At 36.0% G+C, this 216,934-nt stretch overlaps 2 protein-coding genes and 3 pseudogenes across 7 annotated transcripts; 2 read left to right on the forward strand and 3 right to left on the reverse strand.

Annotated features, from left to right (window-relative positions):
- The first annotated feature begins 219 nt into the window (after positions 1-219).
- On the forward strand, positions 220-1,404 carry LOC144315122 (prohibitin-2 pseudogene; annotated as a pseudogene).
- Positions 1,405-14,057: 12,653 nt separating this feature from the next.
- ROCK1 (Rho associated coiled-coil containing protein kinase 1) lies at positions 14,058-152,850 on the reverse strand. Of its 3 annotated transcripts, none has more exons than XM_077900212.1 (33): positions 151,867-152,850; positions 119,392-119,473; positions 97,247-97,347; positions 96,530-96,667; positions 93,073-93,248; positions 92,159-92,243; positions 90,767-90,911; positions 90,308-90,446; positions 88,220-88,311; positions 78,419-78,578; positions 73,693-73,753; positions 69,936-70,024; positions 67,641-67,689; positions 61,002-61,137; positions 59,660-59,751; positions 59,294-59,540; positions 55,399-55,505; positions 53,836-53,986; positions 49,219-49,379; positions 46,983-47,167; positions 45,367-45,436; positions 43,047-43,141; positions 36,011-36,176; positions 35,058-35,151; positions 34,538-34,626; positions 31,334-31,522; positions 29,805-29,964; positions 22,801-22,871; positions 22,518-22,606; positions 18,325-18,403; positions 17,904-18,165; positions 16,937-17,144; positions 14,058-15,615 (listed from the first exon to the last, which is right to left on the reverse strand). In XM_077900212.1, the coding sequence occupies exons 1-33, from the start codon at positions 151,957-151,959 to the stop codon at positions 15,612-15,614; spliced, it is 4,065 nt and encodes a 1,354-aa protein (XP_077756338.1). In that variant the 5' UTR covers positions 151,960-152,850; the 3' UTR covers positions 14,058-15,611. The 3 variants fall into 3 exon arrangements, with proteins under 3 accessions (XP_077756338.1, XP_077756337.1, XP_077756336.1); XM_077900211.1 differs by having other exon boundaries at positions 14,058-15,618; positions 69,936-70,021; positions 151,867-152,849; XM_077900210.1 differs by having other exon boundaries at positions 14,058-15,618; positions 151,867-152,849.
- Positions 61,612-62,918, reverse strand: LOC144315123 (ribosome biogenesis protein BRX1 homolog pseudogene; annotated as a pseudogene).
- A 1,507-nt stretch (positions 152,851-154,357) lies between the features above and the next one.
- On the reverse strand, positions 154,358-185,326 carry LOC144315538 (proteolipid protein 2-like). Of its 4 annotated transcripts, none has more exons than XM_077900214.1 (7): positions 185,189-185,326; positions 164,880-165,422; positions 158,390-158,547; positions 158,182-158,276; positions 157,693-157,774; positions 157,479-157,592; positions 154,358-155,492 (listed from the first exon to the last, which is right to left on the reverse strand). In XM_077900214.1, the coding sequence occupies exons 2-4, from the start codon at positions 165,278-165,280 to the stop codon at positions 158,263-158,265; spliced, it is 573 nt and encodes a 190-aa protein (XP_077756340.1). In that variant the 5' UTR covers positions 165,281-165,422; positions 185,189-185,326; the 3' UTR covers positions 154,358-155,492; positions 157,479-157,592; positions 157,693-157,774; positions 158,182-158,262. The 4 variants fall into 4 exon arrangements, with proteins under 4 accessions (XP_077756340.1, XP_077756339.1, XP_077756341.1 ...); XM_077900213.1 differs by having other exon boundaries at positions 157,479-157,618; XM_077900215.1 differs by lacking the exon at positions 157,693-157,774 and having other exon boundaries at positions 157,479-157,618.
- Positions 185,327-201,546: 16,220 nt separating this feature from the next.
- Positions 201,547-202,545, forward strand: LOC144315124 (large ribosomal subunit protein eL8 pseudogene; annotated as a pseudogene).
- The last annotated feature ends 14,389 nt before the right edge of the window (positions 202,546-216,934 follow it).

The following is a 216,934-nucleotide window of genomic DNA, read 5'->3' on the forward strand; positions in this document are numbered from 1 at the left end:
ATATTATGGTTTTTGAGCTTCATGCATCTGGATGTCTATTTCCCTCCCTATATTTGAAGAGTTTCCAATGTTATTTCTTAATTTAAAAAAATATATATATTTTATTTAGCTTTCTCTCGCGAGCTCCTGGGGCCCCGGACCCTCGTGGGAAGGGTGCAATCTCTAAACTGGAGTGGGGTCGAGGTAGGCCGGCGCCCGCTTCTGACCTCTGGTCTGCCGGCCTCAGGATCCGACATGGCCCAGAACCTGAAGGACTTCGCGGGACGGCTGCCCTCCGGGCCCCGGGGCATGGGCACGGCGCTGAAGCTGCTGCTGGGGGTCGGTGTTCACCGTGGAAGGGATCGGGGGCGTGCAGCAGGACACCACACTGGCCGAGGGCCTTCGCTTCAGGATCCCTGGTTCCAGTACCCCATCATCTATGACATTCGGGCCAGACCGCGAAAAATCTCCTCCCCCACAGGCTCCAAAGACCTGCAGATGGTGAACACCTCCCTGCGAGGGCTCTCTCGACCCAGTGCTACGGAGCTTCCCGGTATGGATCAGCGCCGAGCGCGGGACTACAGGGGCGAGTGCGCCGTCCATGGCCACGAGGTGCTGAAAAGCGTGGCGGCCAAGTTCAGTGCCTCGGCCCTGATCACCCGGAGGGCCCAGGTATCCTTGTGGACCGGGGGAGCTGACGGAGACGCCCAGAGACTTCAGCCTCAGCCTGGAGGACGTGGCCATCACAGAGCTGGGCTTTAGCCGAGAATACACAGCTGCTGTGGAAGCCAAACAAGTGGCCCAGCAGGAGGCCCAGCGAGCCCAGTTTTTGGTAGAAAAAAGCAAAGCAGGAGCGACGGCAGAAGACTGTGCAGGCCGAGGGTGAGGCCGAGGCCGCCAGAACGCTTGGAGAAGCCTGAGCAAGAACCCTGGCTGCCTCAAACTGTGCAAGATCCGGGCAGCCCAGAACGCCTCTAAGACGATCGCTACATCACAGAACCGTATTTATCTCACCGCTGACAACCTCGTCTTGAACCTACAGGATGAAAGTTTTACCCGGGGCCGTGACAGCCTCATCAAGAGTAAGAAGTGAGCCTGGTGACCAGGAATCCGGCTCCCAGAGAAGTGGACGTTTCTTCCCTAGTGTCTGAGGAGCCAGCTTGAGGTCCAGCATACCCCTGTCCCACCCCCAGTATCATGTGATGGCCCTTCCTGCATCTTTCCTCCCAGCTCTTGGATGAACAAAGCCTGACCCGTTCCCCGCCCCCCCCCACCCGGGAATGATTTTGCTCCTCCCTGTGTTGGCCAGAGGTGTTGGGGACACTGTGATTTCTGAGTGATTTCCTACAGTGTTGGTTCCTCCCTCCAGGTCGGGAGGCAATAACCACCATCCCAGGAATTCTCAATAAATTTTTATTACTTAAACGGAAAAAAATATATTTTATTTATTCATGAGAGACACAGAGACAGAGGCAGAGACATAGGCAGAGGGAGAAGCGGGCTCCCTACAGGGAGCCTGATATGGGACTCCATCCCAGGACCCCAGATCATGACCATCTGAAGGCTAATGCCCAACCAACCACTGAGCCAGCCAAGTGTTCCCAACATTATTTCTTTAAATAAGCTTCCTATTCCTACCTCTTTCTCCGATTCTTCTGGGATTCCCATATGCATGTATTGTTTTCCTTGATGGTAGGTCTTAAGTCTTCGAGCCTTTTTTCATTTTATTCATTCTTTTTTTTTTCTTTTTGCCCCTATGGCTGGATACTTTAAAATGATGTCTTAAAAAAATAAATAAAAATAAATGAATAAAATGATCTGTCTTTGAGTTTACTGATCCTTCTGCTTGAATCTGCTTTTAGAGCTCTCTGTTACATTTTTTTTAAAGGTTTTATTTATTCATTTGAGAGAGAGAGAGCACACACAGAAGTGGAGGGGAGAGGCAGAGGGAGAATGAGAAGCAGTCTCCCTACTGACCAGGGAGCCCGATGTGGGACTCGATCCCAGGCCCCCAAGGTCATGACTGAAACTGAAGGCAGACACTTAACCATCTGAGCCACCTAGGTGCCTCTCTCTGTTACATTTTTCATTTCATTTATTGTATTTGTCAGCTCTAGAATTTCAGTTTGGTTTTTATTTTATGGCTTCTCTTTGTTGAGTTACTCATTTTGTGTATTGCTTTCCTGGTTTCATTCAGTTGTCTGTGTTCTTTTGCAGTTCATTGAATTTCTTTAAGATTATTATTTTTAATTCTTTGTCAGGCAATTCATAGGCCTCCATTTCTTTGGGGTTAGTTTCTCATAATTTATTTTCTGCCTTTAGTTGTGTTGTTTCCCTAATTTTCATGTTCCTTATAGCCTTACATTAATGTCTGTGCATTTGAAGAAGGAGTCATCTCTTCCAGGCTTTATTGACTAGCTTTCAGAAGAAACTAGAGATTCGGGGTTTCTCAGAATTTTTATGTATACACCTGCTCCACTCCTCTCACTCTTTTCTAGCATGGAAGTCTTCAGATTATGTGCTTTCTCTCTACCCTACAGTGTTGTGCCAAGTGCTGAAAGTTAACCACTCCTTTTCCTAAGAGCAGTACACTGAGATGCTGTGATGATGGGCACAAGCTCCACTGCTCTTCCTTCCCAAAGGAGCAATCTTAGGGTTGTGCACCTTCTCCCAATCTCACAGAGTCAAGCCAACTACTGAGGTCCTAAATGGCTGAGATCCACTAGGCATCAGTTAGTTAGAGCATGTGGGGCTGCCATCTGCAGGGGCACGGGGCACCAGCCACTGAGGTCTGTGGGCTCATCTGGTCCCCTGTGGGTCATTGACCCAAGACTTAGAGCCCTCATTCCTTTTCTTTGTTCTCAGCTGCCCCCAGATTATTCCACTATATCTATTCCTTCAGCATTCTTAGTGAAGTGAAACAGAAGCAAGCCTCTTGAGCAGTGCTGCAAAAGACTGGGGAAGCTGGATGCTCACATCCTTCTGTTTCCCCTGTGAGAGAAATCAGGCGCCAAAAGCACCAAAGGTGCTTCAGTGCTCATCTCTCTCAGTGCTGAGCCATCCCAGCTTGGGGGAGGGGTGACAAAGGTTAAATTGAAAGTGTTCTTACCACAATGCAGCTGCTCTTGGATGTTGTGCTCCATTGGGATGCTGGAAATTCTCAACTAGACTCCAGAGGTCTCATAAGGATACTTTTGTCAATGAATATTGGTTAAATTGGTGTTTGTCAGATTATGAAGGCTGGGTTCTCCTATTCCACCATCTTGACGATGGAATTCCACCATATGATGATGTCATATATATATGACATATATATATATATTTAAAATATTAATACTACCAAAATAAATTTCACCCCAAAACAATTATTTTCCCACTTCTCGAAAGTGCTGGATATTACGATTAAAAAGCATAAACTTAATGGGGATAAATGGTTATGTTTGTTTTAATTTATAGTTTATTAGCCAATTGTATATTTAAGTGAATTTTCTTTTCTTTTTGTTTAAGATTTTATTTATTTATTCATGGGAGACACACACACACAGAGAGAGGCAGAGACACAGGCAGAGGGAGAAGCAGGCTCCATGCAGGGAGCCCGATGTGGGACTCGATCCATGGTCTCCAGGATCACACCCTGGGCTGAAGGCGGCACTAAACCACTGAGCCACCCAGGGATCCCCTTATTTAAGTGAATTTTCTATTAATCACCTTTAGCTTATTTTTCTATAGAATCTTTCTTCCTCCCCCACCCCCCATCTTTTTTTCCTTCCTTTTGTTTTTTAAACTGTTGATTGGCAGGATTTTTAGAATTTTAATCTTCTTTTTTCAAATATTTTCTCCAGTGTTATTTATAGTTTAATATTGTCTTGGGAGTCTTTGACCATATAGACCTTTTACATTTTCGTATATCAAGTCTGCTAAATGTTACATTTTTGGCAACATTGAAAATTCAGATGGTTTCAAACACTACACAGATAACACAACTACTCCAGGCAAGGGCAGGATGAACTGGAAAGTATATGCCCTATCAAAAATGGGTCAGGCAATTGCTTCTGTGTATGATTTATATCCAGTGTCACCAAACTTACTCTTGACAAAGAATTACTGGAAATCAGGTTTTAATGAAAATATTCCAATTTAAAAATTAGCAACTAAACAAAGTTTAAAAACATTGTATGAGTCTAACGAAACAATTATGAAGGCTGAATATTACCAAGTTCTTTTGTTTTTATGATTTTCCAGTTGATTGTTTTGGACATTTTTGGTAAACTATCATAAGATTAGCAAATACAGGTTTACATTTACCTTTCAGTATTTATAATACTTATTTCTTTTTCTTATCTGTTGTATTTGTTAGGATCCTCAGAATCAGGTTCAATAGTAGGAATCCTAGTCTTGTTTTGGAGTCTAATTGTTCCTTGTTAATTGTGTCTTTTTAAGCCGACTCACCACATTTATTGGTAAATAGGAATTATTATGTAAATAATTTGTAAAAATGATATGTTTAAGATGATAGTTATTGATATGATAGCATATGGCTTTAACTTTTTGAGCATTTGTGGTGCAAGTGTGGATAATTTAACAAACTAATTAATGAAACATGTGAACCAATGAGAAGTATAATTTTAAGTATATGATTATGAAAATGTTCCAATTTTTCAATTATATCAAATGCAATTTCTCAAAAGCCTGGATGGATATTTATGCTACTAAGAAGAGATTTTAACATCTAGTTTAACAATGTTATTTTTGCAGAAATATATTTTCTGCTTAGAAAACAAAAAAATAAAAGAATAAAAGAAAATAAAAAGAAAATAAATAGTGAAGCTGACTTAAAACTACAAGGGGTTTCAACATTGATTTACATAAATAAAATGTTTAAATTTGGGAGACAAGTGTTATTATAGAAAGTTCTAATATAAAAATATAAAGCCATTTATATAAATGTAAAAGCCACATATACAACAATTTTGTACATATATGTGGATATATGCATATTCAGTAAAGGACTTGGATATGAATGAAAAGAATACACATCCAATTAATAGCAGTTACTGCTTTTGTGGGGTAAAGGAAGAAAATTGGAAGCGGAAGAAGGATCAAAAAAGATCTCTGACTAAATGTTTTCTTTTGAGAGCAATTTGAAGTAAATAAAACATTTGCTGATTCTGGATGGTATACATAAAAATACATTTTGTATTTTTTGTAGATTTAAAAATATCAATATCATGAATATAATGAGCCAAATAAATGGGCCTTTAGATAGTAGTGTTTAATGAAGTATAATTACATGGATAATTAGAATAAAATTTGGTAGAAATGCCTAGGTGACTCAGCGGTTGACCATCTGCCCTCAGCTTAAGTCCGATCCAGGGTCTGGGGATCGAGTCCCACATTGGGCTTCTTGTAAATAGACTGCTTCTCCTTATGCCTGTGTCTCTGCCTCTCTCTGTGTCTCTCATGAGTAAATAAATACAATCTTTAAAAAATTTGGTATGCAGGGCAGCCCAGGTGGTGCAGCGGTTTAGCGCTGCCTGCAGCCCAGGGCATGATCGTGGAGACCCGGGGTCGAGTCCCACTCGGGCTCTCTCTATGGTGCCTGCTTCTCTCTCGGCCTGTGTCTCTGCCTCTCTCTCTCTCTCTCTCTATGAATAAATGAATAAAATCTTTTAAAAAATTAGTATGCAGACATAGAAATTCTTATCAAAGAAATAGCAGTATAGAAGTTAGCTGTAGGGGCATGTGGGTGGCTCAGGCGGTTAGTGTCTGCCTTCAGTTCAGGTCATGATCTCAGAGTCCTGAGATCAGGCTCCCTGCTCAGCAAGGAGTCTGCTTTTCTCTCTCCCTTTGCCCTTCGCCTGGCTCGTGCTTTCTCTCAAATAAAATAAATAAATAAATAAATAAATAAATAAATAAATAAATAAATAAACAAACAAATAAATAAATATAAAATCTTTTAAAAAAGAAGTCTGTAGTTGACAGAATATATGATGCAAAAAGCAAACATGTTTCTTACTATTTTGAAATAATAAAAATGTACAATATAAATGCATCCAATTGAACAATGTCTACAGGAGTTTTAGCAAATAAAGTTCCTCTCAAATGACATATCATCAAGGAGAAATAATACCTGGGGCTCTTAAAGCTCATAATTCATTTAATATTTTCACAAAGTAGGGATCCCTGGGTGGCACAGTGGTTTAGCGCCTGCCTTTGGCCCAGGGCGCGATCCTGGAGACCCGGGATCAAATCCCACGTCGGGCTCCCAGTGCATGGAGCCTGCTTCTCCCTCTGCCTATGTCTCTGCCTCTCTCTCTCTCTCTCTGTGTGACTATCATAAATAAATAAAAATTAAAAAAAAAAAGAAAAAAGAAATACCTGTCCTCCCACAAGATCCTCAGTGGGAAGATTCATTGTTTAAAAAAAAATTTTTTTTCACAAAGTATATTCCATCAACTAGAGACATTCAGTCCAGTAAAAAAAAGAAAAAAATCTATTATTTTATTTGCAGTATTTTACATTTGACAAAGTATTCCTTTATATTTATATCTTGGCCTACTATACATATGTGATTTCATACTGTAAAACTTAGGAAATCAATTAACATGTTTTCCATGCCATGAGAGTGAAATCCAATAGCTTTTCCTCCCTAAAAAAATGTTACAATATGTGAAATATACTAAAATCTAGTAAGGGAAGAATAGGGATTTAATTCATTACTGATTTCTTTCAAGGCTGAGTTAACGTTCATAACCCAGATGGAAAACTGAGACCGGTAGCTGTGTGCTCCTGAACAGAGTATCAAACATTTTACATTGTTTCTTTATAAATTAGGGATGGTAATACCTACTTCACAGAGTTGTAGTGAGAATAAGTTACTTTTTATAAAGCTCAAAGTCATGTTTTGAATTTGAAACACTGATAGTTTCAAGATCTTGAGGTATCTCTGGCAGTAATGAGTACAATAGAGGAATTATTTTTTTCTTTTCCTCTGGTGTGTTATACATTTGGCCTCATATTTTAAATTCATCATCTCTGTTGTCATTAACTGACTTATTTTGAATGAAAATTGGGTCTGAGTGGAGTTAGCAAATGTGTTGGACATATAGTAGGATTTATATCACACAGAATTAATGACACCTTGACAAGGAACAATGAGGAGCATATCTAAGAACCATCATTCAGCCAAAAAAGGAGGATCTAAAAATATTCCCTTTTACCCAGATGCACCAATATTACATTTTTGCTATTAGTTAAGTTGTAGACTTTCTTAAAGAATTAAGTAAACGATTCCATGGTGACAGTGATGCAGACAAATGAACCACTGTATTTAATTTAATGGCCAAATTTCCCTGTACAGTAACTTTGGTAAACTTGCAGGGACTATATTTATAGAATTAATCAACAAGAGCTCTATTCAAGAGCTTTGAATTATACCATCTATTTCTAAACATTGTCATTTTCTCTCCTCGTATCTCCAACATCTCAAAATACTTTTGGGAAAGAAGATGGCTCAGGAAATAATGTCATGTTTTAGTTCTCACATGACAATTCATAACATTTCTAATGAAGTACAATTAACATTCGAGGTTATATTAGTTTCAGGTGTAAGCATATAGTATATTCAACAATTCTATACATTACTTAGTGTTCATCATACGTGTGGTCATCCCCTGTCATCACATAACATTATTACATTATTATTGACTATATTGGCTACACTGTACTTTTCATCTCGGTGATTTACTTTTACAACAGGAAGTTTATACCTCTTAATTCCCTTTATTTAGTTCACCCATCCCTTCATCCACTTACCCTCCAGCAACCACCAGTTTGTTCTATTTAGAGTCTACTTTTTTGTTGTTTATTTTTTAGATTCCACATATTAAGTGAAATCATACGGTATTTGTCTTTAACTTATTTCACTTAGCATGATACCTTTCAGGTCCATCTATGTTGTTCCAAATGGCAAGATTTTATTCCTTTTTATGGCCAAGTAATATTTCATCACACACACACAATCTTTTTTTTTTTGTATATCTTTTTATTGGAGTTCCATTTACCAACATATAGCATAACACCCAGTGCTCATCCCGTCAAGTGCCCCCCACAGTGCCCACCACCCAGTCACAACCCCCCGCCCACCTTCCCTTCCACTACCCCTTGTTCGTTTCCCAGAGTTAGGAGTCTCTCATTTCTGTCTCCCTCTGATATTTCCCACTCATTATTCTCCTTTCTCCTATAATCCCTTTCACTATTTTTTATATTCCCCGAATGAATGAGACTATATGTTTGTCCTTCTCCGATCGACTTACTTCTCTCAGCATAATACCCTCCAGTTCCATCCACGTTGAAGCAGATGGTGGGTATTTGTCATTTCTAATGGCTGAGTAATATTCCACTGTATACATATACCACACCTTCTTTATCCATTCATCTCTCGATGGACACCGAGGCTCCTTCCGCAGTTGGACATTGCTGCTGTAAGCATTGGGGTGCAGGTGTCTCGGCTTTTCACTGCATCTGTATATTTGGGGTAAATACCCAGTAGTGCAATTGCTGGTTTGTAGAGTAGCTCTATTTTTTTTTTAAGATTTTATTTATTTATTCATAAGAAACACACACAAAGAGAGAGGCAGAGACACAGGCAGAGGGAGAAGCAGGCTCCGCGCAGGGAGCCTGATGTGGGACTCAATCCCGGGTCCCCAGGATCATGCCTTCGGTTGAAGGCAGTGCTAAACCGCTGAGCCACGGGCGCTGCCCTAGAGTAGCTCTATTTTTAACTCTTTGAGGAAATTTCACAGTTTCCTGGAGTGGCTGTACCAGTTCACATTCTCACCAACAGTGCAAGAGGGTTCCCCTTTCTCCTAATCCTTTCCAACATTTGTTGTTTCTTGTCTTGTTAATTTTCCACATTCTCACTGGTGTGAGGTGGTATCTCATTGTGCTTTTGATTTGTATTTCTCTGATGACAAGAGATGCAGAACATTTTCTCATGTGCTTGTTGGCCATCTCTATGTCTTCCTCTGTGAGATTTCTGTTCATGTCTTTTGCCCATTTTATGATTGGATTGTGTTTCTTTGCTGTTGAGTTTAATAAGTTCTTTATAGATCTTGGATACTAGCCCTTTATTTGATAGGTCACTTGCAAATATCTTCTCCCATTCTGTAGGTTGTCTTTTAGTTTTGTTGACTGTATCCTTTGCTGTGCAGAAGCTTTTTATCTTGATGAAGTCCCAATAGTTCATTTTTGCTTTTGTTTCCCTTGCCTTCATGGATGTATCTTGCAAGAAGTTGCTGTGGCCGAGTTCAAAGAGTGTTGCCTGTGTATTCATCTAGGATTTTAATGGATTCTTGTCTCACATTTAGATCTTTCATCCATTTTGAGTTTATCTTTGTGTCTGGTGTAAGACAATGGTCTAATTTCATTCTTCTGCACGTGGCTGTCCAATTTTCCCAGCACCATTTATTGAAGAGACTGTCCTTTTTCCAGTGGATAGTCTTTCCTGCTTTGTCGAATATTAGTTGACCATAGGTCCCATTTCTGGATTCTCTATTCTGTTCCATTGATCTATGTGTCTGTTTTTGTGCCAGTACCGCACTGTCTTGATCACAGCTTTGTAGTACAACTTGAAATCTGGCATTGTGATGTCCCCGGCTCTGGTTTTCTTTTTCAATATTTCCCTGGCTATTCAAGGTCTTTTCTGATTCCACACAAATCTTATGATTATTTGTTCCAACTCTCTGAAGAAAGTCCATGGTATTTTTTTTTTTATAATTTTTATTTATTTATGATGGTCACACAGAGAGAGGAGAGAGGCTGAGACACAGGCAGAGAGAGAAGCAGGCTCCATGCACCGGGAGCCCGACGTGGGATTCGATCCTGGGTCTCCAGGATCGTGCCCTGGGCCAAAGGCAGGCACCAAACCGCTGTGCCACCCAGGGATCCCAAGTCCATGGTATTTTGATAGGGATTCCACTGAATGACACACAATCTTCTTTATCCATTCATCTATGGATGGACACTTGGGTTTCTTCCATATCTATCTTGATTATTGTAAATAATGCTGCAATAAACAGGGTGAAATTTATCTTTTTGGATTTTTTTTTCCTTCCTTTTGTGTAAATACCCAGTAGTGATGTTACTGGATCATATGGCAATTCCATTTTTAATTTTTTTGAGGAACTCCTGTACTGTTTTCCACAGTAGCTGAATCCATTTAGATTCCCACCAACAGTGTATAAGAGTTCCTTTTTCTCTACATTCTCACCAATACTTTTTTTGTCCTTTTAATTCTAGCCATTTGACAGGTGTAAGATGATGTCTCATTGTGGTTTTGATTTGCATTTCCTTGATATGTATCTGCTGGCCCTCTGCATAAATGTCTATTCAGGTCCTCTGTCTATTTTTTGACTGTTTTTTGGTGGTGTTGTGTAAGTTCTTTATATTTTTTGGATATTAACCCCTTATTGGATATATTATTTGCAAATATCTACTCTCATTCAGTGGTTGCCTTTTCATTTGTTAATGGTTTCCTTTGCTGTGCAAAAGCTTTTTCTTTTGGTGTAATCTCAACAATTAATTTTTGCTTTGTTTCCTTTGCTTGAAGAGAAATATTCATAAATATACTGCTAAGACCAATGTAAAAAAAAAAAAAAAAAAAGAAAAAAAAGAAAAGAAATATTGCCTAACTTTTCTTCTAAGATTTTTTATGGTTTAAGGTCTCACGTTTAAGTCTTGAATCCATTCGAGTTTATTTTGTGTGTGGGTATGGTATAACTAAGTGGTCCAGTTTCACTCTTTGTTGAAGAGACTGTTCTTTCTCCATTGACCATATAAGCATGGCTTCATTTCAGGGTGCTCTATCCTGTTTCATTAATCTATGTGCTGATTGTTGAGCCAATGCCATATTGTTTTGATTACTAACTTTGTATTATCTTGAAATCTGGAACTTCAGCTCTGTTCCTCCTCAATATTTCTTTGGCTATTTGGGGGCCTCTGTGGTTCTATACAAATTTTAGTATTATTTGTTCTAGTTCTGTAAAAAATTGTTGGCATTTTGATAGGGATTGCTTTAAATCTGTAGATAGCTTTACAAAGTATAGAAATTTTAAAAATATTAATCCTCCCAATCCATAAGCATAGCATATCCTTCCATTTGTTTTGTGCCATCAATTTCTTTCAATTCTTTATAGTTTCAGAGTATAGGTCTTTCCCTTCCTTGGTTAAGTTTATCCAACAATTCATTAACATCTATTCAGAGGAGATATTTAATTTTTTGTGCTTCAGGCTTTCTGTATGTTAAGTAGAATTATTGTTAGTCTATCTTTACCTCACAAAATTCCAAGTTATATATATTCTGAAGATAATCACTAGGAATGGGGGGTTGGGATGGAGTTTAGGAAGGACAGACATCAACTGTTAACCATATACATTTTTGTGTTTCTTTATTGCAATATAATTAACACTAAGAGATTTGGGATAAAATATACCTAAAACATTCAGTGCAGCTTTATACACACATATTATTCAACCAGAAATTGATTTGTGCGGTAAACATAAAAAACAATTGTGATTAAGATTTCTAGTGGATTAAAAAGAAAAATCTCATTAGATAGGTTATCAGAATATGACCATTTATTTTAGTAATCTTATGTGAAAATATTTGATGTTAATAATTAAACTTATTTAAGTCTTTAATTTCTCTGGTTTATACATACGTGTCTTATATGTCTTTATACATCTTTCAAGTGGATTTTTATTGTAAATATCATTAAAATTTTTTCACTAATTGTTGCTAGTATATAGAAAACTTATTTTTGTGTATTTATCTTGTATCTAGTGGTCTTTCAACATTCACTTAAATCATTTTTAGACTTCTACATATGAAATTATGACATTTGCAAATATGTCCCCTTTATTTCTGTGCAGTAACTTAACATGTTTACAGATTGGAAGATAAAATTTTAAAGACGTTAATTCTCCCCAAACTGAATGCAGTCCTGATTAAAATCCTGGCAGGGTCTTTATTTATTTATTGTGACATATTTTTAAAACTTTTGGCATCGACTGGATATCCATTTGGAGGAAAAAAGCAAAAAACAAAGCCCTTGATTTGAACTTAACACACACAATTCCAGTTAGATGACAGAATTTAATGCAAAAGTTAAAACAACAGGCTTCAAGAAGCTGATACAGGATAATCACCTTCTATAACCCTGGGGAATAGGCAGAGGTTTCTTAACGGAACACAAAAAGCACTAACTGTAAAGGACAATATCAATAAACTCGACTTAACTAAGAACTTTTGTTCACTAAGTGATATCACAGTTTTAAAGAAAGTGTAGTAGACAGTATATACCAGTCAATTAATTTTTAAAAAGACATTATCTTTAACCAAATAGCTGCTAGTAGTTGTGTTTCATTCTCAACAGGAAGCATTGTGGAAGTGTCACGAATTGAAAATTAAGAACTGGAAGCTCAAATCAGCAACCCAGTAAGAACCAACACATTAATATGTGATTACTAAATTTGGTTATTATAGAATTTCTAATGATATGAAAACTTATGAGAACATATTTTATCAAGCAAAGTTTGATTGCCATGTTTGGATTATTTTTTAAAGATTTTATTTATTTATTCATGAGAGACACAGAGAGGCAGAAACAGGCAGAGGGAGAAACAGGCTCCTCACGGGGAGTCTGATACGGAACTTGATCCCAGGACCCCGGGGATCATGGCCTGAGCTGAAGGCAGACGCTCAACTACTGACCCACCCATGCATCCCTTCTAAAAAATGTTTAAATGGCGTGTAGACAGGTTATTTTAAGCTGAAAGTTCATATAATGACAAGTGACCCACAGTTTTCAGCCTATAAATAAGACAGTGGCTGTTTTCTTTCTAGCCTGGAGTTCTGAGTCTCAGCTCAAGCTTGAGGTGTGGCCAATGGGCACACTTGATTTTGAACTTCTCAGTGTCTCTTCCTGTAGTAAAGTGGACAGAAAAATGAAAGTACATTTCCCAGGTTTCCTTGCAGCTAGAGTTCTGGATGTGATTTAGTTTGGGACAAGCAGATGTACACATAGAAGGCGTGAGATGATGCAAATTTTTCCTGGGCAGTGTTGACAGAGATTCCAGTATCCAGACACAAGGCTCCTAAGTGGCAAGAGGAATGGTAGAAAGCATCCAACTTGGTATGGGTTGTAGGAGGCATAGCAAAAAACTGTAGAGAACCAGCAGTAGTGTGCCATCCTGATCATGGCACTTTGCTGGTCCTTGCCATGTTGGTATACTTTGGGATTGAGTGGTTTTCTATACTTAGAAGCAGCATTCTTGGCTGCCCTGGTTCTACAATGTGGCATTTAGAGTTATTCCTCAAATCTCTGTCAGTTCTCAATAGTTTCACACTTGGGTGTTTTTTTTTTTTTTTTTTTTTTTTAAGTCCTCTCCTTCTTAAACTAATTAGAATTAATTCTGTTCTCTGCACTTTACTTAACCTTACAGAGCCATGTTACAGTACAGAGTCTGATACAATATAGCAAGCAGCATGAGTGTCACAGTGCTGTCAGTTCTCCTTGCCCTCCAAAGAGATGTAGATGCCGAGTGGCCCAGGGGAGTGCTGAACATGCAGTGGATTTGCACTACACCTGAGGAAGCTGAAGTTAGGGTATCTGAATCTTTCATAAGGAGCACAGGCAAATCTGCCAAATTTTGCTCTAGAGGGAGACGTTAACATTTATTATACTGGACAGTAAACAACCTGCCTTTCTTGTGAGGCAGACATGACACTGTCCAAGACTGTTCACTATACAAATCTCTTTAGTAAAGATAGTCTAGAGCTAAGGCTGTCAGAGCCACTGCTCGTATGAGATGGAGAAATGCAAGAGATCCACAGAGGGTTGTTTCCCAACAGACATTAGTCAGCTTTTTTTCAACTGTAGCCCTTAGTTTTAGAGCCCAAACCAGATTTTCTTTTAAAAATTCACTTTAGTCATGGAATTTAACAAACATTTGTATACAGTCAGGGACTAATTTATAACATGGTTTCTATTCATTTCAGCAATGAGAAACACCAGTCATTATTAAAGGTATCCATCCATAAATTACTTTTATTTCTCATTAAATGAGCACAGAGTCATTAGCATATTAATAACAGATATGTTTATTATTACATATCCATCAGTGCGGCTTTCAATACCACTTGAAACATGCATATCATCCTAGAGACAAATCAGTTTTCCAGTGCTTCTTATTTGATACACATTACTGCAAAGCCATTATAAATTACTGAGGAGGTATTTGGTTAAAAAAATAAACAATAAATCATACTGCCCATATGAATCAACTCTTGTTATTGGACAAGAGTTTAACAGTATTTATCTGGTAATTCCTATGTTAACTGGAAAACATCACAGACGTATTGCCATAATTTTCTTTTATATTGATGTAACCTACATATTTCGCAGAATTTTATAAAGTCATTCATTATTGTAGCAGGTAGTTTAATGCAAAGATTGTGCTCAATTTATGAAAGTCCAGCAAACCTCTACATATTTTAAATTAAACCAATTATCAATGAAAAACCCACTGACATATAATTTTTTGAAAATATGTTCTTTTGAAATTTCTGTATTTAGTCATGGCAGTAAAATAATTCTTTCAAATTAAGGCACTAAAAGGGCAATGCAACTCCCATCGAAAGTGTTCTAAGAATAATTTACATTTCAAACAGTGCATACATTTCTTATATGTTTGTTAACTTAATGTCTTTATCACTTAAAACCACAAAGAAATACATTATACAATTACAGAAATGATGTACCCCACAAAATGCTTTTAAAACTTGGTTCTTTTGTACAGTTAGTTCCTAACATCTCTAGTAGTAAAATAATTCAATATGGCTTGGCAAAAATGCATAGATTAAATGTAATTTTTTTTTGCCTTCTCCCATTCCCCAATCTATAAACGTGCTGAAACACATACAGTATTTTGTAAAGCATAATGTAAAATATTTATTCTCATAAGTCCGCCACGGGCAATCAAAAGTGAGGCTTTTAAATTCTACAGTGAGGGCACTGAAGTCAAGTGATGTCACTGCTTTCTTAAAATAGTTTTGTATAGTCTTGCAAGAGCACAAAGACTGAAGTCATTTAAAAGAATTTCAGTTGTCTCATTTTGAGATATTTTCTTTACTCCTTCCATGAGCTGATCTTCATAGTGATGGCCATTCCACTTGAAAGTGAAAGTCCCTTCCTCTCACTCATATGAGGAAAACTGTGTTCTATCATGATTGACAGGCGTTTTCTTAGAAATTCAAAAAGGCAGCACCTTTTTAAAAAAATATATCTACCTAAGCTTTCCCCAAATTGTACTTGCATTACATAGTAATAATTAATCTAATCTACCTGTAGGCAAACCCGCAATTTAAAACAAAAAAAAAAAAAACAAAAAAACCCTCAGTGTGTTTTTGTGCCAAAGCAAGGACAGAATAACAGCAATCTTAACCCTGAAGCCTGTGATATTTGTGTCAAAGGAACAGCCTGTCTGCTCTGCATTGTTAAAGAAGCCTGGTTTATCAGGTAGCATTCCACACGATTCCAAAAGGCATTACCACAAGGCGTTAAATCACACTGTTAACTGCTGGGGGAGAGAGGAGCAGAAAAAAAATTAACTTCAGAAATAACTCAGTTTAAAAATACAAGAAACAAAATTGCAGGGTAAATATACATTATCTTTGTATGCGATTAACAAATACACACAATTTGGAAAACAGGAAAAGGAAAAATATATTTAGCGTTATTTTCTTCTTGCTTCTACTCTATTTCAAACACATGGTGTTCATTTTTTTTGTTGTTGTTTTTTACAAAGCTATCATTCAATTTTAAATAATTCTGGATATAGTTTTATCTTATACAGGAGAGAAGTGATCCAGGATTTTACAGAAATAAGGAGTGAAGTGGTAATATACTGGAGTAGTATGACAGCTGAAGAATACAGAAACTGTAATGCTTATTAGTCATTTCAAAGAATTAGAATTGGTTATTGATAATATGGAGTAAAGAAATGGGATGAATTAAAAATGGTTTTAAGTCTGCTTGGGGGACTCGAGTGACATTAACAGAGAGGCAAATCAAGGTTAGGTCTTACTTTTAGATTAAAACATTCCTTTTAGTGTAGGCATTACACTCCAGGAAAGTTGGGTATTTGGTATAGGAGAAAAACTGAGACTTTAGAATTGGATAAAAAAATAAAAATAAAAAATAAATAGGAGGGACGCCCATGTAGCTCAGCAGTTGAGCATCTGCCTTCAGCCTAGGGTGTGATCCTGGAGTCCCGGGATTGAGTCCCACGTTGGGCTCCCTGCATGCAGCCTGCTTCTCCCTCTGCCTATGTCTCTGCCTCTCTCTCTGTGTCTCTCATGAATACATAAATAAAATCTTAAAAAAAAAAAAAAGGTTTCAGCCCTGACTATGCCACTAGCTTGCTGTAGGATCTTGTCTAAGTGGCTTAACTCCTCTAGATCTCATTTATTCGTGTACAAAATGAGAATGAGTATCATAACCTCGCTTCATGAAAGGGTTTAATTATGTCCTGTAATTGCTTATTATAGCATACAAATATTTTTGAAAAAATTCTATCAAAATCTGTTAAAAAAAAAAAGAGGGAGATACTTAACTAGGAAGTTTATTTGCAACATCATTATCAATGATAACACCAAATAATTTTGATTAAAAAAAATCTATGCCAACATAGTTAAATTTAAAGAAAAGATGAGCAAAGTTTTATATGAATCTATTTAACTTCAAACAGGAATCAAACTAATTTGTGAAGTCATTTCAAGTCATATTGCTTAGTTACAAATGATGTCCTCTATAGGGAAATAATTAGATTTTAGATTTTAATAGATATTAACCAATCGCTTTCACATTGTCAAAAGGTTAACAATTGCAATTCTTACCTAGTTTTTCCAGATGTATTTTTGACCACCTTTCGGAAAGACTGATTTGCAGTAGATCTTGTAGAAAGCGTTCGAGGCGATGCACGAACAAAACCAGATGGTGGATTCTTAGGGATCTTCTTTACCAAATGTGTTACCCATTTTTTTTGTTCATCCTGAGAACATGCTAACAGCAGCATATCTCTTGCTGATGTTACATCGTAACTTACTATGTTAAAAAAAAAAAGACACAAAGTCATACACAATCATTTAAAATGGCCCTCCTGAAGCATAATTTATAAGTTCTTAAAATTTTAAAATATTTACTATGCTTTTTTTTTTTTTAAGATTTACTATGCTTAATTAAGCTTGGAAAATATCTCTTTCTCCTTAATTAAGGCTGAAAATTTAAAAAGAAAACAGAAGCTATTAAGAAAAATAAAGTTAAAACAAATACAAAAAAATGCAGGAGTGAAACAAGTTAATGTATTTTTAGAACATAAGTTTCTTATCTTAAAATAGCTATTGCCTATATTCTTTCTATCAGGCTACATCTACTAAAACTAGAAGACATTTTGCCTATTATCCAGTATATTGGTCTAGGCAGTGAAAAACACACAAAAAGAAAAAAGGAAGTAAAAATTCAAGGACGAATAATGCAGTGGAACTCACCTATAGTCCTTCTCTCCAATTTAATTTCTTAGAGGTACGTTTTTACAAAGGATTAATTCTCTTTAAAAACATTATTTCAAAGCTAAATCTGTAACTGTAAAAATGACAGCTACATGTTGCTCCATCAGTGCTAAAATATAACTGTTTATAATCTCTTCAAATTGGTGTAGAAAATGCTACATTTGAAGAAGTTATTTATTTATTTATTTATTTATTTATTTATTTATTTATTTTTTCTTTTTTTTTTTGAAGTTATTTAAATGGGGCTTAGTTTTCTAACTTTTTATAAATTGCAAAAATAATTTTTATGCCTTACCTTTACATGGAGAAATTAAATCCTCTTTCTTATCTAAGTGATCTCTGTGGCACTTAACATGGCATCTTCGACATTCTAGGGCAGGAGGTGGCTTAAAAACATGCCAGAGAGGTTTGGCACAGGCCTCACAGTTGGCAGGGAAGTGGTAGAGTGTAGGAATGAACTCATGGCCTTTGTGGTTTTGAAAATTAGTCTTTTCAGCTTGTTGTACTGGTTCCATCTCTACATCTTTTCTACATTCACCTTCATTTGCATATAGTATCTATATTCAGGAATGGTAAAAGGAAGATTTTAAAAAGTCTTAATTTGTACATATAATCTTCAAATGTATAAAAAGCATTGGTGTGCTTGCATTAACTTCACAAAATGCACTTAGTATTTAAATAAAAGATCTTTTAAAATTGGAATTTAAGGTCTTTACCTGGAATATTTTAGGAATTTCTTCAGTTTCAGCTCTGTAAACATCTCCTTGGGTTACAGGTCGAACATGAAACAATTTACTAAAATGAAAATATATATAAGCTGTTATAAAAACTTATTTAAAGTAAAAGACATTTCATTAAAAAGGACATACAGATTGCAAATAAAAACATGATAAGATGTTCAACATCATTAGTCATTAGGGAAATGCAAATTAAAATCAAAGTATCGGGCAGCCTGGGTGGCTCAGTGGTCTAGTGCCGCCTTCAGCCCAGGGTGTGATCCTGGAGACCCGGGATCGAGTCCCACATCAGGCTCTCTGCATGGAGACTGCTTCTCCCTATCCCTGTGTCTCTGCCTCTCTCTCTCTCTCTCTCTCTGTGTGTGTCTCTAATGAATAAATGAATAAAATCTTAAAAAAAAAAAAAAAAAGAGTAGCATGACAGGTCCCTGTGATGGAACTATAGTCTGTATTTGGTGGTGATCATATGAATCCATACATGTGATAAAGGCATACAGACTGGAAAGAAGTACATGATTATATTTGTAGGAAAGTCCTGTGGAAGCCACCAAAAAACACAATAAAACTAGTAAGTAAACAGCAAGATTAGAGGATTCAAGATCGATATATGAAAATGAACAATACTGGCAAAACCAGATATCTATGTGGAAAAACATACACATACACATTCAAAACTAACCTCAACTGCAACCTCTTACCAAACACAAAAGTAAATCTGGAAATTAAGCTTAACTTAAATGTAAAGCCTAGGACAATAAAGCTCCTAAAAGAAGGTAGGCAAAATTTCTTAGACTACAAAAGGTTGTAATTCTTTTAAAAAATTGATAAATTGGCTTCCATTAATAGACACCATAAAGAAAATGAATAGGCAAGCCACAGATTAGGAAATACTTGCACTACATATTTTTGACACAGAACTCATGTCAGTCTATTTATAATAGCCCCAAAACTTATGTCAGTCTATTTATAAAGCAACCCAAATGTTCATCAACAGAAGGGATAAACAAATTGAGACATATTAATCCAATGGAATATTACTCAGCAATAAATCGAACAGACAATTGATACACACAGCAAAACACTAGGCTGGGTGAAAGATGCCAGGAAAAAAAAGAATATATACTGTAATAATTACATCTATATGAAGTTCTAGAATAGGCAAGACTCCATAATAAAATTCTGATGACCTTTTCCCCCTCCTGAAAAGAGTATAAGTGGGCTTTCTAGGGTGATCGAAACATAGGTGTTTATAATTGTCATAAGTCAGTGAATACAACACTTAAGATGTATGCATTTATTATATAAAAATTATGCCTCAAAAAAATAAAAATAAAAATTATGCCTCAATAAAAAAGATAAAACAACCAGCTTTCATCAATCTGAAAGTACTGAACTTTTTTTCGAAAGTTGAAAGATGAGGTCTTTAATATTGGTGTTTATGTATTATTCCAAATTTTCACAGCTAATGCTTCTTTAAAACATTAGGAAATCAAGATAGTATGCAATTGGCACAAAAACAGACATATAGATCAACAGAACAGCATAGAGAGCCCAGAAATAAACCCATGTGTTTATGATCAATTAATCCATGACAAAGGAGGCAAGAAAACAAAACAGGAAAAAGTCTCTTCAACAAATGATGCTGGGAAAACTGGATAGCTACATGTAGAAGAATGAGACTGGACCACTGGTTTACACTATACACAAAAATAAACTCAAAATGGATGAAAGACCTAAATGTGAGACCTGAAACCATAAAACTTCTAGAAGAAAACACAGGTAGTAATCTCTCTTACATAAGCCATGCAAACATTTCTCTAGATAGGTCTCCTCTGGCATGGGAAAGTAAAGCAAAATTAAACTATTGGGACGGACTACACTACAAAAAAGCTTTTTACACAGCAAAAGAAACCATAAACAAAATGGCAACCCACTGAATGGGAGAATATATTTGCAAATGATATAAGCAATAAGGAGTTAATAGAAAAAATATATAAAGAACTTATAAAATTCAACACCAGCCTCCCCAATAATCCAATTAAAAATAGGCAGAGGACGGGTGCCTGTATGGCTCAGATAGTTAAGCATCTGCCTTCTGCTCAGGTCATGATCCCAGGATTCTGGGATGAAGCCCTGCACTGGATTCCCTGCTCAGCTGGCAGCCTGCTTCTCTCTCTCTCTCTCTCTCTCTCTCCCTCTACTTGTCCCTGCCACTCGTGCTCACTTTTTCTCTTACTTGCTCTGTCTCTCAAATAAATAAGTAAAATTAAAAAAAAAAAAAAAAGGCAGAGGACATAATAGATACTTTTCCAAAGAAGACATACGGATGGCACAAATGAGAAGACATTAAACATCAGTAATCACCAGGAAAATGCAAATCAAAACAACGATGAGATATCACCTTATACTGTCAGAATGGCTAGAATTAAAAATATAAAAGATAACAAATGTTGGCAAGGATGTAGAGAAAAAAGAACCCTCATGCACTGTTGGGGGTAATGCAAGCTGGTGCCACTATGGAAAACAGTATGGAGGTTTTTCAAAATATTAAAAATAGAATTACCATATGATCCAGTAATTGATTCCACTATAGGATTTTTACCCAAAGAATATGAAAACACTAATTTGAAGGGATATATGCACCCCTGTGTTTACTGCAGCATTATATATAATAGCCAAGATAGGAAAGTAACACAAGTATATAACCATAAAGCGAATAGAATATTATTCAGCCATAAAAAATGAAATCTTGCCACTTGCAATAACATAGATGGAGCTAGACAGTATAATACTAAATGAAATAAATCCGCCAGAAAAAGACAAATACTGAATGATTTCACTCACGTGGAATTTAAAAAACAAATGAACAAAGAAGAGACAAACAAAAAGCACCAGACTCTTAAAAACAGAGAAAAAACTGATGGTTACCAGAGGGGAGGTGGGTGAGGGGATGGGGGAAATAGTTGAAGGGGATTAGGATTACACTTCTTTTTTTTTTTTTTTTTTAAGATTTTATTTATTTATTCACGAGACACACAAAGAGACAAAGAGAGAGAGAGGCAGAGACACAGGCAGAGGGAGAAGCAGGCTCCAGGCAGGGAGCCCGATGTGGGACTTGATCCCAGGTCTCCAGGATCATGGCCTGGGTTGAAGGTGGTGCTAAACTGCTGAGTCACCGGGGCTGCCCAGGATTACACTTCTTGTGATGAGCACTGAGTAATGTACGGAATTTCTGACTTATTATACTGTACACCTGAAACTAATATAACACTGTACGTTAATTATACTTGAAAAAAGAAAAAAGCTGGGAAATAAAATTTCAGTACTCTCTGGTAGTTGCTTAATTCTTTTTACACTCTAGCTATTATGGACTTCATAAATGTTTAATTCCAAAGGAATGGCAATTCTTCATTGTATGTTTATATTTTTCATGAATAGCACCCACCATATATCATTTTGAATTTATACTTTGTTGCATGTTTTACCTTTTCTACTACTACCTGTGAGCTCCTTAAATATGGAACCATCTTACTTATCCTTGTACAATCTTTAGCACTATGATGATACAGTCTGCAGTGCTAACGAAATAGTTTAAGAATGAATACAAAGGAAAAACCCTAAGCTTATTAAAGGTCTCTGTGACCTAATATTAAAAACAAAAGATATATTCACATTTCCTTAACAGTGACTGCATAATCATATACATACAGTACTTTTGGAGATGCTCTCAAAACCTAACACCAAAAACAAACAAACAAAAAACAAACCTAACACCAAAAAACACTTGAAATAAAAAATCTGTCTTTAGAATACATGAATCAGCTATGCAAAAATTTCCCTCCTGCATTTGGCTGAAGATTTAACATAAAGTTTTAAAACTTGTAAGAAAAGTAGGTAACGTCATTTAAATAACAAAATATAAACTCTAAGTCTAGGGGCACCTGGGTGGCTCAGTCAGTTAAGTGTCTGCCTTGGGCTCAGGTCACATCAGCCCACATTGGACTCCCTGCTCAGCAGGGAGTCTGCTTCTCCCTCTGCCCCTCCTCTTGCTCATGTTCTCTCTAATAAGCAAATAAAATCTTAAAAAAAAAAACCCTAAATTGTAAGTCTAAAAATAATTATCATAAAGTTAATATTTAACTGATTTGAATTTTCAACCAAAGGCAACTTACTCTATGTCCAATACCATGGATGGATTGGATTGTTCCTTATCTTGTTCATCATTATAGAACAAAATTTTTTTGCTGCTTACCACAACATACTGAAATGAGAAAGAAAGGGGAAGACATATAAGAGCGATATTGGCTTAAAATGATAAGCACAATACTTGCCATTTATGTCTAAAGTATATTGTACTGCATCTAAGATTAATGTTAATAATAGAGCAATTAATACAAGTTCTATGCTTTAAAAGTAAAATATACAACAGATTAGAAAAAAAGAGGCATATAATACCTGTTTCTTCCAGCCATATCGTTTGATATTTCCTCTATTTGGTATTGAAAGCCAACCTTCAATTCTTGACTCTAGGAGAAAAAGAACATACAGTATTCAGTCTCATTGTAACAAGAGGAACAACTATTACAGGTTGTCTGACAGCATGCAGCAACAGGCATTTGAACACAGCTAAATGAATAAGTGCTACAATTTGCTCTTCCATGCTTCAATCACACAAATCAACTTTAATGGCCATACAAATATTGCAGAAAAAAATTCCAAGCCAATTTCCCATAAAATTAACATTTAGTGCTCAATTATAAAAGTATGAAGTAAAACAATACCCTCAAGAGCCAGGCAAGACTGGAATGGATTGCAGCTTAAATGGGATATGATACAGAAGACTTTAAATATCATTTAACACTCATAAAATATTTAGCAAAAAAAAAAAAAATGCAGCAAGTGGAACAAATCAGAGCGATGATTTACACAAGAAAGAGCAAGCAAAAGTATAGAGAAGGGTCCTATTACTCACAGAAGATAAGAATAGAAGATAAATAAATAAGGAATGCAGGCAGAATCAACTAGATATAAAGAATAAGAGACAAGCATTTTATTTGTTTTCTCAGCACAATATTCTGATAAACTTTTTGGTAAAACACCTATAATAATTTCAATAAAGTTAATCCAAATCTGGTTGGGGGGGTTACTTAATTCTAGAGTTAAATCCAATTGTAATTCTTATCAAACTAAAGAGGTATAAATGAAGTCTTTTAAGTATGTTACACCAGAATTTAAAAAACAGCAAAAGAACATAAAATTGAGTTGGTCAGCTGCTAATATTTTAACAAGTTTGTGAATACCAGAAATTCCTTAATGAATTCAATCAAGGCATTTCAAAATAAATAGTTACTTTTTAAAAATAATTAATGTTTATTAGAAATATCTGGAGAAAAAAGGATTCTGTTAGAAATGATTATTTTACATCAAGTTAGAGATAAGAGCATTTAATTGTTTTCTCTATCTCATATTTGAAACACAAAAAAAACAGAAAACTAGCCAATTTTCAAGTATAATGCTCAAATCATGACCTTAATGGGAATATATAATGCCCTTCTCCACATAACTTAAAGACTGTTAAACATCTGCCTTAGAGTCATCATAATTATAGGTAACATTTACTGAACATTTATGGTTTGATATGTGCTTTCCAAGTAATATCTCACATCTAACCTATGTATTATCCCATGAATATATGAGATTATATTTCTATGAATACAGGACAGGATAGCTTTTACTATCATTCTCCGTTTGCAAATGAAGACACCAAGGCTTAGAAGGTAAACTGACTTGCTCAAAGGTATATATCAGTATTTGTCAAACCTGTAGTTTACCCTGGCAGGCTAATTTCTGAGCTTGTGTTCCTAGAACACAATGCTACTCTATCCTTTAACTAAAAAGCCTTGCAGCTAATTGAATTGGAAGTAATATTTGTCTTGTTCCAACTTCTTCCATGCACCTAACGTCCTTTGCTTTTATTATTTCCCTTCATCTAAATTGTAGTTGTTAAGGTGGAGAAAATAATGGTAACCTCAGCGTAAAATGATCTTCCTCTTCTCTTAACTCTTTTCTTAGTGCTCTTATTTAGTTTAGCAATAATTATTTTTTCTCCTTAGGTAATGCCTTGAAGTTTTTAAAGATCAGGACCATATCCTAACACTATTTTTATATGCCCCAAGACATCTGACATACAGAGTAGGTACGTACTTGACAAAAAACTGATTATTTTGCAATTCTATTTTTTTCCACATTAGCCAGTTAAAGTCATCCTCTGTAAATAATGGTTATGATTTAAAAATCAAAGGGCAGTTTCATATTAAATAACATGCAGAAGGTTCCTAATCACTCACAAACACTCTATCTTACGAAAGCAACAAGTTACTGCTAGGAAAGTTTCCCTTTAGTGCACCCCAAATTGCAGCTCTTACTCCTCCATTTAATACCAGTAATTCCTCACAGAAAAGATGTGAAAGTCATTGAAATCTTGACATTTATATAAAACTGTGTATGCCCAAATACTACTATCCCCCAGTTATTTCTCTATGAGAATAAATGCCAAAAGTATTAATGCTTCATGGTTCTAGGTTTGGATTAACCTACCAGTGTTCTCTTTAATATATTTTCAATGACTGTTGTGTTTTGACTTTATCTGTCATTTCAGTTTTCCTAGAGAAGTTTTGTACGTCAAAGACATTTTATGACTCAAATAAGCCTAATTTTATATTTGCTCTTAAATGAAGAAATTTGGAACTTGAAAAAAGGTGTTCAGGATATGTAAGTCTGCCAATTTAAAACAATGGTGTTACAGGAGAGAATTTTAGTTTTTCCTGGTGAACTCCCTTCAGAGAAACAGATGAACTAAAGCTTAGGGATAAATTAAAAAATATATACTAACCTATTTCCTTTACTTAGGAAATACTTTATTTTCCTTTACTTCCTGTCTTAGAAACAAGGTAACATACTATTTTTTACACATGTATACCTCCTTTAAAACCATGACCTACATGGCAATCTGAAAGTTTTAAATTTCATCTTCTGTACTACAAACACAGAAATCAGCTCCAGATAAACAAATGTTGAGGACTTCTAACTCTAGATTACCATAAATAATATGGTACACAAAAATGTACAAAGTACAAAACAACTTGGCTCCAGCTCTTACGGGTTTTTAGAGTGATTTTAACTTACCAAAAAAATGTAGGTATGTATCTCATTACAATATCAACAATTGATTCCTTTACCCAAATAAGAGACATAGAGATTAACTATATATATATAAGTCAATATCCAATACAGCCAGTTTACACATCAAAGCTAACTGCTGAAGACTACCGAAGTTTACTTGGGTAAACATACACTGCTTAAGAAACAGAGCTAAGGGGATCTAAGGGGATCCCTGGGTGGCGCAGCGGTTTGGCGCCTGCCTTTGGCTCAGGGCGTGATCCTGGAGACCCGGGATCGAATCCCACATCGGGCTCCTGGTGCATGGAGCCTGCTTCTCCCTCTGCCTGTGTCTCTGCCTCTCTCTCTCTCTCTGTGACTATCATAAATAAATAAAAATTAAAAAAAAAATAAAATAAAAATAAAAAAAGAAACAGAGCTAAGGAACCATCCAAAAATTTTTTTATTCAGGAGTGATATAAAAATGAAATTAACCAATGCTCAAGAATTCAGATGCATTATCTCCAATTATTGATTAGATTTGGGCATTCAGAAGCTCTCATATACTCAAATACTTGGATACACTAAGAAATTCACTATTTACAGATTTAAAATACATAGACGGAGAGAATGATGCAGCTAATCCATGAGATAATGAATATTAATAGAGTGTTGATATCAGTGTTTTTCCTAGGTGCTTCATCTACTTCTACATTCTTTTCAGATTATTGGTCAATGGTTCCAAAAGAAGGAAAGAGTAAGAACAAGGGAGGAGAGGCAGTTATCATGTTACTCTTTTTGTCATCGAGGAAATAAGCAAATCTTAAACCCAAGTGTAACTTCTGTATTTACAGTAGCTAGGCCACAACCTGCTACAGAACAAAAAGGAGGATGAAGACATGAAAGAATCAGGAGAATAAAAGTGATTTTAAGAACTTCAAAGATTATACGACATAATTTTTTTCTAAGCTTTTTTAGAATTGGGAAACTTAGAGATTTCATCTCATTAAGGACATAATGCCAACTAAGACCGTTACAGAGGCTTAGCTCTAGATATATAGTAATTAAATGAGAATCTTTATATTGAATGATGAAATCTGTAACTAAATCATATTATCAGTTCATCCATCCAACTACTTAAAAAGTAATATATCTCGGGGCGCCTGGATGGTTAAGCATCTGACTCTTGGTTTCAGCTCAAGTCATAATCTCAGGGTCCTGGGATTGAACCCCACCTCAATCTCCCTGCTCGTGGGGAGTCTGGTTGTCTCCCTCTCTGTCCCTCCCCCTGCTCTCTGCCCACATGCACACTTGTGCTCTCTCCCCCTAAAAGAAATAAATCCATCTTAAAAAAAAAAAAAAACATCTCACTGAACTAAAAATATGATCCATGTTTCAAAAGGCCTTTAACTGTTGAGTAAATCTATCCCATCCAAAGTTCTCCCCTTTCAGTCTGTAGTTTATTTTTATTTTTAAAAAAGATTTTATTTATTTATTCATGAGAGAGAGAGAGAGAGAGAGAGATTGAGAGAGAGGCAGAGACATAGGCAGAGGGAGAAGAAGGCTCCATGCAGGGAGCCCAATGTGGGACTCAATCCCAGTACCCCGGGATCATGCCCTGAGACAAAGGCAGACACCCAACTGCTGAGCCACCCAGGCGTCCCAGCCTGTAGTTTAATTTACTAATTTTCTAAACTAAGTTAATCATTAGTCATTATCTTCAAAAATTTTAGATACTTGAATCATAAGCAACTTTTTTTTTTTTAAAGATTTTATTTATTTATTCATGAGAGACACAGAGAGAGAGAGGCAGAGACACAGGCAGAGGGAGAAGAAGGCTCCATGCAGGGAGCCCGATGTGGGACTTGATCCTGGGACTCCAGGATCACGCCCTGGGCCAAAGGCAGGCGCTAAACCGCTGCGCCACCCAGGGATCCCATAAGCAACTTTCTTAAATTAAGAGCAACTACCAGGGCATCTGGGTGGTTCAGTTGGTTAAGCACCTGCCTTTGGCTTAGGTCATGATCCCAAGGTCCTGGAACTGAGCCCCGCGTGGGGCTCCCTGCTCAGCAGGGAACCTGCTTTTCCCCCTCCCTCTGCCAGTCTCCCTGCTGTGCTCTTCCTCTCTCTCTCAAATAAATGATTTAAAAAAAAAATAAAAAGAACGACTATCAAAATTCTTTAACGGTTCTTCCTATGATTGCAAAACCTAAACTTTATTTGCCAATATCCATTTTTACCTATCTAGTAAATGGCATAATTAGAATAGATTTTCAATTTATTAACAAAATATCTGACACAAAAAAGGATAAAAAAAACCCCACTGATAGATTATCCGTTACTTTCTAACTACAGTATGAAAGTTAGCACTATAGAGATCTATGAATGTAAAGTTTTAAGACTAAGAGCACAGTAATAAGAGAAAGAGATACCTAACTGGTCTCCTTTTATAGCAATGAAGAATGGCTACCAGTATCATTTTTTCCCCTCACTTGGTTTGAACTTAGAAAACCTTAGCAACAAAGTCTCTGAAAATACACTGTTATTCTAAGTAATAGAATGGAGCCAGGAGCAACATTTTATAATTTCTTTGCTGATTGATTCCTATGTGGATTTATTAGGTCAGGATTCTGAAATCTAAATGGACCCCCAACTTAAGTTTGCCAATCAAACCATCTGATCATTCTTTGAGTTTAGTTTTCTTCAGTGAGCCAGAATGGAAGAAAAAACTCATTACCCTCCTCCTCTTTAGATGTCCCCTAAACTCTTCATTCAATTTAAATTTTTCTAAATAATATTTACCAACAATGTCTCTGAAATGTTTAACCTAATACAAAGAAAGCCAAGGCATACATAATAAGACATTATAATCAAAGTTAAAGGGAAGGGTGAAATAAAGACAAAAAAACCTGGTCAGGATATTTAACTTCCACTAAATGGAGTAAGAATTCCTTTAATAAATAACTTAAGAAATAGCTTGAAGAGGCACTCTAAGCTACAATTTTCAGTTCAACAATTGAAAGAATGAAGCCAAACACCCCTAAAAGTTATACTTTTTAAAGGTTCTTGTTAAATCCAAAGTGATTCTCTGATAAAGGACATGCACCTATTGGATTCTCAAGAGGCAGGAGATTTCAGAGAACCAATAATGGGAAAACAAAAGGAATTCCTTGACCATTGTAATAAGAAATTTCACTCCCTGCCCTTCTCAGATATCTGACTGGGGCTAGCAAAAACACAAAAGAAAGAGGGCAGTGATGACACGGTATACAAGTAAGAGTTAAATTCACCTCTGTCTTTGAGAGCAATAAATAATATTTTCTAAGTAGTCTATCAAATTTTTTATATCAAATTCTCAAAAAACCCAGTATCTGTTAAAATAGAATCTCTTAAAAAAAAAAAAAGAATCTCTTTAAAATATGCTGCTTTATAAATATCTTTCTATTCAAACATTAAGGAAATACACAAATTAAAATTGATTTTCAAGTTTATGACCATATAAACAAAACTTCCAAAACCTTCAGCTAAGGATATGTAATAGGTCAGATGTGTATGTGTATATAAATATTTATACCTTTAAAATATGCAATGCATTTAAAAATTTATAATCTATTCATTTCTAAATTGACCCTATGTGTATTGCTCACTCTGTTAAAAAGATATAAATATACTATAACTTACACTACAATCAACCTAAGAATGGGTGCTTATTTTTAATTGATTCTCTACTGGAGAAAGGACAGAAGAAAGTCTGAAGTCCTAGATACTCACTTTTGCCTTTAATTGACTCTGCCCCCTCACTGCATTTCTTAATTCCTTTTATATATTTCTCTAAATTTGAAACTTAAAGTCTGACCAAAGATGATCACTATTTCATAAGAAAGGTCCCTATATAGGCGGCTGTGGTTCCAAGTACAGGTTTTAGTTTTTGCACAAAAATACATAAAACAAAAAATACATTAAATATTGAAGAGCTGCTATTCATGAAAACATGTTATTTTCTTTAAACAGTGAAAGCAGCAGCTTTAACTTTTACCATGTAGTTAGGTGTTCATAGGTTCATAAAGCTCTTCAGATTTCTATTCAGGTAGAGCCTCTCAGATTTATTTTAATAGCCTAAGATTTGTTCTGACTGCTTTTATTCTGTAAAATGCAAACACAATCAGACTTTGGCTATTCAGAAACATAAATTTCTTAAGGATTCATGGAAAAAATGACAAAGGGTAGAAAGCTAAATGAAAGAAGTAACTAATTTCCATGACATTTAAGCAACCTGAATGAAGTAATGGAAATATTCTTACCTGGAAGGTTTCCATCAGTTTCATCAGCACTAGGAAAACTAGCAATACTTGTAGAATCGGAAAGGTCCAAAAGTTTGGCACGCAGTTGCTCAATATCACTCTCTTTGCTAGCTAATTGCATCTGAAGCTCATTCTTATGCGTACATTCTTCTACCAATTGCTGTTTTTGAAAAATAACAAGATAATAGAAAAAAATCAATATCAAATTTCCAACATTAAGAAATTAAGAATTAATGGAGCTGTAAGTGATAAAGAATCTAAAACTGCTATCACTAAAAACTTACTCTAAATTTCATGAATGCTTACTACCACAGATTTTTTTTTAAGATTTAACTTACTTATTCATGAGAGACACAGAAATAGAGAGGCTGAGACACAGGCATCGGGAGAAGCAGGCTCCATGCAGGGAGCCCGATGTGGGACTCAATCCCAGGACTCCAGGATCACACCCTGAGTGGAAGGCAGATGCTTAACCACCGAGCCACCCAAATATCCCACTACCACAGATTTTGACTTAATTGTAAAAATTCAAGTTCTCTTCCTCAATAATACATTGCTTAGGTAACTTCCTTTTCTCCTTGCTTTAAACAAACTTTTTGTTTTTACTTTTTAAATATAAAGCAGCTGGGGCATCTGGGTAGCTCAATTGGTTAAGCATCTAACTCTTGATTTTGGTTCAGGTCATGAGATCAAGGCCTGCATCAAGCTCTATGCTGGGGATGGAATCTGAGTTAGATGGTTAAGCATCTAACTCTTGATTTTGGTTCAGGGTCATGAGATCAAGGCCTGCATCAAGCTCTATGCTGGGGATGGAACCTGTTTAAGATTCTCTCTTTCTCTCTCGCCCCACTCCCTCTGTAAAATAAATAAATAGATACAAAGCATCAAAAAAACAAAAACCAACTTTGAAAAAACCTCTTCAAACTTTAGGAAATACTCTTATGGCTCAAATGGAACAGTTTCAAAGCTAGAGAAAGCTTCTCAGTATGGTAAAACCATAAATGATAGTGCTTTTATCTAAGCAGTCTAGGTCCAGAGACCATGTTCTCAATTTTGTGCTATTAACAAGCCAGGAAATATCAAAAAAATTAAGATTGGTATTTGATTTCTGAAAAGTGAGTCCTGATTAGAGAAAACAAAAAAATCTATAATTCTTCAAATCTTTTATCTCAATTATAGTTAATATTATCCTACTCATATCTCAATTTCAATCTAAAGCCAAAGCAGCAAATCCTTGGCTGCTTCTCTCAAACGAGCCTCTCTAATCAAGTAAATGCTCATGGGTAAAATTACTCAAATTATTAAAAAAAAAAAAATTTTACTCAAATTATCAGGGTTAATAGGCAACAGTATATTTCTAGTTTTTCAAGATCATGGTTCATATTAGAGTAATAATGATCAAGTTATGAAGACTATAAACCTGAATATGCATTTTTATACTAAAAAATCTAGTTAGGATCAATAGATAATAGGTATAAATAGCAATAACAAATTAAGAAATGAATCCTACAAACACACATAAACCTTACCGCTTGCATGTCATTCAGTTCCTTCTGATGCTTCACCACCATCTGGTTGAATTTCTCTCTTTCTTGGTTGAGTTCCAGTTGGAGCTTTCGATTTTCCTTTTCTTTCTTTCTCAAATCCTGTGTGTTAGCTTTCTTTCTATCAATTTTAAAATCTTTCCGATTCATTATTTCTGCCAACTTGTTAACAGCCTATTAAAATATTAAAATATTATTAGTAAAGACCTCTATCATTGCCATCTAATTTAAATCTCCACTAAAATCTATTTCTTTCTTCAAAATCAGGAAGCACGAGTATGTGTGTCTGTGTGTGTGTCTGTGTATGTGTGAATAAGAACCTAATGAAGGGTGGGACATGGTAACCGGTAGCACGGGTACCTATTATTGTTTCATCTTGTTCAAATGTAAGAACCAAACAGGCTTGCAAAACCCATTTATCATTCAACAATTATTCAGCACTTGTTATTTGTATGTAAGCACTCTGATTGGCACTAGATACAAAAATAGATATACAGGGGCCCCCTGGGTGGTAGTAGAGTTGGTTGGGCCTCTAACTCTTTTTATTTTTTTAAATTTATTTTTATTGGTGTTCAATTTACTAACATACAGAATAACCCCCAGTGCCCGTCACCCATTTACTCCTCTAACTCTTGATTTCGGCTCAGGGTTGTAGAATCCAGCCTGGCATCAGGATCTGCACTCAACGTGGAGTCTGCTTGGGATTCTCTCTCCCCTTTCCCTCTGACCATCCCTCTCTCTCTAATAATACAAAAAATCTTAAAAAAAAAAAAAAAAAAAAAGAATATAGTTATGCCCCAAAGGCATGCTACTCTGGTGGAGGAGCCAAACAAGCAATATACTGTACTATAACGTACAGAGTGGTAAGTAAAAAGAAAAGAGGCAAACAAGTGTGCTATGGGAGCAGTACCTAACTGAGACTAGGGAGGTCAAGGATGGCTTCCTGATATACCTGCATATGTGTCTACATGTTTCTTAAAAAGACAAGCAAGAGTTGGATAAGCAAAGAAGAAACAGTATTAAAGAGAGGAGTCAAGGAGAGCCAAGGATGGCATTAAAATCAGATCAAACCGCACAAAAGGCCCAAGATAACATTTTTCCTTTGGACAAGTAGGAATGTAAGCAGACAGGGTAGCAGACTAGGCCATACTGAGGTCCTTTTGAATATAAGAGAAAATGCAAATGTTAGTTGAGGCTAACCCCTTCTGTATATATTCAAAATCAGAAGTGTTAAAAGCATGTAAAGTTAAGCTACATAAACTAAAACATAAATCATGGTATTTTTTTCTGCAATGATATTAAAAAAAAAAAAACAAACCCAAAGATTTTTCCACTAAGACACAAAAAAATCTGAGTCACTATCATTTCCATGGATATGGTCCTATCTAGGATGAGGAGCCCATAACTTTTTTAATGCAGTAAAAATTTATTTCATTGATTCATAATGGGTATTGTTTTCCTAATAGTAAATCTAACATTATAAGAAAAATCAAATCCAGAAATATATTATGAAGAAAGTGAAAAGCCCTTGTAGTATCACCCATCAAAGAGCACCTCTACTAAAGACTCTTCTTTCAATCTGCTGGGTGTATATCTTTCTAAACTTTTCCCTATGTATATAAGCTGATTATAGATACATTTAAATTAAAAAATGGAACTATGCTGTACATTCTGTGCTGAGACTTGCTTTTTAAATTTGATAACTGTATCAAATATGGGAACTATTATTTTCCCATGTCATTATATATATATTTCATTTATTTTTAATGGCTCCTTTACATTGCATAGATGTATTATGATTTGTCAATACTATGCTGATGGGTGGTTGGGTTAATTTTTTGTTATTAAAAATAATGTTGCTGTAATTATATTTGTATATATTTCTTTTGAGCATTTATGGAGTTATTTACATAGGATAAATTCCTAAATGTGCAGTTACTGGGTCAAATAAATATGCACATTAAAATGTGTTTGCTAATTATTCTTATAGTTTACTCCCTCATATATTTTACAAATAAACTTTCCTATGTTCTTACCAAATACAAGTATTGTATCTTATTTAAATGTGCCCATTTTGGGATCCCTGGGTGGTTCAGTGGTTTGGTGCCTGCCTTCAGCCCAGGGCGTGATCCTGGAATCCCGGGATCGAGTCCCATGTCGGGCTCCTTGCATGGGGCCTGCCCTCTGCGTATGTCTCTGCCTCTCTCTCTCTCTCTCTCTCTCTCTGTGTCTCTCATGAATAAATGAATAAAATCTTAAAAAAAAAATGTGCCCATTTGCCAAAAAGATACTTCATTATTGCTTTAATTTCTATTTCTTGGTTTTTATTATGGTTGAATTTTTATGTAATAAAGGTCAATCTTTTTCTTCATGGTCTCTGTATGCAAAGGTAAGTAAATTTCCACTGAAGGATTTTCAACAGATATTAAGTGCATTTTTGAAAGATTAATCTAGATGCAACATGAAAAACTGCTGGGAGGGAGAGTAGATAAGTGGCAAGTAGATAAGTGTATTTGTCTGACTTATTTCCCTTAGCATAATACACTGTAGTTCCATCCCTGTGGCTGCAAATGGTAAGATTTCATTTTTTACTGTTGAGTACTATTCCATTTATATGAATAGTACTATATTCCATATGAATATACCATATATAGAATACTATATATTATATATATAGAAGATACTATATCTACTATATATATTCATATATATATATATATGAATAGTACTATATTCCATGTAAATGGAATAGTACTCTTTAGCACATCTTTTTTAACTCAATTGAAAGCCAATTTCCTGAGGAAGTGTTTTATATTTAACGAAGAAAGAAAATTACATTACTTGTTCCAATGAAAAGTTTGAATATTATGACCAAAGTTGTTGTTTTTTTTTTTTTTTTAAGATTTATTTATTTATTCTTCATAGAGACAGAGAGAGAGAGAGAGAGAGAGAGAGGCAGAGACACAGGCAGAGGGAGAAGCAGGCTCCATGCAGAGAGCCTGACGTGGGACTCGATCCAGGGTCTCCAGGATCACGCCCTGGGCTGCAAGCGGCGTTAAACCGCTGCGCCACTGGGGCTGCCCTTATGACCTAAGTTTTAAGAAAAAGTGCACAAATAGCAAATATTAACTTTTGAATATATGATATTCAAATATAAACATATAGAAAAGGCTGAAAGAGTATGTATACCTGCGTTTTAAGGGTTCTCTCTGTATTGATATTCTTTTCAAAGGCAGCCTTAAGATTATTGATCTCCTCCTCCTTCTTCAATTTATATTCTGTTAACAAATTATATAGTGTTATATGACATTAAATTTGTGTTCCAAATTAACAATGTTCTTAATTATTCAAATTAGTATATACTACATCACTTTTAATAAGTTCATTAAAATAATTTTTTGTTCAGCTTTAAGATACAATTGACATATAAATTAGTAAGATATTTAATCTGTACAATAAGATGATTTGATATATGTACACAACATGAAAGGATTCTCTTATTGAGTTAATTAAGACATCCATCACCTCACATATTTACAATTTTGGGGGATGAGAATATTTAAATTCTGCTAAGATAATTCTTAAGACTATAGAAATTATTTAACCTATGAAAACAAATATTTCAAAAACCTAACACACAATATAAATCACTCAAGATTTACCTCTGATTAAACATTATGATTTAAAAACAAAACAAAACCTTACATACCTTCCTCTGCCCTCTTCATTTTATCAGTTAGCTCTTCATTTTCTTTTCTTAATAATTCATTATCTTTGGTTAACATGCTGTTCGATTCTTCAAGCTTAACAAAACACACAAAGGTTTAAATCACATTCACTTTGCTAGTCTCACATTTAAAATATCCTTTAAAAAATACTTTGCAGGATAAATTAGACAATATTATAAAAATGCCTGGTTTCTGGTTTAACATATGTGGACATACTAAATTCAAATATATTTCATTTAACCTTATAAGAATCTTGTGGAATAGATAGTATTTTTTTTTCCCCAAGTAAACTCTCTATTCCCAACATGAGACTCAAACTCACAACCCTGAAGATTAAGAGTCGAATGCTCTACTGAATGAATCAACCAGGCATCCTGGTATTACTTCTATTTTATAGATGAAGAATCTGAGGCTTAGGGAAGTTAAAGTAAATTGCCCAAACCATGTAACTTCTTAGAGGTAAAGCTAGGATTTCTTCAAAAGAAGAAAAATCTAACTCCCCTTTCAATCCCTATGATCTATGTAGACAATAGTATAATTTCAGGACTGGTTCCTAGAATTAATTTGTAGATATCCATAAAGAATTTCTCATCCCAAAAGTTTCTCTGTGTTTTACAGAATTCTGGCCACAAAATCAGTTGCAATATATTAAGAGAATACAACAAATGAATTTGACCTAAGCATTTCTTCAGATATAATATATTAAGATCTATAGCCAGAAAGAGAAAAAACACATTATACTGAATAAGAATTACAGTCATTAACAATGGTTTTGGATTATGTAAACTGCTTTATACAAAAGTACAGACTGACTACTGTGTATAAGTAAAGTCAAAGTAAATACATATGCACACATACCCTAACACTTAAAGATGTGACCTATTTTTATTTAGGTAAATTTCAGTCATAAAACTTACCTGACAATCACACTTACCCGACTAACAGTGTGATCTTTATCTGTAATCTCTTGCCTATTTCTGGAAGCAGCTTTCTTGCTTTCTTGGGTTAATTCAAAATACTGTTCTTCCAGAAGCCCTCGAGCCAACTGCTCAGACTCAGCTTTTGTTTCTGCCAGATCCAACTGAGTAGCAAGAGTTTCTCTGTAATAGATTTATAAGAGAAACAGAGACAAAGAAATTCAGTTATTCTTCCAACTTAACAATACGCTCTTAAAAGAAGGCAACTATATTTAAACATTAAGAATTAAGCATTTTATTGCTTAAAATACATTATTTGAATCTACTGCAAACATTCTATAAAAGTAATAAACTTAACCTCTCACATTTTGAAAAACTATAAAAGTAAAGAACTCTTTAATCCTGTACCTGCTGTTGTACTTAACTAAGAAAAGGTGGGAAAGCAATGATAAGCAGCCTACTTTTGAAAAGGAACTTGTTGTGGATTTAGAATGGAGGTTAGCATGGGACAGAAGAAAAATAATAGGTTTGTAAACCAGGAGGCCAGACCTTGCTTGACCTTATCCCTGTTCTATCACTAACTAATTGGGTAAGAAAATTGGGCAAATTTTTACATTTCCTGGAGCTCAATTTAATCAAATCTGTAAAATGAGAGTTAAACTAAATGATTTTTGAGGTCCCTTTCAGTTCTGAAATTTATTGAGATTATGAAGACTTATAAATAGATTTGTAAACCACTATAAACTATTCTAGGAATGCTCCTTGGGAATTATACTTTAAAGCTTTTCAGAATTGACATTCAGACCAGGACCAGATTATTCCAGCTTGCTTGCTCTTCCTAAAGAACTTCTGTTTGATAAGGTATCTCGGTCATACTGTATCCCCCCTACATATGGTAGGTGCTCAATAAGTGTTTGATGAAAAAATGACTGCCATCTATTTTTTTACTAAGGGAATAAGACAAATGAAATTTTCTGTTTCAAACCTAAGGAGGGAGACATACTATCTATTAAAAAAAAAAAAAAAAAGAGCATTCATTCATTTGTCCAACAAACATTTACCTAAATGGTTACTATGTACCAAACATGGTTGTCTAAATTAAGAAATATAGTACAAAGCCTCTACTCTGAGGAAGTATATATTAGTGGGGTGAAATAGGCGATTAAAAAAATGAGCAAGTAATAAATAGTATGCTACAGAGAACACAATAAAACAAAAAAGGTGGAAGAGGCTGTGAATGTGGTATTTTATGCAGGGTGATCAAGGAGGCCTCTCTGCTAAGACATGTGAGAAGAACTATGAAGGAAGTAAGAGAGTGAGCTATGCAAGTATCTAAAAATATAGTGTTACAATGGAAGAAACATCTAACAACAAATGCCCTAAGCCTGGTCTGAAAGAAGCTAATGTGAGTGAAGTGAGAGATGAAGGAAAGTTGTGAGAACTGTATTAAGAGAAGTGGGAAGAGAGAACAGACCTTGTAAGACTTTCTAAGACAGTATAGGGAACTTTGGCTTTTACTCTTGAGTATTCTGTTTTAAAAAGATTATTCTGGCTAGATTATTAAGATCAGACAATAGGGGGACAATGGCAAAAGCAAAGATATCAGCTGGGAAGCTAATTATAGTATCAAAATTGGAGATGGTGGCAGTTTGGATCAAGCTGGGAAATGGTACAAGTAAGAACTTGTGGATATATATATCACTTTTTAAATTATAGCTAGGAAGATTTATTAATAGATTGCATATAAAGTATTAGGAAAAAAGAGAAGAGTCTAAGATAATTGCAAGGTTTTCTGTTTAAATAACTGGAAATAATAGACTTGCTAATACTGAAATGGGAAAAACAGGGAGGAGCAGTTTGGCAAAGTAAGGGAATCAGGAATTTTTTCTGGACATGTTAAAAATGAGATGCTTATTAAACACTCAAGTAGAGTCAAACAGACGGCTGGACATACAAGCCTGGAATTCAGGAGAGAGCATGCTTGTACACTGATGCTATTTAAAGCTATGAAGCTGGATGAGAACAAGGAAAGAGTGATCCCTTGGGCCCTCCAAATTTTAAAGGTCTCAGAGAGGGGAAGGGACAAAGGAGCAAAGAAGGTTAAGAGCAGCCAATTCAATACGGAAAAAATACCACATGGTGTCACAGAAGCCAAATGAAGAAATTGTGTCAAGCGAGAGTAATCAAATATGTCAACTGCCATTGTTAAATAAGATAAGGACTGAGAACTGACTATTGTCTTTAACTATTAGGAAGTCATCAGTGACCTAGAGTAGGGTTACTTTGGTAGTGTGATGAATGCAGAAGTCTGACTGGAATGAGCTAGAGACAGAAAGGGAAAAAAAGACCTGAAGATAAATGGTATGTTGCTTTTCAAGAAAGTTTGCTACAAAGGGGTGCGGGGATGGGGTAACTGGGTGATGGACATTAAGGAGGGCACGTGATGTAACAAGCACTGGGTATTATATAAGTCTGATGAATCACTGACCTCTACCTCTGAAACTGATAATACATTATATGTTAACTGAATTTAAAGTTAAAAAAAAAAAAAGTTTGTTATAAAAGGAAGCAGAAAGGGATCCCTGGGTGGCGCTGCGGTTTGGCGCCTGCCTTTCGCCCAGGGCACGATCCTGGGGACCGGGGATCGCGTCCCGCATCGGGCTCCCGGTGCATGGAGCCTGCTTCTCCCTCTGCCTGTGTGTCTGCCTCTCTCTCTCTCTCTGTGACTATCATAAATAAATTTTAAAAAAAAGAAAAAAAAAAAAAAGGAAGCAGAAAAATAAGACTGTATAGCTGGAAGCAAATATGCATTTAAAAGATGGTTATTTTTTACAGAAATATTTACCTGTTATGTTTAAATACTAATGAGAATGACCATACAAAGGAAAAAAATTTCCTAAAAAAGGTAAGGATTCCTGGAATCATATTCTTAAGTAAACAGAAGGCATGGGATTGACGGGCTGCCTTTAGTTAAAAGCACATTTTGTCCATTTATATCAATCAGAAGGCAGGCAGGATTTATAGGTACAGAGGCAAATAGGTTAGTAGCTGTGAAGCTGGGACAGAGTAGAGGTTCTCTGACATCTAGGAAGCAAGGCCATTTGCATGTGAGGATGAGGACAGATTGTTGAAGATCTGAGGAGAAAGGAGAAGATACAAAATAGCTGTCTCAAAGTGTAGGGAAGTTAGTACATTTGGAAAGGACAGGAGTACTGCCAATGGTAAGTCTATGATCCTGGGAGGGAGGGGCGTGGTTCTGAGCTATTATAATATAAGGCTTCAGACTGATAACATATTCTTTTTTTTTTTTTTTTCTTATAACATATTCTTACCTGGGCTTACTGCTTTGTATCAAATTCAGATAAAAGTATCTAAGTTATATATTAAAATGCCAGAAAACCTATTTATCCCAAATTACAGTTCTATCCCTGGCTATGCAACTGTGCAAGAGAAAGCAAGAAACAATGAGACGGTTCAGGGTAAAATGTCTGCAACTACAACCATCCAGACTTCCTTCACGACTCTCCATAAATAAAAGACCTGTCTTTACTGATGCCTAATGCCAATCTGTCACCTTTATTCTCCTTACCTCCTCAATGATATCAGTTTATTAACTCCTTTTTCTTCTGGCTTATAAGATTATCAAGAGCTTTGTTCTTGTTCACTGCTATATCCCAAATGCCCAGAAGTCTCCAGCCCATAGAAAGTGCTCACATTCATTTCAATAAATGTATAGATGTTTGCAACTTTTCCCATTCTGATTTCCTTTTCTTTCCATGTCTCATTTAAATATGCTCCAATTTGTTATCTTTAAAAAGAAATAGCTCTGTTTCACCTTCTCCAGCTACTGCTCTCTTTGCCTCAACAACTACATTTCTTGAATTTTTTTAATTTAACAAATGTTTACTGACCATCTACTATATTCTAAGTACAATTCCAGGTGCTATACAAATAGCAGTGAATCAGAGTTAAGGACAGAACATTTGAAAATTCCTTCCTTCACTGGGTTTAAGTTCTAGCAGAAAGAGAAAAATAGTAAGTAAAATAAGTTAGCAAATTCTATATTATATTAGCACGGGATAAGTGCTACAGAGAAAAATACAACAGATAAGGAAGTACTGAGCTGGGCAACAAGGAAATGGGGTGGGAAATGTTTGTACAATTTTAAGGATATTCATAGAAGCCCCCTCTGAGATGACATTTAGACCTAGACCTGAAGGGGGTGAAGGAGCACACCATGTGGATACTCAGAGGAAAATGTTCCAGGTGGAGGGGAGAGCAAGTCTAGAAGCTCTGAGGCAGGAGAGTAACTGACTAGTTTGTTGAACTGTAAGGAGGTAAATGTGGCTACAGTCTACATTCTGTCTCCACTTCTACCCTTACCATTCATGTCTCAATCCACTTTAGTATCCATTCTCATTACTATTTAGGAACTGTTCTCAAGAAGATAACTTAACAACCTTAAATATAATGGACAATTTATTTTTTACTTGACCTTTCTGAGTACTTGGTACTTTAAATCACTTTGTCTTCTTTGAAGTATTCTATTCCCCTATCTTGTGTAATCTTACTCTGCTTTTCTCCTTCTATTACTTGGTGATTTTTACTTTCCCTTTCTCTGTCCTTTAAAAGTATAGGCACTAGGAGTCCATCGCCAGCCAGCCTTTATGTCTTCTCATCTTACACTAGGAGTTATAACTTACTACCTGAGAGGGTCAAATGAGTCCACATAAGTGTTCCTCTATTTCTCTCCAGATACAGAATTAAAATAAATTTGAGCCATTTTACGTAAAAATTCAGATTTCTGGCTTCTCTTGAAAAGCCAGATCTTGAAATACTGGATCAGTGTTACCATGTGGCAGCAAGTGGTTAGAACTGAGATAAACTCCTTAGTTTGTTATAATACTCACAATTTACACAACGAATATACCCAACTAGCTTCAAATCAGTTACACGTATGGTACTATAGGTTCATGAGTTTATAAACGTTGATATACACAATCACCTTAACAAATCTCATGTCTTCCAATCTGTTTCAATATACAGTGACTGTCAAGTCAGCTTCAAGTCCTTATCTTTTCTCTCAGCTCTGAAGCAATTTCAAAATCATTTTTTTGGACATCCCATAGGCACCTCAAATTCAATAGATCTGAAATGGAAATACCTTGTCTCCCCTCATTTCACAGACTTGGCATTCCATAACTCAGGGACCAGTACGCTACCATCAACCCAATGTCAGAAACTTGAGAACCTACCTGAATTTTTCCCAACTTTTATGCCACACTCCCAAATCTACAAGTCCAATTGCTTCTAACTTCCTTTTATTTCCCCCATGTACTTGCCTCTCCTTTTACTGTCAACTTCCACTACAATTTTACATCTAGATTTTCCAAAGGCTACATAATTCCACTTCCTGTATCCACCTGTTTTGCCTCCAATCCATTCTTCACTCTAAAGAGTGAAGCTTTCTGAGACATCACCTTGTCAATCCCTAGCACTTTGTCATAGATACCTACCTTAATTATAGCTGTCTCATGACTAGATTCTACAGTACTTGAGGGTAAGAACCATAACTTATTAATAATAAAACACACACACTAGTGGTGATCAATATGTTTCTTTCAAATAGATCAAACAAAGGCAAATTTAACAACCCTATGAAATAATATACCATGTAGTAGATTGGGTGTCCTCTTCACAGTAAATGCACACAACATTTGCATATTACATTGCAGACACCATATAAACGATAGGCAATAGACTATAATAGGATTCTATCACTGTCACAGAGACTAGCCAGGAAATGTACCTATGCTCCTTAGACTCCACTAAATAAATTAAAGATCTAAACATTGAGTGTCCATGTTTGCTAACAACACAAAGAGGCAACCACATTATTTTATAAGGTTATATATGAAGTAGTCTTCACCTCTCTATAAATCAGATTTGAATATGACTAAGATTCCCAAATAGGGATGTCCAATAAAGCTTTCTATGAGGATAGAAATGTTCTCTATACCTGTGCTATTGAATATAGTAGACATTAGCTACATGTGACTGTTGAGCACCTGAAATGTGGCTAGTACACCTGAAAAACTAAATTTTATACTTCATTTAAATAAGTTAAAGTTTAAATTTAAATTTAAATGGCTACATAAGACTAGGGGTTACCATAGTCTTAAGTTCTGGGTTACCATACTGGACAGCACAGTTCTAGATTTAACCACTGATTTATCGGAAACACAGAAAGACAAAAATGTTCAAGTAACTGTGGAAATGGAATAAATTAAATTAGTACAACTGAAGAAAACTATATAGGAATGATCTCATTCCTCTGACAAATAATGTCAGGATAGTGATTATTTTAGTGGTAGAGAGGGAAGAAGGCATAATCAGGAGGGGGAATACAGTGGACTTCTAAAGTAAATAGCAAGGTTTTGTCTCTTTCATGGGTAGTAATTATAATAATATTTGTCATCTAATTCATAAAACTGCACATTTTAATATTTAATGTGTTTCTTTGTTTCAGCAATAAAATGGTTAAATTTTAAAAATTTGTATATGGAAAGAAAATATAAAAATGTCAGAAAACTAGTTCTAGTGTGTGTTCCACTTAGCTATGAGAAGTTGTTATACTTAAAATAGCTTTAGATTTTCTCCTTCTAAGGCCCTGGGATTTACACATGCAATGGAATTTAACCTGCCTTAAACTAAGAGGGAGATCTTAAATACCTTTACCTAGCAAAAAATAATGACTTGTAAATACAGCATGAACTATTTATATACAAGTAGATGTTTAAAGATTGAAAGACCCTTGAAAACAACTTACTGTCAGTTTAGTGAATCTCTGTACAATAACCATAGTGTTAATGTATTATTTTTTCACCATAAAGAGAAATTTTACTCTAAATTTAATTTGATTTGTTCTAAATTAGCCTAATAAGATTTGTTATATCATTCTCATCAGAATAATGGCACATCTACTCTCTATCTTAAACTTAAAGAATGCTTTGATGTAATAGTGATTCTTATGCTAAAGAAAAATGGACATACTTTTCATTTTGTAGCTCTTGTATTTTCTTTAAATTTTCTCTGTTTTTTTCTTCAATTTCTTCCTTAAGTTCCTTTACCTGGGTTTTATAAAGTGTCTGCAAAACAAGTGATTACAAGAAATGTGTTTATGAGTTTAAAAAATTTGGTAGTTTCTTATAAACAATTAACATATAGTCCAACAATTCTACTCCCAAGTGTTTACCCATGACAAATGAAAGCATATATCCACACAAAATCTTATACATGAATTTTCATTAGCACTTTATTACAAACTGTAGACAACCAGAGGTTCATCAACAGATGAATTTTAAAAACTGTGGAATATTCATACTGAGCAATAAAAAGGAATGAACTACTTATACAAACAACATGATACACCTAAAAAATATTTTGCTGAGTGGAAAAAAAAAAACAGATGCTAAAGAGCATATACTGTATGATTCCACATACATGCAATTCTGGAACAGGTGAAAATAATTAATAGTGACAGAAAACAAAATCAGTGGTTACCTACAAATAGAGGTAAGTGGGGAAGATGGACTGCAAAGGGCCACTGGGAATTTATGGTGAAGGAAAGGTTTTATATGTTGATTGTTGTAGTGGTCACACAGTATACACATTTGCCTAAACTTATCAACACATACACTTAAAATGGTTATAAGTAATTATATAGAAATTATATCTCAAGTACATTAAATATTATATTGATTTGGGAAAACAGTATAAAGAAACTGAGCAAGAACTATTCATTTAAAAGATCAATTCTTGAAGTGAGTAATGTTAGAAAAAATCACTTCCCTTTTTGAGTGAGGGGGATTAAGTGGGTGGCTGAATGACATGAATGAAATAACAAACAAGATTTATCAAACATTCTGTTAACACAGAAATAATATATACTTACTATAGAAAAATGGTTCTTACAAAATTCATTTGGCTTTTGGCAACTCCATCAACAGATGTTTAACAGATACAAGTAAGGATTAAACCCATATTGTGTTAGGGTGCTGTGGTTACAGAGTAAATTTTTTTTTTTTTTTTACAGAGTAAATTTCATTTCACATTTTTTTAAACTATCCTTTTTTGAAAAAAAATAAACTATACTTTTTGGTATAAAAGATAAGGGGAAAAATTAGTGAAGTCTAGCAAATAGCTATGGAGAATTACTTTTACACTGTAAACTTACTTATCCCTCTAAGAAGTAGCACTTCTCTAGGGGACAAACACATATATTTCAATAGGAATATAAATAAAGGAGGTACTAGATGATTACTCTGTGAAAGTATAGACAAGAAAGTGTGGATTATAGGCTATATTATAGCCCACTTTGCAGAAGTCAGTACTACACACTTTGAACAATTAAGGTTAATCTCTACCCAGAGAAAGATTTTTCAACAATACTGATTTTTTTTAAAGTTAAAAACATATTTCAGTGATAGTCTATCAAACCAAGAAGGAAATAGGCAAAAGATAGAAAGAAAGTCACCATGTTTATTAGGAGATGAGCAGAGTACAGCACGAAGCTCTGAACATGTGAAAGTTCTATAGAGCTCTACTAGTGTTCAGATTCTTTATTAAGGAAATCATTATTTCTAATATTGTTTACTTGGTTTCTAGGACATGTTCACCAGCACAACTCAAACTCACTCATTTAATGCACTAAGACCTGTAGGAAAAGTGGCTGCCAGTGTTAATAGTAATGGAGAAGCTAGAAAGGTTAAGTTGAAATGGTGGAGTATAAACTTGGTAACCAAAAGAAACAAAAAATGCAGAGGCTTCAATAAAAATCTCAAAACACTGGCTATAAATGTTAATAGTAGTAGTGAAATAACCTGGCCTGTAGCCAGTAAGAATTAGAATGACTTCTATGGAGAAAAGAGCAAAATAGATGCATAAAGTGCATACAAAGAGGTAAAACTAGACCAAAGCTTTTGAGCATTAATTATACCTATAACTGTATGCAGTTATACCTACAAATGTAATGTGCATACATGAACCACACATGAAAATATTGATAACTCCAACCATCCAAGCTTGCTATCAGGCAAACAAAACCCTTAACAAAATCTTACATACAGTTTTAGTTTGATGGCAATTCTAGAAATGTTCCACAAAAATGGTCATTTCTTTACAACTTACACAGACCATGAACTCAGATTTAGAAATGAAATGGAGAGATGGGGATATGAAAAGGGGGAGAAAATCAGTTCATGATCATTTGAAAATAAGTCACAGTTCATGTTAAAATCTTAATACCTTGTTTTAAGCCAGGTGTTAAAAATGATTCTTACCAAAAAAAAAAAAAAAAAAAAAAGATTCTTACCGAGAAATACTGCTCAGCTTCAAGCTGATCTTGTAGCTCCCGCATCTGTCCTTCATTTCCTCTATACTGTCTTCAGGTCAAAGAGAAAATAGTAAATGAATGCTAGTTACACTAGGCTTTATATTATTCTTTATTTATTAAACTTGCTAAAAATAAAAAGGTTTACTAAAATGAATTATTTTTAAAAACCATACTTCATTATACAGTATGACTTTTATTATATCTGATCAGGACAGGCTGTCTGGTTCCATTTTGCTCCTTATAAAATGATACTGTGCAAAGTAGAGGGAACTGTCTTCTACTGAAGGTGACTTTCAGGAGAATATTAACTGTGGATTAATCCAAGTTGCAAAAATAAAAATGTTTTTTTTTTTTGGTGAATTTTAATAGAGAAAACATTCTTAGGGATACATTTTAAATGTCTTATGTAGTAAAGTAAGCAATTAAAAGGGGATATGAAAATATTTAATAAATATTAATAATAACATACATGCTATACATTATATATACATAAAATACTATACATCATGGCCAATAAAGCATGGGGGTGGGGTTGGAAATGAAAAATCAGGTAAGAAACAAAAGGCAAGAACAATAATGGATAGAGGAGGAGGAACACAGACACACCTACATATATATAATACACACACAAACACAATTCACATAGAAACAGATAAAACAGAAACACAATGCAATCCACAAACACAGATTTTCAAGGATAAACAGTTCCTTCTGCATCTGCTAGATTTTCATGTTAGACAGTAATAGCTTTGTATTTTCAGCATCTACCAAGGCATATGGTTGATAAAAGGACATAATAAATGTTCACTGAATGCCGAGTGAAAGTTATTTTAGGAGAAGAAAACTATAAACCATATTATGTGAAAATGATGGCTCTAAGAGAGGGAAAAGAATTTTGCTAATATAAATCCAACAGAACAAAAACTGACACTTTTTTTTCAAGAATTACTAAGTTGTAAATGAAGCTGGCAAATGAAGATAGAATATAAATCCAGAAGAAATAAAAACACATGAGTTGGCAGAAGATATACTCATCTTTGACATTAAATTTCTGAAGCATATCTTTATACAAATTCTGAAAGCAATAATGACACCTCATTTGTCTCCATTTCAAGTAAGTGAACATATCACCTCTCAGAGCAGAGAAGAAGAAAAAAGGTACTTTACATTCTGAGATGTGAACCAAAGGAACAAAACAAAACAAACACAAGGTCATTATGCCTAATTCTAATTTCTAAAATAAAGAAACACTGAACATTTCCCATAAGGTACTGATCCTATCCCTGATTTTTGTAATTCTAGTGTGAAGAAACACGACTTGTGGGTATGAAAATCACATCAGAAAACTCTAGCTTTCAGTTTTACAGTAAAGTCAGTAGCCTTGATAATCTCTCTTTTCCTTTAAAAAAAAATCTCTATTATTTATTAAGGATCCCTTGCAAACCTTTGCAAGTAAATTCTTTCAAATCTAAATGCATTTTTCTAAAGTCTTTGTTTCACAAACTCCAAATACATTATTTCTACACACATAAAATATCAAATATAAGCAATGCTGAACAAAAAAAAGAAACAAAAATGTTATTTTTGAGACTTACTTTGTAAGCTGAGCTAATTCAAATTCTAATAATCTCTTTGCTTCCAATAAAGTATTTATTTCCTGTTTCATCTGCTTTTCTAGACCTTTTAAATTGTCTGCTTCAAATGCTTGAGTCTTCAATTCATTCTGTAACAACAGTCGCTTATTTGATTCCTGCTCCAGCTGCAGGGATAGATTCTTAACCTATAAATGAGAAAAATAATTGGGATCTTAAATATCACTATTTATTTATTAAGAGATTTACTTATTCATTTGAGAGAGAGAGTGTTGGGAGTGGGGGCGGCAGAGGGAGAATCTTAAGCATGCTCCACATCCAGCATGGAGCCCAACTTGGGGGCTTGACCTTAACACCCTGAGATCTTGATCTGAAATCAAGAGTTAGCACTTAGCAGACTGAGCCACCCCTTTAAATCTCGCTAATAATTTATTAAATATTATTTGAAAGAATACTAACCAAATCTCAAGTGCATTACACTGCGTTATACAGAGAATATTAGTATTCTAAAGAGTCTCCATTGTTGCAACATTATTTATTACTAGCATTTACTATTAAATCAAATTAACCAAAAAAAAAAAAAAAATCAAATTAACCCCCAAATTTCAGATATGAGATCTTGGGGAAAACAATCTGGTTTCTGCACCAACATGAAGGTGGCTATAAAAGCTACTTTTAGAGGGACATTCCTAAGCAGTATTTAAATTTACCTTTTCATTCATAATTATTTGTGTTCTGGTCTACAATCCTCTAAAGTTTAGTGAGGCCTTCCTTACTGCTCCACCCCCATCCCTGGCCATGTGATTAGTCATAACACTCCCACAGTGTACAGTATTTCCTCTTTAAATACAAGTCATGCTTGTAATTAAGCTTGTAATATCTGTGTTTCTCTCTGGGCTGAAAGTTCCATAGAAGTCAAGAACATACCTTTTTTTTTAAAAAAAAGATTATTTATTTGAGAGAGAGAGAGAGAGAGAGAGAGAGAGCACGCAAGAGAGCGAGCACGGGGGGGGGGATGGAGGGGTGGGGGGCAGAGGGAGAGGGAGAAGCTGACTCCTCCCTGAGCAGGGAATCCAATGTGGGCTTGATCCCAGGACCCCAAGATCATGACCCAAGCCAAGTCATTTGAAATGACTGAATATTATCTTTTAAATTTTCAACATACCTTCTTCTTGCATGTGGGCTCTCCTTTAATCTCTCCTTTCTAGCTCATTCTATAGGACACTACCAGAATAATTTTATTTTCTAAAAGAGTAATTTCACCTATAGCCTCCCATTTTAATTTTCAATACTTTGGTCCCCAAGTTTCCCATGACTACTAAATATGTTTTTTCTTCTCTGGTTATATCAAGTCCTTTTTTGTCCTTCACTTACCTATCTTCACTCCTTAATCACTTTTTTATTATCATCATCACTGATAATGTTCCCTTTACCAATGCTGGCTTCTGACTCTCAAACTATTAACTTTTGAGGTCTTACTCAATCTTTAGATAATGGTAATATCTCCTCCCTCCTTTAAGAAGTCTTCCTGATTATTCTGGTCTTTTCTTTCTCCCTTCTCTAACTTATACAGTAAATTGATTACTTTCAATCTTATAAGTGATTTCTAAAATATATATAATAACCACAAGGATATAATGTCATTTTCTTTTTATTTATTGCTTTCTAAATGTGCACCCTGTGTTTTCTATCAATCTAAATCAGTCAAGACTGTGGTTTAACAAAATCTGGGAGCAACTGCTCCTCTTTGGGATTATAAGATAAATTTACAATAAAGGTTTGTTTTTCTTAAAAAGCAGATGGTCAGGGGCACCTGGGTGAGTGCCTTGGCTCAGGTTGTGATCCCAGGTCCCACATCGGGCTTCCCACAGGGAGCCTCCTTCTCCCTCTGCCTCTGCCTATATCTCTGCCTCTTTCTCTGTCTCTCATGAATAAATCTAAAAAAAAAAAAAAAAAAAAAGGCAGATGGTCAGATTCTTCAGGGGACAAGCTATGACACTTTTACAGAGTCGTACTGTCATAGTGCAAAATGGTATAGACCATGTGGTATGAATATTCAATAAAAATTTATACATGAAAATTCTAGAAGGTAAGGATATAGTGATGACCTTACAGAGGTAAACACAAACAGGCTATTTTATTCAAATCTCCTCCATGTTGTTTAAATTACAGATATGACTTTGGTCCTAACTTATGTTTCTCTTTTATAAGATGAACAAAACCAGTATATTTTTCTTACTTCATCCTCCATCCTTTCTTTATTCTCAGTCAAATGTTCGAGCTTCTGCTGAGATTGTTTCAGATCAACATCCAGCATTGAACACTGTTTCTCAATCTGAACAACTCTATTTTCAGCCTTCTCTCGAGCTTCTCTCTCTTCCTTCAGCTTTTTTTCCATTTCTGTGAAACAAAAAAGTTACAAACATACATACTTTCAATTTTATGGACTGTGTAAGACAAATTGGTGCCAAAAATCCCCACGGTTTTTATCCTGGGATTCTAATAGAGCTATTCACTATAGAAGTCCTAATGTAATCTGAATTATTTGTAGAGTAAGATCTATAAAGGGAGTTATAAAACCTTCTAAATCCAATCCATGCCCAATTATATGAGAGATTATTCAGTGCCATTTTCAGACTAGAAAGTAAAAATATAGATGGAAAAAAGTGAAGTAACTAATAAGAAAAATGGGAGTATTTCAGATAAAAGCAGAAAGATAAGGCTTTGGTTATTAACCTATAACTTACATTGTTCCAGAACAGTGGACTTAAGGCTGATGGGAATTCTAATATATGAAACTAGATAAACAAAATTCCATGATGATATAATACCTACTTTAATCATTACCAGAAGATACTAGTCTACAGTGAGGCTCCTTTTTTGAGATATGGTAATTAAGGTTCTAAGAGGTTAATTTTCTCAAGGTCCTGCAACTAGTTAAGTTGCTTGCACCAAATGATCCAAACTTAGTAAGTTGGTTTTTCCATTCTCAGAGATTATTCTCTAAGTGACAAAATAGAAACCATTAGAATAAAATTTCCTCATCCTTCCCCCCAAACCTATGAACTTAGCCACACCAATAATCATCATGTCTTAACTCCCGTCTCTATAATCAAAACACAAATCTATCCACTTCTGTTCTGGACTTTGTTCCTTCAATTATTTCATCTCTTTCCTGCCTCAACAGTTTCCTGCTCTCAAATGAATCATTCCCATCATCATCACAATCTATTTTATTATCTCCTCTCCTAAAATATCCTCTACTGATCTCACATCCCTTCTCAGCTACCATCAATCTCTGTTCACAAATTTTTAAAAGAGCTGCCTATATTTACTGTCTCTAGTGCCTCTTCTACTATTCATTTTATGACTTTTCAATTTGGCTTCTATCTCCACCATTCCACTCAAACTGCTTTGTGTGGTAACCAATGACGTCTATCCTGTAAAATTCAGAGGACAGTGTTCATGTCTTTATCTTTATTGATCTTAACAAAGTTCAATATATTAAATAATTTCCTCATTTTTTTTCAATATTCTTTGAGTTCTAATACCATACTCTCTTGGCATTCCTATGACTCCTCTGGCTGCTCTTTCTTGGTTTCCTTTGTTGGTTTTTCCTCTTCTACCTGACCTTCAAATGTCAGACTACATAAGGGCTCCTTACGATTCCTTTTCTATTCTGCCTTTTTTCTTCTCTTAGCTGATCTCATCAGGTTCTGCATATAGCTCTATGTGTAGGACTCCTGAATTGATACCTATCCTCTGAGCTCCAGACTTATATAACAATTGACTATTTGGCATCTCCACCTAGAAATCTTTTTTTTTTTTTTTTTTTTTTAAGATTTTACTTATTTATTCATGAGAGACACACACACAGAGAGAGGCAGAGACACAGGCAGAGGGAAAAGCAGGCGCCATGCAGGGAGTTCAGGATTAGGCCCTGGGCTGAAGGCGGCAGTAAACCACTGAGTCACCCAGACTGCCCCTCCACCTAGATATCTAATACACTTTTCAAAGCTAACATATCTAAGACAACTTGATTTCCCTCCCCTCCCAAATCGCTCCTATCTCAGTGTCAAAACATATTAACATATGTTCAACTGTTAAAATTAAAAAGCCTAAGTCTTTCTTGATTTCTTCTTTTCATCCAATTCATCACTAACTCTTGTCTTCTATATTTCCATTTTTTTCTAGCTCTACTACCACAAATGCCTACAGACTAGAGCCTTCTAGTTGATCTCCCTTTTTAAACTGTTCCCTCTTTCAAAAGCATTCTCCATACAGCAGTAGGAATGGTCTTTTAAAAACATAAATTACACATTCCAGCACAGCTCAAAATACTACAATGGCTATCCACTATTCTTAGAATAAGGGTATTGAACTTACCATCTTTTCTGCCTGGACCATACTTCTTCCTGTTCTTTAAATGGATGGTTCATTTTGGCTCAAATATTATTAGTTCAGAGAGACCTTTCCTTAGAACCCTATATAACACACCAATTCCTAGAAACTAGCACATTGTATTTTCTTCATACTATTTTCATTTATTTGCTTTTTTTGTTTATCTACACCATAAGAATATAATCTCTAAGAGGTAGAGTTCTTGTAAGTCTTATTTTGTGCTATATATTCCCAGGTGTGCTTGGCCTATAGTAGATAGTCAACAATTAACATATGTGAAAGAAATAAAAGTAGTGTAATATGGCTAAAGCATGAGATAACATAAGAAAGTCCAAAGCAGTAAGACTATAATGACAGGTAAGTGCCAACTCAAAGATTCTTTATGTCATGAGGAGTTTGACCTGTATCTTGCAAACAATGAAAAGACAAAAGGATTTTAGGAACAACTAGCAAAGCAAGATTTAAATTTCAAAAAGATCACTTTGGCATAAGTGAGAACAAAAGATTGATGAGTAGAACAATTCCCGGCACAGTAATAATTAAAAGTCTATTGCAACAGATCAAACAAAGTGATAATGTCACCATGAACTAAGAGAAAAGGAAAGGAGGAATATATTGTATATATCACTTGGAAGCAGAAATGCTGAGTGATTCCCAGACTTCTAGCTTTGGTTCCTGGATGTTGAATATCATCACCTTTAACCATAATAATATTTCTCATTTATTGAAAGCTTGCTTGCTTTCTATTTATTTATTTATTTGAGAGAGAGAGAAAGAGAATGTGCAAGCGGGGGAAGAAAGACAAATCCTCTAGCAGACTCCCTGCTGAGTGTAGAGCCCAAGGCAGGGCTTAATCTCAGGACCTTGAGATCATGATCTGAGCCTAAATCAAGAGTTGGACACTTAACTGGTGATACTTCCAGATCGTAAAAGGTTACAAAGAAGTGCAGGGTGAAAATAGGAAAATTTCTTATTCTAAGAGTTTGGCTCTATAGGGATGGAATGAAACAGTGGCAATTAGTAAGGATCATGTATTTACTGCAAGGGTTAATCTCTTTTTCTTTTATTTTAAAGATTTTTATTTATTTATTTGAGAGAGGAGAGAGAGAGGCAGAAGGAGAGAAGAAGCAGACTACCCGCTGAGGAGACATTAGGCTCCATCCCAGGACCCTGGGATCATGACCAAGGCAGACACTTAACCGACTGAGCCACCCAGGTGCCCACCTTATTTTTATTTACTTATTTTTTTAAATGGAAGAGACTTGCACATGTTCACAAAAAGAAAGGATTCAGAGGATAAAGGAGAGAAAGAGTTAAGAAGAGAGTAGATCGGAGTACAGCTAACACATATTAACCAGAACAAAAGGAGGATCAGTATCTTCTAAGAGGAGAGGAAAGACAAGGAAGAGGAGTACAGAAGTAGTATATATTAAGTAAGAGAAGAAGAATGCTTTCATTATTTCTTTTTGAAATAGGAGAAAAACTCACCTAAAAGTGGAATAATAAAGAAATGGCACAGGAAGTTTGAGAACAGAAATAAAAGTCTGAGAGAAGGATAGTGAGTGATATATTAAAAATTGACAGCTCAACTGAGGATGGAGTTAATGCCATGGGCTAACCCCCATCTAAAGAACTACTTGAATGAACAAAGTAGTTGGTTGGTCTGATCTAAGGTTGTGTTTAGAGGCGTATACAGCACAGTGGAAATACAAAGGAATTAGAAAATTGAGGCTAGAAAGCAAAAAAGCAGATGAACCAACGGACAATGAGTTCCAGAATAGATCAGGAAGAAAATAAAGGGCTAAAGAGGGATCCCTGGGTGGCGAAGGGGGATCCCTGGGTGGCGCAGCGGTTTGGTGCCTGCCTTTGGCCCAAGGCGCGATCCTGGAGACCCGGGATCGAATCCCACATCGGGCTCCAGCTGCATGGAGCCTGCTTCTCCCTCTGCCTGTGTCTCTGCCTCTCTCTCTCTCTCTCTGTGACTATCATAAATAAATAAAAATAAAAATAAAAAAAATAAATATTAAAAAAAAAAAAAGGGCTAAAGAAATTGGAAGCAAAAAGATTCCACTGAGATTTATAGGGAATGGAGGGAAACAGAGTTAGGAAAATAGAAGGTGAAACTGAAAAAAATGGAAGGTATTAGGGTACATGGTACATGGGGTACATGCTTTCAGTTCAGGTCATAATCTCAGGGTTTTGAGATGGAGCTCCATACTCAGCAGGGAGTCTGCTTGAGACTCTCTCCCTCTGCCTCCCTCTAAAATAAATAAATAAATCTTAAAAAAAAGAAGGTATCAAAAGAGCAAAACAGAGAAGTATCTTTTTAATAGATCATAATTTATAATTTTAAAGCATTTATACCATTATAAAAAGAAATTTTAAACAAAATCAATTTTTTGGTGGGCATTATTTAAAAACTAATTATGTAGAAAATATTAAAACTGACACTTACCACACATTGCAACAGACTTTGCTTCTTCAATAGATTGATGTTTGTCAGTTAAACGAGCTTTGGTTACTTTATGTTCATTCACCTCTTGTTCTAGCCGTTGTTGTAATGATTTAAGCTTATAGTTTAAATCTATCTCTAAATTATTCTTTTCCTGTAAAATGAAAATGAATTCCATAATACACTATGCAAAAGACACATTATTAAATATTACATTACTTAATATTCTATAAGACATAATATATGAATCACATAGACCTGAAATGTGACACTATACTTAAATATTTATATGTACAACATAATTTTTTCATACTTTCTTGTATATTTCATATTATTTATAATGTCTTACTTTAAAAATCATGATAAGCACATATAATTAAAAGCAAAATATCACTCCTCCCTCCCCCAGGTTGTGGTGGCAGCTATATTCAGATGTTTCACTGCTAGGATCAGAAATGAACAGGACAATTCTTTAGTTCATTAAAAAATTTTTGCTGCCACTTTATTTTTTTTTTTTTATTTTATTTTTTTAAGATATTTATTTATTTATTTATGATAGTCACAGAGAGAGAGAGAGGCAGAGACACAGGCAGAGGGAGAAGCAGGCTCCATGCCGGGAGCCTGACGTGGGATTCGATCCCGGGTCTCCAGGATCGTGCCCTTGGCCAAAGGCAGGCGCCAAACCGCTGCGCCATCCAGGGATCCCTTGCTGCCACTTTAAAAAAATTTAAGTTTAGATTTAAATCTATATTAATCTACATTAAATTACAATTAAATTAAATCTACACCTAGATTTACACTGCCTTGAGCAAAGGACAAGCCAAAATGTATTCCATTTCTGCTTGGGTGTATCTTCTACTCTTGCATCTTTCATCCTACATCCACATTTACATCAGGCTTAGATATACTACTCTGATTATCACAAAACATGTCCAAAGGACAAGATAAGTGGTACATTTTCTCATTTATCTGAGGATCTAGAAAACCTATATTTCAGGGAGAAAACGAAAATGTGAGAGCTAGATCTGCATACTACTTACTCCTTTTCTAGATCTACTTACTCCTTTTCTTAGAAAAGTAAGGACAGAGGATAACAATGACAACTCTGATGGGTGAGAAAACTATATGCAAAAGCCAAACACACATACTCTTTTCTATTTTGCTTTTACAATAAAATGGAAAAAGCATACATGGTCTGCCATATATCTGTCCTTTGTTTTCCTTTCTCATAAGGTTAGTAATAAGGTTCAGCACCTTCATCTTACCCAAGTATAAAAATGTGGGGGAAAAATTCTACATGAGAAGATATTTCTGAACTAAAGTAATTTGTGATGATCAGATAATATCAAACATCTAGTACCCTTCAAAGTTAAAAACAAACAAAAGACAAAATAAGTATTAAATAAGACACACATATACCCCCACAAAATAATCACCAACCATAAAAACTTTTAGAAATACAAGTATATAAACATTAGGAATGAATGCTATTTTATAAAAACACATTATAATATTTGATAGCCAGTACACAACATCTCATAATTGGTACTATGTTAAATCATTTACCTTTTCCGAGTGATTAAGCAAGTCCTGAGCTTCTTTCCTTTCTCCCTCCACTCTTTCAAGATTATGTTTGAGATGCTTCACCTCCTCTTGTAAGGATGTAATTCGAGCTATCAAGTGAGAAGAATGTTCAAGTCACAAAGTTATCCAAAGAAAAGTCTGTTTTCCTTTTTTCAGCATGATCATTAAGGTAAAGAAGTTTTAGGGGCACTTGGATAGCTCAGTTGGTTAAGTATCAGACTCTTGGTATTGGTTCAGATCATGATCTCAGGGTCATGAGACTGAACCCCAAGATAGGCTCCACGGGCTGAGTTGGCTTGTCTCTCCCACTGCTCCCCTGAAACTCCTTATGAACCATAAAAGATTAATGTAGAAACTAAGTTCTTTTTTTACTATGATGCATCTTTGTATGCATGTTGAACCTCATATAAGCTGCATGCATTTTTAAATGCATGAGTTTTGATGCACAATTAAAAACTAAACCTTAAAGGGAGCACTGAAAAAGGATAAACATCAATAAAGCATGCTATAAATTTTCCTAATTTCACCAATATCTAAAAATCAGATTCAGTTAAAACCACTATTGATGAACATATGGATGATGTTTTCTTCCTTAAAAGTAAAAGCACTTCAAAGCGCAGTCATATCCAGAAGATAACAGACTTAATTTTAAAATTGGAATAATAAGTAAGAGTCACCTATTCTAATCTTCTTGGTTTATAGATACAGAAGGCAGATGAAATGACTTTCACATAGGTAATAAGCTTTACATAAAACAGCCTAAAGGGGTGCCTTCCTGGGTGGTGCAGTCAGTTGAACATCCAATCTTGGTTTCCACGGGGGTCATGGTCTCAGGGTCTTAGGACCCAGACTGCCTTGGGCTCTGTGACCCGCACAGAGTCTGCTTGGGACTCTCTCACTGTCACTCCCCCTACACGGTTTCTCTCTCAAACAAATAAATAAATCTTAAAAAAAAAAAAAATGCCTAGAGAAGCAATGTAAGGAAGTCAAATATGCAGCTTTTAAAGTATATAGGAGGTTACTTTCTTGATTATATTCAGATCTATTTTAAGCCTACTCCCTGAGAAATAAGATTGCACAACACTCCTCAGCTAAAAACCAACGGGAGATCCTAATTTCTGTTTCCATAGTCACAAAAACTGACCCTAACCTCTCTCCACAGTATTATAGCTAATCATCAAGCCCCATGAGGCCCTAAACTATGTTCCCATCCTGTGACTAAGGTTAAAAGGACTACCCCTCCCCCAACTTTCCCCTGAGAGATCTGGCAACTTCCCTGTATATCTGTTTTGATTAGGTAGTATGGATGCTGTTGCTAATAGGAATAGAAAACAGAAAAATACGTGAGAAGCTGGCAAAGGAAGGCATCTTTTTGAAAACAAATTATTTGTATTACCATTACCAAAACTGTTCCTTCACTATTAGTTACATTCAATCTTTTTCCTTTTAGATTCATAAAGACTGCTGATATCTGTAGTTCAAACCTTCCCACGTACCTAATTCTTTATTTGTAATGGGATTCTATTTCTGTAATTGAGTTTCTATTTCTGCCAACAATGTACAAAGAATTCCCAGGTTTTAATAGTGATAATCTTTTCTCTGGATTAGTACTACTTTGAGCAAGTATTTTGTGAATTAGGCATGTTTTAAAATTAAGTTTTCAGTAATCCAGCTGTAAAATTGGAAATACCACATTACTGACCTCATAAGGGTGCCTGTCAGAGTGAAGAAATTACAACATGATAGAAAACAGGCATTATTCTGGAAGAGAAAAAAACCACTTCCAGTTTCACCAAGGTCATTTTCTTTCTTTCTTTTCTCTGAGAGAGAGAGTGTGCATACGCGAGGGGAAGGAGCAGAAATAAAGAGAGAATCTCAAGCAGGCTCCAGGTCCAGTGCAGAGCCCAACACAGGACTTGATCTGATGACCTGAAACTGTAACGTGAGTGAAAATCAAGAGGCAGAGGCTTAACTGACTGAGTCATGCAGGTGCCCAAGATCATTTTATTTGAACTGTATGATTAAAAATATATTACTTTATACTTAAAAATGATTAATATGGTAAATATTTTAGGCACAATTAAAAATAAACTTTTAGGGGATCCCTGGGTGGCGCAGCGGTTTGGCGCCTGCCTTTGGCCCAGGGCGCGATCCTGGAGACCCGGGATCGAATCCCACATCAGGCTCCCGGTGCATGGAGCCTGCTTCTCCCTCTGCCTGTGTCTCTGCCTCTCTCTCTCTCTCTCTCTCTCTCTGTGACTATCATAAATTAAAAATATATATATATATATATAAATAAACTTTTAAAAACTATCTTCCAGTGATAAACAAAAGTTGGTATACACACACAATGGAATATTATTCATCCTTAAAAAGGAAGAAAAATTCATTTTTTTTAAATTTGGATTTTTTAAACTGAAGTATAATTATAGTGTTACAATAGTGGCAGGTATACAATACAATGATTCTACAACACTATACATTACTAATGTGCTCATTGGTTAAGTGTGCTTTTAATCCCCTCACCTACATTACCCATCTCTTCCTGGCAACCATCAGTTTGTTCTCTGTATTTAAGTGCCTATTTTTTGTCTCTTTTTGGTTTTTTCATTTGTTTCTTAAATCCCACACATGAATGTAATCATATGGTATTTGTCTTTCTCTGACTGACTTACTTCAATTAGTGTTATACTCTCTAGGTCTATTCATCTTGTCCCGAATAGCAAGATCCCATTCTTTTTTATGGCTGAGTAATTATTCCTGTGTGTGTGTGTGTGTGTGTGTGTGTGTACATACACCATTCATCTATGGAGGGTCACTTGGGTTAGTTACTTCCATACCTTGGCTATTCTGAATGTTGCAATAAATATAGGGGCACATACATCTGTTTCAAATTAGTGTTTTTATATTCTATGGGTAAATACCCAGTAGTAAAATTATTGGATCACATAGTAATTTTATTTTTTTCTCTTCTTCTTTTTAAGATTTATTTATTTTAGAGAGAGAGCAAGTGAGCAAGCACAGGGGAGGGGGATGGGCAAAGGGAGGGGGAAGGATAGCGGAGATAGAGAAAGAGAATCCCAAGAAGACTCCCTGCTAAGTGTGTGCTTGACTCAGGGCTTGGTCCTATGAGTCTGAGATCATGACCTGAGCCAAAATCAAGAGGCAGATGCTTAACTGGCTGAGCACCCAGGTGCCCCTAGTAATTCTATGTTTAATTTTTTGAGGAACCTCCATAATGTTTTCCACAGTGGCTGCACCAATTTGCATTCCCACCAAAGGTGGGAGGTGCAGGAGGAATCCTTTATCTCCACATCTAAAAAAGAAGAAAATTCTGATACCTGCTACAACATGGATGAATCTTGAAGACATTATGCTAAGAGGAATAACACAGATACAAAAGGATAAATACTGGGATGCCTTGGTGGCTCAGTGGTTGAGCGTCTGTCTGCCTTTGGCCCAGGGCATGATCTCGGGATCTGGGATGGAGTCCCACGTCTGGCTCCTTGTGGAGAGCCTGCTTCTCACTCTGCCTATGTCTTTGTCTCTTTCTCTCTCTCTCGATGTCTCTCATGAATAAATAAATAAAATCTTAAAAAAAAAAGGATAAATATTGTATGAATCCTTTTTTATGAGACAGTCAAATTAATAGAGTAGAATGGTGGTTACAAGGGGCTGGAAGGAATGGATAATGGGAGTTTTTATTTACTAGGTATAGTTTTAATGTGGGATGATAAAAAAATGTTCTGGACATGGATAGTGATGGTTACACAAAAATGTGATTGGACTTTATGCCATTAAACTGTACACTTAAAATGGCTAAAACAGTAAATTTTATGTTATATATATTTTACTCACAATAACAAAAAAATATTACCTTGAAGGTCTCCAATCATCTCAGAATCATGACCTCTGTCTCTTCGTTCAGCTTCTAATACAGCCTGCAGCTGGTAATAGTCCTTGTCCATCTGTGTCTTGGAATTCTCTAAAATTCTGTTTCTCTCTTGCAATTCTCTGTTCAGAGATTCTAGCTGACTAACTGACTTACTCATTTCTGTGTGGCTCTTCCTTAATCTTACAGCTGTGTCTGATTCTGTCCTAAGTAAGTCATTGGCTTCTTCTAGCTATTTAAAAAAAATAATAATAAAAAATAAATTAAAGAGCAAGAAAACAGGTTTTTGGCCAAAATACAAACTTATTTTAATAAATCATAGTTAAAGAAAATCTTATTCCAAAAGCTTACCTGTTTTTGTAATTGTGCAAGTTTCTCATTAGCAAGCTGTGAATTCTGATTTACTTTTTTTAAGTCTTCCAACTGATCCTTTAATGTAGAAACTAGAAAATGAAAGGAAAAATGTAGAAATTAGGAAGTTATAATAGAGAAAACATATAAATCTCTTTTAAAAAATGAAATTTAGTCTTAGACCGCAGTCAGCTATATTAGGTCCACTCCCAAAGCCAAATTTCATCATGGAAGTACATACATTTAAATTCAAGAAAAAGTACAGCATTATTTTATAATACAGAATATAAAAGGTTTCCAGTGTTGTAATATTTCAAATCCTTTTATTCCCTTAATAAGGTGAAAACGCTATAAAGCCAGTTTTATTAGCAGTATTTATTTTGAATAGCACAAATCTTTGCATAGTTCAATATGTGAAAAATGGGTCACAATTCAAAAGGTACCAAATGGTATAGAATAAGCCTTCCTTTCGCTAGGGTCTGTGAGTCTCTCTGGGTCTCCTCTCCAAGCAACAATTATAACTTAAGATAGTGTATACCCAATACATAAAAACAGAAATATTAATAGATAAATGTTTTCACCAGCACATTTATATACACATACACATCCTTAAGCATATCTAGACAAGCACCCTTGTTTTAATCAATTTGTACTTTGGGGATTCCTGGATGGCTCAATGGATTAGCTCCTGCCTTTGGCCCAGGGCGTGATTCTAGAGTCCCGGGATTGGGTCCCACATCAGGCTCCCTGCATGGAGCCTGCTTCTCCCTCTGCCTGTGTCTCTGCCTGTCTCTTTCTCTGTGTCTCTCATGAATAAATAAATAAAATCTTAAAAAAAACCCACAACAATTTGTAGTTTTATTTCACTTAAAGATTCATCTTAAACATAATGCTACAAATATCTTGTTTTTTAACAGTGAGCATGTGCACAAGTGCATACATAAAATAAATTCCTAGAAATGAAATCACTAGATCAAAGGGTATAGAAAACTATTTTAAATGTATTTCTAACACTAGTATTAAAACACATGAAATTTTAGTTAATAGTTCTCAAATGGTTGCCTGTAAGATAGAAGTACCTAGAGAGCTTATAGAAAATACCAAGGCCCAGGCCACATGTCTAGATCATTAAAATTAGAATTTCCGGGCCTTAGGCATTAGTAGTCTCTAAAGCTTCCCAAGAGATTTCAATATGCACACAGGGATGAAAATCACTTTTGTAGCTAAAACATTACTACTGACTTCATAGACCCTAAATTTTTAAGACAACTTCATGACAAAAACCTCAAGGATAGTGTTAAGACAGAAATTCCAGTGCTCTTCAAAAGTAATAACAATTTACCTTCATTTTCTACATTCCTTCTTTTCTCATTTTCCTGTTCTGCTTTTCTCTGGTACTCATTAATTCTATGCTGTAGCAACATTTTCTCCTTCTCAATCTGAGACACTGTAGATTCTAGGTTTCTTCTTTGATTCCCCTGAAAACATAATGATATAAGTTACCGTTGCAATTAAACTCTTCATGTATTTAGAGGAATACTGTGTTCTTTAAAAATAAAACACACAGAAACTTAGGATAGATTTTTTTGTTTCAAAATCAGAAAGTACCTGCTAATGACAATTTCTAAGAATAGAATTAGCATGCCTTATAAGAAGATAGAATCCCCTTATTCAAACTAGATATGGAAAATTTTCAGATTTTTAAATCCATGAATATAAAAAACCCTATGAATCTTATTAGAGAGCTGCTTTATTAGTTTAAGATGACCAGATTGCATTATATTACCAATATTTTGGTTTATTTATAATCCTAAATTAAATATATAAATATGAAAGATAATTATTACACATTTGACAATTAAATGATATAAACTCAAATGGTACCAAATGCTAGTGTGTGTAGTAAGTTCACTAGTCCCTGTGTCTCTCCGCCCTTTTTTTGAAGCCACGAATTTTAATTTGGTTTTTCTCTGTCTTAAATACCACACTAATGAGATGTAAGATAGTCCTGGATAACAAAAAAGTATTTACACACTGAATACAAAATAAATATAAAATTACTGAAAAGTTAGTTATCCACTGATTCATTTTGCATTGCCACTCTTCATCTTCTGTTTCATTTTTCTTTGCCTTTTGAAAATCCCTTTCTTTCTTGCCTTCAAATCCCCTTTCGGCTCTGGTTTTACCCACTGTATTTCTATTGGCTTTTCCTCAGCTGGTATAACAAAAACATCTGCAGTGGGATCATGTGGAAGAATAAGAATAGTCTTTGGTCCTTTCTTTTTCATTTTCTGTGCATCTTTCACTTGTTGCTTCTCTTGGTATTTTGCAGCTGTGATGATCTTATGACACATTGATGCATGTTTGGTGACTGGTAGTGAGGATTTTCATATAAAGTTGGTCCTCCAAAACTTCCCTGGAAAATCTTTATGAGATTTAAGACAAAACGAGGTCCTATTTCTACAAGAGCAGCATCTTCTTCTATGATCTGAGAATTCCGAAACCATATCCTATTATCCAAAATGGTGAAAGTAATAAACAATTGGTCCACAAATGGTTGGATTTTGGGATGATACCGTGATGTACTAAAGATCTGAATTAAGAGTTCTTTTAATAAAGCATAATGTGGTAATTCATCAAAAGCAGGGTAAATGACAAAAGGGGCCAAGAACCTTTCAGTTTCCAGTCATCTTTAGCTCAGCTAGGGTATCAATGTTTTGAACAAGGAATTTAGCAGATGGTCCATGAGGTGAAATTTGAAAGCCACATATAGAGATCCTGTTTTTTCTTAGCTTCAAAATAGATATATTTACTGCAGTTTTTCATTTCACAAACCTCATTAATGACAATGTCTTTATGCTCCACTTTTGTATCTGCTTTAGAATGAGGCATCAACATTCTCAAATCTTGCATTAAATGCCTTATTCTGAAATTTATTCCTCTGGAAGAAAAGATGAGAATCTGTTCCATTTTTCCACTTGCCCTTGCAAACGGGGCCTGGGATATGGTCTTTCTCCTCTTCCTCCGCCTCTTCTGCCATGTTGCGCAGCTTAGCTGGCTGCTTGGAATCTTTTTCATTCCTTCTTGGTTTTTTCGCCTGAACCGCCAAGCCTCCACAAAGCTTCCTCTTGGTCGCCGCCATCTTGCCTGGTTGTCCCATGTCTCCCTTAATCCTCTTCTTGTCTCAACAACCTACCTTTTCTAAAATGTTCTGTGTATCTCCCTACTAATGCATATTAAAAAATAATGAAGGAAATACTTTAGAGAATGAAATCACACGAGAGGGGAGAGTTAAAAAAAAAATACCCAACCAAATCTTCACAACTTAAAAATTTACATTGTTTCTGAGTTATCACTTCCCACATACTTTGCTTTTGATGCTTCATTTTTATCTTTAAGATTCCACACTAGGAAAATCTCCTGTATAGTATTTTTCTGGGCTTTCCCATCACTAAGCGGAACTCTTGTTTTAAATAAGATGCTGTTATATTCAGTAAAACTTACAGAGATCATCCAAGATCTTTCCAATTCTAAGATTTTATCATTCTAACTTTAATTTTTTCAATTTTTAAAATTGGAATAATTATACATTTCAGGAGGCTGCAAAGACAGTACTAAGAGGTTTCATGTTTTTTCCACTCAGTTTCCCCTATTAGATACATTTTTATGTAACAATAGTACAGTAACAAAATCAGAAAATTGATATTGCTAGGTGTATGTAGTAATGTTATTTTATCTCATGGGTAGATTTACATAACCACCACCACCACAGTCAAGATACAGAACTGTGGGAAGCCCGGGTGGCTCAGTGGTTTAGCACCACCTTAAGCCCAGGGCATGATCCTGGGGACCCGGGATCAAGTCCCACATGGGGACGGACCCCTGTATGGAGTCTGCTTCTCCTTCTGCCTGTGTCTCTGCCTCTCTCTGTCTCTCATGAATAAATAAAATCTTAAAAAAAAAAATACAGAACTCTTCCATCAGCACAATGATCACTTTCCAGCCAGCCACTACTTATAGCTGCACACATCACCCTTCTCCCACCACCCAATGGTGGTGTCCAATGGTGGTTGTTCCAAGGCAACCAATGATATGTCCTTCATCTGTATAATTTTGTCATTTTTGGAAAACATATAAATGGAATAACACAGCATGCCTTTTAGGATTGGCTTTTAACACTCAATATAATGCCAATGAGATCCATCCAAGTTGTGTGTTATCAATAGTTCGTGCCTTTTTGTTGCGGAGTAGTATTAACTCCATGGTATAGATATATCAAACTTGGTTCAACCATTCACCTATTGTAGGACATTTTGGTTATTTCTAGTTTTTGGCTCTTACAAATAAGGCTACTGTGAACAGTAGTATATAGGTTTTTTGAGGATATAAGTTTTCATTTTTTTCTGGGATAAATGCCCAATAGTACAATTACTGGGTTACCTGGTAGCTGCATGCTTAATATTTCAGGAAACTGCCAAAATCTTTTCCAGACTGACTGTACAATTTTACATTCCCATCTATAATGTATGAGTGACCCAGTTTCCCTATATTCTTGCCAGTTTTGGTACTGATGCTATTTTTTATTCTACTTGCTCTAATGATTATAAAGTGATATCTCATTGTGGTTTTAATTTGCATTTCCCTCATGGTTAATGATGTTGATCATCTTTTCAGTGCTTGTTATCCACTCTGAAGAACGGTACATGTCCTCTGCAGTTTTCACATAGGATTATTTACTTACTGATGAGCTTTAGAGTTCTTTAAATAATCTAAATAGAGTCCTTTGTGAGATATGTACTTTGCAAATAATTTTTTTCCAGTCTGTATTTTGTCATTTCATCAGCGTCTTTCACAGAACACTGTTAATTCTGAAAAAATCTAATTTGTTGTATTATTTTCCTTATGTGCATCATGTTTGTATGTCATGTCTAACTAAGAACTTTTCAAATCCCAAGCTGTTAAGTAACAAAATTTTCATAAATGAAGGGTACTGATCTATGGTTTTCTTTGTAGTACTCTCTCCGTTAGATTTGGTTATCTGGGTAATTCTAGTCTTATAAAACTCAGTGGGAAATGTTCCCTTCTTTTATATAAACTGGAAGAGATAGTGTAGATTAGTATGAATTCGCCTTAAAATGCTTGGTAACACTCTAGTAAAACCACCTGGTCCTGGAGATTACTTTTTGGGAAGCTTTTATTTTTTTAAAAGATTTATTTATTCGAGAAAAAGAAAGTATGCATGTGTGCGTGCAAGCGCAGGGGAGAGGCAGAAGGAGAGAATCTTCAAGCAGACTGCCCTCCCCATTGAGCACAGAGTCCCATGTGGGGGTTCAATCCCATGACCCATGAGATCATAACCTGAATTGAAGAGTCAGATGCTTAACTCACTGAACTACCCAGACACCGCTATTCTGGGGAAACTTGTAAATATGCATCCATTTTAATAGTTATATAGGACTATTCAAATAATCTAATTTCACATTGTGTAAACTGTGGTAGTTCCTACTTTTGGAAGAACTAGTCCATTTCACCTAAATTTCACATTTACACGTTAAGGGTTGTTTGTGGTATTCCTTTATGATCCTTTTGATTATCTATAGGGATTTTAGTGAATATGCCTGCCCTGTTTTATTCTTGATACTGAACATTTGTGTCCTCTTTTTTTATCAATTTTACTAGAGGTCTGTCAATTTTCTAAACACCTGGCTTTTTGTTTTCATTGATTTTCTTCTATTGCTTTTATTTTCAATTCCATTGATCTCTGCTTTCATCTTTATTTTCCCTTCCCCCTTCTTGCTTTGGGTTTATATTGCTCTTCTGAGTTCTTGAGGTAGGAGCTTAGATGATTGATTTGAGATTTTTCATCATTTTTTTTTATAATGTGTGTCTTTAATGTATAAATTTCCCTTAGAGCCACTATGTCAGCTGCATCCCACAAATTTTTATGTTTTATTTTCACTGTTCAAGTTTTTTTTTTTAAAGATTAAGAACCACAACTTATTTTATTATTGAGGTATAGTCGACACACAATGTTATGTTAGTTTTAGGTAAATAACACAGCAATTCAACAGTTCCATACATTGCTAAAGGCTCACCATGTACTCCAATATCCAACAGCATACATTTTATCTTCAGGACATTTATTTTATAACTGAAGTTTGTACCTCTTAATCCTTTTCACTTACTTCACCTATATCCCCGCAACTATTAGTTTGTTCTCTGTATTTAAGAGCCCATTTTTTGTTTGTTTTGTAGATTCCATATATAACTGAAATTATATAGTATCTGTGTTTCTCTGTCTGCCTTATTTCACTTAGCATAAAACCTTCTGGGACTATGTATGTTGCTGCAAATAGCAAGATTTCATTCTTTTTTATATGCCATAACTCTAACATAACTTTGAGGGGGCGCCTGGGTAGCTCAGTCTGCTTCTCTCCCTCTCCCTCTGACTCTCCCCCTGCTCATACTTTCCCTCTCAAATTAACAAATAAACCTTAAAAAACCCATAACTTTATGAAACATAATTAACATTCCAACATATTCTTTTAGTCCCCTTAAGACTTCTCTTTGACCTATGGATTATTTAGAACTCTGTTGTTTAGTTTCCATATATTTGCAGATTTGCCCAATATCTGTTAGTCATTCTAGTTTGATGACATTTTGGTCAGAGAACACACTCTATGATTTTAATTTTTTTCTTTCTGGTAGAAGTTTGCTCAGAACATAGTCTGTGTTGGTATGTATTACTTGAGTGCTTAAGAAAAATGTTTATTTTGCTAGGTTTTTTTTGGGTTGAAGGTTCTAGAATTGTTAAACAGATCTTGTTGGTTGATGGTGCGATTGGGTTCCGTTTGCTGATTTTCTGTCTATAGAGTGATATTGAAGTTTCTAACAATAATTGTGGATTTCTCTATCTTTTCAGTTTTATCAGCTTTTACTTCACATATTTTGTAACTCTGCTACTTGGTAGATACAAATTTATGAATGCTATGTCTTCTTACTGGATTGATCTTAACTTAAAATCTAGCATACCAGAATTTCATCTATGTTTTAGAAATTAAATATCCAAAGCTGAGGATTTGCAAGATGGATTTCTTATATACTTAGAGCTAAATAAATATTGCTAAGTACACAATGACCAATGGCAAGTTGGTGAACTATTATATATATTTGTATTACATGGGTATGTATGTAAATGTATGTATTATATGTGTATGCATATCAAAAGCTACAAATGAAAAAAACAAAAAATCATTGACAAATACTATTCCTTAAGGGAAGAGAATTTTAAGACAGAACAAAAACCACTAGAAAGATTAAATGTAAAAAAAAAAAAAAAAACAAAGAAAAAAGAAACAAAGGAAGTATTCAATAAGGCTATAGAAAGTATGTTTCTTTTTAGGGTATTCTTCATACACACAGTAGAAAGATATTATAAACTTGATCAAAATGAAGATGATGTATATTTGCAAATAAACATCTGAATCATAAATGTTTCCCTGATAATAAAAGCCTCCTGCTAGATGACCACGGAAAACATGAGTAATTCTAAAATCAATCATTTCCCATTTGATTACATAAAATTATGTTAATGTCAGTCCTTTAAAAAGGACTTTTTTTTTTTTACCATTTAATATATTCCTCTTTCCTCTTTGTCTCTTTCTGCTGTAGTTCCAGATCTCATTTGATTCTCTCGCTTCTCACTTTTCAAATGTTAAGAACCAGTGAAATAAAATTTATGTACTAATATTTCAACGTGGTTTTAGAATAAAAGGATATACACAAAGGAAACTAAAGTATAATCTAATCTGTATCACTTAAACCTGCAGATCCTAAGGGAGGCTTTCATTATAGATCTTTGACTCTGTTCTGTATTTTAGTCTATAAAAAGTTCAAATGCAATTTTCTTAGAAAACAAAACAATCTAAAAGACGAAAAAATTCTCAAAAAGGAAAACTTCTGATTAGAAAACAAAAAGTACCTCTTCATCCAATTCTTTCATTATCTTGTCTAGTTTTATGTTTGAAGTTCTGCAAAAACAAAAGCAATATAGATTAGAAATATGTTTATTTTTTTATTGCCCAGTGGGGGAATACCACAATCCTTATTCTTCCATCTAAACTAAGATGTCTTTACATTTTTTTGCTATGGATTCCTTTAGCAGTCTGGTGAAGCTTGTGACCTTTTCCCAGAATAACAGATTTTAGAGAATAAAATAAAATATAGGATTTTAAAAAGCCAACAATATATTAAAATTCAGTCTTAAATTTTAAAATGTATGGGGTCACCTAGATGGCTCAGTCAGTTAAGCATTCAACTTCTGATTTTAGCTCAGGACATGACCTCAGGGTCAGGAGATCAAGCCCTCTGTCGGGTTCCACACTGGGCATGGAGTCTGCTTAAGATTCCCTCTTCCACACCCTGACCCCCGGTGCTTGTGTGCTCTCTTTCTCCTTAAAATAAATAAACGTATGTTTCAGTAATATGTGTGCTTCTTTATTAATACATTAAATCACAAGATCTAGTGGCAGTAATTTCAAAGTGGTGATGAGCACAAATGATATTTAGAGAGAATTATATGAAAATATTTATGGAATCTATTAGTAAAAAAATCACAGCTACTGCTAATGTAGATTACTGCTTTTGTTCATAGTGGAAGGAATTGCTCAATTTTAGTTATAAGTTATGGAAAATACTCACTTATTCTCATCCAAATTTAAGAATCTTGAATTCTATCTATGGACCTTTTGGGGGGAGGTCCATTATCACCAGGAGATCCAGGTTAAGATCCCTGAACTCCTTCATGTAATACTAATAAACAAAAGTTAGCCTTTATACAACATTAAATAATGAAAGGTAAGGTGGCATATATAATTTAGTAAATGTACCACATAACAACCTAGTCAAAAAGTTGAGATAAATTAAAAGTGTATTATCTCCATTACAATTTGTTTTCTTTGGCTCTGAACATAACCCTAAGCTTCAAATCTGTATGTGCAATGTTTCACATGGATGCTTCATCAAATACCTCACTCAACACAAAAATGTTATTCCCTCTTCTCTACATCCTTACCCATAATACCAATTTGTTTTTACTGTAGGTGTCCCCAAGAGAGAACACAACCTAGGAATCATCCTTGGCTCATCATCCTCCCTCATTCCCATTTAGCTGAATAAATGTCAAGTGCTGCCAGCTCAACCGGACAGTTCTTTTTAAAAAAGCAAATTTGATCAGTTTTTTTAAATTTAGTTTAATAACTTTCAATGTTTTTCCATCATCTTTAGGATAAATTCCAAATTCCTTAGCTTGTCAGAACCAAAGTTCTCTATGATCTAGTTGTGTCAACCTTCCCACCCCCATCTTAGGCTGCCCTTCTTCTCCAACACGTTCCTATCATTATAGGCCTTTTGGGCCATTCCTATTTCTTCCTCAAATTGATCCCCTCCACTACCACTATCACTAGTTTAATTTTGCATGAAGAAACTTAACATATTTATTTCCATTTCCTTCCCTTATTTCCATATTTTATACTTAGAAATTCTTTTCAAATCCTGGGATCAGTTAATTATTTGCTTTATATGTAAGTATTTTTCTGAAAAAAGTTTGTACTATATATTTATGTATTTAACCTAACAGCAATGGTATGCAATGAGAATTTTACCTATTTCTTCTTTGGCTCAATCAAAAAATTGCCAGTTTTCCTAATTCCATTTGTTGAATACTAAATCTCTGTGTTACCTCTGTATTTCATTTATTCAATACCACTCACAAAAATATAAATGTATATAAAGTTATTGTTGTAGTTAATGAGTAACTCAACATCATGTCAGGTTACTGCAAATAATCTTGATCATTAGATATTTCACAAATACAGATTCTTATTAGATTTAACAATTTTAAATATTTAATAACATTTACATTTTAGAAAACACCTTATTTAATGTAAACTAATTTGCATTTTCAGTCAGCTAATTAAAATGGCAGAGAAAAGTAATAAATCAGCCATTAAGCGAATCAGCACTATAGTTTTTTAATAAAGACCACCAGGAGCAAATGCACTTTAAATATTCTGAGGATAATATGTCTATAATTAATGCCTACATAAATACTACTTTCCAGTTCTAGCCAAGACATTCTTTATTGTATATAAGCAGCAACCTCTGTATCTCCACCTCATTTCCAATTTCTTTTCAAGTGTTTTATAGATGGCAAGTTTTAAAATAAGTATGTGCTATACAACTTTAAATGTTAAAAACACATAAAATATATTCTCACCTGCATTTCTGCTCCATTTCATCTTTTAATTGCATTTCATTATGCAGCTGTTCTTCCAGCTTATAAATTGTTTTTTGCAAATTTTCCTGCTTTAATTAAAAACAAAACAAAACTCATCCTACTAAGAATATTCATATAGAACTTAAAAATAACAAGTTTGTGTTACCATTCTAAACTTGTTTAAGAAGGAGTTATTTGGTTCAATCTTAACCTTTTCCTTTCTATCTGAAACTACTATTAACTTAGTAACATTTTTTCAACACCTAGAAATATGTCAGGCACTGTGGTAGGCAATAGTAACATAAAAAATTAAGATTTGGTCCCTGTGCTCATGAAGCTAAGAATTAAACAGAGGAGTATAGAGAATAAGAGGGTGAAAAGAACCTATAATAACCCAAAAACATACACACAACTATTACAGTATAATGTGGTGATGGATAAAGTTATATAGGAGGTATTCTGAAGGACGGAAGGGGTCACATCTAATTCTGTCAAGAAAATGTAATGTTTGAGATCAGACCTACAAGATGAAGATATTTACTAAATGGAGAAGGTGGTAGAAAAAAGGCATTTTAGCCAGAATGAATGAGTCCAAAACTAGAGAAGCAGAAGAAAATACATTTTGGAAAAGGGAAGAAATCAAGTACAGGCAGAGAACAGAATATAATATAATGAATTTCATAAAATCTGAAAAGGTGAGTGAGATCACGTTTCTTGTATGCAAAAAACAGTAAGCAGTTAGATACTTCATTCAACCCATAAGCATTTCAAAAAGGGAAACAAGATAGTATTGGGATTTTAGAAATATCGCTTCATTAACAATAAGGTGAACAGAGTAGAGGGCTGAAAAAATCTACTCAAAGTAACCAATTAATAGGCTTTTGAGATAGTTCAGGCAAAGGAGTATATAGGTTTGATGTGAGGCAGAGGCTACAGGAATGAAGAGGAGGAAATGGATAACTGTTGTCAGTCAGAAGGTAGAATTTAGAACCTAACAACTGATTAGAAATAAGAAAAGAGATGAAACAGTGCAGCATAGGGAATATAGTCAATAATATTATAATAACAATGTATGGTGACAGTTGGTAACTGCACTTATACTGAGCATCGAGTAATACATAGAATTGTCAAGTCATTATGTTGTATACCTGAAATAATTAATGTATCATTATATGTCAACTATACTTCAATACAATTTTTTTAAAGATCAGAAAAGAAAAGAGGGGAAAAAAGGAAGAGAGGAACAATACCATACAATAAAATAGAGAACACAATAAGAACTGCTGGGGGAGGTGGTAGAGAGAAGGTAACTATGAGCTTAGCTCTGCCCTAAGTTGAGGTGCCGAAAGAAGCACAGAAGAGAAATCTAGTCAGAGAAGAGATGCAAGGTCTGGAGCTCAGAGGAGCAAGCTGCACATACGTCAGATTACTCATAGAAAATGAGCAGACAGCCAAGATCAGAATTATCTTGAGAAACATTTAACAACTAAAGGGGAAGAAGGGAAGGAGGGGAGAGAAGATGAGGAAGGGGAAAGAGATTTTGTCTTGCAAAGGAGACTGAAAATAAAATCTAAAGTGATGGGAAGAAAAACAAGGAAATAATGGGAACATGAAAGAGTTATAAAAGTTCCAAGGAAGAGGGATTAATCAGTGTTATTTGTAGCAAAAAAAAATAAGATAGGAATGAAAATTATTCATTTTGTTTGGAAATTACAAAGCTGTTCATTAGCATCTCTGCTGGAGACTTGACTTTCCTATTTATCTTTATGTTAACAGAAAGAGTAGGGACATCAAAGTACTCTACTTCCCCTGTGATCTTACCAGAGCAAAATATAAAAGGTAGCAGCAGCAGCCAGTGACAGAAACTTCTGACAATCACCACTGAACAAGATCAGCCCAAAGAAAACATGACTCCACTAAATATTTTTTAAAGTCCTATGTACTTCTAATCCTACAGATAAGTTAAGACAGTGAGAACTGGGTTATTGCAGCTCCTATTGTCATCTTCCCTAGGTTAAAGGTTCTTCAAAGATTTCTGAGCCCCTGCTATATAACTTGGCACACAGATAGCTCGAAGGAGATGAGAATTTGAAAGATGATCAAAACAGCTAACGAGTCCTCACACAGTCCACTATCTTTTTCCCCACTCTCCCTTTCAAATTGCATGTTCTCTTAATTTAAGAGTAAATGTGTCAAGAAAGAGAAGAATTACATCAGCTTTTAAAAAATGATTGCTACCTACTCCCCTCCCCCCAGTATGTAGGCTACAGTACACAGAGTTAAAAAAATGCTCCAAGGATGGACAAATAATTATTCTAATATTTTCTTTAAGTAATAAGCTCTATGTCCAACACGGGGCTTGAATTCAAAACCCCAAGACTGAAAGTCTCATGCTCTACCAATTGAGCCAGCCAAGCACCCCAATTGTGTCTAATATTTCTAGGAAAAGCCATGGTCAACTGAAAAAGACCTTCTCAAATCAAAGTAAGATTTTTTTAAACTTCTGTCTCATGAACATGAGCTATACAGACAATAGAAAGGACTCCTGTCTTTAATATTTACTTACAACAATAATTTTCAGTGGACAAATTAGATAATGCTTACTGTACTGGTTATTCTTCCATTTGCTCCCTCTCTTTTAGAGCCATGAAATCCATCCTCTGCCCTACTTTACATTGCAATCTACAGACTGCATTACCTGAGTTCTATTTCCTGTGATTTTAGGGTTAGTTATACCATATGGGAGACACCAGCAGGAAATTAGAAAGTGGGAGAAAGAAAGTATTCATTCTCCCCACCCTTTTATTGCCGTACTGTGGCAATGTTCTATATTCTATCTTCCTCTTTGATGAGGACAGCTTTTCTGAGCTGTGGTAACAATACTTGTCTCTCCTTGTCCCTCAGACTGGGGACAAGAGCTTTCCCCCATGTTGTTAATCATTGCACCCTTTATTTATTACTCCCCTTGACCCTGTTCATAGCAAGGTAAATATACCTTTAGGTAAACTCTCTTAATAAATGAACAAAATATGGTATATTCATACAATAGAATACATTCAGTATTAAAAAGGAATCAAATTCTGATATATGTTACAACATGGAGAAACCCTGAGGATATTAAGGCTCAGTGAAATAAGCCAATCACAAAAAGTCAAATTGTATGATTCCATTTACATGAGGTACTTAGAATAATCAAATTCGTAGAGACAGAAAAAGTAGGATAGTAACTCCGGACTACAGAGAGTGGAATAAAGAGTTTAATGTACACAAAACTTTAGTCTGGGATGAAGAAAAAGTTCTGGAGACAGATGGTGGTCGTTACATAACAATGTGAAGAATATTAATTCCACTGAACTGTACACTTAAAAATAGCTAAAATGGTAAATTTTATGTTATATATGTTCTATCACATACTCACAAAACTTTAGTTAAGCTTTTTGAATGTGTTATTTGTTTTCCTGTCAAGATCCTTACTGGTACATTGATTTATCATAAACTCATAATTCTAAAGATTAGGAAGACTGCCACTGACAATATATGTAGCAATTTATAGTTTACTAATTATCTCAACATAAAATATCCCATTTGATACTCAGGCAAGAAATCAAGTTGGAAGAAGACAATAGGTAAAAAGTGCTATCAAAATTTAAGTCCACTACCACACTTTCAGAAGTAACATATATTTATTTACTATTACATACACAAAATAAACCATTTACAAAACAACTTTTTAAAAAAATAATAAGAGAATACCTACCAAGCTTTTATCCACATTGGGGCTACTTCGGTTATCATTAGGATTTGCTGAAGATAAGTATCTGAGAGGAAGTTTTAAAAGTAAAAAAACCAAAAAACTCTTCAGTATTTAATAACAACCGTATATACTGCGTGTCTTTATGTTCAGTATTGTACTTTGCTATGCTTTTTAAAAATTGAATACAAGATCATAATTTTTTATTTTAGAAACATAGTATAAAAGTGATATATATTTTAAATAAAACCCCCATTTAGGTCAGAAGTGGCACTCTATAATCATATACCTTATTATTCCTGCAGCAAACATGAATATTCATACCAAGTAGGATAAATAAAAACCACTAATAGTCTCAAATTAGTTCAGATTAGGTTTTTGGCCATGAGAGCAGATTATGGCAGCTTTTGTCACCAAACAAACCACTAAAAAGTTCCAGTTTTTAGAGCTTTTTTGGTTTTATTTATCTATTAAGTAAGTTCCACTCCAAGCATGGAGCCCAACACGGCGCTTGAACTCACAACCCTGACATCACGACCTGAGCTGAAAGCAAGAGTTGGACACTTAACCAATTGAACCATCCAGGTGCCCTAGTTTATGGAGCTTTTTGGATTAGGGATTGGGGATAAGGATTTGTTAACTTCTAAAGACATGGGCACAACTTCTCTCTCTGCCCCAATTATTCTTTAGCCAAGACTGATACTGCCTTTCTGGACCAAAAAAAAAGAGCTTTTGCCTTAAGTTCGGTTAATATAACCTAAAGTTCTGGTGGTGTCCTGCTAATATTTTGAGATTCCAAGGCTTACAGGGCTCTTTAAATTCAGTAGTCAGAATTACATATAAGATAGTAGTGACTTACAGAAATCTTTTTATGGACATCTTATGAGATTATCAAACACATCTAAACAGATCATATGAAAAAAAAATTCCAAATTCTCAAATGTTATATAAAGGTAAGGGTACTAGCTAGAGGTAGAGGTAGTAGCCTCTGCTACTGATCTTGCTACTTCCCCTAACATGCTACAACTACCACCATTAATACCTCTATCATCACCACCACTATAGTCACCACCTTGGTTCATCAGGAGGACATCTTCAAAAAGATGTCAAATAGCTACTATATAGTTCATAGCTATTATAGGCAGCTGATAATGCACTACATATTCATTAATAGTTTTTTTAAAAGAAGACAAGCTCCTTTAATTGCCATTAAAAATATATAACAGTGTTCTAAAAAAAAAAAACAGGAAAATGTTAATTTTTGTTTTCCATGGAAAGCTATTCAGATTCAGTAGAGAATCAAATAATCAGGAGACAGTAATAAGCACTATATAACAGGTTTGTAGAGAAAAGGTCCCATGTAACAAATCACAAAATCTAGATTTAGTACAACTTCAATCCATTAACTACTGAGTGTCTCAGAAATTCAGTGTGAGATTCCACATCATGTAATGTAAATAAAATCATATAGCAGTACCAGTGGAATCTGAATTGGATAAGAAATCAGACCATTTGGTCTCCAAGATTTCCTCTAAATTTTATTTTATTTTTAAAGATTTTATTTATTTATTCATGAGAGACACACACACACACAGAGGCAGAGACATAGGAAGAGGGAGAAGCAGGCTCCATGCAGGGGACCTGAGACGGGACTCGATCCTGGGATTCCAGAATCATGCCCTGGGCCAAAGGCAGGCACCAAACTGCTGAGCCACCCACGCGTCCCTCTTCTAAATTTTATTTTATTTTTATTTTTTTAAAGATTTATTTATTTATTCATGAGAGACACAGACTGAGAGAGAGGCAGAGACACAGGCAGAGGGAGAAGCAGGTTCCTCACAGAGAGCCTGATGCAGGACTTGATCCCGGATCCCCTGATCACAACTTGAGCTGAAGGCAAGCGCTCAACCGCTGAGCCACCCAGGTGTCCCCCCTCTTCTAAATTTTAATATGCTATATAACTGAGGTTAATATTTGACCTCTGCAAAGTTAATAATATAACTCTCTTGAATGCAGCACTGAAAATATAAGGACATCACTTGTACACATTCATTCATTCTTCCACTTTTTATCTTCTTTTTTCTTTCAAAGTTACTGTATATATTATATTGCTGCTTTCATATAGAATCTGGTCATTTAGGTAACTTTTTGAGAGGTTTTAGATTATTACAAATAAATAAAAATAATAAGGTTTAACCTTTAAACCATTATAAATCATTCTTCATTTAGCTATATTTCAGCAATAAAGATCTCTAAAAGTATGTTTGGATTTCAGGAGTAAGAATTTCAGAAGTTTTCTATTTCATGACAGTAACTCAAAATTATACTTACACATTACCATAAGGCTAACCAGTATTTTGCTGATTCTTTAAGATAACCACACCTTCAACCATTCATGTAATAAGCAATTATAAAACAACACTATGTTATTCAATAAGGTGGTGGTACTTTAGAACAGAATACAGGGATCCCTTGGTGGCTCAGTGGTTTAGAGCCTGCCTTTGGCCCAGGGTGTGATCCTGGACTCCCGGGACTGAGTCCTGCATTGGGCTACCTGCGTGGAGCCTGCTTCTCCTCCCTCTGCCTGTGTCTCTGCCTGCCTCTGTGTGTCTGTGTGTGTCTCCCATGAATAAATAGAATCTTTCAAAAAAAAATTACCAAAAGATTTTTTTTAAAAAAAGAACAGAATACAATTTTTACTTTTGAGAAACCTGGAAATTCATTTGGGATATGCATCATATGGATGCAAGGAAAACCCAGAGAACATAATCAAGTACATGACAATGTACTACAAATAGTATATATAATGTTTATTTAATTAAAGATTACTTTTATATAGATAAACCTAAATAAAGTCATTAACTTCTATGAACAACAGAAAATCCAAAAACACTGGAGGTTGTTTATATCAACATTTCAAGTGTTTCAGAAACCAAGCCAAAGAATAATTGATAATAGAAAAAAAGAAAAAAAAAGAAAGAAATAAAGAAGTTTTTTTTTAAAAGCAAAAACCACTAGGAAACTTGTCTAAATATATATACTTCAATATAAAATAGCCACAATATTATATTCATGGGTGTTGGGGAGGGGAAGGATTAAAATACTAGACTTTTCTAAGAATCAAAAGTCAAGTACTATCTGTAGTACTTGATGCAACAAAAAGTATCCAGTACTGACTTACAACTGGATTACTGGAGAGATTTCATAAGGCAGGATTAAATTGCATTCCTGTTTTCTAAACTTGACCTGAATAGGCTCTTATAAAAAAAAGTTCACTTTTTGCTTAATTTAAAATATATCCATTCCCTCACTAGGATATGAGCATCTTAAGAGAAGGTACTAACCATATCTTATTCATCTTTCTCCCTACACCTTGGTGCTTAGCATATACCTGACAAAAAAATAAGTTGGCAAACATGATTTTTATTTTTTTAAAGATTTTATTTATTTATTAATGAGAGACACAGAGAGAGAGGCAGAGACACAGGCAGAGGGAGAAGCAGGCTCCATGCAGGGAGCCTGACATGGGACTCGATCCATGGTCTCCAGGATCATGTCCTGGGCTGAAGGCAGTGCTAAACCTCTGAGCCACCCAGGCTGTCTGGCAAACATGTTTGTTGAATGAATGAATGAATGAATGAATGCTCAGCATACTGAAATGTTAAATGTTTATATCTCAAGCCCATTTGAAGACGAAAGTTAACATCAGTTCATACAAATAACAGCTAACACTAACTGAATATTAATGTTCAGTGTTCTACTGTTTTGATTTAATTAACCCTTACAATAGTCCTATGAGACAAGTATCATCACCATCATCATCCCTATTGTTGAGGAAATGGAGGCATAAAAGTTCAAAGTTATTTGTCCAAGATCACAAGGTCTTACATGCTATAAGACACGTAAATTCATTTAGCGATTTTCTGGGGAGGAATCAATTTTTGCATTACCAAAAACTATAGGCCTTTGTAACATCAATATAATGATGATAACGCTAGAAAACTATTTGTTGTTCCAAAACATATTACAGGGGATCCCTGGGTGGCTCATGGTTTGGTGCCTGCCTTCGGCCCGGGGAGTGATCCTAGGGTCCCAGGATCGAGTCCCGCATTGGGCTCCCTGCATGGAGCCTGCTTCTCCCTCTGCCTGTCTCTCTCTCTCTGTTTATCATGAATAAATAAATAAATAATCTTTTTAAAAAATTTATTTATTCATGAGAGACAAAGAGAGAGAGAGAGAGAGAGAGAGAGAGGCAGAGACACTGGCAGAGGGAGAGGCAGGCTCCATGCAGGGAGCCTGACATGGGCCTCAATCCTGGGTCTCCAGGATCATGCCCTGAGTTGAAGGCGGCAGTAAACCGCTGAGCCATCCAGGCTGCCCTAAATAAATAATCTTAAAAAAAAAAAAAAGTATTACAAAATCAGAACTCTTTGGATAATGAGCTTAACCAAGATATTAGTATTAATAGAATTTATTAGTTGCTGTAACCTGAACATATATAACTCATTACTCGGCAAATAATTTCTGAAACACAGTATCTTGATAATGGATGAGTTTAAAAGAAATGAAATATGGAATACTACAAATATCATGCATCACTGAAAAATGGCATATTAAAATCTCTTCATATACCATTAAATGTTCTTAAAGTAATTTTGAGATATCCCTAAGAAAATAACAGACCTCAGCAAAATCAGTACCTACCCCTAAAATCAATGTTTAGCATACTTACCTACGATTGCTATAATATGTAAATCCTACAAAGGGTAACTGATTGCCAACAAAAGCTTTAGGTATGGGAAACGTTTCTTCATCTCCTTTATCTTCTTCCAAGTCATCAAAATTACTTGTATCAATGTCACTACTTAAATCAGGTACAACTGGTGCTACAGCTAAAAATGGAAACAAAATTAATAGTTCACTTCAAATTTAATATGAAAATAAAGGGAAACAAAGATTCCATACCAACGACTAAATTTCTTACATATAAGTAAGTTGCAAATCACAAATTTCATATGAGTTGAATCCTATTTTAGTTGGTTTTATCAGGATTATTACTCAACTGATATTGATAATTATAATTCTATGAAACAATTACCTTCAAAATCACCTCTATCACCTATACTTCAAGTTTAATTTGGATATTAAAAGTATTAAGGTTTGTTTTGTTATATGTCAAAATATGCACAAGCGGTTAGGACTACAGAAAAGACTTTTCAGAAACCATAGCATACTAAATTGTATTCAAAGTTGACTGGTTTCAAATACAATATTTTGTTTGTTAATCTGCTATATAGCAAACTAGAAATCAAGGTTACTTTTTTGTAGCCCTGGAGAGAACAACATTTTGGTACTGAAATTTTCCATCATTTTCTTTTCTTAATGACCAAGAGAACTGCCTGACTAGACAGTTTTAGCTTCCTAATAATACTAACTGCCTAATTTGTAAAATGAGTGGGTGTGGCAGGGGGGAGGTTTGTCTCTCCTTGTGAAGTAAATAAATCAATTGTGATCTTGGCATAAATTTTACTTTAAAACAGTGCTTCTCAATTTTAAAACAATTTTGCCCCCTGGGGGGACATCTGACAATGACTGAATACATTTTCAGATGTCATATCTGGGGGATGTGTGCTAGTGGCACCTAGTGGGTAAAGACCAGGGAGACAACTAATCATCCAAGAAAGTTCAGGACAAGCCACACAAAAAAGATTTATCTGGTTTAGTGTTCAGGCTAAAAAACCATTCTTTAAAATTATCTTATAAGATCGATTTTAAAAGAAAGCAAAGCAAGTCTGATGAATTTTTTGCTGTTTAAGATTAATCTAGTTTTTTTTTTTAAATAGATTACACACCATTTCAGAGTAGTTTTAAAATGATACAAACTCTGTCTAAATTCTGAGATACAAGTAGGGGAAATCCTAGGAGAATTATAAAAGTAATACTTCTATATTTACAGTAAGACATATAGGTTTTACAGGATACCATATAATCACATCAGAACTAATAAATAAGGATAAAAATAGCTTTACAGAATTACAACTGATATACAGACTAGTCCATTTATAAAAATTTACCTTTCCATAAGTAACTGGTAATATAGGAATCATGTTCCATAAAAAAGAATCCAGCTGATGTCATAAAAAATGGCAGACAGCTCTAAGAAGCCACTCTTTCACTGAAGTAACCATTATGCTGGCAAAAACTATCAAAAATAACCTTTTCAGAACTCTGAGATCTAAGAAAAACCTTAAAATAAGCAGGGGAATATATTTTTTGAAGATTTTATTTATTTATTCATGAGAGACACTGAAAGAGAGAGGCAGAGACATAGGCAGAGGGAGAAGCAGGCTCCATGTAGGGAGCTCAATGTGGGACTCAATCCTGGTACTCCAGGATCATGCCCTGAGCCAAGGGCAGATATGCTTAACCACTGAGCCACCCAGGCATCCCAAACGGGAATATTTAACGAAAAAAGAAGCTAGTAAATTTTGGCATTTTGGGAATTGTCACTGGCTGACCAATGACATATTAATGGAAAACAGACATCAGTGATCACACATGACAAGGAATACAGACTTTGTAAAAATAATTTGAAAAAGTCACTAAACAAATGGATGTGTAGATTCATAGGTTTCATCAGATTGGTTAGTTTGGAGCTATTATTTCTTTAAATATTTTTTCTGCCTCTTACTCTACTTTCCTGGGACTTTCATAATGTGTATGTTGGATGCTTTATGATGTCCCAAGAGTTCACTTTCTCATGTTGTTTTCTTTCTTTTCCTCCACTTGATAATACTGGTGGTCTTATTTAAGTTCACTCATTTCTCTGCCTGCTCAGATCTGCTATTGAACCCTTCTAGTACATTTGCAGTTTCAGCTATTGTACTGTTCAGTGCCTGAATTTCTATTTTGTTCATTGTTCTCTTTATTGATACATTGTATTTTTTAAGATGTACTCTGGCTTCCTTTAGTTCTTTGTCCATAGTTTCCTTTAGCTCTTTGAGCACATTTATGTCTCTTTATTTAAAGTCTGTTTAATAAATCTAATATCTGGATTCCCTCAGTGGTGTTTTCTGACATTTCCTTTGTTTTCGGTAAATAGTCCATACTTTTTCTGTTTCTTTATATGCTTTGTAATTTTTTTGGAAATGTAATTCTGGAAATCAGATTTCCCCCTTCCCAGGTTTACTAGTATTGCTTGCTGTGGACTTCAGTCATCCAAGAAGCACAATGAACTCCAAGTAAGAAAAATTCAGGTCCACACTATGACACATTATAATGAACTTTTGAAAAGACAAAGAATCTCCCCCCCACCCATAGACAAAGAATCTTGAAAGCAATAGAAAAGTGACTTGTCATATACAAGGAATTCTCATTAAGATTAAGAATCCATTTCTTTCTTTCTTTTTTTTCTTTTTTAGGTAGGATATACACCCAGTGTGGAGTCCAACACAGGACATGAACTCATGACCCTGAGATCAAGACCTGTACTGAGATCAAGTTAGATGCTTAACTGACGAGCAACCCAGGCTCCCTTTAAGTGCATTTCTAAGGAGAAACTTTGAAGGCCAGAGGCAATGGAACAACATATTTAAAGTGCTGAAACAATGGTTCACCAAGAATTCTATATCTAGCAAAATTATTTTTCAAAAATGAAGGACAAATTAAGAGATTCCCAGGTAAAGGAAAGACTAGAGACTGTTGCTAATAAACCTGTCCTATAAGAACTGTTAGTTTTAAGGTTGAAATGATAGAACACCAGACACTAACTCAAAGCTTTGTGAAGAAATAAAGGTAACTACACACGTAAATATATGAGCCAGCATTATGTATTTTTGTTTTATAAATCCACTTTTTCCCCTATATGACTTAAAAGAAATATGCATAAAATTATAATTTGTTAATGAGCACAGAAAATATAAGGATGTAATCTGTAATGATAACAAAGGAAGAAAATGGATCAGTATAGAAGCAGTTTTTGTATGCTTTTGACAGTAAATTGTATTAATTCAACCTAGATTATTATCAGTTTAGGATGTTAAATGTAGTCCCCAGGAGAGTCACTGTAAGAAAATGACTAAATAATATATAGAAAGAAACTGGAGAGGGAATCAAAAGAGTATGCTATAAAACAATCCACTCAACACAAAAGAAGGTAATAATGCAGGAATTGTGGAACAGAAAGACAACATATAGAAAACAGAACAATGGCAGAAGTGTTTATATTTAGTGTTCATTTTAAATTTAAATGAATTAAAGTCACTTATTAAAAAAGCAAAAACAGGAAGAATGGATTAATAAAACTAATTACATGGAGTATACAGAGATTCACTTTAGATCTACAGACAATAGGCTAAAAGAATGAAAGATATTCCTTGGAAAAAAGAGCTGGGATCTATACTAATATCAGACAAAACGGACTTTAAGTAAAAATTTTTTTTTTTAAAGTAAAATGGTTAAAAGAGACAACACAATACAAGAGATATGGGTGATACTACTGATAAAAAGAGTCAACTCATCAAGTTGAAACAATTATAAACATATATGCATTTACAACACAGCCCCAATATATACGTAATAAAAATGACATAAGTGGACAAACAGTTCTAAAACAATTATTGGAGTTTTCAATAACCCATTTTCAATAAATGAACAGAACATTCAAACAAAAGATGGAATAAGAAAATGCAGGATGTGAACAATATCCTAAACCAACTAGATATAACAGACATATAAAACTCACTCCACCACCAACAGCAGAATACACATTGTACATGAGACATTCTCCAGGACAAACTATATGTTAGGCCATAAAACAACTTAATAAATTTAAAGATACTGAAATCAAACTACATATCTTCTCCAGCCATGATGGAATGAAACAAGATTTCAACAATAGAAGGAAAATTGGAAGTTTCACAAATACCTGGAAAATAACATAGTCTTTGGTTTCAAATTTTTATTTAAATTCCAGTATTTTTTTAAAGTTCTTAAAAAAGAACATTTTATTTGTTTATTCATGAGAGAGAAAGAGACAGAGACACAGGCAGAGGGAGAAGCGGGCTCCATTCAGGGAGCCCGATGTGGGACTCAATCCCAAGACCCGGGGATCACGACCTGAGCTGAAGGCAGATTCTCAAACACTGAGCCACCCAGGCATCCCTCAGGTGTAAGGTTCTATTTGTTAACCTTGGCACTGGACACATGGGAATATGATTTAAGAGACTGTTCAGGTTAAAATAATCTGCATAAACATATATATATATATTTCTAAAATGTTACTGTTTTACGCTGTTATTTAACATATAATGTAGTATTAGTTGCAGAAGGAGAATTTAATGATTCATCACTTACACATAACACCCAATGCTCATCACAGTAAGTGCCCATCACCCATTTAACTTCTGACCTACCCACCCTCCTCCCCTCCAGCAACTGTCAATTTGTTCTCCATAGTTGTTTCTTGGTTTATCTCTTTTTTCTTCTATTTGTTTTGTTTCTTAAATTCCACATGAGTGAAATCACACAGTATCTGTCTTTCTCTGACTTATTTAGCTTAGCATTATACTCTTTAGCTCCAACCATGTCATTGCAAATGGCAAGATTTCATTCTTTGTTATGGCTAAGTAATACTTCACTGCATATATATACCACATCTTCCTTTATCCATTCACCAGTTGATGGACATTTCAGCAGTTTCCATAATTTGGCTAGCATTGATAATGCTGCTACCAACATCAGGGTGCATGTATCCCTTCAATTCACTATTTTTGTATCCTTTGGTAAATACCTACTAGAGCAACTGCTGAATCATAGGACAGTTCTATTTTTAACTTTTTGAGGAAACTCCATACTGTTTTCCAGAGTGGCTGTACCAGCTTGCATTCCCATCAACAACGTAAGAGGGTTTCCCTTTTTCCACACCCTTGCCAACATCTGCTGTTTCCTGTGTTGTTAATTTTAGCCATTCTGATAGGTGTCAGGTGGGGTCTCATTATAGTTTTGATTTGTATTTCCCTGATGATAGTGATATTGAGCATCTTTTCATGTGTTTGTTAGCCATCCAGATGTCTTCTTTGGAAAAACGCCTATTCATGTCTTCTGTCCATTTCTTAACCGGATTATTTATTTTTAGGGTGTTGAGTTTGGTAAGTTCTTTATGGATTTTGGATACTAACACTTTATCAGATATGTCATTTGCAAACATCTTCTCCCATTCTGAAGGTTGCCTTTTAGTTTTGTTGACTGTATCGTTCACTGTGCAGAAGGTTTTATCTTGAAGTCCCAATAGTTCATTTTTGGTTTTGTTTCCCTTGCCTCTGGAGATGTATCTAGTAAAAAGTTGCTACAGCCAATGTCAAAGAGGTGAAAACAACATATTCTTAAAAAAACCAATGAATCAAAGAAGAGATCACAAGGGAGATCAGAGAAAAATACTTTGAGAAAAATGAAAGCAACAACCAAAACTTACAGGACCAGCAAAAGTAATACTCAGAAAAATTTTAGTTGTAAAAAAATGCCTGCCTAAAAAAAGAGAGAGAGAAATCTCAAATCAATAACCCAGCAGACACCCTAAGGAACTACAAAAAGAAGAGCAAACTAAGCCCAGAGCTATAGTAAGGAAAGAAACAGTAGAGATTAGAGTGCAGATAAACAAAATATAGAATTGGAAAGTAACAGTGAAATTAACAAAACCAATAGTTCTTTTAAAAGATCAACAAAATTGGGGATCCCTGGCTGGCTCAGCGGTTTAGCGCCTGCCTTTGGCCCAGGGTGCGATCCTGGAGTCCCGGGATCGAGTCCCACGTCGGGCTCCCGGCATGGAGCCTGCTTCTCCCTCCTCTTGTGTCTCTGCCTCTCTCTCTCTCTCTCTCTCTCTCTCGAATAAATAAATAAATAAATCTTTAAAAAAAAAAAAAGATCAACAAAATTGATAAATCTTTTACTAGACTAAGGGGAAAAAAGAGAAGATACAAATAAACCAGAAATGAAAGTGAGGATATAACTACTGACCTTTTACAAATAAAAATAATAAAAGAGGGATCCCTGGGTGGCAGAGCGGTTTAGTGCCTGCCTTTGGCCCAGGGCGTGATCCTGGAGACCCAGGATCGAATCGCACGTCGGGCTCCCGGTGCATGGAGCCTGCTTCTCCCTCTGCCTGTGTCTCTGCCTCTCTCTTTCTCTCTCTCTCTGTGACTATCATAAATAAATAAATATAAAAAATAATAATAATAATAAAAGAAAAAAGTACAGGGGCATCTGGGTAGCTCAGTCAGTTGATGGAGATGGATGGTAGTGATGGTTGCACAACAATGTGAAGATGCTTAATGCCACTGAGCTATACAGTTAAAAATGGTTAAAATGGTAAATTTTATGTTATATATACTTTGCCACAAAAGAAGATAATTTTTCTTAATGTTTTTAAAACATGAACCTACCACAATACTGAGAAAGTCTAAACTTCTATGTCCCTGAAACTTGTGAGACCTCAAATTCTTTATCTATGAAGACTACACTGATAATCTCTCCCATGAGAATGCACAACTCTAAAAGGGAGGATACTAGACTTAATTAATGCAAAGAACCTGGAATACCATATATGTGCTTACAATTAATTTTGTTTGTTTTTAAATGAATGGAAAACTTATCACATGAGCTGGCAGTTACTCCTATTATCATCTTGTATCTTTTCCCACCAGCTATAGTGGATTAGGTAATCACAATATCTTATCTCAGATGAGATCATGAATGGCACAGTGTTTTGCAAATTACATTATTATACTTAACATAGTATTGTTAATAATTTTTTTGTTATATGTAATAAAAGTTACCATTTTATTTTCTCCAAAATTTAACTGCAAAGAATGTTGATTCCCTACATTTCCACTTTGTATTAATATTGGTTGGTTTTACTTAAATGGCACATGGTATTCCAGAAGATCTAAAGCTTCTGAGTCAGGAAGATCTGAATCCTGACACTGTCATCTGCAAGTAGGGTGACCTGTAGCAAGTTAGTTAGGTCTTTTCATTTCTTCCGTCTTCTTTCTTTAATCTCATTCCTGCCATTTCTTTCAATTCTATCTCAAATGAGGGAAAAAGTAATTTTACAATCTTAATTCTCTGTGTCTCTAAATTAAGAGTGAATAAGATCAGGAAGTGCATGGAAATTCTGCCACAAATCAAGCTATTTTGTACCCTGCTCCCACACCACCAAGGAACAGATGGTAAATATTAATTGCCATTGTAACTTAGAGACATGTAAGTGGTAAAGCTACTAAAAGAATTGTTATTTGGAAAAGGTAAGCAATTCTGCCAAATAAAATTAGAGAAGTTAAAAAAAATTAAGAATTGTAACTGTTACTTAATTTTTAAAAGCTTAGCAGGTCAGAGAGGTCAATTCACAATAAAAGTATTCTTGGTATTTTAGGGGTGGGAAGTGAAGAAAGGGTAGGAAGAGGGAACGGGAAGAAGAAAACAGTAAGTTCTACAGACTTCAATTTTTTCTTTCCTTCTTTTTTTAACAATAACCACAAGATAAGAGCTACTGGGATTAGGAAAAGATATCAAAATATTTATAACTATGTTAAATCTAAGTACAGTACAGCTAAGTCATAGATAATACATATTTTTAAGAGATACAGAAATATCAATAATACTAATAAAATTACCTAATTATAAAGATTCTCTAAATATAAAGTCTGTTTGATTTAAATCAATGAAGTAATTCACTTTACCTGTTTTAAAATTACTATAAAGTTATATTAAGGAGGTATAACAATATCATGAAATGCCACTGATTTAGACTCCCCAATTCCACTGGACTATAAGCTCCACAGGTAAAGAACTTTCATTGGTTTGATCACTGATATTTTCCTAGTGCCTGAAATAGAACAGTGCTCAGCATATAAGCAGGTGTTCAGTATTTGTTGACCAGGTTACCTGCTCTACTTATTGATATCAGGTTTTCAATACACCAAAGGAAATGCGTCCTCCCTACTTTTAGAGCAATTTACTCTATGGTTATTCTTTAGAGTTATTTATACATTGTTTCACTTTAAGAAAGAATTTAAACCAATACAGAAGATACTTTGCATTTTCTTCAGTCATCTTTTAAATTTTCTAAAGTTTATAATCATATTTTTACGTTTTTAGCTTTCTTCAACTTCTAAGAGCACAGCTTGAAAAAAACCCCCGTTTTTCAATGCAACCATTCATCATCTCACTCTACTCATCTCTGTCTTTGCAAGTTTCTCATTGAGTGTGAAAACAACAATCATGTCACATTTATTTATAGGGAGGAGGAAGTTCTCTTTTTTCCAGTATATAACTTAATAAAGTCTCTCCAGGTCAAACTGCTCCTGTAGTTTTTCCAGATAGCAGGTCACTCAATGTCATTTTTTGTGATTGTATAATTTCTTAATTTCCCCAAGAATTTATTTCCCCTTTTCCCTTCTCAGTCAATTGTATAGCTTGTATACAGTATATGTGCCTACCTGAAGGCAGTTTAACTGTTCCTTTAAAAATATCTGATAACTAGGATACTTCCCTGATATTGGCAAAACTATGATCTGTTTCTTCAAAATTAACAAGATTCTTTTCCCCTGAATTTTCCCACAGTCTCAACTTAGTCCTTAAATCAAATACTAAAAAAAAATTAAAAACAAAGAAAACAAATACTACATACTTAATTTATAACGATTTCTAAAACCACACAGCTGAGTTCATTTCCACTATTAAGGTTTACCACTGTTGCTACAGCAGAAAGTTAGGAACTGGTATACATTATCCTTTCTGTGAAAACAGAAAAAAATTCCTAAGATTTCAACAGGAGAAAGATGAATTCTTGGCTTCCAAATCCACAAGGGTGTTGGGCACATTTGGTACCATTATAATTTTGATTCAGCTATGTTAAGCAAAGTTTTCTATGAATCATCTTATTAACTTTTTTTGAAATAGGGAAATGTTCTAAATTGACTGAAAATAACTTCTTATACACTACATATTTTCATTTCTGAATTGCAAGCTGCAAGTCTGATGGAATCAAGTATACTGTAATTTCCTTTATCTTCATACAAATTATTCTGGTATTTATCAATAATAGAACCTTATATTTTATATTTTAAGTTTAGTATAAACAAGATAATAACTTGTCTTTCACAGGAAATATATTTTAATTACCATATATTTTAATTACCCTTTATTTATTGACTTTCCTCATAATGATATTAAAATCTAAGACAAAAGGCAATTCAACAAAGATCAACTATCAAATTATGACTGCTGAGCCCAATTCTCTCTCATGTATATTGTATTTCACCTTGGTATCTCAAATAAGATATCAGAGAAAAAGCAGTACAATTTTTCCAACATTATCAAATATTTTCTCTTTAGAGTAGAATAATATCCATAACCACCTCTGTATATTTTAATTTTCATCAAATATACACATATAGTAGCAAGGCAGTTTCAACAAACCATATTTACCACAACTACTTTCAAATATCTACTGTAATGTGCAAGAAAAAGAACTTACTGTCTCGGAGTGTCTCCCAAGCCCATTGATCATTTTTGAAGAAGAGATGTCGTTTGATTTCTTCTACACCATTTCGCCCTAATCTCACCTCTCTAAATAGAGAGGGAAAGAAAAAAGTTATTAATCATTTAAGATATTATTATAATTTGTCCGGATATATTTGTGGGCATAATCCTAAATCAGTGCCTAATAATAAAAATAGTTCTATGTCACTTTGATATTATATTGGTTGTCACTATAATTTTCAGCTTAAATAAAAAATAAGCTGAAGACAGAATACTGAAGAATTTAAAAATATATATGTGAAAAACAGACTTGTTATATACTCCATGATTTTCCTATTGACAACAAAAATCCTGATAGATCACTCACTTTGCCTCATGAGCATAATGAATAAAACACAGTGAATTTTCTTGACAGCTCTTAAATACTGTGATAGTTACACATTTTTTGCAACCAATGACTTTATTTCACACCAACAGCTAATAAAAACTCAGAAAGACATCTTAAATTTAAAATTTCCATTTTATACACTACTATAAATATTACTGATCTATCAAAAACCAATGACAACTAATTCTTGACATTACTACAAAACTGAGAGTTTTAATGGAACAAATTATGGATTCTTAGCCTTTTAGGTGAGCAGGGAGATAAATGTTTAAAAATCTGCTTTTAGTGGATTTGGAAAGGGGAACTTAGCAACTTCTGTTTTCTACTAGAGTGCTTATAAACTTAGAGTGGTTATAAAAGAATATCCTGAATTCCAAAGTTTTTCATGAGTTAAAAGAGAAATTGCTTTTGATAAAATGTGACACTTTCTGAAGAAGCTTTTATTGACTTTCCCAGACTGGATCAAGGAACCTCTCTATGGTCTTCTGGCAGACAGTACTTAACTCAGAGTACTTATCTCTGTACAGTAAACATCTCATTCACTTGTCTATTTCCGTCAAAGAGCTATGAGGTAGTGGAGAACAGTGACTGTATATCTTTTTCATTTCTATATCCCTAGCACCTAACACACAGCATAGCACTTATATTTAGAGTACATATATCGAAATGTAAAAATTTCAAAGACTACATTTCAGTCTCCAAAGGACATATGAAGGGCACTAAATTTAAATTAATTGACTGAATCTGAAATTGAAACAGATCTAAAAGTACGAGGCCTAATATTTAAATTAACAATATACAAACATAAATATTAATCTTACGTCATTTGGTTCATATTTAAATTTAAGAAGTAAACCATAAGGGTACATATATTATTTTTGTTTCTAAAACACATACATGAGTATCATTTATAAAAATGCTTACTGAATCTGAAAGACATCATACCAATGACCATCTCTAGAGAGGAGGAGGTAGAAAATACATATATCTTTATAGCATTGCACTAGTAACTTAATTTCATCAAATATATAATCATATATAATTAAATCTTTTTTCCAGTTCTATTGAGGATAAAATCTTAAGATATGCAAAGTGTATAAAGTGATATTCTGACATATGTACACACTGTGAAAAGATTCTCCCACTGAGTTAATTAACATAACACATCTATCACCTCACCTATTTACCTTTCTTTTTGGTAAGAACATTTAAATTCTACTCTTAGCAAATTTCAATTATACAATACCGAATTATCTTTAATTGCACTGATTAGAAGATACATCATTTTTCTATCACTAGGACAAAAATGCTTCCAATTAAATTAATACATGCCATTGACTGTAAGATGCACTCTAATTTTCAGAGATGCTACATCTTAAAAAAAAAAAACCCTCAGACTCAAGAAAATATAATTTTTATTTTTAACCAAGTTAAATATTTGACAATGAAATTTTTAAAAACCATCTGATCTAGCCATTACCCCATTTTCTTAGGTAAGGCAAGTGATTTGAGATCCAGAAAGCCATCCAGATTATCACAAAATATTAGACTTCACTATCACTACTGATTTGAGGAATGGCAGTACTTGTATTCCGAAAGTTCAAATACAGGAGCTTAGATATAGTCCTCAAATATTGAGCAGCAAAATGAGAATTTCCTTAGAATAAATTAAAGTTCAATGTTAAGATTATTTACCTGTCAGTAAGGAAGGCACAAATAAGATTTTTTGCTTCTTTTGATATATCATTATCATCAGGGAAAGTAAGTGAATTTTTATGGTTCATAATCTTACTGTAAGTTCCTACCAGAGAATCTGCATAAAAAGGTGTATCACCTGAAAAATTGATAGGGAAAACAAAAGCAAATAAAGTACATTAAAAAAAATCAGTTTCAAAGGAAAAGAGTCAATGTTATATGTGTAAAGATTACTATATATGCGTTAAAGACATATGCTTAATATATAAAAAAGAAATAACACATCACAAAATTGCTTTAAGCTTCTAAACAGCTTTTAAAAACACACAAAGCAGGTTTGGATCAGTTTGCTTTCTACAAACAAAACTAGTATTGCTTACTGTAATAAATATTTTATTAGAAAAAGCCAAATGGGATGAACAACTGTGTTAGAGATACACAAAATTCCCCTTTACTCACCTACAAGCATTTCATATAAAAATACCCCAACTGACCACCAGTCACATTCTCGTCCATAATAGCCATCACCACCTTGAGATTTTAATACTTCAGGGGAAATGTAATCAGGTGTTCCAACTGCTGTATCACATCGTACCATACCTTCCTAAAAAAGAGTAGCGGGTCAACTTTTGAATTAGGATACAAATATAAATTCTGAATTACTTAAAAGGTCTTTCCTAATAAAACTTGTAGGACTCTAAATCTTTGAACTATAAAATATATCAAAACCTTGTGCAAACTTGACAAAAATGAACATACAGTCTAATCACATATATACATTATATACACAGAATATTTGAAATATGTGTGTGTACTTGTGTGTATGGATGCATCAGTGATTTTTACTTTGTAATATTACTCACTAGAAAGACACACTGTCATCCAGGTGTACCAATATGACATCATAATTGCAGAGAACTAGTATATAAGCCAATGCAAACAGATTGAGGGACTGATAGGATGAATCATTCGGTAATAATATATAAATGCTGATTTAATTATTGTCTTTTTATTTTTACTAAAATAGCCATTCAATTTAACCATGCTTGAAACTTAAACAAGAATTAACTGTATAAATATAAAATGGGGAAGTAGGTGTAATGGAAAAGGGTATAATGGTACTAAGCACACTGAATATTTAATATGCATTTTAACTCACTCCAAAAATATCCCCAAAACTAAATGCAAAAACTATGCATAGCTGTTACTTATTTAAGCTGGTATTAACACAACAGAATCATAATTAAATGTTCACACAAAAGTTCTCATGTAGTGTTTTCTTCTAATCAATAATTTTCTTTTAAAAATAATAAATACAAAAAAATAATAATAAATACAACTTTTTGGCTATTGTTGTGTGGTAAGTTTCCAAGAATATAAACTGTTTCAACTTAAGCAAGTAGCATACTTGCCACTTCAGCCATAGATAACATTTATTTTGTAAATAATGAGGACCGATGGTATGTTTTAAGATTAACTCCCAAAATAAGCAGTAAGATCTTTTACATGTTAACAGAAGGCTAAGTAAAACACTAAAAAATACACATATCTCTGAAATCTAATTTTTATGAAAGTCTAATTTTAACACTAGTCTTTCATTTCTAGTCGCTAGTAGTACTATATATTACAGAGTTGTTATAAAGGATTTAACAAAGCTGGAAATTAATACCTACCTTTAAGTAGAGAGGAAAACATAAATCACTTACAAGTTACTAATAAAACATTGAAACCATGGCATCTATTTCAACAAATAACAGATCACATCAATTCTATACAAGTCCAGTTATGATTAGTACATTCTTACAGCATTTTCTAAAAAGCATCTTTCTTGAATTAACAAAATTATTTAACCTTATTCATCTTCATACAAGTACCAAAATCTGCTAACTTCAAATGTCCAGATTTATCCAGCAGCATGTTATCAGGCTTCACATCTCTGGAGGGGGGGAAAAAAGTAGAGTGTTTCTAAAACCAGTCAGACACTGATAAAAATTCTATGAGGCAGTTATTTTAGGCCCTATATCCTCACTCACTGTAGATAAAGCCATTTTTTATTCATATGTGCTCTATCCATATCTGTAAATTGTAGTTCAGCAGGGAAATTCCTTTATATATTAGTGTCTCAGAAAAAGACATTTAATATCTCTTTTTCTTTTAAATAGAGTTTAATTCTTCCAAGGGGGAAAGCAAACCATTTAAGAGAGGATAACTATAAAAAATGTAATACTCAGACATAAAAAGTAATTGAAACACACTTTTCAACTTAAGTACATAAAAAACCCCAAAACAGGGTTCTAATCACTTTCATTTTTGTATCCCAGGCACTTAGCACAGCAACTGCATGGGATTCAAGTGGTATTGGCAAAACAGATGAAACTGTTCTAACAAATAAATATGATCTATTCACTAACTAAAAGCAAACTGATCTGTATATTAAAAACTTTGCATACAAAAACTAATCAAAAGCAAATTAGTTTATTAAAAAATGAACATACTTCAGAAAACCAACTTACAATTTTTATTTTTCAGAACACCAAATAAAAGCTATGTAATTGGATTAAGAGACATTAAAGGATACATTTATATCAACATTACATTGAAATAATAAAACTATGAATTTCAAAGTTCTAAATTCTAAAATACCACTTATGTCACATGAAGAAGAATAGGTGGATTTTGAGTAGGATACCAATCAAATAAAGCTTAAGTACTTTTCAGCTTCCCCCTTCAATAAATGAAAACATTTAAAACATTTTTATCTTTACCTATGAATGAAACCCATGGAATGGATTGCATCCAACGCAAGTACTACTTCTGCAGTATAGAATCGTGCCCATTTTTCAGGCACATCATAGTTGCTCATTAAATTTACAAGATCTCCACCAGGCATGTATTCCATCACCATGTAGAGATAACGATCATCTTGGAATGCATAAAAAAGCTATACAAAGACACACAAGAAATCATTAACATTAAGCAACATTGCTTCATTTAAAAAATGACAAAAATACTAACATAAGATTTTATTAAATTAATGAAATTGCAGTAATTACAGTACTCTTAAAACACACAAACATAAATACTACAAAGGCCCTTGCATACACAAAGGAACGATGGTTATTTCCAAGGAGTTAGATGGAACTTTTTTCTCTATGTGTTGCTATACTAATTCAATTTTTACAGTGAGAATTTTTTAAAATTACAATAGTTTCAATAAAGAATATACAAATCTCCTAAGCAAAGAAATATCATGATTCTGATATAATGTGCTTTTGTGAGGTCTACTGTTAAATTTTATCAATACCACAATTCTCAAGAAGTCTGAAAAACTGGACTATAGGCTCAGCTGTCCAATAGCCACGGGACTGGGTAATTTATTTAACCTCCCTAAATCCCGATCACTAAAATCCCTTCCAGAAAAATGTAAGGGACTATAGCTTGTTTGACTTTTATACCTGCTGCTAAGTCAAAGTCTGGACGTAGTAGTGCCAGTTTGCAAATGCTTAAAAATGTCAAATTGAGGAATTTTAAGAGTCCCCCTTAAAATTTCTTGCAGAGCTGGTTTGGTGGTCACATATTCTTTCTATCTTGGAGGATGTGGAGAAAGGGGAACCCTCCTGCACTGTTGGTGGTAATGTGAACTGGTGCAGCCACTCTGGAAAACTGTGTGGAGGTTCCTCAAAGAGTTAAAAATAGATCTGCCCTACGACCCAGCAATCGCACTGCTGGGGATTTACCCCAAAGATACAGATGCAATGAAACGCCAGGACACCTGCACCCCGATGTTTATAGCAACAATGTCCACAATAGCCAAACTGTGGAAGGAGCCTCAGTGTCCATCGAAAGATGAATGGATAAAGAAGATTTGGTTTATGTATACAATGGAATATTACTCAGCCATTAGAAACGACGAATACCCACCATTTGCTTCGATGTGGATAGAACTGGAGGGTATTATGCTGAGTGAAAGAAGTCAATTGGAGAAGGACAAACATTATATGGTCTCATTCATTTGGGGAATATAAAAAATGGTGAAAGGAAATAAAGGGGAAAGGAGAAAAAATGAGTGGGAAATATCAGAAAGGGAGACAGAACATGATAGACTCCTAACTCTGGGAAACGAACTAGGGGTGGTGGAAGGGGAGGTGGGCGGGGGATGGGGGTGATTGGGTGACAGGCACTGAGGGGGGCACTTGATGGGATGAGCACTGGGTGTTATTCTATATGTTGGCAAATTGAACACCAATAAAAAATAAATTTATATAAAAAATGTCAAATCGATAGGAACATAAATTAATCTATAAATTGAAGATACACCCATAAGGATTTACTGCCTTTTAGAATTAAAAAGATTAGTGAATGTAGAAAGCACCTGGTACAACAGATGCTCAGTAACAGCAGTCAACAGGAGGAGGAGCAATAACAACTAGCAGGCAGGGAGAGCACAACAGCTAGAGTCAAGCAGGAAGAGTGAAATCTACTGATAGGAAACTGGCAAGAATAACAGGCATAAATGTATTTATTATATGAAAAAAAAAAAGAGCAAATTTACAAAAGAACATTTCAAGTAAACATGAAATCAGAATCAAGCTAAAATAAAATAAGGCCCTAGAGAAAATGATACCTTATTTATGCAGACATTTGTCTTAAAAATTTTTTGTTTGATTTTCTAAGTAGTGTTTAATGATTTTAGTTACAGATTTAGTTATTTTAAAAAGATATTTTAGGGAAGGATAAGAAACTAAGTGGCATCTCATGGCTATCCCATATTAAAGTATACAATTTACCATTTGGGCACTACAATTAAATAATGTTGATTTGGTGGCAGTTTACCAAATTTATAGACAATGTATCAAAAAAAGCAAGAAAATCAAAGCTTCAAGTGCATAAGCTGTAAATTTAAAAATTATGTCCTATGGCTTTTAACTATCTACAGAACACTGAATATTTTCTGTATCACTGGTTCTCAGTCCCAGAGGCAAGAATTGTCCCCGACCACCATCACCCTCACTACCACCAAGTAAAATATTCAACAATGTCTAGACACAATTTTGGTTTGTTATAAATGGTATGCACACTGTGAAGGGCTGCTACTGGCACCTGCGTAGAAGCCAGAGTTGCTGCTGAAAATCTAATACACAGGACAGCCATAACAACAAAGGACTAACTGGCCCAAAATGTCAATAATATCAAGCCTGAAAATCCCTGCTCCACACAGCTGATAAAAACAGAGCAGACATTTCAAGTATAAAAAGGTATACGGAACTCTTAAACATTTTCCATTTCCTTTTGTTCCAAATACTAGTATGCTTATTTAGGATACAGTTCATTACATATTGTACATTAATAAGTCACAAAATTCATGTTAAGAATTTAGAAATGGTCTAGTCCACCCAGTTTTTTTTTTAAACCAGAAGACTATTTCCCCCCTATGCATTCTTATATAATTTCAATAGATAGGACACATAAACTATGGAGCTGCTCTAGTTGAGCTAGAAACAGAAAACCCAGAATTATAACCTCTCCAAATTCCTGCTTGTCCCTATGACTTCACCTGAGGCATTCTCCACAGATGAAAATAACCAATCTAAGCCAACTTCCACATTTCTGAGCAAGGAAATTGAGGCCCAAAGATATAAATAAACTTGGCCAGAGCTTCACGGATAGGTTTTTGACAGTTAAAACTAGAACTTACAACTACTGACTTCAAGTGTATTCTTCCCACTGTAAAACCTACAGCCAACACAGTATTACTTGAAGGCCTACCTTACCTCCCACCTCTTCCTTCATTTTCCCATTCCTTCCTCTCCACAAAATGAGAGAGACAAATAGATGAATAAATGGTAAACTAAACAGAATAAAAGGATCTCATATTTGGAAAAAAACTTAGATTTCAACATTACATAAAAGTATCTACTTAGAAGATGATAGTATATGATATCTCCCAAATCAAAGTAGATTATTTAATTTTTCTAATATTTAAAGTCTACAAAGACATAATTACTTTGCTTTGGCCTTATTTTCCTCCTAGAGACAATTCAATAAAATTAAATTTTATGATTAAAAAAATAACAATACATTAGATAATTTTGTAATTGCCAGTAAATTCTCTATTACTGTTATAAAATACAAACGCAGCTTCTCTAATATGTTTAGTTCCAAACTAGCACAGCAATAAAATAAAACACAACAACAAAAAAAAAACCAGTAGCAAAATCATACCTGGACGACCCAAGGGCTATTAGCAAAAGCCATGATGTCCCTTTCTTCCCAGAAAAAAGCAGAATCGGATCTCTTAATCATTTCAAATTTACTGAGAAGCTTCATAGCATATACCTTCCTGGTGGATTTATGCCTTACCTTTAAAATTGAAAACAGAAAATAATGAACATTTAAAGCTCAGTGTTTACCAGAACAATTTACTAAATGATTTTAACACCTTGTCAAATAACATAACATTACTATTCTAGCCACTTTTCTTTCATCTCTTCTGTTGAATTATTTCAATTAGATAACGTCAAGTCTTCAATTACCATAAGGCAAGTGATGTTAGAAAAATACCTTTATTTAGGTTAAAAAAAAAAAAGAAAAATACCTTTATTTTGATACTATAGCACACTCCCCCTTCTCCACCGTTATGCATGCTGCTTTCTATTTATAAAACTTAGGATTCCATTACATTTTAGAAGTCTAAGATTAGGAGTAAAGATTTTTCTTCTGATACTTGAAACCTCTTCTCTACCCATGGATGCTTGGGGAAAGTATCTCATACTACTGCTGAATCTGACTCTAGGCTTTCATATCCTTTGGCAAGACTATCTAGAATGACTTAAAGCTTTACAATTTTATAAAAATAATACCATCCCAACCAAATAACATATGGTAAACACAGATGGATTTTTAAATTTTATTGTTTTTAATCTCATTAAAATAACCTACCAATTGAACTTCTCCAAATGCACCTCGACCAATCACCTTCACTACTTCATAATCTTCAGCTTTCATTCGTAAATCTCTAATTTTATTTATTGTGTCTTTATCTGTATGAAAAGAAAAGTTTATAATTTTAAATAATTGAAATATTACAACTAACACTTTATTTTACATTCAAGTTCTTGAAAGAAAACAAAAATATTAAGAATTACTTTGTAGTGAATTTAGTTATAAAAGAGAACTGTTCAATGTGTTAAGAATGGTTTTAAATAAATTCTGGAATGACTTCACTAGCTATTAAAATTTTTTCATTAAAATATAACTTGATAGTTATCTCAGAAAACAAATATACTAATTACACACACTGAGGACAATTAATTGAGTACTGAGCAAATCTGAATTGAGGGATCATAGATATATATTTTAGATTAGTGAAATAAAATTTTATCAATTTTATTTTGATGATCCCTCCAAGAAGTCAATTTTGATGATCCCTCCAAGAAGATATAAATAATTGAAGATAACCAATGCTGAAAAAAATCACATACTTGTATCAATATGTTTCTGGATTTGAACCTAGATTTTAACTTAAAACACACAGTGGAAATCACTGCAATTATTTATATAAACCTGTCACACTACAAACTACAATAATTTACAAATCCCCACTGGGTAGATCTTCTAATTCCTAATTTGGTCATAGATTAAAATAGGGCTATTTTAATCCACATGGGTCAACACTGGCATGAGATTACATGGAAAAGCTTCACGTTTCGAGTGCACAAAATACAGAACAGCTATTAAACTTAAGTTCTAGGCTTATTACAAATTCTGTATTATATTCTTGTCTTTCTTTTTAAATGCCTATTTCAACTCAAGTGTTTGTGTACATTATAACCAATGAACACATGCAAAAGAAAGCTCTTTACACAGAGATAATATATTGAATTTTAGGTTACATATCTATTGCAAGATACATCACAAAGATACAGCAACAATCAATATACTGCACAATTATTTGTCTACCATGCAGGCTTTGTAGAATCACTGTAGTTATAGATAACTTTAAAACATAGTTCCTCCACTTAAGGAGTTCAAACTCTAGCAAATTAAACAGAAACAAACAATGAAAAACAAATGGAAAGGCAAGAGGCAAGAGGCAAGAGGCAAGAGGCAAGAGGCAAGAGGCAAGAGGCAAGGCAAGGCTAGGCAAAGCAAGGCAGAAAGGCAAGCTATATGGAAGCTAAGCACAGAGTTTGCAGAACACTAAGTAAGATACCTAACCCAAACCTGCCTGGAAAGGAGGTAGTTAGAAAATGCTTTCTGAAAATGGTAACACCTGAAACAAATCTTAAATGAAGCACAGCAGTTAGTCAGGTGGGGAGAAGAAAACAGAGAATACTATTGGCAGATGGGCAATATAAGCAAAGGCAGAGAGGAACTACATACAAGAGGGTCTGTGATGCTAAAGTATCAAGTTTGTGATAAGGGTTCAAAGAAGATGCTGGAAAGCCCCAAACTGGTTTAGGAGTTTGAACTTTACCTGTAAGACCGTATTTATAAAACTATTATTTAATCATAAAAAATCTTTTCTCACAATAAAATTTAAAGCAACTCAATATGTCAAATGGATAATAGAAAGTACTCTGCTTCAGGATGGTAGTGGTACTGTAGTGGGGATATCAGAGAGGGGCTGGAGTTTCATCTACTTTACACTCTTCCAGAAAGCAGTCCCTGAGAGTCCTGTGGGATCTGTTGGGAACTGAGAAACACCACGAAAAGAAATAAGGCAGATAAATAACACAGTCAAATTTACATTTCAGCTAAACCGCTCTGGGAAATATGTAAAAAGATGAGCTCAATAAGGACAAGACTGGGGGTGGGGAGAATTTTAAGAGTACTGTAATATTCCAGATGAGAGTTAAGAAAATCCTGAACCAGGATGTGTTATATAATAGCCTGTGAGGTTGAGAAAAGATCCCTAGCTCTGGTTCTATGAGATTTACAGCCATAAATAGGCTGAAAAGTCTGTTGTTTGAGCTCAGAAAACATATCCGCTACAAATCTATGTGGGAATGACCTTGCTTCCTGTTTTAATTTCTAACAGCACAGGAAGTGTATAAAGCAGCTTGATATGTGATTCAAACAACATTTACTGTCAGAATGATTTTATTACATTCATATATGGCATAAAAGTGGTGTTTTGCCTTTTTATTTTAGGTTCTGTTCCATTCATTAAGAAACATTATCAAGTCTGGAGCAAAAAACTAACTTCAAAGTCAATCAGTATTTAATGAAAACTCAATGACAGTTGGGAGTGGCTCTTTTCACTTAAAAAAACCTTCATCTTGGTCTTTGTCTTAGCTCATATTACCATACAAAATACCATAGACTGGATGGTTAAACAACATTCATTCATTTTATTACAGTTCTAGAGGCTGGAAGTCCAAGATCAGGGGACTAGCTATATTTGATTCTGGTAAGGACTCTCTTCTTGGTTTGTTGACAGGTGCCATCTCTGTGTTCACATGACCTCTTTCGAGTGTACAACCCAAGGTAAAGACATTGATCCTATCCTACCAGAGCCCCACCTTTACAACCTCATTTAACCTTAACTGCCTCCTTATTGGCCCTATCTCCAAATACAGTAATTGGGGGTTAAGGCTTCAACATATAAATCGGGAATGGCAGGAACACAATTTAGTCCATAACAGTCCTAAAAAAAAAAAAAAAAAAAAAAAAAAACCACAAACATCACCACTAAGACATCAACTTATACTAAGATAAACTGAATGTTTAGTTTAGTTCCAATTTCTGACAAAATTTTACAGAATTGATGATGTAAGTCCATGACAGTGAATGATGTGTGTACCATTGACACTGTGGTTCAATAACACGATAGATTCAAATATTTTTCACAAAGTATCTGTCAGTGTATATAATACAATACATAACTATAGGCTTTATATGCCTGTGTTTTCATAAGCTTTATCAGTTTGTCCAACTAAGCCTTTTCTATTATCTAATTTTTACTACTATCACTTGTAACACACCTCAGCAGACTCCTCTTCAAGCTGTACTTAGTATTTTCTCAACTTCTTTAAAAATATTCTTGCCTATACTTCAAACTCAGCATTGACTCCTCAAATAAGAGTCGGAAAATCACTCAAAGTTGTTTGTCATATATTTTTTTTAAAAGATTTTATTTACTTATTTGACAGAGAGAGGCAGAGACATAGGCAGAGGGAGAAGCAGGCTCCACGCAGGGAGCCTGACATGGGACTCAATCCCAGGTCCCCGGGATCATGCCCCGGGCGAAAGGCAGGTGCTAAACCGCTGAGCCACCAGGGCTGCCCTGTTTGTCTTATTTTTAATTGACTATTGATGTTGCTTTCAATGACCTCAACTCTTTGAGCAATTATTCTTGCCAATAAGCTAACAGTCTTCTTAAGGAAATTTTTCTTTTCTTTTCTCTTTTCTCTTTTCTTTTCTTTTCTTCCCTTTCCCTTTCCCCTTCCCTTTATTTTTTCTTTTCCTTTTCTTTTCTTTCTTTTCTTTTTTCTTTTCTTTTTTCTCTTTCTTTTCTTTCTTTCTTTCTTTCTTTCTTTCTTTCTTTCTTTCTTTCTTTCTTTCTTTCTTTCTTTCTTTCTTTCTTTCTTTCTTTCTTTCTTTCCTGCTGCAAACACTCAACAATAGTAAACAGCTTTCCCTGTTTGGCTAACAAGCCACTCATAAACTAATGTAAGGTCGCAGTCTGATTCCTTTCTTATTTTTGTGAAGAAAATTCTGTGATGAGATATTCCATTTCAAGTCTTCTATTGTTTTCTGACTGTTGCTTTCCTGTGAGTTGGGAATATGATAGGGACTCACTCTGATAACATCAATATATATTATTTTAGCACAGCTATAGTGTCACTGCAAAATAAACACAATCCTTTTGCCATTTAACTTCACAGAATAATCCACAATCCACTGTGCCTCAAAATGACAACATTCGAAGTTCACTTTTCTCATTTTTTTTTCTCTCTCTCATTTTTGTTTTTACACAAAGGGCATACACTGGCAAAAAAAATAATAAAATGTTGTAATATGGTGATATTGACATGAAATGCTATTCCATTACAATTGTACCACTGTGATTTAGCTGAGTGGCAGTGTGAAGTAATTAACAATATCATGTATGATTTCTGTCAGAACTATTCAATTCGGCTACTGTAGCACAAAACCAGTGACAGAAAACACATAAGAATGAATGTGGCTATGTCCCAATAAAACTTTATTTATGGAAATCTGAATTTTATATAATTTTCACATGTCACATTTTTCCTATTTCGACCTTTTATCAATTATTTTTAAAATATAAAAAACAGTCTTCAAAAAACACAGAAAGAGGTGGTGGGCCAGATTTAGCCTGTGGACTGTAATTTGCCAACCCCTACTCTAATAGAAACCCAGCTTCCTACAAAGGACACTGCTTCCTTTGAAGCTCTCAAGTGGTGACCTTTACCCTCCCACATGACTTATACCACTGACCCTGAAAGTGGGGTAGCTGAATTCCACTGCTATCTCTATACTCCTACCCTAAATCTGCCAGTTTTGATTTTCATGTTATTAAGTCGTATTTCTCACTACCTCTCATTATTGCTGTAATCTACTCACTCTCAGGTCATCAAATTTCACTGTCAGACAATTTTAGTTCCTGGTCTGTTGACCTCTCCAATATTCACCCGTTTTAATTCTTAGAGATTTTATTATATCCATAGACGACACTTTAATAACCTGGCCTCTCAATACCTTTAACTTCTCTCCTTCAATGATCTTGTCCTATACCTTATCTTAGCCACTCATTTCCATGTTCACATACTAGACCTTGTATTATCAATAATTATAATCCTTCCACAAATTTGATTTCAAATCTCACACTCACTTCCTCCAATAACTCAACACGAACAACCCCCAGCCCCACCAAAACCTCTAATCCACTGATCCTATCCCATTTTACCCCACCTCATTGCTTTCTTACCTCCCCAGATTAAATTACACGGTCAATCATTAGAATTCCTCTCTTGCATACACCTTCAATGCCTCGGCTCTCTTCTGCTTCATTATACTTAGTTTGGCAAAATCATAATCCTAGTTAAGTCCAATTCTCCAACTAACTCTGTTAAGCACCCACACAGTTAAATAAGTCTTGATAAATACAAAATCATACTGACTGAACTCACTTTAAATTCATAATCATAAACATAAGGCTGGTCCCTAATTCTGCTTGCATATTTCACTGGACTGTTCACTTTCCTACTGCTACACACCATATTTTACATTTTCTTCCCTCTTCTCAAATCTTACACAGCTCTCCCACTGATCCTCATTCGTAGCTAAGATGTTTTTGGCTACCACCCTAAAGCAAATAACAATCACAAGAAAACTATCACAGATTTACCACCATACACATGTATATTAAACTGCCAGCATGTGCATGCATATATTTGGTCATTTTTTACTGTAGGAGAATAGTGCTATTTTATACCAATCTTTCCACCAGTGATATCCCATCCTTTTTCATTACTTCAAGGATAATCCTCCAGCAATACTATCCTCTCTCTTTTGTATCATTAAGTTTCCCCTTTCCAAACCAGATCCTATCATGCTAATTTCATTCTCATCTTAAATAAATCTCTTTGTTCCATTTCTCTCACCAGCTTCTGCCCCATTACTCAACTTCACTACAGCAAAATCCCTCAAATGTTATCTGTCCTCTCAATTTCTAAATCTTTCTTCATATTTGCTTTTAAATCCATTTAGGTGGGACTTGGCCACTACCTTTCTATCAAAGCTGCTTGTCAAAGTCATGGATTACCATGTTGCTAAATCCAGTAACAAATTCTCAGTTCTTATCTTGACATATCAGCAGATTTTGACAGTCTGGTCTCTCTCTGCTAGTTTACTTTCTTTACTTGACTTCCACATGCTTCTTCCAACAATGCTAAGGGTATTTTTAAAACCTTAATAGTTACTTCTCAGTTGCCTTTGCTGGCTCTTCCTCCTCTCCCAGAGTTCTTAACACTGAACATCTTGAGGTTTAATCTTTCATATTGTTTTCTTTTCTGTTTATTTTTATTTTTTTGGTGGGCTTTAAAACCCATCTACATGTCAATAAATTTTTATGATCAGTCCCTTAAGTTTCAGCTTTATATATTCAATTGTTTACAAAATATATATACTTGAGGGATGCCTGGGTGGCTCAGGAGTTGAGCTTCTGCCTTCGGCTCAGGGCGTGATCCCACAGTCCTGGAATCCAGTCCCACATTGGGTTCCCCTCAGGGAGGCTGCTTCTCTCTCTCCCTATGTCTCTGCCTCTCTGTGTGTCTCTCATGAATCAATAAATAAAATCTTTTTAAAAAACACAAAAAAGGGGATCCCTGGGTGGCGCAGTGGTTTGGCGCCTGCCTTTGGCCCAGGGCGCGATCCTGGAGACCGGGGATCAAATCCCACATCGGGCTCCCGGTGCATGGAGCCTGCTTCTCCCTCTGCCTATGTCTCTGCCTCTCTCTCCCTCTCTCTCTGTGACTATCATAAATAAAAAATAAAATAAAATAAATACAAAATTAAAAAAATTAAAAAAAAATAAAATAAAAAACCCACAAAAAAAAAAAACACCACAAAACAAAATATATCTACTTGGGTAACAGATCTCTCAAATTTAATGTGTATGAAATCGAAGACATGTATTTACCCAAAACTTCTATGATCTCCTTATTTCTGTTGACAGTTCAATTTTTCTAAAACCTAGGGAGCATTCTTGACTCCTTTTGTTTCTTACACACCACATCCTGTCATTCAGGAAAACATGATTGCTCTACCTTTGAAATATTATCTCCAATCTGATAACTTTTCACTCTTTATACTGCTAACATGCTGGACCAAGCCATTATCACCTCTCCTTCAGATTATTACAATCAGTTCATTACTGATTTTCCTATGTTTATCCTTGACTCTCCATAGTTTATTCTTAACCCTAGGTGATATTCTTAAAAATACAAGTCAGAGCATGTCACTCCTCTGCTCAAAACTCTCTAATGTCTTGCCATCTAAGCCGGATCAAAAGTCAAAGATCTTATAATGGCGTACAAGACTCTACATGACCTAGCCTATTTCCTTACTTCTCTGACATCATCCTACTATTCTCCTTCTTGCTCAATCCTATCCAGCCACAATGGCTTCTTCCTTGCTGCCTCTCACACACGCCAGGTATATTCCTCCCAGACTCTTCACACTGGCTGTTCCTCTGTATAACATTCCCCTCCCTCAAACATCTGCTTGACTAATTCAAGTATTTCAATAATTTTCTCAAATGTCATTTTTTTTATTCAAATGTCATTTTATAGTGAGTCCCAAGCTAGTCACCTTATCGAAAACTGCAAAATTCTCAAAGCTTCTAATCCTTCTTAGAGCATTCTATGTTTTTCCCATATTATTAATTTCTTTGTTATTTACAGAATTTATTTCATGTAAAGTTATACATTTGGTAAGTCCCCATTAATTCTAAGACCAATAAATAGGATTATGTAACTATTAGATACTTTTACTAACTTCTGATTGTCTATTTTGTCGAGCCAAATGATGCTGACAGAAAGCTAAGATTCCGAGAAGTGAGATATTACTCCACAGCACAGTAAGCAAAAAATGAAATAGGCAAATTGAGTCACAAATAGACACCATAAGTTTTGACAGGCCACTAACTAGCTAATCAGTCTCTAATCACAAATTAGCAAAATAGGCAGAAAGACTGATAATTTATAGTTTCAAGGTTACCAACAATTCAAAAAGATTTCAATCACACACACTCTTCAATCTAACTTTCTAGAAATTGAATGGATGATTTTTTAAAGAATGTTTTGTTTGTTTATTTCTAGAATCTTAAAAAAAAGTCACACTTCATACCCAGTAAATTCTAATTCTAGAAATTTATCCTAAAGAAGTTAGATATAATGTGGAACCAAGATTTTTAACAATAAAATGTTTTTTACAATGTAAAGATTGAATAATTTTACATACATATAATGGAGTATTAGGCAACATTTAAAATTGTGTTGTTAAAGAATAATCACATAGAATGATATTCAACATATAATGTTAAATAAACAGTATAAAGTGCACAAATATATATTTGGTACACGTGAACAGAAAAAAAGACTAGAAGGAAACATACCAAAACAATACTTGCAATAATTTCCGAGGGCAGAATTTCAGATATTTTATTCTTCACATCTACAGATTTCAAATTTTCTAGGACTATTGATTTCTAATGAGAAAAAGATGTATCTGCCTAATCTAAGATCCGAGATTATAAAGTGCACCATAATTTTATTTACCACTATAGATTGTAAGACACATCCCAATTGTTAAGTTTTTTTTAATGTTAGGATGAAATATGGTAATAAAAGCTATGTACAATATGCTGTTTGACTAAAATACTGCTCCTCTTTGCCTAAAGAAACTACTATACCTTGTACTTTTAGAGTAGTCAAAGTATCCCTAAAAACCTCTGAAGTTATATAAAACTTAACAGAAAATCTACAATATTCAATTCCATAAAAATCTGCTTTAATGAAAAATTATTTTATGTCCAACCTCCAAATAAAATTCAAACTACACACACACACACACACACACACACACAGAGTAATCCGGTTTGAGAAAAAGATAAAGGAAGGGGAGGAATCCAAATTCTTAACATAAAGACCTTGTTACTGTCCAGTTCTCCAGTCTTTTATTTCTAGATACTCTCCCTAACATACTCTACCAATGCCCAGTTACTTGCAGTTGCTCACATTACCACATTGCTTCAAATCTCCATACCTTTGCAGAAACTGATCATCAACCTAAAATGACTTGCCCCATGTTATTTGACCAATTTACTATCAAACAAGATCTAATCCTGTATCTCTGCTTCAGTCACTGCTGATTCCCTCAAGTAGATTATAACTCCCTCTCCTCTGAGGCACCACAATTTCTCTGTTATTTCACCTATCAATCTGTACTGAAATTGTTTATATAACTATGTTTGGCAATGATTTTTTTTAATTTATTTATTTATTCATGAGAGACAGAGAGAGAGAGAGAGAGAGAGAGAGAGAGAGGCAGAGACACAGGCAGAGGGAGAAGCAGGCTCCATGCAGGGAGCCCGATGTGGGACTCGATCCCGGATCTCCAGGATCATGCCCTGGGCTGAAGGCAGGCGCTAAACCACTGAGCCACCTGGGCTGCCCGGCAATGATTTTTATATACAACACCAAAAGCATAATCCATAACAGAAATAACTAATAAATGAGACTATCAAAATAAAATATTACTTCTACTGTGTGAAAGTATATACAACCTTTTGAATCTGGAAGTGGAGTTTATTGATCCCCCTGCTTGTAAGGTAGGCTGAACTAGTTAGTGATCAGATTCCAAACGACAGGATATGGAAAGGGAAAACAGTAACTTTCTAGGAAAGAAGCCTGGCAGACACTGTTTTAATAAACCAAGTGATAAAAGTTAACATTACCATTAATAAATCATGATATCACCTATAACCCCAGTCTAACATCAAACACAAACTATGGGACGTTCTACAAAGTACTTGATCAGTAATCTTCAAAACTGTCAAGGTCATTAAAAAAAATAAGCAAAAAATGGAGAAACTATCACAGACCAAGGAGAAATGGCAACTGAAAACAATGCAGTATCCTACAGTGGATTCTAGAATCAAAACCAAGAGATTGGTGGAAAAATTGTTATCTGAACAAAGCCTGTAATGAGTTAACAGTAATATGTTAATTTTAATACATTAGTTCTGTTAATGTGCCATGTTATAAAAGATGTTAACATTAGGGAAAACTGGGTAAAGGGCATACAGGAATCCCTAGCAAATTTACTATGAGTTTACTATAATGCAACTTATTTTAAAAGTAAATAAAGAGAATATTTAACATTTCTTTTTAAAAAATTGAATTTAGTGGCATTTTATTTGTAATAACTTCAAACAAGCTTATGTAATATCCTAGGTCATACTGCATTAATTTATTAATGTTACGGCTTCATTTTAAAATTCCAACTTTTATACCACTTTCTGGTATAAAACTGCATTTGGCACTATGTATCAAAATGTAAACTGGATACAACTTTTGACTCAGCAGCTCCTGGATTCACTCCAAAGAAAGAAGCAGCAATTATTCATCAAATTGTATGTATAAGAATATTCATCACAACCTCATTTACACTAGTGGAAAACTGGAAGGAACCTAAGTGTCTACCATTACAGAAAGGTTTTGTTTTTAAAGATTTATTTATTTATTCATGATAGACATAGAGAGAGAGAGAGAGAAAGAGAGAGAGGCAGACACACAGGCAGAGGGAGAAGCAGGTCCCATGCTGGGAGCCGGACGCGGGACTGGATCCTGGAACTCCAGGATTGCTCCCTGGGCCAAAGGCAGGCGCCAAACCGCCGAGCTACCCAGGGATCCCCACAGAAAGTTTTTTAATTAAGATACATTACATGGAATATATTCATTTTTAAAAATATATTATCTATACTTATTGACATAAAAAGACATTTTGCCACTTACTTTTCATGGAAGTCACTGCTGACAGTGGACAAATTTCTCCTATTGAGTTATATTTGTGTTCTAACTTTTTGCTCTAATAACATATATTTGTTATGATGAACATTCCTATATACATTCAGAGCTGCTTTGCAGGACACACTTCTTTAAGCAAAAGATTAGGTTAAGCTCATGAATGTTATTAGCTTTAAAATACACTGTCCAGGGCACCTGGGTGGCTCAGTGGTTGAGTGTCTGCCTTTGGCTCAGGTCATGCATGATCCTGGGGTCCTGGGATTGAGTCTTGCATCAGGCTCTCTGCAGGGAGCCTGCTTCTCCCTCTGCCTATGTCTCTGCCCCTCTCTGTGTCTCTCATGAGTAAATAAATTAAAAATAATAATAAAATACATTGTCCAGGGCAGCCCTGGTGGTGTAGCGGTTTGGCGCTGCCTGCAGCCTTGGGCGTGATCCTGGAGACTCGGGATCAAGTCCCACATCGGGCTCCCTGCATGGAGCCTGCTTCCCCCTCTCCCTGTATCTCTGCCTCTCTCTGTGTGTGTCTATGAATAAATAAATAAAATCTTAAAAAAAAATACATTGTCCAACTGCCCTTCAAAATGGCTCTACCATATTTCATCTCATTTAATAGTCACCAATTCTACATGTGATTCTTTCTTATCTTTCTCATTCAGATGGGGAGGGTATGTCTTTTTCTTATTTTAATCTATATTTGTTGAAAATATTAATGCATTTGTTCAACTATTAACTATTCAATGGTCATTTATATCTTTTCTCCTTTATACTACATATTTGGCTATTTTGACTATTTTTAAAAATTGTGTTTTTCTTATTAGAAGGGTCTCTTCCCCATTAGAAATATCATTTTATTAAATATATTGTAATTTTTTCAGTTTGCCAATGTTCTTTATATATTTGTCTTTCCTTATATATAGTTTTGAAAAGGCAAAAATCTGTCATTGTTTCCTTTACAGTTTAGTCCTAGAGTCCTGCTTTAAAAAAAATACATTCCCTACTTGAACACTATATAATTTCATCTAGTACCTTATGTCTTTACATTTCTAGTATGTTAGGAAGTGGAGACTTGAAAATCATTTTCTCTTCAGATGGACATCCAATACAAATTACTGAATAATCTACCCAATGACATGTCAAGCTTAAATCAAATTTTTATATAATAAAAAAGTATGCTTATTCACACTCTATGATAATCTATTGATCTTCGTGTCCTTCAAGAAAGTACTATTTTTTTAATACTTCAGTATACAGTTCAAGAATTAATCCCAATATATTTTCACTTACAATCCTGTCCCCACCTCCTAGAAATAGAAATACTATTCACTGTTCAGGTGCTAGTTACCAAACTACGCAAGCCATTTATATACTTAATATGCAAAAAAATCAAACTTGCCAAAACCTTACTACATTTCAGTGCTTTCTGGCTCGAGTATGTCCCACTTTAATGTAGACTCCTATGTGTATCTTAAATATTTAGCTGTGAAGGTTTTTATTTCTTTTTTAAGAGTTATTTCTTTATTTGAGAGCAAGAGCGAGAGAGAGAGTGCGAGCACATGCACAAGCATCCACAGGAGGGGGGAGGAGAAGAGGCAGAGAATCTTCAACCTGACTTTCTGCTGAGGGTGAAGCCCAACACAGGGATTGATTACATGACCCTAGATTGTGAGCTGAGCTGAAACCAAGAGTCAGACTCAACTGTGCCACCCAGGCACCTCGAAATTTATCCTTTTATAATGTAGAACAGTATGTATAGGTAGTACATAAAATCTGTCTTCAGAATTGTTGCTCCTCAGAATTCCTGAGAATTATAGACCTCTAACTACATCAAACTTTATATTCCAAGTAGGTGACAACTATTTTTAATTTTACTAGAGATAATGTAATATTCATCTTCAATATTACAGTATGTAATAAGATACTCTTAGGAAAAAGTGGTCACAAACATTAAAATTAGGGTTTTTCTACAAACATCACATAAAATCTTGTGATGTTTTGTTTGAATTATTATTATGACCTTAATTTATTATTTTTTTATGACCTTAAAGTGAGAAAAAGTTTTCCCTTTTCTATTGAGCAATTTCTACTTTTTGTGTAAGTCTACAAGGAGCTAAGGCAAACACAGTCAAGTTGCTTTTACTTTCTTGGATGAACAATGGATTCTTTGATGATATCAACAGAATATGCTGAAGTAAAAATAATTTATTTCTCCTTCACATTTTTTAACACAAGATAACTGCTTACTGATTTTAATCACCAACCAATGAATAGCGAAAGATAACAGTAACATTCAACAATCATAATAATCACTGAATAAGTAATAAGGTTCCATGATTTTACAAATTTTAAAAGTACGGAGAAGTATTTTGTTTTGAAACCTGCCAGAGTAACGACATACTAAAACTTCAAGATAGTGGAAAGAAGAAAAAACTTTCTAATGACCATTACTGTCTGTTTACAAGTAAATAAATATCTAAATAAATGTTTGCAATTCATGAAAACTCATTTTGGGAAGGAGACTAAGAAAGTAACCACTAGAGAAAAGGTTAAATTCCATTTTATGAAACATTAAAATATTGTATGATTGGTTACCAAATGTAATTACTTGGAAAAATAAAAACTTTAGATGTAACCCTTTTATAATGATAAAAGTAATGTAATCTTTTAATAGAATGATTTAATATGATGATAAAATGATTTACCCTTTAAAATGATAAAAGGAACTTTGGAAAGAAATTTACTTTCTATCTCAACCAAAATTATTTTGTTCTTTCAAGTGCAGCTTATTCGTTGATTTATCTGTATGCTTGTTCTTGATTTGATTATTTTACATGGTGGCTATCTTTTTAGAAATCACTATTCCAAGACAGTTTAACAATAACCAAATATCATCAACTCTAGGCTAGTAATTACATCTGCAAGAAGAAGATATAAGGCCCAAGGCCTAAGTTGTAACTTAACAGCTGATTTTGAACAAAAGACCAGGAGCAAATACAGCAAAATGTTAACTACTAATTTAACTGTGATCATGGATACACAGATATGTGTTACGTCAATTCATCTGAAATATGTGGTAATAAAAAATAATTTAAAATGACAATGATCATATCCAAACTCTACTAACAAAAGAATACTTTGTAGATCATCGTTACATCCCAAACAAGTCAGCATCTAACCTCTAATATATTTAACATATATTTAATGTGTATCTAATATTTAGCCAGGTTTTGCAATACAAATACAAGTGCCCCTGGTCTCATGACACTCCCATTCTAGTGATAAGGGAGGAAGGAGAAAAGGAATGGATACCAATCAAATAATCACACAAATAAATAACTATGGTCAGTGCACAAGATGCCATGAAAGCACATACCCAGCGGTGGTAGTATATCTGACTTAGCTCAAGGGGCTAGGAAACTAAAGTAAATGCTTATTTGAAATTGAAAGGTGATTCCTTTAAGTTAGATGGGGTTAGAAGGAATTTTAGAAAGAGGGAAACTTCTAAAAGTATTGTGGAGAAGGTATCAAAGCACTTTCTAACAAGAAAGAGTAAGTCATATGGCGGAGGTATAAGGAAACAAAAGAGTAGCAGTACAGATAAGAATGTAAGTTGAAAGGTCATACAGCAGACTGTATGAAAAGTTGGGAGTGAGATTTGACTTAAGCAATTTGCAGTTAAAAAAAAGAATCCTCAGGACGCCTGGGTGGCTCAGGGTTGAGGGGCTGAGGTTGAGATCTGCCTTTGGCCCAAGGCGTGATCCTGGAGTCCCGGGATCGAGTCCCATGTCGGGCTCCCTGCATGGAGCCTGCTTCTCCCTCTGCCTATGTCTCTGCCTCTCTCTGTGTGTCTCTCATGAACAAATAAATAAAATCTTTGAGAAAAAAAAAAAAAAAGAATCCTCTGGCAGCAATGTACTAACTGTACAAGGAAAAGCAGATAAACTGAGACTGGATAGAAGACTTACTGAGATCAGTCAAGTGAGAAGATGAAACCTGAACAAGAAGAGTTGTAACAGAAAACAAAGTTCAAGCCTCTGTCTAAAGACTGCTGCCGACCAAAATCTACATTCTTGGGTCTTTTCTTCAGTTTATAATAAGATCATTTGCTTATCTTTAATTTTCTGGCAGCTCCACTATTCTCCAAAGGTTTCCTAAAGATGCTCAACACATCAATCAGCATGTTCATTCAATATTCTAGGTATAATCTGCCTAGATCTGGGAATGTAAAATAATTTGAAGAGCTCAAATTTTATCTTTTCCCCTGAACTTCAATTCCTTTAAGTTTTTAAAAATGAGAAAAATGAAAACAAAAGTCTTATTTTTATTAAGTAGTTCTTTTTCATCTCATTCATTAATCCAAAAGCCCCAACATACTATTTTGGTCTTTTCTGCCACTTGTCCTCCTTACCCCTTCCCACTCATCAACAACCAAGTTCAACTTATACAAAATTCCTGTTTATTCAGCTACCATACTTTTAGATGGCTCTCTGACTTAACAAATGCTATTCCTTCTCTGTCTGAATCATTCTTCCTTAATTAAGACATCTAAGCTGGGGGTACCCAGGTGGCTCAGTTGGTTGGGTGGCAGGCTCTTGGTTTGGCTCGGCTCCTGATCTCATGGGTTATGGGACTGAGCCCCAAATGGGACCCTGGGCTCAGCAGTCTTGAAGATTCTCTCCCTCTGCCCCTCCCCCCATTCATGTGTGTACTCTCAAATGCATAAATCTTTAAAAAAAAAAAAAAAACTAGCCTGGTCCTTTATTTTTTTTTTTAAGATTTTATTTATTTATTCATGAAAGACACAGACAGAGAGGGAGAGGCAGAGACATAGGCAGAGGGAGAAGCAGGCTCCATGCAGGGAGCCCAATGCAGTACTTGATCCCGGGACTCCAGGATCACGCCCAGGGCCGAAGGCAGGTGCTAAACTGCTGAGCCACCCAGGGATCCCCTAGCCTGGTCCTTTAAGACTCAATTCAAATATTATTTTCCTTCATAAGCCTTTTTTTCCTACTTCAAGATCTGTGTATCATTACATTCTCTAAAAGTTCAATTATAAAAGTATATATATGTAAAAGTTACTGTTTGCTCCTGTTATTTCCCTTCATAAGATGGTAAGATCTACAGTTTTAAAGAAAAACACTGTCAGGGTACCTGGGTGGCTCAGTGTTTGAGCATCTGCCTTCAGCTCTGTCATGATCCCAGGGTCCTAGGATCAAGTCCTGCATTAGGCTCCCCAGAGGGAGCCTGCTTCTCCCTCTGCCTATGTTTCTGCCTCTCTCTCTGTATCTTTCATGAATAAATAAAATCTTTAAAAAAAAGAAAAGAAAAGAAAAACACTGTCTTATTCTTCATGTCTTTATTGGCTAGACATTCAAAAAGTTTTTCAAGAATAAATGGTCTCTCACAGGTGCCTGGGTGGCTCAGTCGGTTAGGTGTCCAATTCTTGGTTCCACTCTGGTCATGATCTTAGAGTTGAGGAATTGAGCCCCATTTTGGGATCCATAATGAGTGTGGAGCCTGGATGAAATTCTCCCTCTCTTCTGCCCCTCTCCATGTCTTCCACCCCCAATTCATGCTGATATAGATAGATAGATAGATAGATAGATAGATAGATAGATAGATAGATAGATAAATGATATTATGTAGTAAATGTATCACTTTCTCATACATCTTCAACCCATTACTTTAAACAGAGAAGGATGAGTGGGGGAAATTACTTTTGTTGTCTTAAGAACTTTTCACAAATCTTGGCTCATCACACAGCCTTTTGGCCTAACCCCATTTTTATATATTTATGCTACTCTTTCACATTTATCTCTGGATATGTACTCATACTTGATATGGTTGTTCATATCCTTTCCAATCTGGGCTAAGAATTTCTGTGGAATTACCCTGGTTTCTTGAGCTAATAAAACTTTCTTACATTTACCCCTTTTTGAAATCCATCCTTCACCTGGAATCACTATTAATAGAATTTATCTTTTCAATAAATTTGATTAAATTTCCTAAGCTTGGAGCACATACCTGACTCTGCCCAGCATTTCTTTCCTTCATTAATATAGTCTTAGGCAATAATTCTCAACTGAGAGCAATTTTGATGCCCAGAGGACATTTGGCATTCTTGAGACATTTTTGGTTGCCACAACTGAGGGATGGAGAAGAGTATGGTATTGGCATCTAAAAGGTAGAGGCCAGGGATGCTACTAAATATACTACAATGCAAAGGATAGTCCCTCCTCACAACAGAGTTATTTGACCCAAAATGTCAACAGTGCCACTTTTGAGAAAACTTTGTCTAAAATGAGCTGAATGCTTTGTCTCAAGGTCTCTGTCATATCCCAAATGCTAACCAGTTCAGGCTTTTTGGTTACAATTAAACTCAGAACAGCTATTACTCCAATTTTCTTAATAAATAAATTACTGGCAAAGCAAATAAAGAGTTTGTCAACTGTTCTATATGCTTTTATAAGTACACAGCTGCTAGACCATCACTCCCAAACCTAATATGACACCTTTGTAATCTCTAAGGAATGCTATAGTATGCTACCATAAAATATCATTTCTGGGTTTGTTTGTTATAGTTTGTTATTTGTTTGTAAAAATATGGTAGAGAGCATCCAAACAAATGCTCTCTACCATATTTTTACTCTCAAGTTTATGGAATTTTTCACACAATGCTCTTCCCTCCATTATCTTCTTTTAGACTGGTTAGATTTGTTTAGTAAGTTTGCTTTTTTACTAACATACTATGACTCTTGTACCCAAAATCTCAGTGACACTGATAACAGTTTATAAACATACACAGTCATAATCACTGTTCCCAAATTCTCCTTTTCTCCTCCTTCCAATGTACTCCCCCAAATATGTCTTCTAAAATGTGACTAACTCCCACCATTTTATCTGGATCTCTAATGCCTACTTAAAATTCACCTTAAAATCTTTACTAGTTATATTAGGATGATAAACATTTCTTTTGTAGTCCTAATTATTCAGGCATCATACACCAGAGTCCAGAAAAGCAAATCTTTATATTTAACTATTCAGTTAAATGGTCACAGATTCTCATTTCTCTTTCAATCTGTAAACATTCTTCAACATGAGATGAAAATTAACAACTTGTAATATTGTTAGGCCTAAAGTTTAAAATACTTCAAACTGCTATACTTTTTTTTTTAAGGTTTTATTTATTTATTCATGAGAGACACAGAGAGCAGAGACATAGGCAGAAGGAGGAGAAGCAGTCCATGCAGGAGCCCGATGCAGTCAGTATTCGATCCCAGAACTCCAGGATCACATCCTGAGCCAAAGGCAGATGCTCAACCACTGAGTCATCCAGGCGCCCCCAAACTGCTATATTTTAAAGGTGTTATACTCGAGGGAGAGTTCAGCTGCATTACTAAAGAGAAAGATTTTATCCCATATTCCAGGTATATCCCTTAGATCACTACATCTATCTGTCTGCAAAAAGCAATTTGAAGCAAGCATTCACCTTCAGTAAAAAAAATTTTCATATACTTACTAATGAAAGCTATAGGTTTTCATATAACTTAAAAAGAATTTAAAAAAATCCTATCATTCTATGAAGATCTATTATTCTGTGTGAAGTATTAACATAAACATAATTTGAGTTGAAGGGAAATTTTACATCATATAAACTGAATCATACAGTATATACCCTTTTGTGCCTGGCTTTTTCCACTTACTACAGTGCTTTTGACATGTACTGATATTGTTGCACCTATCAGTTAATTACTCTTTTTTACTGTTACGTATTCCATTAAATGTATCACAATTTGTTTATCCACTTACCGACTAATGGGCATGTAAACTTCCAGTTTACAGCAATTTCGAATAAAACCACCTTAAACATTCTCATGGAGGTCTTTGTTGTAGACACATGCTTTTTGTTTCTCTTGGATAAATACCCAGAAGTGGGATTCCTGGGTCATAAGGTAAATGCACTTGTAACTTTATAAGGAAAACACCAAACTGTTTTTCCAGAGTGCTTTACCATTTTACAAACCACCCAGCAATGTGCCAGAGTTCAGTTGCTCCACAGTTTCACATGTATCTGATGTTGTTAGTTTTTTAAAAATTTAGTTATTATAAAAATGTGTAATGGTATCTCACTGTGGTCATAATTTGAAACTACTGAATGACAACTACACATGCTGCATATTGGCCAACTGTGCATCTTCTTTGGAGAAACGTATGTTCAAATCACTTGTTCATTTTTAAATTGGGTTCGCTTTTTATTGTTGACTTGTAAGACTTATATATTTTAGATACCAATTCTTTTTTTTTTTTTTTTTTTTTTTTAATTTTTATTTATTTATGATAGTCACAGAGAGAGAGAGAGGCAGAGACACAGGCAGAGGGAGAAGCAGGCTCCATGCACCAGGAGCCCGATGTGGGATTCGATCCCGGGTCTCCAGGATCGCGCCCTGGGCCAAAGGCAGGCGCCAAACCGCTGCGCCACCCAGGGATCCCAAGATACCAATTCTTTATCAGGTATATGATACGCTAGCATTTTCTCCCATTCACTCTCAAGAGTGTCCTTTGAAGCATAAAAGTTTTTAATTTTGATGATGTTCATTTTATTTTTCTTTTGTTGCTTGTTCTTTAGGTATTATATTTAAGAAAGTGACTAATTTTTGAGATCACGAAGATTTATGCCAACATTTTCTTCTAAGAGTTTTATAGTTTGGTCCTTCCATTCTTAATTAATTTTGTATGCGGTGTAAGGTAGGGATTCAACTTCATTCCTTCATATATGAATATCCAATTGTCTGAGCACCATCTGTTGAAAAGACTATTCTTTTCCCTTTCACATGTTTCGCAATTATTTTCTCTCAGTCTATGAATCACATTTTCATTTTCCTAGCAGTACTTTCTGAAAAGAAAAAGTTTCAAATTTGATGAAGTCTAATCTATCTTCTCTTAAAAGTGGTTTGTGTTATCTGTGTCCCATCTAAGAAAGTCTTGCCCAACCAGTCAAAAATATTTTCTGTGTTTTCTTCTAGAAGTGCTATTGTAGCTCCTTAGTCTATGAAAAATTTTGAATCACCTTTTGTATATAGTGTGCGAAGTAAGGTTCAAATTCTGAATTACCATGTTACCTTTGTTGAAAATAAGCTGACCATGTACATATGGGTCCATTTCTGAATTCTCTATTTTGTTCCATTTATGTATATTTCTTTTTTCATTAATATTATACTGTCTTGATCTTGAAAATCATATAGTGTTAGTTTGCCAGCTCTGCTCTTACTTTCCAAAATTACTTTGGCTATTACAGATCCTCCACATTTTTATATGAATTTTAGAATTGCCACTTTATACAAAAAATAAACTTGCTTAGGTTCTGAGAATACATGGATTCCATTTATAAGTTAATATAGGGACTCTTAATATTTTATTACTTAATTGTCCAATCCATGAACACTGAATATTTATTCTTTTTTTTTAGGTCTTCTGTAATTTCTCAGTAATATTATATAGTTTTCAATATATAAGTCTTATACATATTTTGTCAAATGTATTCCTAAATTTGTCATATTTTTGCTTCTATTGTAAATGATGCTATATTTGTTACATCAACTTCAAATTGGTTATTACTAATATATAGAGATACAATTGCTTTTTACATATTAATCTTCTAATTTGCATTCTTGTTGAACTTAATTAGGGCTTGTAAGCTTTTCTGGTATAATCTTGAGATTTCTGTATATACAAAAGCATGCTATCTGAATAAAAAAAATTTTACTTCTTCCTTTTTAATCCATATAATTTTTCTTTATTTTACCTTACTGTACTATCTAGAACTTCCAGGACAATTATGGCTGAAAGTGGTAATAGAAGAAGACAGACTTGCCTTTTCCCGATATTAGGGGGAAAGCATTTAGTACTACACAATAAATACAATCTAACTGTAGGTTTTTTGTAGATTCTCTTTATTACAGGAAGTTTTGTTCAATTCCTAGTATGTAGAGACATATTTTTTAGTCAAAAATAGATACTGAATTGTATCAATGCTTTTTTCTATCTCCTGAGATGATATTATGGATTTTTTTAATATGTTAATATGGTAAATTACACTAGCTGATTTTTGAACCGTGAACTAACTTTATAATGCAATCCTGGTATAAACCCTCCTTTGTCACAATTTTTACATAATGCTAGATATAATTTACTAAAATTTTGTTATGTTACTCTCTGTACTTTGCACCAATTTAAAAACTAGACTAAACTATATAGGTTTGTCAGTTAAAAGTTTACTTTAGGCTTTATACTTTCATTTTATTTTACTTATTTCTAATTGTGGCTATTGATATTTCTATTTATAAAATGTATATAAAGCCATATTCATATTATGAAAACAGTAATGTTGCATAGTAAAATGAGTAACAAACTAAGAAGCAAGTGTTTCAAAACTTGCTAGCCTGCTTTACAAAATCACACAGCCTCTCCTTGCCTCCCATCAAATAAGAAATGGTCATGACTCTCCACCTTTTTAGTTCTTCTGCTCTATTTTTAAGTTGGTTGGTAAACAAATATAAACAGTAATAAAATTTTCCTGTAATTTCAGTTAGATGTGAGAAACTAATAAAATTTATAGTTAAAAAGTTCCCAATTCAGGCTCTGGCACCAATTCCAAAGTAAAATTAGGTTGAATAAACATTTTTATAAAAAGCAAAGAGACTTAAAAAAATTGACAGGTAAAATTCTGAGGCAAGATTTCAAACTGTAAAAATGATAAATACAACAAAGTAAAAAGATTTAACTACTTAAAAAAATACTTTTCTAACAAAACATATGTAACCAAAATTGAAGGATAACATTAAAACCATCCCAACCCAATGTATCACTATGAAGGATTGAGGAACGGAAATAAAGAAATGGAATGGGAAAGATTTTATGATCTAAATTTTATTATCATTTTTTAAAGAGTAAAAGTTTGAAACTATCTTAATAAATTCTTTAAGCAAATATTAAGTGATAAAATCTAAGTATCAAAATATAAAAAGTTTTAGAAAAGAAAATCCGAAAAAAAAAAAAGAAAAGAAAAGAAAATCCATAAAACCTTAATATAAGTCAGCCTTTATGGAGAAAATTCTCATTATCTCAGGGATAGTGGGCTTTTCACATGCAATCTGTTCTTACCTGCAGGTTATTAAAATACAATAATAACTTACAAAATAATAATTTACAAAAGAAAAATAGAAGATAAATACAATACTACTGAAATTCAATGTGCATGTGTGTATATTATTATTTAACATACTTATTTTAGCCGTTTATTTTTCATTTCCTTTTCTGCGAAATATTTTATAAAACATTCTCCTGCTAGGCACTCAAATTAATAAACTAATTAATAAAGTTTCTTTCCTATTTCCTGCTCATTTTATGTAGGATTTTTGGATAAAATAACCAAAGAGTAGACAGAAGAAATAAAAGAGGGGCTTGAATGATCTAAGTGAAGATTTTGTTCAGTATACAGTCTGTCATTAACCTCCACAAAAAATTACTTACATCTGCTTAAAAAGTTGTCAATATTTTTGTTTTTTCTTAAGGCAGGAAAATCCAAATCATATACCAAAGCATCCAATCCATCCTAAACAAATAAACAAACAAACAGTTAGTTTTTTGGATCATACTATGAACACTTTCCTTTTTTAGGAGTAAAGAATAAAACACATTGCTTTAACATTTAATTTGTCCTCTCCTATTTCTTGCATTCATTTAACACCTTCTAAAAGGTTACATGGGTGCCAGGAAAAGAGAAAATTTGTTTTTATTTATTTCATATAGATTTTTCACCTTCTAAGTCACCCAGTCTGAGAAGCAGCAAAACCACCACAATTTGGCTACACATGACTTCAACTCATGCCCTTCCCCTCCTAAGGGCATGAAATTTTACTTTCCTTCTGCCTACTACATTTATCCTTATTTTACAGACACTCAGCAAAAACAAACGTCCTGTATTTGTGACTATAAATATTTTAAAAGGTAGTAGCTAAACGTTAGTTTCTAAAATGTGATGTTTAGTATAAAATAAATTCTGCATTTAGATGATACATTTTTAATTACAAAAACACACTGGGTTTTCAGAAAGATTCTTTCTTCCTTTGAAGTACTTTATAAGGCAACCATTAGTAAAGGACAAACATGGGCTTTTACTTTTTAAGTAGATTTTTAAATTTTATCTAAGCAAGGAGAGGGCAACATGAAGGTGTACCTAATAGTGTTGAAGTAGGAATGGGTCTATTCAGTTTATATCCTGTCTTGTGGCAGAAGCAGGAGAAACATTCAGATAATCCCAAGTAATCTTTTTATTTAGCTGGGAGAAATTTAGTAGAGCCCAAAAATAAAAACAGAAGCAGCAGAGAAAGATGCACCTTCTGCAGACCCTGTACAGTCATGTTCACCAAAGGGTGAAGGAAAAATTAAAGCCGGAGGATATACTTTATACTTTGTGTTAAGCCACAAGTGTGATCACTCAGCTATTTTAGAATACAAGTACTTAAAATATTTCCCTAGGAAGCCAAAAAGCAGAGTCAAATTTAAACAGGCTTTAAAATATACCATTGCAGAGTTGGAAAGTGAACATGGAAAAACAGGTAATAACACCAATACTGCTGACTGCTTGAAGAGACCAACAACCCACCTAATACTGACTTTTCAAAATTTACAATTTGTGCAGCTCTGAAGAAAAAGCTCCTCCATTTCCTACTGAAAAGTTATCTATCTTTAAAACACATTTCCAAGAGTCTTCTAAGCAATCTGAACATTTATGGTAATTCTTTTTACAGAAAAAGAGATGAGAACCTTTCTATGAAAATACGATTTTTAGGAAGACCAGCTAATGCTTGGTCTATTCTAAATTGGAAAACCAAACCAATAAATATGTGAATTCACCATTTTCTAGGTAAAGATAAATAAAATTTTTTTTTAAAAAAGACTTTTAGGTTCTTTAAGGCAGAAACCACAGTTAATCTTTCATTTTTTTCCAAAGCACCTTGCAGACAGAATGACTGAACAAGTAGACATAAAATGTACACTAAGCCAGTGATTTTTATGCTTACCAGCAATGGCATTACATTATTCAAGAAATATTTTTCTTAGATTAGATATTAAGTTTCATGCATCGAGTCACTCGCCAAAATTAGACTACAGAGTAGTCCAAGTACTACCGACAACGCAAGAAAAATTTTAGGCAAAACTTGGTTTGGTACCTTAAAGTTGTCTGGAGAATAATCTCAATATATTATTATATTTTTAAATAACTATTATTTTAAGAGTTCCTGGTAAACATCTACTTCTAAACACACTTGCAAATTTTAAAAGATTCAGCACTAAATTACAATAGCTTAAACTGTTTTCTAATATCAAATAAAACATTAAAAAGTAAAAGGTATGTACATTATATTTTACTCTTATGCTCTCTTTGGCAAATATATTGAAAATAACTGCTTCCAATCTTAGTCCACGTAAATTTTTTTTTTTTTTACTTATTAAATGTTAGGCACAAAACCACCTCAAAAGTTACCTTGTTGAACAACTTCATCAAATAGCAATGAGAAATATTGACTTGTCCCAATACTAGCTAGCTAGCTGTATCAAAATCAAAATGCTCTTTTAGTCTTGTATAAATGTAACATGACCATGTTAAAAACATGATTGAAAAATCTTGAATCTCTTAAAAGTGAAGTTATGAACTGAGAATAAATGTCTATTTAAATTCAAGATGTACTGTCCAAAAATTAATAGAAAACCACAAGTCATTCTTCTAATTATAACTAGAAAGGACACTGGTTAGGACTCAAACCTGTTTTCTTTCTCTATTATACCCCTACTCTCTCTTCTGATGACCTTCCTTAAACTACGTATAAAAACTAACTGTTCCCCTTATCTCTGAACTATTTTTTTACTTCAGTCGTCAAGCTAGGTTTCAAATGCCTTGAGTAAGCTAAGCCCCAGACCTGAGCATCACATTTTACTCATAATATAGTATAAGACTGCTGGCTCTCTTAACTTGACAATTATTTCCCCCTTTCTACCTTCCTTATTTAACTGTGATTTTGTTCAAGCCACCCAACTTCCTCAATGAGACTATCAGCTCCCAAGGTGTGGGAAGACCTTCCTCAGCTTCAGGAAGTTGTTTCTAAATATAGTCCGATCTAAACCAACTATGGTGGCCCATTACTCTTGCCAGCGTTCACTTTAAGTGCAGGAACATGGTAATAATATGTCACATGAGACATGAGGGAAAACCTACAGAAGGATTCTGGGGTAAGTTTCTTCTCTCTTAAAAGTGATACATAGAAAAAATATCTTTCTTTCAAGAGAAACTGCCATGTCTGCATGTGACACCTAAAACAGCGGCCAACTTGTAACCTCAAAGAAGCTGGTAAAAACAACCAAACACACTGAGTATAATAAAGGCAGGAATGGAAGGAACCTGGGTCCCTGCTGATGTTTGTTCAATCACTGAATTAACCTACTCTCGAGTCACTCTACCCATGCCTGAGATCGTGAGCTGTCTGATTCAACTGCACTGGCATTTTCTGTATCTTATAACTTAAAGCATCTGAAATACACAGCAAGGGCTCATTCAATAGTACGGATGTGGCAAGATGGGGCTGACAAAAATTTGGTAAATGTTGTTTGTATAACTGGACAGAACTTTGGAGATGAATGATTTTTGAGTCATGCTTAATAATAAAATGAACTCCAGATGGGTCAAAAGAATTCACCATAAAGATGTAAAGTGAAAGCATTTTAAAGAAAAAAAAACGTACTATATTTGCATGTAACTCTGGGAGGACAAGTCAACCTTCCTGAGGTTTTCTCTTTTGTAAGATGGGGATAATAACTACCTACAACTCACAATGGATTTGTGAGAATTAAATGAGTGAAGTATATAAAATGACCCTAAATCGTCTCACTTCCTTTCTTTCCTTTATTTCTCTGATATTTGAAAGTTTTACAAATTATTCTCACTACTGCTATTAATGACACAAAGAGAAAAAAAGACACTTTAGTCATGTGGTCATAAAACTCTAAAAGTAAATCTTAGATCACTATGTTATAAAACTCTTCTCCAATACAGTAATCCCCATTTAGGATTTTCTTTTTTAACATAGGAAATCTTACTTTTGCTTGGCCACAGAATTCAACCATACATTTGTTAATGGAAAAGTAGATGCCTCCACTAATTGTATACAGTGAGAAGGTGTCTGGACCTATAACTATACACTTTTAATTTTATAGTAGTATGAGCTGGTGTATGGCTTTTCAGGATCATCCATAAGCAAAATTTATATACCCTTTATCAGAGAAAAAAGAAGAACAAGAAGGTATCTAGTGTTATCTAAAGCATATACAAAGCAGAGGCCAAAGGGAGCAAGACACTGTAGTGGAAGAGAGGAACACAGGCTTCTACTTTCATGCAGTGGATAAGTTACACAAGTAATGTCTATTTCCAACCATAAATTGGGGCAAGGAATTCTGACTTTTATTCAACACTCTAAGGATCTGTAAATAATGAATAAGACTTCCCCACTTCTGGAAAGCCGGGATGGCTCAGCAGTTGAGCATCTCTGCCTTTGGCTCAGGACGTGATCCCATAGTTCCAGAATCGAGTTCCACATTGGGCTCCTGCATGAAGCCTGCTTCTCCTCCCTCTGCCTGTGTCTCTCATGAATAAATAAATAAAATCTTAAAAAAAAAAAAAAAAAAAAGACTTCCTCACTTCCTGAAGTCCATATTCTAGTACCAGAAGTCAGGACCTTAAAGAAATGAACATTCTTCCAAATGGAAAGACAATTTACAAAGAATAATAGACAAAGCATATAGATCTATTGTTCCTTCACTTAACTTTATTATTTAGGCATGAAGAAAAGCCACCCTCTACTTTCACAACATGCCCATCATTTAGTTTAATTATCAATTTAAGAACTCAAGAGGAGAGGACACGTAATGTTAAGAAAGGAACCAATGTCAAAGAATTACAATAATTAAATTCTTTACTACTTCTAGTTGAACAATGATAGGAGACTAGTAACAGCAGTATATTTTGAAAGAAGCTAGTCACAGAAGAGAAGTGATTTCATATAAACACATAAAGGAAGGTATAATTCAATACAAATATAACATTTTACAATATCTAAGGAACGAACATTTCACATTTCCTAAGAAGCACTATTGTTATTGTGAAGAAAAGATCTCACAAAAGAGGCAGCAAGAAAAAACTATTCAACTAAACACTGTTACAAACTAGTCCTATGGATAATTTTGAATTATAAAAGATATCTATGTAAAATATCATTTAGGATCAAAATCTTTAGTAATAATACATTTGTTATAAGACAGGAGAATATCAGGCAGGAGGAAAGCAAGATATACTATGTGTAAAAACATTCATTTTTAAGTAAATTTCAGAATCTAACTGGTTACTAATCTAAACCTAGATTTTTTTTTTTTTTGAAACTACCAAAAACACCATTAAAACTATGGTCTTTACTAAACCAGGGTCTCTGAAAACCAAACTATTTCTAAAACAGGCTACACTTGGTACTAAAAGACTGATGTCAAACCCCCCTTTTTTTTTTCTTAATTCCCTATGCTGTACTTTTTAGCTCTGTGATTTGTTTTATAACTGGAAATCTGTGCCTCTTAATCACCTTCATCTAATTCATCCTTTCCCCCAACCACTTCCCCTCTGGCGACCAATAGTTTGTTCTCTATATTTGAGTCTGTTTTTTCACTTACTTTGTTTTTCAGATTTCACATCCAAGTGAAATCATAGGTGTTTGTCTTTGACATATTTTGCTTAGTATCATGCCCTCTAAGTCCAACCATGTTGTCACACATGGCAAGATCTCATTCTTTTTAATCGCTGAGTAATGCACCAGTGTGTATGTGTATGTAGGAGAATCACATCTTCTTTACCTATTCATCCACCAATGGACACATAGGTTGCTTCCATATCATGCCTACTACAAGTAACGATGCAATAAACATAGGAGTAAATTTATCTTTTCAAAACTTTTTTCATTTTCTTTTTTCTTTTTTAAGTAGGCTTCATGCTGGGCATGGAGCCCAACACGAGACTTGAATTTGACTCTGAGATCAAGACCTAAGTTGAGATCAAGAGTCAGATGCTCAACTGACTGTGCCACCCAGGTGACATTCATTTTCTTTAGGTAAATACCTCGCAGTAGAATTACTGGATCACACGGTAATTGAATTTTTAATTTTCTGAGGAATCTCCTTACTGTTTTCCACAGTGGCTGTGCCAATTTATACTCCTACCAACAGTGCAACAGGAGGGTTCTCTTTTCTCCACATCCTCACCAACACTTATTCTTTCTTGTTTATTTGAGACTAGCTATTCTGACTGGTGTGAGGTGATTCTCATTGTGGTTTTGCTTTGCATTTCCCTGATAATGACTGTTGATCATCTGCAGGTCTTCTTTGGAAAAATCTCTATTCTATCTATAGCTCCTTTGTAAATCAGATTGGTTTTTTTTTTTTAACGTTCTTTATATATTCTGGATACTAACCCCTTATTGGATATATCATTTGCAAAATGTCTTCTCCCATTGACTAGCTTGCCTTTTTCTTTTGTTGATGGTTTCCTTTCTCCTGTGTGTGCACGCACACATGCACATGCATGTGCAGTCTCAACAGTTTATTTTTACTTTTATTTTCCCTGCCTGAGGAGACATATCCATAAATATGCTGCAAAGGTCAATGTCCAAGAGATCACTGCCCATATTTTCTTTTAGGAGTTTTATAGTTTCAAATCTCACCTTAGGTCTTTAATCCATTTTGAGTTCACTTTTGTGTATAGTGTAAGGAAACAGTCCAGTTTAATTCTTTTGCATGTAACTGTCCAGTTTTCCCAGCAACATTTATTGAAAAGACTCTTTTCCCCATTATATAGTCTTGCCTCCTCAGCTGTTGATTAATTGGCCATACAGGCATGGCCTTACTTCTGAGTTCTCAATTTTGTTCCATTGATCTTTATATTTTTGTTCCAGTACCATATGTTTTGATTACTACAGCTTTGTAGTATGTATCTTACAATTTAGGATTATAACACCTCCAGCTTTGTTCTTCCTTAAGATTGTTGTGGTTAGGGCAGCCTGGGTGGCTCAGCGGTTTAGCACCACCTTCAGCCTAGGGCCTGGATCCTGGGGACTTGGGATCAAGTCCCAGGTCTGGCTCCCTGCGTGGAGCCTGCTTCTCCCTCTGCCTGTGTCTCTGCTCCCTCCCTCCCCCGCCCCGCCCCCCCCCCCCCCCCCCCCCCCCCCCCGTCTCTCATGAATAAATAAAATCTTAAAAAAAGAAAAAGGAAAAAAAAAAGATTGCTGTGGTTATTAGAGGTTTTTTGTGGTTCCATATAAATTTTTGGTTTATTTCTTCTAGTTCTGCAAAAATAACTGTTATTAGTACTCTGAAAGGGATTGTATTGAAGCTACAGACTGTTTTGGGTAGTGTGAACACTTTAACGATACTCATTCTTCCAATCCATAAACATGGTATATCTTTCCATTTGCTTGATGGAAAGGATATTTTGATAACAGACAATATACCATTTAAAGAAAATGGGCAGGGACGCCTGGATGGCTCAGCGGTTGAGCATCCTGGGATTGAGTCCCACATCGGGCTCCCTGCATGGAGCCTGCTTCTCCCTCTGCCTCTGTGTGTGTCTCTCATGAATAAATAAATAAATCTTTAAAAAAAATAAATAAAATGGGTATATTTCTATCTCTTTACTACATAAAGACAGAAGGAATTTCTCAAAACTCAGCACTGATATGAAAATGAAAACAGAATTTCCTCAGGAAATTTTAACAACTTCTGATATTAAATATACTTAAGGGAACCCTGGGTGGCGCAGCGGTTTAGCGCCTGCCTTTGGCCCCGGGCGCGATCCTGGAGACCCGGGATCGAGTCCCACATCAGGCTCCCGGTGCATGGAGCCTGCTTCTCCCTCTGCCTATGTCTCTGACTCTCTCTCTCTCTGTGTGTGTGACTATCATAATTTAATTAATTAATTAATTAAAAATAAATAAATAAATCAAATATACTTAAAATCTGGGGATCCCTGGGTAGCTCAGTGGTTTACTACCTGCCTTCGGCCCAGGGCATGATCCTGGAGTCCCAGGATCGAGTCCCACATCAGGCTCTCTGCATGTCGCCTGCTTCTCCCTCTGCCTGTGTCTCTGCCTCTCTCTCTCTGTGCGTCTCTCATGAATAAATAAATAAAATCTTTATATATATATATGTGTATATATATATATGTATATATATATATAAATACTTAAAATCTGTTTAATTAGTGTGACATTAAAACATACATGCCAACACTCCCTAGGACAATTACAGTACCAAAAAATTATGTATTCTAAATACTTAGTAAAACATACAATGGCTCTTTCCAATCAGTCTTCAGCTATACCTTTCCAACCTCATTTTCTCTATATGGAAGTATTTAGGCTTGGGCCACAGTGTGCTGCAGCTACTCCCCAATAGGTCATGCTCATTCTACCCCACTGCCTTTACAATTGCCCTTTTCTTTGGCTGGAATGTGAACAGTACTTATATTCAAACTGCCTCAAATGTTGCTTACTTTGTACTGCTTTCCCCCCAACACCCTGAGAAAATGTTAATAATGACCCCATATGTGCTCCCTATTACAGGAATTTGTTGTGTTGTTATTATTTATAGGTCTCCCTCCTCCTCTATAGTAAAACACAGAAATAATAGTAATAATAATAAATACCTCCTGTATCTGAGAGTTCATTGGTTAGGTAGAAAAGTAAATATTATAGGATCCTCAGTGTGATAACTAGCTACTACATGTACAGAGAAAGGACAGTTTAACCAAATTGGGTTTCAAGGAGGATATGAAATTTGAGCTGATCCTTAAAAACAGAATTTAGGAAGACTAAGATAGAGGCGGGCAAGGCAATCTAGGAAAGAGGAAAGGCAAGGGGAATTTGAGAGTAGAACACTCTGGTCCTAGAACGGTAAGAATGAGATGCAGCAGACAAAACTGTGAAGATGGGTTATACAATGTGCATTAAAGGTATAACATACCAGGCTAAGAATCTGATTATTTATCTTCTGATATCGATTTGGAACCACAGGAATTTTGGGGGGAAAGAGAGTGAGTGACATTACTAAAGCCTGGCAATGATAAAGATGATAAATTTGAACAGAAAGAGACGGGTACAGAAAAGAGCAATTAGGAGGATACTATGGTAATAAAAACACAAGATGGTAAAAGTCTAAATTAAATTGGAGCAACAAGGGAGAACGTGGGTAGCTCAGTTGGTTAAGTGTCTGCCTTTCGGCTCAGATACCAGAGTCCTGATATCTAGCCCCACAACAAGTTCCCCACTTAGTGGAGCCTGCTTCTCTCTCTCCCTCTGCCCCTCCTCCCTGCTAGTGTGCGCATGCACGCTCTCTCTCTCTCATATAAATAAATAAAATCTTTAAAAGTAAAATATAAAAAAATAAATTGGAGCAATAAGAAAGGGGCATGAGAAACAGGAAAACCTGATTAGTGACCAAAAGAGAGACAGGAAGGGTTAAGTATGATTATGTGATTAGAAAAATAATTATATATCTTCTATTTTAGGTGAGTAGCGATTTAATTAACCAAAGCAGATAATATATTTTGGAAAGATAAACATTTTAGATGCTTAAATTTTAGGTCCCTATACCATTTTATGGGTAATGAGATGGGAGTTGAAAATATGAGTGTGGGGATCCCTGGGTGGCTCAGTGGTTTAGCACCTGCCGTCAACCTGGGATGTGATCCTGGTGTCCCCGGATTGAGTCTCACATCAGGCTTCCTACATGGAGCCTGCTTCTCTCTCTGCCTGTGTCTCTGCCTCTCTCTCTCTCTCTCTCTGTGTCTCTCATGAATGAATGAATGAATGAATGAATGAATGAATGAATAAAAGAAAGAAAGAAAGAAAGAAAGAGAAAGAAAGAAAGAAAGAAAGAAAGAAAGAAAGAGAAAGAAAGAAAGAAAGAAAGAAAGAAAGAAAGAAAGAAAGAAAGAAGAAAGAAAGAAAGGAGTGTGAGTTCAACAGAGTGACTGGACTGTGATACAGGTTTGTATATCATGAGAACACCTTTAAACCCATGAAAATAGATGCAATTACCCAATGAGTATGGGATAGAAGAACAGGAAAAAAACAAAACAAAACAGTGGATTAGGAAGTTCCAAGCTCTCATTCCCTACTAAAACAAAACAGAACAGCAACAAAAAATCCCAGAAGCTCTCTGAACCAACTTTGCAGTAGCTTAGAAAAACAATCAAATGTTTAGAAAAGTCAAACAAAATGCCCAATTAAGTAAAAGCCATTTTCAAATGGTAGGATGTTTTGTGACGTTTTTACTCACTCTTATCCCACTTCCTCCAAGTTGGGGCAAGCTAGTCTTAAGCAGGTAGCAGATTGGTTCCCAATTCCCCCTTCTTGAACCAGAGTAAAACCATATTGGTAAATTATTGTATATATCTGTTCCAAACTGTCTGGGGATTGCGTGAAAGACTAAAGCAAGGACTTCATCTGTTTTAGAACACTTAGAACACTTAGAACGTAGGCAGAAAAAGCAGTGGGCATTGTTCATAAAAGCTGCAAAATAACTACAATACCCATAGACACCTGAGACTGAAGATTATAGTAGATATGTAAATTGACCATCTAGGCCCAGAAGAGAAACTGGGATGAGACTCTGGAAAATTAAGATGAGCAGCCTGGGTGGCTCAGGGGTTCAGCGCCACCTTCAGCTTACAGTAGATAGAAAAATTAATGGAGGGGTACCTGGGTGGCTCACTCAGTTAAGCCTCTTACTGTTCATTTCAGCTCAGGTCATGATCTCAGGGTTGTTAGACTGAGCCCCACATGGGACTCCATGCTGGGTATGGAGCCTACTCAAGATTTTCTCTCCCTCCCTGCACCCCCCATCCCTGCTTGCACATACACACACTCTCCCTTAAAAAAAAAAAAAAAAAAAAAAAAAGTTAATGGAAAATGAACAAATAATGGCAAAAATAAATGAAAAAGATTAGAAGCCTGCAGGATTAGAACCTAAACTTGATGGAATACTGGTAGGTAGAAGAGACACAGTTTTACAGAAGATAAATGATTAGGTGTGGGTCCAAGAAATGTTAGGGGGTACAGAATGAAGATACAAAGTTGAGACATCAAACTTGTAAGAAAAAGAAAAATATGTGTACATAAATGGTATCCTCTCAAAAGGACATGGAATCATATCGTAATCTAAAACACTTAATAGTCTCATGATCTTAGCAAGTTATTAGCCCCTCATAGCCTCAATGCTAGCATCTGTGAAGCAAAGATAACTACAGTAACTACTACACAGAGCTGTTAATAAGAACCTGATATATCCTAGTAAGTCACAGAAACATACTCGAGGATAATTTCGAAGAGGATTCTCCCCCCTATCACTTTATAGGTGTATAGGTATTGATGAACACAAGCAAGACTTTATCTTCGTACAAATAAATGAAAACGTTCATATAATTTGATCTTGCTCTAGGAAAGAGTGTCTGTTGTTTTTCAAAGTACTCTTTTTCAAGTGATTGATTTTTTTTCCTCCAGGAAAAATAGTTGTCATATATTCTTTAGTTAGCAGTAGTATAACAACTTAAAAAAAATAGCTAATGTTATCTTCTTAAAGTTCCTATAAAAATTTTCGTTAAGACCACATTTTTTTAAATAGATGTCGTATATTCTTTAGTTGGCAGTAGTATAACAACCTTAAAAAAAAAATAGCTAATGTTATCTTCTTAAAGTTCCTATAAAAATTTTCATTAAGACCAGATTTTTCTTTTAAGTAGGCTCCATGCCCAGTATGGAGCCCAAAGCAGGGCTTGAATTCATGACCCTGAGATCAAGATTTGAGCTGGGAACAAGAGTTGGACACTTAACTGACTGCGCCACCCAGCCGCCCCATTTAGATCTATATCATAAGGGGAAAAACAAGGGCACCTGGATAGCTCAATCGGTTAAGCAGCCAACTCTTGGTGCTCAGTGCATGATCTCAGGGTCGTGGGATCAAGCCCCATGTTGGGCTCTGCCCTTAGGGAGTTTGCTTGGATATTCTCTCTCTCATCTCCCTCTAATCCTCCCCCTGCTTGCACACTCATGCTCTAAAATAAATAAATGAATAAATCTTTAAAAGAAAAAAATAAGGGGAAAAAGAAACAGACTCAGAAACCTGTGGAATCGTAACAAAGATTTAACATTTGTATCACTGGAGGCCCAGAAAGAAAAAAGACAGAGAATATGACTAATAAGGAATAGAATAAATGATGCCAAAAAATTTCCTACATTTGGCAAAAGACATAAGCCTATATATTGAAGAAACTAACAAGACATATCCAAAGAAATCCAAACCAACAAAAAACTGTCAGCCTAGAATCCTATATCCAGCAGAAAGAAAAACCAAAGAAGGGGAGGAGAAGACACAGGCTGCCAGCTACGAGATGAACAAGTCATGGGGATAAAAGGTACAGCATAGGGAATGTAGTCAAATAAATGGTATTGTAACAGTACTGTATGATGAAAAATGGTAGCTACACTTGTGGTGAGCTAACATGTAGAGCTGTTGAATCATTTAGGCTATATACCTGAAATGAATGTAACATTGTGTGGTCAACTATACCTCAATTAATAAAATGCATTAAAAAAGATATTGTCAGGGGCGCCTGGGTGGCTCAGTCAGTTAAGCATCCAACTCTTGATTTCAGCTCAGGTCATGATCTTAGGATCCTGGGACTGAGCTCCATGTCAGGCTTATAGCAAGAAGTCTCTTTCTCTCCCTCTTCCTCTCCCTCTGTCCCCCTCACCAGCTTGCACACACTCATAAATAAATTAAAATCTTTTAAAAAAAGAAAAAAGACGGGTATCTGGGTAGCTCGGCGGCAGGGGTGGGGGGGGTGTTAAGTGTCTGCCTTCGGCTCAGGTTGTTTCCCAGGGTCCTGGAATTAAGCTCCAGGTAGCGGTCCCTGCTCAACAGGGAGCCTGCTTCTCCCTCTCCCCTCTGCCCTCTACCCCACTTCTTGTGCACATACATTCTTTCTCAAATAAATAAAATCTTTAAAAAAATTTTTTCAGATGACAAAAAACTGAGATATGTGTTATAAGAAGACCGAAGATAATGGTTAAAGGAAATTTTTTAAGTGAAAAGAAAATGATAAAGGAAATAATCTTGGGATATCAGGAAGGAAAAATAAATGAAAAGAGTAAGAAGTTGGGAAAATAGAATACACTTTCACTTTCTTAAAAGCTGAAGTATTATAATACTACCTAGTTTCTCAATGTGTATAAGGTGATATTAAAGATTACAAACAGGGAAAATAAAGGAACATAAAGTATAGGTAAGATTCCTACCCTTCACTCAAACTAGTAAAATGTCAAGACCAATCAACTGTGATGCTATGTATGTCTAATTTAATACCTATAGTAACCAATAAGAAAGCTATTACAGAAAAATACACACAAAGCCCTTTAAGTAAATCAAAATAGAATAATAAATGGTCAAGTAGCACATAGGAAGGTGATAAAGGGAACCAGAAAGACAAAAAATCGGGAGGTTAAACAAAACAAAAAATAAAAGCACAGGTAAGCCCTAAAATAACAATTATATTAAATGTAAATAGTCTGAAGCAATAATTCAAGTTAAAAGACAGATTACCAAAGCTGATAAACAAAACATGACCAAACTACAGACATGAAACTTACTTCAAATGTAACAATATAGGTAGATTAAAAGTAAAAGAGTAAGAAACAATATGCCACACAAACAGTAATCAAAAGAAAGCTGGGGTGGATATATTACTGTGAAACAAAGTAGACTTCAGAGCAAAGAGAATTACTGGGAACAGAATGGAAAATTACATGATGATAAAAGAGTCAATCTATGAAGAAGGCATAACAATCTTAAATGTATATTTTCTAAATAAGAGAACTACAAAATATGTGAAGTAAAAATGGATCGAAATGAAAAGAAATATACAAATACACAATTTTAGTTGAAGACTTCCACACTCCTCTCTCAGCAATTGTCAACACTAGACAGAAAATCAGCAAGAACTCAACACCAATCAACCAACAGGATCTAGACAACATTCATAGAATATTCCACCCAACAACAGCAAAATACATATTCCTTGTAAGTGCTCACAGAAAACTTAACATGATAGGCCAAACCCTGTGCCAAACCTCAATCCTCAACAAATTTATAAGAATTAAAATCAAACAGTGTGTTTTCTGACTAAAATGTAATCAACTAAAGCAAACAATAAAAAGATAGTAGGGAAATCCCAAAGCACTTGCAAACTAAATAACGTATTTCTAAATAATCCACAAAGAAAAAGTCTGAAGGGAAATAAAAATACATTAATATTATAATAATATATAATACTCATACAAGCAGTATCTCTAATAGCCAAAGAAGAGAAACAACAAAAATATTTTCAATACGTGAATAACTGAACAACCATAGTCTAGCCATACCATGGCTGTGTGTGTGTGTCTTAAGTAAATAAGTAAAATCTTAAAAAAAAAAAAAAAAAAAAAAAAAGTGTTCCCTCCTTTTCTGTTTTCTGGAGGAGACTGCATAGATTTTTTGTTAATTACTTTTTAAACATTAGCTAGACTTCTCCAGTGAAACCATCTGGCTCTGAAGATTTCTTTTTTGGTTGGCATTACATTATTAGAATTGATAGTACTATTTAAATTATCTTACTGATAGTGGGTTAGTTGAGGTAATTTGTGCTTTTTAAGGAATTGTCCATTTTATTGAAGTCAAACACATGTAGAGCTGGTCATAATATTTCCTTATTACCCTTTGTATAACAGCAGGATCTGTATGATAGTGCCTATTTCATTTTTAATATTGGTAATTTTGTCTTATCAGTCTTGCTAGGGGGTTGTCAATTTGATCTTGTCAAAGACCTGGGTTTTGGGGATCCCTGGGTGGTTCAGTGGTTTAGTGCCTGCCTTCAGCCCAGAGCATGATCTTGGAGTCCCAGGATCAAGTCCCACATCAGGCTCCCTGCATAGAGCCTGCTTCTCCCTCTACCTGTGTCTCTCATGAATAAATAAATAAATCTTTAAAAGAAATCCTTTTAAAAAAAAAGACCTGGGTTTTTGTTTTATTGAATTTTTACTTTTGTTTTTCTGTGTTCAGTTTATTGATTTTTATCCTTATTGCTTCCTTTCTTGTGTTTGCTTTAGTTTTTTTGTGCTCTTCTAGTTTTTTGCGAAAGGAGCTCCAGTTATTCAAAATCATTCTTCTCTAATATGAGTATTTAATGCTATACATTTCTTTTTCAGCACTGCTTTAGCTATGTTCCACACATTTTGATATGTTTTTTGTGTGTGTCTGTGTGTGCAGTTTAATGTGTATTTTTATTTCCCTTCAGGCTTTTTCTTTGTGGATTATTTAGAAATACGTTATTTAGTTTGCAAGTGCTTTGGGATTTCCCTACTATCTTTTTATTGTTTGCTTTAGTTGATTACATTGTGGAAATTTTTTGCTACAACACCAAATTTGACAAGTGGTGTTTCTTAAAGGTTAGCTGCAATATGGAATCTTTTGTGCTCACTTTGCAACATTAAAATATATGGTCTATCTCGCACTTTGAGTAGACCTTTTCTCATGGATGATTTTTTTTTTTTAAGATTTTATTTATCTATTCATGAGAGACAGAAAAAGAGAGAGAGAGAGGGAGAGGCAGAGACACAGGCAGAGGGAGATGCAGGCCCCATGCAGGGAGCCCAACGTGGGACTTGATCCCAGGTCTCCAGGATTGCACCCTGGGCCAAAGGCAGGGACTCAACCACTGAGCCAACCAGGCTGCCCAACTCATGGATGATTTTATAACATCATGCGTTGGTCATTTAGAAAAATACTGGCTCAGGGCGCCTGGGAGGCTCTGTCGATTAAGCATCTGCCTTCGGCTCAGGTCATGATCCCAGGGTCCTAGGATCAAGCACGGTATTGGGCTCCCTGCTCAGTGGTTGAGCCTGCTTCTCCCTTCCCCTCTGTCCCTTGGCTCATGCTCTCTTTCACTCTCTATCTCAAATAAAGAACCAAAAATCTAAAATAAAATATCTGCTCATTATACTTCAAAATCCAGTTAGCACAGATTCCTCCCCAATGACACATACATATACATAAGTAAAGCCACACACAGACACAACCTTCACATTCAAAGGCCATATTACTGAAAGTATCATGTAAATGTTCAGTTCTGTCATGGATTAATCCCTTCACCAAATCAGTATTTTTTTTCCTTTTTTAAAAGTCACAGTTTTGTCAAGATATAATTTATGTAAAGTAAAATTCATCCTTTTCAGGCTTACAGTTCTATGAATCTTGACAAACACAGTTGTGTAACCACCACCACCATCACCACAATCAAGATATAGAACACTTCCATCACTCTAAATATTCTCTCATATCCACTCCATTCCATCCCTGGCCCCTGAAAAATGTTCAGTTCTGCAATAAGACAGTTAGGTTCTGCAATAATCCAAATACAGGGTTATTAATCTTTTTAACGTTTTCCCAAAGTCACTATGTTATTTCAAACCAGTTCAGGAAAACATTACTATTGCCTGTCAGCCATGTGCATGATGGTGTTATTTGTAACTATGCATTTTATTCTACATCAGATCACCAATATTTCATAGCTTAGACTGCCTACCCATACTCACTTTCCAGACATGTCAAATCCCACAAAGATATGTTTTGGCAGGCAGCTATCTGAATCTTGCAATCCATTGCAGGTTCTATCAAAGAACTGGCTCCCATCGCTCATTCAGTCAAGTTTCAGATCACTGCTTCTAAGATAAAATATTATAGGGCTTACTTTCCCATCTAACCCAGTCACTAAATACTAGGTCTTTTCCCTACTACTTCGTATCTCATCTTCCCCATTTCATTATTTACCAATCCCCATACTTTTTGGTCAATTTATATATTTTTCATTTAGTATATTCTGTGTACAAAGCAGCCTCCAAAAAAAAAAAAAAAAAGCAGCCTCTTAAGGCTATGGAAACACTTCTGTTTATGGCATGGTATCTACAACTCTATAGTGTTTCCACTATACTACAAACTAAGTATCAGAAAGGCTGCCACTTACTGTTAAGTGAATTCATTTACCTTTTCTAAGGTTTAATTTCATTTACAAAGTGGAAATAATAAAATAATAATATGCCTCACCCAGCACATAGGATTGTTGTAAACATTAAATAATGAATGTGTAAAGTCTTATAAAAATAACTATTATGGTCTTTTGGTCTCTCATTCAAAATGTATACATCAAGGGGGGGAAACCTATCAATACCTTTATACAGACCACTTTTAGTTTTAAGATGTTATCTCCCAGAACAGATATATAGCTTAGATTTAAATAAATTATCAATTATAGCATATCTCTTAACATCATGTCAGTATTTTTGGCTTTTGTCACAGAAACAAACATTTTCTAGTAATTCAACAAATAAATATTTATTGAAAACTTACTAAGCACTGTTCCAAAAACTAGTGACACATCAGCGAACAAGACAATCAAATACCTGCTCTCATGGAGCTCACATGCTGAACATCAATCTCTCAAAATAAAATAGCTCTGAAGCCCAAGAGCTACTTAAGAAAATATGTTTTCACAAATCAAAATATGTTTTCATTTAGGAAAAATATTAATAAGAATATAAATTTACAATCTCTTTTGAATTTGTAAAAACAAATTTATATAGTAATTATTCTTCTATAGCCTCTGTACATCTAAACAATCTCTTCATAGATTCCTAAGAAAATAGCAGGTCCTTTCCTTTTGGCAGGCAAAGGAACAAAGTACTAGGGAATTACAATGATGACTGAGGGTAACACTTCGTTTCTTTATCAAATTTGATCCTCTCCCCCAAATCAGCTCAAACAATATAAAATAAAACCAGGTTTTACGGAAAATGCTCACTCTCTTTCATATAACCTATTTTTTCTTAAACCTTATTTTAAAAAAAAGAGGAAATAGGGATGCCTGGGTGGCTCAACTGTTGAGCCTCTGACTTTGGCTCAGAGCATGATCCTGGAGTCCCAAGATCGAGTCCCACATTGGGCTCCCTGTATGGAGCCTGCCTCTCTGTGTCTCTCATGAATAAATAAATAAAATCTTAAGATTAAAAAAAAGAAAAAAAAAGAAACAGGGGCATCTGGGTAGCTCACTTGGTTAAGTGTCGCCTTCAGCTCAGGTCATTATCTTAAGGGTCCTGGGATAGAACCCCGGGCTGGGCTCCAGGAGTCTGCTTTTCCCTCTACCCTCTGCTACCCCCTCTTCCACTCATGTGCATGCACCCCCACCTCAATAAAATCTTTAAAAAGAGAGAGAGAGAGAAAATAATTACTTAAATGAGAGGTAAGTTTTTCCATCTAATCCTACTTTGATTTATTTTGGTTTCCTCACAGCAGATTCCAAAATGAGATATACTCAGGAGGCATAATGTCTAGCTGCTTGGCAATTACTCAGTCCTTCCCAAACCCAGCTATACAATCACCTAGGCCCTGTTAAGAATACAAATTTCAGCATACTTACATCTCCTAACTCCAATTCTCATACAGTAGGGCTGTGGTGCAGCCCTCAAGAATCTGTATTTTGTTTTAATGTGTCTGACCCATGAACAGCCATTTGGAAAATTTTAAATGTGTCACCCAAAGATTGATCATTAAAGGCAAAGCACTATACAGGCATCCCTCCATTAATGGATCAGATGTTATCCCAGCTATAGTCTTAAGCTGGCAGTCTTTGGAAAATAGCTGGCAATATTCTAATTCTGGTATTATATAATTTAACAATTCAGTAAAAAATTCATTTCCAAAAAATATAAAGAATAAACTATCATTACTTGCAATTCTCCTGAGGAGGAATCTCTACCTACTGTAGTAGATACTTGTATGGGACTGTCCAGCATGTCATTTCCCTTTCTTGTGGTAAATGAACTCCAATTTCTACTTCTCCCTCATGCAACTCTAATATATCTTGGTACAAGCTGTCTCACCTCCAATACTGAGACTGGAGTACATGATGAAGGCCTAAGCTTATCAATATACCATTCTTCTAACTATTGTGATTGGTTCAAGTATGGGCACCTGACCTAAGCTGTCCAAATCAGTTAGAAACTTTATTAGAAGAAAAAATCTTTTTCTTTCTACTTACCTGAACAAGTAGAATTGGAAGCTACAAGCAATCATCCTAAAATCACAGTAAGTTATCTGTCTGAGAAGGAAGACAGTTATGGAAGTAGATGTGGAAAACCAGTAAGTCAGTCACATCATTTAAGCCCTAAAAAAAAAAAAAAAAAAAAAAAAAAAAAAAAAAACTTTCCTGAAGCTAGAGTCTACCTATAAAGTATTCAGAGGCAATAAATGTTCTTTATCACTTAAGCTAATTTGGTTTGGGTTTTCATCCTTTACAATCAAAAGATTCCTAGTTAAAACAGATAAAAAGGAATAGAAATCTCTATAGGCCCCTAGCGTTCAACTCACTAAATCTAGCGACTACTCCCCAACTATTAAAAGAAGGAAGAAAAGGGCAGGGACTGAGCTTGAACGCTTCAATTGCAAAATAAGCCCACTGCCTTTAATTAGATTATAAGTTATTTGATTATATATCTTATTCTTATATCTTATTCTAAAATAAATATAAATATCTTATTCTAAAACTATCCATGAAAATCTATGTAGAATAAGATCGTAAATATCTTATTCTAAAACTATCCACGAAAATCTATGTAAGGCTAATAACTTCCTCCTCCTTCTACTTAGAAAGATGGTAGAAGCTATAGGAGATGCACCTGAATAGGGTAATGTCAAAAATCCAGTTAACAACCTGGAGTGGCAAGATAAGCACCTACAGACAAAAAAGCTTTGGGGCCAGGCCAGATGAGCACAGGGCATGAGGGCAAAAGGGACCAAGGGGCATCCACTTATCATCAGCTTACAGTATTGTTTTTGTGAGATTTCAAACTCTGCTTTATAGATCATCACATTTAATGCTCACCACTACCTTATGAAGTAAGTTATTAACGACTGTTTTATAGTTTGAGGAAACGGCTGTTGTAAAAGAGTTTAAGTGACTTACGCAAGGTCAAAGAAAAAAAGAAAGGAAGAAGGGGTGGAAAAAATGAACATCTGTTATTGTTTGCCTTGTCCCACTGCCCTTGCCTCCCTATTCTCATAATTCTCAAGTAATCCTACCCTCCTTATCACAAGTGATTAGTCTAGGGATGGGCCCCTCACCCAAGCCTAACTAATGAATCTTTTGCTCCAGAGCTCTCTGGATTTGAGACTCAAAAACTTGAAATCAGTGGCTAAAGCTGTTAGATATAAAGCTAGTGCTGAGTAGCCATATCTTCCACAAGTGACTAAAACCAGTCTACAATTAGAATGACAACACAAAGAAAGAATAAGAAAATGAAGGGAGAGAGGCCTGCTTGCATTGGAAGCCCAAGTTCTAGTTCTTATTAAAACTCAACTGAATCTCTGCAATCAGGTTTCCCTGAATCTATAAATTCTTTTTGCCTAGGAAAATTCGAGTTCTACCATATCTAACTGTCAAAAGTCCTAATTAATTCAGAGAGAAAGAACAGGGGTATAGGATAAGGGGATAATCATTCACAACAATTGACAAGTATTAATTGAACAATAATGTCCAGAATTATACTAAGCCCTCAAGGAATTCTCATTAGAGGTAAGAACAACACTCAAGACTCATACTAGATAGCAGTGATCAATGAGTACAATGATAATTGTACATGAGACAATTATAAATACCGTAGGAGGTCAAAGAAGAAAGTAACAATATAACATCATTGTGACTTATCTTAGAATATAAAGATGAGAAAGGAAACTAGTGAGGAGAATATAGAGGAAAACTCAAAAGGAGAGAAAAGATAAGGCCTGGGACTGTGAGAACAAAGTTACGGAAAAACGGGCAACTTGCTGTATAAGTGAGAAAATCACCTGGCCCAGGCTACTTTAGAGAATAACAAGAAGTAAGGCTAAGTAAATAGGTAAGCTAAGACCACATGACAAAAAGCACTAACATTAAGGAAAAGAAACATACAGTATGGATTATATTGGCAAACTGCTAGGGTGTTCCACTAATCCAAGAATGCTGGGTTAAAAATTTGGACAGGGGTAGGGCAGCAATAATAGAAACCAAAGATATGATTTTTTAAAATATTTCAAAAGAAGAATCTCATTCTACTCTTCTTCTAAGTTTCTAAGCATTATTGCTAACTACAGTGGAACCTTCATCAAATCTGTAGTATGAAGGTAAAGAAAAAAGTAACTGTTAATACCCAGATGAAAATGTGGCACCTACATATAAATTATTTCATTCAATCCTCATAATTGAAACCTATGAAGTAAATATTATCATGATTCTCATTTTGCAAATTAAATATATTCAGGGCCAAGAAGTTAGATAACTTGTCCAAGATGACACAACTAAATAAAAAGCTGGCCTGTGGTGTGGGGAGGTGGATAATAACACACTTGGTCAGCACAAAAGTCCTTTTTCCCAGGACAAATTACAAAGATATATAATGATGACAATGATGATGATAATGATAGCTAACATCTACTAAATGCTAGGAACTATGCAAAGCATGTTACATGCATTATCATATTTAATACTCCTAATAGCCCTATAAGAGTCTATGATTAATCTTATTCGAGGATGATGTGTTTGAGTCTTAAAAAAACTAAAAACTTTACCTAATAATCACTAAGTTGTACACCTGAAAGTAATGTAACATAGTGTGTCAGCTACGCTCAAATTAAAAAAAAAGTCACAAGGCTAATAAATGGCTGACCTGGGTAAGATTCAAAATCAGACAGTATGACTCCAGAACATGCTCTTAACTACTATGCTATACTGCCTCTCTGATTACAAATTACTAGAAATAAGCAAAGGAAATACAATTAGGCTGAGAGGAGTAAACACTTTTAGAGTGGATGATGAATATCAGAGAAACATTTTTTTGTCCTACTGCTAAAGAAATAGTAAAATTTAAGCAATTAGTGAAAGAACAAATAGAAGATGTATATCTAAAACAGAATTTTTTTTCCAAAGATTTTATTTATTTATTCATGAGAGACACAGAGAGGAGAGAGAGACAGACAACAGGCAGAGGGAGAAGCAGGCTCCATGCAGGGAGCCTGACATGGGATTCGATCCCGGGTCTCCAAGATCACGCCCTGGACTGAAGGCAGGCGCTAAAGCGCTGGGCTGCCCGAATTTCTTTTATTTTTAAGGTTTTATTTATTTATTCATGAGACACAGAGAGAGAGGCAGAGACACAGGCAGAAGGAGAAGCAGGCTCCCTGTGGGGAGCCCAATGTGGGACTCGATCCCAGGACCCCAGGATCACGACCTGAGCCAAAGGCAGTGACCTGAGTCAAAGACATAGCCAACCAGAAGTCCCTAAAACAGAATTTCTTGATAAGGTTGGAAATTTAAATAAATTTGTCTATAAAGACAAATTATGGGAACCCTGGGTGGCGCAGCGGTTTAGCGCCTGCCTTTGGCCCAGGGCGCGATCCTGGAAACCCGGGATCGAATCCCACGTCGGGCTCCCGGTGCATGGAGCCTGCTTCTCCCTCTGCCTATGTCTCTGCCTCTCTCTCTCTCTCTCTCTCTCTCTCTGTGACTATCATAAATAAATAAAATTTAAAAAAAATAAATAAATAAAGACAAATTATTTTGATGATGGTTTCAATTAGTGAATTTTGTATTACACTTCTGAAGAAAGCCAAAGTTCTGAGAGAGGGTGTTATCTGAACAAAGACATATAATTTTTCAATTTACAACTTACAGTCAATTAGATGAGTACATTCAAGGCTTCAGATCCCCCAACCCTATCCCATTCAGCTCAGTTTTTCTTTCACTATATCATACCCACATTCTTAGAAATTGTAACTGTTAGTGTTGTCAGAGCTAAGTTTCTTCATGTAAAAGAAATACAAACTCAAAGTGATGATAAACTGAAATTGAAATTACCAGTATATTTTTTCTTCTTTCCAAAAATAAAATTTCATAGTTCCATTCATTAAACAAGAACAAGAAGCAATTTCAAACCAGTAGCAATGAATACCCCTAGAATCTATATTGTGGTCTCCGGGTATCATTCTGTACTAAAGGGAAAGCAGGGAAGCCTGGGTGGCTCAGTAGTTTAGTGCTGTCTTCAGTCCAAGGCGTGATCCTGGAGATCTGAGATCGTCTCTGCCTCTATGTCTCTCATAAATAAATAAAATCTTTAAAAATAAATAAACAAACAAACAAACAAATGGAAAGCAATGGCTAACTTCCAAGTCTGGGGCAAGAAATGTAACAAGATAAGCCTAGGCATCTTATTATACAAAAAAACAAGGAAGCTCTATCAAAGATTATTAAAGTCATATACAAATGAGATGGGAGCCAACATACAGAGGCTCATTAGCCAAAGATAGGACAAACTAAAAAACAGCAAGGATTACAGTAATTGACTGAAACACATCAAATTTATTTTTTTAAATGTTTTCCATAAGGATCCTAAAAATAAAAAACGAAACAGAGAAAGGAATGAATGAATGAATAAATGCTGGGTTTATCTTGTTTACTGACCCGTCTGTACTGGCTCAATAAGTCCTTTTGCATACTAGCTTTCCAGACAATGGGAGACCACAGTAAGAGATTGCAAGGTGGGAGGCCAATAAAGGCAGGGGATATGGTCCACCTGGTTCTCTCACTGCCAGATCAACATGCTTCTCTGTACTTGAAACCACAGCCCCTATCAGCATCTTCAGAGATCTACCCTCCTCAAATGCTCTCTTATTGTGTCCCTTCAGGCCTAGAATTGGTAGCAGCTCTCTTCCCACTGCTACTATCCTAGGGTACTGTGCTATCCCTACTGATTTCCTTAATACTGTCTATACCTTTGTAAACAGTCCCTTTCTTAAAGTTCTCTCAAATACCCAGTTTGTGCTACATCTATCACCTTATTCGGAAAAGCTGCAATTAAAGACTGAAACATGTATTTTATAAACTGTATTTCAAGGTAAGCAAACAGCCCTACAGATGATGAGTGAAAGTTCTTAAATTCTTAAGTTCTCGTAACAGAAGAATTATAGTTAATAAATGTGAAAGGAATGACGGAATTAGGAAGTAATTATTTTGCTATCTCTAATGAAATAATTGATTAAATAAAGATTATAAATGGATGGAACCACTGTGAAAAGATGATGATCAATTTTACAAAGGAAATTATTATAGACAATTACCACCTGAACACACTGATCAACCATCACTAAGGGTGAGCCAGTCAGGTATTATAGGCCTCTTCATGTGAGGCAAAAGAACACACAATCTAGGACTACAAATCTGAAATACCTAAATCAAGCTTTTAGATCTAATTACCAGTTTACAGGAAATATGGAAAATACATGAGCAAATTAAATGACATCACAAGGAAATAACAACAAAAATCCAGAATGTGAAACACTGTACAGTACCAATGACCTAGTTTTTTCAACAAGATAATGTGGAAGTTAGGAGGGGGTAGACAAGACACAGGGACAAGACTGCACTATACTAAAAAGAGACTTGAAAGACCCAACAAACAAAAGCAATATGTAGACTTTGTCTGATCCATATTCTAAAAGAAAAAAAAAAAACTGTAAAAAAACACATTGTCTTATACAACCAGGTGAATATGAATAACAATGGGAATTAATGGTACCAAGAAGCTTTTTATTTTGTTAGACATGATAATGGCCATGGTGGTAAAGAAGAAAATGTTCTTTTTTTTTTTTTTTTTTTTTTTTTAGAGATACTTACTGACGTATGCAGGGGTGAAATGAGAGAATATCTGGAGTTTAAAATATTTTGGCAGGCAAAAGGGTGATGAATGAAGCAAGTGTGATAAAATTTTGAAAATTGCAGAATCTGGGTAATGGAAGTTCCCGATACTATTTTCCTACTTCCATATATGTTTGAAATTTTTCATTTACAAAATTATCAAACAAAACAAAAATAAATGTTCTTTCCTTTAGTTTCCAAACTTGTATATGTCTAAAAATCCACAACTCATGCAGAATCCTAGGACTCATCCCAAAAAATTCTGATTTTGTTTGTCTGGGCATGGGCCCAGATTCCATTTTTAACAAGTCCTCAAGTGAATCTGATACAGAGAATCTACAGACACATAGCTAAAAATTATACACTTAGAGTATTTTACCACGAGTCTTTAAATATATCCCAAACCTTAAAGGAAAGGCATGATCATATCTCTTACCTCCCTTCAAACCTTACCCCACTCCTAACTGCTCAAAATTTACCCTTTTCCTGAGACTACCAATTCTACAAAAACAAGACCCCTGTTTGTTTGTACTCAACATGGTGCCTATCAGAGTGCCTAGTACACAACAAATAAACATTTGTTGAATTAATGAATAACTAGAAAAAGGAAGAGTTACATGAAGTCTACTATTTCAAAATTAGTTCCTCTAAGATAAAATTTCAATTACTTCCTAAAAGTCAATATCGGAGTATGGCATAAAGACTATAAAGTACGGGAATAAAACAAAAATAAACTAAGAATAAAGAGAGGGTACAGGTTAGCATACCTTTTAAAATAAGACACAAATATAAGACAACTTCTCACCTTCTGAGACATCACCTTTGGACATTAATTTGAACATCTAATGTCCACTAACTGTCTAGGCACTATATTGAAAATGTACTCCTATATTTCACAGTCCCAAACAGGGAGAGCAGATGTATTAGAAAAGTAAACTACACGTTATACATTTTAATGGATATGAAATGAGTAACTCAATTACTACCTTCTCTGCTTAAAAAGTACAAAACTCTACAGTTATGAACACAAGTCACAAATGCAAAAATAAAAAAGTGTCAATCGTAACAACAATTAGTTTAGGATGATCTTCCAAGGCTATGTAGAACTAGTTCCAAAAATAGTGCTTACCAAGGATGGTCCCTATTCTTATATTTCTAATCTAACACCACTTAACTTTTAAATTCTATTTCTTAAGTAATGAATCAATGACACAACTTTTTAAATATTTACAGAAATATAATAAGCAAAGACTCATACACAATGGACATCGGCAACTATAAGGCCCAACTCTTCATTCTACAAACAGGGAGAGTGAAGCCCAGATAAGAAAAAAGATTTACTTGGTCAAATAAAGAAACTAATAGCAAAACAAGTTTATGCCAATGCTCTCAATTTTCAATCCAGAGGTTTGGTTTGTTTTTGTTTTTTTTTTTTTTACTATACCATGCAAATGGCATACGTCAAAAAATATTTTCCATTGTGAAATGCAGCGCTGTCTGTTCATCTTGTACACACGAGTGTGGCATCTACCAGCTATGCTCTGAACTTAAACTAAATGGCGTACCTCTTTTTTAGTGAGGATGGGAACGGGGAAACACAGCTATTTATCTTCAGCAACAGAACTCCATATGTAATATTTCTTGACATGTAGGGCTTTCGGCCACATATACAAACAAAATCTCTAGTTTTTATCATACATACACATAGCAAAACTTAGGAAATTAAACTCTAAAGTTATGCAAAAACAAATCTAAAACTGAGAATTTATTCTTTATTATAAATTTTTTTTATGTGGTTCCTTCTTCTGGATTAAAAACATTTCTGACTCAAGAGATTAATGAATGGCCCAATTCATGTCTCAGCTGTTACTCTGAGCCACCTCTCTATACACCCACAGGATACTTGTAGTGCAAGAGGGCCTATTTACAGAACGCATACTGAAAGTACAAAAGACACACACAGAAAGAAGACACGACAACAACTAAATCTCCACAAACCAGCTCCCAATGGTCTTTCTTATAAATATAAACCCTTGGCACAAAGTAGGTATTTATAAACCGGACTAAACAGTCTCCAAAAGTGCCTCCCCATTCTACTCAATCCCATCTAAACGTCACCATTTTCAGTTACAATTGGTTTAGACAGTTCAATAAAATATAGCTGGATTATGAATTTATGGGAATAGCTTGAGGAGCCATCATTATTCTGCACTTACATAATAAATATCAACTTCCAGCCTAAGCACACTGACTAGCATATAACGGGAATACTATAAATATGACAAAGATAATAATTACCCATTAAAAAATGCTTACTAAATGTCATATGCTGTGATAATTGTTTTGTCTATATTATTTAACCCTTAAAACAATCTAGTACTATTATCCCCCCACTTTCCTGAAGATGAAATAAACTTTGACAGGTTAAAATAACTCACCTAACATCATCTAGCAAGTACCTGGCAGAGCCTACATTTGAATCCAAGTTTAGAGCCTACACAAATATTTACTGAATGAATGAACGGAATAATTTGTTTTTAAAAAAAAAATCCTTGCAACATACTGACATCAAAACAGTCTGGTCCAAACTAACCAGATATGCAATTGATACTGGTAACACTCATAAACTCGTAAATTATGAATACTGGCAGGTATACAGCTTTAGGCTCAAAGATTTAATGACCTCAGGTCTTTTCATTTCACTAATATAACTCCAAATGTGATCAACTCAACTAGCAGAATGTACAGAGGGATTATATAGCCATAATCTAGAATCTGAACTGCTAGCCAAATCTGTTGAAATAACCTAACATGTGGCATACATAGAATTGTTAAAGTTCACGACAAAAATTCCAGGTGAGTGAAAGGGAAAGTAGTGGTGTCAATGATAAGGAAGAATATGGAAGAAAGCTTATTTTAAAATATGAGAAAATTTAATGATAACATGACATCCAAGTAGAGATGCCTGGTGGGCGGTCAGATATTTAGGATTTAAAACCAGAAAAAAAGGGCAGCCCGGATGGCTTAGCGGTTTAGCGCCGCCTTTGACCCAGGGCCTGATCCTGTAGACCCAGGATCAAGTCCCATGTCGGGCTCCCTGCATGGAGCCTGCTTCTCCCTCTGCCTGTGTCTCTGCCCCTCTCTCTCTCTCTCTCTGGGTCTCTCATGAATGAATAAATAAAATCTTAAAAAATAATAAAATAAAATAAAACCAGAAAAAAAGACTAAAAAATAAAGACCTGGATATCATGGGCATAGAGATGACATTAGTTGAAGCTATAAAAATGGATAAATTTCCATGAGAGTAAAGAAAAAGTAAGTATTACAAAACCAAAGACTGAGACTGAGAGAAAAAGAAGTTAGCAAAGAGAAGATAGGAAAGCAGTGGGGTTAGGAAGTCCAAAAGAAAATTTAGAGGAAGAAAAACCAAAAAACAGACACCTGAAAATTATTTACATATGCCTCCTACATTCTGAAAAATTGACTGATGAAAAATGATAGTTAACAAATATGTACAAAGGGGACAGCAGTGTCAGAATTCAATATGCACTGTTCAACTAACACTGGTTCCCTTCTTCCCTCCATTCTACCCACTACTGCTACATCTCTAACAGCTAAACAAAAACTAGAAAAAAATGTTATGCTCTAAACTGGCATCCTGAAGTAGTATGCTCAACATGCTAAAGGCAAGATAGCTATATTTTTAAGAAATGTACCTCACCCTTCAAGACAAATACACATCTAATGTTCCCACCCAGCTATCTTTGTTTTTCTTTTTTAATTTACAAATCAGGGCAGCCCGGGTGGTTCAGCGGTTCAGCGCCCGCCTTCAGCCCAGGGGATGATCCTAGAGACCTGGGTTCGAGTCCCACGTCAGGCTCCCTGCATGGAGCCTGCTTCTTCCTCTGCCTGTGTCTCTGCCTCTCTCTCTCTCTCTCTCTCTCTCTCTCTCTGTCTCTCATGAATAAATGAATAAAATCTTTAAAAATAATAATTTACAAATCATATGCATTTTTTCCTCTGGAAATTTAGACTTAATTAAACTCTAGACCTTACTGTATTCAGTATTGAGAAATTGTTAGTAGGTCCTAGATAAAATAATTTTAAGCTTAAAACGAAAGGCAGTGAAAAGGAAAACAGCTCATGATAATCACTATAAACTGTAACATGGACAATAAGGGAACCATTTAGACACTGAAAACAATGTGACTTATAGAAAACCAAGGTTGAGTGATATGGATGATATAGAAAATAAGTGTATAGTTATCATAATATTAGTATCTGCAGACTCTTTTAGCATTTATATTTGCAATATGAAAAATACACTTATCTAGTTCTTAAATTATATGAGAAAAGGTTAGAAAGCCACTATCAGGGCTTCTTCCAGCTACATTATTTTATAACTACTAATATTTATCATTAGGATCTCAACACAAAAGATTCTTTTGTGGAAAGATGGTTTAAAAAAGATCTGCCAGTCAGGTCATAATCTTAGGGTCATACGGGGGAACCCTACATTGGGTTCCTTCCATGCTGTCTCCCTCTGCCCCTTGCCCTGCTCACATGTTCTCACTCTCCCTCTCAAACAAATAAAATTTTTTTAAAAGAGAGAGGGGCACCTGGGTGGCTCAGTGGTTGAGCATATGCCTTTGACTCAGGTCATGATGCCAGGCTCCTTGGATCAAGTCCCATGCCAGGCTCCCCCCAACGTGGGAGGCCTGATTCTCCCTCTATGTCTCTCATGAATAAATAAAATCATTTTTTAAAAAAAGAGAGAGAGGATGTACAGCCGACTGACAGCAGACTCTTCTGAAACCAAAAGTTTCTGGAACTTTCATTTCTGAAGAGTAGATCTACTTAAGTAAGTGCAGAACAAACTTTATCTTTTGATATTACCAAAAAAAACCTAGAACTTGACTGCTGCACATGGTACATAATACATACTCAGTATGTATCAATTAAGTAAATCATCAATGGCCAAAATAATAAAGAAAAGCAATCAATTTAAAAGGAGTATCATGCCTACAAGAGATATCCAAAGTCCAGACAGGAAAGAGTAAGAGACTCACTGAAAAAAAGGTGAAGTTGCCCGATGGGTCATTCTGAATGGTAGAATGAATGGTTAATGATAAACATAAAACACCATGCAAAAAAAAAAAAAAAAAAAAAATCAGGCTAGACACTACAAAACCAAAAAAAACTTTTATCTCCAAAAAAAAAAATTCAATCCTTATCAAGTTCCAATTAATATGGTAATAAAATTTCAACAGCTATCAGTAAACAATTATGGAACCAAATAGAAAAGAGGGCCAAGAATTTAAGATTACATGGGGCAAAAAATCTGTTGACTATTTCTCAAAATGTTCTTTCACAACTCTTGACTCCAAGATACCTGGCTGTCCTAACCCTGAAAAGGCCCTGATTGCCAACTTTCTTGACTCTTCCTCTTTGTTCAACTTTCATCTCTTACCCTTTATCGTTTTATCAGTTTCAACTTGCACTTCTGTGCAAATGATTTCCAAATTGTTATCTTTATGAGCTCAGTTTCCTATCTCCAATAGTCTACTGGTCATTTCTTTGTGGTTGTCCCACTATCCTCTAAAATACAACCTGAAATTGAACTTCTCTGTTGCTTGTTCTTCCCAAGAGATTTCCAAACCTGACTTTGCTTTTCAACAGTCTCCCTATAAGCTAGCTTCAAATTTTTTAGCATCATCTATTTTCTCTCACTTTGGTTCCCCCTTCTCCCCAGCCCTGCCAATCAAGTTCCATCAATTCTTCCTTTCCCATTTTAATGCGCCAGTTTGGGGCTTCAATAATTCCTGGACTATTAACTTGTTAAGAAGTCCCCAGTCTCATCCCATCTCCAATCTCTTTTCACACACCCTATCCTGCATATAACTACCAGATTCACCTTCATTCATCCTGGCACAGTGCTGTTTACAAATATTTAATAGCTACAATATACTGAAGAAAATCTAAATTCCCGTAACCAACAATCAAATCTTCCACATTCTAACCCCAATCTATGTTTCCATCTTTATCTTGTTCCCCTAAACATGTCATAGCCAATCACATCCTCACCCTCCATTCATGTTATCCTCTACTCCTCCTCTGAACATCCTCTAAACCTATCCACTCATCATAAAGCATACTCCCGCCCTCTGAACACACAGCAATTTCTTCTTTTCAATAACCAAGAACGTGCATCACCTACACCAATCATTTGAAATCTATCACACATTTTTTCAGTGTGTAAAGTGTTTTCCTTTGTTTCTGTGTGCATATTTAAGATTAGGTCTTGTTTTCCTAAATAGATTGGACTTTCAAGTAAAGAGTCCATGACCTGGGCAGCCCGGGTGGCTCAGCGGTTTAGTGCCTTCAGCCCAGGGCGTGATCCTGGAGACCTGGGATCGGGTCCCATGTCAGGCTCCCTGCATGGAGCCTGCTTCTCCCTCTGCCTGTGTCTCTGCCTCTCTCTGTGTCACCAATAAATAAATAAAATCTTAAAAAATAAATAAAATTTTAAAAAAAGAGTCCATGACCTATATTCGTATCTTCCACATTTCAATAGGCAACTAAGGCAAGAGGTTACATGACAACTTAAAAAAAAAAAAAAAAAAGAGCTACTAAACACCCCATACTGCTGTTTCATGGAGTAAGATCAAAAAGTAAAATAGAATCAAAGATACACGGAAATTGGGTAAATAATAAAAGACTTGGCTTTAAAAATGACAAATTCTTAGTAGAAAGATGTGTTCTAATTCCTTCCATTTCTGTCATTCAATAAAGTGTTTTAAATTGTATCAGGCATCCATCATCCTGTTTCTCAATATGAAGCGCATCCATAATGTGACATATTTCAAATATACAACCCACAAGACTCTACTTTCATAGTAAAGGATGTTTAGAGTAATTTTGAAAGTTTGGGGAGAAATTTTCTTGTATAACATTATACACTTAAAAATACACCCAGATATTTAGAATAACTGAAATACATGCTAATTTAAGATGATCTACATAATTTTCCAGAATCAACATGAGATTTTTAAATTATTTCTCTGAATGGCATTGTTGTGTTCACTTAATCTTAATCCCAAATACCGTATATATCTAACATTTAATTTTCTGAGAGGGCTCTAAATAACTTCGTATACATACTCCCTGCAATTTTAGAGATTGTGGTTTTGTTTGAACTAAAACAGAATTATTATATAACTTTTAGTTGTTCAGTAAAGTAAAAGGAGAAACTCCCTTACAGAGTTTGCAACTATTAGTATCAGGGAAAATAGACAAAACTTACAAACCCTAATTATTTACAGATAATTGTAATCACTGAAGGATCTTTAAGAACTTGGCCTTTCATTTCATAAAAACTTCTTCAGAATCTTTTAAAAGTGACAATGGTAAGCACACCACCACCAAAAAAGGCAGTTATGATAAAATATCTGTGCGGTACTTTTGTGATCACCAATACTGTAAAAGAGTTAATAATGTGATGACCTATCTTCAGTTATCTTAGATCTTTACACTTAACAGTCCAGCAAAAAGTTCCTCCAGATTCAAATCACCTATGACATCTTGGCTCAAAAATCGCTTTCTCAATGTTGATTCTCCATTGTCACTTCCACGTCTAAAAACTAAACCCTTAGGAGCTGAATCTCTGTTAAGTGGAAAGCGTCTTTCCAGTATTGCTGTCAAACCGATCAAAAAGATTATTACTAAGATCGTCATTCAACAAACTGCGGAAATAACTGACAGCGTAACTTTTTACGTGATGCCTAAGTACCTTTTGTAGAATGATGAACTGAGTTCGAGCTAAAAGTTCAGAGAAGTTAGTACAGAGCCACTCCAACGATAAATAAGGCCACGGCATGAGATTTTAGTGGTGCTCCAAAGACGGTTCAGGAAAAACAGCAGATTTTGGTGTTTTTCCGAGAGTATGCACACCTGAAACTCTCTTTTGCAAATAACTAGATTGAAAGCAAGAGGAAGGCAAATACACGCAGAACCCCAGACTGGCAAAAGACGACAGTGCTACTCACCAGCAAACAATCCGAATTCACTTCTGATTTCGGATCCCGCAGCAGGTTGTCGATTTTTTCAAACCGAGCCTCAAAACTGTCCCCAGTCGACATGTTGCTGCTACTGTGACAATACCCTCGTACCAGCAGCACCAGCAGCGGAAAGCAGTTTCAACCAACTTCCTCCGGCGGTGGGTTCGCGACCGCGGGGCGGAGAAGCCGGAACCTCAGGGTCACCAGGTGCGCCCGGTTCCCCCTCCTCCCCCTCACTGAGGGGATCTCCGCTCCCCAGACCCCGGGCCGGGGGCAACGGCGACCCACAGCCGCTCCGACGCCCAAAGTCGCATCCCACCCGGCAGCCCCTTAACGACAGCCGACAGCGCCGTCGCCACCAGCCTCGTTGCTCCGGCTGGCGCTTCAGCCTAGCGGGCCCCAGCCGTCTTCGCCATGGAGAGTTCCCCGTCCCGAAGTGGGCAGGCGGTGGGAGAGAAAGAGCAGCAGGGTGGAGACTCCGCCGGCAGCAGGGGAGGGAGAAGAGGAAAGGCGAAAGCGAAGGGCGGGTGCGGAGCTGTGCCAGCTGCTGCCGCCTCTTGGGCCACGGGGCCCGACCCGCTCCGCTCAGAGGCGCCGTAGGCGGTCTAGCCCCGCATCCCCGGCTCTCCTCGGCGCGGCCCGACGCCCGGATCCGACCCTGCCAAGAGCTGCTCCCCGCGGGACAGCCTCACTCTCCCATTTTGTACCGTCGCTGCTGGGGCTGCTGCCGCGCTGTCCGGCGGGGCAGGGCGAGGTCCGCGCCCGATGGAGACTTAGGAGAGGAAAGGCTGGAGAGCGGGCGGCGGAGGAAGACGAGGCTCGGGTCCCGGCGGCTGCTGATGGGGGAACTTCTGGGAGGGGCTGCGTCCCCAGCTCTGGAGAGGGCGAGTCGCGGCAGCGAATGCCTGGGGGGGTGGGGCGAGGGGGGCCGTGAGGGACTAATATGTCCGCCTTCCTGTTCAAACAAACGGAGACCGCCGGCGCGGACTGCGCATGCGGGGCGCGGACGCTCGGAAGGAGAATCGGACTCGCGCCGCGCGCGCGAGCACGCCGGCGCCTCCGCAGGGCGGGGCGGGGCGGGGCCGGGCCGGGGGGCGGGGCCGGGCCGGGGGGCGGGGCCGGGCCGGGGGGCGGGGCGGAAGGCGGGGCGCGCCCGGGGCCTAGCGGGCGGACCGGGAGGGCTGGTAAGCAGGGAGGAGCCCACCGGGTGCGGCGGGAGGCACCGCCCTCACCCCGGCGGGATCTGAAGAGCCGAGTGGAGCTCTGGAGCTGTAGCAGAGGTCGAGGCGGGCTAGGCGAGGGTGGGGCGGGCAGGGGCGCCGAGCTCTTTCGGTCTCTGGTGGTCTCCTGGCAGCTGCCTCAGCTGCCCTCCCTCTGGGCGGCTGCGGTCCAGAGCTCTCTGACCGGAAAGAGAGGGTGCTTGTTATTATTTTGCAAATAGGTTCTTTTTTAGGCAAGATGCCTTTTCACCGACAAGGCAGCGTTTTAGCATCAGCTAATGAGCTGGTTTTCTGTAGTATTTCACCGTCGGCCCTCCGGGAACACCACCACATTTAAACCGTCTGCGATTCCATGGGAAAATGACGAAGCCATGCAGTACTGAACCCTCCTAAGCCGAGCGTGTGTATCAGGGGAGCACTAAATACGGACTCCGGAAGAAATAGCCCGTAGAAATCAAGTTCAGTTTGCTTTTTTTTTTTTTTTTTAAATCTCAGAATCAATATTTTAAGTTACTCCTACTAGTTCTTCCGCACCATTATTCACTCCCATTGTAGTTCTCTTCCTTTTTTTTTTTTTTAAGATTTTATTTATTCATGAGAGACACAGAGAAGGGGCGGGGACAGAGACAGAAGCAGGCTCCAGGCAGGGAGCCCCACGCGGGTCTCGATCCCGGGTCTCCAAGATCACGCCCTGGGCCGAAGGCAGGCGCTTAACCGCTGAGCCACCCAGGGATGCCCTGTAGTTCTCTTCTTGATGTGTGATCCTGCAAGTTCAGTGAAACCTAAACTTGTGATTTTAACAGAACCAATGTAGAATATGAAAATTATGAGCATTTCCTCTTAAGTCAATTGCTTCATTGACTGTGGTGTGAGAAGGTAAAGACTTGTTGTTCAATCTGCTCATGTTCTTCACGGCTATCAGCGGGAAATCTACCTTATTTCTAATCAATCTTTAGTTTTGCTCATAGGTCAGATTAAAGATTGCTAGAAATAAAAAACGTGGATGTTTTACCCCACACTGGAAAATGCTACAGATGAACCAATTGTCTTTCTATGTAAAAAAAACATTGCATAGCATCTGAACAGTCCACTAACTTTGTGGTGTGAGTCAGAGGTTAGGAAAATGTTATATTGTTTGAAAAATGTCTATTCTATTTTCACCTTATTATATACAAGAAATATTTAGATGTAAAAACCACTGTATAAATCAAGATAGGAAGTAAGTCTTCACAAAAATCATAACAAAGACGACAACTAGACAAAATTCAGGTATTTTATTAAATGCTTTTGCAGTGACTTTTCTTGGCTCCAGTATTTTAAGCTGGTCATGTGAATTACATTTATTTTTAAGCATAGGGCTTAAAATAAATCTGGCAGTTGCCCGAAAATAAATTTCCTAAACTCTGCTTGTACTTTTTTATTACCATTTTTAGGTATTCTTCGGAATTTTGTTTCTCAGAGTACTGTGAGCATTATGTTGCTTTTCATTGGACACGTGCAAAAAAAAAAAAGTGCAGGTAGCTAAGACAATACATGAGTGGCACTGATAAATATAAGTGGAATTGAAAACCAATCTGGCAAAGCTACTGGAAATATATGGGGGGGGGGGCTATATATTTTACTTCTCTACAAGGTTAATCTGATTATTGTAACCCTCAACTATTTATCTTTTACCATAAGATGGATGGACTCTATGTCAGTTTAAGTACAAAAGTCCTCACCTGTCATAAGGTAGAATCATATGACATTGAAGTTCCTTTGCAACTTTAAAATTCTATTGTCTAATGGCTACTCTCTTCAACAGCATTGTGGATATTTGGGATCACCCTTAAAGTATATATTAAGATCCTAAGTGCAATTGCAAAATACTGATTTGTATAAATAAGAATATAATATTAATTATACATACTGAGCATTTACCATGTGCTAGGCATTTTAATATGCATTTTGTACATGGAATTCAATTAAAACATCAAAAGAATTCTGCTATGATTATACCTACATCATAGATGGAGAAACTGAGATACAGAAAGATATGTTCCTTGCTCAAGATCATGACAGATCCAGATTGGAACAGAGGAAGTCAGACTCCAGAGTCCCCATTCCTAACAGCTGAGTATGCCAACATTATCCAATCTTAGTACAATAATAAGCATTTCACAACTGTATTATTTGCATTAGCACAAATTTAAATGATTCTATGTAAAAGAAGGAATTTAAAATGTTTCATCATGATCAATATGATTATGGCCCCTAGGGAGAGATATGAAATGATTTTTACCAAGATTCAGAATAAAAAGGACCTTGACAATGTTCAATAACAATGGCTTGACTAGAGGTTTCCAAACACTGGGTCCAAGAACCAGTGGTACTCCTTGGTGGAGTCTCCTTGACCTGCAGCAAAATGAGAATAAAGGCATATTATTACATGTTTTCATGAAGTAAGCAGTTTTAATTTAAGACTATCATTCAGTCTGAAATTCTCTTTACTAACTTTTTTTAAAAATTAAATGTACTCTCCTTTTAGAAGCAAGAGTAATAGTAGATGGCACAGCTTTTAATGTTCTCACTTGGATATTTAAAACTTACAGAGTTAGCAACTCTATGCAAATACATAGATTAAGTTAGTTATATCTTAATTTTTTGGCTTTGGGAATTCAAACATCTGGAAACATTTAATTTAGATGAGACTCACGCTAGGAACCAATGAAGAGACTGCAGTGCTGAAAGAATTTGAATGAGGCATATTTGGGAAAGATCATGGAAAAATCAGAAAGATTTGGGTGTAGACTTGTGAATAGTGAAAGACAATTAAGTTTAACATTCCTTTGCTTTGGGGTTTTTGGTAGGAAATAGACTCAGTTTAATGTTTATGGAATTTCTTTCATAAATATTGATGTGGTAGCTAGCTTCCCAAAGATGGCCCCCCAGTGAACCGTGTCTTCCAGTATGCATGGCCTCCTGGAGTTCCCTCCTACACTGAATCTGGACTGGGGCTTTGTGAGCTATTCTAACCAATAGAATGCAGCAAAAATGGCACTGTGCCAATATCGGGCCCAACTTTGACAGTTTGCCTGGCAACCAACAGTTTAGTGCTCTGGGATATCCAACTATACTGAACTAAACCATGAGGTCACCATGGTGTGAGGAAACCCACACTTACTAACCACATGAAGAGATCACATGGAGGACAACTGAGGAATCCAGCAGACCCTGAGAACAGAGACTCCAGACTTATGACCCAAGTGAAGCCATTCCATCAGCCCCCAGCCATCTGAAATGCCCAAATGATGCCACATGGAGCAGAAACAAGTTAATCCCTCCAAAGACTGCCCACAGAGTAGAATCATGAAGAAATAATAAAATGATCACTACTTTGAACCACTAAGTTTTGGGGTAGTTTCTCAGCAATAAATAACCCAAACAGTTGGATCTCAGGAAAAGAATCATTCATAAATATGTATATAGATATATATTGGGAGTACCTTTCATACTTTTTGGTATTACCCACTATACAAGAAGCTGTCCACAATGGCAACAGTAAAAGAATGATGAATTAATTCATGTTTACTGTCTTCAACAAAACCTTTATTCAAAAGAAATGTAAAAGCTTTTTTAACGAATTAAGGAATTCTTCCAGATTTTAAAAAGTCTTATGAAGTTATATTCCCATATAAACACTTTTTCAGGACACCTGGGTGGCTCAGTTGGTTAAGCGTCTGTCTTCAGCTCAGGTCATGATCCTGGGGTCCTGGTATAGAATCCACATGAGTCCTGCATAACATTAGGGCTCCTTGCTCAGCAGGAAGTCTGCTTCTCCCTCTCCCTCTTCGTTCACCCTCCCCACCAGCTGGTACTCTCTCCCTCACTTGCATCTCTCTCTCTCTCCCTCAAGTAAATAAAATCTTTAGAAAAAAATAAAGTTTAAAAAAACACATTTTTACCTGTATTTTTATATTTTCTCAATTTAGTGCATAACCATGTCTATTCTGTCTAAAAAATATACCAGAAATTCAGGTACATACTGCAAATTGCATATCAATTGTAATTCAGTACCATAAATTGCTTGTAATTTCAAAAATGCATGCCGCAAATGTGTTAAGAATGTGATGTGGCTAAGTTCCTATAGAAACTTTAGCTAACATTTCCAAGAAAGTATGATACTTATTATATTTAACACAACTTTCCAAGAGGGCATTAAAATGTTTTTTAATGTAGAACACTTCACTTGATTCTGAACAACTTAAATGAACAGTTGTGAAAATTTAGGTTCAGTTTTAAGAGCTTGATTTTATATGATTAATATTTATCCCAAAATAGTATATAAGCACATATTTTTCTAGATCTGAGAAGTGAATCAAGAAGAATATGTTCCTTTACCTAAGAGTACTCCTTATGAGATCAGCCAAGCTACTCCTTTCTTTCCACAGGACAGTCAGGCTTGGGAGTCAGTGTAGTTTGTCCTTTTTCGATCCACTACAGCCTTGGTACTGCCTAAGCATAGTTGGGAATTTCAGCATCTATCAAGATTAAAGCAGGGAAAAGTGTAGGGCAAGCCATGAGCAGAGTGCCTTAAGGGCTTCTCCTGACTCACCCTGAATGCCTTCCTCCAACATCTGTTTTTTATTTCTTAGAAGCTGCTATTCCATTCAACTGCAAAAATACTTGCACTGACCCTAAAAACAGAATGGAGACATAGAGAGAAACAGATTTCTGTAAAACAATTACTTTCTTGCTCTATGTTATTGCCATTTGGGGACGGTACTGATGCCACACTCACAAACCCAAGCATGCAAATCACTGAGAGTACCTTTTTTTTTCCCCCACAGACCTACTCTTTCCCATTTTTTGCAACAGCCTCCCATCCAAATTTCCTCCTACCCAGCACCACTCCACTGAGTCCCAAGACTCAGTGCTTTCTACCCACTGCTTTTTAGGTTCTTACATCTTCCTCTTTAGGGCCTTTAAATTGAAGAACTGCCTTTTTTGGCAGCAATAGACTCATCACCCAATATCTACTTCCCGTTTTTATTCATCACAACTTTCATCACTCATCTCAGTTCCAACTTTAAGACATCCATACCGACTTCCGGCCCTTGCTGCTGTGGACTGTGGGCCGCTGAGGTTGGTGAAGGATCTCAAGATGGCTGGGGAAAAACTTGCTCTAAAAACCATTGACTGAAAAAAATAAATAAAATAAAAACCATTGACTGGGTAGCTTTTGGGGAGATCATACCCCGAAACCAGAAGACCATTGCCAACTCCCTGAAATCCTGGAATGAGGTGCTTACCTCCAGGTTGGCTATTCTTCCTGAGAAACCACCTGCTATCAACTGGGCTTACTACAAGGCCAATGTGGCAAAAGCTGGCTTGGTAGATGACTTTGAGAAGAAGTTTGATGCCCTGAAGGTTCCTGTGCAAGAGGATAAATACACTGTCCAGGTGGATGCTGAGAAAAAAGAAGATGTGAAAAGCTGTGCTGAGTTTCTGTCTATCTCAAAGGCCAGGATTGAAGAATGTGAAAAAGAGCTGGAGAAGATGAAGAACATAATTCCATTTGATCAGATGACCATTGAGAATGAAGTCTTCCCAGAAACCAAATTAGACAAGAAGAAGTATCCCTATTGGCCTCACAAGCCAATCAAAAATTTATAAACTTGAGTTGAGGAGAAAGCCCTGGCCCTCATATTATAAACGTTGGACATTGAAAATAATGATATGGTTAAAAAAAAAAAAAGACATCCATACCAAACACCTGGAAAGAGAAAAATATCTGTTTTTAACATTTCACTATTTTGATCCCCCTTCCATCATTCAAAGACCTCCTGAAATATAACACCTTCCCTAAAATCTCTGTAACTGGAAGAGAGACATTGATTCCTCATACTCACCCATCAACATATAAATATCACCCATATATACTCTATATATTCTTTTTTAATAACCATGACACTTTATGTACTTTATCCCCCTCTTTTTTTTTTTTTTTTTTTTTTTTTTGCAGACAGTGTAAACACTCTGCTAGTTGAGTTTATACATTTGTTTTTGTTTATGTGTTCTTGTCACTGCTGTTTTATGCACTCCCTAGGGCATAGGCTAGGACTTTAAAAGCAATAATCATGTTTTTCTTTTCATTATAAAAATAGTACATACTTATTTTTAAAATTTTGGAAAATATGAAAAAATAAAATAGAACAAAAGAGTTGAGAAACTCTGAGGGAGCAATGATACACTCTCAGTCTTGCCAGGCCAAAATGGTTCTCATCTCTGCTTCTTGTGGATCTAATTTACTCTTTTCCTCTATCCATGACCTGATTATTTCTACTTCTCCCTGTACATAAGCCAAATATAGCAACTTTAGCATCATACACACACAGTGAATTTAAGTACTTACAGAGCTCAAGAAGTAGTTCTTGTTTCCGTCCATATTCTGTAAATTTTACCTAATTTTTTTTAAGATTTTATTTATTCATGAGAGACAGAGAGAGAGAGAGAGGCAGAGACATAGGCAGAGGGAAAAGCAGGCTTCATGCAGGGAGCCCAACGTGGGACTCGATCCCGGGTCTCCAGGATCACGCCCTGGGCAAAGGCAGGCGCTAAACCGCTGAGCCACCCAGGGATCCCATAATTATCTTTTGTACAGTTAATACATGCATATGACATATAAATTCAAAAGATATAATATGATACAAAATGAAAAGTAATTCTTCCTCCCACCTCTGTCCACAAGCCACTAGTTCCTCAACACAAAAGGGAATGGTTGTTCAGTTGTTTGTATTCATTCCAGAAGTACACAATCATTTTATATTTGTTTCACAGACTTTTCTCTCTACCATGCTTTTCCTCCCTATCTTGACAAGGTACCTTACAGATTGTTCTGTATCAGTAAAGATAGAACTGTTTCATTTTTTTAACTATAGAGTAATTTGCTTTTTAGTTGCACAACAATTTATTTAACCAATACCTTACTAATGGACATTTAAATTGGTTCCAACCTTTTGCTATTCCAAACAATGCTGCAATGAATACTTTCATGCACAAGTCTCTCCTGAGTTATGTATTTTGATTTTGCTTTCAGTTAAGTGGTTTCTTCATTCAATATTTGTTTTTAAAAAGAGGTCTCATAGGTACTGTAGTTTTTGTTAGTTTTTTTCTTTTTTTAAATTCCTGCTTAGTCTTAGTCTTTGCTTCTTATATTTTTCTATATAACCTTGAGCTTATTTTTCCTTTTGCCTCTGCAATGATTTGGATTTTGGAATAAAGATTCCTTATTTTTAGCCTACAAATAGTTATCCTTAAACATAAACAATGTCAAATATGCATTTTTATTATTATAAATTTTATGAAGAAAGCTGTAACTTTTTAAAGATTTTATTTATTTATTTGAGAGAGAGAGAGTGGGAAAGAGCACAAGTGGGGAGGAAGGGCAGAGGGAGAGGGGAAAAGCAGACTCCCCACTGAGCAGGGAGCCCAACTCAGGGCTCAATCTCAGGACTCTGAGGTCATGATCCGAGGCTGAAGGCAGGTACTTAATAGACTAAGTCACCCATGTGCTCCAATAATAAAACTGCAACTTTTGAGAACTCTATTTGGACAGGAAACTTAGCACATTTTCTGCCCAACTTTATCTTTCCCCTTCTTTTTAAAAAACACTAAAATCTTTTATTTCAAGTTTGACAATACTATCTTCAGTTTTGTAACTAAATTACAACTAGCAATTAGATTTCTTTCTGTATGTCTAATTTCTATATTTGCTTCCAGTCCTTGTAGAGAATGTTTTCTCGAATTTTAATTTTTACTCATTTTTTAGTGGTCTAAAGTAAAACTTTAAATAATTTTAAGATGAAGGACACTTAGGTGAGATCTAGCATATCTCTAAGAACATCTGTTGGGGAGCCTGTGTGGCTCAGTAAGTTAAGCGTCTGCCTTTGGCTCAGGTCACCATCTCAGGATCCTGGGATCATGTCCCAAGTCAAGCTCCTCACTCTGTAGAGAGTCTGCATCTCCCTCTCCCTCTCTGCTCCTCCCTGCCCTGCTCAAAATACAAAACAAAACATCTGTTGTCCTCATACATCAATGAAAACATGAATAGGCATATTTTTTTGATTCCACAAATTTTTGCCCATTATATTTGCTCCGTTATCTTTTTTAGACTTAGTGCTACTGAGGAAATGAAAAGACCAACCTCTGTCTTACTGCTTTATCGGCAACATTTTCTTGCTTAGCTCTTGTTGGATTCTTCATGTATTTCTGAAATTTAAAAACTTCACTGGGACAATCCTAGAGGTAGATTTGTTGTCATTTTTTTTTTCTCTAAAAAAGGGAACTATAAAAGACTCAAGTCTTTGGGGCATCTGGGTGGCTCAGTGGTTGAGCATCTGCCTTTAGCTCAGGTTGTGATCCTGGAGACCCAGGATTGGGTCCCACATCAGGCTCCCTGTATGGAGCCTGCTTCTCCCTCTGCCTGTGTCTCTGCCCCCCTCTATCTGTCTGTCATGGATAAAATAAAATCTTAAAAAAAAAAAAAAAAAAGATTATGTTTCTTGTCTTAGACTGCATACTAAGTCTTTTTTTTTTTTTTTTTCCTCCCTATTTTTTCAACTTGGAATTGGGAGAAAAATATCCTGGCCCAGAGTTTGAAAAAAAGGTAAGGTGCAGAGTTTTAATGTTTACTTCCCTCACCATCTAACTTCGGTACTGACTCTCCTCTAATTCTGTGATTTGTCAGGCAGAGGCCAATTCCAGTTTTTTGTTGCTTAATAGGCATTTCTTTTGTGCAGTTCCTTTGAAATGAAATAGAATCACTTCCTGATTTTCTATTAGAAAAAGGATGTATAACCTACAGAATTTAACTGTATTTACTTTTCCTTAATGACATTGAGTGGTGCATGACAATTTTACCCGTCCCCCAGGTTTCTCTACTTTTAGTGTTCCTCTACTCTACCTGAAATTCTTCACCTTTCAGAGGACTACATATACCAAGATCTCTCCTATTTATCCTAGCCTTATGTGCCAGGCATTATAGAAACTGAATTAAGAATGACTAATATGGGGAATCCCTGGGTGGCTCAGCAATTTAGCGCCTGCCTTAGGCCCAGGGTGTTATCCTGGAGTCCTGGGATTGAGTCCCACATCGGGCTCCCTGTGTGGAGCCTGCTTCTCCCTCTGCCTGTGTCTCTGCCTCTCTCTCTTTCTCTCTCTCTCTTTCTCTGTATCTTTCATGAATAAATAAAATCTTTAAAAAAAAAAGAATGATATGAAAGGGACACTCTGATTCTTCAGAAGTCTGTTTCTACACAATGAAGGCTATGGTTGTCTCCCTTTCTCATTCATGAAGCTCTGTGTTTCCAAACTTAGGGCAGTGCTGAGGGGAATCCTGGGGAAGTATGACATAGGATTTTTTCTGCCTGTTTTCTGGCTGTGCTTTCTGATTCAGAAGATGCTGTGTGCCTGGGACATCAATTCTATTTGTTAATTTGTCACTGTTGAAAACTTAATAATAGAAATATTTCTAGAATCTCTTTTAAGATTGACTTTTATTCTTTCTTTTGGAGTTTGTTGTGCATTTTCATCTTTTGGTAGTACTTGGTGAATATTTGATAGAAATTAGGAGAAGAACTATCAAATGCTTTAATTACTCAGCCATCATCCTAGTCTTAAATAGTGGGTCCAAGTTTGTTTAACTTACTTTATATAATCTGGGTATTATAAGACATTCAAGGAAGAGTCTCTTCCTCCATTAGCCTGATACTTTTTTTTTTCTCCTTCCAAATCTTTTACTCAGTGTTGGGGTTTTTTTGGGGGGGGGGGGTGCTTCTTTCAGCATCTGTTGTACTCATGTTCCCTTGGGCACAGGACATGCAGACCTCGTGGTCGCACAAGACACACCAGCGCACACACAGATGCACACACACAGACACAGCACAGGTCCAGTTCTCCAGGTTCAGTCCCCTGGCACCGCTCCCCACACTCATTTGTACATCTTCATGTGCCACAGCCCATCGTTCAGGTAGTGGATGTTCTATATGCTGAAGCCCTGTTGACCTGCTCGATGTCCTCCATAGCCTGATACTTTAAATGCAAGTGTTAAAACAATTTATTTGTGTGAAGTACTTGACATTGTCAGGAGCCTCATGAAATGCAAATATTCTCCAAAGGGATAAAATAGGTCAGTTATCCTGGTTTGATAACTTTAAATCATCAAGCAAAGCTAGTTTGCTCTGGCAGTGAGGGAGTGAAGCACAAAAGCTCATGACAGCTGATGTTTTTTCCAGGATTCAGACCACCACTTTAAATTAGGGAAGCAGAAACATTTTAACTGCTCTGAACCATCCCTTGTGTTCCAGGCAATCCCTGACAAGTCCTCAGTACTTCCTATCTAGAGTATCTCAACTAGTTTATAAGCATCAGAGAAGAATTGGAAAGCATCATCACAACTGCTGATCAATCCCAGGATCTTTACCACAAACTGGTGGATTTCCATGATTCTTTTTTATTTTTTTTACCAATGTAAATCTTAGTTATTATGACACATTATTGCACAGTCCAGTACAAAAAAACAGTTCAAAGTGGACTGCTCTAGGGATGCTAGAGTGGCTCAGTTGGTTAAGTGTCTACCTTCGGTGTAGGTCATGATCCTGGGGTCCTGGGATCGAGCCTCATATCGGGCTCCGTGCTCAGTGGGGAGCCTGCTTCTATCTCTCCCTCAATCCTTTCCCTGCCCTCACTCATGCTCTCTCACTCTGCTCTCTCAAATAAATAAATAAAATCTTTAAAAAAAAAGTAGACTTCTCTAATTGAAGCAGGGAGTGGCATCAAACAGTATGCCCTCTCTGCACTACTTTTGTTCCTAAATGGGCTCCATGGAATGCCTAGAGTTCTGAATAGCATAATTTCTAAATCACTATTCTAGACATCACTAAAGGATGTTTGTGCAAGCTACCCGCTGAAGAAGAGTATGAGAAAGGGCATCAAGATGTCTCAGCATAACTAGAATGCTTGAGGTCTGTGTTTGGTCAGTTATTTTAAGAATACACTTGATTGGTATTGGCTATACTTAGCACACTTACCCCCTTCCTACCCCAGGCAACTACTGAGAAGGAGTTCCACTGGGCTGTGTGATCACCAAGACCTTAGTCTTCCATTATATTAATTTTACATATCTTTACAAACATCCTCAAAATTTTTTTTCTTAAATCTACTGTTGAAATGTGACTTTGATTTCTGATGAAGTTAGAGTACATCCATTATGATCTATCTCTCTGAATACAACTAAAAACTCTCAACAAAATACACAAAAACAATGACACAAGGACTCTTAAAAGTAAACAAAATCAGGCAGTTAGTGGAGTGGAGTCAAAACTTGAAGAAGCAACACATTTAAGAATGAGTGTTCCATTTTTTTCCCCTCTTTTGGTTTGTGGCTTTGCCCCATGGGCAGGCCCTGCATGCAGAACTGCTCAGCAGCAATGATAGGAGCAGGTAAAACTCTAAAAAGAAATCTCACTTTTCTGCACAAAGAACTGGGTAAAAGGGCCTCTGTGAGGCAGAGGGCATAGGAGGAAACCTGGAAGGAAGTGAGGTCAAGAAGAGGCTGCCCTAATGCTGTGTAAGAAACTATACCAGTCCCTAGTCTACTCTTGAGCTGTATATGCATAGGACAGATCCAAAGTTGCCTAGCAAAAGCTTTGAGAATTGAATTAAGAATCAAACCATCAACCAGGTCTCAGGGAAAAAAGGGAATCCACCAACACAGTCAGTGCTGCTCTATGTCTTTATTACCTTGAGGGGTAGGTGATGAAGGCATCATAGCCAAAGAGGAACACAGCAATGAGGCCCAGTACTCCTGCAATGATTATGGAACGATTTCCTCCCTCAACAAGGACAACAATGGAGGTGATGAGGTAGAGGGTGGCTGCAATAAGGGTTCGGAAGAAATCAATCCAAGACCAGTATTGTATCTTGGAGGCTAGGTCACACATGTAGATGACAAAGAAGATCTCAGCAAGGATCATCTCAACTACTGACAGAGAGGAGTATGCTGGTGTTGAGAGGCTGAACCAGATTAGAATCACCAGGCACAATATCATCTCAGCACACAGGAGTGTTCCTTTTCTGGAGCATAAGAAGTTGGTGAAGACAGTCCAGCAGCCACGGGCTGAGAGGTGCTCAGCCTCCACCATGATGAGGCCTGGAGTTCCTGGAGGCACATAGGATCTGCAGGCTTGATGGAGGGTTCCAGAATGCTGCACACCCAGCCGTTTTGCCTTCTGTCTAAAAAGTGGTTTTAAAAACTTGCAATCTGAAGTTGACTTGGTTGACTACCTGCTAAAACAGTAATTATGATGATTATGATAATAATAATAATAATAAAATACCTTAGAGATTTTTAACAGGATTCATATCTACACAACTTAATATTCTTAAAGTCCAGAATACAATCCAAAATTACCTGATAAACAAAGAACCAAAAAATGTGGCCGATTCTTTTTATTTATTTATTTATTTATTTATTTATTTATTTATTTATTTATTCAGGGGGAGAGAGAGAGGCAGAGACACAGGCAGAGGGAGAAGCAGGATCCATGCAGGGAGCCTGACGTGGGACTTGGATCACACTCCAGGCTGCAGGAGGCGCTAAACTGCTGCGCCACCGGGGCTGCCCAAAATGTGGCCAATTCTTAAGGGAAAAGATAATGAATAGGTGCAAACCCTAAGGTGACACAGATGCTGAAATTATAAGACAAAGACTTTAAAAAAATAGATTGTAATAATAATAAGCTCCATAAGGTAAATATATATTAAATAAAATATATAGAAATATAAAAGCACTCAGCAAAACAATTAAATTCTAGAAAAAGAATGAAGTCATTTTAAAGCATACAATCTGTGAAATTTAAATTTTGCTGGCTGACCTCAATAGCAGAATGAAGATGACAGAGGAAAGGGTCAGTGAACTTGACACTAGATTAATAGAAATCATTCAGTCTGAAGGACGAAGAGGAAAATACATTGGAAAAAAAATGAATAAACTTCAGAGAGTCAAGGAACTATATCAAAGGTCTAACATTTATAACAACGGAGTCCTATAAATAAATTGATGCAGAAAAAGAATTTGAGGAAACAATGGCTGAAAAGTTCCTCAATTTGATGAGAGACATTAACTTGCATATTCAAGAAGTTTAGTGATCATAAAACAGAATAAACTCAAAGAAAACCACACCCAGACACATTATAATCTAACTACTGAAAACTAAATGTAAAGAAAAAAATCTTAAAGGTAGCTAAGGAAAAATGACAAATATAGGAGAACAATGATGTTAATGATGATGGACTGCTCTTCAGAAACCATGAAGGCCAAAAGACAGTAGAACAGCATTTTTAAAATGATAGTAAATAATGTTAACCCAGCATTCTATACCCAGCAAAACTATCCTTCAAGAATAAAGGAGACATAAATCTTTATGTCTTTATTCTCAGATGAAGACAATCTAAAAGAACCCATGGCCAACTAAAAGAAATGATACAGAAAGCTCTTCAGACTGAAGGAAAACAATACCAGATGAAACCTAGAAATTTAAGAATGAAAGAAGAATAAAAACAGTAATATCTGGGTAAATAGTGAATCCTTTTTTTAAAGTTCCTCAAAATATATGTAACTATTATTTTTTGATATATTTTTTAAGTAGGCTCCACACCCACCATGGGGCTTGAACTCATGACCCTGAGATCAAGAATTGTGCACTATCCTAACTGAGCCAATCAGGAACCCCCAAAATACGTATAATTATTGAAGGGAAAAATTTCACATTGTCTGATAAGGTTTTAAATGCATGTTAATTTAGAGGCACTTGGGTGGCTTGGTCAGTTAATCATCCAATTCTTGATTTTGTCTCAGGTCATGATCTCAGTGCTGTGGGATGGAGCCTAGAGTTAGGCTCCATACTCAGCAGCAAGTCTGCTAGAGATTCTCTTTCTCCCTCTTTCTCTGTCCCTCCCCTGCTTATGTGTTCCCCTTCTCTATCTCAGATCTTTAAAAAAAAAATAATGCCTGTTAATGTAAAACACATGAAAAAAAATGTAAAACACATGACAACTATAACATAAGGGGAGAGAGTAAGGGATTTATGTGGTTGTAAATTTCTACATATTACTTAAAAATTACTGTATTATCAAGAACAGTGGGGGGATCCCTGGGTGGCTCAGCAGTTTAGCGCCTGCCTTCGGCCCAGGGTGTGGTCCTGGAGTCCCGGGATCGAGTCCCATGTCAGGCTCCCTGCATGGAGCCTGCTTCTCCCTCTACCTGTGTCTCTGCCTCTCTATCTCTGTCTGCGTCTCTCATGAATAAATAAAGAAAACTAAAAAAAAAAGATAGAAAACAGTGGTTCTCAATTTGCAGTAGTTTTGCCCATCAGGGGACAAATGGCATCATAGAGACAGCCATAACTGTGGGAAAGGGTGTAACTGCATCTAGTGGATAGAAGTCAGAAATGTTGCTAATCATCCTACAATGCATGGAGTAGTTGTCCAGAATAAAGAATTATCTAGTCCAAAATACCAATAGTTTTGATGTAGAGAAACTCTTCCATAGAAAAATACAGCATAATGCTAAAACTATTTAACTGTCCAAAAGAAGGCAGGAAAGAAGGGAAAGGGGAACAAAAAAATATGTAGCAAAATAATAGACCTAAAACCAAACACATGGATTATAATTATGTTAAATAATTATATTAAATCTATATGGTAAACACACCAATTAAAAGATCAAAATGGTCATATAAGAATTAAAAAATCTGGGCAACCCGGGAGGCTCAGCGGTTTGGCGCCTGCCTTCAGCCCAGGGCGTAATTCTGGAGTCTTGGGATCGAGTCCCACATCAGGCTCCCTGCATGGAGCCCGCTTCTCCCTCTGCCTGTGTTTCTGCCTCTCTGTGTGTGTGTGTCTCTCATGAATAAATAAATCTTTAAAAAAAAGAATTAAAAAATCTACATGCTCTTCTCAAGAAACATAGTTTAAATATAAGAACAGGTTAAAAATAAAAGGATGGAAAAGACATATTAGGTAAACAATAATCAAAAGGAAGCCAAAGTGGCTTAAAAATATTTTATTTATTCATGAGAGACACAGAGAGAGAGGCAGAGACATAGGCAGAGGGAGCAGCAGGATCCCTGCAGAGAGCCTGATGTGGGACTCTATTCCAGGACCCCGGGATCACACCCTGAGCCAAAGGCAGACACTCAACCATTGAGCCACCCGGGCACCCCCAGAGTGGCTATTTTTTTAAAAAAAGATTTTATGAAAAAAAAAAAGATTTTATGTATTATTATTTGAGAGATAGAGAGTGAGAGAGACCATGAACTGGGGGAGGGGCAGAGAGAGAGAGAGAAGCAGACTCCCCGCTAAGCAAGGAGCCTAATGCAAGTCTCCATCCCATTATCCTGAGATCATGACCTGAGGTAAAGGTGCACTCTTAACCACCTGAGTCACTCTGGTACCCCTAGAGTGGCTATTTTAATATCTAATTAAGATTCAGAACAAAGAATATTGTTAGGACAAAAAAAGGACATTAGAGATTTATAATATGGTCACTTACCAAGAACAATCCTAATTGGGTACACACCTAATAATGAGACTTTACATAAAATACATGAAGCAGGGCCCCCTGGGTGGCTCAGTCCATTGAGTGTCTGCCCTCGGCTCAGGTCATGATCCCTAAGCCTCAGGATCAAGCCCCAAGAGAGGCTCTCTGCTCAGCAGGGAGTCTGCTTCTCCCTCTCATTCTCCCTCTGCCTTTACCTCTGCTTGTGCCCTCAAGTGCACACACTTTCTCTCTCTCTCTCTCTCTCTGTCACATGCTCTCTTTCTCAAATAAATAAAATCTTTAAAAAATAAAATAAAATACATGAAGCAAAAAAAATCTTGACAAATTTAAATAAATTAAAATAACACAAAGTATATTAATTGACAATAAGAAAATATTATAAATCAACAACAAAAAGATAATTCTTTTAGTTTTGCATATAGTTGCCAAATTGTTTAGTCACCAGTTGCTGAAAAACTTTTTTTTCACCACTGAGTTCTTTGACAACTCTGTCAAAATCAATTTAGTTTGTATAAAACTAAATTCTGTTTTATTCAATGGTTCTGTATGTTTATCCTTTTCTAGTACTACACTGTCTTGACAACCATAAATGTATAGTAAGTTTGAATCAAGTAGTGTAGGTGTTTTCCCATTTCAAAGTTGTTTGGCTATTGTAGGTCCTTTGCTTATTTATGAAATTTTAGAATTGACTTGTTAATTTCTGCAAAATACTCTGCTGAGATTTCAATGGAGATTACATTAAAACTATAGATTAATTTGGGGAGAATTGATATTCTAAAAAGCCTTCCAATTCATGAATATAATATACTCTCCATTTATTTAGGTTGTCTTTTATTTCTTATATCAATAATTTATAATTTTTAGCATATGTAGATTATACTTAAATATTTCATATTATTTTTTAATATTTCATATTCTTATACTATCACATAATTATCTGTTTTTTAAGATTTTATTTATTTACTTGAGAGAGATAGAGAATGTGAGCATTAGCAGAGGGGAGGGACAGAGGGAGAGGAACAAATAGACTCCTCTCTGAGCAGTGAGCCCAACATGGGCCTCAATTCCAAGACCCTGAGATTGCAACTAAGCTGAAGTCAGATGCTTAACCAACTGAGCAACCCAGGCATCCCACTATCGTATAGTTTTCACATTTCACTTTCTAATAGTTTTTGCTACTTTATAGAAGTAGAATTGATGTTTATATATTGACCTTGAATCTTTTTTTTTTTTAAGATTTTATTTATTTATTCATGATAGTCACAGAGAGAGAGAGAGGTAGAGACACAAACAGAGGGAGAAGCAGGCTCCATGCACCGGGAGCCCGATGTGGGATTCGATCCCGGGTCTCCAGGATCGCGCCCTGGGCCAAAGGCAGGTGCCAAACCGCTGCGCTACCCAGGGATCCCTTGACCTTGAATCTTAAGACTTTCCTGAAGTCACTTATTAGTTCCAGTAGCTGTTATATATTATTTAAGATTTTCTATTTGTTGTCAGTCAACAGAGAGAGATTTATTTCTTTTCAATCTGTATTTATAATATTTCTTTTTCTTGTCTAATTGCACTGGGTTGGCCCTCTAGTGTAGTGTTAGCTAAAAACAGTGAGGGTGGACATCCTTCTCTTATGCCTGATCATAAAGAAAAGCATTCAGTCTTTCACTGTTAGGTTAGTTATAGGTGTTTCCTAATAAAATGGGGAAGTTACTTTTTATTCTTAGTTTCATAAGCTTTCTAAAAATTCAAGTATAGATTTTTTTTTTCTGTGTCTCTTGAGATGATTGTGTGGTTTTTCTTTTGTATTCTGTTGGTATGGTAAATTACAGAGATTTTTAAATGTTAAACTAGCATTCTATTCCTTGGATAAACCCCAAATCTATCGTGAAGTGTTTTCCTTTCTATATATTGCTCGATTCATTTGCTAAAATTTTAAAAGTGTGGAGCCTGATGTGAGACTTGATCCCACAACCATGAAATCATGACCTGTGCCAAAATCCAGTCAGATGCTTAACTGACTGAGCTATCCAGGCACCCCCTACTTTTCCCTAGATTCTTAAGCTAAAAGCTATTGATTTTTAGACCTTTTTTTTTTTTTTCTAATATAGGCATTTCTTCTGTAAATTTCCCTTTAAGTACTGGTTACATTCCACAAATTTTTATATGCTCTATTTTCATTCAGTTCAAAATATTTTCTAACTCCTCTTGAACTTTCCTCTTTGGCACCTGGTTTATTTAGAAATGTGTTGTTTAATTTACAAATATTTGAGGATTTTCCTGATACCTTTCTATTGTTTTCTTGTTTAATTTTGTTCTATTACATAACATACCGTGTATGTGACTTTTTTCTCCAATTGACTTTTTCTACTGTAGTAAAAGATACATAATATGAAATCTACCATTTTAATCATTTTTAACTGTACAATTCAGTGGCTTTCCACATCCTCACAATGCAGTGTAACTATAACCACATCTATTTCTAGAACTTTTTTATTATTTCAGGTAGAAACTCTGCACTTTTTGAGCAAAAAGTCTTCTTTACCCCCAACCCCTCACAATTGTATTTTACTTCGTCTCTATGAATTTCCCTGTTCTTGTAGAGCTTTAATTCTTTAAATTTGTTAAGATCTGCTTTATGGTCCAGACTTTGGTCTATCTTAGTAAATATTCCCATGTGCATTTGAAAAAAAATATGTAGGGCAGCCCAGGTGGCTCAGCGGTTTAGCGTGGCCTTCAGCCCAGGGCCTGATCCTGGAGACTTGGGATCGAGTCCCACCTCAGACTCCCTGCATGGAGCCTGCTTCTCCCTCTGCCTGTGTCTCTGTCACTCTGTGTGTGTGTGTGTGTGTGTGTGTGTGTTTCTCATTAATAAATAAAATCTTAAAAAAGAAAGAAAAAATATGTGTTCTGCCAATGGTAGAATATTTTATACAAGTAAATATGATCAAGTTGATTGAAAGTATTGTTCTTTCATACTCTATTGGCTTTTTTTTATTAAATTGTTCTATTGATTTCTGAGAAAGAAGTACTGATGACTTCATGTATAAATGTGGGTTTCCCCTGTTGATCTATTCATTTTTGCTTCATATATTTTAAAGCCCTATTGTTAGGTTCACATACGTTTAGGATTGTTACATCTTTTTGATGAGTTACCCATTTATAATTATGTAATGTCTCTCTTTATCCATGCTAATACTTCTTTTTACAATATTTTTCAAGATAAGCTCTCCAGATTTGTAAACTGGAACTACTCCATCTCACACTCTCCAGTCACATACCTTAATCTAATTTTGCCAGATAACTATGCAGTTTACGAGTTTCTAAAAAGAGAACTGTTTGGCTTACAGAACAAGTTGAAAACTGTGTAGTGACTGAAATATATGCCCTCCAAATACAAAGCAATCTTACATTAGCAAAAGAGAAAAATTTTAGAGAGCATTCTATGATGGTTATTTGAAATAATAGCTTCAATGAACTGAAATTCTGTATGGAACACTTTATTTTTTTCATCCATTTTGGGACTTCTAGCCTGTTTCCTTGTCCTGTTTTTCCCCAAAACTAGTGTTCAAGTAAACATCAGAAGGACTGAGCATCAGAGTGACCCCTAATGCCAGAGTATACACACTCCCACTCCCTAAATGCCAACCTAAATTCCTGAGGGAGCTAGGATTGACTTGATATCTATTTCTGGATCTCAAAATAGTGGAGAGTTTTGTTAGGTTGTTTTTAGTCCTAACAAGGCAACATTGGCCATCGTAGCTTGCTGTGTCAATGGTAAAGGAAATAGTATCCTCTTGTCACCTATACATGACTGTTATTTCCCCAGGATGGGACTTTTAAAACAATCACTACAAACCAGAAAACAACTCTTACTGCCTAGAGAAAGGGGAAACTATCTTTGTTGTGATTTGGTAGAAAAGTTAAATGATTAAAATGGGGAGTATCCTTCTGAATCTAAGATTTTTCACCTGGAATATGAGAATTATGATAGTGCCTACATCAGCTGTTGCTGTGAGAAACAAATAAGATAATTGATAGGAAATAATTTAATAAATTGTAAACCTCTAATATTAGTTGTTAATACTGCTTTTATAATACCAATAAGATTTATCACCTTAATAATTTAGTTTTAGCTGGGGAAGATGATGACTTTAATTAGGTTGTATTTCTTTTCTTTTCTTTTTTTTTTTTTTCCTTTTTTTTTTTTTTTTTTTGCTTGTATTTCTTTCAAGTTCCTTTTTTGCTTTGTGGAGAGAAAGAGTTGGCATTTCAGCAAATTTTTTCTTTCAGTTTTATTGACATATAATTGATATGCAGCACTATGTATGTGTAAGCATATAGAATAATGATTTGACTTACATGTATTGCAAGTAAATACTTTTTTAAGATTTAAAAAATATTTTATTTAAATTCAATTTACCAACATATAACACCCAGTGTTCATCTCATCATGTACCCTCCTTAGTGCCAGTTACCCCATCCCCCTACCCTCCTCCCTGCCTTTGTTTGTTTCCCAGAGTTAGAAGTCTATTATGGTTTGTCTTCCTCTCTAATTTTTCCCTACTCAGTTCCCCTCCTTTCCTTTTTAATCCCTTTCACTCTTATATTCCACATTTGAGTGAAACCATATCATGATTATCTTTCTATATTTTTAAGATTTATTTGTTTATTTGAGAGAGAGCGCACCAGTCGAAGAGGCAGAGGGAAAGGAAGAGAGAATCTAAAGCAGTCTTAGCGCTGAGTGTGGAGCTCAATGTGGGGCTCAGTCTCACAACCCTGAGATCAGGACCTGAGCCAAAACCTAGAGTCCCATATTTAATCAACTGGGCCACCCAGGCACCCTACAAGAAAATTATGTTTAAATGTCCTTTCTCCTTTATATTAATTCGTCTGCTTTCTATTTTCAACAAGATGATTCAACCTGTCCATACTATTTTCTGTTTCAGATAAGGCCAGATGGAACATAGTCTTACTGTGCAATCCAGCTTTTTAGTCTACGTAAAGCTTAGTATTTTTTTAATTGAAGTATAATTGACATACAATATCCCATTAATTTCAGGTGTACAACATAGTGATTCAATATTTTTATACATTGCAAAATGATCACCATGAATGGTTATTATCCATCACCATACAAAAGTATTGAAATAGTATTGACTATATTCCCTATGCTGTATATTACATCCCCATGACTTCCTTATTTTATTACTGGAAGTTTGTACCTTTTAATCCTCTTCACCTATTTTACCTGCAAAGTGTAGTTGTTGGTGGTGTTGTTTTAAGATTTGTTTGAGAGAAAGAGAGAGAAGAAATGTGCTAGTGGACATGGGAGAAGGGCAAAAGGAGAGGGAGAGAGAATCCTTAAGCAGACTCCTTGCTGAGCACTGAGTTCCACATGGGGCTTAATCCCAGGAACCTGAGATCATGACCTGACCTGAAATCAAGAGTATGTCATTTAATCAACTGAGGCACTTGGGTGCCCCCTTGCAAAGCATAGTTTTGAAGTCTGTACTTATAGTATATGTGGTTTTTGAAATATGTAAGGTTGACAAAAAAAATTAAAGTACAAAAAATTACATTTTAAAATAATTTTATTTAGCACAAATTATAATGAATTGCTTACACTGTTCAGAATAATTTAAGGATTTTAGTGGGTTCAACATCATGTTTTTGAACACCATGTATTGACATGAACTCTGTTCATAGAAGCTATAAGAAACACTATTGGAAGGATAATCTAAAAAAACTTTTTTAGGGGATCCCTGAGTGGCGCAGTGGTTTGGCGCCTGCCTTTGGTCCAGGGCGCGATCCTGGAGACCCGGGATCGAATCCCACGTCGGGCTCCCGGTGCATGGAGCCTGCTTCTCCCTCTCCCTCTGCCTGTGTCTCTGCCTCTCTCTCTCTCTCTCTCTCTCTGTGACTATCATAAATAAATAAAAATTAAAAAAAAAAAAAACTTTTTTAACTCATGATGAGACTGGGTGTTATATATGTGAGTGATAACTAAATTTTACTCCTCAAACCAACATTACACTACATGTTGATTAACTCAAAATTAAATTAAAAAATAAAATAAAAATTCAAATAAATATAACCTTAAAAAATATAGTTACAAAACTAAAAATAATTTTTTAAAAAGTTCTCCAAATCAGCTTGCCTATTTTGAATTAATTTTGATTGGGATTTTCTTTGCAAATTTGAAGTGTAAAATTTTTTCAATTATTTGTCTCAACTGCTTGTACTCTAAATAAACTGGAGTTTTATGCATTTTTTCATTGAACAGGCAATTGGGAAAGGAAAAATGCATTCATAATGACCAAAAATTGGCATTTGTGAAAGATAAAAATGCAATTATTTATAAGTGGATTGTTCATTTCATTATTCTGTTTCTCACTATTGACATGTAATGATCAGATTTCTAAATAGAAGCATTCCAAAATATTAAAAATTTAAATCTAAGTATTTAAAAAATTTTTTCATAGAGATGAATTTTCTTTTTCACTAAGATATATTATTTATTTTAAAACTTTATAAATTATAAAAAAACCTTTATAAATTACATGGAATGAAATTTCAGAAAGGTGATGGGTGAATGTAAAAACAGTTAATATTTATAATTTTAATGAATATTTGTTATATTTATCAATGTTTATTAGGCCCCTACTATGTGCCTTCTGTATTTCTAGACTTTTATCTTATTATTTCATTTTAATTATTATAACCTTCTGACATATCTCCATTTTATAGATAAAGACATTAAGCCTCAGAATAGGAGTTAATGTATACATGTCAGGAAGTCAGTAGATGACAGAAACATAATTTGAACAAGGTCTCTGACTTCATAGTCTGTGAATTTGCATGTGTTAAGTGTATTTGTGTATGTGTGTCTGTCTTAATATACAAGTAAAGACTCTGTACTATTTTCAGTTGTATTAAAAGAGGAAACAAAAAATTTTCCTTTCTCTAGTATCTAGTATGAAGAACTAAATATTTATATAATTTTTAAGGGTTTTCAAAAACATATGTTGTGTATAATTACATCACATATCTCATGAGTATATTTATGTATTTATGTTTTTATAGTTCTTTTGCCTCCTTGAAGGAATATTCTTATCTGATATAAAGAAAGTATGGTATCCTCTAACATTATAAATATATGAAATAATTTGAAAATCCAAACCATTTGAGTGGCTGAGAAATCAAGTTTAGACATGCTGTAAAACATCTTAAATAACTCACAAAGAGCAGTTTTAAATATCTTCATTTTTAAAAAAGATTTTACTTATTTGAAAGGGAGAGAGTGTACATGCCTGTGAAGGGAGGAGGGGCAGAAGGAGAGGGAGAGCAGACTTCCGGCTGAACAGGGAGCCTACACGGGACTCAATCCTAGGACTCGAAAATCATGTCCTGAGCTGAAGGCAGATGCTTAACTGACTGAGTCACCCAGGTGCCCCTAAATATCTCCATTTTTGAAAAAATTTTAATGGATTTTAATTTTTTTAGAACTGTTGTAGGTTCAGCAAAACTGAGTGGAAAGTAGAGAAAGTTTCCATATACCCCTGCCTCTAAAATGCAAAGGCACTTCTACTTAACATCCCATACCTAAGTGACACATTTTTTATAGTGGATGAACCAACAGTGACGCATCATTATCATCCAAAGTCCATAATTTACAGTAGGGTTTAGTCTTGGTGTCTTTTTTTTTTAATTTTTAATTAATTAATTAATTAATTATTTATGATAGTCACACACAGAGAGAGAGGCAGAGACACAGGCAGAGGGACAGGCAGAGGGAGAAGCAGGCTCCATGCACCGGGAGCCCGACGTGGGATTCGATCCCGGGTCTCCAGGATCGCGCCCTGGGCCAAAGGCAGGCGCTAAATCGCTGCGCCACCCAGGGATCCCTAGTCTTGGTGTCTTACATGCTATAGGTATGGACAAATGTTTAATGACATGTATTTACCATAATAGTGTCATGCAGAGTAGTTTCATTGCCCTCAAAATCCTCTGTGCTGTGCCTATTCATGCCTTTCCCCCCATAACCACTGAATCACTGACATTTTTACTGTCTCCATAGTTTTGCCTTTTCCAGAGTGTCATATGGCTGGAATCATGTAATGTATAGCCTTTTGGATTGTCTTCTTTCTCATAGTAATATGTACATAATCTTCCTCCATATCTTTCCACAGCTTAATAGCTCTTTTCTTTTAAAAATTTTTAAAGATTTTATTTATCTATTAGAGACACAGAGAGACAGAGAGAGGCAGAGACACAGGCAGAGGGAGAAGCAGGCTCCATGCAGGGAGCCCGACGAGGGACTCGATCCTGAGTCTCCAGGATCACGCCTTGGGCTGAAGGCCGCGCTAAACCGCTGAGCCACCAGGGCTGCCCTCTTTTTTTTTTTTTTTAGATTTTATTTATTTATTTATTTATTTATTTATTTATTTATTTATTTATTTGAGAGCAGGGGGAGGGAGAACCAGTGCATGTGCATGCTTCATGGGTGTAGTGGGAGGGACAAAAGAGGAGAGAGATTGGAAGAGGGAAAGAATCCCAAGCCCAGAGCCTCATGTGGGACTTGATCTCACCACCCTGAGCTGGAACCAAGAGTGGGACACTTAACAGGCTGAGCCACCCAGGTGCCCCATGTAGCTCTCTTTTTTTTTTTTTTAAGTGCTCATTAATATTCCATTGTCTGCATGTGCTACAGCTTATCTATTCACCCTCTAAAAGACATTTGGCTGCTTCCAAGTTTTGACAATTACACATAAATCTGGTATAAACATCTACATTCAGGTTTTTGTTTGGACATTGGTTTTCAACTCCTTTGGGTAAATACCAAGGACTACAATTACTGGATTATATGTTAAGGGTTTGTTTAATTTTATAAGAAATTGCCAAATTGTCTTCATCAGCAGTGAATGGGAGACTCTTTTGATCTATATATATATATTTAAAGATTTTTTCCCATTTATTCATGAAAGACAGAGAGAGAGGCAGAGACCCAGGCAGAGGGAAAAGCCGGCTCCCTGCAGGGAGCCCGATGTGGGACTCAATTCCAGGACCCCGGGATCACGTCCTGAGCCTAAGGCAGACGCTCAACCACTGAGCCACTCAGGCATTCCTTGATCTATATTCTTATCAGCATTTGATGTTGTCAGTGTTTCACATTTCTGCCATTCTTACAGGTATGTGGTGGTATCTCATCATTTCTTCAATTTTCAGTTTCCTAATGACATGTGCTGCTGGGCATCTTTTCATATACTTATTTGCCAGCTGTGTATCTTCTTTGGTGAGGTGTCTGGGTCTTTTGCTCACTTTTTAATTAGATTGTTCACTTTCTTACTGTTGAGCTTCAAGACTTCTTCGTATACTTTGGATAAGAGTTCTTTATCAGATATTGTGCAAAGCATTTGCAAATATTTTCTCCCATTCTGTGACATGTATGCTCATTCTGTTGTCATTGTATTTTTCAGAGTTGAAGTTTTTAATTTCAATGAGGCCCAGCTTGTTAATTATTCATTTCATGGATCATGCCTTCGGCGCTGTATCTAAAAACTCAACACCATACCAAGATCATGCATTTTCTCTTATGTTCTCTTCTAGGAATTTTATAATTATCGTTACACATTTTATATTTACATGAGATCTTTTTGAGTTCATTTTTGTTTAGGGTGTAAGGTTTGTCCAGATTTATTTTTGTGTATGTATGTTCAGTACCATTTGTTGAAAAGACTCTCATTGCTCCATTTTATTGCTTTTGCTCCCTTGTCAAAGATCTGTTGACTATATTTAGTTAGGTAAGTCTGTTTCTGGGCTTTCTATTCTGTTCCATCAATCCATTTGTCTATTCTTCTACCAATACTAAACTACCTGGTTATATTAGCTCTTTAGTAAGTTTTGATTAGTGTTTTAGATCACTCGCACTCAATGTAACTATTGTTATTTTAGGACTTAAATGTGCCATTTTATTTTTTGTTTTGTGTTTATTGTCTTTTTTGCTTTTCTGTGTTCTTTTTTTTTTTTTTGCTTTCTAATGGCTTTCTAATGGGTTACCTGAACAATTTTTATAATTCCATTTTTACATATGTATGGTATATTTGCATATATCTCTTTGTATAGATTTTTAGTGATCAGTGGCTCAGTGGTTGAGCATCTGCCTTCAGCTCAGGTCATGATCCTGAGGTCCTGGGATTGAGTCCCACATCGGGCTCCCCGTGGGGAGCCTGCTTCTCCCTCTGCCTGTATCTCTGCCTCTCTCTGTGTCTCTAATGAATAAATAAAATCTTAAAAAACAAAAAACAAAAAAAAAACAAAGAGGGACGCCTGGGTGGCTTAGCAGTTGAGCGTCTGCCTTCAGCTCAGGGCATGATCAGTTCCAGGATTGAGTCCCGCATCGGGCTCCCCTCGGGGAGCCTGCTTCTCCCTTTGCCTGTGTCGCTGCCTCTCTCTCTCTCTCTCTCTCTCTGTCTCTCATGAATAAATAAATAAATCTTTTTTTTTAAAATTAAAGTTTTAGTGATCATTCTAGTTATTATGTACGACTTATATACGTACAACTTATCAGTTTACTGTGTTGACAATTTACCAGTTAAAGAAACTGTGCTTGTCTTTATATCCCTTTATCCTCCCATTGTTAATGTAATAGTCTTAAATATTTCTTTTTGCATTTAAAACGCCACCAGGCATTGAGATATCATCCAGGTAGGTGACCAAATCAGAGGAGACTTTAAAAGATACAGATGATAAAACATTAGGAGACCACATTCCCACTGGTCTGTTGCCTATGAGGGCTCTTGGGTGCTGAAAGTGGTCTTGTACCAACATCTAGCAAGAAAACAGGGATCTCTGTCTTACAACTGCAAGAAACAGAATTCTGCCAACAATTTGAATGATCTTGAAAGAACTCCAAGCCTCAGATGAGAAGCACAGCCCCAGTCAATACCGCACCTCATTTCTCCCTGTGGAGGCCCAGAACAGAGGAACCACCAAACCTGTACCAGGATTCCTGACCCATGGGAACTGTGAGATAAATTTAGTGTTGCTTTAAACTTCTACATTTGGCAGTCTATTACACAGCAATAGAAAACTAATATATAGTTATTGCTTTTGAGATGGGGCAGTTGAGACTAGAGCAGCTTTGAGTCTCTGGCTAATTTTGTCCCATTACTAAGGCAAAACCTTTCTGGCCAATATTCTGCTAATTATGCAAATTTCCACTCTGGATACAGAACAGGAACTATTTCCATCAATGGACTAACTCCAGGGATTATTTCTTTCAAGGCATTTCATTGTTCTTTTCCCAGCTGCACGTAGTTTCTTCACATATAAATGTTAATCAGTACTCAGCTGAAGACTCCAGGAGGCAATCTCTTCAGTCTCTGGACTTCTCTTTGTAGCTCCAGTACTTTTCCTTGTGGACAACAGGCATCCTAGTTTCCCAAGACTTCTGGGTCAGGGAGAGAAGCGGGTCCTGCCTCCATTCCTTCTACTAGAACAATGGCCTGGAAACTCCCTCTGGGTAAGTTGGGACAACCATAGGTGTCATTTTACTTATTTTCCACCTTGCCTCAGTTATTGCCCTTTGATACCTATGTATAATATCTTGAAAGCATCATTTCTTATATTTTATCTGGTTATACAGTTGGTGCAGGTGAGAGGGTAAATCTGGTTCCTGTTACTCCATCTTAGCTGAAAAGCAGAATTCTAATGCTACACTTTTAAATCTTAACATATTTAATTCTAATGCTACACTTTTTTAAAAAAAGATTTTATTTATTTATTCATGAGAGACACAGAGAGAGAGGCAGAGACACAGGCAGAGGGAGAAGCAGGCTCCATGCAGGGAGCCCGATGCGGGACTCGATCCCGGGTCTCCAGGATCACGCCCTGGGCTGAAGGCGGCGCTAAACCGCTGAGCCACCCAGGCTCCCCCAATGCTACACTTTTAAATCTTAATGTATTTGCTCATAGTATTCTGTCTTCAAGATCACCCAGTTTGTGAATTCCTTCTCATTATCCCCAGGACAGGTCAATGTTACCTTCTCTGTAGAACCTAATCCCAGTATCCAGGAAAGAATAACTATTCCCTCCTTTGTGCTCTTATAGGCCTTAATGTATCATGTTTCTGCTTTGAGATGCATCAGATTATATCCCAACTACTTGATTAGGTGTCTGACTTTTGGGATGTGAAAGGAAATAGTTTTCATTGGATCAACATTGCCCGAATCACAACAAATCAGACCCATGCTAGGGTAGAGGTTACAATGATGAAAAGATATGTTCCATTAAGGAATTCATAGCCTACAGAGCAGCCATGATTAAGCCCATAAGCAATCCCAATGCCAGAAGAGAGCAGTATGTACAAGATGCTATGCGCTGTGTGTAGGAAGAAACATCACAAAACAGAGGAGTCCACCCAAGCATCACAGGAGCATTATTCTTCCATCTAAAACTTGAAGGGTAGGTAGGCATCTATAGATAGAAGGCTAATTAAAAAGAAACTACACGGAATTATTGATGGGTCAAAATATAGGGAGATGTGGAAAACATGGTATGTTTGGGTAAGTGCAAATAGTTTTAGCATTTGTAAATGTTTAGGAAAAATAAACCAAATCCACTTTATCCCTCAATATTTATTGAGTACCTATTCTGTTCCATGCTGTGCTAGATACTTGGGCTGTAATGATGACCACAAAGAGATCCAATCCCCTGTTCCTATGTAGCTAATGGCCAATATCAAGTGCTGTATTGTCTGATACGGAATGTAAAGTAGAATAAAGTAGCATCCAATTATCTTAGCAAGGAAGGCCAAGTAGTTCTTAAGATGCAAACACATGAGGGGTGCCTGGGTGGCTCAGTGGGTTAAGTGTCTTCCGTCAGCTCAGATCATGATTCCAGGGGCCTGGGATAGAACACTGAATCGGGCTCCCTGATCCATGGGGAACTTGCTTCTCCCTCTCCTCCCCTCTTGTGCTCTCTGTCACTATCTCTGTCTCTCTCAAATAAATAAATAAAATATTTTTAAAAAGATGTAAACATGTGAAGAGAACTTCCTAGGTTGAATTTTCAGCACACTGTTAGCCCACTTCTCATCACTCATGGCCTAGGCATCTGCCCTGTGCTCAGGCAATGCAAGCAAATGTTAATATTAGCTTCATCAGACGTAAGAATGAAGGGCAGAAGGAAGAAAAGAGGAAGGAAGGCAAGCATCTGCCTCCAGAGGCAATTAAAAACATTTTTTCCCCTACGCTTGGTTTTCATATGTATTATCCATGCTACTCTTATTAGTCCATGATGTTTAGCTCAGTTGAATACTGGCCTAGAGTGGTATTGAAAAGACTATGTTTCACATTGCTGACTTTCTCTTCTATCTATAGAGATCTGTATTCACAAAAAGTGGGTTTCTCATGGGAAGTTATTTGCAATTTTGTTAAACAACATGGCTTAGTGAAGCTAAAACAAACAAATATAGAAGAATAAGGGACTGGGGTGGGCATATTTAGGGATGGGGAACCTGTTGGACCTTGTTACTAACGAATTACTCTTTTCTGAGCATTGCACGTGTGTGTCAAATAGATCTCAAGAGGAGTATATCATTTTTAAAAGGAGGAGAGAGAGAAGAGTTTGATAGTCTTTCTGCTCTGATCTCATTGAGATGCCTTTTTTTTTTTTTTTTTTTTGGTCTAATTCTTCCTCAAAAGGGCAGAATCCAGGCCTGATGCAGTGTGAGAGAAGGGGTTAGTCTGTTCTATAAACTGTTAGAGAGATTTAAAAAATAGGCAATCTAATTGACTCATACATGGCTCACAGCCATATAAATGCTTGCAAAATTGCTTCTTGCGCAGCAATAGTGACCACAGAGAAGCAGAAGTAAAATGGAAGCAAGTGAGATGAGAGCTCTTAGGAAATCTTTAACAGGACTTTAAAACTCTTGTTAAACCTTTTGTTTAACTTTGTGCAGAACCATCCTTTGGAAAACTAAATGCACTTCAATCGAGCATACCGCAAGTTGAAATTCACATACTTTGCCTACAAAATAATACCTCCTGGTGTTAAAGTTTGTTTCCACAAATACATTTGCCTTTCAGAACCAACTGCTGCAGAGAAACGATTTTTTTTTTTTTCACGAAGAACTGTGACTACATGGTTACTAGGAGATTTGTAATCTGCTTTAAACATGTTACTAAAATAGAAGTTGACATAACTACTGAATTTGCTGTTTATGCTTAATCAAAGGCACTGCTAAAATAAAATATATTTGGATGTTTCTTTAAGCCATCAGCAACATACACATGCACATATATGACTCTCTATAGTCATTTTTTTATTGAAGTATATAATCTTATATTAATTTCAGGTGTAAACATACCTGTATTCACTTTTTTTGTATTCACTTTTTTAAAAGATTATTTATTCATGAGAGACACACCTGTATTCACTTTTAGCAAAAATGTTCTTGTCTTCTTCAACACTGTCTTTATATTGATTGGCTTTATCTGTGATTATTATTATTTCCTCCTTCTGCCATGTGCTCTGCTGGAAGTTGCCTCATACCATCACTCAGCATCATTTGTTATTTCCTTGTCAATCCTACTACAAAAGGTCTTTCATCTGTGCTTTACTTTTACTAATTAATTAAATGTAATCAGCTAAAATACAATTCATTTGTAGTTTTAATCTCTAAATTGGTTGGTTGGTCACCAGCTTGGAAGTAGGAAATTATTTCCCTCTGTGTAAGACTTCATCCTAAAAGCCTATGTTGTCATAATGATAACAATATAGTTACTCAACATGTTCTTTGTTACAAACATTTATCTCCAGAGTTACCAAAGACATTTTTCAGGCAACCACTTGAATTTTTAAACTAATTTTCTGATTTGTTTCATTACTCTCCTGTTAGTTTTTATCAATTCCTAGAACTTTGTATCATCATCTTAAGTCAAAATGAAAAGCTGAACCTCCTTTAGAAATTAAACTAAGAGCTGAGATTCATTATTAAAATAATTTTTTTTTTGCTTCTGGTGATTTAGTTATGAAAAACTTAAAAACATTTTGTGTATGTATGTATATGACTTACTAGACTATGACACCAGCTAATAAAAAGTTCGAGCCATTCTAAAGGAATAGAAGTTTTACTTAAGTATTTGATTTCTTGGGGCACATGGGTGGCTCAGTCGATGGAGGTCCAACTCTTGATTTCTCTTTAGGTCATGACCCCAGGATCATGAGATTGAGCCCCGCATAAGGCTCTGTGCTCAGTGCAGAGTCTGCTTGAGATTCTCTCTTTCTCCCTTTGCCCCTTCCTTGGCTTGTGCACACTTGTACTCTCTCCCTCTGTCTCAGATAAATAAATTTTTAAAAATGAGAAGGAGAGGGGAGGGAGAGAGAGAGAGAGAGAGCAAGAGAGAGTGAGCATGAGTTGGGGGGTGGTGGGGGAGACTCCCTGATGAGCAGGGAGCCTGTCTTGGGGCTCCATCCCAGGACCCTGGGATCATGACCTGAGCCAAAGGCAGATGCTTAACTGACTGAGCCACTCAGGCACCCAAGAAATAAAATCATTTAAAAAAGTATTTGATTTCTTGTTATGCAAACATTAAAATTATATACATTCACACACAAATCAGGAGAAAAAAATACTATTCCTCAATATACTCTATTCCCAATTTTGAAGATAGATATAGATGTTCTTTTAGGAGAAATCTCTTTGAGGTTCAGTTTTATTGAGAATGCATTGAAAAGTCATAATTTTTCAACTGGCAACACTGAAATTTCCAATTCATTTAGGTCTCTGAAGAGAGATTAGATATCTGATCTAATGTTGAATTTACCACTCCTGAATTGAAATTCACCACTTGCTTATGTAGTATCTACTATTTTTTTTATATCTCTAGAGTTATAGAGAAGGCAATGATGATTCATTATGATTAGAATAATTTCTGGCATATATGAAATAAATGTGGAAACATGGAAAAAATGGAAAAAGAGAGACAGAAAGGAATGAATCTTTTAAAAGAGGTTAAGGGCCCAGATCCTATCAAGTTTCTGCTCTGCCCTCAGAAAATTCACTCTCTATTCTATACCATAGCTAGTTCCAATCATTTGAGATTTCCTATGGGTCTCAGGAGATATTTTGAACATTTTTTAAATAAAAAATCTCAAGTATTCTCATAGAATTTAGGGAGTACAATTAAAATATGTGGAAAAACGGAAGCTGTAACTTTCAAATCACCACCAGGATATGTTCTGTCCTCTTTCTCCTACTCCTTGTGGCTACTCATGGAAGCAGAGGTCAACTAAAGTTTTGGGAAAATACTGCACTTCTTAACCCAAAGAAGGCAGTGGGAGCAGAGCCATAGGTCATAGCATTAGCTACTTCCACCAAAGTTTTGATCCTTCCTTTCGGAGAACCAACAGTTAAAGACACTTATTTCCAGCCCACCTAGAAGAAAAGTAAATGTGAATAAATTTAACTCCTACATTGCTGTCCTTTTACCTTCCAAATCACTGGCTGCTTAGCAGAATCATGTTTTCTCCTTCACTTCCAGGTTTATATATATGGGCCTCACTTTTCTCTGAAACAGAAAGGCTGTCACTTAAGTGCTGGAGGGTAAGCCCTTTACCTGTGTTGACAGAACTCCACGGGGCAGACCAGGCAATGAATGGGCTTGTTGCTAGGATACCAGGCAGTTTCCAGGGCAGCAGCCCATTGCTGTTTGCTATTCTCTTAACTAACTAGCACTACACCTGTTCCTTAAGAAATAGCTTATTTTCCTTCATTATAAAGCAAACACCGAGTAGGAAATACCATAGCTGCATATCTGCAACTTCTCTGTAGCTTTCTAGAAGGAATAGAATACACCATATATAATTTGATTTGTGGAAGGGGAATTCACATACCCATACAATATCTAAGTCTTCATATGTAATAAAATGTTTATGTGATTGTTTGAATCATTTTTATATTTATAGTCCACCATGTGCCACAGAGGATATGAGGCAACAAAGCACATTCTTTTGAAGCCACCCCAAGATCTATTCTGTAAGTGCATATGGGGTGACTGTCTTTTTTATGATGGCTTTGTTCACCATTTCTCCCCTACTATTTGCATATAATTGCCTCAAAATTGATACCACTGATGTCTATGATTGTTAACCAGGACTGGAACTAGGTTACCTATGCACAAAAATTAAGGAGGCCCCCATTTTCAAGGGCATGCAAGTACTCTGCTGCCAACATCTACACAGAGGTGGTAAATATCTGAGGTGGTAAATATCTGAGTCAAGCGTGCCAAGATCTGTGTCCAGAGCAAGTCTCATTCTATTGATGAAATTAATAGAATTCCAAGAGTTCTTAATCTCTCAGTTCAGTTTCACACCCTCCTTCATTGTGTCCCCAGTACCGTAAGACTAAAGCATAAGTCTGCGGCAACTGGGCTGGAGAACAATTTAATTGACAGACACTACCTTATTCAGAACTATCCCACTCTTCCAACACTGACTGTCCAAGGAGGATACTTGGTTCTTCATGTAAAGAGATTTCTAAAGCCCAAACACTGCTCCTTAAAACATGCATACATATTCACTTTGGATTCTAGGTGAATAAGGTTCAGGTTCAAGATGAAATTTTAACAGCACATAATTTCTGTTCTTTGGAAAGCATGTTCCCCTGATACCATATCGCCATAATGCAGTATTAAAAGCTATTATTAGTATATCTGTTGGATAACTGAGAGTGTGACACAGTTGACGAGATTATGTAACCAAGCACAATGAATTGCAAAGATACGATGACTCACTATAGCTATAAAACCACTTCATAGAGAATGATCATTCTTCTGCTCTCAAAGGGTCTCTGCAGTGCCTAAAAATAGTTTGAAGGGCTTCCCTCCTTGCCCAGTAAGTTTATCTTTCAAATGTTTTATTCTGGAGGTTCTCTTAGCTTTTTTATACTCTGCTTCAATCAGACACAAGACTTGCCTAAAGGCATCTGGACCCTTCTGCTAGTTCAAGTAAGAGATCCCACATATGGCAGGTATAGAAAAGGGAATAAACCTTTCTTATGATTCAGGTTTACCCATCTGAGTAGTTAATGCCACTCCATCTGATTTTGACTGGATCCAAGATTCTTTCTTGCTCCACCCACTTTAGTTGCTTTCTTGAACATGACCACCCAAGTCCATGGCATTGTAAGTCAGGTTCTCATTATCTCTTGCCTATTCTTACTGCCTTTAGTTTGTCTCATTCAGATGCAACCAACATAATGATCGGATTGCCTCCCCCTTCTTGAAAACATGAAATGATTCCCTAGTACAGAGGTCAACAAAGTACAGCTCGTGAATCAAATCTGGCTGCCTGTTTTTGTACAGTATGAGAACTAAGAATGGTTTTTACATGTGAATATTTGTAATGCATTTGTTTAGAGCACACTAACTTTGAACCCCAATTAAGCAAAATGTGATCCCCAAAAGAATTTTTACTGTATTACAAAAAGTACTCTATTATTATTACCATTATTATAGTTATCATTATATTTGAATTTCACTGTGAAAACTTGTTTTCTCTCTTGTTGTATAAGTACTTACACAATACCCTTGATTTTGGCATTTGGCCTGCAAAGCCTAAAGTATTTCCTATCTGGATCTTTATAGAAAAAGGTTGTTGACCTGTGCCTTAGCACATTTAGAGTAATTCTCAGTCCTGTAACCTGAGGCTCAAAACCCCTTTTATAATCTCACCCTTGACCCCAACCTATACTTCCACTGATCTATTTATTGTTCTACATTTTCCTGCCCATTTTCTTTGTTCTGCTCTCTTTCCCTGCCATGTCCTTCTCCTTCCATCTCTTGATACTAAAGCCAACCCCTTTCTATGAAATCTTTAGAGATTTCCACTGTTTGTATATTATCTGTTCTTGTGTTTGACAATATAGCTCAGGCATAATCAGTCCTTAGCTAATTAGGGTAACAAGACTACACATGTGTTGGGGGCAAGAGTAAAGGAGGAGATAATATAGGCTGTCACAGTCAGAATAGATAGGGTAAGCTTACTTGCTTGCAATTATATCTGATGTACAGTGAGCACTTTATTACTTGCCTTTCCAGGAGCCATTCACGCATCTTTTAAGCACTGTCTGAGTTCCAGGTCACACGATCTGAGAGTAGCTCTGACCTCAGTCTATAGCGAAGTACATGACTTTGGCTTAAGCCAATTAGTGCATTACATCTCCTTTGCCAAAGTGGTCAGGGTGCACATATGACCTGGGCTGTTCTGGAGTGAATCTTGAGACCTTTGCTTGGAATACTTGGAAATACAAAGTGGAAATATGTAGCCCCATGCAACCATCTTGCAACCAGGATGGGAAAAGCCATCTGAAAATGGAATCAGAATAAAGGAAGAGGAACCAAATTGGAGAGAGAAAAACAGAAAATAAATAACATCATTTGGTCCTTTATATCCCACCACATCTGAAACTAGAGCTAACTATGGACTTTAAGGTTAGCTAGCCATTTAATATTTTTTTTGAAAACTAGTTTGGGTGTTTCTGACATTGGAAACCATAAAATCCTGATAAAAGAACACATTGATTAGTCTGTAAATGTCTTTCAAAAGTATGACAAGAATACAAATACCCTTGTCTGCAAGAGAGCATACCAGGACATCATGCTGGCTGCTGGCTGCTGGCTGTGGTGCTTAGTGCTTCCATTCTTTTGTTATTATCATTCTCTTCTCCACTAAGCAAACTTGCAACATCATACAAGAGGTTACAAAATAAATTCACTCAAAAAAATTTATTCATGAGTAACACAGAGAGAGGTAGAGGCATAGGCAGAGGGAGAAGCAGGCTTCCTGTGGGGGGCCTGATGTGGGACTCAATCCCAGGACCCTAGGATCACTACTTAAGCCAAAGGCAGACATTCAACCACTGAGCCACTCAGGTGCCCTTAAATTCACTTTTTAAAATCCAAATCCAAATGAATCATTTGATGCCCCCCTACGAAGTTCAAGACCACATTTACCTACACGTAATTGGAAAGGAAAGTGTTATTAGGTTGACATAATGTAGCAAGCATTGTAGTTCATAACAATATATAAAAGTTTTCACTGATTCATCATCATTTTATGTTTTGCGGTTTATTTATTTATTTATTTTTTTTGGGGGGGTGCTAGCAAAGGAGGAGAACCAGAGGGGAAAGGAGGGGGAGAGAGAATCTGAAGCAGGTTCCACGCCAAGTGTGGAGCCAGACAACGGGCTTGATCTCATGACCCTGAGACCATGAGCTGAGCCAAAACCAAGAGTCGGAAGGACACTCAACCAACTGAGCCACCCAGGATCACCCATTTTATACTTTTAAATATAGACATACACATATATGTCTGTATATGTCCATCTATATTACTATGTTTGATCTCAAACTGGTTTCATCCATTGCCAACTTATTGAAAATTAATTATATTGTATAGAACTGGCCATGTAGGTGGAACATGGGAATAATAGGAAATTGCCCTTAAAACTAGAACTTGTTCTTCTAGCCATGATGGAATAACAGAGGCTAGATTTACCCTCCCACCTCAAGCAGCTTGGATACAATTTGTTTTCAGACATTGGGCAATTAGGCAGCACAGGACAGCACATAAGGGAGATAAGGGGACAAATGAGGAGAGAGCCCAACAATACCCCAGCTCTAGGCAGCAATTCAGGGAAGAGGAACACAAACAAAATCCAATAGTCTCATTGGGTTGAGGAGCCAGAGCTGCTAACATTTATGGGCAAAGCATCAGAAGAGAGAGAGCTACACTGGGGGGGGGAGAGTCATAATTCTCAGAAATTTGCTGAGAAGTCCTTTTGAGTTTTAGTCTCAGTGTGGGGGAACTACTGAGGCCGAGGAAAGAAACACAGGAATGGGACAGGAGAAAAAACCCCTATAGGGTTATTCTCACAGGGCTGAGGATAGTTCAGGTTTCCACTGGTGCCGGGTGCAGTTCTCAGAATGGTAGTGTCTCAGGAGTGAGGTTACATTAGCGCTGGACTCAAAGCTGTTTTGATGAAGCAGATCAATGGGTACTTGAGGCTGGGGGTAGAAGTGGGAGATTTACTGCAAATGGGCACACAAGGAAATTTTTTGGAGTGGAAGAAAGGTTGTAAAATTAGATTGTAGTGATGACTACACAATTGCAAACATTTACTAAATACCATTCAAATGAGCGAGTTTAATGGGTGGTGCATTTTATCACATAGTAATTATATCTCAGTAGAGCTGTTAACAACCAACCAACCAAATACACTCTGTGGATACCCCTGTATCACTGAAATCATCTTCAGAAATCTTTTATAACTTGTCCTGTGACTTGACTCCATTTGACTAAATTCATCAAAGATAAGGACTGCAATTCATATACCTTTGTAACTTTTCCTTTTCCAGTAATTAGCTGGGTTTCCTGCACATAAAAAATGTTTGATACATATTTATTGAGTGTTTTAGGACATGTTCTTTTTGCTTCCTGGATTTCTAGTTTGGCTCTTTCTTTCTAACATAACTGCATTCCATATTTTACTACCACAAATACTAGAGATATAAAGCATACTGCTGTTTGCCCTTAAATACATTTTTTTTTACATGGTTCTACTATAAAGGCCTGTTATTGATCACTGGCCAGCAGGGCCTGAAGAGACAAACAAACTGAGCAAAAGACAAGGACTGATTTGTTTCTAGTTGCATCCAAAGTAATGAATGCAGTGCCAAAAAGGGGAGGAGAGAAGAGGATAGTGGCATTTTCATACTTATTGTCATATTTATTGAAACTATTCCTTCCTTTTTTCCATAAGATGTGTTCACTCTACAAGGGGAAAAATAGTAAGGCTGCCTATTCATCTGACATATGGAATAAAAAAAGAAAAAAATGGAATTCTTTCCAGAAACCAGAAAGTCTACAGAAGGACACACCTTGTCCTAATCAGATATCAAAACAAACAGAGAAACTTACAAAAACCACTTCAAATATAGTATTGCTGTAACCCAAAATTCTTGAGGGGAAAAGGAAAACCAAGAAAATATGACTGTTCTATGTAAACTAAATAAAAAATAGGGTATAATTGTGGGCAAAAGTCCTTTGAAATAGATGGAATTAGTTCTGCCACCAAAAACAAAACAAACTTCTTGTCCTGAAGTAGTAAACAGATGAATCACAAATGCTACTAACATTGTTTGAAATTCATACAGAACACCAGCCATGTATCTTGATATCATGGTCATGAAATCATGAAATTTCATAGTCATGAAATCCTTGACAGTCATCTTTCTTTTGTTTTAATTCATAACAGCACCTGATACACTACTGTCTCTCTTCTCCCCTATACCCTTCCTCCTATTCAAGGATAAACAAACCTTGTTAAAAGGATTATCAGAACTTTAGGAGTGATGTTAGCTAATCAAGATGGAGAGAAGAATTCAAAGGGAGGTCGATAAAAGAAATCTGGAAGATCTATTTCATTGAAATGGACTCAAACACCTTATGCCTTAAGAGTGCTACCTATTGGACTCACAAGTGCCAGGAATCCTCATTCCAACGCCTCTGTACCAATGTCCTCAGTATTCAGACTCAGCACACATTTATTACCAGTCCTTTGCCATCTAACAGAATAAACATGGCTGGCATCAGACTTCTTGCTTTATTCTGGCCTATGAATTTCTAGTCTTTTTCTCCGTTAGGTTTTTTAAGGGGAAAATCCATGGTAAAGTTGCTCAAGTTTTGGCAGGATCCAGATTGAAATTCAGGAAAAAATGGGATAACTAGGGCTATTCTAGCCTATTTTAATGAAGTTAGTTTGAATTATATTTTCCTTATTTTACTTATTAAAACTGAATCAGTTTTTCCATTCATTTACAAAGGCTTAATTATGCTATGCACTGTGACTTAAAATAATGAGATATGGAATATACCATAATTCACTTTATATCAGTTTGCCTTTATTCCATTTTTTCTTTCTCTATAGAATTATTAAGTAAAGTTTTACAATAAATTTTGCATAATATACATATCAAAATTGAAAAAAGCTAAAGGCTAACAGGTTTAAAATTTTTTTTAAATCCATTAATTAACATATGATGTATTATTAGTTTCAGAGGTAGAGTTTAGTAATTCATCAGCTGCATATAACACCCAGTGCACATTCCATCAAGTGCCCTCCTTAATGTCCATCACCCAGTTACCCCATCCTCTCACTCTTCTCCCTTCAAGGAACTCTCAGCTTGTTTCCTTAGTTAAGAGTCTCTTATGGTTTGTCTCTCTCTCTATTTCATTTTTCCTTCCTGTCCTCTGTGTTCATCTGTTTTGTTTCTTTTTTTAAAAGATTTTAATTTATTCATAAGAGACAGAGACAGACAGAGGCAGAGACATAGGCAGAAGGAGAAGCAGGCTCCCTGTAGGGAGCCTGATGTGGGATTCAATCCCAGGACCCCAGGATCATGCCCTAAGTGAAAGGCAGGTGCTCAACCGCTGAACCACCCAGGTGTCCCCATCTGTTTTGTTTCTTAAATTCTACATATGAGTGAAATCATATGATATTTGTCTTTCTCTGGCTAAAGAAGATGTGGTATATGTATAATATATATAATATATATACGATAGAATATTGTTTAGCCATCAAAAAGAATGAAATTTTAGCATTTGCAATGACATGGATGGAACTAGAGTTTTGGGGTTTTTATTAAAGATTTATGTATTGGGGCACTTAGGTGGCTCAGTTCCTTAAACATCTCACTTTCGTTCAGGTCATGACCTTAGGGTCAAGATGGAGCCCCCTGTAGGGCTCAGCAGGGAGTCAGCTTGTCCCTCTGTCCCTCCCTCTGCTCATGCTCTTTTACTCTCTCTCTTAAAGAAATAAATATTTTTTAAAAAGAATTTACTTATTTGAGAGAGAGAGAGAGAGACAGAGAGAGAGAGAGAATGTGAGCAAGTAGGGGAAGGGCCAGAGGGAGAGAGAATCCTGAAGCAGATTCCCTGCTGAACATGGAGCCTGACACAGGGCTCAATCCCAGGACCCTGAGATCATGACCTGAGCCGAAATCAAAAGTCAGCCACTAAACTGACTGAGTCACCCAGGTGACTAACAGGTTAAAAAAAAAAAAAAAAACTAGAACCCAATCAAAATAAAAACTACTTTGCTGTTACTCTGTTGATTCCCATGTATGTAGCAACAACTTAGCCCCTTTGCTGAAATGTATTATATTTTGATGTTTTTTGTCAACTCTCCAATAAATTACAATCACAGAATTCCATAACACATCCATATTCAGACTATATAGACAGGAATGATATTATATACAGATAAGTGACCCCAAACACTATGTTTGAAGGGCTGCAGGAAACTTAGCCCTTGTTGAATGCTTTCATCACATGTTGGTTGATACCTGAAATCCCACTATATTAATAATAAGTAGTGGTAAGTAGTAGCTGTAGTACTATTGACCGCATGTTAAGCATCTACTGTGTATTAGACTCTGATGCATGCTTTTTATATATTATACAATTTAACCTACAAATTTCCCAAGACAGAGATTACTTATTCCCATTTATAGACAAGTTCAGTGACATTAAATACCTTGCTCAAGCTTCCTGAAACTGTCAGGGACAAAACTGAGATTTTAACACGTGTGGGGCACTACAAAGCTCTTTCCACTGGTCCATGTGGCCTTTCAGTGGTCAGTATGTCTTCCTGTCATCCAAGAATATAAATGAGTAGTCCACAGATGAATGCAACTTCCAGGTATGTTAGGTTTAGCACTCAAGCACTCTGATACTTCAGGAGATTTCTCACAAAAACCTGAGTTGTCAAATAAATGCCAGAAGATCTAGTAATACTGCAGCCAACAAGCCCACTTGGTAACGGTCTACAGGGGCTGGACTTCCTCTTTGAGAGAATCCAGCACTCTCCTTTGGCTCTATCTCCGTCATCTCCCTGCTTTCCTGAAATGCCACCCACTTTGCTCATTTTCATCACCTGTCCTGTTCCTGTGACATGTGATTTGATTACCACTACTTTAGGTTTAGGCTTTGATCCTTGTAATTACCTCTGGGAAGGAACATATGAAGTTACATTAGCCATTTATATTTTCTTGGGAATATATCTGACATATTCCTGAGAACAGAAAGAAAGAGATGGTTGGAAATAACTAAGCCAAATTAAAAGGGGGGGAAATGAAGGCTAATTGAAAGAGAGATTCTTGATGTCAAATATAAATTGTCTTCCTCACAAATTTTCCTGGCGCTGTTTTTGAGAGGAACAGCATTTCTTCTGTTGGGTAGAGATGAAAACACTTGTCTATGAAAGCCCAGTCATGGAGCTCTTGCCTAGACTGCTCCTTCCACATCCTGAATAAGATTTGGCCAGATTATTTCTGGCCTTATGAAAATTCTACAAGTCTTATTTTCTGCTTCAAAATTTTGACCTCTGTTTATATTTTTAAAAGCTTGTTTATCTTTCCCAGTAAGATTTTTAGAGGCATTCAAATGGGAAAGAGGGAAATACGTTGGCAAAAAAGCATATTATGCCACAGTGCATCTGAATGCAAGCCACATGAAAGCAGTTTAACTTCCTTCTGGGTCTTATATGGGAGGACAAGTCAATATAATTTGCTCTTTGAAACTTTGTTTTGTTTTTTAAAGATTTTATTTGTTTGAGAGAGAGAGAGAGAACAGGAGCATGCAAGAGCACAAGTGAGCCCAAACCTGGGAGCGGAGAGGGGGAAGCAGGCTCTCAGCTCAGCAGGTTCAATCCCAGGATCCTGATTGAGATCATGACCTGCCTGAGACCTGAGTTGAAGGCAGACACTTAACCAACTGAACCACTTAGGCACCCCCTCCTTGAAGCTTTGATTCCATTCCATACAACAGCCTCATCCACACACTAGAAAAATGATCTGAGCTGTGTTATCACTGGGAAGAGGTGGCTCTAGCACTAGTAATGGAAGCATGTGGGCATGTGTTAGAAGGGAAGAAAACACATTTCTCACAGAACATTAGGCGCATAAAGCATGTAGCAAAAGCATTAAGATAACACTGGACTATGTTATCAGGAATTCCATTTAATTTCTTCAGTTCGAGTTTTACAAGTTAGGTGGAATGGGGACAAACTTGGAATTATGCAGGAAAAAAAGTAAAAACTAAACAAAATTTAGAAAGAGGTTGAGGAGATGAGAGGTCAAGGAAGATGAAAAAGCAACTGAGATGAATTCAAAATAAAAGAAGAGCCACCCTGATCAGGAGCTCTCTCTACAAAAGATCCCTAACTGGGATATTTGAGCTTTGTGACAATAAATGTGACTGGTTACTTCACGTTAAAATAATATTTGTATTATTTGTTGTCCTTTCAGAAATTCTTCTGCTAAGTCCTAGTCACTGACCAAACTTAGGGGCTGTGAAACTGCTTCTCAACTTTTAAAGACACACTTTTTAAAATTTCACTTTTTATACTTGACGCCTGCTGAAAAACTGCTACTAATTTTACTAAAAACATCTGCCCTTAAAACCTGAAATAAGAAGCATGTGGCACTTTGAAACCTTATTCTAAATAAGATGGAGAATCCTCCATTTCAGCACAGTGGACTAAAAACTACTTCTCCCTTTGTAATTCATCAAGGCGAGCTGCACTCTGTCTACAGGATCAGTCATCATCTATTTCTTGTTTTCTTTCCGTTGTCTTTCTTGATTCAGTGGCTGCATCCTCATACATATCGTCACATTGGTGGTAAATAACAATATCTGAGGGGCAAATAGGACATTTCGAAACACCAGCATTGCACAGTTTGTTTCTTTAACAGGTGTGCGTGTGAATCTATGGCTTATCCCTGACACAGAGGTCACACTCTTATGAGGACATGTACTGTTTGAGGCCATGGTAGCTAGTATTAAAGTGCCAGATGTGCTTAATAATACCAAAACCTAAATATGGAAGAGTTTTCTTGAAGAATTAGATCCCTTAAAGAAGATGTGGTCTGTGTATACAATGGAATATTACTCAGCCATTAGAAACGACAAATACCCACCATTTCCTTTGACATGGATGGAACTGGAGGGTGTTATGCTGAGTGAAATAAGTCAATTGGAAAAGGACAAACATTATATGGTCTCATTCATTTGGAGAATATAAAAATTAATGAAAGGGAATAAAGGGAAAGGAGAGAGGATGAGTGAAAATATCAGTGAGGGTGACAAAACATGAGAGACACCTAACTCTGGGAAACGAACAAGGGGTAGTGGAAGAGGAGGTGGGGGGGGGGTTGGGGTGACTGGGTGATGGGCACTGAAGGGGGCACTTGGCGGGATGAGCACTGGGTGTTATGCTAAATGTTAGCAAATTGAACTCCAATAAAAAAAAAAAAAAGAATTAGATCCCTTTCTAAATAAGGACGTAAACTTGTAGTTTGGAAATGTGAAGCAGTACTAACAATTGGCATGACTTTATCAATGATAACAGTTGTTGTTTTTAACCTTACAATATCTGTTTTAAAAAAATACATCTGTTAAAAAAAAAAAAACGCAGAGCACCTGGGTGGCTCAGTGGTTAAGCATCTGCCTTTGGCTCAGGTCCTGATCCCAGGGTCCTGGGATCAAGTTCTGCATGGGGCTCCCTGCAGGGATCCCGCTTCTCCCTCTGCCTGTGTCTTTGCCTCTCTCTCTCATGAATAAATAAATAAAATCTAAAATAAATAAATAAATTTTTTTAATTGAAAGGAGCCTGGGGGGTGGGGGGACCTGTGGGATAACAGCAAAAGATCTAAAGCTCCTGTCAGAGTCTCTGAAGAGGAGAAAGCATGGAGCTGAAAAAGTATTCAAAGAAGTTCTAGCTGAAAACTTCTCAAATTTGGTGAGAGATATAAACTGACAGATTCAAGAAGCTAGTAAAACCCCAATGAAATAAACCCAAAGAAATCCACACCAAGATACATCATAGCCAAATATCTGAAAACTGAAGACAAAAAAATCTGCAAAGCCAAAAGAGAAACAATACTTTGTCAATAAAGAAATAACTCGGATCCCTGGGTGGCTCAGCGGTTTGGCACCTGCCTTCCACCCAGGGCATGATCCCGGAGTCCCAGGATAGAGTCCCACATCGGGCTCCCTGCATGGAGCCTGCTTCTCCCTCTGCCTGTGTCTCTGCCTCTGTATGTGTGTGTGTGTGTGTGTGTGTGTGTGTGTGTGTGATGAATAAATAAATAAAATCTTAAAAAAATCAAATAAAGAAATAACTGTTCCAAAGACAGTAAATGTCTCATCAAATACCCTGAAGGCTGACAAAGCTGACACAACAGCAACAACAACAACTGATTTGGATAGCACAGCATACACAGCCCCTCACTATCTGGCCCGTACTCATCCCGGCTGCATCTCTTGCCACTTTCTAATATGTTTCCCAGGACCCAGACAACTAAACAATTTGCAGGTTTCCTCATCTCTGTATTTGCAAAAGTTGCTTCTCTGCCTACAATATCCTTAGCTCTTTTCTTCCTCTTACCTCCTGAGTTCCTCTATACTCAGTTTAAATTTTACCTATGAGAAGATTTTCCTGCACCATTCCTCAAGATTAGGTGGGTACTCTTTGGTAATTTGTTGTATTGTATTTGTTGGTCTCCTCTATTGGATTATAAGCTCTTTAAGTCTTAAGTCTTATTCCTAATAGCTAGTATAGAGTCTGGCACATGCTGGCATTAAATTTATTTAAAAATATTTACTGATGAATTAACATCTCAATTACAGTTGTATTGTATTATAAATTATTATTGTATTATTTTTTCAATAGATTGTGACCTTCTCACTCTTACTTAGCATTCCTTAGGCAACACAATTCCAAGTATATAATAGATACTCTGTAATAGAATAGACAGATGGGACACCTAGGTGGCTCAATCAGTTGAGCATTTGACTCTTGATTTTGACTCAGATCATGATCTCAGTGTTTTGAGATTGAGCCCCATATGGGGCTCCCTGCTGGGTGTGAAGCCTGCTTGAGGTTCTCTTTCTCCCTCTCCCTCTGCCCCTCTGGCTCTCCCCATACCTCCACCTACTTGTGCACATGCTCACGCACACACACACGTACACACTCTCTCTCTCTCAAAAAAAAAAAAAAAGAATAGGTGGATGGATGTTATACCTAGCAGTTTTTATGTCCCTTAACAAATTTATCAGAAAATGCTTAAGCCTCGGTTATTGCACCTTTTTGCTTTTTTAGGACAGTGACATTTTAATGGCTTTCTGAAAGTCCCAAAATGTGTTTTTTTTAAATGACAATATATGCTGCAAGTGTGATTTAAATATATAGAAATATATCAACAATTTAGTTTATCTCATTCATGAAGATTTCATTCTACAGAGAAATATGATTTGTAAAGTAGTAGTGTATGCTCCAGATAATTAAAACTCACACATAGTTAAAGTAGTTTTAACAATTGAACATCTTTGTCCAACAGACAATAATTCAAAACAATCTGTCTTTGTTTGTAGGATGTGATTGAATCCTCAGCGGCAAATAGAATTCACTGGTCCATTATATGAACACAAAGACTGTTAGAATGTGCATGCCTGGTGAGTATTACACACACTGATGTTCAGGGGTTGAGTGGAGCAGTGTTTTATAAACTCAATCAGTCTTTATTACAAAAGCAATAAAAATGCTTTCACAGAAATAATTTTCATGCTCATCATATCACAGAGTTCATATAATTCAAATCTGAATGGCCACATTAGAATGATCAAATACACATTGCATATAAAATAATAACAAAATTTTAATTTCTTTTTTTCAAAATTTTAATTTCAAAATCATTTCAAGTGACAGTTGATTCAGGAAGACTTATGGAAAATAATATGTTATATACGCATTTACAGATGAAGAAGCCAAGGCACAGAAATGCTGAGTGACTTGTTCAAGATCACATCAGTAAAAAGTGGTTAAGTCCAACCTGGTACCAAAATGTTCTGGCTTTAAATCTGGAATTCTTCCACTGTACCATGCTGCCTACATCTTTTTAAGACATGCACTAGAGACCCAACATAATATGATTTGAAAAGATGATAGAGGAGATGCAGATTCCCCATTCCCATTTCATGTCTTTTGATTTGGAGTACAATGGCCAACTAATTTAATGATGTTAGGTGCCAGAGTCAATGGGTAGTCCCCAGATTTGGGCTTGCCTAACATTTCTTCCTGACTTCATGGACTGAATCAGGCCAAATCATTGCTTGGCAAGAGCACTGCTCCTAGATACTTAGAAGTGAGTGATAGGGTTTTACAGGAAGTGAGATGGCCTTGGAAAACACTGTTCATCCTGACTTCTTCGACTGGCTAAATTATAGCCAGCTTTCCTAAGACATACACCAATTTACTTGTATTTACTGGGACCAGTCATTGCACTAAGTGTTTTACACACTTTGTCTCATTTTGCTTTATCTCTGTGAGAATTCGGTGAAACACATACCATTCCTACCATCTTATTTTATAGATGAGGAAACTATAAAGGGAGGGTAAGTAATTTCCTCAAGATCAGGAAGTAGCAAGAGTTCAGTTGAAGAATTCAATCACAGGAGTAAGACTCCAGAGCACAGGCTATTACTTTCTTGCCTTTGTACACGAAAACTGTTGAGGCTGTTCTGTGATGAAGGTTTTACATAACTTCAGACTCACAGGTTGCAAACAAACAGCAGAAGTAAAACATACATTTTAGGCTAAAAAAGAATTATCTAAGATTTAACATGGTAAGAATATCGTTCAGCAATAAAAAGGAATGAACTACTTATACATGCAATAACACAAATGAATCTAAAAAGCATTGTTGTAGATGAAGGAAATCAGACTCAGGAGACTATACACTATGATTTTATTTACATGACATTCTGGGAAAGATAAAACTACTATGACAAAGAAAAAAAAATACATCGATGATTACCAGAGGCTAGGGATGGAGAGAGGGGTTAACTACAAAAGAGAACGAGGGAACCTTGGGGGTGATGGAAATATTCTGTATATAATTTTCAAAATTCTTATGATGTGCACCTAAAAGGGTAAATTTACTGTGCATAAATTATGACTCAGTAAACCTGAATTTGAAAAAGTAAAAATAGGGACGCCTGGGTGGCTCAGTGGTTAAGCATCTGCCTTTGGCTCAGGGTGTGATCCTGGAGTCCTGGGGTTGAATCCCACATCAGGCTCGCGGCATGGAACCTGTTTCTCCTCCCTCTGCCTATGTCTCTGCCTCTCTCTCTCTGTGTCTCTCACGAATAAATAAATAAAATCTTAAAAAAGAAAAAGGAAAAGTAAAAATAAATACAGTCTTTAAAGCAGTGTTTTTCAAATTTCCATTAGCAGGATACAACCTTCCAGCGACTTGTAAATTCAGTTTAGTGGGTTGTGATTAGTATTTTATTTTTTTAAAGATTTTATTTATTTATTCATAGAGACAGAGAGAGAGAGGCAGAGACACAGGCAGAGGGAGAAGCAGGCTCCAAGCAGGGAGCCCGACGTGGGACTCGATCCAGGGTCTCCAGGATCACATCCTGGGCTGCAGGCAGTGCTAAAACACCGCGCCACCGGGGCTGCCCTGTGATTAGTATTTTAATAAGTGAAACAGAATAGGGGACCTAGGTCCTCAGGTTTTAATCTCAGGGACATGAGTTCAAGCCCTATGTTGGGCTCCACATTGAGCAAGGAGCCTACTTAAAAAAAAAAAAAGGTGAAATAGAATAGAATAGGAAATATCAGAGTCATTGCACACAGTAAAAAGAGTATTGTTAATGAAGCATTTGTTTCTGTTTCATGCATATGTATGTGCTATAATTCAATATCAGAAAGATGGAAAGCATGATCAGTGTGTTTTTTAATGGAGGAAATTTAATACAGGAAACTGGTTACATAAATAATAAAAAAGCTGAGAAGCCAAATAGGGAAAGATGAGACAACCAGGAATCAGCAATGGCAGAAACCACCAACCCCTTTCGATTGGAGGGACAAATTGGGGTGGCACTGTTGCTGGGTCCCAGAGCTGGGGTCATCCAGCAGAAGCTGATATCGCAGGGAGGGCTTTTTGGCTGGAGCTGGAGCTAAAGGGAAGACCCAGCCATTGTCAAAAATGCCCTCCAGAAGAGAAAGAAGGGAATCATCCCCACTTTTCCATTGCTCTCATCCTCCAGTGTCAGAGCAGGGCTGCACATGAGTAGTACTCAGCAAGAAGTCACTTAACATAACCTGGGAGACCTGGAAATACAGCCTCTTGGGATCAGCATCCTTGAAACATGCCAGAGAAAAAGGAAGGAATGGATTTGAGAACAGACAGTCCCAGGGCTGGCCCAGCTATAAAGTATAACATATTTCTGGTTGAAGATCAGATTCGAAAAGATTTAAAAGTCCTTGCTTTGGAGGACAAAGCTATTCTCTGTGGTGTTCTCTATATATAGGAACGATAAAATCACACTTTTGACCATTACAGGATGCCACGTCTTGCCTTTTTGTATTATATTTTGTATGCCCTTTATGTATTGAAAAGGCAATTTGAACTAAAGAAGTTGGTTTGGGAGCCTAACCCACTTCTCTCCTTAGTTTTGGAGTAGTCGTATCAAGATCTCTTAGTAGTAAAGGTAAAACTCCTGGAAGATGTAGATGAAATTTAGGTTCGGAAAAACAGAGCAGGAAGGAAGTACACAGGGAGCAATGTGTGAGCAAAGAAACAAATTGCTTTTCTTTAATAGTGCAGAAGGAAAATTATAGGAGTTAAATATCGATATGATATCAAATTGTCTCTGTCAGCAGGTATTTGTGAGACGGCTCTATAAAACTGCCCAGATCCACGAGGAATAGCAGCCATAATTAATCAACACCACTTTATTCTTGACTCTGATGACTATTCACTTCTTCCCGTTCTAAAGCTTTGTCCTTGAATTATTTGGGATTTCTGATCTCAAGAAAGAGCTCCCAAGGCTCCCTCATTAAGTCAAACCTAATGCTTGACTCTTTGTGTTTAAAACCATGTAGCACTGCCCTCCCCTTCAGCCATCCAAGATGCCAAAAGGAAAGAAGGTGAAAGGGAAGAAGGCAGCCCTGGCTCCTGCTGTCATAAAGAAGCAGGCCAACAAGGTGGTCAATCCCCTGTTGGAGAAAAGGCTCAAGAATTTGTCAAGGCATCAGACAGGATATCCAGCCCCAAAGGAACCTCACCTGCTTTGTCGAATGGTCTTGCTACGTCCGGCTGCGGCAGCAAAGGGCTATTCTCTATAGACATCTAAAAGGGCCTCTTGTGATTAACCAGTTCACCCAGGCCTTGGACTGCCAAATAGCTACTCAGCTGCTTAAGCTCACCCACAGACATCGACCAGAGACAAAGTAAGAGAGGAAGCAGAGATTGTTGGCCTGGGCTGAGAAGAAAGCTGCAAACGGATATCCCCACTAAAAGGCCGCCTGCCCTTCAAGCTGGGGTTACTATGTCACCACCTTGGTAAAAAATAAGGCTTAGCTGGAGTGATTGCACATGATGTGCAGCCCATTGAGGTCGTTGTCCTCCTGCCTGCCCTGTGTTGTAAGATGGGCATTCCCTACTGCATTATCAAGGGAAGGCCAGGCTAGGGCATCTGGTCCACCGGAAGACCTGCATCGCTAGGGCCTTCATACAGGTTAACTTGGAAGACAAAGGAGCTCTAGCTAAACTGGTAGGAGCTATCAGAACCAATTACAAAGGCAGATATGATGAGATCTGAGGAGGGCCTAAACTGGTGGCTTGCATTGCCAAGCTAGAAAAGGCAAAGGCTAAAGAACTGGCCACCAAGCTGGGCTAAGGGTACGCTATTGAATTTTCTGTATATAAAAGTGATTTTAAAAAGTTCTCTTTCACAAAAAAATTAAAAAGAAATAAAAACATGCAGATGGACTTCTCTATCTACTCCAATCTAAGCGTACACTGTTGAATTTTCTGTATGTAAAAATGATTTTAAAAGTTCTCTTTCACAAAAAATAAAAAACACATGGTGCCTACTTTTGCACTTCACCATCTACACCAATCATGCGGGAGCAATGTACTTCAACCTGTTTCTTTTATCTCTTGTCCCCTTCAGTTATTTAAAACAATAGGAATATTGTTTCAAATTCAGGTGTATTGGGGTCCCTGGGTGGCTCAGTCGGTTAAGCATCTGCCTTTTGCTCAGGTCATGATCTCATGGTCCTGGGATGGAGCTCTGTGTTGGGCTCCCTGCTCAACCGGGAGCTTGCTTCTCCCTCTCACTGTGCCCCTCCCCCTCCTTGTGCTCACTGTCTCAAATGAATAGAATCTTTAAAAAATTTTCAACTGTATCATTATTAAGAGTTCTTTTTAAAGGTAATGAGTATTTGTTGAACAAATGACTGGATGGATGGATAAAGGAAATGGCAGAGAGTCTCAGTTCTAAGTTTCTGTAGGCTTAGGGGGTCCCCTCAAGCCAGTTTCCTGGTTCTGACTTGACCCGTGGTTTGAAGACCACCAGAACACCACTGTGCTGCCATCTAGCGGTAGCTACGTGTAAGAAAGGCTCTCGCAGAAAAACAAGCTTGTATGCAAAATGAAAGTGAGTATCACAGCTTTCTCTCTGGTTCCAGCTGCTTATCGCTCCTCACTTGGCTACCTTTGATAGTAATAGCACTTCACCTTGATACTTAACACATGTACAAAGAACACTGTCGGGATTATATGAATCGATGTCACCAGCTCAGGCACCATACGGTAGCATAGTTCCTCAGTACAACAAATGCCAAAGGTCCCTGTGTATTTTGGCAGTCAGTGGGCTCATAGTTTATAAAGATGTGATAACCAACTGTTTTTAAGAGGAAGTATGATAATCATTTTATTGCTTCCATACTTCAGTTTCAATTGATGACTCTCTTTAAAAAAACATACTAACATACTTTTTTTCCCCATATAAGCACTAACAACTTAATTGGAACAAACCCCATATTTATCCCAGAATACAATTATATAAAAATAAAATAAAATAGTTGCAAAATTTAGAAAACCGGGAGTATAAAATAGGGACTCCACACTTGGGCAGCCTGCAGCCTAGCCAAGTTGACATAAAATCAACCATCACATGTGTCTTGGTGTGGGCCTATTTTTATCCATTGTACTATGCTCTCAATGGACTCTTTTAATCTGTAGGCTCATGTGCTTCAGTTCTGAGAAATTTTATTGATTTTTTTTGTTTTGAACACTGTCTTATACATTTTCTTTGTTCTCTTTTTCTGGATTCCTATTATTTGGATTTTAGAACTTCTGGCTGGACTGCCAATGTTTCTGTCTACTTTTACCATTTTTCATCTGCCTGTCTTTTACCTTGTTTGCTGAAAATTTTCCTTAATTTTTTCTCTCAACTCTTTTATTGAGTTTTTATTTTTGCTATCAAGTTTTTAGTTTTAAGAGATTTTCTTCTTCCTTTGAGGGACCTCTGCACCTTTCTAATAGTATCCAATTTTTGTTTCATGGGCAATATCTTTTCTCAGAATATTAATGACAGCATTTCTTTAAAACAGTGTTCTTTTCTCTCTCATGGTTTGTTTCCTCCAAGTTGCTTTTTTCCCCCATGTTTATTTCTTTGGTTTCTATCTTTTGTATTGGAGACTTCCCTTGGATGTCAGGTTGTTTTCATTTCCTCAAGAGTAAGGAACTAAAAAGCTGCTTGCAGACTCCGAACAGGGAGGAGAAAGGGAACACTTCACAATGAGGTAGTTGGGGACTTTTATTGTCAGTCTATTTAGTTCTGGTTTTTTGAGCTGCACTGAGCTGGTCAAATTCCTTTAAAAAAAAAAAACTTTGCTGATCTCCTTTCATAACAACACAGCTACCAGTTGCTGATTGGGAGAAGAGGCCAAGGTGTCTCAGGATCTGTTTTCAGTACTTTATGCCCCACTTAAAATTATACCTGGTGTCATCTATGCTAATCTCTCCCTAGAGTAAACCCCCAGGGTCTCTGAGGTCTCCTTGATGGCCCAGTTACGGAGTTGGGAGGAGACCTGGGGTCCAATTACTTAACAGACTCAACCAGCTGTCCTATTTCCAGCTCTTCTCACTCCGCTTCCCTACCTCCACAGGTGCCAGGGGCTGCCACTATCTGAACCCATGTGAGATCCTGCAGTAAATTAGCTTTCTGGGCTGCTGACTTATGATTCTATTTTGGGGGTTTGATAAGACATTTCTCACTCCATCTGTTTTGTAGTTTCAAAATCTTGTTTCTATCACCTCCTTTCTCTTCTCTCCAACCTGGTGGATTTATACCTTGACGACAATCCCTTCACTGTTGTTTTAGTAGGGTTGTGAGAAGGAGTAAAAAGTACAGGAGATGCCTGCCTATAATTACTGTCTTACCTGGAAGGCCTTCAGTGGTATCTTTAAAAATAATTTCTGTTTATGAAACTTCTATTCATTTGAAAATTCTTGAAATGTTTTTGAAGTAGGAAAGTTAAGATTTTTTTTGTAGTCAAACACGATTAACTTTGTGTAAATGATTTCTTCCCTTGTTTCCAAACTTAAGAACTCTTTGTCCTATGTTAAGATTAGGTAAATATTTACTTGGATCCGTCTTAAGTAAAACTGTCAAGTAGCCATGGGGTTTTTTTGGCACAAGCTTCCAATTTTCCATTGGTGATGATGTCCTATCCCTCCTTTGGAGTGTCTCCAGTGCCTTTGAGAATCCCTGTGATGCCCTCTGTTCACTAACATTCTCGGCCAAGACCCTTTCCTTCTTTCTATGGTGGCTCCCTATGCTTCAGGCTTTGCCAGTCCCTTCCATCACATCGACATGTACCTGTCCAGGGTCTTATTTCATTATTCTCTCCTCTTTCTTAGCTAACTAAAGGTACTAAGAACTGTTCCAGAGGAACTTTATATTCATTATTAATTTCATCCTTATGACAACACAGTGTGATGGACATTATTAGTCCCATTTCATAGATTAATACAGTGAGGCTTAGAGAGGTTAAGCCTCTCTTATCCAGGATTGCTAGGCTGGTAAGCAAGAAAGGTCTACAGTACAGCAGCTTTTAACCACTGCATACATTCTCCCTATTTTGTGATACCTCACACAATAAGACATTTAACACATTTTAAATGGCTATTTTTAGGTCCATATTTTAACCTAAAAAGTGAATCTAATAGTGAAAATTACAAATACAGCAAAAGTTTTAGGCAGTGGGACTTTTTATGGCCATTTAGGGTTACCTTTCTCTTCCCATCCACCCCCACAGAATGCAGCGTCAATTTGGCATTTTTAACGCTGCAGCTAAAGATTATAAAAATAAAGCCATCTATGACCATGAAAAGCTCTGTGGGAGCTACGTTATAAACTATAGCACTCAGCCGAGAAAGACTAGCTTTTAAGCAGTGTATTTAGATATGTTGGCATGTTATTAGACACATACTTGAGCCCATTCTCCACTTCACCTCTGTGTTTTCAATTCAAAGAAGAATTTTTATTCTTCATGGAAACAAATGATACCAAAATCACAAAGCATCTTCTCTGATTATTTCCATCTAAGGTTATATAAACACACAGTATTTATGATTTCATACACATTTTTTATCCTTACTGGGCTACGCTGGTTTCCAGGAATGAATAGCAGAGCATTCTAGATCTTCTCCAGGGACTCAGTATTATCCTCTCCTGTAACCCAGAATGATCAACTCTCCACTTCTGACACCAAGTTGATAAGATCCCCCAGTTTAACAAACAAATATAAACATTAAAGGATTATGGTGTGCACTGCATGTGACATCAGAATAATAAGACAATGACTCCCTCTTCAAAAGGCTCATGATCTAGAGAAGAGAGATACATAATTTGCAATAAAGATGTAGGAATAAAATTTTGAGTTTTTAAAAAGTAGGCTCTACCTACTTAAATGTGGGGCTTGAATTCACAACCCTGAGATCAAGAGTTACATGCTCCACTGACTGAGCCAGCCAGGTTCCCTCAGAAAAAAATATTTTAAGAATTCATACCTGAATTTTCTTTTTTGTACTTTCAGACCAAGAATGGAAGTTTTGGACTCTTTGCTTCCTTACCACCCACTTCTCAACACCACCAAAACCAAAACAAAACAAAAACCCTGAATCTTCTCGTACCCCATCATCTCCTCTTAGTAAATGTCATTCAGGCAGTTCTGCATGGCAAAAACTTCTATTACTCTTCTGTTTTTGTTTTTGCTTCTGTTCTATTACTCTTAATGTCTATGCCCCAAATGCAATCTATCACTAGGTACTGCCAGTTTTAACTCTGAAATGCACTGAGCAGCTGACTGGTCCCCTTTCTGATGGCTGCTACACTGATTTATTTTAATCTTAAAGATTTTATTTATTTATCTTAGAGGGGGGAGGGGCAGAGGGAGAGAGAGAGAGGATCCAAGGCTGACTCTCTGCTAAGTAGGGAGCCTGATGTGGGACTCCTGATGAACCCTGAGATCATGACCTGAGCTGAAATCACCTAGCCGATAACCAACCAAGCCACCCAGATGCCCCTGTCACACTGATTTAAGCACTTTTGTTTCACCCTTGGACTGCTACAGATCATTCCCAAATGGACTTGGCTTTCCTTTCTTCCATTTTTGCTCGATGACAATCTATTCTTCACACAGCAGACAGAAGGCCTTTTAAAAGTGCACATCAACTTCTGTTTCGACCACAGGGGAGTAACAGGGTCTGGATTTACCTTCTCCCATAACCAGAAAACTGGACACAACATATTTAATACCTACTTTCAGGCATTAATCAACTGGCAGCCCAGGCCTGTGAGCTCTGAGAGAAAGAAAACAATCAGGTGAACCCTGAGATTGTGTCCCAGGTTACCTGATGTAGTTTCCAGACTTTGTGCAGGCAGCAGGAATCCAGACATATTCCAGAAATCTTACTGAATTGAGCAGGCAGGGATGACAGTGAATTTGTGCAGCACCATTTTTAAAAAAAGACTTTACTTTCCATTTCAAATTACCTTGGCTATTATGTCACATACCAACTGACTGTGTCAGTACAGGTCTGTTTCTTTCAGTTTTGGTTCTCTATATCTATTAATTGATCATTTCATCATTACCACAACGTCTTAAATACTACAGCTGTAATCAATCTTGTGATGACATAGTGCATGGCATCTAGCTTTGTTCTTTTTTAAGATATAGGTCTTTTATATTTCCAGAAAAATTTTAGAATCTACTTGTCAATTTCTAGAAAAAAAATGTCTGTTAGGATTTTTACTGGAATTGTGTTGAGTTTAAAGATCACTTTTGGAAGACTATGAATCTAATTATATTTTCTAATCCATGGTCATGATATAAACCACTTAATTTAGATTTTCTTTAATATCTCTTATCAGTGTTTTGTATTTATCACTGTAGAAGTCTTACACAATTTTTGTAAATTTAATCTTAGGTAGTTTATTTTCCATGCTATTGTAAATGGTATTTTAAAATTTCATTTTCTAATCATTTGTTAGTAAATAAAAATATAATTGATTTTTGTATATTAAACTTATATTCTATCACCTTGTTAAATTCACATTTTAAACCTTCTAGTTTTTTGTATATTTGTTTTGATATTTCTGTAAAAACCATCATATCATTTGTAAATAAACACAGGTTTTTTTTAAGATTTTATTTTTATTTATTCATGAGAGGCACACACACAGAGAGAGAGAGAGAGAGAGAGAGAGGCAGAGACACAGGCAGAGGGAGAAGCAGGCTCCAGGGAGCCCGACGCAGGACATGCGGGACTCAATCCCAGGTCTCCAGGATCACGTCCTGGGTTCAAGGTGGCACTAAACCATTGAGCCACCTGGGCTGCCCAATAAACACAGTTTTACTTCTTGCTTTCTACTCTTTAATTCCATTGTGGCCAGGAAACAAATTCTGTAAAGTTTCAATATTTTTGAAATTTCATAAGATTTGTATCATGGTTTAGCATGTGTTCAAGAAGTTTCCAGAATTACTTTAAAAATATTTTTCCATTGGGGTACCTGGGTGGTGTAGTCAGTTAGGCCTCCAACTCTTGGTTTAGGCTCAGGTCATGATCTCAGGGTAATGGGAAAAGCCCCAGATTGGGCTCCCACATCAGGCTCCCATGTCTGGCTCCACGTTCAGTGTGGAGTCTACTTAAATTTCCCTTTCCCTCTCCCTCTGCTTCTCCCTGCCATGTGCTCTCTCTCTCTCTCAAGTAAATAAATCTTTAAACATGTATTTCTATTGTCTTATGGCCTCTATTGTTTCTTGTGAAATATTTCCTTGATGGAATGCCATCATGTACCATTGCTCCTCTATATGAAATGTTTTTCTTTCACTATCTCTTTATTTTTATTTTTGTTTTTGGTAGTTGGACTGTGATGTACTTAGTTGTGCTTTTCTTGTATTTATCTTGCCTAGAATGTGTTGAGCTTCTTGGGTAGGTAAGTAAGTTTTTTCCACAAATTTGTGGAAATCTCAACTATTTTTTCTTTAGCTCTTTTTTTGGTCCAATTCTCCTTCTCTTCTCACTCTGAGACTCAATCTGCACTTGCATCAGATCACTTAAAATGTCCCATTATTTGTTCATTATTTGTAGTCTTATTCCCTTCCTTTTTTCAGAATGTATATATAATTTCCAATTATCTTTCTTCAAGTTTCCAGATTGTAGTGGTCATGAGAATTGCCTCCCAGGCCACCAGCTACCAGGAACATAATTGAGTGAGGGTCTGAGCTCTTATATCGTGAAATATTGTAAAATGCATCACTGTCTGTGCTTAGGCCATACTTCTCATGGGTTGTTGCTGTACAAACACTAAGGAGTCCTCTGATGGCTCATGTTGGCTTGAGGACTCCCTATTGGCCTTCCTGAACTTTCCTTAGACTACATGACACCTAATATTCCTTTCTTCTCTCCTTCACTCCAGGTCAGACTTGTAGTGTGTTATGATAGTTATCACAGCCTCCTCAGTCCCCTTTCCATTTTCTATAAGAAGCATTTCCCCAAACCCATCCTTAATGTCTGCTTTGAGGGGGCACCTGGAATAACACAGGTAGAATCAGGAGTGGCCTGAGAAAGCAGGAGGTAAGATGAGAATTTGAGACTGGTTGCCTACCACCTGGCAGACAAATAGGATGCTACTCTTGGCAGATGGAGCAAGGAGATTCTCTCGCAGAAGGCAGCAACTCAACTACTGAATGTTTTTCTGGTGGTGAACTGGGAAAATATAGCAATGGAGAGCAACGTTGTGAAAGGTAAGATAATACAGCCATGCATACAGACTGTGTTCTGGAACCTATTGCTGTATTTGCATCAAGGGTATAATTGCCATGAATGTGTGGAGGGAACCAAGAGAAACCCGCTTCTAGGAAATACAGGACTCCTCTGATGGCCGACTTTGGCTCAAGGATTCTCCACTGTCCTTTCCAAACCTCCCTTAGGCTGTACAGACAGTCCATCCAGAAAATCTTCCTTTGGTCTCTCCTTCACTTGGAATCAGACTTGCATCCAATATGATGGCTCTCTGGCCTTCTCCAGGTCCCTCTGCATTTTCTCTCCCAAGTGTTTCCTATAACACAAGCCTTATATGTTTAATCTCTTCTTGGGGGCCACTTCTCAAGTTAACACACTGTCCCTTTCTTCTGCTATCTCCAGTCACTGTTAAACCCAACCAGTGGGTGTTTTTATCTTAGAAATTACACTTTCCATGAGGCCCCTGGCTGGCTCAGTCAGAAGAGCAAGCGACCCTTGATCTTGGGGTCATGAATTTGAACACCATGCTGGATATAGAAATTACTTAAATAAATAAATAAATAAATAAAAACATAAAAAGGAAAAGAAATTGTACTTTCCAGTTATTGAATATATGTTTGGCTTTTTTTCATAGTTTCCATTTCTCTGATGACATTCCTCATCTATTAGTCAGTCATTGTTCCAGTACTTTTCATCAATTTCCTAACAGAGGAAAAAAAACCCAATTTATTATCTAGACAAACAAAATTTTGGTCTAAAATATAATTGGAAAGGGACAAATCTGTCACGTGTGCTTGATTTTGAACATCAAGATTTTAATCCAGCAATTCTACTTCCAAATATATAGCTGAAGGAAATAAAATCACTATCTTGATGAGGTATCTGCATCCCCATGTTCATTGCAACATTACTTACAATAGCCAAGACTTAGGAACCACCTAAGTGCCCATCAGTGGACAAATGGATAAAGAAAAGTAGTATGTATATATATAAATACACACACACACATATATACCATATATATATACACACACACCATATATATATGTATATATATTGTATATATACTATATTTAATGCCCACATAATATAAATTATATAGACTATTATTCAGACATTAAAATAAGAAAAGGAAATCCTGCCATTTGCAACAACATAGATGGAGCTTGAGGGCATTATGCTAAGTGAACTAAGTCAGACAGAGAAAGATAAATGTTGTATAATCTCACTTATACGTGGAATCTAAAAAAAACCCCAGAGTTATGAAAACAAAGAACCCATTAGTGGTTGCCAGAGGTAGGGATTGGGGTGGAAACAAATATGTAGAGGTAGTCAGAAGGTACAAACTTCCAGTTATAAGATAAATAAATTCTGAAGTTGTAAATGTATAGCATGCTGGCTATAGTTAACAATACTGTATTGTGTATTTGAAAGTTGTTAAGAGTAGATCTTAAAAGTTCCCATCATAAGAAAAACATTGTAACTATGTAAGGTGATAGATGTCAACTAAACTTATTGTGGTAATAATTTTGCTATATGTGTATATATAAAATTATGTTGTACACCTTAAACTTATATGATGTTATATATAAATTATATCTCAAAAGCTATAAAAAAGAAATGTGAACCAGAAAAAAATAAACATGTTCCTAAAGGCAAAAAATTAAACTGTTTTTAAAACTCTAAAGCAGATGCCTGGGTGGCTCAGTGGTGGCTCAGCAGTTGAGCATCTGCATTTGGCTCACAGTGTGATCCTGGATTCCTGGAATCAAGTCCTGCTTTGGGCTCCTTGCATGCAGCCTGCTTCTCCTCCCTCTGCCTGTGTCTCTTTCTTTCTCTCTGTGTGTGTCTCATGAATAAATAAACAAAATCTTTTAAAAAAGTCACTTCCACTTAAAAAAATAAAATAAAATAAAACTCTAAAGCAATATTATTAGGTATGATAGTCACAACTTATCTTGATTGACTAGGAATTCATGTCACAATGCTTTAGAAAGGATTCCACCTTTCTTGGAATAAAAATTGTCAAGTGATTATACTGAGGTTATGTAAGATGTTAATTAACATTAGGAGAAGCTGGATGAAGGATATAAGGAAACACTCTGAACTGTTTTTATAACTTTACTACTATTGGGACGTGACATAATCCAGAACATATTGGAATATATCCTCCCTCTGGACACAATGATTGGTTCAAGTGATAGGTACATGATTAAAGTAAAGCCAATTAGAACTCTTTGGGGAAGGTCAATATGAGACAGTGGAAGGAAGGAGGGTTTTGTTCTTTTCTCAGTTGTCATGAAGTTTTATATTCATATTAATACTACAATCATTTTTTTTGCCTCTGCATAAAAATGAAGTCAATACGGAATAAACTACCTTCTAGATGTGAAGAGAGTCCATTGAAGACATGGCATTTGGATCCAGTTGTCCTTGGAGACAGCCTGTCCCCAGAGACATCAGGTCACATGGTAATGAAGCCTATTACTCATACTAGTTTAGGTAAAGTTCCTATTTCTTGCTGAAGGAGCTCTGGTTAACATAGTTAATAAATATAACATGTATTCATTTGGTACTACAATAGTATTTGTATGGCTAGACTGTAAAAGGGAATCTCTGAAATACTGATCCTTTCCATGAATTGCATTTTGACTTTAAAGAGATTTTATCTTTTCTTTCTAATATATTTTAGACAAATACAACTATAAATTTTTTTCACTAAGCATTAATGATGTCTTTTCCATCTATGCTCCTGGTTTATACTGGGTACGCTTCCTAGGTAGTCATATTCACTACCATTGTTTCAGCAACCACCTCTATGTTGATAAACCTAATTTCACATACCTCATTTAGTCCTCTCCTTAAAGTGTTAAGACCCAGATACTCAATTGGTTTTTGTCATGAATGCATCATTATTTCCCATGCACCTCAAAGTTAACTTATCAAAATGAAATCAATCATCTTTCTCACTAATCATGCTTTTTAAAATAATTTAAAAGTATTAATTAATGAACATAGAATCTATGTGACCTCTGAAAGAAGGTTATATCCTTGACTCTGCCCTTCATCTTTTATCAAGTCCAATTATTGATTTTTGTCTCCCAATTATTTATTAAATCTATCTTCTCTACTACTACCATCATCTACTATAGTAATGACCAATTTGAGTCTCAGCCCTTCCTCCCTACGCATCCCCCATTTATGCCATGGCTCTATCCAAACCAAAAGTCTGTCTCTAAGGCAGTTTCCCATTATTAGAAATTACAAGCACTTCTTGTAATTTTGCCTCTCTTTTCTGCTTCCCTTCCAGATGCTCTGTGTCCCCTGCTTTACGCTGGAGCCATTGAACTTGCCCCACAATATTATTCTGTAGTTTGATTTTCTACCTCGACCATGCTGCTGTCTTTTGAGCTCTTCCCATGCTCTTGTCACCTATGACATTCCCCTTTTCTTTACATATCAGTTCAGGCAGGCGCTACTTCAGGATGCCACTCCTGAATCTCTGAAACCACATTAGAGACTAGAGACTCTAGACTCTCAGAAATTACTTATTATTATTATTATTATTATTATTATTATTACCACAGCAACCTTTTTTATTTGTCTCCCTTCCATTTGTGTTTATGCTGCATTCAATATCTTGTATGCAGGATAAAATGATGAAAATATAGACATACCTTGGAGATATTGCCAGTTTGGTCCCAAACTAGCATAATAAAGCAAAAAAATCACAGTAAAGTGTGTCAAATGAATTGCTTGGTTTCCCAGCACATGCGGAAGTTATGTTTATATTAAAGTGCAGTCTAGGGATCCCTGGGTGGCGCAGCGGTTTGGCGCCTGTCTTTGGCCCAGGGCGCGATCCTGGAGACCCGGGATCGAATCCCACATCAGGCTCCCGGTGCATGGGGCCTGCTTCTCCCTCTGCCTGTGTCTCTGCCTCTCTCTCTCTCTCTGTGACTATCATAAATAAATAAAAATTAAAATATATATATATATATATATAAAGTGCAGTCTATTAAGTGTGTAATAGCATTATGTCTAAAAAAATGTACTTAGCTTAATTAAATAATACTTTGTTGCTAAAAAGTGCTAACCATCATCTGAGCTTTCAGGGAGTCATACTCTTCCTCCTGTGGAGGTGATGGCTACTGACTAAGCAGGGTGGTGGTGGTTGAAGGCTGGGGTGGCTGTGGCAAAATCTTAATAGAATCATGAAGTTTGCCACGTTGAGTGAATCCCTTCATGAGTGATTTCTCTGTAACATGTGATGCTGTTTGATAGTATTTTGCCCACAGTAGAACTTCTTTCAAAATTGGAGTCAATCTTTTCAAATCCTGCTGCTGCTTTATCAACTAAAGTTATGTAATAGTCTAAATCCTTGGCATGTTCACCAGGAGTAGATTCCATCTTAAGAAACCACTCTCTATGCTCATCCACAAGAAGCAACCCCTCGTCTGTGAAAACTCTATCATGAGCTTGCGGCAATTCAGTTACATCTTCAGTCTCCACTCCTAATTCTAGTTCTCTTGCTATTTCCACCACATCTGCAGGGACTTCCTCCACGGAAGTCTTGTACAACTGTAAGTCATCTATGAGGGTTGGAATTGACTTCTTCCAAACTCTGGTAATGTTGATATTTTGACTTCTTCCCATGAGTCATGAATGTTCTTAATGGCATTTAGGATGGTGAATCCTTTCCAGAAGGTTTCCATGGACTTTGCCCAGATCCATCAGAGGAATCACTCTAAGGCAGCTATAGCCTTATGAGATATATTTCTTCTTTATGACTGAAAGTTGGGATGCCTGGGTGGCTCAGTGGTTGAGCATCTGCCTTTGGCTCAGGGTGTAATCTCAGAGTCCCAGGATCGAGTCCCACATCGGGGTCCCCGCAGGGAGCCCGCTTCTCCCTCTGCCTATGTCTCTGCCTCTCTCTCTCTGTGTGTCTCTCATGCATAAATAAATGAAATCTTTTAAAAAAATAAGGTTGAAAGTCAAAATTACCCCTTGATCCATGAGCTGCAGAATGGATGTTATGTTAGCAGGCATTAAAACCACATTCACCTCATTGTACATCGCCATCAGAGCTCTTGGGTGATCAGGTGCATTGTCAATGAGCAGTAATACTTAGAAAGGAATCTTTTTTCTTCTCAGCAGTAGGTCTCAACAGCAGCCTTAAAATGGCCACTAAACCATTTTATAAGCAGATGTGCTGTCATCTAGGCTTTGTTGTTCCATTTATAGAGCACAGACAGAGTAGATTGAGCATAATTCTTAAGGGCCCTAGGATTTTCAGATGGCAAAGGAGCAGTGGCTTCAACTTAAAGTCACCAGCTGCATTAGCCCCTAACAAGAGGGCCAGCCTATCCTCTGGAGCTTTGAAGCCAGGCATTGACTTCTCCTCTCTAGCTGTGAAAGGCCAAGATGGCATTTTCTTCCAACAGAAGGCTGTTTCGTCTACATTAAAAATCCATTGTTCAGTGTAGGCACCTTTGTTAATGACCTTAGCTAGAGTTTCTGGGTCACTTGCTGCAGCTTCTCCATCAGCACTTGCTGCTCCACTTTGTACTTTGATATCATGGCGATGGCTTCTTTCCTCAAACCTCATGACCCACCCTCTGCCAGCTTCAGACTTTTCTCCTGCAGCATCCTCACCTCTCTCAGCCTTCATAGAATCGAAGAGGCTTGCTCTGGATCAGGCTTTGGCTTAAGGGAATGTTGTGACTCATTTGATCTTCTATCCAGACCACTCAAACTTTCTCCATCTCAGCCATAGGTTGTTTTGCTTTCTTATCACCGGTGTGTTCACTGGGTTACTGCTTTTAATTCCTTCAAGAATTTTTCCTTTGCATTCACAACATGGCTTGTTTTTTGGCACAAGAGGCCTAGCTTTCAGCCTATCATGGCTTTTGACATGCCTTCCTCACTAAGCTTAATCATTTCTAACTCTTCATTTCACATGAGAGACATGCGGCTCTTCATTTCACTTGAACACTTAGAGACCATTCATTGTAGATTATTAATTGGCTTAATTTCATTATTGTTGTGTCTCAGGGAATAGAAGATCCTGAGGAGAGGGTGAGAGACAGGAAATAACAGGTAGTTTAAGCAGTCAGAGCACACACAACGTTTGCCAGTTAAGGTTCTATGTCTATAGAGGCAGTTCATGATGCCCTAAAACAATTACCATGGTCACATCAAAGATCACTGATCACAGATCATCATAACAAATATAATAATAATTAAAAGGTTTTAAGTATTGTTAAAATTGTTAAACTGTGACTCATGGGTAGAAAGTGAGCAAATACTGTTGGAAAAATGGCGCTGATAGATTTGATAAGGTGTGCCCATAGCAGTCAGTTGCAGATTCTCCTATTGAACACTAGATGTCACTCTGATCTTTTGTTTGAGAAAATGAACACCTGTTTCTTCCTCTCAACTCCGTTTTTAAAAAATTATCTTTTGCCTGGTTAAATCTTAGGATTTAAAAAACATGCTGTCAGCCTGATGTTTTCTTTTCTTTTCTAAAAGATTTCATTTATTTATTTGAGAGCAGGGTGGAGCAGGAGAGGGAGAGGGAGAAGCAGGCTCTCTGCTGAGCACGGAGCCTGACATGGGACTTGATTCAAGGACTCCAGGATCATAATCTGAGCCAAAGGTGAACACTTAACCAACTGAGCCACTCAGGCATCCCTGGAGTTTTCTTTTAAAACGACTTTTTAGGCTTTTGCAAATTCAACAATGGTAAATGTCAACAAAGAAGTATTCTAATTTATTTTTAAAAATCTGCTGAGAAATTTCTAATGAGTTAGCTTAGTGTGGCCTGCCCAGCTAGTATTTGCTGACTATCAAAAGAAATTTATTAATTTTGAAAAGCATGTAATTAATTTTATCTTTGAAAACATGGAACTTAGGAAAAGGATTAAAAATTATTTTAACATTTTTTTCTAACTTTCACAAAAGATAAACTCATACCTTTTACAACAAGAGTAGTAAATATTTTGATT

The sequence above is a fragment of the Canis aureus genome, chromosome 6, assembly GCF_053574225.1.
Source record: "Canis aureus isolate CA01 chromosome 6, VMU_Caureus_v.1.0, whole genome shotgun sequence".
Classification (NCBI taxonomy): Eukaryota; Metazoa; Chordata; class Mammalia; order Carnivora; family Canidae; genus Canis; species Canis aureus.

What these genes read in the sequence shown, in the direction of transcription:
- ROCK1 (XM_077900210.1), bottom strand. Translation starts at nt 151,959, where the DNA reads ATGTCGACTGGGGACAGTTTTGAGGCTCGGTTTGAAAAAATCGACAAC. An exon ending in CTTGTATGAAGATGAATAAG is followed by an intron (nt 90,912 to 92,158) that starts GTTAAATAATTT and finishes ACTCTTTTTTAG; the next exon opens with GAAGGTATGGTACGATGTGA. An exon ending in TTTATATGAAATGCTTGTAG is followed by an intron (nt 90,447 to 90,766) that starts GTGAGTAAAGGG and finishes TCAATTTTTCAG; the next exon opens with GTGATACACCTTTTTATGCA.
- LOC144315538 (XM_077900215.1), bottom strand. Translation starts at nt 165,280, where the DNA reads ATGGTGGAGGCTGAGCACCTCTCAGCCCGTGGCTGCTGGACTGTCTTC. An exon ending in TTCATCACCTACCCCTCAAG is followed by an intron (nt 158,548 to 164,879) that starts GTAATAAAGACA and finishes CTTTTTTCTCAG; the next exon opens with CATCCACCTGGACAGTGTAT.